At 40.0% G+C, this 255680-nt stretch overlaps 5 protein-coding genes across 22 annotated transcripts; 2 read left to right on the top strand and 3 right to left on the bottom strand.

The window, feature by feature from the left end:
- Nucleotides 1–31034: 31034 nt before the first annotated feature.
- On the bottom strand, nucleotides 31035–55536 carry SLC39A8 (solute carrier family 39 member 8). 2 transcript variants are annotated; one of them, XR_011679949.1, is made up of 9 exons: nucleotides 55031–55536; nucleotides 48071–48239; nucleotides 43866–44035; nucleotides 43324–43446; nucleotides 42117–42284; nucleotides 35494–35701; nucleotides 34802–34986; nucleotides 33359–33503; nucleotides 32002–32137 (listed from the first exon to the last, which is right to left on the bottom strand). XR_011679949.1 is itself a non-coding variant. In XM_071431845.1 (8 exons), the coding sequence occupies exons 1-8, from the start codon at nucleotides 55214–55216 to the stop codon at nucleotides 31991–31993; spliced, it is 1356 nt and encodes a 451-aa protein (XP_071287946.1). In that variant the 5' UTR covers nucleotides 55217–55536; the 3' UTR covers nucleotides 31035–31990. The 2 variants fall into 2 exon arrangements, 1 of the variants encoding a protein (XP_071287946.1); XM_071431845.1 differs by lacking the exon at nucleotides 33359–33503 and having other exon boundaries at nucleotides 31035–32137.
- Nucleotides 55537–90671: 35135 nt separating this feature from the next.
- NFKB1 (nuclear factor kappa B subunit 1) lies at nucleotides 90672–148343 on the top strand. Of its 3 annotated transcripts, none has more exons than XM_071431826.1 (24): nucleotides 90672–90785; nucleotides 102070–102122; nucleotides 103224–103308; nucleotides 110491–110528; nucleotides 112855–112953; nucleotides 120015–120163; nucleotides 121674–121837; nucleotides 122605–122763; nucleotides 124372–124476; nucleotides 126323–126414; nucleotides 126993–127131; nucleotides 129550–129672; nucleotides 130616–130702; nucleotides 131555–131752; nucleotides 134839–134980; nucleotides 138073–138187; nucleotides 140175–140376; nucleotides 142031–142200; nucleotides 143033–143135; nucleotides 144021–144142; nucleotides 144968–145034; nucleotides 145336–145508; nucleotides 145643–145814; nucleotides 147466–148343. In XM_071431826.1, exons 2-24 carry the CDS (start codon nucleotides 102078–102080, stop codon nucleotides 147651–147653), a joined length of 2937 nt encoding a protein of 978 aa, XP_071287927.1. In that variant the 5' UTR covers nucleotides 90672–90785; nucleotides 102070–102077; the 3' UTR covers nucleotides 147654–148343. The 3 variants fall into 3 exon arrangements, with proteins under 3 accessions (XP_071287927.1, XP_071287925.1, XP_071287926.1); XM_071431824.1 differs by having other exon boundaries at nucleotides 110488–110528; XM_071431825.1 differs by lacking the exon at nucleotides 90672–90785 and adding an exon at nucleotides 91243–91381 and having other exon boundaries at nucleotides 110488–110528.
- Nucleotides 146670–208116, bottom strand: MANBA (mannosidase beta). 15 transcript variants are annotated; one of them, XM_071431836.1, is made up of 21 exons: nucleotides 207597–208116; nucleotides 206572–206680; nucleotides 190028–190085; nucleotides 189837–189931; nucleotides 189245–189350; nucleotides 187174–187344; nucleotides 184416–184539; nucleotides 181829–182004; nucleotides 179111–179221; nucleotides 173892–174043; nucleotides 172664–172781; nucleotides 170494–170580; nucleotides 169831–169998; nucleotides 167667–167885; nucleotides 166278–166442; nucleotides 164427–164571; nucleotides 157974–158116; nucleotides 155995–156252; nucleotides 152518–153783; nucleotides 150166–150273; nucleotides 146670–147056 (listed from the first exon to the last, which is right to left on the bottom strand). In XM_071431836.1, the coding sequence occupies exons 4-19, from the start codon at nucleotides 189902–189904 to the stop codon at nucleotides 153559–153561; spliced, it is 2436 nt and encodes an 811-aa protein (XP_071287937.1). In that variant the 5' UTR covers nucleotides 189905–189931; nucleotides 190028–190085; nucleotides 206572–206680; nucleotides 207597–208116; the 3' UTR covers nucleotides 146670–147056; nucleotides 150166–150273; nucleotides 152518–153558. The 15 variants fall into 15 exon arrangements, with proteins under 15 accessions (XP_071287937.1, XP_071287938.1, XP_071287940.1 ...); XM_071431837.1 differs by lacking the exon at nucleotides 190028–190085; XM_071431839.1 differs by lacking the exon at nucleotides 206572–206680.
- Nucleotides 208117–211376: 3260 nt separating this feature from the next.
- UBE2D3 (ubiquitin conjugating enzyme E2 D3) lies at nucleotides 211377–219866 on the bottom strand. Its single transcript, XM_071431844.1, has 6 exons — nucleotides 219803–219866; nucleotides 219687–219718; nucleotides 217164–217241; nucleotides 216223–216328; nucleotides 214777–214870; nucleotides 211377–213187 (listed from the first exon to the last, which is right to left on the bottom strand). Coding segments are annotated over exons 1-6 (357 nt in total). The 5' UTR covers nucleotides 219804–219866; the 3' UTR covers nucleotides 211377–213141.
- A 27924-nt stretch (nucleotides 219867–247790) lies between these two features.
- On the top strand, nucleotides 247791–254657 carry CISD2 (CDGSH iron sulfur domain 2). Its single transcript, XM_071431823.1, has 3 exons — nucleotides 247791–247960; nucleotides 253068–253279; nucleotides 254298–254657. Exons 1-3 carry the CDS (start codon nucleotides 247858–247860, stop codon nucleotides 254385–254387), a joined length of 405 nt encoding a protein of 134 aa, XP_071287924.1. The 5' UTR covers nucleotides 247791–247857; the 3' UTR covers nucleotides 254388–254657.
- Nucleotides 254658–255680: the final 1023 nt, after the last annotated feature.

Raw genomic sequence — 255680 nt, 5'->3', positions numbered from 1 at the left:
AGCATTCCTGAGTTGACAACATACAGATGGAGAAGTAAATACAAAAAATGAAAAGGTTCATCATGTTGGTACCTGCTGTCTTTTCTGCCATTTGTTCATTTGGGTTTTGTTTCTGTAGCAGAGGAGATGAAGGGACCTTTCCTGGGAAGGGGTGAGTCCTCCCAGTCTTCCAGGCAGGATCTGGATGCTCTCTGTGCTGCCAAGGCAGAGGCTGTGGCCCAGTGGCTCCTGTGCTCCAGTGAGAGGGCACCTGGACAATGCAGAGAGTTGTGGTCAAGGATAACAAACTACAAAACTAGAAATCTGCAAAAATAAAGCACAGACAGTTACATCAAGGAAACAGTATGGTTTTTCCTGGGGAAAAATAGAGTGTAACAATCCAGCAACACTGCCAAACACACAAAGCAGAAGCCTGAGTGTTGCTCCCCTCAGGAAATAGAAGTTCCCTCTGTGCATACATGTATTCCCATCTCTAATGTGACACTCCACAGTTTCCAGCCCAGGAGAATTTAGGATTACCCATAACAAAGCAACTCCTGCTCTCTGCTTCTGCTGCTTCATCCAAGCCCTGCTCTAGGCATCCCAAGTAGGGCAGCACCAGCATTACAGCTCTGGGCAGCCCTGTTTTACAAAAAGCAAGAGTATTTTCAGCTCTATACAGAGGGCAGTGCAGTCTCAAAAGGATGCAAGACAGCAACAGGAAAGACTGGCAGTTGTCCTTTAATGAAGAACTACTTCTGCTACACCACAGATTTGTTTGGTTCACCACTCTGGTCTCCTCTGACTCTTGATGTTATAATGTAGAACAACAAGAAACCCAAACCAAACAAAACACACCCCACCAAAACCCAGATCCATTCTTGCCAGTCTACAGAATCTTCCTGAAAAACTGTGTGTCATCCATAAAAATGCAATTTCTATGGTATTAAATTCCATGGCTAAGCAACAAGTTGAAAAAAGGGCTTTTGTTCATTTGGGTTTTGTTTATACACACAGAATTCCCTCCCACCCACCCATACTTTGAGGCAGTTAGCCAAGACCCATAGGAGAAATGAAGGGATGGATTCCTTTTTTTTCCTTCTCCAAAGGGAATTTCTTCATCTCAGCATAGTTAATGATGTTCAAGCTACAAGTAAAATCATTATACTTCTGCAAAAAGAATAGCATCTGTTCCCCACCCCTCTCATATTCACAGTCTGTTTGCTGCTGCAGGATTTCCATGCCTTTCCTCAAGGTGTGCCACTGAACTTCAGACTCGTTTCTAAACAGACATTCCAACACAAAGGAAGTCCTGAAGTTTTGCTAACCAATGTGCTTCACTGTGTTAACAGGCAACATCAGCAACTGCCTGTTAATCAAGCAAATCACAGGAGCCTGAGAGCCTAACTGGGGCAAGATCCCTGTGGTAGGTGCTCTAAAATATGAGCTAAAACAGCTAAAATATTAGTTTCGTTTATAAAATATTAGTTTGATTTCATTAGTAAGCTAGGGCCAAGCTTCAGTAAGCTTCAGTAGCCAACCCATCAGCAAAAACACCACTTCCAGCTGGCAACATGTATTCTATTAAACTTGAACCAATAACTCATTGAAAAATAAATACTTTTAACACAGTGACATCCAAGAGAAAGGAAAACAATGCAGAGAGATCCACAGTGACTGCAGTTATCAGCAACTTTGATCTGCCAGGAGCCCCATTACAGGAGAGGTTTCAGTGAGGCAGCAGTGCTCAGAGATTGCCCACTTTTGCTGGGGTAACTCACCTGGATCACAATCTGGATATGGCCTGTCATCTGTGAAGGGGTGGAATGGTCTTGCTGGATGTTCACCCTATAAAAACAACACCCATAGCATTTCAACACCAGTGTAACATGCCGCAGAATGAGAACAAATATCAAGTCCTACCTTCATTTTACTAAAGAAGCTGCAATCCGAGCAGGAATGTAAATGGTGCTGAAGATAGATTTCAGTCTTCACAAGAAACATCTACTGGGAGAAGAGCAGGAGCAAAATGACAAGAGTTGTCCTGACAGTGCTCCAGGGGGTGTGAATAACAAAGAGGAGGCAGAGCCATGCAGACAGACTGACTGCTCATCCCCTTCATTTACGGTAACCAGCTTTCTTCCTGACAAACTTCAGAGTCACAATTCAGTAATGCTGGAGTGAGTCATTCCAGAAATAGGCCCCAAGACAAGCCATCAACAAGCAAGGTGGAGGGACATACTCAGCCACTCCAGACACACTGGGATGCAGGAGCTGAAATTAAGAATTGCATCAAGAGAGCAGCAAAGAGTTTAATGGAGGCAGAAAGTGGTCCCAGGGAAGCAGCAGTCAGTTTGTGCCAGACTCCTAGCACAAGAAATCAGAATACCTATACCAGCAGCACTGTCAATTCTCAACAGTAATTTCAAAGGCTTGGATTATCCTCTTCTTACAGGAAAAAAAAAAAAAGGAATAAAGCATTCAGGTCTCAGCTCACTTCTGCAAGGAACTTCCATACACATAGAGAGTAGGGGTCCCACAGAGGTGAAGAATCCATTGAGGCTGCCCAACACTGCAAAAAATACACACAAGTTGCAATTGTTTGCAGATGCAAGTGCCATACAATACTAAAATGTTCACCAGAAAAAGCTTACTGATACCATCTATACAGAGAATGCACCTAGTCTGGTCTAAAACAAAAATACCAAAAGCAGCATTTTTGATCAGTCAGCATTAAAGTTCATCAATAGTAATGCTAAAATACCTCATTATGAATCAGTGTTTTCAGTCCTGGCAGAAGACAGGCCAAAAGATTTCACCCCAGGGCACTAACCTGTGAGGCTTGGTTGGGTTACAGCAACTTTTCAGAAAGTAACTCTGGATCCAGTGCACTTCAAGGCAAGACACACTGGTCTAACAATTATCTGAAGACCTTTTTCCTAGCATGGATTTGGGTAATTCAGCCACCTTCTCTGGAGCTTGCAATACCTTCCTTTGCTAAGTGCTTTTATCAGAAGTCTTTTTGTACAAAGATATTTATAGATTAAAAAAAAAACCCAAACTTAAATGGAGATCACAAAGCAGACTTGTCAAACTTTGCTGTAGCTTTTGAGGTTATCATAAGCAGCTCTACCTGCAAGGTAAGGGCTGGCACAGGCCTTTGCTGTTTATTACACCACAGGAACCCCCACGTGGCCTCAGGCTGGAGAAGAGGATCCCACAGACATAATATAAATTATATACAGCTTATGTTTCAGTCACACTCAGAAAATGAGAGTCAGGCACCACAAGGCAGCAGTAACTAACTGAACATGCAGTTTGTGGCAGATGATCTCATCCTTCTCATTTTTCCATGTTAGTAGGTTCATCTGTGCTTTTCCACCCAAATCTGATTCTGACTAGGCATCAAAATCTAGACACAAACCTAGACATCAAATCCTAGACAAGCAAATGGCAGCAGCTGCCAGCCACCAAACAGAGCCCCCATCAGCTGCCATTCTCCCAGGTCATAGTTCTGGCTCATAGCACACAAGTGTGGAGAGACACAAGGGAGATGGAGAGTGGGAAAGCATTAGGCAAGGGGTAAATTGCACCATTACTACAAGAGGGAAGTCTTCATTTAAGTGAAAAACTCCATCACAGACAATACAGTCAAGTACTTACATTAGTTTTCTATTTTAGGGTGGGTTCAGTGAATCTGTAACCACAGGAAGCAACAAACAAACTTCCTGATGCTGTCTCTACTGATCAATTACCTTCAGAGCCAAGCAAGCTTCCTCGCTAAAAAAAAAAGGAAGAGAAAAAGTATAAAATATTCTAAAAATCACTTTTTCCAGCCCTAACACACTAAAACCTTTGGGATTGATGTTCCACACAATGGCACAGAGGTACCAAAAATTGCAGTGCATATTTTATCTTGCACAATTTCCACTGCCTTCCTGTACAGGAGTTTCAATCTCACTTAGTGGATCAGGCCCAACAGTGATACAAGTGCTCTGGTAAGGAAGAGTGACCAAAAAGTGATGAGACCAAAACAAGTGAGAAAATTCTACTCAGCTCTACAGAGGATTCTTCTCCCCTTAATCCATTGAATGAGTTTTAAGTTGCCTTTATGCCATACCTGACTCGCCTTAGTTTGTTGAGAAGAGGCTAAAATCAGCCTAACTCCTGTTGGAAAACACTGAAGTATTTTTATCTCTCAGTATCAGACACCTGTGGTCATTCCAGAAACAAGAGAAAGAAAGAATGATAATTTCATTGCCTTTTGAGCATTGTCACATAATTTCTTATTTTCTCCTGCACACCTAAAACAGAGATGTGAGCACACTGTAAAAGGAGTTTCAGGAAAGGACACATTATAACAGGATTATTTATTTTATTATTATTTATTATATAGGATTATTTATTTTCTGGATAATTTTTGTTAATATTTCCTGCTACGTGAGCTTGAGCACTGAACTCAATTGCAATCATTCAGTTATGTGTTTCCTCAATTTTTATGGGTTTGTTTGTTTGTTTTGCCCAAGTGTCATTAACTAGATCTTGCATTCTATTTCTGACTGGTGATCTGAACATGGTTCTTATTTATTTTACTAGCTTTACATATTAGATGTCAGATTTATGCCTAATTGTATGCCTTGCAAAATAAACAGAATTGCACACTGGAGGCATTTCAGAGTAAAAACACTAACTGCTTGCAAAATTAAGCTGAGATCAGGATACTAACAAAATCAGCTCCCCAGAGCATCTCTCATTTTCCCAAAAGAGTCTTTGAGAAAGTTACACTTCTGCTGGTGCTTGAAACAGAATTACTTCCTACAGTCCAGTGCTGTAAAACACAATTTTGCCTTGGAAAACTCATAATTTAGATTTTTTTTATGATGCTGCTGAAGAAAAGCAGAAAATTAACCTGCACAGCCTCTCTGATCACTGTCCAACTGAAGTCAAAGCCAAGTTCTAACAAATTCTGTATAATTACAGCAAGCTCCACTTCTCCAAGCTAATTTCAACAGCCCCTTTATGTTACAGCAAAATACTGGAAAAAATAGTAGTGGAGTTCCTGAGGAAGCACATGGCTTGAATTGCATGTGTAAGAATGTGGGCATATTCTCTGACACCAACAACAGGGTGAAAGAAACTGTTTTACCTCGGGGAGGAGACTGGTTTAGTTCACTTACAAGGTTATTGACTCTAAGGTTACAGAGTAACCCCAATGAAGAGCTCAAGACACCTGTATTAAAAAGGCAGCTGACAGAAGGCATTTGAAATATCACTCCATTTTCCACAGAATACCAAATTAACATAAGCCAAAATCAAAGTGAACGAGATTAGATAGGGCTGGAACAAGTAAAGCACTACAGGAAGGCATCTGAGTCCCCTAGTTCAAAGGAAGTCACACAAGAATGATGTTTGTTTCTCTCCTGCCCAGCCTGGCTGGAGCCCTCACTGCATCTGTAGCAGCAGCTGAGCCCCGCCTGCCCTCCTCCCCCATTCCCTCCCATCTCAGCCTGCTACACGTCCCCAGGGAGGAAAGCTGAGATAGCCACCCACACTCTTCTTGCGTCTCCCTTCTGCTTGGTTTCCTTCCCAGGAGGCCAAAAAGGACACGCTTTTCCCCCATGGCATGCCAGCCAACCCTTCTGCAACCACACAGAAATTTCCTTTTTTATTCTTCCTTAAACTTCTGCAAGCCAGCTACAGCCAAACCACAACATAGCCCAGAGAAAAACCAGCTCAATGGTGGGAAACACACTTTTTTTTTTTCCTCCCCATGAATAAGTCACAGATAGCATCAAACTGAAGAGACTAATGAAACATCCACATGTCTGTTTTGCTTCACTGACCTAATCTATTTGCTAAACGCTTTGGGTTTTAGGATATCAGCAAATCCCATAGTCAGTTCCTTGCCCAGTCTCACACAGCCAAGCTCCCCTTATCTAGCAGCTTTCCATGGAGCATTAAGTTAAGCAAGACTCCCTGCACTCACCACAGAAGCTGCAGTTTATTTATTCAGAAAATTTAAGTACATTTTGAAGAATACTGGCAACCAGGGCATTTTTCCCATTCCTAAAGGGAGCAGAGAAGCAAAAATTTGTCCAAGACAAAACCACATTGTATTCCAACAGCTGGGGGAGTAAAGACCCCTCCATTCTCTTCTCACTTGTATACCTCACTGTAAAGAACACATCAAAGTGGTGGGTGAGCTGATTCCAAGCCTTCTCTTTCCACCCACAGCTTTTATTGCATTTGCCTCTGCTCAATCATTCATTCATGCTCCCTCAGCCACTCGCCCACATCTATTCCTTGCTGACAGCCCAGCTGCACGCACACATTCCCAATTACAGGAATGGCTTCTGTGTTCCAGTGCTGACAGAGCAAGGGGAGCAGTGGGGAGAGAGGGCTCTGAAAGGCCTCAGGATGGGCCATGCCAGGTCTGCAGCACACACACAAGTTATGTGCCAGTGCTCAAGCTCACGCTTGTACAGCCACTGAAGCAGCCCCCAGGGGACTATTTGCAAGATCAAATTGTTGCTGATTTTAGATGCAGAGGCAGCACTGTTAACCATCAATCATGGAAAGGGGTGTTTTCAAAGGAACTGAAGGCAGGCGAGATTGAAGAGCTTGAACTTGAAGAGCTCATCCTTAATAGCCACAGAAAAGGCAGAAAATCTCCCTGTTACAGTCCCTTCACTAGAGGTAACCCTGCTCATCTTGTCACTGGACACTACTGAAAGCATTCTTTCCCCACCCTCTTGACACCCACCCTTGAGATATTTGTATGCATTGACAAGACTGCCTCAGTCTTGTCTTCTCCAGGTGAACAAGCCCAGCTCCCTCAGCCTTTCCTCATAAGAGATGCTCCAGTCATGTGATGCTTCAAATTCTAATCAGTCATGTGATGCCTCACCTCCTAACAAAGAGTCATTACTGAAGAAATTCAATACAACAAAAATTTAGGAGAGAAAGCATTCATCTTCTACAGACACCATTAGAACTGTGACACCCATGCACATCAGGCCCACTCTTCTCTGTCTCATTTTTTTTAGCAGCTTTTTTCCCCTTTTCCCTCAGGGTTCAAGACAAGCCTCAAGATTTGGCCTCAGCTGTGCCTCACACAGCAAAGAATCCAGCCCACCCAGCAGTGAGGCACAAAAACAGTCCTGCTAGGAGTATTTCAAGTTCTCAGAGACCCTCCTGATGAACCTGAGCATTACCAGCACAAGATGACTGATGCAACAGCAAAGGAAAGACATGATGGGGCACAGACAAGGAGCATAATAGCAGGAATGGCATAATTCCCATACTTTATCTTCATTATTTGACAGTTCACAATCTCTTCAGGATGAAACCCACAATCTTATCAGCTGATGTGCTCAGCTGATTGCAGTGACACACACTACATTAAATTCTCCAGCAACCAGAGTGTAATAGCCCTCATTGCTGCCACAGATTGAAAGTGCCATTTTAAATCTATTTGATTTTCTCAGCAGATATGGGTTTCTGATGAATCATTATGTCTCAGTGTAGCAGAGTGGATGGGTTCAAAACTAGCTAGATAACCAGCAGTAAAAACAAAAGATTGTATGATATGCAACTTCCATGATATGTAAAGCATGGAAGAAAAATGATCAAATGAAGGCTTTCAACCCTGAATGAATGAAACCAAGTTTCTAAATTATACAGAGCATTAAATAAGTATGCCAATTTCAAATGTGGTGACTACTTGCTAGGACTATATAGCAATGTTTACTCTCACTTTTAAAGAAATTAGGAAATTGAAGGATGTTGCTGCAGCTGTTCAAGCCCCAGCTGAGATTTGGGCAGCAAGGTGAGTTATCTGAGCACAGCAGCTACTGCGTGGAGCTTAAGTCTATTCTGGGATTGCAAGATGCCACCTGGATTTTTTTCAGGGAGGCCACAGTATGGCCAGTATGGCTGTCACCACCCTGCCACAGGTGCTTTGTCCCTGGGAGTAGCACTCTCACAAGGACTGAGAATGCTGGTTTCAGAGACCCACCCCAAATCCCAGCACTGCACGTGAAGACACCTCTACCCTCTAACTTGAGTGCTTTGGCATCACAGCAGCAATTCCAGCCCTCTGAGGCATTGAACTCCAGCTGTACTGCAGGAAGGACTAAACACCCACTTGTATGGAATTAGGGATGCAACACCCACAAGCTCAGATCTCAGAGGCTGACCATCATCAGGCCTGTGGTCATTTGGAAATTTGGCCCTCTCAGATCTCTTCAGTAAGCAGCTGTTTTAAACTTCTAAAAAGCATAACGCTGCTCAGATAGAGAGCCTGTATCTGCAAGGTTACAGCATATGCTAGATGTCTTGCCAAGGACAGAGAACACCAGAAAGCTTGAACCAAAAGTTAAAAGCTTCATTTTATGATTATTCTATCTTTAATTGTTTACTGTTGCTGAAATGTGTGGCACCTTTTCAGCTCAACAGCTGGCTGTGTTGCAATGAATACAGAATAAGCTGACTTGGAAGGGACCCACAAGAATCAAGTCCAGCTCCTGGCCCTGCACAGCACCATCCCCAAGAATCACACCCTGTGCCTGAGAGCATTGTCCAAACACTTCTTGAACTCTGTCAGGCTTGGTGCTGTGACCACTTCCTTGGGGAGCCTGTTCCAGTGCCCAAACACCCTCTGGGTGAAGAGCCTTTTCCTGATATCCAACCTAAACCTCCCCTGACACAACTCTCATGTGTCTTGTCACTGAGGACCACAGAGAACAGATCATTGTCTGCCTCTCCATTTCCCCTCATGAGGATGTTGAAGACCACAAGGAAGTCTCCCCTCAGTCTTCTTCAGGCTGAGGAGACCAAATGACCTCAGCCACTCCTCATATGGCTTCCGCTCCAGAAGCTGCACCATGCTCATGGCCCTTCCCTGGATGCTCTCTAAGAGTTTAATATCTTTTTTATATTGTGGCACCCAAAACTGCCCACAATATTTGAACTGAGGCTGCTCCAGTGCAGGGCAGAGTGGGACAAGCCCATCTCTCACCTGGCTGGTGATGCTGTGCCTGATCCCACCCAGGGCAAGGGTGGCTCTCCTGGCTGGATGGCTGAATGAATTCATGTTACCCACGTCCACTACAAGCCTCCTGGAGTTTAATTTTTCACTGTGGAAGACACTAGCAAATATAAGGTATTTCTGAGAAGCAGCAGGGGAAGCTAGTCCTGGGGAGAGCACTCTTCAGATGGCTTAAGATATTTAAATAAATGAGGCTTAAAAGCCATTCATTTTGAAACTACCCTTCCAGTGATTAACATGTTGTAACAACTCAGCCTGGTGTTAATCTCTATGGGCAGACAAAAAAACATTAGCTTAGACTGTTTGTTCATCATTTTTAAACTGAAATTTCATAAGATACTTTGGGAAGCAGTAACCTCTAGAGGACCCCTGTAAATTAATTTTTTTTCCAAATATCCACAACCTAAGGAGAGAGGGCTTTAAATTAGTACCTTGCATTAGATGAAACAGCTTCTCATTGTGTTCACTGCAAACTGTGAGTAAACAGAGGAACATCAGCAACTGTGCTAGCAAATTATTTTATAAAAAATCATTCTGTTAGAGGCACCCTTTGCTTTCTCTCTCCTACATTCACACAACTGGATTTTAGTAAAACCAGCAGAGCCTTGCCCCATCTGAGGAGCCTGTGCTTTTGAAGGCCATGCTGTATCAGGATAATTCAGACATATGCAAGCTTCAGGAAGGAGTTTGGGAGGAGAGGAGGGAAGAAGGAGTTTGAAAGTTTGGGGGTTTTCAAGCCCCAACATATGAGGAAGTGGAATACTTCAGCAGTGGGAGCAAGCAATGGATGACTCAAGGAGTTCTCCCTGTCTTAAGGGCAGTAAACTAAAGCTCCAAAAATACTTAAATTATAGAGAAATGGAGAGGGCTTAACTCAGCAGATATAACTGCACTTGTCAGTCCCAACAGTAGATGTGAAAGCATAATTTATGATTAACATTTCAGCTGATACATTCTTTGTTAGTCCCAGTATTCTTCCAGATAATATATCTGCTCAACATTCTTTAGTAATTTTGGCAAATTGGTTCTGATCAATGGCATTCTTGCTGACAGCCCACTTCTTAATTGGCATTGCAGCATAGCTTCAGCTTCCTGTCAGGCTGGGGATGGAGAGCCCCTTCAGCTACAGTTCTTGTGCAAAGTGCTCACAAAGGCTGCCTGCAACGCTAAAGGGAGAGTCACCTGCTTGTCCAGGTCCCACCTGCAGAGAGTGGCTGACACACATTGAACTCATCACCCCATAAACATGGGCAGAGCTGTCTAGGCTGTGTGGGGCAGCCTAGGAGTGCTGGTTCCAGAGACCCAACAAGCTCATCTACCTTCTGACCAGCACTGGGCTGTGATGTGTTGATACACCAAGTCACACAGCAAGCCTGGAAGAAAGACCCTGACAAGCTCCAGGGCTGAAGTGACAAGGCAACAAAATGCCAGGCTGAGTTCACATTCTGAAATCAGGTGTACTTTTGTTTCCACTATTAGTGAACCATACATTCTCCAGGAGCTGGGATGAGTAACCAGGAAGAAATACTTTGCAATAACTTTAAGTAGATCAATTCAGAAAGGGTCTGCTGAATCTGCAATTCTTGCTAAAACATAACAAAAACCTTACACTGAAGTAAGAAAATGATGGAGGATAAAGATAAAAACACATTGTTATTTATAGGAAAAAAAAATTGTTTCCTCTTTGGACAACATGGTTGAAACTCCACATACAGAGTCTTAAAAATCTGTTGTTCTTTTCCATGTCTTTCATGTGCAAGTGACTTCCATGATGGGCAGTTGTGAAAGACTGGGAAGGGTTTGCTACTCTTAAAATCAGAAAGTCAAGTAAGAAAGAATAACACCAGAATAAATTTAAAGATACAGAAAGTATTAACTTGACAAGCCTATCACCTATAACTTCAAAATACAGAAGAGTGCACCCAAAAGGCAGGCTTGATGGAAAGCAAATACATATAAATTAGTCACTGCAAGTGTTGCTAAAATACATCTGATTCCAGGAATCCATCAATTTGAAAGCATATTTGACATGCATACATAGTAGGAATTACACATTCATAAACATACCTCAGGACATGCCTCAGCCACTGGACTTGGGGAAAAAGAAATTCATCTCTAATGAATGTTTATACCTATTTCCATCACAGTTCTTATGTTCCTGTCTATTCTTCAGAGCGAGCATGGGATCAGCCTATGGTTATTCACCCCACCTCACAGAGTGCTCATCCCCAGCTATCAGAAGGAAAAAGCCACTTATCTCAGTAACAGGGGCTGCTGTACTCTGCTCTCATTTTAGTCTGGAAGCAGACGTACACAAAAAAAAACAACCATAAGGAAGGAGTTCCAAATCTTGTTTAAATTCAACCACAGGATTATTTATGATGTACATGGTTCTTCGGCCTGATTTCTTGAGGATAGGGGAAACAGCATTTGTAGACTAAAGTAAAATTAGAAAGAAAGGAAGAAAGAATGAAAGAAGAAAGGAACAAATGAATGCTGCAAGCCCTGGTACCAAATGCAAACATTCAGGTGCTGTTTTGAAACCCACTGGAAGGTCAGGAGTAGCAAGTGGTTTTGTTACCAGGTATCAGTGCTGGGAGAGGCATCTTGAAAACAGCAGGAGCTTAAGCTCTCCTCCTGCCCCTGCTGAATCAGCCAAAGGAAACCAGCACTGCGGTGGCAGTGATTCACAGAGGGCTCCAGGATGCCCTGCTCCACCCTTTGGAAAGAATGGATCAGCTACTCATGTCTCAACAACAGTCAAAGCAACTTCAGGGAAGCCAAAGGAAAGGCTTAGCAGAACAGCACCAGCAGATCCCATTGAAAATAAGTGCAGATTTGCAAGGCTACCTGCCCATTACACTGGATGCTTTATTGGTCAGAATATGCCTACATTGGAATTCCTTTGCCATTTAATTTTATGGGTCATGGCCCAGAAGAAAACAGAATCAGAAAATTATTGCAATGAAGTAAATTAATTAATTACAAGTTACAAGGAGTACCAGTTAAGCATTAAGCTTAACCAGTTAAGCTTTTGCTTCTTCTGACCTCATGCATTTGTTGACCAATGCACTCACACTCAGCCCTTCCTACCTGTTCCTCAGCATTATAGAACCTCATGAGGCTGTACTCATTCCACCTCTCCCTTAGAGCTACACAAGTTTGGAAAAGGAATATTTACTGTAGGGTAAAAAACCCCATAGCTGTGGTTGACAGATGTTCTTTTTTTTTTGACGTACTTCATCTAAATCCCTCTTCCTCCACTGAAACAAAATGAAACATTGTATTGTTTTCACCTCAAGAAAAAAAGACAGCTCCAAATATTTGTCCTTTATGAAAAAAAACCCTGTCATTTTCCTCCCTTACAACTGCTATTAGAGCTTTACTATCATTTGGGGTATTTAATGATCATGCTTAAAGATAACATACACAAGAAGTTGACTCACCTTCCGAATAATCCATTATGCATTTGGTTTGTGTAATTTGTTGCAATAGGGAGGCATTGAAGAAATCCACTGTCTTAGTCTACATCTCCAAATCATGCCTGCTTTGCCAAGAGGCCAACAAAATCCCCAGTAGGAGTTTGAACATATTAGTAAAACTTACCCTCTTTATAACAGAGAATCTGGGTACTTGTGCACAAAAATGCTACACTGCTTGTGTAAAAGTGCTTTCAGTAAGAGTTGATGTGATTCATACCCATATTAGCACCCTTTGACAAAAGGTTTTTTTTTTAAATTATGCAGTATGTGTTTGCACAAAAGTACCTTTTTTTCATGTACAAATATTGAACTATCTCATCCCCAAACTCTTAATTTTTTTGTTTTTTATTGAGCTTTTCCAGCTAGATTAGTCTTGGCATACCTGCAAGCTCTACTTTTTCATTTCAGACCTGATGTTACATTTGTCATTCCTGTGTTACAGCAATGGAGTATTGCAAACACGCTGTTCTTTTGAAAGAGTCTGCCAAGCGCCAGACAGTGCACACATGGAAGTGTTTACCTGGAGCCTTAATACCAATTTTCCCCATCTTACACCTGGAATATTCATTTGTAGTTGTGCAGACAGGCATAAAAATGTGGCTATTTAATTGTACTGTTGTATACAAACAGGAAGGTATTGCTCTCTTATTTTTTTAAATGAAGATGACAAGTTAGAGGCATCTGCCTAATTACACTGGCAATTATCTATTTCAGCATAGGGACAAGCTCGTAAGGGCATGGTCCTACCTGATTTTATCTGGTTTAGAGGTGGCTTTTTTACCTCAGCAAGTGACAAAAGTCTCAGCGTCATCCTGCAAGTGACGTAAGTGCTGGATAAAACCAGTCATTTACAGCAGGCAAGGGTTACTGCTGGGATCAGCTCCACTAAACAGAGCTGTACTTCCAGATGGTGATGCCAGTGCCCAAAACAGTTTACAAGGGAGAAGGGAGGTATTATCTCTGTATTCACACAGCTGCCTTCAGGAAAAGGTAACATGAGAACACTGCATTTATTTACATTAACCAGAACACAGACTATGTCTGCAAATGTAGGTGCAAACTCTCACAATATATTACAAGTTTCATTAGTTAGAGGCTTAAGTCCATTTTCAATATGTGTTTAGTTTTACTAGTAGTTGTCTTATTTTCTTTCACCTCATAGCAAGAAGTAAGATCACAGCAGGTTTAAAATCAAGCACACCTTATGTCCCATTAGGAACAATGGCAAACTCTCCATGTTGGAAGACTAACTGATTGCAAATTTAATTCAATATAAAAATCCCTGTCTGGAAAACAGAAAAATGCCTGTATTGTATGAATATGCTTGAATATTGTTTGAGATTACAGCCTGCAGACCAGAGTGCAAGCTATCTCTCTTTTAGATTCACAGCCCCTCAGCCAAAGCCATGGCACTTGATCTGTGCCAGCTCTTACCCAGCAGCAGCTGAGGAACAAGTGATCTTTCATTTGCCAAACTGTAAAACCTACACAGAATAATTACTGAGCAACAGCCAACGTGCTGTAAATCAAAAGTTGTTGCAGAGCCACCCTCTCAGAGCCAGGGAATTTTCTGGTTGTGTTTCAGAGGTCTGGACTAGTCTGAATTTGGAGGAGACCACGTGATGGTACAAGCACAGGTCTCAAAGACTGTGTCTCCTTCCTGCTTGGTAGGCACATTGGATTTAATGGTCTTAAATCATATTAAATCCCACTGCTCTTAGTAGCTCCCAGGCATTAAGAACAATGTTGAGTTCTCGAGCAAACAAATTTTCCCTTCTCCCCTTATGGTTTTCAAAGCCTGTGCTAGTGACAGCAGAAGCTACTGGAAAAGAGTAGGAAACAGCTGGGAGAAATAATAGTAGGCACAGTGGGAAGGGGACAGGACAAGGCAGCTCCCAGGCAAGTTTTCTTTTCCAGGATCTCCACTTCCATGTGAACTTATTGCACTAAGGCCACAGAAAAGAGAACTATTCCACTAGACTGCAGACTAGGACCCTGCTATCTGCACAGCTCTGCTGCAAGATTGTCACAGAATAAGCCTTATTCCACAATCTACTCCAAGCAACATGAGCCACAACATTTAGTATCCTCTCAAAAAGTATGGCCATCCAGTAGAAGACAGTGCTTTTTTTGAAACAGTAACTAAACTCCCATGGATGGCCCCAGGACTGTGAGAAAAGAGCCAATTCCCCCGTGGCCTGTCACCTGGGATAGGTTCAGCAGGTTTGCTCACTGCTGTCCACATCATCCAAGGGCCTCTCTGGGGTGACACTCCTCCCCAGCCCTCTCCACACAGCCAAGCCCAAGTTATGGATGCCTCAAGTTGTATCTGGCTTTTAACAAGGACTTGTTAAGACAGAGTCCCCATGCCAAACTTTCTTAGCAAGAAAGATGCTCTACCTGATAAATTATTGTGTTCAGACCACTTAGAAATTGGAGAGGTGGATTGAGAGGTACTTCATAGTTACAGTTTAAAGAGATTCTATCACCACACGGTCTAAGTCATGCCAGGCCCAGGCAGGCATAGTAAGGCAGCTACTGAATCCATTCCTGTGGTGGTCAAGAGATCTAAATGTCTCTGATAGGAACCACACAGAGGCCACTGCTGCCATAAAAAGGACATTAGTTTGTTCAACAGCCTTCTTGTAAAGCTTCCATAAAAGATGGAAGACAATTGCCTGCCAGAAGTTGTCCACCTCTTCACTCTGATCTGTACAACAGAACTTCTCCATCTTAATAGCTGTAAAGGAAGTAAATCCATAGCTGGTAGTAAACTAAAGTCTTCAACAACTCAAAATATTTTTCCAGAGTATGGCTTCACTTTGGTGTTTAAAAACTACCTGTGACTGAAAATGCCACTGTTTCCAGATAAACCAGTATTACTTTTCAGAGATGAATTAAACTTCAGTCTAATGAAGCTGAATTCACTGACACTGCTCTTCAGTGAGCCAAATTATTCCAAAAATTCATCTGTCTGTAACAAGCACTGACTAATGCCCTCTCAGTACAAAACACAAGCTAACTTGCAACAGATGATACCTTAAAATCTCTTCTAATTGTGACCAACTCAAGAATATTGAGATCAATGCACAGCATGTGCAGGCTCAGAGTGCTGATACTCTCAGCCCTTTCTACAGTTTCAGCTTGGTACTGCACACACACACGGCACACATTCATCCTGGAGTTTTTATCCACTAAAATCATAAAGAGCATTCCCCCTTGTATTTATTATTTAATTGGCCAAATTTCTGCAAGCATATGAAAAAAGCTTATAGACCACACCAGATTTAAATACAATTAATTAAGATGGTTTGGGGTACCTTAATCAGGACATGCAACTATTTGCACAGTTAGCATTGCTTTTAAGAGCAATTGTTCCATATTTCTCTTAAGAGTAATAAATTACAAGGTTCTCCCCTGCCTTTGTAATCCAATTTCTTATTTTATCTCTTGACTTTTATTCTCTCTCCCACATGTTCCTCCCCTAATTACAACTTCAAACATTAGAGAAAAAAACCTGTCACAATGAATCAGATGGTTAGTCCATAAGGTGTGATATTCTATTTAATACTGATGTCAGACTGGCAGATCCCTTGGAAACAACACTGCACTGCAAGTCAGCTGAAGAGAAATTCTCATAAGCTTTTTCAATAGTCAGTTCCTTTAGTTGATTCCATAGTGGATTTAACCAATGCAAACCATAGGAAAGCCAAAGAGACAGCCTGCAGCAGCTGCAACACTTGGGTTTAAAATAGGTTTTATTTCCTATAGAAAAGGCACAGCAACTGGGCCTGCAGAACATGTTTATACACAAAATTCAGCTTTCTACCAAGGCAAGGCACTTCCCTTATAGCATACTATCCTGTATGCTCAGGAAGACATGAGAAATCCAATTAAATTTATGCACTGTCCTACCAGAAAGGTGTTAATCCCTTGAGAATCACATTTACACTGTCTTTTCAACTATCTGCTTTTCAAGCAACAATGTCTCCTAACATTTCAGGGGTGTGAGAAGCTAAGCAACAGACTTAACATAACCTAAAGGTCAGCAAGTTCTGCCTGAAGTCACAAGTAGTGCCAGGTTTGATTTACTCCAAGGCTGAAAAATCTTCCCAATTCCAAGTTTGCAAGGTTTGAGTTAGAGTAACTCTGGCCAGAAATTTCAGTTTAAATCTATTTGAGTGCTATCCAGTTTCAATAGCTTCCCCAAAACATTCCCAGAGCTGGAGTTTTCAGCTTGCTCCCTGGTGTGTTCCAGGGAGGAGTAAGGGTAATGGCAGTGTAGAACTACAGCCTGTAAAATTGGTTCTGCAGTAACTCTCCCTTCGGTTTCTGACTTCATGCAAACTGTGTATTCCACATGGTTTCTTGAGAGGTAAATGCACATGTGAGAAACCTGAAGTGAATAAGAGAACAAAGACAGAGATAAGAACTCCCATGGAGATGCAGTCAAGACAAATATTGGGTCCCACAGTTCATTATTTGGCAGCCTCTTCTCAATATCCTGTTGGTTATTCAGTGTGATCTCTCGAGAAGGTTTTAGATAAATTAGGCCTTAGTGCAGCATCAGGGAAAGCACCTGCAATCAGCAAGGTGTTTCCACTCACCTCCATGAGTGCAAAGCGAATTTTGCATAAGCTTTCTTGGTTTTCATACAGATACAGGCTGTTTACTTATTTAAAAGGCAGTTCTCTCCTTCCTGCCTCGGTAGGTGCTCAGCAATTGCTGCACTCCTTTAGTACAGCTGGAATATTTGAAGCATGAATCAGAAGGCAATACTGCATATAGTGTTTTGTTAGGTATTTTATGATAGATTACACTCATTAAACCTGTGATTACTGTTTGTATTTATTGTGTTCCAAGCAAGGATTACAAAACCAGTCCTACAGATCTGCTAGAAGGCTTAATTGCACATTTGCTGTATTTGCACCAGAAATTAAAAAGCAGAAAGTTATATTCTTAGGCAAAATTAAAGTTTGCCCACACATACAGAATTTCTTTTTCTAGTTGCTGGATTTCCCCATACTTTATTGTAGAGTCCTGACATATAAAAGGCTCTGTTTCTATACTCGACATGATGCTTCAGGGATTAGAAAAGGAGAAATAAATGCAGTTGCATAAAAACTTGAAATTATTCACAGCAGTAATAGTCACTGCTAGTAAGATCTTTACTTATTTGAGCTGGCTTTTTTCATTTATTGATAGACTTGAGCTCAAAGTCCAATTCGGTATTTCTCCTAAATTTTCAAAGTGTTGCATGAAATTATTTGGCTCCAATTAAGCAAAAAAAAATAAAAACTGCTTGTTATCATGAAAAACTTACAGGTCATGGCAGGATGGGAGTTGGAGAAAAGGATGAGAGAAGAAATACATTATTAAAAAACCCACCAAACCCAACCTTTTCTCCAGTAGCTAACAATGTGTCTTTTACAGGTCAGTAAGATTCAGGCATTGTCAGATTTCATCCTTTGGTGCTGTTTATTCATCACTTCAAAGGGATGTGACTTTGTTTCAGCCTCCAACTGTGACCTCTCATTTAACTGTAAGAAAACCACTTCAGATTTGCAACAGATTTTAAGCTTTTCTCCCTAGCACAGAGATCTTCCATATGTCACATGGAATTGACCAACACAAGACAGGTAGGGACCTGTAGGACTCCACTGAAGGGAGTCTTTAGCAAAAACACTTGTAACACCATCATTTTTCCCTCGTCAACTAATACAGCCCTAAAGTCATGCTCCAAGGAAATGACACAGAGAGGTTTCCAGGGAACATACATGAGCAACACCAGACTCAAGTCTTCACAACAAACTGTGCAGTATGCATACACTAAACATCTGCAGTCTACCAAATACAAAAGTATTTTGCATATAACATATCTAGCCATTGTTTGAATTGCTGGCAAATTCCCTGTCAAAACTCTGTAAGGTGGGTGCAAATTTTAACAACTAATCCATTTTCAGTGATTTCCAAAGGGTATTTTTCAAGAAGGTATTAACAGGAACTCATCACATATGGGAAGATAATGAATGTCTTTTTTTGTTTGTGACTTCACTAAGAATTGGGGTGACGCAATTGAGAGTGTTACTCTTCTGCAACACAGGCAGTGTTTATAGGAGGGATCCTGCACAAAACCTCAGAGCTGCTTTGAGCACAAGGTGGATTTAAGCCAGGTGAGGACCTCTCTCCCCTCAGCCCATATTATGCAGTTTCATAACCAATGTTACTTATCTGTAAGAAAAACCACCTCATACAGAATCCAAAATGCACAAACATTACAGATGTGAACCAGGTATTTCAGTGGCAATTCTCCCACAGAATCATTAACTGAGTTGCCAGCAGCACTAAAGGCAATAAAAACACTACAGCTATTACAAAAGCAGCAACTGATCTGTAACAGAGACAAGCATTATTCTTTGTTCTTAACAAAGATGAGAAAATTGCAAAGAAAATGGAATTTCAGGCTAGGAAACAAGTTTCTCCAGCTGCTGTATCTGTCACCCAGATCAGAAAGGCTTCACTCACAGTTGATAATAGCTCTTTTCCTCTTGACATTCCTTGGAAACGACAACTAAATGGCCAACTGTGGGAGGTAAAATAAATTCACTATATTATTCATTATTTCCTATATTACTGAGCTGAAGGATCTCTCATGAGCAAGGAATTTTTACCTTTATAGAATCCATCCAAGTTTTTCAAAACCATACTGAAAGTCCTATTTCTGAGTTTGCCATTATAAATAAAATTTACATTTCCTTTCTTTCCTTCTTATTACTAGGTCAAAGTGAACACTAAGTCAGGACTTGTCTTAAAAAACACCCCTTGATTTTTGTGAAGAATGTGTGTGTGATCCTGTCCAGCAGCAGCTTTAGGAAAGGCACCTCAAATAGAAGAATTCTTCAAAATGCTCCAGTAGTTTCTCTTCCCATACTACAAACAAGAACTTTGACAGCTTCAGATGGCATGAAGAACTCACAGCACTTGCAGTACTATTTCCTGACACAAATGTTCCTATGGTGGATGAAGTTTTTTTATCTTAAGTTCAGGCAAAAAGTATGCCATTCAATTTTAAGAGTAAACAGGGTAAGAATGGCACTGGTGATTTAACCAAAACTTTTTTCACCAACACTGAGATCAAGCAGTTCCCTCAAAGGGAACAGGTTAATAAATAGTCAAAACCCCCAATTTGTTTTACCAAAGGGGCAAGTGGCATCAGACACACAAGGATATCTGCATGTAAAGTTACAGTACATATGTCTTCAACAAGGGACTTGCCATTCCATTTTCCTTTGCTCCTATTTGTTTTGCAAATGTTCAGTACAGCTCTGGAAGATTTTTGTAGTATGAAAAAGAAAGGGAGGTTGCAGTATTTATTTTTTCAGGCTTAAGTACAACATTTGTATAATAGTGCTGAGTTTGAACATATCCTCAGCCCCTTCTGCAGGAAAGCACAGTTGCACCCTGTTGCTAAGGCAGGACAGAGGAGTTGTCATTTCTTACCCAGAAAACAAACTAAACAAGCAAGAGCAAACTGGCAATCAAATCTAGCTCTGCTTTAAGCTTCCAGACTCCAAACTCCAGCTTGCTGTCCCCAAAATCACCTGCTGTGGGCTTTAAACAGCTCTGAGCTCTCAGCTGGGAGCAGTATGGTGCAATGTCATCTGCTTTATTTCAGTCCAGGCTGCCTGTTCATGTCCTTCATCACAAACATCCCAGTGCACACAACTTTGCTGGGATCTGAGCTTTCTGGTTTATTCCATAGCTCAGCCATTCCTGCCTGGCCACTGCTGTGTGACTCAGCACTCATTTCCCCACACCTGCAATCCCCCTCTAGCCCTTAGTGCCTTGCCTCAGGGCTTGGAAGCTGCTCTGACCCACAGCTCACACAGGCAGGTTATGCTGCCAGGGCCTGGCCAGTCTCATTATCCCAGTCTGCAGGCACCAAGAGCCACTCTTGGAATGCCTTCCAACTTTCTTAACTAGAAAGAGCACAACCAAGGTCTCATCTACTCAATGAAAAGGAAGTCTTCAAGGAATCAAACAAAGTGCCATAAAGGATATACCCTATGTAATCTTAAAAGTCTTATAGGAATTATATTGATCCCAGCCTTCAAGTTAAGTCTGTGTATTTTTGATGAGAGGAGATTTTTACTTGGCTGGATTCAGCTGTGAAATATATGGTCTTGGTAAAAAGGAACATTAGCTCATTTACCTTGACCATGATATGAACCAAATCATCAATCTGCACTTGGATCTGGATAGACAGAGCATCCTTCCAGCTTTGCAAAGCCAGTTAGGACTCCTGCATTTGTCTATCCAGGTTAAGAGAAGTTCCATGTTCTTTATCTCTTCTTTGAAAGAATAAAAAGAGTTTAAAAATTCAGCCTACACTACCACTAAGCAGTTTACTTTCATGACTAGATAGATGCCACCTTGTCATCTTCGATCTCAGTGTCTGGAATAGAGAAGACCCTTTCATGAGTTTGCCAGACAAATAAATGTTAATAGCAGCAGTTGGCCATGCTAAATCCTGCTCCTGGGGAAAAGACCCAGGATCTCTCTGCAACTACTCACCAAAGTAACAAACATGGGGTTCTGACTTCCAGAACTCTGCTGTATCTGTGGGGGGGAATCTCCTGCCTGAGGCAGAGCCATAAGAGGTCAGGTTTAAGACAGGGTTTTGATACCAACTAGTAGAAACACAGAAGGGCAGAACTATGAGAGTACTCCGTGTCCTTTATAGTACCTCTTCTTCCTGTTGGCTTCCAGCATAACACACATTGTTTTGCCATTCTCAAGTCTGTACACAGAGGGCTAAAAATTTTGTCTCTTTTTTAATAACTATAGCAGCTTCCCCGAAACTTGCCTGCCGAGGAGACAGAAGCAAAGCAGTGTTTTGCCTCCAAGGTTTGAAGCACTTTGGCCTGATTTGTGTATTTTTTGAAGAACAGATAGCAAGTAGGTCTCCTGCCACTCTTCTGACTGTGAAATTGCCATCCCAGGAATTGGCCTTGGCATTGTCAGGCCTAGGGTCAAAAGCAGATCTGAGGCAAGTTGACACTGACATGCTTTTATTTCTGTGGCAATAGCAGAGTGGCAGCTTGATCTCACCCAGGAAGACTATCCATTTTCCAAGTGTTTTATAAATATTAACAGTTTGCAATGCTCTAAACTGATACACAGGATGGACCATTATTCCATCATTCCCATTTCAGGGAGGCAGAGAAAATTAAGGGAGACAACAGACTTAAGTGTTCTACACAAAACCACAGCAGTGCCTGAACTCAGACCCAACTTGTAAACCTTTGTCAGAAAGTCAGCAAATGTGCAGTGGGATCACATGCCAAGGACTCAGCAGTGTCATTTGGGGACTATTGTAGCCAAGTTTTTATTGACTTACACCCCATTTAACCACATACTGGTTGCATTACCATATGAATACAGTCAGCCTTGTTACAGGCACATGCTGCTGCAGACCCAGGAAACTTGGGCACCTCTGTTCTATGTTTCCCAGGCTTTCACTAAGGAATCACTGCAAACCAAGCTGAATGCTTCTTTATCTACAGTGTCAGCAAGTCCCAGGGTCTTACTCCTCTTTGATGTCTCGTTTTCCAGACGTGAAAACAGAAAACATTTGAAATCACTAAATTTAAACATTACATGTTATTTTCTGCATTATAGCCACCATAATATACCTATTTAGAAATTTTGCTTATACCATTCCTGAAGTGGCAGGAGATTTTCAGCTAACAGACCAAAAACACAAGCAGAGAGCTATCAAGAGTCCTTGCTTCTCCCATCTTAAATACAGTATCTTCCTTGCAATTCATTTTTTTTTGTTAATGACTTTTCAGTGATTTGCTGCTCCCCCCCTCCCAGTGAGGAAGTGATAGAAGTTTTTTCCTAAACCTTTCTCCAGGAAATTACTTTCATATCCATTAAAGTTAAGAAAACACACTGACATTTAAAAGGGTTTCAACTGTTTAAGCTAGCAGGCACCCTTGAATGTCCCTAGACTCCAGTGGTTTCATTCCCCACAGCAAAATCTCAGCAACTCGAAGGTTATCACCCTCATGACAGAATCACAGAAACATCCAGGTGGAAAAGACCTCCAAGATTAAGTCCAACTCTTGACCAATCACCACCATGTCAACTAGACCATAGCAGTAAGTGCCACATCCAGTCATTTCATCAACATCTCCAGGGATGGTGACTCCATCATCTTTCCTGGGCAGTCCATTCCGATGTTTAACAACCCTTTCTGTGAAGGAATTCTTTCTGATGCCCAGCCTGAGCCTCCTCTAGCATAGCTTGAGACTATGTCCTTTCATCCTGTCACTGGCAGCTGATCAATCCAGCCTATCTAGATCCCTCTGCAGCATTGGAAAAAAAAAATAAAATAAAAAAAATCCCACACACACAAAAAAAACCCCACACCAAAAACTCTTTAACTGTTCTCCGAAATCACAGTTCACACACTCTTAAAAATAACAAGCCCCAAAAAAGAACAAAGATAGGAAATTACAAGCTATAAACACACTGCTTTTAATTAGCCCAGAGAGAGGAGCATAGCAAGCCCAGTATTTCACTTACCCCATTCCTGATGCAGCTCCAGTGGCAGGCACGTTGTGTTACACCCCGCTGAGCAACCCTCTGCCATCGGCACAGCTGTGGCAAGCAGGGCAAGATGCTTGGATTCAGGTACTCAGCCTCATCTTGGACTCAGCTGGACACTGATACACAGCTGAACATGTGGACATGGAGAAGTACAGGTGACCTGCAGCTACTTTCTCTGTCATCATTTTTATGGTGTTTACAAATTATACCCCACAGCAATCAAGTAACTTCCAGCTCTTTGTGCAACAACTCGGAGCAATGTTGTATTAAGTCTTTGTTTCAGGATTCCCTTGGAAGCACTACCTGCAGCAGCTACTACTCTAATTTACTTGCTCCGGGAGAAACTTGCCACTAGTCCCTTTGCCTTGTTCTTCCCTTGGGTTTTCCATACGCTGGGCTGGAGCACAGCTCTCCAGCCAGCGTCCTCAGCATTTCAGAAAAGCAGCAGCACCCAATACAGGTTCAAAAAGGCAAACAAGAACGACACAGCTCCACACCAACCACGGTGGCAGAGGCTCTCCAGATTTCCTACCTCACGGTTTCCAGCAATACTACCTTCTTACCTCCTCCTCAGCTCAAATCTACACAAAAGTCCAAAGCAGTTCAACCTCCTCTCCAAGGTCTTCTATTGTGATGCAGATTCCAGTCACTTTCTTTTCAAAGCCAGGTGTTCTGCTTTCTTAAATGCCTTCAGGTAGCAAAGTCTCTCTTAGCCTTATATTTAATCCCAACAGAAGCATGAGCAGCAGTAAGATGCCAGTAAAACCCAGTAGAAACCATCTGTTCTATTTCAAACATCCTTAAGAGTCCTTCTTTAACCCATTTGTGGTGCATCTTCATCAACCTTTTTAAAGTTTTACAGCAGGGTGTTTCCTGGCCCTGCCAAAAGCCTCATTCAACCCTGCTAGAGAAGTTGTGAAGTCAATTACCACAGCTAATGGCTTCATGCACCACCTGGGCTGGGGCATGGCCTGGCATTTGCTGCCTTCCACAGCACTGGGAGCCTCCTCTGTCAGGGTGCTGGCCCCAACTGCAGCCCAGATGCAGGGACTCACCTCACCTTGCTGATAACATATTCCCCCATGGTAAGTCTTTCATGTGCCCAACCCAAGTCTTTCCCACACAATTGGGGATCTTTTATGCTACTGTCTTTCAATTCTTTATAGCATGTGCTTCAGATCCATGTGGGGCTACCAGAAATCAGAGGATAGGCATGACAAGCTGTAGTCACCTACCTATTCTACTTGCCCTTTTCCAGTATATATAAAGCTTCAGCAGTTTTCCCATGACATCACTCCCCACATTACCAAGCCCTGCCTTCTCAGTATTCCTGCCCCCAAATCCTCCGGCTGACTCTCCTTAAGGAGTACTTCCCTCCTCTCAGAAGCACACTGCCAGACCCAAGCTTTTCCTTCTCTTCATTATTTGGTTTCTCAAGAGCTGGCAGCCTCGTTTTCAGCCATAGGATCATTTAGCATGGAAAAGATCCCTAAGGCTGTCAAGTCCAACCATTCACCTCACACTGCCAGGTTCACCACTAAACCATGTCTCTAAGTACCTTCTCCTCAATTCCTCTCCCAGCAGTAGCAGCAGTAGGTGCTGTGCCATTGCCTTCCCATATTGACATTTCATCTTCTTCCCTCCCTTGTACCCAGTGCTGGGGACTTCACCTTTCAGACTCTGGCTTGAGCCTGTTATTGCCACGAGCCACATTATGATTCCTGTTTATACAGGGATTCTCAGATGATCAGCTGAGCAGACTTCTCCCTCCTTTGCCCTCAGTGAAGACTGAACAGTGCACAGAGGAGCTAGTGCCTTCCATATGTTCCCATCCCTTACAGAGTTTTTTTTAAAAAGCTGATTATCCTTGTTTAAAGTATAAAACTACAACATTTTGTAACTTTAAAAAGGAAGTCACTGTTCACCACACAAGGGGAAAGCTCTCTTTGAACCATCTTTCACTTCACAAGCTAGAAATCACAGTGTGTCCATGACACTAATTGCAGCATTAAGTGTAGAATTCAATTAATGTAAATAAAAGTAATTACAATAATTATTGCTACTGTGGTGCAATTATACTACTAATTGTGCCCTCTCAAATTATGATCACCCTGACTTGCATTTCTGGTATCAGCTATGTCTTTATATACTCCCTGCCTCCCTTCTCCTTCAAAGGGAGAAAGACCAAGAAATTTCCTTCCTCACACACAGCATTCCATCCCCTACCAGCAATCTAACCAAGCTCTCCTGCTCTCTCCTGCTAGTACAGATATACTAATCTTAGTTAGGTTTAGTTGTTCAGGAGACAAATATAGTAGATACAGCTGAGGACAAAGCAGAAATTGTGGCTCACAGAGTGCCTCTACCATGTAGTTATGGATCAATATTTTCTACCAATACCAGTATTTTCAACTTTCTTGTAAACCACAAACTGGGATGCAGTTTCACTTTGAAAATACAGAAGAATAATGTTTCCTGAGCCCTCTAGGCTGGAACTCTGCAGGTATTTCACACCCACACAGCACAAGTAATTACCAGTCAAATGTGGTTACAGCTCCAATTATTGCTCTATAACTATGTTTGTACCTATGTTTGTGTCTAAATCACAAGGCAAATATGCTCTGGAGAGGAAATCACAGTCCCTGGTACACCAGTTGCCTGAAGCAAACAGTTTCACATCTACCCTAGCTAGGAAGCCACTTTCTTTCCAGAGGAAATAAGAGTGGACACAGAGGATGAGAGGGTGGAGAAAGGATGTTACTGACGTGACTTCCCAACACAGCATCATGACGTATCTGGGCACCCACTGAGTTGACAGCTAAGATGTACTCTGAAGGTGCACTGCTGAGATCTGCCTTATAAATAGACTGAAACCTCTCTGTTGTGTCCTACTCCATGAGCTTTCTCCACAGCATGGCTAATTAGACAATGAAACAGGATCTTAGTCAAGAAGTGAGGTGCAACCCAGCAGCAAGTTATCAAAAAGTCTTTAAGAACTGATGGCATGTAAAATGTTGTAGAGAGCACACGGAACCAGTATAACATTATGGTGTTCCAAGCGCCAATGATGCCTAGGGAGGCTGCCTGGAACCCAGGCTAGACAGAGTGAAAGGAATAAAGTAGGTGTTTATTAAAAGGCCTTTAAATGATGTACCTTGGGTAGTACAAGAGCCTGGCCATGGCTCTACCCAAGACGGACACAAGATGGATGACCAGTCATGATTTTCACACTTTTATAAGTTTTGGGCCATTTACATATTGGGGTTAATTGTCCAATTACAGTCTCAGTCATGAAATCCCATCCTCCCAGACTGCTCTCCTTAATTCACTCTTGTTTACACTTTTGGACCCAAAGCTGCAATGTCCTTTGCTCTCAGGCTGGAAAAGGATTGTTTTGTCTAACTAAACTGTGAAAAGAACTCACTAACCCTTTATATAAAAGTTCAGAGTTACACACTAAGGCAGTACAGAATCTGAAAAATATGAAAACTAAAACTTACGGCATCACCAAGGATTATCATTTTTCAGATGAAATGTAAAATGCAGGTTCTGCTTGCTGTGACCATTTTTAGCTTTTCAGAAGTCAGGAGCTTTACTTTCAGCGCAGCAAAAGAGAGCAAAGGGCCCTTATATAATCCATTTTTACTGTTTTGTGGAATTGTTTCATGTGGCATTCACATTTTCTGGAAAAATCCCTTCGCCCAGGAAACTGAGAAGCCTCAGAGAAAAAGGAAAGCAATAATTATCTGATTTGCTTCTCCTGTGTTTTGCTCCTTTGGAATGTGTTTGGGAATTGTTTACCAACAGGTGGTTGTTTCATTGGTTTCTGCTGTGTGTTGTTTTGAGTCAATGGCCAATTGGGGCCAAGCTGTGTTGGGACTCTGAAGAAAGTCACGAGTTTTCATTGTTATCTTTTTAGCCTTCTGTAAGCATCCTTTCTGTATTCTTTAGTATAGCATAGTTTAGTATTCTTTAATATAATATAGTATCATAAAATAATAAATTAGCCTTCTGAGAATATGGAGTCAGAGTCATCATTCCTTCCTGCCACGGGGCACCCTGCAAAGATGATAGTTTCATACCACCTTGTAGCTGCATTCTGTGATTAAAAATAAAATAAAATAAAATAAAATAAAGATGAACATGCAAAACTGAAGAGTGAGGATGTTGGTCTATGGCAGTTTTATCCCAAAGGTGTTAGAATACAGTCATGATAGAACAAGCTTTTAGTTGTAATTATACATTTAAGACAAAAAATCTTGTGCCTAGAATTCACCATGCAAATATATACTTTTACCACTTGATGGAAGTACACCATCACTGTGTGACAAACAGCTACTGTAATTTCATGACAGAGTAGACTGACTGCCTTATCAGCATGGCTGTCCTTCTTCCTGCACACACTGTGAAAATGAGCACACACTGCTGGGTTTATCCAGCTTGTACAGATCTCTCCCAACACAGCCCTTCACGGTGTGGCATGGACAGCCCATTCCACTCCTCAAGGAAGAAGTCACACACACTGCAAGCCCAACTGCACCATGTAGATTCCTAAGCTCACAAAACAATCTTGGCAGGAGGCAGTTCAAACATAAAATATTGTGTGTGGGATCATATAGAGGAATCACTCTATGCTGTGTCCATACCCAAAGTTCTCCCTGAAGTATAGAAGAAATCTTTTACAAATACTTCAGTGAACAAGGCTCTTTGTTGTTATCAAAGGAAGTCATTCATTTAAGCTGCTATGTGATTTTTCTTTATGGTAATACAAGGAATCATAGGATTTGCTATGACTGGAAGAGCAATAAAAATAATAATTAGAAAAGGAGTAATTTTTATGGATTTATTTTTTGAAAAATAAAAAAGGGTCAGGGAACCTCGTCTATTTCCTTGCCAATTCATAAAAGCTGTGTCTTTGATTTCTCTAACATACCAATGAAATTAAAAGTTAATAAAACTCTACTGAAAGAAGACAATTCCTCTGCTGCCACAGAGAAATATGTTCTTTAATACATCACCATTCATCATGATTGAAGAGTTTTTTTGCACTTGGGTCTGCTGTTTGTAAAAGGAGTTTTAAAATCACATCATAACTTACTTCTAATGAACACGTACCTATTTGAAATCATTACTAAGATTTTCTCAAGTAAAAGGGCATCTGTATTATTTTACTAATAGCTTCATTAAATGGTCAAGAGCTTCCTGTAGAATAGAAGTTATTAAAAATAAGTGAGGTAAAGGAAGACTGTGATAAACCTTACTAGACCTAACCAATTTCAGTATATGAAAACCTGAGAAATAATTTCAAATTCTTCTTAACATCACACACAAATAGGATTCTCTCAGACAAAAATGTTCTAAAATAAGTTTTCATTTGCAAGTCATTGCAAGAACAAAAAAAATTACAAGTCAGTGACGTAGAATATTTTTTTTTGTCTTGCAAAACAACTTGGAAATTATTTACCTTTCTCCAGTCAGTTTTTTATTGTTGTATTTACTGTGAGACAAGCACTTCATTAGCTTTCACCCATGAACTGGAAAAGTGCATTTTAGTGCAGTTTATATATCCTTTAGGCCAATGCTATCAAAGCCATTTTGTATTCTCTAGCTAACTAAATCTGCTTGACTCATATAATCTTGTTTCATGTTTCTTCTAATTAGATTGGTTTTTTTCACTCTTCAGCACTATAGGAACGCCTGCTGCACATCATCTTCTCAAGAACCAGCCCAGCCAGAGACAACTGCTGCTGTTTCTTCAACTGACTAAGGCTAGCTGGATATAAATAAATTTTCTTCTTGTCTTTGATTGTCTACACCACTACTGTTCTACATAAGAAAACATCTGGTATAATAGATAAATGCTTTTATTGAACAGGATTACTAGTCTTTTTTTTTTTTTCATTTTAATAACTCGGGCATTGCCAAGAAAAACTTCACAAAACACCACAAGGCTAATTTTGGCAACTTCATGGGTCTGATTGTGATTTAAAGAACCAAAGAAAGCAAGAAAGCAGTAGGAAATGAACAACTACCCATGGATGTGGTCAAGGGAGAATGTTTACAGTTTTTGTCCTCAGAGTCAGGAACTATTATTTTTCTAAAGGAAATCAAATTTGAATCCTGTGAATCCTTTACAGTGCTTTCACCCAGAGCAGCAGTTAATAGCTATTTTATGGAAAATTGCATTACTGAGTAAATTCAAGCTACATCTTCCTTGCAGTTCACTTCCTGTGACATTCTGTATCTCCTATTTGTACCTCAAACCTTACTGTAGAACTTACCTTTTAAATGGAAGAAGACGCAGGAACTGTGGAGGGTATTTAAATTAGAAGAAAGCATTATGATCATAACATCAACCACAACACATGTAATTACATTCTTCTTCAAAAGCACTGTAAAAAGGAAAAAAAAAAAAAAAAAAAAAAAAAAAAAAGAGACCATATACCATATATTGGGTACAAAATAAGTGTAGTATGGATTAAACCCCCCAAAATAGAATGTGACCTTGCCTTTGACAGGTACATTACATCTACTGCCAGTAGATTTATGGGTTTCTCTCTAGTCTTCATTGCAGTAACCTTTGTCAGCTTGACACACCTGTACATTTTGAACTGAACTGCAAGATAAGGAGATGAGTTTCTTCTCAGATTGTAGAGAGATAACTTGGGCATCAAGTGCAAGAGCTGTTAAGGCACCTACAGCATTCCTGGAAAGGATGGGGTAATACAGTAAAATAAAAGTCAAGAACTACAATAGTCATTTGGTATGTGGGCATATATGAAATTATTTGCTAGCACCTGCCATTCCATAGAGTAACAGCTTGCAGAAGGAATCCAAGCCAGTGCCCTGCTCTGCAAATCCTGGAAATCACTGGGAGTCCTAGAATTGGAATAGATGTATTTTATATGTCCTGGACAAGGATCATAGCAAAGATGTACAGACAAACAGGCTCATACAGAAATCAAAAAGCTTTCTTATGTGCTGAATATCCCATACCAGAAAAGGCAATTTGGTTTGTGACTAAAGGATTACGCTCAAAATCAGACTTTGCTCCATCTCTAGTCTCCTCTGTGATCTAAAAGTAGATTATTCCAATGATTTGCTTGTGTCAGTTTTTCCTCCTTAGGGAATTAACAAAAATCAAGTCTCCTTTGCAAATATTTGGATTTAAAGGTGAAAAGTATGATTCAGGCATATTATTAAAATAATCTGATGAACTAGGAATGGTGACATTATTTTAGGAAGTCTATGAACATTCATAGTTACTATAACACATCATTGTCATACACAAGAGCAACATTTACAAACAGCTTCTATCCAAGAAATCAACAAAGAAAGAATTAAAGGAAAGACACAGTGCACTCTTCTTCACAGAAACTTAGAGGGCACAAAATGACTAATTAATGTTTTTTCCATACAGCAAGTATCATTGGCTACTACATTTTAACACTTACGAGATATTTTAAAGTAAAGTATTATTTACAACTTCTGTGCAGTTTGCCTTAAAGCTTTTATTAAACAGACACTTAGAGAAGTTATTTTTTCCTAAGGTAATTACAGATGAGATTCAAATAAAGTATTAAAATAAATACTTTGCCTGGTAGAAAAAAAATATTTTAATAAAGGATTAAAAATAAAATAGTTGTACCTTCCTACAGCAAGGAAATACATCAAAAACAGTATCTCCTTTGAAGCTGTAAAACTTGCTTAAAAATCAGTGTAAAAAGTAACTTACTGGAGAATAACAACAATTCCTTCAAAGCAAAGTGGTGATTGAAATGGAATGTATTTTTTAATGAATTTCCCTGTGCTCATCTTACAACAGATTAGTAATGTAGATGAATTGTTTATTTCAGAAGAACTCATATATATATAAGCATGATTTTAGAAAGTCCACACACAACAGATTGTGGTAAGAATTTGTATATTTTATTATCATTTCATTCCATCCAACTGCACACAAAGAAATCATTCAAATTATGAAGAAAGCATACTGGAATGTTGATTTTAGCAGGTTTTTTTCCTAAATTCTCCTTTGTAAGACTAAAGAACTGATTTTTAAAGGGGTTATATGGGAAACTTAAGTATAAAACTTTATTATTTTCATAGAATACAGAAAACTTGAACATTTTTAAAGTACTCAATGTTTCTAAAATATTATGGAGTTGATAAACAGTCATAAATTTAACACAGGTTCCCTCTAATTAAAAAAAAGTGGTTCTCAAAATAAATCAACAATTCCCTAGTGCATTTATAAAGAGAAAAGATCAAAAGCAGGAACTGGTATCTCTCCTTCCAGTGTTAATTAGTAATTAAAAATCTTAGCTTCATTAGTACCTACTCTGAAATGGTTTGATTTTTTTTTTCTTTTTTTTGATGGGGAATGAAGATGTTACACAGACAAATCCTGCAACAAAAGTCATAAAAATTAACCAGTTTTGAAACTGCTTGCCTTCATCACAGTTAAAAAACTATATGAAACTGTATTATTTTCTTTTAAATACACATCTTCCTTGTAGACCTCAGCTTTCAGTTGGTCTGGAGTTGCATGTAGCTGCATGTATTGCATAATTCTACTGGCCAAGTAACACCCTTCCTCTATGACAGTTCAGATATGTCTGATAATTTTAAGTAGAAATAAAAATATTAGCATAATTTTTTTGGCATCACACAGAAGCTGACAGCTCCTACTATTTGGTTCAACTGCAAGTCCTAAAGAAGAACTTCCTGTATTTGGGGCAAGAGGGACAGGATGGGCCTTGCCACTGTTTCAAAACCAAGTAGATGAAATGAATGTCCCTGTATGGATTTCAAGTGTCTTCCATTTGCAATTTGCTTGATGTCTCCACTCCTGATTCCGTCCTCACAGCTCGATATTTTCTGCATACAAGGTGATCAGCAGGATAGCAGTAAACCCTGTGAGCAAACCAGCATTCTGAATGAGGAAGAACGTCAGATCCGTCTTTCGTCCCGTCACTTTCTCCCGCAGCATATCGTTCATCTCTGGGAACTGAAAAAATAGGATATTTTTAGGTAAGTATTGCCATCTCGTGGTAGCATGCTTAATTTAAGGCATTAAGAAGTGAACCATATTGCTACTTTGGACTGAATATTAGAACTAACGGGGGTGAAAGCAGTCACAGGAAAATATCACCCTAATTACCCTGAAAAACCACTCCACCAAGGATGGTAAGATGAAACGGTGTTTTGTTCCTCTCTACTGTGGCTTCATCTGGCTGAGTCTCATGCAAATTTTCCCTTGATTCTAGCACACTCCTAGGTTCCAATTGCTGGTCTACATGTTGCAGCTAAGAGCAGCTGCCCTTGTATTGCTAAATGTTTTGTTTCTTCCTTCACTGCTATAAAGAGAAATCCTTGTTTGGGAAACAGAACATTAGGATTCTTCTGCTTCATCTAAAGGAAAATGAAGTGAAGATGAAAACACGGGCAACCCCTCAGAAATCAGAAACCTTTCACATGTGGAAGGTCTGGTGGGCTTGTCAGGTCAAGCAAGGAAGAAGAGGAAGACAATTGGTGTGAAACTGGTGGTACAGATGCAATATGACATTACAGTGCCATGAAGGGATTCTTCATTGCATAATATACGTCTTAGTGGTATAAACACAAGAGCAAAGGGTGACTGATCTGCTGCTAACTGCAGAAACAAAGATACTGCCCCTGGAGCCAGTGGAGGTGATGGCAGAAGAGCACAGGTATCAAGTTCCCTGCATGGGATGATTCAGGGTATGTGTGAGCTGGAGGTAAAGTCAGCTATGGTGGCTTTTGAGAAACAAGCCTTAAAGTATTCTCCTGTTCTGCTGAGAATAGTACAACCAGAATACAATGAAGAGAGTTTATTTCAGCCCTAGTCAGGAAGCCTTCAGGCTGGGTAACTCCAAAACTGTATCTTTCTTTGATCTCACAATACAAAAACAGCTATTGAAGGTACTGCAATTCTTGAAGAACAGGCTAAGGTTAGCGGGAAGAGCCCAAAGTTTCCCAGAAATGGTTCCAGAGCTCCGTCACACTCTTGCACAACAGGGCAAAACCAGATTAACTTCATGCCATACAGCAAGGCTCATCTGTGCACACACCTCAGCATACATTCCCACCTGCCCACAGCCTCCCCACTCAGAGATCCTATTGGCAGAGGTTGGACTATGCCAATACTGGCAGAAAAAAGAACAGCGAAAAGAAAAGGAGGAAGGCATGACATTCCAGTTACTCCTACCTGCTTCTGGACAAGCAAACCAGAAGTGTGTGAAAATCGTAAGAAAGTAGAAAGCCAGATCTCTGTACAGAGCACTTCAATACCCTATTTCAGACTTTTCAGGGGGAAGAAAAATTCAGATAGGTAACTGATACAGTCCAAAAACCTATAAAAAGAAAGAGAGGAGGGTACAGGGAGAGAGACAGATAGAGAGGAACAGAGAGAACAGAACAACAGATACAAAGAAAAGAATGTTACCTACTTTGATGGATTTAATAACAAACTTGAGTCACTATAAATTTATGCCATGAATTTTACACATCAGAGTTCAGTGCATTACTATTCATTATATGAGTGAAGCTAAACAAAAAGCATTAGCAATTAAGGTACTGCAAGCGTATGAAATAAACTACTTACATTGTTTATAACTCTAACAACATATTAAATCCTATAATATTACCTGAACTATAACAGTATTTAATTAAATAGTCACTATAAATATATGACAGTTCTAAATGCACATGGAACCAAACTGGGGTCTCAAATCTTTTCAGATTTGAGCCTCACTCTTCCAGTTCTGCACTCAAATGGATTCTCACGTGGCAGATGTAAACACCTTTGCACCTGTTGCATCTGTTCTTACAACACTGACTTAAACATAATAAAACTTAAAACTCTTGAAAGATCTCTCTCATTTTGAGACAAAACATCATTGTAAGAGGAAATTATGGAATATTGCTAAATAACTGTGAATCCAATGTCTAAATATTATCTGGATTTTAGCACAATTTCTTTTCCTTATATCTTCTAGCATATTTTGAAAAATAAATGGTAGACAGACTATTCTGAATAGAACTCAGCAAAATTTTTTGTCTGAACCAGGAAAATGAGGCTGACACTCTTTGATTTAAATCAGGACAGAATTTACATCAAGTTTTTCATTATCACTGTGGTTACACAACACCTTTCATTCAACTCAAAACTTAATATTTAACTTTATTCTCTTTACCTTTCTTGCTTTTCCCTCACAACGTGGTTTAAATAGACAAACAAACCTTTTAAAATAATGAGGTGAAATAATGTGACAGTTTAAAATGCTGAAACAAAGTGTTTATACCCTTTTTACTCTGATTAAACCAGGCCAAATTCATGAAAGGCTTGTCTCTGTCTAAAACCCCTTTTCAATAATCATATGATGAGGTGAAAGGCTTTAGTGTTTCATGAATAAACATAACTTGTTATGGATAGGTGAGGCTTTATGAAGCCTTACCTGTCGGTAACAATAATTATCTGTGCACCTCCATTAAGGGTTTAAGTGATGATATTCTATTATTATTATTGTTATTATTATTATTAGTCACTGGCATGAGAAGGAGAAAATACTAAATTCTGCTGGAGAGACTTAGAGGAGTACATGATTTTTTTGCAGAGAAATAAATAACTGAAAATGCAATTATATCTCACCATATCTGCCAGAGAGATGTACAGGAACATTCCACCAGCTATAGCAAAGATGATGTTAGGAGCAAAGTTGTTTCCTACTAATATTCCAAAGGCCAACCCGATGTAACAAGAACATGCAGATAGGAAATTGAAAAACAGAGCCTGCCGAGTACTCATTCCTGCATTAAGCAAGATGACAAAATCCCCTAAAAGAATAAAAAAAGAGAAAACCATATTCAGAAAATGACATTGTGGTTATTCTGATGTCAAAAGAAGTCTGAAGACATTATTTGTACACACATTATAACCTTTGTTGTTTTTCTCCATTCAAATAGGTGATCAGGATTTCCCTTCAAAACTAAGGAAATTGAAATATTCTAAATAAATAGTGATGCAAGATTGAGACAAGAGCATAGGAACACACCACTACCTATGATGATTTCTGGGTTTTAAATTAATTAATACAACACTGTATGCACCATATATAAACAGGATAATTAGTACCTGTCCAATATATGCTCCCAGCTTCCACCCACCTGCACTTGGGAACTTCCTGTGCCAGATGTGTGTTTTGGTGCTTGGTAACTTTTTGATGAATATTTTTTCTATTAATTTGTCTAAACTTTCTTTCAACCACTGCCAACTTTACGCCAACACAACCACCTACAACAGAGATTTCCACAGCAAACAACATGTGCAATGAAGTTTCTTACCCAGTTCATGAGGAAACTCTTCACACAAGATGGCTATGGAGGTACTGAGCCCTTGAAGCAGAGACAAAGTGAAAGAAGCCCCAATAGCCAAGCCATCAATGAAATTATGTACGGCATCACTCAGTGTCACCATCCAAGCAATGGTCCCAATCTTTGACAGTGGACGCCCCTTAAGACACTTGCATAAGCTGCTTTGGGTGGCTCCTTCCTGAAAAAAAATAATAATAATAAAACAATTACAATTACACAAAGCGCTGAATAAAGAAGTCAATGAATCACACTTCTGTCCTTAATTGAATGCCAAATATAAACTCAAGCACTGCTGCATATAGAGACCAAATTGCTTTGTCCAAGAAGCAAATGGCACAGCAGAAGCACCAAATGTTTTCTGTTTCAACAAGGTGACGTACAGGACTCAATCTCCCTTCTGACTGCAAAGTGTCACCTGGATGCCCTTCAGCTGAGACAGGAAGCAATTCAGGTCACAGTGGTCTGAATGTCTCTCTGGAGTCTCTGTCAGATAAAGATGGTCCCAAGCCTCCTCTGCCACCTCTACATAAGCATGTACAGTCAGAAGGATCTGATCTCAGTGATTGGTAGCATCTGTATTTAAAACAACTGGCACCACATCATGGTCTCAGAGACATACGCAGCTACCACAGGAACAGAATTCTATCTACATTACATATATGATGTGTCTATACTGTAGAATGTGTCTACAGTATAGACATATTCAGACATTACATAAAGTTTATTTCTAATTTTGGGCAATGATAGTCAAGTCCAGCTATTCAAATTAATTTCTACAAAGTGAATGTTTAATAAAAACAGCGGTGGCTAATTTTGACTGCACAATTAAAGACTCAGAGCATGAAATCAACAGGCTAATATAAAACTGCAGTGCACATACCCTCCAGGGATCTCACTAATTCTCCCCAGAAGTGGAAGTAATTTATACATGTGGTGCCATGAAATAATGAAAAACTTGAACACACATAGAAGGAACTGCCATTTTAACTGCAAGCACAAACTAAGCTCCCCTAAAAGTTCTTGGTCACCCATTTGATGAATTTCTATACACACATGCTGTCTTTGCAGAATATTTGCAAGCATTATAGTATTTCCCCCATTAAAAAAAAAATTGCTTATATAGCATTAACTAGTGCTTACTTATTGGAATATATAAGCAGTAATATATACGTATGTGTGCCTAGAGACACACACAGCACGGAATCACAGATTAGTTAAGGTTGCAAGAGACCACAGTGGCTCATCTGGTTCAACATCCCTCCTCAAGCACATGGCACAGGATTGCATCTTGGATGTCTCTAATGAGAAACTCTCTAATGAGTCCATAGCCTCTCTGAGCAATCTGTTCCAGTGCTCAGCCACCTGCACAGTAAAGAAGTTCTTCCTCATGCTCAGGTGGAACTTTCTGTGCATCAGTTTCTGCCTGTTGTCTCTTGTCCTACTGCTGGGCACCACTGAGCAGAGCCTGCCTCCATCCCCTTCACACCCCCCCTTCAGATACTCACAGACATTGATGGGCTGCCTTCTCTGTTGTCTCTTCTCAAGGCTGAACAGACCCAGCTCCCTCAGCCTTTCCTTTTGAGAGATGCTCCAGCCCCCTCATCACCCTCGTGGCTTCTGCTGGACCTGCCCCAGGAGCTCCATGTCCCATGCTGAGGAGCCCAGAATTGGACACAGCACTCCAGATGTGCCTCACCAGGGCTGGCCAGAGGGGCAGGATCACATCCCTCAACCAGCTGGCAATGCTCTTCCCAATGCACCCCAGGATGCCATTGGCCTTCTTGGCCACAAGGACACTGCTGGCTCATGGACACTCATGGACACACCAAGACACCCAAATCTTTCTCTGCAGAGCTGCTTCCAACGAGTCAGCCCCCAGCCTGTGCTGGTGCCTGGGGTTATTCCTTCCCAGGTGCAGGACCCTGCATTTTCCTTTGCTGGATTTCAGGAGGTTCTGCTCTGCCCATCTCTCCAACCTGTTGAAGCCCTTCTGAAGGGGTATTGGCCAGTCCTCACAGATTTGTGTCATCAGTGAACTGCTCAGGAGGCAAGTTCACCAAGTCCTTGATGAATAGGTTAAACAATAAAGGGCCCAATACTGAACCCTGGGGGACACCACTAGTGACAGGCCTCCAATGACACCCTGACCCACTGAGATCTGCTATTCAGCCAGTTCTCAATAAACCTCACTGTCCACTCATCCATTCCACACTTCCTGAGTTTGCCTGTGAGGATGTTGTGAGACACACTGTCTAAAGCATTGTTTAAGTTAAGGCAGGCAATATCCACTGCTCTCCCCTGAACCACACACATCTCCATTTCTTGAAGTATAAGGGTATAGAGGAACATCTCCTTCTCCTTAGGAAAAGGCCAAAGAGTATTTCAATGAATTTTCTTTAGCTATTAAAAAAAAACATTGCAAACTGGTTTAGTTTTGCCATATGCAAATGCTACCAGGCAAACTGATTTTTTAACTACAAGGAAATAAAATGATCAATAAGTCCTTGCAAAATCTTTCAGAATAGAGCTATAAGGTCCGCCACTTGATTTGCTCACAGGCCTCTTATCTGATTACATTCTTGTATTTAAGAGCTGACCTGGGACAGGACAAAAGTTCAGGTCAGGAATTTCTGAGTCAGGTGCCTATTGTACTGCCTGGAACTTATAGATAATGAAGCTTTGGTTGAGAAGTGCCAAAACCACCACAAAGCAGCCCCTATTCAGTCTACAGGAAATTCTGAAATTACACTTTTATGATGCAAAAATGAGCAATGGTATCAAAAAGTCAGGAGTTTCCCTGCTGATTCAAACACATAGGTTTTAGATTTGCATTACACACTTACCTTTAGTTTTTGAAGACTTTCCTCTCAACATTTCCTCTAACACAAGCAGCACCAATCATTTTTTTGAGATTATTAATTTGTACCTGTACTATTTCTGTTTGAGATAGGATCACTTACAAGTAATAGATCTCTCTCTTAATCCATGAAGACAAGCTGAATGTCACTTTAAGTAAGAAGTATTACAAAGCAAGCCACCCAAAATACATGAGTATAAGAAAACCCAAATGCAATTAGCAAAGCTCTTCCACCAATTCATCCAGCTTCCTGAGGTAAAGATCTGTTCTCTAATTTTTTCTGTTCCCTGGTGACCATCCTTCAAGTAGACTATAAACAGGAGGAAGAATTGTTTTGTAGACCTGATTTCTGCCTAAAGCACATCATCTTTCTTGCACATGTTTCTAGCTTCACTGAAGAAAGGGAGTTTGATCTAATGCACAAATTTTCTTTTTAAATAATTCACCCATTTTTTCCACCAAAAAGATAATTTAAAGTAATTGCAATTAATTTAGAGTACCAGTATTGATTTACTTCTAAAAATTACTTTATTGATTCAAACTTCCAAAATGCAGAAACAACCATAGTTTATAAACTAGCAATCAGTTTCTGCGACACCTTTGTTTTCCATCTATATCTATATATATATATATATATATATAGATATATATATATATATACATATGGCTATCTGCCATTTACGTTTACTGTGTTGCTCTGAAGTATCATAATTCTTACATGTAATCCATTTTAAATAATGTCTTGACAACTTCTCTAACTTATATAAAGTACAGTGAAATTGCCTTTCTGGATATACATTCTGAAGTTTACTAGATCATGTATCCAGTAGAGGTAGATGAACAAGTAATACATATTCTTCATGCTTAAGATAAAGGAGACTACTGACAAAATACCCTAGAACACATAGGATTCCAAAGCAAAAAATTAGCAATGTCTATCTCCTCTGGACTACTTCCATTTTCTCATGGTAGTTTAGCATACATCAAAAGAGATGCCAGCTAAGGAGCTCTGTAATCCCCAGCTGGACTATCAGGTTTCATTTTTATTAATTATTAGTGCAGTTCTACATTATTTGTATCTCCCCATTTATGGTAAAACAAAGACATCCTTGATATTTATGCTCTTCTAAACACAGGAGACTTTTAAAAAGTAATGGCCTCTCCTTCACTCCCAAACTTAAGAAATTATACAGAGACACTCTCATTTCATCTTACGATATCTCAGATTACAATAGTGATCACTATTGCCATTTCCAATGCATGCCTGATTCCCTCAGACATGAACCAGACACATCCTCTGGAAGAGCCCACAGGACCAAGAAGGAATCCTGACACTGCCACCAGTCAATAAATAAAGGCACTGTAAAGTTTTGCTGTACAACTCTAACCGTGTGCACTCAAGAACACAGATGTTTCAGCAATTTGTCTCTGAAATAACTTTCTTTCAAAGTTTCTGCTGTCAAGCCATACTTCAATGCATAGATACAAACTTTGAGTGGAGCACAAAGGTTTCCAAGGTTGCACTTACTGCTGCAAGTGAAAACAGAAAGTAGGTGACTAATTAAACATTTACTCTGACAGTCAATTTCTTCTGGCATCAAAGGAGAGAATATAGCTGGATCGCCATGGCTGAAAACAGCTACCACACCTTAGCAAAATCAGGCTTCAAATTCCCTCTTTAAAGCCTTCATTTTGATTTCTGACTACTCTGTATTTGCCCTCTTTAACAAGCCTGTTGATTATGGGGACACAATAAAATTCTCTTGGGTACACATTAGCTTATGCCAAATGGTTTTGCCTTAAATAGTACATTCTTGTAAAGTTGAATGCATCCCTACCCTCCTGTCATTACCCAAACTGCCCTAAAGCACCTTGGCCACATTGGCCCTCCCCTGACCCAGCCCTTCAAACCTCACTGGAGGAGGAGAAGAGCAACAATGGCTTTTTTGTTGCTACACAATATCACAGAACCATTAAGTTGGACCTCTAAGGCCATTGAGTCCAACCATTAACCTAATTAACCAAGTTCACCACTAATCCATATCCCTAAGGAACACCTCTAATCACCTTTTAAACACCTCCAGAGATGCTGATTCCACCACTTCCCCAGGCAATCTGTTCCTGGGCTTCACAACCCTTTCCATAAAGAACTTTTTCCTAATATCCAGTCTAAATCTCCCCTGGTACAACTTGAGGCTGTTTCCTCTTGTCCTGTCACTTAATATTGGAAAGAAGACACCGACCCCCAAGTGGCACAACCTCCTTTCAGACAGTTGTAGAGAGTGATAAGGTCCCCCCCAAGCCCCTTTATCCAGGCTAAACAATCCCAGCTCCCTCAGCTGCTCCTCAAAGGGCCCATGCTCCAACTCTTTCACCAGCTTTGTTGCCCTACTTTGGAGACGCTCCCGCACCTCAAGGTCTTTCTTGTAGAGAGAGACTTGAAACTGGACAAAGGATTCAAGGTGCAGCCTCAGCAGTGCCACAGGGGAATGATCACTTCCCTAGTCCTGCTGGCTGCACTGTTTCTGTCTCTGCAGAGAGTGGAGGCTTCTTTTACTTGTTTTATAAATCTACGAAATAAAACTTAGGGACACTCATAATACTAATTCCCTCATGGTGCCCATGTAATTTTAATAATTAAGCATGTTTCTTCTAGTTTTTAAGATGTTCAGAATCCACCACACTTCATGACATTTCTAGGGTAAGGACAAGTACAATTTTGGTGTTTTAAACCATGTGCATCAAATGCCCTGTGAGCCTGCAGCGTCAGTGCAGAGCTCCCAGCTTTTCTCCTGGTTGTTAGAGCCTGCTTCTGGCTTGCTCTCCTGCTTGCTCCTCTCTGCTCCCCACAACTTACTTAACTGGCTAATAAAAATACTTATTAAAAATACTTAACTGGCAAACAAAAAACTCTTCTATGGAAAAAAAGTCTGCCTTAAGACATCTAAATTTTTTTTACTATTTTTTTGGGTTTTTTTTTTAATAAGGCACAGTACTGGTCCTCCTTGCACAATACTGCTCCTCTCTACACGTGGAAAAAGACTAAAGAAGCACAAAAACTTCCTCTTCCTACTTCCATTTTCTTCTCAGACAGAAGGAAGTTGCCTTTGCAGTATGAAAACAAACACAAAGAAACACAGAGAACAAATCTGAAAGACAACAATACTTAAACCAGGAGGAGTGGCTTCTGTCTCAACATATCACCTCTGTGATTCCCACAGTATCCAAATACACTGTGTTATCACAAGCAGTGCTCACAATATACAGCCTGAAAGTTACTGTGCTAGTTTTTCTCTTTAATCATTGATCGGTAGAGCCAGGCTCTCACATTTAATAGCTTTATGTATTCAGGAACAAAATACAGATCATTTTGTATGATCAACGTTATCACAACAGTAAAACACACCACTGCTCTTTAAGCAAAACAGTAACAACAAAACCAAAATTAGCCAAATTAAATACAAGTTCAAATCTGATTAGATACATCTCTCTGTCCAGCCCATTGCAGCACTGATATAACATAGCCCTTTCTGTTGGATACAGAGTGCATCATTCAGCTTTTTCAATCTTGCCCCAAAGCTTGCCCTTGTATTTTTTTCATAGGGTTCAACCAAATTATAAGCTGTAATTCTACAAAAACTAGACAAAAGTAATAAAAATTCATATTAACTCTTCTCTTAGATATGCTTGTATAATTGGCAGGGAAAAAATAAATAAATAGACACCATTTTCATACCTGTGCTGAGATCACACTGATGCTGTCAAAACCAAGATTTCCATTGCTCTCTATGACAGCTGAATTTGCATAACATGTGCCCCCATTGCTGGACGATGGTGGTTTGGGTGAGTTAGTCTTATCCTGAGAATGATTCTCTTCTCCATTTTCAAAGTAGTTGTGGCCAGTCTAGGTGAAAAATAAACAAGTAGGTAGCTAATTAAGACAAAAGCAAAATAGCAATGTAAGAAAATAAAGACAAAAAGGAAAAGGTGGGTAGGAGATCATATTCATGCTGCCTTGCTTTCCATACCAAGTGATTGCTGAAATGAGCAGCAGTGAACATTTAATTTTTTTTAATTAACTCCAAACATAAGTTCCTAACTTATCTCTTACTTTTAGCTAATCAGAAAACATGGGAGACTTTTCACTTCTATACCTTTATGTAGAACCTCCCAAGCCAACCTGACCAAAAGCGATCAACATTTGCTGGTTATTCATGGTTGCTTGTCAAATAGAGCTCATTAGCCTTTGTCAGTTTACACAATTAAAGAAAAACAAATTCATTTTTTCTGTTTCTAGCTATTGCAAACAAGGGACAGTTGATCATCATAATTTTCAGTATCAGCACCACTCAAGAGAGCACACGGAAGACAAGTACTCTGACACAGGGGTGAAAAGTAGAGCCCTGGGCAAGAGGAGACAACTGCACTGTTCACTGAGCAGGTCTGTTCACTGAGCAGAGCTTGGGGAAACACAGAGCTGAAGTTACTGAACACCAGAGTCAGGCCCTATCAGTGCAGCTGCACTTTGCAGATGACCAAGAAGGTGTATTTGTCACACTGATTTCCTCTGCCCAAGGAGGAGCTCCATGGGCAGACTTCATTCTCTCCACCTCTTATATATTTCCATGTTTTTCTGATGCATTTAGCTACCACAGCAACAACTTGGCTCTGGAGAGCAACTGGAGTATATACTAAAGAGAGCAGACCACACTCACATCTGGATTCCATTCCCAAAGCTGCCTGCTTGTAACTCCCTCAAGAAAGGGAGATTTCTTGCCCTATTCATATGGGTTTTAAACAGATATATCAGAACACACAGTAAGGCTGAATTCCTCAGATAAAATAGGAAAAAACCTCACATTTCATGCATCTAGCAAGTATCTCACAAAGTATGACAGGTACTTTTAGGCAAGGCTCATTCAGTTAGTGATAGGTTTCATTACCTTGTTATAGAGCTTTAGTATCACTTTAAGAATCCTTTCCACAAAGAAGAGAATGTAGAATCCACCAAACACAGCAACAGCCTTCTCAACATAGTTATCTACTTTTGGGTCAAACCCAAATGCCTAATAGTGAAGAAAAAAGCAATGCAAATTAGTCTGTAATCTTAGTACATTTCCAGAAAAACAAACACACGTCACACTGCACAGATACCCCTCTATTACAAAAACCGTCTCTAGATCAACCACCAGTTTCCATGAGCAGAAGTTGTAAAAGATTCTGGTAGCATTACATTTTTTAAACTTGGGCAAAATGTTAACAGTGTACCTATTAAAGTTCACTACAACTTTATCCAGTGTATTTCTCTTTTTGTTTAGAGGCAGAATAGCCCTTGGTCCTTCCCAATGAACAACAAGACATAGTTCTTTAGAAACTAGTATGCAAACCTGTAATGATTTGTATCATTATATTATCAAATAATATAATGGTATATAATAATTATATATATCATTATTATTATCAAATAATTATTCTCCTTGCTTACCTCTGGAATGAGCTGGAAAATTGCATTAGAAAAGAGAGTACCAATGGCCAAGCCCACAAAGTAAGTTAAAACCTTGGGGAAATATGACTTCTTTAAGAAAGGAGTTAAAATCAATCCCAGAAGTGATGCCAAGTTAATGATAGACACAGCCAGGAACCCAAATCCCCAAACTGTGGACAAAAAAAGAGAAATACAAAATATTTTAGTATAACACCCACTTCAGTCTGCTTGTGATTTCTCTAATTGCTAAACTGGCACAAACTAGTAAAAGAGTCATTCCTTGGTTGAAATTAAAACTCACAAATATAAAATTCTTAAAATGCATAGGCAGTTAAGATGCATACCTGCAGAAAGGAAATATCTGAAAATATTTTCTGGGACAACCATATTAAAAATGGAAACCATGCTAGTAGAATATATGGGCTAACCAAACTGCTGGTAATGTAAATGAAGTCTCTCTACAGTCAATGAAGAGTAAAAATTAAGGCTTAGGCCAATAGTTGAAGCAGCTATAGCACAGAGAAAAGACAAAACTTCTTACTAGTCCCAGAGTTAGATCCAATTGACATTTACTTCTAAGAAACTCCATGACAACTCCAGTTGTCTTGGCTGTACCAGATATAAAAATCCTTCCTGATAACGGATGACTCCTTCAAATCACCGAGGTGATATCTCAGTTCCTAACCCTCCTCCCTCCTCCTGTCATTCAAAGAAATTTTGCTGGCTGAAAATGCTGCCCATCACTGTTTTTCAACAGGTGAGGTGAGAGATATCTGATAGTTGAGATAATTTTAATAGAGAAATGAAAGTGCATTAAAAAAGAGGTTCTAGGTTTAAAAACAAGGATATGTGATTTAGGTATGCAATGGCAAAAACCTTTCCTAAGAATCAGTAAATGCAGCAGGGTTCAGCATAATTTTGTTTCCCTCGCCATAAGTATAATCTCAGATATTTAGTGTTCAGGAACCAGGACTTGCACAAATCCATACCATAATTATTCTGGAGCCTGAATTATAGGTTGGAGAGGTGTGGTGTGGTTGTTGCTGCTCGTAAGCACTCACAAAGTTGTGCCTCTATAAGGAACATTTTTTTCCCTAGTGACATCTCAAATCCCTATGAGTAGAGAGAAAAACTTTAAAAGTTGTGCTAAAGAGGTCTACAAGGGTGGCCCAAGTAATGCCACAGAACTACGAAGTAATCCAAACAGGCAGAGAGTTTGTCTTTAAAAATTAACCACAAAAAATAATCAACGCCAACACAATGTTGCCTAGATGAGAACAGTTTCATATAATCCAAAAAGTTGCATCATTATAAGCTTGTATGTATGTAGGAAAGTCACCACCAATTCCTCTCTGCATAGCAGAAACTAAGAGATCAGATTATGGTCTGATATTATTTCCTGGAACACAACTGGCAAACACACTAAGCTAAATTCCTCACCTGCAACTGGGATACTCTACTCTGTACAGTGTCACAATGTTTTTATAAAATGAATTTCATATCATGTCAAGAACAGAAAGCATTAGAAATATTCAAAGCATTTGCAGATGTATCAATGCCAATTACAACACTTATTTGCCAATTTTAAGAGAGCCACACAGAGAGAGGGAAAAACAACTAGATATGGGTAGATTCACTAAGCTACATAGATTAATTTTTATTAAACTAAATGACAATTAAGATTGTAACTATATTTTTGAAATCAAATTTATAATAAACAGGTTTCCAGTGTTATCATGAGTCAGAAAACACTGTCTAAATTTGGGATTACTACATATGTACGAGAGTATTTTAGTTTTGTGCATGGACATCTACCCATATTCTGTGCAAAAATATACATTTTTAACTGAGCTGAAAAAATTCCAAGACAACCACTGTTGGCAAAGTTCCTGCATTAAGGACTGTATTTCACAATATTATGTGCCTTAAAATGGTTTTATTCACTAGGACTCCATCCACACTAGTCTTTTCATGAGTCCACACATCTCAGAAAGCTGGGTAGTCTGACTTTATGTACGAGAGCAGGGCACTCAGATGCTGTGCTAATTCTTTCCCTGAGATGGATGACTCAGTCAGTTTTTGCTAACTGCTATTATTCTTTCTGTCTTTAAACTGTAGCCTCAATAAAGAGACAACCAAGATACCCAAAGGCACAAGAAATCCAAAAAATAAAACTGCAGGAGTGCAAGTAAGATGCCCTCCTTAGAACACTGCTGCCCAGCACTGATCCTTGTAAGAACAGGCAGGCTCAGGCTCTTCCTTAACCTTGTCCAGGTATGAAGAGGAAGTGAGTGCATGAATACCTTTCTGAAGAAGTCAAGCAGAGGACACAGAAGGTGTTTGTCTTGGACATGAAGAATGCCACTGGGCAGTTTCAGCTATTTGATACCTCTCTATACCCCTCCCTATTATCTTTCAAAGAAGCAAGCAAGGAGAGGAGCTGAGTTTGCCCAAAGATCAGATAGTTTTACAAATCCCGGGACAAAAGACATTAAAACCTGTTGTCTTCCAACTTCCACTCTGCTTTGGCATCACTTATTTTTTATTCAGAGTAGCTGCTCCTAAAGCTCATTGGACTGGTTTCTTCTGCATGTCTTGTCCATTAGTATTTTGGAATACACTTTATTATTAAGAGAGTGGTGGTCCCTGGGGAGAAAATTCACATAGGCACAGCTGGAAACAGGCATGAAGGATTTTGCTCCATGGGCAGTAATTGAAATCATCTGGGCTCAGTGCTACTGACAGATTCACTTTGTGATGGGGTGGGGGTGTATAAATCAACAGCTGCATTGGGCACTGGGCCTTTCTAGGAATCTCTGTTCAAACAGGTACCACCATGTGTCGCAGTGGTTTAAAATGCCCTAACCATGGGCCTGCAGATTTCTTGTGCTGCAGCCAAGGGAGGGGCAGGGAGAAGGCTGCCTTGCTTATCTGGCTATCAGACATTGCTTCTGAGCTGGACATTGCTTCTGAGCTGGCCAGATAAAAGAAAAGCAAGAGGGATGGTTTAAGTAGCCTAGGAGGTTAACTGTAGGTCAAGGATTCCATGTTCAACCTATTTAACCAGCACCCCCTCCCAAAAAAAAGAAAAATAAATAAAAAGAGAACAGATCCTACTCTCCAATGCAGATCTAATGGTGTTCTTGGTAATGTGTCTGCATATGATACAAGCAATCTAGAGCAGTCATGCTAAATTGGTGCCATGGTTTCAGTGATTACTCAATCAGAATTCCAATCTTTCATTGACACAACAAAACACAACTATGTTTTATAAAGATGATCACCTATATTAATCAGAATGTTATTAATACTAGTATTTCAAAAGTTACAAAAAGCACTTCCGTATCTCTTCTTATGAATACTGACATTAGGCACTACTAATCCAACATCCTAACTTTTAACATTAATTCAGTTGATTCCCTTGGAACAGTAAGTTCATTGGGAATACTGACTTGAATTATATCTGATCTTTTTTAGTGCAATAAGTGATTTCTTTAATGAGATAAATATTCCCTGTCCAATGCTTTTTACTGCACTGTACAGTTCTGTGCACAATAAATATAGAAATAAGAGTGAGAAAAAGAGGGAGAAGATTAGGGCTACTTAACCATGTAACAATCTTCCTCCTGGAGGGGTCATCACAGAATATGACATGAAAGCAGGAGTCAGAATTTGGAAAGAATATGAGTATTTTTCCCCAGTAAACCAGTCACTGGCTTACCTGACAGTCCCCCTGCAAATAACTCCATTCAAATGTAGCCCAAGTAATTCTAACTCTACCTGCCTCCATCCAGGCAGATTCCACCAAGTTCAATTTCCCATTGCAAACCACCTGCACAAACTTCCCTTCTGTACACTCATCTTTTCTTCTATTAACCAGCTATAAGTACGAGTCCTTATGTTTCAAAGCATAAACCATTATCCAAACAAAACCAGTCAGAAAGACTCTTCCTTATGCGGGCAAAATATTCCATAACCTTCTAGTCAGTTCTTTCACCTTTCTTACAGCATTTTAAATAGATCACTGTCAAGAGATACCAATTTTGTTTGGATAGTCTGCTGACCTAAACCAGCAGTTTATGTTCCCACTTTGGAACCATATCTTCCCAAACAAGACATTCCTGTTATTTATAGATAAATGCTTACTGTTCCTCTAAGAAAACCCCACTCCAGTCCCAGCATTAATGCAAGTAATAGTAACGAACCTTGCAAAGAATGTGGTTTAGATGTGTCCACAAAGCTTTCCTGATGGTCACATGGGTGAAAAATTAGTTGTTGCAAAACTGCAGGACATATTGTAGAGAAGCTGGAATTTGATATGTAACTGTCATTCGGTATCCCATGCAAAGAAAAGATTTCTTCACTAGTCAAGCACTGAAATTAAAAGGGATTTTGACAACTTAACACATTAATGCAAACCAAAAGAAAAAAGACATACAGTGAGAAATCCAAGAATTACAACATGGAAGTAATGTAATGCATTTTCAGGAAAGTCTACACAATGTACATTGTGCATGAAAATACTGTGATTGCTTGATATGAAGCAGAAATGATTCAAAGTACTTTAAGTTAGATAAATCAAAAATCAATAAACCCCTTACTTAGGAGACAATTGGAGATCTTTTGCCCTGAGAACTCAGACAGTTAAACCTCATAATATATTTGGAAAAATAGCTTCAAAGTAATTAAAACCCAATGTAATTACAAAATAATTAAATTTAAGAGCAGACTAGATACAGTTAAAATCTCAGTAACAGAGTGTGCCAGAAAAGGACTGGTAATTCAGTGACAGCTTATTCATGTAAGTGACCACTTGTACTTTACAACAACACTTCTTATTTATCTCCCCAAATTAACTCCTTAAAAATGGTCTAAAGCCAAACATTTTTCATTCCTCTTACAGCAGTAACTCTTGAGACCAAACATTGTCTTGTAAAACCACGAGATAAACTCCTGCTTGGGATCTTCACTTTGCCTTTAGCACAGGACATAACAGTGTCTGATGGGTCAACAATAAATATACTCAGCAGTGCTAAACCAGGCCAGGGGCAAGGCAAGGCTGGTTCCTCTGTTTGTCATTTTCAACCAAAAAGATAAAATACAAACCACAAAGTATCAAAAAGATACATCTACAGAAAAAAATTTGAGTTTTTTTATGTGAAATGTTCCAAACTGCTGAAATCTTTCATCTAACGCTTTCTGTTCATTTACATTCTTTATTTCCTACAATAATAAGGGAAAACATTCTTTTTCTGGGTGTATACAATAGTTTTGTGCAGTTATTGCTGCACAATAAACACATACCAGGGTTGAGTCTCAAGACCAAAGAAATCAAATGTTTTCTTCTATTTGAGACATCAATTCCAGCATAACTCTCCCTGTAGCAAATCTCAGTATGATTGCAAGCAGAGAGCACTGGAAGCCTTAGCAAAATAAACACAAACAGTCACTCCCTGCTCTTCTCAGTTTTTGCAACCTTCAGATTACACAGCATGTCTCCAATAATTCAACATTATTATTTATAAGGCAATTAACTCCTAGAGATAAGCCAGAGTGATTCCAAGTCATTTATTTCATCAGAACTGCTTCCGCTCCTGTGAATAAATATTTTTGTCACTGTCCAAAAGGTGAAAGGCATGTACTCATCACCAGAACGTGACTCTTTGATTTGCTTGGATGAAGAGAACATGCAGGCCAATTCAAATGATTTCAGCTAAATTACATCCAGGGTATTTCTGTCCTTCCTCTTTAACTCCGCCAGTCTAGCAGAGTACTCAGGCACATGCTTGAACTTAAACCTAAGTGCAAATTTTGTTAAGGCCATGAGACCCCAAAGATTCAAATATACAGAAGCAAAGTGCACATAATTTCATCTTTCAATGTCAATGCTAATGTCAAATAAATATCACATATAAAATAAATAGAGCTTTATAAAAGAAGATGGATTTTTGCTTTAAAACATGTTGCTCTTTTTAACCTACATGAAAGTGAATAAAGAAATCATCACTGAACATACAGTCTTTAACAGGCCAATACACAAACCACTGGAGCTTTCTAAACTGCCTATGCGTCTAATCATTTTACTGTTAACTCTGCATTTTGGAATAATACAACATAGATGGCTAATATGCCCACAGCAAAACAAAGGGAGGATAGTTGTGGTCTACAGAATAGTTCCTGTATGGTGCTTATTTACCAGCTCACGGAGCCATTTCTGGACATCTGTGGTTAGAAAACTGAGCCAGTAAGAGCTGAGAATTTGCACCATAACTATCTCTGAAAGAAATCACCTTTAACTATTTCATTCCTAAGATACAGAATAGAGTATTAGCATTTTAAAATACCAATACATTGGTATTAACATTAATTCACAAAAATCCAAACAATATTGTGGGAAGGAAAACAGATAATGGAGAGAAACTAAATGAGACACAGCATAAATTAATACATCTGACAATTGTAACCTTGCCTACACACAAACATGGAGGTGAGAAATACCATCATAGAAGAGCTCTTTCATGTGAAATTGAGAAACAGCATTGTTTTAATTACTATTATTATTTTGATCAGGGACAAACCCAGAGGATAATGATTCTTATAAATGATTCATTGTTATAAGTCACCTCATACTCTCAGTAAACTCCTACATACATCCAAGAGCTAAAAAGCAAGCGTGCATGAGTTCACCAGCACAATTAAAGGATTAATTAAAAGACTGAATCTTTTAGAAGCCTTGGACTGGAGCAAGGCATGTTTTGCACACTGCAAAACTCTGCATTTATCTTTTCAGGATAAATAAATGCATTAACACAGCCACATTGCTGTAAAAACATAAGATATTTAATTTGTAAGACTGATGGACCATCTCATCAGAGCGAAAATTTAGCCTCATGGAACAGGGGACTGAAAATGATGTCCTGACTCACCAAACCTGCTGTTGTGTCTGTCCCCTGCTGTGCAGCAAGACCTTATCACAGTGATAAGGTGAGAGGATTTCCTGTAATGTGACTGTCACCGAGAGTTTAGTAAACAATTGCAAAAAATATATAACAAAACTGATCATCCCTGAACTGTTAAAAAGTAACTTTAAAAATGCTTTAATGAAAACTGGGGAGAAGCTTAATCATAGATTTCACACAGTTACAGAATACTGAGACTTAGAAAAAATTAAACTATGAACTAGGTTATTCAAACAGATGTTTACTTTTACCCTGGTAAGCCTCTCCCAAAAATGATCAAACAATATGGGATTCCTCTAACTGGAGAAATTAACTGGAGAAATTAACAAAAAATGCTACAGTAATAACTACCTTTTAAAGGCATCAGTCTCTTCTGTGATCTGCTGTGTTCTTATCATTGCTCTACCTCTTTTATCTGTAGCATTCCACATGTGGAGCACTAAAATACTGAGCAGCATCCTGCACTGCAATTTCTAGATGTTGCCAGATTAAATGCCAGCCCAGCCCACCCTAGGGCTGAGCAGTGGGTCCCACAGTAGCAACTGCAAACAAGAAATGCAGTGAATGCCTATTTAACAAGGCTTCTTTTCCCTCCCTATTTTTTTAACTTAGTCTGAGCATGCATAAGGCAAAATAGAGACATACAGCTCTGCCTTCCTCAACTTACTTGCAAGAAATGAAAGCATCTAATGCTGATGTGGTAACACCTTTGTGTCACTTAGGACAGGTAAAAAACTGGATGATGCAGATGATCATCCCTTCAATAAGCAGCACTCCATGAGAAAGAGTCAGATGGAGCTGCCCAAATGCACTCGTGTGCTTTAGGGATGTCACACACCCTACAACATGGGCAAGCCTGGGAGCTGAAAACTGTCCACAAATACTGAAATTTACTGAAAATATTGTAGAAATAAGACACTTAATGGGTACAATAGCTAAGCCTATTTAGCATCTCACCGGCCAGGCAACATCAGGTCATGGTGTTGGATGAAGACCCTAACTCTGTCACTCTTGTCTCCATTCCTTCAAAAGGACAAGTTGTAACTAGTGAAAAACTACCCCAAAAATCCTCAAATCAAAGAACATACTAGCCTGGTTCTAGTCTAGCTACAAAACTTACTTGATTTTAACTCATCCTGAGATAAAAGGTAATTATATCTGATTACAAATATTAATTTTAAAAAGAAATTAAATTTTGTCAAAATGTTTTGTTTAAAAAATAAAATGCATTACATTAAAACACAGGACTCAGGTATACCATCTAGACTGGCATAAATACAGATTTATGAAAGCCAAAGAAGGAAATAGGAGCATGATTTTAGCACCTACCAATTACATCAAAGCATTAAAAAAAGCTGAAATTAACAAGGCTTCTTTCCAATACCCATTTACCTTCCAGGCATTTTTTGACCAAAAATTCTGAGCATGTCATTTATTCCTTTGGCACGCACGTGTATGGCTGCCATACTACAATGAATTCAGTGATAGAAGATCAAGTATGGTTTCATGGTTTTTACAACTTGCTAATAATGTAAAATACAGAGCAAATAACAAACCATCATATCTATTAGGCTGCAATTGCTAATTTAATCTCTATTAGTATGACTAAAATGTGTGGCAATTCCACAGTAAAATGTGAAAAAAACAGCACTGCTCAGTACTTGTGCTTGCCCAATTAGCACTTATTTGTCTGACAAGGAGTCTTAGCTTACATATTAAGAAAAGGTGATAACAGAAAAATTGAAGAGCAAAGAAAATATTAACACAAAATAAAAATAATTATAGAAGTGCATGATGAAAGCAAAAAGAGACCAAAAGCAGAAGAAATTGGTGACAGTTAAATCCAAAATTCAAAAAGGGTGCTCAAAAAATCCAGGTTTTTTCTTCTACATTAAAAAATCAGCATCTTTACAGACATCATAGGACACAAGTTGCCACAAACACCTACACAACTATACACACAAACACTATCACCAACAAATTAAATAATTTTTTTAATTCTCCCTTTTCTTTTCAAGTCAACCTGGTATCAAAAGAAAACAGAAATCAATCAAGCAAGCAAGCAATTAATCTTCTTCTGGTTTACACACCCAGACTTTCAATTTTTAAGAAAATGGATGAGCTTCTTGTGGATCTTTTCATGAGATTAATAGGCTTACCAAAATAGTTGTGAATGAGACATTAAAACTAAACACTAATACTGGGATAAAATTACAGAGACTGCTCCTTCCTGCCAAGTGCTTTATCACCTGTCCCTTACAGACCAGCTCTCCACCAAAAATGCCTTCAGGCTTGGGATGAGGGACTCTCTGAAGAGCAGGGGTATGTTATCTTGATTCAAAGAAAAGCCTGGGAGTCATCCCACTAAGTCTGGACACAGAAGTTAAGAACTGAAAGCCTAAGATAAACCTTCTGCCCTCCTACAGGCAGGAACTTAAGCAGCCTGAATGGATTCTGATGCCTTGAGGAAGACCTGGATCACTCTCCAGAGGTATTCACTTTCCTCTGTTGAGAATCAGTAGAGCTTAGGCCTCTAATGCCTTCCAACACCCAAACTTGCATTAGGCCACTTCATGTCTTCTGTCATAACCAGCAGATGTTGAATTATCAACTTGTAAGCACAAAGACTCATGGTGTCTAAAAAAGGATTTAAGTGGCGTGAGTCTGCATTTGCATGTGCCACCTGCCCAAAGTCATGGACATACCTGACATCCATGAGGGATCAAAATGCACTTGCTTTAATGGCTCAAGCTGATGGAGCAGCCATAAGGATAATTTTAAGAAGGAATGCAAGTAACTCAGAAAAAAGTAGTTTTCATTTCAAAAATCATTTCACTATGATACCCTAGATATAATTCAACGTGAACATAATTAGAACACGCCTGTAAAAAGAACTGTTTCAGTTAAACTTCAAGTTACTTATGAGAGACATGCATTCATAGTAATAAGAAAGAGCATTACTCTTTTTTTTTTCCGTCTGTAGCCTGTGTACGAGAGCTACGTGCTTTTGCAGACAGAAAACCTGAAGGACTGAAGAATCTACTCATTTCTATGGCCTTTTAAAAGAAAGCTGCTTTTCATAGCCATAGTAAACACTGCTAACTTGTACTTAGCATGTGTGGCTGAGAATGTTTATATTTGTAACACACCGAGTTGGAACAGTGACCAGTTTGTGAGATTTGAAAGCAGCAACTCCTACAAACATTGCTATGCTTATACTGAATACTACATTGATTTCAGGGCAATTAAGTCCCAATTAAACCTTTCTAAAACAAAGAGAGCTTATTCAAAGTTTGTCTCCTTCACAGAAAAAGCAGAAGAGCTTTTAACTCCACGTTAGAAAACAATTCTCAAGGTCTCTAGAGCCATCGCTCCTCTGTTTCTTAGGGAGTGGAATCAAACCAGAGAAAACAGTCATTTGGCTTTCCTTTCATTTTTGTGACTTTGTGCCTCTGATTTCTAAGCATATGGAAATCTCAAAATTTCCCTTCAAGGAAACAAATTCAGTCCAGGATGGTCCAGGTAAGTGAAATTACACAGATTTTAAAGTACCAGACAGATCTGAGTTTCTGATGGTGACATTAAACAGAGCACAAATGTTTTAAAGAGAAGTAATATTCCAGTAATATCCAGACAGTAAATTAAATATCAGTTTAAAAAGCTTTTGGTAGATTAATCGACAGGTGTACACTTTGCACTCAACTTAGATAAAAGATGTGAAAATGTCTGAAAAAGTTTCTTTACACAAGCAGACCTGTTTGTATAATCGAGATTTTGCTGCCTCATGACAACCATATTTCAACAGCTCCTGAAGATTTGCTTATTCAGCTCTCGGAGGGAAACACTAGCTGTTCTCACACACTCCGTGCAGTTGGACAGATGCTATTTAACCGCGAAAAGAGACAGTTTGAGAGCCGAGCTACGAGGAGGGAGAGCCAATCCCGGGGCAGCCCGTGCGGCAGCAGCTCCCTGAGGCACGGCAGCTTCTCCCGCTGCCCTCACCGGCGCGCCGGCACCTCTGCCCGCAACGGAGCCCAGAACCCAGCAGACATTTGCTCCCTCCCGCCTTCCCTCCCTCCTTCCCTCCCGGCTTCACCGTGAGGAAACACGAGGGCGGCGAGACTTAGACACTACGGAGCTGCCCAGCCGGCCCGGCGCGCTGGCTCCGGGACGTTTCCAGCCCGGCCGCGGCCGCGGTGCCGGTACCTGGTTGTGGTGCAGGTGGGCGAGCGGCAGCGCCGAGCCCAGGGCGGGCGCGGCGCCCAGGCGCTGTAGCAGCGCCGAGAGCTGCCCCGCCGACAGGCTGTGGTTGGCCCCGAAGACGCGCAGCACATCGTCGGCGAAGCTCGTCGAGCTCTCCGGCCCCGGGCCAACCCCGGACTGCCTCTCCATCCCGGCGGGACGCGGCGAGTGTGGCGGATGGCGCAGCCCCGCCGCGCCGCCCTGGCCCCTGCCCACGGGCTCCGCGGGGCGGGAGCGGGGCCCGCCCGCTCGGCCCCTCCCCGGGGGGCGTACTGGGGATGCGGGGCGGGCGGCGGCGCCGCGGAGCTCCCGGCGGGGCGCGGGGCCGTCGCTCGGTGCCCGCCGCGCCGTCGGGCCAGGCCGCTGACCGAGTGCTCGCTGAGCCCCGCCGCCCGGGGGCTGAGGGCAGCCACGGGCTCCCCGCCACCCTGTGTCACCACAAAAGGTGGCGCGGGGCCCTCCGAGATCGGCCCACGCGCGGGCAGCTGCGGAGGATGCAAAACTCCCGGTTGCCACCGGCCCCGGCCCAGGGGCCAAGAGTCACACAAGCATCAGAGTCATGGCCCCCGCTGCCGTTCCCAGACACAGCCCCAGCCTGCCCGTCTGCCCCTCACCCAGCCGCCCTGACCCTCTGCATGGCAGAAGGGATAACGCAGGCCAAGGTCCAGGCCCAGGCAGGTGCTGCACACACCTCACCAGCACTATCTCCTGAGCCCAGGCTCCTGGACCTTGGAATGAGTCCTTCGGTTGGCAGCCAGTTAGGAAACTTGCTTCTCTCAGGCCCCCTCCCTCACACAGGCTGAGACGTAGATTTGTGTCTAGTCTACCTTTTTAGGCAGGATTAATGCACAAAAAAGCATGTGATTTCATGCACGCCTTTTAACAAACAGAGAAAATTGTGACTGGTCACAGGTGTATTCCTGGGGGCTGTTGCTCAAGTGGTTTAGATAAAAATGCTAATGCTACTGGACAGCAGCCCCAGCTCAGCAAAGATCTGTGCTGTTAAGTTATCCTGTAACTGCCTTTTACAAAATTTCTTACATATCCACATAGTGGACGGAGACAATGTGTTTTCCAAGAGTTTGGGGGGTTTTTTTTAAGATTCTCCTTTAGATCACTGTAGAACTATGCTGAATTACGTGAGCTGAGGCACAGTTGCAGATTCCAAATTTTCTGAAACCAGAATTTTGTACTATCTGTGCCAAGTAGTCCAGGTAACAGCACTATGATGGAGGCATGGTTAAAAAAGATACTTCATGAGCAGCAGAACTGATTTAGATAAATCCTTCATTAAAAACTGCTGTGCCACAATGCACAAAGCATCTGGCAGGGAAAAAAAATACCAGCAGCATTTTCCCTCCTACGACTGAGCAGGGGGGGAAGAAAATCTAGAGAGCCTCAATAATATTAATTCTAATACTGAGAAACGTGTCAGTGTTTCTGAATTTAGGCCTGAATCACTGATATACTTTCCCACTTCCATCTCACTTGGTTGGTGGCAGCTGAAACAGCCCTGGCACAACTCAGCTACGTGTTGTTCCAAATGTCCCTATCTGTACTGGTTCTACCACCAGCTGAGGCTGAAGAAGCTCCACCCTACCCACTTCTCTATTTGTATGTGCATTTTGGCTCTCTTCCAGAGAAATCAACACAACATTCTCCTCCTGCTAAGTGCAACATTCATTGGGCAGCAGCTATGTTATTAGCAAAACTGGCACCTCCTATAGTTTCTTCTTCAGTGTCTCCCTAAACAGCTGTTACAGTTCTAGTAACAGTTGATTATTGCATTCATTCCAATTTCAAATTATAGATTTCAAAAGTGCCTTATGACCAGCAGATAAATTGGAAGTAGCTGCAACCTGGCTATAAGAGGTAAATCAAAACAGGTTGCATCAAGATTTGTGAGTGCTCTGTTGTGCAAAGCCAAAGAGTTTATCTTAAAATTGATTTTTTTACGATGTTTTCAGCAGAAATATAAAAGATCATTTAAACTAGTATAATTAAACTCATATTTGCATTCATTCTTAGGCCTATATTTGCATAATGCTGAAAAGTTCAAGGAATTCCTGGATAATTCCATTAAGATTTATTCTCTGTTAGCAATTCTTGGCAGAATGAAAATTCTGCTTTATTTCTGAGACACAGCCAAATTTTTTCCTCAAGGAGTGATGCATTCATACAGCTCTAGTTTAAAATAAATATGAAGTTTCTAAACTGTCTGTCACTGAGAAAGCCTGCAAGAACTAGAAGGGCACACTAACAGTAAGACAAGAGGTCATGTACCTTTCAAACTGTATGCACAGCACTTGAAGAATAACCCCAGCTTTTATGTACATTTTTGTGATGTACAGACCTAATCAGAAAGTCAGATCTTTGTTGTGTCAAGTCTGATAAATCTTAGGCAAACACTAACAAAGCCAAATTCTCCTTCTAAAACTGAAGGAACAATGTGTTTGTACAACTGCAAGCCAGGTATTGCCCAGCAGTACTTCACGGTCCTGATTCACTATTGTTTGGTTCCTGCTTTTCTTTACACCTGTGGGATGTTGTTGTTACTTTTAAACCACCACAAAGTGCCAGGGCAACAGATGGTGACTGGCAGTGGGCAAGATGACAAATTAATCAGCTTCCCCAATCTTATACAGGGCCAAAACCTCTCTGAGGTGGGTTTCTTGTAAGAAATTCACGGAAGCTGTAGCTAATTACATCAAAGCTAGCATGATTTGTAATCATACTTGTTATTTACTTACCACAAAGTTAGAAAAACCCTGTTTATTGTCATTCAAACTACTGAAAAAATTTATTTGAAAATAGAAATCATATTATTTACCTGCTGTCAGTTGGCAGGTAAAATAGACATACCCATCCTTTGCACATTTTCACCTTTTTTCATTCAACTCTTATTTGAATTAAATATTTAAATAGGATTAAAAACTTACATCCTGTAACTAAACACCCTTGAATGAAATGGCATATAGCAATGGATATTTTGGGGGAAGTACCCAGGCAGATAAGACTGAAAACCTTTTTCACTTATTTTCTCAAAATAATTCTCTTCAGTGGGGTGAGTAAATTCCCAGAAGTTCCATTTGTTCATTTTTAACTTGACCAGAGAGACTCAAACTCTCACAGCCACTATACTTTAACTTTCAGAGACTCCCAGTCATGAATTACAGATGAAAAGTATGCTAAGATAGATATTCCAATATTGCCAGCTCAGGAATCTTGCAGTTCTCCTCAGTTATTTGCTCTTCTAAACACCAGAAGGGAATTCTGAGATCAGAGCTCTAGAAACAGTCCAAGTGTACTGTGAATACTCAGAGCCACCAAAGTCAAACACAAAACACTATTTGGCTTAAAATTCTTAACATATAAAAGCCTGAATCTCATTGATCTGCAGATCTTGACTCATTTTTGAAAGCTTGGGTACATGGGCAGGCACTAGAAAGGCATTCTTATAGATCATGGTAAAAAGCTTCTGAAGCTAGGGAATTAGAAGGGATCTTCACTTTGAGGCACAAAATACCTTGTACTGTACCACTTTCAAAGGGAGAAGTGGGATCTCAACTTTTACAAAATAGTTTGTAATTCAAATCATTAATTAGTCAATTACAAGCATGTGAGGCACAATATGGACCTTGAGGTATGAGAGGTATAATGGCATTGCTTTGGTAAATTAATCATAACCTGCTTCCTTTCTTAGGCTGCACTATGGGTATCATTTTGGTGCTGTTCACTACCATGACAAGCTTGGCTCCCACAAGAGGTTAACATTTCAACTAGCAAGAGGTGTTACTTGTTCTACAACCTACACTAGCCAGTTCATTAGCTCTCTCTGTGAAACTATAAAATGCACTGTTTCTGATAAGAAACATGATGCATTTGCTCCTTTGGACTAATTATTTTTTAAAAATCTTTAAAAATAAAACCTCTGTAATAAAATAACTATCTTAAATTCTTCACTGTTTACATTTTCACTTTTAGAGATATTTAAGGACCTTCAACCACAAGGATAAGAATTGTCTTTAATAGAGATATGCAGATGAAATTATCTTCAGTTCATAGCTGCTCATTAGAAAACGGAGCTTGTAAAATTCCACTGACACTTTAGAAATATTATCTGTACTCATCTTGTTAGCATAGGGTCAAGATTGTTTAGACCCTGTTGCTACAGTCAAAGCCTTAAAGATGTTTGGAGTCTGAAGTTTTAGCCTAGGGCCATCTCTAATTTTCAGCTGGTAAACAGGCATCTCACTCCCAAAGCCAGAAGCTGTTGGGCTACAGCTTTGGATGGTATGAAGTGAGTTAGTGCCTGGAGAGCTGAACCAGCCTATAGCAGCTGTGGGTCATGACTCAAAGCCCCCTAGATAGGTGTGCAGAGAGCTAGGAAGTAATAAACTGTCTTAAAAATATGGCAGTATTCACCATGAAGATGAACAGTGCTCATTTTGCCTTGCATTGCTCAGATAATCTTTACCAAAGAGTCATCTTCTGGAAAAAACCAGAGATCTTCTGAGATTATGGGAGTGGAAAAAAGCAAAAAGACACTACATGTTTTTATCAGTTAAACTTCATCTTGTAAGAAAAGGGAAGTTCAACAGCTTGGAGTTCTTTTTCAAACCTTATTTTAACCCGTAGCATAATAGAAAAGAATTTTTACATTTACAAATTCAAAGTGAAACCTTTCAGCCTAGTGTCCCCAAGTCTTGCAAACAACACTTTTAAATTTAAATTTTCTATTGTTCTAAAATTAGCTTTAATAACTTGCAAGCCTCAAAACCACTGATGAAACAATACATGTTTTGTAGGAACATGCCTAGCAGTGACCTCTTACCTGCTGATGACCTTTAAATCCACCAGAGGACCCCAGGGGACGGTCGGTACATGACAGAAAGCTACAAGCTCAGGTTCTATTGACATATCTGCACTGAATTGTATGTATCTGAAGAGCAAGGGTTACCCCAGAATAAAGGAGAAGCAGCCACTTGTCAATATTAGTTGGATGAGATAAGAACAGTGGTGGCAGCAGGATGCCTGAGACACAACTGTCGGCGTTGTCTTTCACAGGCTGCGCTCTGCAGGGATCAAGGTGACCCCTGTGAGACAGCAAACCAGCTGCAGGACTCCTCTAGGCTTTTCCCTCATAATCCAGTAGGATGAGAGTTAAGTAGAATTTCTGGGGAGGCGCCAGAGCAGCCTTTCCTGCTCCCCTCACAGGATCCAGGCAGAAAACAATTGTTCAGGACACTTTTCTAGATAAGTGGCCTTCAATACATCAGTCTCTCCCTTTGTTTCTTGGAAATACAGCTGCTAAACATGCTTGGGATAGCAAATTCTTACTGAAAACATGAACACAGAGCTCTGAGTTCACGTCTGTTTGCTTAGCACATCTACAAAATAGGTGCTATACCAGTCTCTGGGATTGGCAACTGTGCATTGAACCCAACTTAAGTTTTCAATAAACACTAAAAGGAGAGGGCAGAAAAAGGGCTACAAGGTACAAGATATTTTACTTCAGAGGAAAACCACAATTGCAGCTCAAACCTTCCTATTTTGGGATGCAGTGGTTAGCATAGAGCATCAGGCTCTTCAGTCACTTCTCTTCTACACAATTAACACTGACATTTTAAAAGTAGTAATTAGTAGATACTGCTCCAAGCCTGCATGAGTTCTTAAGTACTGTCACCATGCCAACTTTCAATTCAGGATATACCTAAACTGTGGTGCTTTAACCTATACAAATAATAGCCCACAAATGACAAAGTACCTAAATTTGAGACAGGGCTTTTAATCAAGTATTAGTTCAGTCATTTTGGAGCTATTACTTGAACACGAGAACATCTCAGTTTTAACTCCATCCTGAGTGTACTTTTTTTACCTAACTGCAAATATCTGCAAATAATCAAAGTTAACTTGACTTCAAAGATATATAGTATAATTCTGCTGCAAGACCAGCAACATCATCACAATGGAACACCATTTCACAAAACACAACAGTGTATAAATAAACAAAACTAAGAGAGGTGTTTAGCATATTCTACCACTAAGCAATTTATAGGAAATTCTTTAATATATGCAGAGGTACAAGGACACCTGTAGGCTACACTCAGCACTTGAATCCTAGGTTCTGAAGGGTCTAGTAAAGAAAGAAGAAAAGAAGATTATATTCAGTGTTATCATCTGCAAATGAATCTGCAAATTTTCCAGAAGTTATCTTAGGAATATGAAAGCTATTAATAACTTATGTATGTCAAGGATTTTCAGAATACTTGTCCCTTAAAGTAAAATATACACAATTCAGTAAAACAGAAAGCTATTATTGTTTTGATGTTCTCTACACTTTCACAAAGGTCATGGATACATCCAGCTTCAGGAATTTATTTGAGACAATGCTTATGTGCTAAAAATCATGGATTGAAACAAGCCCTGCCAGAAGTGTAACCCTGACACTAGGTCTTCCTTCAGCAATTAGACCTGAAGCACCAGACAAATACTTACTTTGGTTACACGTGTAAATCAATAAATAACTTCAGCTTATGTAGCAGCATGCTCTACAGCTCAGTAGAATTTATGGGGACAAGAGCCCCTCTGTGAGGGTTCCTCACCTGCAGAAGGAAGCAATACTTCTAGCAAGCAGCTGTTCATCAATGTTCATTGTCTGGTTTTTCTTTTCTGTCCCCAACAAATTCCCTAGCAAGTAAAATATTTCAGCCATTTCATCTTCCCACAGTGCCCTGTTTTCCAAGATATGTCACACTGTTGAGCAAAGTACGAGAGGATATGCAAAATTCATATATTCCCTGGGCATTCTCACTTAGCAGTAAAGCTGTGTATATGCACAGTGGCATTTCAGTGTTATTCAACTGATTTGTCTGCAACAGCAAGAGCAAAATGAAGTATAAAAGTCTGAACCTTCTCTCACTGGTACACAAAGTTACAAAATGTTAATGGAATAGTTATGCCATTAACACGCAGGTGTTCAATGTCTGTCTAGCTAGACAATTTTCAGATTTGAGCACTTACTGTTTATGTAAGAATTTCTAATGCCATTTGTAATTGGCATGGCACTCATATTTCAGGAGTTTTATTTAGTGATGGAGTTGTATTTTACAGTGTGAATGTGTGTGTGTGTGCCTTCAGGTATTTTTGGGAGTGGGATTTGCTGAGGAAAACCATTTGTAAGTGACAGCAGATTATCATACTCAACTGTTTTGGCTTTAAAACCTTGTATTCTCTTTTAGGCCTAACATGATTAAAACCTGCTGAGGCAGGAGTACAGCCAGCTCTGCTGAGTAGCATTTATACACAATGTGTACAGAAGGCCAAGGTTGGAGTCATGAATACAGCAGAGCACTGATATTAGAGGAGTTGTGAGTTTACAGAAACAAAAAGGTTCTATGGTTAAAAAGATATTCTAAAAAAAAAAAAGTTTTGGAAGTGGTACCTTAACATGTCGTCAGGTCAGAGTACTAAAAACAACCTCTAAAGAAACACCACCTTTGTTTACCACAACTCAAACATGGAAGTATGTGACTGAAACCTCAAAAAGTAATTTAAAAACTGAGGAAGAAACTCCAAATAAATAAAAAACCATCCCAGCCTTCCAATGTTTATTTACTACCAGTTGTGGAAAGGTGTGGAAAGTGTTAAATTGTCTAAAGGATAACACAGTACAAACATTTGACAAAGAATACTCCCTGAATAAGTTACAGATTTAAAAAGTTACAGATTCACAACTGCAGGTCCCATGAAAAAGATCACCAAAAAAAATCAGAGTACTAGCTCAATACTATTAAGTAAGGAAGCTGCTTGTAGAAGTGTTCAATTACTTTACAGCTCAATTCTCACTCTGCATTCTAAACATCCTAACCTTTTATTGCTGTAGAGGATTTACACAATTAGCACTCTGAAAGGTCTTTCAAGAGTAAATACACTACAATTAAGTCATTTGTGTCCATTTGAGCTCTTCGAGTAGAATCTCTCTGGCAAAGGACAACAGAGGATGAAGTAGGATCACAATTTATGTCAAAAATTAAGAGTCTCAGTCTCTATTTGCTTGGCTAACAAAAGGAGTTCCCTCAAGCAAGCCTTAAAAGGAGAAAAGAAACATAAAAAGTTCAGGTCAGCTCATTCCCTTTTTTGTGAGCTTGTGAAGCTAGTCTGTGGACACTATTTCCTAATCTCAGCTGTAGAAACAGATAAAATAAAACAATTAAAATAATTATAAAATATTAAAATAATATTAAATAATTGCTACTGATGAAGAAGTGACCTGCCTGTATCCATTTGTATAGCTGTCAGAGTATACCAACATGAATAATTATAATGTTATTCAAAAGTAATTCTTATTTTTAGCAGAACTGAAAAGCTTTGCGAGAAAATGCTTATAATTGTAAGAGAACCAATTGAAAAAATGGCCTTGAGCAACTGCCCTAGAAATGGTTCATTTTGGGGGTGAGGGCAGACCACCACAGAACAGAAGAGCACACCACAACCTGTGAGAAAGCTTCATAAGTAAGCAATTATCAGTCTAGTGCTCAACACCAGGAGTTGTTGAGATTCCTAGCATAGTTGCTGGTGGTTAATTATGATCCCTTAGGAAAGAAAGATTCACCATCTAATCCCTGTAAATAGTCACAGTCCAGTCCTTACGAAAGAGCAAGAAAGCAATAGTTTAATAGCAATAAGCACTTCAAGTGTGACATCCATCTGAGAATCTCAAGAACATTGAATTTGACAAGCTCATCTTCCCAAAGCCTCTGAGTGAACGAAACTCTTCATGAGTTTGTCCTGACTGGCAAATTTACAAATAGTGTAGTTCAGTGACTTAAATGCAAACAAGTGCATGGAATCCACTTTTTTAACTCCTAATGTACATCACCCCCTGATGCTCTACAGAGCAAGTCTACTGCAAACATTTCAATAAGAGCAAGGCTGTGTATAGGAGTAGGATTAAATGCCTAAACAAGAGAAGCAGAAGGTGTTGGCTCCAAATTTGAGAGACATGTTAAGCATTTTACCAACTTTTTTTTATTTTTTTAAAGTAAATACACTTCAGGACACAGAAAATAACACTATTTAAGGAAATGCTGTAATTGTACTGTTTGAGAGTGAAGAAGCAAAGTTAAACATTGGTTCAAAACAACATGGGAGAAGTGTTTCTATTTCCAGCAACACATTACTGAACTGTGGAAAGAGATGACCCTCCCTAAAGGATCCAAACTCTTAGCTGATCTCTTTAGTAAGAAAAGCATTAATCACTAACACCTATAAGATAAAGGATAGGCAAATTACTTTATGAGTGGCAAAGATGCCATGTCACTGGAATGTCTGTTATCAGTGAAATATCTGCCATCAGGTCAAGTGGCAACTGCCAGGAGGTCAGACAAGTTTTCTCCCAAAGATCAGCTGACGTAGAGCATTTAAACATGATCTTTTTGTTGTACAGTCCAGGAGGAATAGGAAGGGGAGTATTTGGAAAGCATCAAGTAACTATTAGGGGAGGGAGGGGGCAGGAAGGGAGTGCTGAATCTGTAACTATATCGGCAGAAGAATCCAACATTAAATAAAGGATAGCAAATGTGCTCCTGCACTTTAATATTTTCATGCTTTTGACATTGCCAACATACATATTACAGTAAGAAACATAACGATCCCAAGTCCTGGCTTAACCACCTACACAGTGTTTGAGAAATCTGAAGCCATCTCACACAGACTGATAACATCAGAAGCTGTCAGAAACTGAAGGTTTTAAGAGAGAAGAACCAGCCAATTTATTCCTGCAGTGCCCAGTGCAGGTGATTACAGCTCAGGCCTAGTAAGCTCAGCAGCAGGTACTACCTTACTCTGCTCTGATGCCTAGACAACATTATTTTGAACAAATTCATTTCTGTGTATTGATATATCTTCCAGCACTTTGAACAGCATTGCTAAAGTATCCCATACTACAGCACTCAAGACCCAAAAACACACACAGGTTTTGCACAGCAGCACTTTAGGAAGTGTGACAGTTTAGGAATTTCTAAGACCTAAACCTTTAAAGTGCCATGCAACATCACACATGCTGCATCCTGTGCCTATTTTATGGCATTCTAGGGGTTGTTTTTACAGAAATGTTTAAAATTTTTGTTGTGATGAATAATAATGCTTGCTTTATATTTTAGTTATTAAATGTACAGCATAAATTCAAAATGGATTTTCCTATAGCCATATGGTTTACTGAAAATAACACCAATAAAATAAGTAATTCAGTGATGAGTATACATACCTTTATTTATGGAGAAGAGGTTCTGTCACAGTGGCAGCCAATACATATTGTGACTATGTACTCAAACATTTCTCAATGCTTCCATCTTCTCAGACACGCTATTTTCTTACTGTTTATAAAGCAAACCTCTCCCCTCTGTGTCCTTCACTTGACTTGGTAATATGAGAGTGTTTGAAATTTGAACAAAACCTCCTTGTCCTGGGAGTACAAGGGGTGGAGGAAGATGCAGTTGGAGCAATAGGTGGTTCTGAGAGCCTTACACCACCCCTTTTGATAAAAGCCAAAGGACAGGACATTAAAAAGGCTATTCCAGGGCAACTGTTCCTGAGTCATTTGTCTCCAGCTCCTTCTCCGTACTTTATCATGGAGTTTTCTGGCAAGTGGACTCTAAACTGAAAGTTGCTTTACTGTTTTTATTTTTTTTTTCAAAATAATGGAAAAATTAAATAACTGACACCTGCCCTAACCCACATTAAATGGTGACTTAATGTTGCCAGAAAAAGGCTGTACATATACACAAGTTCCCTTCTGGTCTTTTATTGAAGCAATAGGATTTGATTTATGAAATACCTGGCAAGCATAACATCCTATTACAGCAACTGGAAGTAGATAGGGGGTGATCATAATGCCACACTGAAAGAGAAATATCTTCATCTCCTGCTGCAAGATTCAAGGAATAAATAACTTAATGTTTCCTGTGAAGTCATTCCCATACTCCAGTATGTGAAAACAACTGTCAACACTCAAGAAAGATTGTGTTAAGCAGCTGAAACACTCTCAAATGATTTTTCCAAAATAAACTTCCATCAGAAAGCTACCACAAATACTTAGTCATCTTAACTCTTAAAAATGAACAATTGCTCTGGTTTAAAGCCATTTCATATTCTTGAATTGAAACTTCAAAATTCACATTATTTTAATTTAATATGACTAACTACTACTATGTTTAACACTGAACAGAACTAAGACCTTGCATTACTAAAACAAAAAAAAAAAAAAACAAAACCTCTTCCTATCTTATGAAGAGCCAGGATTTTGTAGCTTATCTCACAGGGAAAGGACTGGACAAGGATAGGGTACTCACTCTCTCCTCTGAAGTTTGTAAGGAGAAATAAAATTGTTTAGATAATGAAGCAACAGAGCTGCTGTGTAAGTCTTAAATCAGTTCCATCATTTCTCACAGATGCCCAAACACAGCAAGCAGGCATGGATTGGAGAGCAGAGCAGTCACAGAGGGCTGCTAGAAGACAAAAGGATGGAGAGGAACCTCAGAGACAAATCTCAACAGGAGATGGGATAATCAAGCGTGCTGCTGAGCAGGGAACTGAGGTTATCCTGAGAAAGTCAGTGTAGGGTTACCTTAAAAAAAAATACTTGCTTCCTATAACGTCGTACAAATTCCTTTCATGCAGTAAAAGGTCATTACTACACTGCATTTTTATTTTCATCTATATGATTAAAGCACTGACTTGCTTCTTTAGGACATTTACCTTTTAGTCCTTTTTCAGCAAACCCAGAGTATGAGAGAATACACGGCTCAGCTCCTGCCAAGAGGAGGAGATTCACAGCTGTCCTCTTGGCCCGCCCCCAGCCCTGAATCCCAGCACCCTGTGGATCAACAGCGGGGGTAGTGTCCCTGCAGTGTGTCCTGCTCTGACAGGTGCTGGCATTTGGCAGCATGCCCAGCAAGCAGGCAGTTATCACACAGGAAGACCTGGCTGCAAATCAGAAAGCCAAGCTCATGGAAAGCATGGAAAGATACAGAGGATACAAAGGTGTTAAATCCCTTCTGTCCTTGAACAGCCAAAGGCTGCTCTGAAGTGTGCTGAATGCCAGCAGTTGCAGGCAGTTTTTCAGATACTAGAACACCAACAAGAAAAAATAATTTGTAATAAGGCATAGACAAATATTTACCAGAAAATTTAGAGGCTGTCCCTTAGCTCTTCATCATCTTCCAGCTCATGACACACTAAATTATTCGAGGTGCTCAAATCATGCTGTCAGGTTTAGCTGCAGCTTCAGATCTGGTTTGAAGCAGTATACCTACTGTTTTTCTTCCAAATGAAGTCTAGCTTCTCCATTCTTCAACATCAGATACCATCCCCTCCACTTTCTTCTGGAATTGCAAGGGCTGTTCTCCTTCCACTGTTTAATAACTGTGACCCTACAGCTTTAGTGCTGTACCAACAGGTAGGACTCTCTTTAATCTGCTAAAGACTTTCTACTTGCACAGAGCTTGTTTTCACTTCATTGTGTTTAAATGCCAAAAATTCCTCTGCAAGCAGCACACAGAGCAGAAGGGCAAGTTATTTTCCCTTTTCCCTCCCTCTCCCTGATCACACATTTCCAAAACATCAGCACAAGAGCAGTCTTCAATTAGTGAGTCTGAGGCAGACTTTAGGAAGAAAGGATTGTTGTCAATTAAAATTGCTTTGTACTTCAGCTTACTAAACTGATGTTCTTAGCTACACATTAGCAGCAATGCTCAAAGTATGGTTACCATAATGAGGGAAAGAGGTAATCAGAAATTACTTCATGTCATCTCAGCCAACTTCATCTACTTTTAGCACACCACCTTCCCCTGGAATGATGCTATTCCTGCTTATTTACCTTACACTAAACAGTTACATTGCCAGGAGACCTATGCATGTAACCTACCAAACCAGAGACTGATAATCCATAAAAGTCTATTAAAAAATTTGCTTTAAAAATATCATGATGCTATTATCCTACCTCAAGCTGCAGTTTTGACTTTTTGGGTGGGGTTTTACCATAGAAAATGGGCGTTGTAATGACATGGCACACTGCTGTCAATAAAAGCATTTTATACCTCTTAGGTTGGAACCACACTAGATTATTTGCACTTATTTGAAAACTCTAATCAAAATAGAACAATTCTGACCTTCTAATTCATATAGATCAACATATCTACATTTCTTCCAAAATTGTATATGTAGTTTGTACAAATGTTAAAACTACATGAGGTTTAGAACAGTATAAACATGGGATTTCTTGACTTGTACAACCTGAGTATGTTACTCTTCAGTTACTTAAAAGGCACAGAACTACATACAAGACAACTGTAAAAGAAATCAGGGTAAATACAGACAATTTGGTAGGATTTGAATTATTTGTCCTTAGCTACAAAAATTAAAGTCACAACTTGTAACAATCACTGAGGCCTTTTACCAATGTATATTTGATGTATTTTCAAGACAGAGTTTTTCAAACACTGATGGGATCATTCATAAAACTTAAAATTTGTTATGGAAATTAATGAAGTCTATCCTCACAATGAAAAGATGAAGTACATTCTGGCAAAGTTGTTCTTTTTTTTTTTTACAGTATAGATACCAAATAGATATAGATAGGGGGGGTTTTAAAATTTACTGGAACCTGTTACTCAGCACTTGCTGGGCAAAGAGCTAATACATCTCATTTAGACACAGCACACTTTCTAACCCACAGAAGCTATCCTTAATTGACTGTAGCCATACTACAAAGTTACATTAGAATCCAGGATCTGAAAGCCTTCAAATGTGAGTGGAACATTAGTTTATTTTTAGTGCAGTCTACAGGACTCACTTTAAGAAGTTCATCCCAACCCGGACTCTAAAAGCATATGGACACCATGCAAAAGAATTACTCATGCTAATGTGTTAGTGAAAAAATACGTACTTCTAAAACCCCTTGGGGAGGGACTGGCAGGGTAGACAAGGCCTTTGCATTACCATTTTATCCCATATCAAACACAGTTAAGAACACACATGAATGCTAGCATTAAAGTAGAGGCACAAAGACAACCATATTTGCTAAGAAACCAAGGACCTAATGAAAGAATTCTGCTACAAACCCAGATCTGAGTTTCTGCCACACCAACAATGTGTCTTTCAGTCACTTACAGGGAACACCCAGTACATCAGCCTTTCACCAAGTACTTATTAAGGAGCCATTAATTACCATGTCTCCAAGTGCTAGAGTATTTTGGTTCCCTCTGCTTCAAAACAAGAACTGTTGTTCTTGATATACCAGACTGTAACTGATCCTCTGGCTTTATGCCTGACTGTATATTTGTTTTAGTGATATAATCTGACTGTGCTGGATGTTTTATAAGAAACATGCTGTTAAAAGGACAATTTGAATTTTTTTTATTTATTTGCACAACTGAAAACAGGCCTTGTCCCTGTTGTGGTCTTCTCTGCATAAACAGCAACTCTGGGGGAGAAGAAAATTATTTCCACATTATAAATCTGGCTTTTCAGTTTTGTTGTGAGGATTTCCTTGAGAAATTAGACAGCATGATGTGGTTCCTCGAGTCTAGTTCCCAGCACCCTTTTTTTTTCAGCCCATCTCCTTCTCCTAACACCTCTTCTGCAACCTTTTCAAACTTAAACAGGGTTTCTAATTCATACCCTCATCAGCTCCTCTCTTCTGCTGCTGTTTCAGTCCTCTAGCTCCTGCTGAGGGCACTGACACCAAACTGACAACCCAAGCTGACTCAGACTACAATTTCTCAGGTGTCCTTAAACTATGCTCCTCATTCCAGAAGCCAGTAAAGATATGCCAGGACTTGTGCATGTGGGCTCCAAGTCACAACTGCCACACCTATGACACAATTATGTCTCAATCACTCAGAGATACTTTAAAGAGTGCATAAATATAAAAACTTTCAGACACATTTTAGGAATACCTAAGTTTAGAAATCATTCCTTCTAGGTTAAAGTAACTGGACCTAAGATTTGGCTTCTGGATTTTCAAGTAGAGATACCTACTGTGATATATAGCATTGCAGGCTTATATAAGAATTTAGCAGTTCATTCTTATTCTGTCATCAGCCATTCTGTCACTACAGAACTGCACTCAAATTAAACATTGGTGGAAATTTAGCTGCAGAGCACTACCATTCTTGGGGGGAGGGGGATGTTTTCAGGCTTTTTTGTAAGTGACTATGACAATTAGCTAGAACAACATATTATATAGACATACAGAACAGTACTTTTCTGTATGTCATGCTGTTGACAAAGTAGGCAACTAACTTCAGAACACATAGGAAAGTAGGCAGCAGGGACCAAATCACCAAATTGGGTTTCAGCATATTTACAGCAAGAGAGAGAAATCCATATACTTCATACCTCAGCACTCTCTTCCTACCCTGAAGGGTCAGGCTGTGCTCCTGAGTTTATATCATAGGGTCACAATGGACTTGTCTGCAAACACAATAAAACATTTTTTTTTTCCCTCTTCCCAATATCTAGATATTGCAAGCAATATTGCCCTTAACTACAGAATGGCTACTTAAAAGTAAATATTATCAGATCAACTGCTAAGTACCAGTAAAGACTCCAGGGGACAGACAGAACGAACCAGTTCTTTTGTGCAGTCAACAAAAAAGCTGCAATTACTGGTAAGAGGCTTTCCAAACAATTTCACTGCTTCACTGAAGAAGGTCATCATTACCAGACAGCTTAGAGGCCTGGCTTCTTTATTACCTGTCTCTCCCAGTTTAAGGATTGGTCCTTAAATCATCCTGCTAAAGCCATTGCCCTAGACTCAAAATACTGGATCCCAATGTCTGATTTTCCTCTAGTCCTGCTATAAGGGACCAGAAAGCTTTCCAGTCTTTAAACTGGAGAAGGAAAGAAATGCATGTTCTTAAACCTAGAAAGCAGCATCAGTGAAGTAGCAGCAGAAGTAAGAGAGGTCTTGACCTGTATCACTATTTTTCTGCTACCACCAATACTCTCCCTCAAGCCTTTTAAAAACTTCAAGTTTCAGATGCATCTAAGCTGACCTAGTTTTGGAAATGAACAGGAAATTCAGTAACAAAGCCACCTAATGTGCTGTGAGGCATACAGCTGGCTTCTTTAACAGCTGAAACAGTAAACAGCAAAGTTTTTTCCTCAAATAACTGGACTACTTTGTTGTGTATTCACAGCTGGGAAATGCAATCAAATAGCTATGAGGTAGTTCAGAAGTTTAGACTGAGAATCCACTAAGCATTTAGAGTTTGTTGATTGACAGGCAAACATAAAGAATGTTTTTAGTACAGGACCCTCAAGAAAAGTGAACCCTCACAATCCAGAAACTAGCAGAGATAAGAACACATGAGGTCATGGGGAAAGATTTTGTGCTACTATATTATATAATTTTTACCTTGGCATGTATTTGAATGACCAGTGTCTCTTCATTCCCATTTTCTTTCTGAATGCTTTGAAAGGTACAAGCAGCACTAATTTATGCCTGCTTGTGAAACTGATGGTTTGACTAGGAAGAAGTCAGAAACACAGCTTCCTCCACTAGAACTCTTTGACCTGTTCAAATGTGAGTCTGTTCGATGACCGAAATAGTTGTCTTGTCCAACAGTGGCCTTCAACAGAAGGTTTTCTGAAATGTGAACTGGGAAGACACTTCTTGGCAAGCAGGGGTCTCTTTTGTTCACCTTGAACTTCAAAGAAGGACTGAAAGTGAATGCACAACATAAGTAATTAAAAAAATGCAATCAATTAATTTATAAGATTATTTTTATGTGCTTCTAGTAGAAGCATAACAAAACATGCAATTTTTAAGAACTATTGAAAGCTGGACTATAAGACCTCTGCTCTTAACAGCAAAAACATGCACACCTGTATTTAGCAACTTCTGAAGTTTCACTGATGTTTACAAACATAATTGGGAGCAAATCCAATTCTACGCAATCTACTTGGAAAATATCACTGCGATGAGCAATACTATTTCTGTTATTTATTCATCACACCTTTTCCACCACTCTGGAAATTTTTGCATTGCTTTTTTTATACCAGCAGTGTTACTTTCTGCTTCATACAAAGCACAGTACGATTGAAACAAATCAGCCATGATATCTAATTTCTTCTTTCTGTAAGTCAAATAGTTTGGTTTCTGTTCACAAGGCAGTTTTCAATAAACTGCTTTATCTAAAAACATGGAAGATCTTCAGCTAAGCCAGTCTCTATGTTAGCAAATTTTAAAACTTTTTCAAGCTTCCTACTTTATTAACCAATTAAACAAAGACATCTGCAGAACATATGCTCCATCTAGACAGAATAGATTTTAAAATTCAGTTGTTACAAAAACATCCTCACCAACCATTGATGGTCATCACTGTGGTTCAGAGTTTATTACTTGGGATTCTTGAATAGATATTCAATAGATATTACAGAGAAAGTATTATTCAAGTAACTAACTTACACTGAGAATTCAGTATCAAGTATCTTGATTGTCCTTAAAGTTAGATGTAATGCTTTAAAAACAAGGTTGAAGATTAATGTTTTAATTGTGGTAATGCCATGTGTTCCAAGATGTGTTAGGTGTTGCAGAGACCAATCAAAAACATGTTTACCACTCCCTTACAGTAACCCTAGCAACATCCTCAAGTGCTTTTACCACACTGGGACAATTGCTTTTACCTCATTGTGCTTTTACCACATTGAGGCACTCAGCTGGCTCCTCTAACAGCTGAAACAGTTAACAGCAAAGTTTTTTGGGGAATTTTAACAAATTTCAGGTGAAAGACACTTTTTTATACTTGCTGGAAATAAGGAAAATACTTAGGAGATAGGAAATACTTTGGATAATTATCATTTCTGCTGAGGGTGTACTTAGGCTATTTTTGTTTTACCATTGTTTTACTGACTGAAAGTGCTTTACCTTCCACATCTCATGGCAGCATGCCCGTGTCTTTTTCTTTTAACCAACTATAAGAAATTCATCATAGAAGCATGGAATGGTTTGAGTTGGGAGGGTCCTTAAAGCTTATCTTGCTCCAACCCCTCTGCCATGGGTGGAGACACTTTCAACTAGATGAGGTTGCTCAAAGCTGTCCTCTGATAGCAAAATGTGAACCCCAGACTACAACCCCACTGTGCTAAAAGCTGGACAGAGCAAGGCCAGCCCCTACCCCAAAAATCACATTTGAGTCACAGCTGCACTTGCAATGTAAAAATACCCCCTGACATCAGCACACTCTTGCCTGAGTCATCCCATACAGCCTCCAGATTCTGGTCTCAGCGTTTAGAGCCACCGACAGCAATCATGAGTAGGCACAGAGGGCTCTGGCTGATAAGGAGGCACAATGAGATAACAGCAGCAGTCCCTGGCCCAGCTCTTTATCTTGCCCCCAAACACCCTACTCTTATTCAGAGTGCTGAGCTGCTCACAAAACAGCAACGTGAGCTACTGCAGTTTACAGAGAGCCTGTGAAAATAAAATCAGCACCACTTTTGGTTTACTTTGTGTCCAGCTCTAACTTCCAAAAAGTCCTGTATCACTCCACAATACCAGAGGAACACTTACAAAATGTCTTTTTTTTTATCCATTAGACACACAATCCTAAGAAATACAAACACTTGCAGCCATTCAGTTGGGAGACATTCAGATGACTGCAGTTCAGAGAGGACCCCTGTATCCAAGCACTGTGCTAACATTCCTTTGCAAAGAGAGAACACCACTAACAATTTAGTACCACTACTTGCTCACTTCCCAGTATCCACTTGGAACTGTGACATTACTGAAGTGTTTTCAGGTAAAACCTACTACTGTGAAAGCTTGCAGAGGGTGAGTGGATGCCTCAAGTGTTTGGCTTTCACCCACCCAGGAAATAGAACAAAGCGGATATGAGCTGAAGTCCTGCTGTGAATTTCTACTTTTGTCATAAGTTTTGACCTTTTATTTTTAAATCGCCCTCCTGAGATGGAAAGATTTGGTTTATGTGTCATGTGTTTTCCAAATGTAATATATGGTAGGAGATAATTCATGCTATATAGGTATATATGTATGTATAAAATATTGTGTAGATCCAAAGTTATGTCTTTGACCACTCTGGCTGGGAACAGAGTTCTATTTTCATGTAACCAGTTCCCGGACAGCGTTAAGATAAAATCAGGTCGGTTACCTTATGAATGGGACATCATCGCTGATTTCCCTGGCATCTGCACCAGGGAGACAGCATCTAGACCTTCCTGGACCATGACTGATGGAATGTCTCAGAAACTCACAAGACCTGCACCTGGACATGATTACATCTGCTGTGCTCAGGAACTGGCATCACTGTACTACATACAAATACAGCCTCTGCCTGGATGCTCAGACATTCGTCTGGATCTCCGGATTCATCTTTGTCTGTTCCTGCACATGTATGGATCCCGCTCTACATGTGAAGAGACACAAAGAAACGTGCGGTCATCCCTGCCTCAGGCAGAACAAACTGGATATGAGCTGGCTGCTGGAAGCACTCGGGGTGAACCACTGGGGGAAAGCTGTGACTCTGTCAGTCGGAACCCTGGTTCACCCAGTGCCTGCACCCGGCGCTGACGCTGTCTTGGCTGTGGTGGTTTTTCAAAATTCTAGTTTTTGTTATCGATCTAATAAATCTTTGTTAAATTTTTCATAAATTTGGCTAATCATTTGATCATTTATAACACAAACGTACAAGAAAACTTCTCAGAAAGAAAAACCTGTGGACTACAATGAGTCTCCTAAATGAATGCAAGGCCCCTTCTGGAAGATTCCTATTTATGGTAAAATTTAGTCCAACATTTCTGGAGTTTCTTTAAAAAGTACAAAGCTCCTGTTGTATCAAACTTATAGTAATTATATGCTGTTATTTATCTCCTAAAAATGAACATAAAGAAAATCAAGGAAGCCCTCAATGTAAGCCCACAGTCCTGCCCTGGTTTAAGTGCTCTAGCCAATTGGTGCATGAAATAGTCATCAAGGATCTGACATTAGCCCAGGTGTCTGCATAAAACTTTGCCACTGAGAGAAGACTCTTTATGACTTCTGTAGTTGATCTAAGTCAATGTGACTAATCATGGTGAAGCTACAACAGTTTCACTGTTTTGAAGCACACTGAAAGAGAGGAAATACCTCATACTTTCTTTCCTAAGTAACTCATCTGGGCTGAAGGAGTAAAATTTCTTTTTAGTAGAATCCTCTTTTATGGTGTAGATCTGGGAATGGCATTAATGCATATTCCTCTGTAAAAGGTTGCTAGTCTGTAACCTATTATCACAGAATCATTAAAGTTGGAAAAAAACCCTCACAATCATGGAGTCCAAGCTTTGACCAATCCCCACCCTGTCGACCAGACCACAGCACAAAGTGCCACATCTGGTGACTTCCAGCACACCTCCAGGGACAGTGATTCCACCACCTCCCTGGGCAGTCTGCTCCAATGCCTGACCACCCTTTCAGTGGAAACATTTCTTCCTGATGTCCAACTTGAACCTCCTCTGGCATAGTGGGAGGCCATTTCCTCTCATCCTGTCAGTGATTGCCTGGGAGAAGGGGCTGATGCCCACCTGGTTACAGCCTCCTTTCAGGAAGTTGTAGAGAGTGATAAGGTCTCTCCTGAGCCTCCTTTTCTTCATTACAATTATAATACATTAAAATTAAAGACAATGGAGTCTGAGTGTGAAATATTTGCTGTATCAGGAACAGGGAAGGTGTGGCAGGTGCCATTTCCAGGTGTCTAACAGTTCTACCTGAAATGTCTAATGAAGATATATGTCTAATGAAGAGCATAAAATGCAGTGCTATTAAAAGTCTGATTCTGTTTGATTCTTCTCAAATGTCAAAATATGAAGTCATTAAATTACCCTGTATTTGTAAATTTTGGCAGGAGCTACTGCCACTCAAAGGACACGATGATTATCTACAGAGGAAAGGGAACAATGTGGCATTGCCATGTGCAGGTCTCAGTGATGCAGGGTCTGAAAGATTGCTACAGGAACAAGTCACACTCTGCCTTGCCACCAATCACAGAAGCTTTCTAGCACTGAAGACAGCATTAAAAATAAGCAGGGCTTTAATGGTTGTTTAAAAAAAACAACTGAACTGAGATTTAAGCTTTCTGTAAGAGTTATTTGACTTTCCACTCAGCAGAGAAAACAAAGTGATATGGCAAGGCCAAGACTTCTTTTTTAGATACAACTGATGCAATAAAATGTCCTCACTGACTTATGCACAGTATGAAACACCAAAATCCAGCCTCCTAAAATTATTTTTCATTCATTTGGCATCATAAGGATTCAAAAAGCATTCCTGGCTTCATTGTCTTCTATAAATCATTTGTCTATTGATAGAAACACAAGAGATCTTAGACACTTAAGACACCATCAAAAGCTGTAACAGGTTTTCAACAGTAATGCCTTCCTTTCCAAGAAAAGCATGTCAGTCCCGTTCCCCCTTCACTCCTTGTCAGTGAAATAAATATGTTTCAAGCAGAGAACAGAAAGCTCTTAACTCTCTACAGTGGCTGGGTGTGGTTACTATCACTACTCCTACAGATTGTTCTGCATTATCTTACTGTCCATTCAGACGGGGCTACTACTGGTGTCTTCACATATTAGTGAAAAACAGTCCTAAGTGAAAAGCTCACACCATTCAAAAAGGCAATTCTGCAGCGTGGGAGAGAAATACCAACTTTATCTCAGGTTATATAATTGGACACAGATTAAAGAACAAATCTGCAATGAAATTCAAGTGTCTCATACTCCTTAAACTCTAACAGGCACCATGTCTAAGCCCTTTTATTGGCCTTGGACTGCACACTCCAGGTCACACAGACTGTACCAGAGGAAGGAGCTGAACTGTCAAAATCCTTCTGCAGCACATTAGCCTCAAAGAATCCTCCTTGTGTTTCTCTGTGTAACCACAACAATTATTTCATTGCTGTAAAAGGAGGATAGACACATGGATTGGATCCATTCCTGCAGCAGCCCAAAACTAATACAACACTTTCTAAGTTTCTGACTTCCTAACAAATCCAGAGACACAAGACATTCAGCCTCACCTGTTGCTACCAGTATTGCTCATGGCTTTAATTTCTTCCATCCACAAACCTGCTGTCACAAACCTGCAGTATGTGTGTTTCTAGATGATGGCCACAGCAGCTGCTGCCAACATTGTCCTGTTGATTTACTTTTGACTTCCAACTTGTATGCTCAGATTATATGTAAGGCTTTCTTCATTTTGCAAAGAATATATATATACAAGTGATCATTGTCCAAACCCAGTGACAAACTCAAACCTAAAAGACCAATTAGGCCCATGTGAGTTGGATTTGATTGATTGCTATCTTTAAGACACTGAAATGAAAGCTATAGTGTGACAATAAACTTTTTTAAAAGGTGAAGCTGGAGCTCCTATAATTAATAGAAAACTAGCCTGTACTTTTTCATATGTTGCTATTAAATGGAATTAAGCATTCTACTACTGTAGCCTAAAGCCTGAAAAACAACTCTCAGACTATTAAATACATGTTTAATAAAAAGGTTTTGCAAGAAGTTACATTTGGTATCAGATTACCAGTGAAACATAGGTCCAAGAGCAGGTGTTACTTCCAGTACAGGGTGATACAAACACCATCACTGAGCACATCTGCAGCAGGCTGGCTGTTAAAGATGAAGGTGAGGGGGAAAATAGAAAATGCAGCTGATCTGAGTGGTTTTCAGTATCTTCTTCTCCACAAGGATGAGTGAGTTTCCCAAAAGATAAGCTATTTTCTGCCGTTTCTTTAGAATAAGTAAGTCCTTTGAAATCTAGCTGTCATCCTCAGGAAGATAATGGAGCAGGGGAGGAGAAAAAACCCAGTCCTTTACTGACAGTAACAGGGCACTTGAACAAAGAGCACAGCTTTAAATTCCCACTCTTAGCAAGTTTTTTTTCATGATCTATTAGGAGTAATTCTGGTTCATCTCTTGCTTCAGCCTTTTGCTCCCCCAGTGTCAGGAAGATCAGGGACAGCTACTGCAGAGCTGATCATGATCCCTCTGCAAGCTTTTTGGAACCCTCATGCTATTTCTCCCGAAGCCATTTTTCAGAAAGACTGTAGGTGGCAGTAGCTATACAGTTATTTATTTTCCTGGTTTCCCCCCCCCCCCCCCCCGCCCCGCAAACATTTCTGGCTGCTAAAAAAACCTTTTTTCCTTTTTTGTGAAACAGGTCGTGGGAGGACATTCAGAATCAGGACCAAAAAAAAAAACCAAAAACCGTTCCCCCTCTGGTTGTCAAAATTCTACGATGCAAAATGTGCTCATTTCCAAAGATTAAATCAGGTTCCTGGTCTAAGAGGGCATGTTGGAGGGAAGTAAGGGAGATGTGTTATAATCTTTTCAGGACATAACTTATGGTTGGATTTTTGATAGTTTTACAAAAATATAGTTATATTGATGTCTAAAAGCAATACTGTACAGTTTTCCTTTAAATCATGTGACTCTGTAATTTTTTTAATATTTGCCAAGTAGCAAGGGCTAAAATAGGCTTTTTTTTTTACACCAAAAAAATCACTTAAATCCTTTGAAGTCACTTTTATGGATTGTGATTCCACATTCAGGATAAAAACAGTGAGAAGCCCAGATTAGTGATAAGGACACTAGAAATAGGAGGTTGATTCTCTCTCTGCTGAGTTACCCAGGTTTACACTGGCTGCCACAAGGTTGGACCTAGCTAGTAAAACACAACTAAACTTATATCAAATCCTTTATATTTCACTTAATGAGTTTAATACAGGTAAGGTGCACTTTTTTACATGTAGTTCTATAAAGAACATTATGGTTGTGGTATCAGGAACAGCCACAAGGATGTCAGCATTTGGGTAGTCTGCATATCCTTACTTTATATACCAACACTTGTACTTTATCCAAATACACTGTAACTACCATTATCTATATGATACCATCGTTTTTATTGCCCCCACTCCAAGCCACTGTTCACTGAATGAGCAATCATACATTGTTCTATTTTCCTTGTTCTACCTCTATGTATTCCCATGCCTTTTTCAGTGAAATGTGTTAGAATTTGGGCTGAAGGAAGTATTGATTGTCCATAGCTCTCTCTCTCTCTCTCTCTCTCTCTCTCTCTCTCTTTTTTTCCTTCTGATTTATGTTCCTCAACTCTACAAATACTAACATTATGAGATATAACCTCACAATCACCTTTTGAGTTGGTTCTTCCCTACCAGAGTATGAGGTCAAGGCACAGAAATGTTGAAAGCTGCAGCCCAGCTACATGAACCTCTAATCCTACATCAGTCAACTGCTTCCCTTTCTCCCACACATACACACTATGCTCTAGTCTAAATATTTGAAGATGCTTTTTAAGTGTAAGTTAGGCTTGGTATTAGTGTCTGTTATGAAGACACCATTGATTTATTAGGAATTGGAACTAATCCTGAGGGCAGTGTTTGGGGACCATTTTGCTGTTAAAACTAGTTTTCTGTTAAAACACAAATAAAAGTAAATAAAAATATCCTGCCCTTGCCATAAATAAAAAAACAATGGCAGAAATTATATGGTTTGCATCAAATTGTAATGAACCCTCTAGAAACTGTAGAAATGATACAACAAATGACACACAAGTCAAATCAGTGAATTGCAGCTCTCATAAGCCTATGGAGTTTCATATTCTGTAAAATGTAACTAAAGTTATGGAGTAATATTAGGTCTCTTAACAATATTATGTCCATTTGAAAAGAATACACTGATTTTTTACAAATCAGTGAAGAGGTGAATTTAGTTGTAAGAGTTTTAAAGGAATAACTCTGTTCATCTTCTTAAAGTAAGGCTTTAGGAGTATAAGCTTCATAAAGAAACACAATGGTACAACTGTGATGCACTGCCCAATTTGTGGATGGTGGATCACATCCTATGGTGTCCTGACCCCACACCAACTGAAGGAACAAAATCTGTCAGCTTCTGTTTCTGTGGGAAGGAAGAGTTTGGGCAGGTCCTCTATTGAAGCAATTGAAGGACAAGGATCTTTATGGATTGTAGGGCATGCACTTGCTATGACATTACATTTTCACACGACCACTTCCCAAAGCCTTTCAAACTTTCCTTCTGACGTTGTTTTCTCAGCTGGATATTGAAGCTAGCTCTGCAAATCTGATTAGCACTACATATAGTACCAGGCACATTTCAGAAAATCCCATATGGAAGTTCTGCTTTCTGGTTTTCTACATCAGAGTCTAAATTTGATGCCCTGTGTCACTGTGACCCATTTTACCACAAGAATCAGTTCCTCTCTAGAATTTTTCAAAAGCCTGTCCATATAGCGGGAAACAAGACCCCTGCCTTTGATCCTACAAACAACTCATAACACAGTCTTTTCCAGACTCTCAGAGTCTGTCTGCCCTGAGAAGCAGACTATCACCTCAGTCTGCCTCACACTGCTCCTGCTATCACTAAATATCCTTCAGGCTCACTTAGTTCAACTGCTCTGCTCATTTTCTGTGCAGAGGATTTCCTTGGACACAAGCTGGCTGTGCTTGTCATCCTTTCTTCTGGTGAATCCTGTTGAGACACAACCTAAAAACCCTCACAGGGTACAGATGTTGTCTTCTAGGAGCCAGGCTCACAATTTAGTGTTCTCTCCACAGCACATAGCCCTAAATCCCTCAGGAGCTTAAACACATTCCTTCCCACAGAATCACAAAGTACATGAGTTCTTCAGAAATAGAACGGCTCTGCAAAAGATTTCTCATCACAGCACACTTTTTCTCGGAAAAGAAAAAGGCATTTATTAGTTCTCCAGGAAAAAAAAAGACAGGAAGGAAAAAAAGAAAAAAAGGTGCACAGCCCATAAACCAAAGAACCTTTATCCAGACTCACCCTGTTGTTAATCTTGTTAGACATTCCACATATAATGAAGAAAAAACCCCAGATATTTTCTGTTATCACTGTCCTCCTGATACACAACACAGTGTAACTGCTAGAGAACACAAATTTTCGAGTCCTGTTACAGCTCTTCAGGCTTTCTGTCATATGACTGAAGTAGCCTCCTACCAGGTGATGAGATGGATCTTCACTGAGTGATTTGAGTGCCAGTATGCCTTTATTGGTATCCCCAGTCTGCTTACTGCTAATCTACTAAATATTTACAAAGGTATTATTTTAATAGTAATTTCCTTAGCTTGATGACCTTCTGCTGGTACAAGGATTCTTTGACATCTAGTTCTTCCATGGAAAACCTTCGTGCAGTGACAGGCACAGTATGGTACCCAGGTGTCTGTTTAACACCATGGATTAGGTGGAAATCCACTGGGGATTTTTTTTATTTGTTCTGTGTCAAGTTTGTCTCCTTTTTTGTGCGGCCAAGACAGACACTGATGAATACTGACTCCACTTACTCAGAATTTCCCTCTCTATTTTTTCCCTCTGGTCTCTGTTAAACAAGTTTAGATGTAGGAAGTCTGACATGCTGCCTAGGTTTTTTCAGATCTACTTCAGCATGTCTGGAGATTCCAGAGCTGCTGTTCACAGCTCAGAAATACTTACCTAACAAATTTATGTCTGATGTGACTATTACCAAATTTGGAAATTTTGGAGATTGTTCAAATTGCTGAGTACCTTTTAAAGTTGATCTTAAAAGCATAGTATGTCTATTTCTTCTACAGATTTCAGGGCAGGACTACATTTTGGGTGGTCTCTGCTAATGAGATGTTACTTTTATATATGTGCCACTCATTTTATTTCCATTGTGTTGGTTCTCTAATGCATCTTTCAAGCATTTCCATGCAAATCAAAGTAAAAAAAAGATTAAAACTCAAAATCAATGCAGGCCTTCCTTTCTAGAAATGGCCTGTGATAATCTGGCAAAGTATTCTGTTGATGACACACTTTCTACACAGAGTCTACTTCAGGCCCTTATAACAGTCCTGGCACAGAAGCACATGCAGGAGTTAAAAGGAGTCAGAACTGATTTTTTAGTGGTTTTTTCATGTTGATAAGGCTTTGATATACACATGGAAAAAGAGGCACTTTGCATAGCTATTAGAAGAACTCAACAACAAGCATAATAAAATGCAATAGCTGTTTTTTCTGTTAAGGGGTCAGGTGACGAAACAGAAACACTTGTGGTTGGTTTTGGCCCCTGGTTAAAGAACAGTAACAGGTTTGGGCATGCACTGCATGGCTTCTCTACTGGAATCTCTGACCTGTTCAGTTAAAGACATGAATCACAGTCTGAGAAACACGGCAGGAATCCTCAGAAAACCAGGAGGCTCCTGAGAGTTTGAGATAACAGCATCCTCATTTGCAGTGCTGCTTGAATATTTCATGATTTTACAGTTCTTTATGACAAGTAAGGAAATCTGTATACCTCATATTGTGGTGAGAGTCCATCAATGACTTCAGAAATATTTCTGCTCTAAAAGGGGTGAGGAGGAGGAGAATTCTTCAATTTCAGTAACATCAAAGACCTAATAAATGCCTGAGATGCAATAGTGCCTGACAGTTTCAGGTCATATTGGAATTTTTTACAGTTCATTGTGATAAAAGGCATCAAGAGTTTATAGCTTGGTAGTCCAGTTTTCAGATTTACCTTCCTGCTAAACAGTTTTGCTTCAACTTGTGCTGTTCATAAGCAGAGCATGTTCTAGAAGGAAATCAATAGTTCAATTTTCAGGGAGACTGTTTTTTTCAGCTAGAGATACTGCTGATGTGACTTTGTCACAGAAAACATTGATAAAGTTTGAAAGATGACTCATACATACTTTGATTAAAACTGGCCCTGTCTCTTCCACTTTCAAGTTTAGGTAAGACTCGTTTCAAGGTTTTAAAGCTACTCTTCTTAAAGGCACAGCTTAGTGAAACTATTGGCAGATCAGGAGCCTGACCTGTGGCAGCTACTCACTATGAGTGTTTCATACAACCAGAAAAATCACACATGCATGCCAGTGGGGAATCAAAATAAGCCTCTGCTATCCAAGTGAGCAAAATCAGGATTTGGAGATTTGTTTGCAAAATGGAAATAACTTAAGGGTTGCACACAATACTACATAGGAATTGGTCACTGGCTATTACCTTTATTGTAGCTCTTCCCTCTCCCTCCAGCCTTTAGCATAAGTGGTCACATTGCTCTTCCCTGAAGTTACACCCAAAGATAACGTAGAGAGCCCCATTCTGAAACTTTTTCTCTAACCACAAGTTTGTCTTCATATTATGAATTGGGCTGATTATTCTTCTAGCCCCACTAAACCATCGATGGGAACTTCTTATTAAGAGGAGATTATTTTCCCTTTATAATTTTAGAAAAACTTTTTTCCTCTGTGTGAAAGTTGCTACTCCAGGGCACCTGTATCAAGCTGAATTGTTAGGATAGGGCTGCTGTAGAGAAGAACTGCACATTAAAAAGACTGCTTTTCTACAGGGCCTTCATTAATTTCCTGGCAAAAGCTGGGAGGATTATAACAAGCAGGTAACTGCTGGAAGAGACAGCATCAGATCCTTAATCCTGACCAAGGGAGCTGTAAGGTCTCCTCTTCTGTGCTAGAGTTCCTTGTCACATCACACAATCCAAACTATTTACAGGTAGTCAGTGTTCCTCATTTTCTAGGCGCTTAAAACACTGAAGTCTGATTACAGAAGTACTAAAATCACTCACATGTACAAATGAAGTCAACAGGGGTAATTGTTTGGAAAAGAGCAAGTACTTTACTAGTGCAACTGCTTTACAACCTTTCTAGTCAGGCAGGTCCTGTAGTATCATGTAATGACAAATTACTTTCTTCTAATGGCACAACTACCACCTCCAAGTATTCTCATGGGATGGGACAGCACACAGTGAGCCTCAGAGCCAAGTGAACTGTCTGAGCGTGGCACACAGAAATCAAGATAGGGTCGACATATTAACCTATGTAGCGATAAAATCTGTGAGGAAAATGAGTCTCTGTGTTTCAAATTCATCCTACCATTCATCTCTTCAATCTTCACTTCTTTGGGCTTTTGTTCCCTATCCTTAGAGCAAGAACAGCATTTTCGTCACAAGAACATCATTCTAACCTGTCTAGAGTACTGTCAGAATTCCAGCAGACCCAGCTGGACCTACCCAGAAGCACTCATAAAGTCACCATGACACACACCTTTACTTTCTTGCAGAGCAACACACACCTTGTGAAGCTAAATGCTGCTCCAAGAAAATACTACAGTTTTGCAGATGCCTTACTCCTTGCAGCCAGGTGAGCCCACTGTCAGAACGCTTTCCAAGTCTGTAGAGAAGGCAGGGATCCTCCCTCAGCCGCCAGCCCTACACCCAGGTAGGTCAACAAGAGTGTGCTGTTGATCTGAACACAAGCAACACAGTTCTCACTATGCTATCAAAGGGAGTGTCTTGGGTGCAGCCAATTGTTGGCAGCACAATGCTAAAAGCTGGGAAGAGCTGTTGTAAATACACCCAAGGGCTTAAACCGTAGTCTCATATTCTTATTTGGACGTCTAGATAAACAGCAACATTTGAAGACTTTGCAATTCCATTTCCCTGCCCTCAGGTGAGAAAAGTCACGTGCACTTTCAGGTCAGGTCTCAGCAGGGCAGAGACCCTGAGCCCATACAAGTTCATGTGCTGAATGTTTGAAGCATTGTGTTTGGTTCCTTAGCCCTGAAAGCAAGGCAGGCCAGGGAAGCATGACAACATCCGAGACAATGGGCTTGGAAACAACAGCAGGATCACATGGTCAGACCACTCCTAGCTTTGGTGCTGGGATCTTTATCTATAGCTTAAAAGTTTCTGTACCGTGCTCTTTCACAAGGGAAGGAATCAAAGACTGTCCCGCTATCAGCCAGGCTTCCGCTTCCAAACAGTAAATCACAAAGGGAACCGAGAAAGAAACTAGAATAAGGAGAACACCCTGCTTCCTCCACCTACTTCTTGTGTAGAGTAAAAAACAGATTGAGGTCCCTCTCCACTCCTAACACACTGCTCTATCACAGGGCTCTTTCTGTCATTACACTGCATACTGTCTTGCTTTTCATCAGCCTCTTGCATCTTATCACAAACTTAGGTAGTTCCTGTATTATTTCTGGTGTTGCAGCTTTAAGTCTAGAATACTTTGCTAAAAAAAAATTTCAACCCTTCATAGTTTTGGAACAAAGGTTAAAAAAACATGAACTTTTGAGAAATCAGATCTATTTGACAGAGATTGTCTAGGAGACAATATTTTTTTAGTGCCCTCCAAATAATCCTTTTATAGTCTTGTATTTTTTGGAAGGCTTGATCCATTACACTAGTGATTTGTCTCAGTTCACCACTCACTGTAGCTAATCCCCCATCATTACAAAATTATAAAGTTCTCTAAGCCCACAGGATTTGCCTGAAGAGAATCACATCAGTTTTAAAAATACCTTTTGAACGTTGACACTTTCAACTTTCTTAAACATAAGGTTTAAGTTTTCATCAAAACCTGAGAAATAAACTACCATATCCAGATATTTCAGGACTGGACTTTCAAGAAGAATATCATTATTTTCTGTAAAAGCTTAAAACTTGAAACAGAAACAGCTTGGGAAATCAGAACTTAGTTATACTAACAATTGAGTAGAGGACTTAATCACTGCATGAGTTTAAACAGTAGTGAACGTCACTTTCAGTTTTCATAATCTGTTTCCCATTATATATTTAGATGTTGAAATTTCTGTGGCAGAAGAAATCCCTTCCCTATGTATTTGTACAGTGCTTAGCTTTCTGGAATTTTCCTGGAGCTGCAGCAATAAAACAGCCACAATATAAATCAAGTTAGCTAAATTCCACTTCCTATAGTGTATTAACATTGGTCCTCCTCAGTACACCTGACCCAAAATGACCTCATAAATTGAACTGAGCACATATTTAATGAAAGTGACAAAAGAAAGTGACAAAGACAACAAACAGCTGCTTTTGTTTGCATTAGCTAACTGGGTTAGCTAATTGGTGAGGATCTAAAGCCACAGTTGTGTAATGGGAAGAACATATGTCCCTTGGGAAAACAACTGGGCCCCTGAACTGGCTTCTGATGGATGTAATCATATAGAAATTGAAAGTATGTATCATTCAGATATGCAAAATACTATGAAGAGGACCCAATCATCTGATATATTAAATACTGACTAGAGCACAGGATATTAATCATAACATGGGGAGGTGGGAAGAGAAGGGAGTGCATGCAGTGGACTGGTAAGAACCTGCTGCCACTGAACTCAAATGGCAAAAACCCATCCCTCTAGCTTCGGTGGCTGGCCAAGGTGTTATATAGCCGAGTGGCAGATGAGTGAATCACTCACAACCTGAATTAGCCCAAATTCTGGAGAACAGACTGGCAGTTCATTAGATTTATTACCAGACAGCACAGCTCCTGGCTATAACAGCACTTGCTGGAGCAGTTTGCTTTGGGCTCTAAGCTGCATGAACTCCACATTGCTATAGTGCTACTCTAATGGTTCTCTGAATGGTTTCTACAAACACAACCATTTCTATTCTGTCAGTACATGCCCTTGCTGTTGTACGGTGTTACCCTGCTCAGCCACTAAACCTGGGCTGCTAAGTGGGACCAGCCTAGGCAACACTTTAGGAACAGAATGTATGTTCTGGGTGAAGCAGTTTCAAGGGTCTGATGAGCTGGTCAGCTCACAACTTCTCACAGTGGTCTGGGTAGCTCCATTGAGAGCAGCAAGTTCACAAAGAATCTATAAACCACCATTTTTGGCGTAATTGAGAGGGTTGGGGTGAAACTCTCCTTACTACCTGCCAGTGTAAAAGAAAAGAAGGAAGAAGGCCTAGCAATACACAAACAGAGGGAAGGCTAGGCTAACCATTCCAAAATTTATATACATCAAATTTCCTTCTCTGCTTGGTTCTTTCAATGTCTTTTAGGAAGTGATACCCTATACTGTATAACAGCTATAAATGTTGAGCAGTGTTCCCTTTCTTGTTTACTTTTAGCTCTCTCCAAAGGTTCCCTTTTCTCTGTTAATTATACCCATCAGCCCTGTCAACAGCTTCATGCTTCTCTTATTTAAGTCTACTAAATTAACTCCCCTGCACCTGCCCCCCCAAAAGTTATTTGCTACTGAAAACTCCTGGTTCAGCTCTAGCAGTCTTACCCAAAACCCCAGAAATTTAGTCTTTCAGCAAAGTTACACACCTGAACCACAGTGGGGGTAACATGGGATCCCATGTCTGATTTGTGGCTCTGGAGGAAGGAAGCAAGAGGTGCATTTGAGATGTGGCCTGTGTAATTACAGGAGTCACCACACTCTTCAGAGCCTTGCAGGGTGCTGCATCCACCAAAAATGACTGAGATGATAGAAAGTACTTCTCATGAATGCTGCAACCTGCGGATTCGGCAGCACCATTGACCTCTGCATCCTGCTAGCTGCAGTTCAAATGGTTGGCTTTGCACATGTATGTGGCTATTTAGAGTGTTTTTTAAAACATAGTTTCTATTGTCAACTTCATTAGGGCTTCATATACATTTTCAGAACGATGACACCATCTTAAAAATACAACTTTTTTTTCTTTTTAAACATATTGTCTTCCTGTGATAGTGGTGGATTCAAGCTATAGGAGACAATGGCAATGCCAACAGCAAATACTGGCTAAAAACTGACAGCCTCTAGGAGACTGGAGTGTGTTAAGATGATCACTGGGCACTACGTAAAGCAAATCAGTTTTTTATTTAGAACTTCTGGATTATCTGGATGAGAAAGAAATAATGGATTGACCAGAAATAGATTTGGATAGTATGGCACAGTCGTTCAATGAAGATGGGCAGTTGAAAGCTTTAGAAGGAAGTGTCTCTCAGCAGCTATTTTAGACTTTCCCTTATCTTTTCCTGCTTTAGCCTCAAACCTGCTACGTCAAAGGGAATGAAAAGAGCCTATCCCGATTCCAATACATATGTCAGAAACAGAAGACAATTAATGTAAGAAACTTTCATGAATTTTTCCAATCCGGGCATATCAATTAAAGTAAAGATTGATTATTTTAAAAATCTCTGTTTGTCTTAGATGTTTATCTATCATTAGTTACAGGATTAAAAAATACTGAGGCAAAGATTTCTGACTTTGGAAAGAGATCTGTATATCTGTATTCCCAGAGCAAACCTAGCAGAGATGAGACTCAGCTTCTAAATTGCATCTGCATATCAAGAAACTTAAATGCACCCCACCTGACTGAGGCGAAACAGCCTGGTTAAGTGTACAGCTGGAAAGCCTTTCCCTCAGTGCACCTGCCCAGCCACCAGAGACACAGCTACCACCATTTCACACAGCTCCCCTCAGCTCAAGAGCAGGCATTTGCTCCTCTGGGTTCAGGTGTGATCACCTGCTCTTCATCTCTGGGCTGGCATTGTCCAGGCACTGAAGTAATGTGATGGCAATAGTGGAAACTAGTGTTATTCAGGAAATAGGCAGCTCTCCATCACTGCAAGCCACTGAGCCTCTATTATCTGCCTGGTTTCCTCAGTGGTTGGAACAGGATTTTTTTGCACTTTAAGTGGGAATCCTGTGCTATAAAGCAGTACATTTATCTTGAGTGTCCTGTGAAGATAATTTTACCAAAGTGTGGGCTTACAGCCTGGCACTACTGTGGGTGTCAGTAGAAATGACATTTAAGTTACAGTGTTAAGCTCTAAAAAAGGCAAATTTATGCTTTAAACATAATTGAGAAGAGGATTTTATTGTAAAACCTAGATCTTTGTGGAAGCTGCTTAAGATTTCACAGGGAAAGCTGAGCCTGAGTACTTGAATACATGTCCTTTTAAAATAAATCCACCAGGTAAGTCTCCTTAAGTTTTGGAACTTATCCACCTCGTCAGATTTCCTGGTACTTGTTCCTACAGGTTTTGCCCTGTGAGCACACCTTTGATTAGCTATGACATGGCACCTTTCCTTTCAAATGAATTTTATTTTGAAACTTCTTTGTATTTAAAATCCATCTAGACTTCCTCCTTCAAGGGCTTTGGGACACAATTCTTCCCTCACTTGTCCTATTAAGTCAGTGTATTTTCTTCCATTAAAAATAATTAATATTGGGTCTTGAATGTCCAGAAATATCCCCATATAATGAGGAAAACACATTTTACTAGGAAATGCTGAGTCATTCTCAACTCCCTGTTTGTACCGGGAAGAGAATGGGGGAGTGCATTTTTAGAATTGCATCACAGAGCATGAGTGGCAATCCAAAAAAAGGAAATTACTCTCTCTTCATACATATTTATGTGTAACATGTAGGAAATGTCATTTCTCAAGAAAGCAGAGAAAATCCTGAGCTCTCTTTTGCACTCTCAGCACTCATTTTAAATAGTGTCTCTCTGCTCCAACCCAGAGATGTGGCACAAAATGTAACATCTGAACCTACTCCCTTTATGGTAAAAGGGAGTAGGTTAATTTCATTTTGTTCCAGTCAACAGGTGGCCTATGATTTTACTCTATTCCTTTTGAGCATATTTATACTCTAGGTTACAATTCCTTGCTTCAGCATAAAAAAAAGGCAAAAAAAAAAAAAAAAAAAGAAGTAACAGTCATATTCATTGGCTCTTTTATATATTTGGGGGGGGTTTAAAATCCTTCTTTTAAATCATGAGTTTTCTTTATCTCATTTGTGAAGCCACATGTCATGTGGCCTTAGGATAACAAAACTCCCCAGAGGTGTGCAGCTGACTTTCTGTGCAAACACACATTCGGCGAGCTATGCTGGATGGTCATTTGACACACCCTTAGCAAACCAGACATTTAAGATTCAGCATAAAGATATTTGAACTTGTTTTACATGGCATTTAAGTGTGGCACTAGCTAACTTGCTTCAGCCTTGGTTAAATGTGTCCGAGAGACTTGATTACTATGCTGCAAACCTGGACTCTGGTATTAAAAATCATATTATTGATGGCTGGCACTGTTCAACAGAAGTCAAGTTACCTGGGAGCCTGCTCTGTCAGAAACTCTGTAAATCTACACAAAAATGGTCCTGTGCATCCTGTACTCCCTGCCCAGTGATGTTGTCAGTCATCGGGCGGTAAGAATTGGTAAATTTCCTTTAATGAAGTGCCTGTGAAAGTGCCAGGTACTGCATCAGGTGGGTTACATTCACTCTATGCAGAGTCTCTCCCTCCCCTTCCAAACTTTATTTTTAGAGGTCAAACAAACTTTGGCAGCCACCGGGTCGGGCCCATCTCCACAGAGGTGTCGCGAATGCCGCCGTGGGCCAAGGAACGTGGGCAAGGACGGGATTATCCTTGCGGCGGCGGCGGCGACTGCCCTGGGATGAAAGGACCCGCGTGTTTACGCGGTTTCACCGGGGCGGGAGGGCCTGTCCGCGGCTCGGGGATTCCGTGGCCAGCGGCTGGCTCGGTGGCAGGAGCTCCCCGGCTCCTGCTCCGCCGCGGCCGCGCCTCCTCCTGCTCCGCCGGCCGCCGCTGCCGCCCGGCCCCGCCCGCGCGGCCCTCCGCGCTGCCGGAGCGTCAGCGGGAATTTCCAGCCAGGAAGTGCGGCGGGCCGGGGGCAGGGGCGGAGGCTGCGCAGGCCGGTGCCGGGCGGGTGCCCTCGCCGGTGGGGCGGGCGGGAAGGAGGGGGAAAGTCCGCGCGGAGCCGGGAGGCGGGCGGCGGCACGCCGTGTTACATGGCGCGGCGCTGAGGGACCGCCGGCGGCACAGCGCGACGAGGAGGAGGCGCCGCCAGCTCTGCCCCGGTGAGCCCCAGGCGGCCCCTGGCCCGCCGCTCGCTGCCTTCTTTCTCTCCTGTCTCCCGTCCTCACCGCAATGCCCGCCTGGCTGTGCTCCCTCCGTCCCGCAGCAGCGGGGTGGGAGCCGGCATTTCGCTGGGCTGGGCTGGGCTGGGCTGGGCTGGGCAGCCCCCGGAGCTCCGGTGTGCCGCGGGAGGCTGTGCCCGCTCCAGCCCCGCGCCTGTGCCCTCGGCGCCGGCAGGGATTGCCGCGGCTGTCGCCTGCAGCCAGCCCGGGGAGCGGGCGGGATGCCGGCTTTGCTGCCGCTGTGTTACCGGGGTCTTCCTGGCCAGGGAAGGGGTGTCCCTGACAGCAAAGTGAACGAAATTTGCAAGCCCAGCTTGTGGCGCTCGCACAGCGGGTGCTCGTAGGCAAAGGAGGTGCTGCTTTTGTCGCTTTTGGTTTCGAAGGTGACACACGTACGTGCTGAGCCGGGGCAGGGCACGGTCGCCGGCCGGGCTCGGCAGTGCGGGTGGTCACCACGAAAACTCGGGTTGGTACCGGCAGCTCTGGGTGACCTCGTCTTGGGTGCTGCCCGAGAGTGCCGCAGACTCTGTTAAAAGGTACGAAATAGTGAGGGTTTAAAGGTAATTTAGTTGCAAGTGGTGAAACCGAAAAGTTCTCGTCGCGACGGGGAGTATTACTGCACTGATTTCTCGGTTACATTTGACCTTGAAACCCAAGAATATCGAACTTCTCATCTTCACAATTTTTTTTTTTTCATATAATGGGTCTTTCTGCTTTGATGGTAACTTTGGTGAAGGAGCGCTTCAATAGACTTATTTTACGTGAATGTGAATCGGAGTATTGTTTCTGTGACATGAGGTATGTGCTCTTGGGCCATTATCATCATGTGTGTACTGCTGCGTATTTTCAAAATAAGTAAATCTCAGTGCCTGTGAGCATTTGGGGAATAAGACTTTGGAGGCAAGGGATCATCTGCTGCATTTCAACTTCCTGTCTTAAAATGCTCAAAATCTTTGCTTAAGAATAACGTTTTAAAGGAAATACAGATAATTGTTATCATGATTTTTTAAAGGGTTTTAAAGTGCTGATTATATTCGGCATGTTTTGTGCTCCAGAAGTCCTCTTTTCACTTACTCTGTTCACAGAGAACAGTGGATGAATTCTTTGCTCTATTGCCTTGTGCCTTACATGCTGCAGGGTGCTGCCACCAGCACTGTCAAGCTCACGGAACAGGGTTGAAAATAGAGCACTTCGATTTTATTGACATCTGGAGTTTCTCTGCTATGTACTGTGTGGTATCAACTTTTGAAGTAGTATTTCAATCAAAGCATCTCTGGTCTTTCGTGAAAGAAAGTAGCTGCCCGTTCTAGGAAAGCGTTAACCAAGACGTCATTCTAAGACAGCATCCTGTCTGCAATGTTTTGTAATCTACAGAAATTACTACAGTTTATGAGAAAATGAAAGAGAAAAAAGTAGCCTGCAACCATCCAGAAACAGATGCTCTGTTCCGTAATTTTCCCTGGCCCGAGGATTTAACTAACAGTTACGCTGAAATACTGTTGTCAGGATGTGCCACAGAATGTGGAGATTTTGGGGAATCTCAGGGCTGAAATCTGTGCAAGATATGTTAAAGAACTTAATTTGAAATACAAAACAGAAGGGAAAAAGCTTTTTTTCGTTCCACCCTTTGTCCTCTTTATAAAGAAAGAAATGTCAGTCAGTGGCAGAGTCATCAAAAAATGTATTTATTTTCTCATGCAAGATATGAATACATTTTGAGTTAAGATTATAAAACAGAACAGCTTTATATCGCTTTGCACTGTGTTGTATGTTTTTAAAAAACAGTGTTGTAACAGATTAACTTCCTTTCTGTATTTACTTTGTTCCAGCAACACCTTGGTAATGTTTTTGTAGTATTTATTTTTAAATCAGAAGAGTTTGCTGGATAAAAGTGCTGGGACAGAGAAAAGGAGTAAGAGGGAGAGAGAGTGGTGTTTCATTTATGTGCACATTTGAAGATTTCCTGCTTCATTTGTTGAAAAATAGCAGTTCTGGTTGTTTCTCTGTTACTGTGTATTTTACTTTTGAAAATTAATTTAAATAATAAATGTAAGTTTATTTTAAAATTTTACTTCCAAAAATTCAATAATAAATTTAATTTACTTTTTCCTTGAGGTGGCATTATGTGACTTCAATAATAGATACCTACAAATAAATATTATTGACATAAATTTACTAATTAATAGATTTTTGAGTTTCCTTTTCATTGCTGCCTTTTCCAAAACCTTCCCATGCCACTTTCTCAATGAATACATGCCAACTCCAGAAATATGTTCAGTTAGCAATTCATATTATTGTGCATATTGCTGACTCTGGAAGGACAGGAACTAAGTTTGAAGGCCTGTGAGTCTTTACTATAGAAGGTGCTTGTAATGCAAAGTAGATGTTCATTTTTGAAATTGCAAAGATACAGTGAAAGACAATATATCTTTTACTGACTTACAGTTGGCTTTTTGATATAGCTAGTGCTGAGAAAATTCACAGAGATGCTGGTTAATTCTCCTGTGTTTTCATAGATTGCTTCAAACAGTGCTTGCTAAAATACTTTCACCTTTCAGTGCTGTGTGTGTTTGCCAACTCTAAGTTCAAAAGTATCAGTCATAAAGAAAGTTGTTACTTGTTTATGTAAGCAACTAATGAAAACTCTACAGTTAGTTAAAAATCCTTTCTTTCAACATACTGATAGCTTTCTTTTGGTTCTCTGACAAAATAACCCAGCTATTATAAAACAAAGAGAAGATTATGAATGTTTCAGGCAGGTAATGAAAAAAGCGGTTCCTGGGTTTGGTCACTTTCAGCTCTGACAGAGGTATTTTAGAAGTGGAAGTTGTAATTTGATGTCCTTTAAATAAGCTGTGAACCTTTTATGAAGTTCTGTGTTGATAAGATCGTAATTATGGTTGTCATTAACTGTGCCCTTAGGTCAGTCAGGCACTAAGTTTGCATCTAACTTTGAGCATAGAAATAATTCGGTGAATCTTCTTCAGTGCTTTCATTTGAACATGTATTTTGATGAAGCACTGTTGACAGTTTCAAAAGTAAGGCCTTAAAAGATGTTTCAAGTTATTATGGTCTCAAGGTAAAATCCTTTGTTTAGCACTTAGGTGAAGCTGACAGATCATGTGCAGGGAGGAAGCTTCTGCTCCAAGCATTATTTCCCCCTTTCAACTCCTGTGTTCTTTTGAAAAGCAGGGGCAGGTAGATACACTTTTTTTTCCCCCCTTCATTTAAAATAGTCAACTGAAATACCCCCATGTTTCATTGTGTCCTCCAAGCAAACTGTCAGCAGGTCAAGAGCAAAGTATGTCTGAGTTGTGTGGTTTGCGTTTGTTTGGCGTTTTGTTGCTTGAGTTTGGCTTTATTTTTTTGTTTCTTCTAGACGTCATGTTTCCATCCACTTAGACTCGGGCAGATTTTAGCACACAAAGTATAAACAAAGGAAGCAGGTGGGTTTTTGGTCTTAGTAGTTTAATCCAAGTGAGTTTTGTTGTGTCATAAGTTACTGTACAACATTGGGACTGCAGGAGTTTTGCAATTTCTTTGGAAAAAGCAAAAAACTAAACCTTAGTTACCCACTCTGCATCTGTAGATTTGAAAACTGGGTATGACTGTGATGGTGCTGGACTCAGCTCTACCTGTTTGGTTCCCCTTACTGGTGCTGTTTAAGCAGTTGATTCTGTCACATGATGTTTGCAGTGGCTGTTCAGAACCAAAAGGACACTGAGAATCCCTTAGTTCACCTTTGTGATTGCAGTGGAAACAGCCCTGGCTATTTCCTGCTTATTAAGTGAGGGACTGTGTCTTCAGTAGGAGCCCAGAGCCCGTGTGACTGTACCTGGTGAGAGAGCAAACCTTGTGTGAGATGAACTTCTGCAGCTGGGGGTTACGCGGTGCTTGGCTTCTCAGAAACGCTGTTCTTCCCGTGCCCCCTCTACCCCTGTGGAAAGGAAAAAAAATATAGGGACAGGTTTGCAGCCTAATATTAATGATTCATCACACTTCAGGCTTATTAAATGGGTGTGTGTGGCTTCTTAAGTTAAAATTTTACTTTGATGAACAGCTTTTATAGGAGCTAGAGCTATTTGCAAAGAACATTCAGTGATTGATCTTAATCTGGAAGAAAAAGTTACAGCATTTTAACATCATATTCAGGAATTCAAGTAACATTAGCACCCCGCATGGCTAAAATACAATGTAGTTACTACAGCTGTTTTTCTGTGTTAAACCTCAGTATTTTTACATCTACTTAGCATTATACATGTACCAGAATATGTTTGCCATATATTTGAATACTGTTTATTCCTTTGGTTTAAGTTGCTTTGAATGTGTTTTAACAAAAACATTCTAACTTTATTCCAACAATATCATGGAAAAACAGTTTGTATGTTTATGGCATTTTAGTATTTCCTCTTGACATATTAATTCACTACTTTGATACTTGGGAAAGGAATAAAACAAAAATTCTGTTTGCAAACATAGCTAATAGAATATCTTTTAGGTAGTCCAGTTACTCTTTGACAAGGAAATTTTCTTACACTGTGTTTTTCTTCAGACTTAGTTGTTACATGCTATAATAAATTTGGTTCTCGGTTTCATAAAATAATTATGCACCCAACAATTCTGATTTAGAGCACCACACTTGTGAAATCTCAAGTACTTGTGATTTATTTAATTTCCAAAATATTCTGTACTTTTTATACTGTTGTCAAGTAATGCATCTGCTCATGGCTGAAAATACTTGAAAATTTTAACTTCAGCAATTAAAAAAAATCAAAAATACATAAACACAACTGCCAGGTCCCACCCAACAGGAAATAATAAGCAGGCTTAATTAGTCACAAGAGGAGGCAATTTGGGTTGTTATATTAGAAAAACAAACAGTGCCATTTAGGGTTATGTAGTGTTATTGCAGCTGCAACAGTGTGTGGATGACAAAAATTCTGCAGAGGAAATTAGAATCTTTGATCAAAATGTTTCTCTGTACAAACTTTTTGCACTTGTATATGAGAAATTGCACTCAAATCTTTGTTGAGAGATTACACATCTTTGAAGTACCAGAAGGAATGTGAAAAATACAACTTCCTTATGCCACTTTGGTGAAAATTGAGTGTTGTTTCCTTAAAACAGCTCCCTAGACCCCCCAGGTATTGAAGCCGTAGCTGGGAGAAGAAATAGTAGTAAACATTTTGACATCTGAAGGCAAATTTCAAATCTATTTCATCCCTTCAAAATAACATAATAGATGTGGCTTTGTCAACATGAGCAAGTTAACAATCATTTCGTGTGTTTTTGAACATATTTTTCTTTAGTGTTTGTCCTGAAGACATCTATGCCAATATTGTGGGTGAAAGTATGCATGATGTTCCCTTAATATTTGAGTTCTGTTTACTTTGTATAATACAGAATACATTAGCTCTTTCTCGTCTCTTACTTTGAATTCAGAGTTCTGTGCTCTGGAGCTGTACTTCTGGAACTCTGGGCAGAATAACTGGGTTCCAAGGGAAATGAAGTGCTGGTTGAAGTGGAGAGGTGGCCAGAAGCAAGGTGAAAAGGCTGGGCAGGGAAAGGGGTGGCAGCATTCTGGCTTCGAAGGGATTGCAGTGGTGAAATGTTGAAACTGAACAGCGTGGATCCTATCTCTGCTTTGTCAGAGCAGATCCTGCTCTGGTCCCCAGCCAAAATCATCTCAGCAGCTCTTGTCCTGCTGCCAGCCCTGACCCAGCAACCCAAAGAGTCTATTGCACAATACCTTTTCCCAGCATCTCTGTTTGGGAAATGCAAATCTCTGAAACAATTGTCCCTATACAGATACAGATTATGTTTTGCAAAGGATGGAAGACTGAGGCTCAAGGATGGATAGTTGCCACCTAAAGTTAAAGAAGCAACAGCAGGTTAAACAGGTTGTCCTGTCTGTACAATACAGCACTTACTGTTTCTACCTCAGTACTTCATAGTTGCTACAGGAATTCTGAAAATTTGGTGCTGTTCCTAAAAATATAGTTCTCTATAATGAGATCATCACCACACTTCATAGCCCTGATGTAGTAAAAATATACTTACAATATATGAAAGAGACACATCTTTGCTTCATTTTCCTCCTTATTCCTCTCTATTTTTAGAAAGCAAAATAAACAGGCTAAGAGCATAACCACACTGAATTTAATTCATTTAATTCAGTGTCCTGTTAAAGAATTTTTTTTTAAACCAGTAAATTCCAGTGAAAGCCAGGCTAAAGAGAAAAAGCACTCTGCTAGAAAACTTTCAGGAAGAGTTTTTCTTTCAGTTTATCAAGTCGGTTGAGGTGTAGTAGTTGAGTTTCCTATTGTGAGGCTTGCATTCTGAATCCCAGCCTTGAAAGGTGAGAACAGGATGATGTAAAACATGTCATGAACTAAGAGATGGTTTAAATAAATTTCCTTGTGGAAGAACATCTATCACACTAATTTCAGTTCTCAAGTGCAATGAACTGGGTGATAAAGATCATGTTTGTCTGTAGAAAGGGAGAAGTCCCATTCCAAGTTTTTAGGGATTGGATTGGATATTGGTGTCAAAAAGAACAAGGGTTCACCTCATGCTTAAAATTCAGGCTGGAAAGTTGAAGGGAAGTAAAGGGAAGGATCTGTACCCTTGAAGAATCAGGGGGGCTGAAACAGTTGGAGAGCGAAATTTGGTTTTTAAAAGGTAAACAGACACAGTGAATGTGGGAGAATAACAGGGAAGAGCTGTGAAATAAAATGATTGAGATAAGAGAAATGAGAATTCTTGTTGATTACAGCATTCCTACATTAATTATGTTGTTTTCATTTTAAATGGCTGCTCCTTTTGAAGCTTTAGAACAAATACTTAGAATACAATAAATCATGTTCTTCCAGCTGTGCCACTTGTACCTTGTATCATTTGGTTATTAAGGAGGAGCAGTGGTGCAAAGTACCTGCCATTAGGTTTGCTTGGTTGTTTGGTGCAACAGAGTCATCTCCTGTATGTGTATACATGACTTCCTAGGTTTTTTCTCTTTTTCTTTCTATTTAAACCGTTTTCACAATGGCAATTGACCTGCTGTGAAGGGAAAGGAATATGTATCCACATGCACACATATCCCACACTTATTCTCAGAAGGTATAATTGTGTGGGTTTGGGCAAGTTTAGCTGGATTTTATGTTTTCCTGTTGTTTTCCTTTCCTAGGAGCTAAATGAAGTTTCTTCACTGAACTTTGAATTTTCACACTTCTAAATACTGTGAATTGAAATGTCTAGTTTCCTGTGCCCCATTATCTGGAAAACTTTAGATGATCTCCAGGGTGGAGACTGCTGTGGTTAATTGTGGTCTGCAGGTGTTGGGGTATTTTTTTATTGTAGATTCTAGTTTGCAGTACAATTTGTAGGACTTGGAGGAATATGCAGGAAGCAGGCATCTATAATAACATGAACTTCCACAAAGCAATTTTATTCCAGTCATCTTCAAATGAGAGAGGTGGCAATCCCTGACCCATAATACAGCTCATATAATGAGAGAATGAACAAAGCTGCTTGAGGTAGATGCTAATCTTACCACCTGATGCAAATGGGAAAGGTGCTTAGAAACTGGAGCAGTAAGGGAAGAGGCCAATTAGAGGCCACACAGGTAGTGCTAGGGTCTATTTTTCTGTGTCTTTTTGGGGTTTTGATCATGTGACTTTGTGGATTTGTATCAATTTTCATGTAAGAGGAAGTGTACGGATTTGTGAACTTAATAAATCCTAAGGACACAAGTGGTTATTTGAAGGTAGGGCTCCCAGAACACTTTTGTTATCTGTTTGGCTTTGGAGAGGACAAAACATAGTGAAACTGTCATTTAGAAGGTTTTCAGTGTTTCATAGTGTTTTCAGTCATGTAGAAGGGTTATTTTAAACAGCTGGGTTAATCTTTGTCTAGACCCTGATAAGGCAATTAAGTGTGAGTTTACATACACAAAGGTGTATGTTTGCACATCTAAATTATAATCTGTTCATAATAAACTGGCTTAGCGTTCAGGCCAGAGAAATGTCTGTAACCCCTCCCTCAAGCAGTGCAGCTGATCTGAACATGAAAGATCTCAAGTTAAGGGGCATCTGCACTTCTGATGTGAGAGAGGTTGTGTTTAGTACCTGGTTAGGCATTCATTAGTACCTACCTACCTACAGCTGGCTGGGTGCTATGTCAGTAGTTACCTTGCTGCTTCCAAGGGTCATGTTCATGGAATAATGAAGTAGTTTGGGTTGGAAGGAACCTCAAAGATCATCTAGTCCCAACCCCCCCAAATTCCCTGGGTGGAGACACCTTCTGCTACCATAAATTTTCCAAATTGCTCCAAGCCCCATCCAACCTGACACTTCCAGGCATAGGGCAGCCACAGCTTCTCTGGGCAACCCGTTCTGGTGCCTTGCCACCCTCACAGTGGAGGATTTCTTCCTTATATCCAATCTAATCCCACCCTCTGTCAGTTTAAAGTCATTCCCCCTCATGCTGTCCTTGTGAAAAGTCCCTCTCCAGCTTTCCTGGAAGCCCTCCTCAGGTACTGGAAAGTGCTTTAAGGTTTCCCTGAAGCTTTTTCTTCTCCAGGCTGAACAGCCCCAGCTCTCCCAGCTGTTCTGCAGGAGAGGTGCTCCAGCACTCTGAGCATCTTCATCGCCTCCTCTGGACTTAATCCAGCAGGTCCATGTGGTCCTGGTGCTGAAGAGCCCAGAGCTGAACATCGCACTGCAGGGGGAACATCTTTAAAGGCTGTTGTTTTGGTGTCACTATGTTCACTGCATCAGCCAAAAAGCCAGAAATTACTGTTTTCAAAAGGTGAAACTGAAGGACTGATTCAGATGGATGCAGGGGGTTTTTTTCCTTAATGGGTTCTAATTTTTACATCAAAATACTTTAAGTGAAAAGTTTTCAGAAGTAATGCCTCTGTGCTATTTTTCCACTTTTGGAAAGTCATGTATTGTAGAAGTGTAGGTGTGACCAGAAGTGTGGCAGGTGTGAGGACACTGCCCCCAGAGTTCTGCTGGAGGGAAAGAGGTGCAGCCTGAGGAGCTAGAATTGGGCAAAGAAAATAGAACCTACTATTATATTTATCCTGTGGCTTACAGAAGAAGCTGTGAGATGCTTTGTTTGAAAGTTTGGCAAAGTATATATATTTATATAGAGCAAACAGGCAAGTGGGCAGATGCCATTCATGTTAGCTCCTCAGAATATTTTATTTTTCTGAACAAGCATGTTTACCATGTCACGTGGTAACCTCAAGATTTTGGAACACAATTTTGCATATGCGACTGATGAAATTTTAAGTATTTAAATATGGGACATTACAAAACAAGATTTTTAGGAGCTAGTTTTTATTCTATTTATGCAGAAGAAATCTGTCATTTGCACTCAGTTACCTAATCAGGGTGTAACAAGAGGGTGGGTATTTTCTGACACTTTGTAAAAAAAAAGCTGGCTATTGAGGTCTTCAGATTGTTTTCTGTAATATCTACGCCTTTCAGTAAGAAGTGTTTGACAAAAAATGTTACAAGTAATTTCAGTGATTGACTGAAATTGATAATGTTATTTATATTTTTTCTATGGAACAGAAGGCAAATAAAAGCATCTTAGTAAATTTTGTTGTATCCTGAAGGTTTTATCACGCTTTGTATGTTGACTTTTTCCATAAAGATGAATAATAACAATGGCAAATGGTTGATGAAAATAATGCTTTGTGGAATGTGCCTGTGAGCTAATGTGATTGACTGGTGTTTTTTTATCTTGCTGAAATCCTGTTGTACAGCACGAGTCACATTGGCTGCTTGTTCTATCTGTTACTAATTTTTGACTGAAATCTTATGATCAGTTATTTGATATTTGAACAAATACTATGAATAAATATTGCCCTGTAAATATTTCGAAAATTGATTTACAGTCAGGTGGGTACTTTTATTTTCTAGGCTAAAAAGCAGTTGTACCCACATAAACATCTTTTTCATTGAAGTCATCTGTGCATTAAGTGTCTCCTATTTCTCCATTTTATTTTTATTTACATTTTCTACTTTGTGGGGATGGGTGACTTGTCTTTGGAGATTGTTAACAAGCAGAGTTGAGCCTCCATCTAGGTGAAGTACCCAAGTATTCCAATTTTCCTTTTGATAATTGCCTTTCTAGTTCCTGTAGGAGGTACAGGGCGACTCAGTTTTTCTTTGATGACTTACTGATCTCTTGCACCTCTCTTTGGTAGTGCAGTAGGTTTTCACAGTTCTCTTTGCTGGAAAACATGGCTCTTGTTCACAGTGGTGGAATATGAGGGCCAGTGACCTGTTTCTGCCTTCTGTTAGTTATTGACCTTATTTAGTGTCTGTTGAATGCAAACATGACTCTCTTGAAATAGCCCTACTGTTATTTTCAGATACTCTCTTGGAGAGCCTTATTTAGTGAGCTCAGCATAGGTGAAATTGTAAATTCTTTTAATAACATCTACATGAAAGGAAGTAACACTAATACTAATATCTTCTAACAAACCTAATAAATTCCTCAGAAAATTCACAGGTTCTGCTACTGGCCCACTACTGGTCCCAGTAAAACGAACCAAGCTAAACTTTTCCAGTGTCCAGAATTCACATGTAGACCTGTGAGAAAGAGTTGTGATGGATGCTGTGCATCCATAATTGTCATTGTCAGCACAGAGTTGTTGTGTGTGCTAAGCACTTGTGGAACCCTGGAAATAAAGGTGTCCAAAATTAGTCAATAATAGAATCCTGGTTTTATTTAAATTTTTTTGATAGTGTCTGTTCTTTCTTGGGCATCTTTATTTGCATTTAGTAGTACTTAATAAGAAAACTGTTAGAGTTCATTCATGAATGCTCATAATGTTCGTTTTATTGTGTACAAATGAAGAGTTCTGCTGTTTCTATGGTAATGATGTTGCCTAAAGTCTAATGGCAGAATAGCCAAAGCAAAGACAGAATCAGTTCCTGATAATAAGAAATTTTGACTTCTGGACTTTGACTGTAATTTTTAATTTCTTGGCAATAGGCAATGGAAAATCCTAGCTGTAGCCTATCTTGTCCTTACATTGCCCCTTCCAAATAATGAGGAATTTTAGAAGTATTTTAGAAATCATTAATTTTATGAGTAAAATAAAAAATGTCTGAGATTGGGCTTTTAACTCTGAATGCTTTCCAGGCTTCACTATTGCTCTACATTGGAAAAAAAAAACGGGAGTTCTAATCATGTTTTTGTGTTTCAGGACTTAAAATGGCAGCAGAAGATTCCTATATTATGGGAGTAAATGATCCCCAAGTAAGTGAATTTCTATGTTTTCAGTATCCCTGTATCCTCTCCTAGCTGTCTGTTTAGGCCTTCTCTCCTATTGTCTTGTCATTTCCTAGACTTAATATGGACATGGAAAATCATTCTGCATTGGCAGAAATCAGGGCTTTTTTCCCTAAGCTGGTTTTTGTGTGACCTGTAAAGTGCCTTCACTAGTTAAATGGCTGAAATGGGAAGGAAATCTAGGCCTGCTGAAATAAGCAATTGGAAAAAAACCCTTATTTTTATGCCCTGCATGCCGGTGACACTTGCTCTGGAATTTCTTTTGTGGTAGACATTGGAGTATTTCTGAAAATAAAACCCCTTATGTCCTAAAAGGCCCTTTTGTGTAAATTTTTGTGATGTTGGCATTGACAGTGATCACTAAAATGTTCCTTCACTCACACAGATCCACAGACCTAGCTCTTCAGGAGCTCTTCCTGATCTTCTTAGATCATTCCATAAATTACTTGAACTGTGAGAATGGTGCATGGGTGAAAAGTTTAAGTGAAGAACAGGTCATTTCTATTCACCTTAATTTTCAAAAAGCAACTGTTTTCTCCTTTATGCTTGCTCCACTTTGGAAAAAGATAGATTTATACCTGACAACAATTACAGTAAGTTAAGACATATCAGGGTTTAAAAAAAAAAAACAAAACCACACTTGCATTAGAGCTTGTAAATATATTTACATAATGAATGTAGTCTGGTGGGGTTTAATCAGAAAAGTGGAAATGAAAACTCACAGGTTCTTAGCAAGGCTTTGGGCAAGACATCAGGTTAGATTTTCAGAATTTACTGCATAAGCTCTTTAGGATTTATAGCTGTTAGTGCAGGTAAGCAAAATGGGTGTTTAGAAACTGTGCTGAGGTTGGTGTGGTCTCGTGATTCTGGTGAAACTTGGGTTGGTGCTGTCAGCTCTGCTTGCAATGCTGTTGCCAGCAAAAATAAAATTGCTATAAAATGTTTGTGTAATTCAGCAAGGAGTTTGCAGTCTCAATATTTGCAAAGAACTTTAAAGTGCTTTGCTGATAGATGTTTTATGCAACTGTGTATATATGTAATAATGAAGAGTATTTTCTTTCAATATAGATGTTTGCAGTGGATCAGTTCATGGGAATGAATGCTTTATTTAACAGTACCAATTACATCACTGCAGACTTACCACTACGAACAGGTAGGAACCCTTACTATTTGATGGTGCCATTGTCCTGCTGATTCTTCCTGTTTGTTTTCTTTTGAGGAGTTCTTTTCAGAGCCTTTTTTATTTACCAACTTGTGTGTCATAATAGTAGATTGCAAGTTGTGAACTAGGTTTTTTATTACATCTTTTTGCATCTTTCTTTCCCTCGTGAAACTTTCAGCAGTGAGACAAATCGGATTTTCTTGTGGCTTGTACAGAAACTGAAAGTTTCAGCAGTTTCCCAGGTGAAACCAGCACAGTGACCAAAGAGCTTTGAGTGGCCCAATTTTATAAATTTCTTTGTTGAGGCTTTTTTCTGAATTTGAACCTTCAGTGAGTTATATGTTGCTATTGCCAGTTTGCAGACTGCACCATGTGCTTCTTTTCCTTTTGAATGCTGTTGCATTAGTTGTAGTAGCTCTTAAGGTGCTTGTTTTTCAGTAATAAAATGCAGAGAATATTAACTTCCTGTACCATTCAAATGTGTTTTTCCTTCACAGTGACTTCTCTGTTTCCTGTGAAGTGGCAGTGTGGTATTAGAAGCACCTGACAATTTCCTGAACAATAACACTAGTTTGAAAGCTCAGACAAATTTTGCAACAAACCACTGAAAATAAGTGTTCTGCAAAGGTCTGATAAGCAGCTCTTACAGTATTCTTCCAGAATAGTATGAACAATTGCAAGTTTTTTATAGCTCAGTTAATATCAGCTGCTTGATCAAACTTGGTCTGGTTTTGCTTATTAAAGTTCTTTAGGAATATTACTTCTCGCATGAATTTGGAAAACTCTTTTCTCCTGCTTAGTCTATTAGAACAACTGATACAAAAGGAAGAAGGAAATAAAATTTAATTTAAAATTAGGAATTTTTTCTCAAAATATAGCTCCAATATAGCTGTTCAAGTCTTTTACCATGACAACTTTCTCTTATCTGTTTGACTCTGTTGTATCAGGATGTAGCTGGTGCCTTATGTATAGCAAATGACTCTCTTTGGTTGAAAGTGCAAACCACTTCTGATGGCAGTGTTTGATACACTTCACAGCAGTGAAGGTGTTAAGGGTAGAATGATATAAGCATTTAACGTTTTCCTTCACAGGTAAAATTCCATCCTAAAGTAACAATAAAGGCTGCTTATAGAATAAAAATTAAAGCAAGCTAACTGTTTTAGTGTTTTCTTGTTTTCTTAAAAGAGTAGTAGCAAGAAAGGATCAAAAGATAATTTTGTTTCAAGATAAAATGTTCTCATGAGCAAAGCTCATGACAAATATGGAAAAACATCCAGCAAATGAATGTTGCAATCATTTGTTTACAGTGTATTTTTATTAAGGCAGATAAGATTATTCAGTAAGATTTGTCTGTGTTGTATTGAAGGGATTGGGTATTATAGACCAAGGGATTTTTTCTCCCAGCTTCTTTTGAACAAATAAGGTTATTGAAATTTCCCTGTAATGAGCTCTTTTACCTGTACCTTCATGGCAGACTCATTCCATACAAATTATCAGATATATAAAGCTAATTTTCGGATAACTATCATCTAAAGTAGAAAACAGCTGTTTTCAAAAACATGTCAGGGAGTCAAGGATTCACTGAGTTCTGCAGCCACAGAAAACTCTTACTGGGCTAAGTCTGGCTCTGTCCTTAATTTGAAAAATTGTTTCAAAAAAGGCTTTTTTATTTATAAGTGCAACTGCTCTTGTCTACTGCTGCAGTATAGGTGGCAAGTTCCTTGTGCACAAAATGGGATTCAGTAACAGATCATGGATTTCATGTTATCACAAACAAAAAGTTAAAAAAAAAATTTTCGAAAAGGGTTGATCATTTCAGCTGCATCTGATGATGCTGCAGTTGGTTTGTTTGTTTCTTGAACAGTATCCCAATAATATTTATTTCCTTCCCTTCTTGAAAATATGCTGCATTGTTACTGTGGACTGGTCCTTCAGTTAAAAGATAGTATAATATTTTTTATTTTCTACTTTAGTGGTTTTCAAGCAGGGACTAATGATTTCTTTCTCTTCAGCAAAGTCAGTTAAAAAAGTCATGTGGGGTTTTCCAGAAGTACTTCCAGTTGAGATATGGAGAGAGTGAAATAAAAGGATTTTTCTCAAGGACAGATGGATGATTAAGGCAGGAAAAAGCAAAGACATGAATTGTTCCTCATGATCTGGCTGTGGTGCCTATATCTTTCAGTCTGTGCATCCATAAAGGCAATGTCAGACCCATTACATGGCAGACAGGTTTAATGTGTAACCGTGGATTGCTGTGTCGTGCCAGTGGGGCTGAATCAACAAGCAGCTGGGGAATTTGGGGACTTTCTGGTGATGGATGTTCTGCTGCCACATTAATGTTTACAGTAATAGTAGAAAACCTTTGAGATGGTGGGGCACTGATTTTCTCAACATCATTGTCAATGCTCAAGTGTCTTTGCTTCTTTTCCTCTCTCATATGCCTGTTTTAAATAAAAATTAGGTTTTTTTTCTTACTTTGGCTCTAAAGTTGCAGTAGTTATGTGGATCAAGTTTTACCAGCAGAAAACGCAGTACCTCATGAAACCAGCCTCTTCTTTGGCTTGCTGGGAAGTATGCTGCCTTTGATTAGGTAGGTTAGGTACTGATCCTTAGTGGCATTGGGGATGGAGGGAGCATTAACCACAGCATGTATTTACGTAGAGTAAAAGCAGGTGCACATCAGTGGGACGTCCACTGTGTAGTGGAGAAACAAAGTGATGCCTTTGAATAGGAAGGAGAGGAAATGGGCAGAGCTCTGAGCTAAGAGGTTTGTAATTTTGGATGTTCTGTTCTCCCTCATGATGATCCAAGGCCATCTACAGCCATGTAACATGCCCCAGTTAGAGGTGGGTTTGGGAATTGTGTAGTTGTTCTGGCTTCGAGAGGCTCTGGTCTAACTAGCTCTTGGCATTAAGGTGGTGTGTTTTTAAAACTTTGAAGTTGAAGCAGAGCCATTAGGAGCTGAGCAGTATTGCCTGGAGGCTGCTAAAATTAATTTTCTGCTGTTTCTTTAACCTCCTTTGTCCAACTCTCTGTGACACTTGCTGTGAAAAATGAGGTTATAGAGGGAAAAAGAAGGCACTTATATATTTTTTTAAAGAGAGATAATGTTAGAGGTTCAAGGAAACTAGACCACCACTGAAAATGAGATGAGTGTTCATTTTCCCTGTTCCACAGTAGTGGCCCTAATCCTCAGGAGCTTGGGCAGACTTCCATACAGTTTCTGGTGTTTTTCTAGAACTCCTGTGCTCGTGTTTGGAAGAGTGAACCAAGGGAAGAGGTTAAACAAAGTCTTATGTGCCATTTGCTTTAAACATCATGCTTTGAACTGAAGAGCTGGGATTCAAGAGAGTATTCCTGTGCAGGGGAATCCCTCAGGGGTAGGACATGCAAATGCTACAACAGGCCTTCAGGAAGGATAAGGCACTAGGTCTCCAGTCTGAGCTTTTAGCAGCAAGGTACCACTGCCAGAATGGACACAAGAGAGTTTATGGGACTTAACAATCAAAACCTACAGGCTATGAGCTTTTCCATCCATGTCCACAGAGAAAACAGCAATTACAAGGGTGAGATGCCTGTTCTGGTGGCCCACCAGCAGAGAGGATGTGAGGGATGATGCTTGTTCACAGGTTGTTGCAGGTTACATTGAATGGTTTTAGGTACTCAGAAAGCTGTTAGACACAGGATCCCACTAGTCCAACAGAGTTGGCAGGCTTGCAGAGATATCCCACCAGCCTCAGAGACCTCTTTTTCCTTGACTTTGCTATGGTGGGAAGAAGGAATCAAGGGGGAGCCTAGGATGGGTGCTCCTTTGGAAGTGTGTGTGTGTAGGGTGAGGCCTGTCAAGAGGAAGAAAGAATGCAAGTGGTGGGAGTGTCAAGGGGCTGGAGGGCCTCTGACTCAGGCAGGAAGGAAAATGAAGAAACTTGGCAGTTGAAGAAGACGTGGGGAAGTGGGACTGTGACTCAGAGTGGAGTGGGATGCGAGTTGCTCTGTGGCAACCGAGGCGAGAAGACAGAAAAAGAAGCCCTCGAGCATGGCCAGGATGTGGCAAATCCCCTTCAGGCTGGGGGACTGCATGTTGTGGTTCTTGGCCTCCCAGCTGCAGCAGTGCCAGGCAAAGCACCAGGGACACTCCTGTCAAAACCTGGCTCTTGGCAACCCTGAGAGCCCTGCCTGTGTTAGAGCCAGCTCCATGATCGTGTCCTTCAGCCTCTCTGTAGGGCAATAGTAGAACATAAGCTATGCATAAGTAGTGTTCCTTCTTGTGGCTGTTCAGCATTTAAAAGGGGGTTGCTCCTTAAACAAGAACTTAAAGCAAGCACCTTCCAGGATGGAGCAAAGGATCATCACAAATCTCATCATTTTTAGTTCCCCTTACAAGGTGTTCATCATCAGGTTCCTGCTCTTTGTCTGCTGAGACAAAGACAAGCCTACTGATAGAAACAAAATATTAAAAACTGCTGTGTGCAAAACACTAAATGTGTTTTCTTTTCCCCATGGGAAAGGATGAGAGAAAGAAGGAATCACACATAGCCAGTGTTAGGCTGTGTAATGTGCCTCTGGGAATATTCAGAGTTCAGTGAAAACAGCTATATGAGACCTTTCACTAATAAAATCCTTTTTATAATCAAAACAATATGCCATTTATGCATGGATGTTTTCTTGAACATTGCTGGTTTATTTTTAAGTAGCATTTCAGATATTATGAGGTGCTTTGCATTAGAATGCCTTCTCAGTACTGTTATTTGTGTCTGGTTCAGATGCTATACCAGAGAATTACTTAGCCACTGTTAAAAAAATAAAAAGGAAAATCTTTAGTCATAGAACCCAAAGGTTAAAATAAGACCTCACAAAACTGTTTTAAGTACATTGCTATGTTATTTGTATAATGTGGCTTAATGATAACAGACATCTAATTTGGCTTTGTACATTTACGCTGCATCTTTTTTTCACTTTTCTAGTGCTGGTATATAAAACATGATTTTTTTATCAGCATATTTGTATGCTTTTTAAAACCTTTTTTTCGAAGAGGTCAGAATAACCACAGTCCTAAGTTTTCAATTTTCCTGAGTTTTCACAAGGAAAACCATTTCAGTGGTATGAAGCATTTTTCTTTAGTTTTCCCATGTGCCAAGATAGTGTACATGCCTCTCTTAGGAGTTTGTATTTCCTTATTCTGAGGAAAAGCTGTAACTTGGGTGTGATGTGTCCTGGGGGACTTCTGCAGCCATTTAGCCATTGGATAAAGCCACTTCTTTTCTGGCTAATGTTTGAGAGAAAGCAACAGTATTTTATGCTAACCCAACATGTATGTCTTGAACATGAATTCATGAGAGGAGAAGAGCCAAAGAACAATTACTTGGCAGATCATGCCCTGGAGGCTTGGTTGAAAGTTGAACTACACACTGTTGTATTTTAGGTGCATTATTTCTGCCAATGCCCAGAAAATACATGGCTTCTGGATTGTTAAAATATAACTTTTCTGGTGCCTAAAGCATGAAGGGGGTTAGAGGTCTGTGAAAAGACTTCTTAAATTTAAGTGCTGATACATGGCTTAAACCTAACTCAGCTCATCTTGACTCTATCTGTTACAGACAAAAATTGAAACACAAGGCCAAAGCTAAATATTACTCTGCCTCTTTTAAAGTCCTTAAAGTCCAAACTGTTTTTCCTGCTTTGTAATGCAGGATTATGTGTATATGGTCTTGAGGCAATTGTTTTTAATGACTTCAGGAAGCACTGTTTACTTTTTCAAAGAAGAGTACAATTGATGGACTTGAGAACTAATTTATCTTTAAATGTGAATTTGTTGTGACTGCTAATATTTGCAATGTAACTTTGACATGAAGTTCAGTTGCTGAGTCAGCTAACTGCTGTAGCAGAATACTAATTTCATGTATTGTGTATTTATTCAAACTTTCATGTTGGGAGAAGCTTGTCCAGTAAAGATCTGTGTTTAACTCCTTAGCATTAATACCTTTAACAGAGTAGAACTGATAATACAGAAATCCAACAGGAATATGGCTGGAAAAATATTACTTAGTTATTCCCAGTGAAGCTGTCATTTGGGGTCTACTTTGAAAACAGATATTTAGCATTGAAATACAAATCATCTTGACTGCTTAGCAAGAGAGAGGAAAGTAATGATAGCTCTTGGAACTGTTGTTTTGAGACTCATCAGTGGCTTGCATTTTAAGAGGTGTTTCACAGCCATCCACCCAGAGAACTTTCCTTCTTGATGTAAATAATCTGAATGATCAGAGTTGAAGCTAAGCTTTGATCAGGTGATGAATGCTTAACTCTGGGGGCACTGAATTCTCATTGGATTTAGGGCCTACTCAAAACCTATATAGACTGGTGAATTTTGCATGAGGTTTATAGTATGAAGTTAGCCTCTGTATGAGACTGAAAGTTGTTTAATGAAGCCTTCTTTAAAAGACACAAATAGAATTTTATTAGGACATAATCCTATGTATTGGCACCATGCTCAATCAAAAGAGAGTCTGTATTTGTAGTCAAATTGAGTGTATTCAGTGTTTTTAGAGGCCCAGCAGAACACTATATTTAAAAGTGTATCTGAAATTATTAAAAGAATGTAAATTGTTTAGTCTTCTCAGTTCCAGGATTTTTTTTAAAGCAGTTCTGACTGTTTGGGGCATGTTGAGACAGCTTGAATTCCTCCTGTATTCCCATGCCTCAGAGCTTCCCATTGGCTGTCTCCTGACTTTCAAAATCACCTATTCTGTAGGAAGCCCTAGGGCCAAAAGCTGGTGAGTGTAGTCTCTAGAGCCCAAGGGGTTTAAATACAGAAGTTAACCTTAGCTCAAGAAGCCAGGCTGCTGTCAGTGGCAAGGGAAGGATCCTGTTCTTATTCACCATTGCAAGTTTTAACTGAGTGATCAGTTGTCCATTTAGGCTCTCTGAGTAAAATTAACTTTTTTGACTTAATCTTCCTCTTCTTATACTACTGATCTTTAGCTGGGAGTAACAGATTGACACACGATTAAATAATTTATTGAAATTTAAGTTCTGAAGAGACTTAGATGCTTTCAAAAATTTTATCTCAAGTAATTCAAGGACAGTATCTTACCCCTACAACCTATATATTCATTATAGCAATGGAAATATAATTTCTATTAATACTTTTCTTTCTTTCTTTTATGTTAGCAGATGGACCATATCTTCAAATCATAGAACAGCCAAAACAGGTAAGAACAAGACTACATTTTGAAAATGTCTAAGGTAGCTATATTACTCCATTCAGCTTTGAATAAACTTATGACTTAAATAAAAAAGAGCACAGAAAAGTCTGAGCTCTCAGAACAAATGGGGCACTTGAACATGAGGAGTTTTAACTCTTACTCTTGTAGTTAAAGCATTTCCTGTTTTGTTCTGTGTTCTTTATCTCTTTCTGGAAGTGTCATAATGCAAAAAACCAACCCTAAGGGTTTTAAAAATATGCCTTGCTAATTATAGATTCTTCATCTTAAAAGTGGCTGTTTCAGTACCCCAGTATTTGGGAACATAAACTAGTAGATCAAACACAAAAATTTTTTAGGATTTGTTTTATAGTTTTTGAAACACAAGAAGTTAAAAATAAAAACACTTAATTCCCAAGTTACAGGAACTTCTGACTTGTGTTTAGTTGTTGTAAAGAAATGCAGTTGTCCTTTGAGATTCTTTTCATTATGGTTGTCTGTTTTGAATAATCAAAGAAAAATGAAGATAAGTACTCCAATGAAACTTTTTTTCTGTTAGGTGGCAAACAGTGATCTATGCTCCTCTAACTGCAGAGAAATCATTTCAATGCACTGGTTAGTTTTCATGCAACTGATGTACAAATCATTGCTGGGTAAAGATTGCCCTGAAGTGTGCCTGGGTATTGTTCCCCTTTGGCTGGTGGAAGAACAACAACAAGGATTCCTCCTGAAGCTGTTACAGTATGGAGGTGCCTTTTCTGTCTGTCCCAGTGAATTGACCAAAATCCTCCCTTATAGAGCTGTTCAGTAAACAGGGGAAGACAGTGGCTAAAAGCTGTCCCATCCTCCTCTTGGTCTTCTGCAGAAACATACTGCAATCCATTCTTCCTGGCAGGAGGCAGTGGAGAACATTGGTTTCAATCACACACCAAAGACATTTTTGTGCTGGAGCATCCCTCCAGGAATAGGGCTCTTCATCACAGCACTAAGTGGAACAGCAGTGTACTGTGAACTCTTGGAAGAATATGCTGCATCTTCCTCATTGTTTTGAGTTCATCCCAAATCAGGCCATGCCGTTGCATGGTGGGGCCTGCAGTGCACCGTCCATAAGGAGAAACCTTTGTTCCCATGTGTGACTTCTCAGCAAGGGGCTCCTCTCATGGGGTAGGGCAGGGGCTTATAGCAGGGTGGTGAGGGTGATCCATCAGCAGAGTGATGGGTCCTGATTGCAGAGGGTGATCTGCCTTTCACAGAGGTTGCTTTGTCTTTTGATCAACTTGATCAACACACAGAACTCTGGGTCACTCAGTTCACCTTAGGAAGGGAATTGGTTAGGTCTGAATAAAAGTCATAGAAGTTTACATTTGCTTGGTAAACAAGTTCTTAGCTTTTGTGAGATAGGTACTGAAGCTTCTGCTTATGGAGTAATTTTAAGGCATGTTGTTCACATTCAGCTAATACAGACTTTGAATTCAGAGTGGTCTACTACTAGAAAGAAGCTGAATGGTTCTTGGAAAAGGCTACATTAACTGGTGCTATTTGGACACTGGGACCCCTATATAAGATGGAGATTTTGCCAGAGCTTGTAGGCCTCAAGGGTAGATCTGAAAGCAAAATTGAGGACCACATGAAATATATTGCTAAGTAGAGTTAGTTACCAGACACCTTCAATTAAGAGTTGCATCTGTCATGCTTTATTGATTGCCATGTAAAATAAAGGGGATGTTCAACAATGGAGTTGATGGAGAGCTGTGTTCTGGACTGGTTTTCAATATCCTGCAGTTCTCTAAAGTATATTCAGATATCTATTTAAAGACATCTGTAGCTGAGATGAAAAACAGCCAGAGTCCCCTGAAGCTTTCATGCTGTTTCTGGATTTCACTCAGAGATACGGCTTTCATATGTTTTTCCCAGAAGGAGGAAGTGTTTATGTTTCATCCCTGTACTTTCATTTATGGTACTTTGGACTTCCTTATTATTTGTTCCAATTTTGTCTACTTAGCAGCAGTCTTGGGAGAGAGTATCTGCTTTTGCATTCTCTACATGTGAATTTTTATCCTATTTTAAGAGTATAAATAGTTCTCTGTTTCAAAATATCTTCACTTAACCAAAAGAAAAATATGAGGTTGCTGCTGAGTGTTAAAGTGAAAATAGAAGAGGTTCTCTAGGGCTACAGTTCAGCAATGCTTTGTTAACCAGCATTTCATGAATGAACAATTGTAACTTTTCCATTTGGGCAAGCCTTGTTTGTGGGTGTGTTCATCTCTGTGTGTGCTGTTTCTCTTTTGGCTCTGTTTCTGTACAGTTTTCAAGTTTCTTTTCCTTTGTTCCACAGAGGGGATTTCGTTTCCGATACGTGTGTGAAGGGCCTTCGCATGGTGGACTTCCTGGTGCTTCTAGTGAAAAGAACAAAAAATCATACCCTCAGGTCAAAGTAAGGACATAAAGCATTAATGCTGCAAAGTCAATGCCAGTGTCATCATATGGATGTGTATAGGGCCTTATTGCATAGCAACATACAACAAATTTGTATGAAGCTGCTCACGACAGGCTACATTTCAATCCCGATGTTCAAATTTGATTTTGAAAATAAAGTTGTCTTAAGATGTGTGGGTTTGTTTTGGCACTGTTTTTGTCTGCCAACAGTTAAGCAGTAAGTTATCTGCACCTACTACCTCACTACCATTGTGCAGACTAATGGAGCTCTTCCTTAAGGTGCAGTTTTAGCAAGGCTTGAGCTGCTCTGTTGCTCCATTTCCATTGCAAAGCATGAGTCTGCTTAGTTATTCCATCTCACTCTAGGATGCTTTTTACCAAGTTTTCTTTTTTTTTTCCTGTTCATGTTACTCCTTATTCAATATCTCTAGGGTACTCCATTCTTAGGAACTTAATTTCTTTAAAGTAACATAGAACCTCTGATTTTAATAGGAACAGTGTTATGTTCAGGTGTTCACTGAACTTTTTTGTGGGGTTTTTTTTCTCCTCTGGAAAAAAAAAATTAAAATATGTTAATCAAAGAAATGTTCTATGGAGGCTTAGTATGAAGATTAGAAAAGTGATTAATCATTCTGGGACTGGAGGATTGTATTTGCCTATGTTTCTTGCAGCAATTTTTTTTTCTGTGGAAGTGTGGAAAAGCTACACTGTGTCTTTTCAGTATTTTTAACTTAAAAGCAAGCCTTGGTCTTCTTAGTTCATTACATATTTGAACTGGTGCACTGCAAATTCTCATGAGGAGCAGGGTTAATGTATTCTAATTCTGGTGTTATTTCTTAATATATTCTAATCCTGGTGCTCTCTTATGCCTTCATGGGGAAAGAAGGGGAGGGAAGAGTGGTAAGCAATAAACCTCTGCCTTGGTGTGTGCCACTCCTGGTTGTTCTCCTCGGTGTGTGTGTAGTTTGTCTGCAGTTCTTGGGAAAGGCTGGAGTTTGGAACAGTTGCATCTCCTAATGCACTAGTGTAAGCATAATATCATGGAAAATAAACAGCACTGGCTGAGGTAGCCTAGGCTGGTAGTTTTGTGAATTAAGAAGCTGGGAAAACTGATTTCATATAGCCTTGCAAAACTCTTAGGAAAAATTACTAGCCCAGGCAAATTATCTACTTGCTTTTTTCTTTCCTATTTTGACAGTAATGAGGAACCAATGAATGAAATTTCACTGGAATGTTCAGATATAAAATCATTTACTTCAGATCTTTGGATTCTGATCCAATCTGCAATGATAATAATACAAGTGATACTTCATAAAGGTGTGGTAGGTCACACAATAGTATGACAAGGAGTTAAACGGGAAATGGATTTTCTCCTTGAGTAAAGTAGAAAGCAAAATGTTCTTTGGCTTTCCATCAAACCCTCTAATTTCATTGATCATCACTTTTTAATTTCATCTATAGCTTACACACACACAGATCCCTTCCCTTCCCTCCCATCCCACTGTGTGCATCTGGGTTTTTTTCCCCAGTACAAATCCCCACATGGCAACACCTGCTGGGAGAGGCTGGCAAGGGAACACAAGTAAATTCCTCAAGGCCATTGCTTGTTAGTGCCTGTTCTTGATTCAAGTGGTGCCAGGAAAGACAGAAGTGTTTCACACCTTTTCCTGTAAGTCTATTCTGTGTTTTGTCAGAATGTGCTCACTTTGTCTTAACTGAGCGGAGCACAATTGAAAATTGCAATTTTTTGTTGCGTTGGGGTTTTTTGTTTTGGTTTGGTTTTTTTTTTAATTTTATTTTTATTTTTTGGTGGTTTTTTTTTACTCTCGTGCCAATGTTTTCACTGTAAAACCTACAGTAGTTGATCACAGTGCAGTGAAAGGACAGTAACATGAGCTTTGGCTGTACTGTAAAAAATGAGGTTTTGTGACAGATCTTTAAACCCTTGGCCATGGTATGGTCAGTGCAGTTCATGTTGGGATCTGCTTTGTGAGAGTTTGGCCAACTCTCTCAAAATTTACTAGTACCTACCATGGATGTCCTTAAATAGACATCCTCTGTGGGCAAAAAACCATTGCAGTTTTCCTATTCTGTTTTCATAGGATGATGGATTGGAGGCCAAAATGAAAGCACATTTATGGGATGTGACCTCTTGCATAATGTGGACTGTTCAATTTCACCTTTTTTTTTTTCCTCCCTGCACTGTCACTAACTCGTAACTAAGCTGGAACACATCAAGACATATCTCTCACATAAAGGCTGGAGTTTTGAAGACTTTCCTATGTCTCTAAGCAAGGTGTTTTGGTATTTAATTACATGTTTAACCTCTCCCTGTATAGTATATTAGTAGATGGTGTAGGTCAGGAGCTAATGTAGCAGTTCTGCAATGCCAGTCTTTACACTTGAAACAAATTTGCACTGGCCAGGAAGGTGGAATTGGAGTAAAACCTCTTGTTTAATGGAACAGTCCTGACTAATAGAGTCTAGATTACAGTAGATTCCATAATATCAAAAATAGGATTAATTTATCTTAATGATTTGTGGACTTACGTTCCTTTGCTTAGCCCTGTCTTTGCTAAGAGTAATCCTAATATGTAGAAAACATCTTGCATATTCAGAGGATTCCATATAACTTTGAATGTTATTATGGAGAGCAGAGAAGTTGTAGATAATAAATATGTTACAATGAAGTTATGTTTCATGATTGCAACCTAAAATTCTTCACTTAAATTTCATTTTCACCTACTTAGTGTAAGTAACACAGCACTGGAAAATTTTACTGTCTAGAGCAGTTGAAACCAAAGCTTATTCATGAACTGCTTATTCATCATTAGTATTTTATCCAGAGGAAAAAGCAATCAGTAGTATAAAAAGAAAGGATAAACCAGCAAAGTCTAATATTATCACCAGCATACTTAACTATCTAATTTTTTTTAATTTACAATTTGCTTGGGTTTTATATATTTGAAAAAATGTCAGAAAACTCATGCAGAAAATTTCCACTGGCCTTACACGTTTATCATGTGTGCCCTGATCTTGCATGCTGCTGTTAGTGTGGGCAGATCCATGATTTACACTGAAGTGCTTGATCCACTTTTAGGTGTGACAAGAGCTTACTGAAAACGGCAGAGTGAAGGAAATGTCCTGAATTTTCATCTCCTCGGGGGCAAATCTACGTGGGTGGCTGCAGTAGTTCAGTGTTCTTTGTGAGCTGGATGTAAATGAGCTCCAGCCCGGAGTTCAGAGGTGTGTGCCTGAGCTAAAGAGCACCATCTCTCTGCACAGGAGTTTGGGCACAGAGCACTTTGGCTTGTGAACTGGAGCTGCACACCAGTTAGGTAGCCCTGAACCAAGGCACACCAACAGAACTGCCCAGCCAGTCTGTCCTGGGGCTATTCCAAATTATACCTCAGTCTGGAGATAAGAGTTCTTCTTGAAATCTGGGATTTCAGCACATTTACTTTGAGTTCAGGAGGAGAATTTATGGAAAATTACTTTGCTGATGAGCCTTGGTGACAAAAGGAGCATATTTATTTGCTTTTTCCCCTGTCCCCAATAAGAATTAAATTTAAAGTGATATAGACTGCTGATTACACGTCCAAAAAATCACCCAAGAACTGAATTAAGGAAAAAACATGAGACAAGAATAAGCGGACTCTTTGGTATAAATCTTTACCCCTCTTAAAAAGCTACTGAATCAAATTCAATGAGATTTGAGCTTTTTACTGGTAAGGCTGATTTAGCTGAATATGAGGCACTGGATCACTTTAGAAGCTCTGTATTTTTGCCATTAGAGTGACCTCACAGTCAGAGGATCAGATCTTCAGCTCCCATTCGTTTAAATTACTTTACATGGCTTTTTCTTAAGTTTTTTAAGTAAGTACTCAGCTGTCTACATGATTTGTACCACATCTGAATGTTTTGTCTTTAATTAGCAACTGGAAAAAAGAGAGATACTGCTCTGTAAAAACAAGCTCTTTATAAAGAGTGAGTGATGCCTCATCTTTGGAACACTTCTTGTACAAGGCTACATGCCTAGGACAGCGGTAGTGACACTCTGAAGGACAGGCAGGGCTGGAGCTGCAGTTCTTTAACAAAGGGATTGGAAGGAGAAATAGGTGCTTTTGTAATGCTGGTGTTGTAGGTTTAATGTGGTTTTTTCCATCATTTGCTCCTGTTGTTGACCAATTGGTTTCATTTCTTGCTTGTAAGAGTAACTGGAAAAAAACATCTTTGAAGTATGAAAATGTTCTTATAAAGTTTTTGTAAAGTTTTGGAACCTATAAAAATTGGCTGGGATCTGGATTGCAGGAGGACATGAAATAACTGAAAAAACTTTCTACTCTTGTTTTGAAATTGACTCAATTTCAAGTTCACAGGATCCTTTTAATCTTCCAGACAAATCTCTCAAACAGAAAGAGCAGATAAATGTAAGCCTGCAGCCTTTTAACTTTATCAGATCAATTGAGTGCTGCTTCAGATACAGGATGTAATCAAGTATTACAGCTATACTCTACCCAGGAACTCCTTCTTTTATTTTTTCCCCTCACCTTTAATTTGAAGTTCAGTAGCTGTTTTCTAGATCACAGCTCTGATTTTGAGCCATACAGCATCCACATGCTATCTCCCCCTCATGCTGAGTCGGTTTTTGTGTCAAAACCATAATCCCTATTCAGCATTGTAACATACCTTCTACCTTTTCAGGCCTTTGACAGTGTTTCTTAAGTTCCTGTGCAAACCTGTTATTTACTTTCATACCTTAGTGCCAGAATTGATTTAAAATTATTCTGAAATTGTGGCATCATTCAAGGACATTGAAAAGTTATTTCAGACTTAATTTATAGTACATAAGGATATTTAACCACTCCGACTATTTTCCTGGGCACCAAGTTTACCCCAAATGACTCAAAACCAAGTAGGAAAGTCTGTCTATAAGAAATAAAGTTAGGAGATGTTCAGAGACATTATGTCCCCTTTGCAGCATAGGACATCAGACTGGATGACAAAAATAGTCCTTTCTTGCCTTATGACCTACATAAGCTATTACGTTTTAGGAGCCCTTTTGTTTTTCCCCTGGGAGGGAGAGACTGCAAAGATCATGCTGAGCTGAGTAACAGGGCAGATTGCAATCTGGTTACCACTGCAGTTCTGTGCTGAGCTTTCAGGGGCTGGAAAGTCCTTGTGTGCAGCAGTCCTGCCTCCAGTTTCACTGTGGTTTCTACAGCTGATGGAGGATTGTCTTGAACTTTTCTGATGTGACACCACAGCATCGATGTTATTCATAGTGAATATAGCACTGCAGATGTGCTGGGAGCTTTGTAGTAGGGAAAGGCTTATTGAGTGAGGAGTAAAAAGAAAAGAATTATTTTAAAGCTACCTTTTTGAAAAGTCAATTGTAGCAGTGGTGGTGACATACTGTAACACCGAATGCAGTCGTTTTTATTTTCAGATGACTTTGTGAAAGGTACATAAATATTTTCTCCCTGCTGGTAAATGACAGAAATAGTCCAGCAGTGATTATCCTGCATCTCTGTACTGTTTCAGTCCAGATTTCAATGTGGAAACAGAAGGGAAGCATCAGCCCTCTGTCTTGTATTTTAGAAACTGCCAGTTGTAAAATGCACATTACTGCAGCATTATACAGTTAACTAGCAGGAGTGGGTAATGAGAGGGCTTTTGCACACCTGCTCCTCCTGGAACAACTTTTTCATAGTTGGGATTTTTTTTTTGCTTTCAGCAGTGAATAGGAAGGCAGGGAGGGCACACACTGTACATATGCAAAGTGTTTCAGCTGTGATGGAATGGGTTCAAGAGAGGGGTTAACTGGAGTGAAGGAAGCTAGCAGGATTCAGTAATGTGGTGAAATCGAGGCAATCCCTCGCTATCAGCATTTTATCAACAATATAACCTTAAATATTCAGTTCATCACTGATTCATCACTTTAATGTTTATCGTGATCCTTTAATGCCTTGGTTGATTAGATCTATATGCTGCTGTAATACAAAGAACTTGGCCCAAGGCAAATTAGAAGAAAAATTAGAGGAGGAGGGGGAAAAGCCCAACATTGATAAAAGGGTTAATTAAGTGAATTGGAAGGGAAAGTAATGTTTGCTTTTTAAAAAGTGGGGTAATTTTATGTTCAGCATAATTTGAAAGTGGTGAATAACCCATAACAGCCTTGGAGCATTATTACTGCCTTGGAGTGAGGAAAGAAAATAAAGTTCTAAATAATATATGTAAAGCAAATAACTTACCAGTATGGTATGTTATTAGTAATTTTAGATGTATTTTTGAGGCATTGTTTTTTATTAAAAGCTGTTAAAAATGTATGGTGATTAGAAACTGTGGTAAGGGGAAAAAAAAAGCTTTGTAGGCTTTCAGAGTTGGGTATATGAAAGAAAGCACACAGTTTATCATAGTTCTAGTCCAGCAAAATCCTAGGTGGGAATTCATTACATATCCTTGTGTACACTTAAGGGAGATACTTAGTGGAATGAGTAATACGTGTTGATGAAGTACATGAGCTAACAAAATGCCTGTTAATATAGAATTTATTCAGTGTAAAATCTCTACCTGAGGAGTCATTGTAATGCGGCCAAAATGTTTTCTAACAATCATAATGTTTAAAAATAATTTTTAAAGTCTTTCTGAATTGGGCAAAACAGTGCAGGATTTTTAGTTTAATTTTCTATATGCTTCTGAATGGGTAACAATGTTTATTGTGAATTCAATGTCCTGATTGAAACTTAAGGAGAGCAATGTGGACTAAATGGTCAGAATATAAAAGTGAGATTCATGTTTTAAGAAACAGATGAGGCTTTCCTTTAACTTTTTTGGTCAGTACTTCTGCCATTTGCATATCAAGTTCAATTGCAAAAGAAAGTGATGATCTGGTACAGTTAGCTTGCCATTTGTATTTCATGAAGAAATGCATACACATTTCTCCTATGTAAACTTGATTGTACTTAACTGACAGAAAATGCTCACCTGGAATCATCACTTGTTTCATTTTAAAAAAACAGTAAGCATCCATCCCACTTTCTTCATATTTATTTACAGATTTGCAATTATGTTGGACCTGCAAAAGTAATTGTCCAGTTAGTAACTAATGGGAAATACGTCCACTTGCACGCTCACAGCCTGGTGGGTAAATTCTGCGAGGACGGAGTGTGCACGGTTCTCGCAGGACCCAAGGACATGGTTGTGGGGTAAGTCTGGGAGCTCCTCTGCAAACCTGAGCTCTGGGGGGAGCATCAAGACTGTAAAAAGCAATACAGAAATACTCCTAAGAGGCAGCACTGGGGAGCACTCATCTCCACGCTCTGATCTCTGGTTTTTTTTATATCATAAGAAGAAAATTTAATGGGGTTTTTGTTCACCTTTGTAGAATTTTCCCTAAGCAAGCTAAATTTATTTAAGTAACTGATTTTTTATTTAGAATTTGTATAGTTTTAATCTCTTTGTGTGCAGTCTAAATTTGTGTTGTAAAGTCCATTCTTTAAAATGCAAGGAATTTTGATCAGAGAAGGGACTAAAATTAGTGTTATCATTTTGTCACCTCTTTGATCAATATTTTACTTCTATTTAAACCTGTCAATAGAAATGTAATGGAAAGCATTAAGAAAATAGGATTAGTAAATTTGAAATTAATGCAGGATGGGTATAAACATGAAAATACTGCATAAGTCAAAATTGTAAAGTTTAAAGCAGAAAGATTGTAGTGAAATTGTAGTTGGCCTGTTCTTGTTTAATTTGAAAGAATAATTTTTTATATCAGTAAACGGAGCTGAAGCTCCCAACCGTGTTTTGAGGCTTAGATCAGGTTTCATGCTGGCTGTGAGTTTTAGTTCTGTGATCTCAAGAATGTCTTTGTTGGTGAAGATGATGAAGTTTAAAAAGCTGAGAAGGTTGGGAGAGAGAGATTCTTTTAAATTGTAACTTTTGATGTCCAAGCCCAGTGCACTGACTTTACCGCGCACAACAATTTAAATAGCTTTATTTCAAATGCTCCTTTTCATCTTGAAAAGTTTGGCTCATATTCTAACCTGTCTTGTTTTTCATCAGATGTTTAGAACCAGCTTTCCTGTCCTCACTTGACCCACATGAAAATTGAGTTATTGTCTTGTTTTCATACTTCCAAATCTAATTGATTTTTCAATATGCCAGCAGATTTTTACAAAAGCACACCTTGTATTTTGGAAATTTTTATTCAAATAGATACCCAACCTATCTTGCAAAATGACCAGAGCCTTCCTTAAAACATTTTATTTGTAAAATACTGCACTGTTTTCAGCTTCTTAGCTTGCTCTCCAAACCATTTTCAACAGATGGAGCATACTCTGAGCAGTTGCTCTGCTTAACAGACACACAGAATGACAGATTAATGTCATTGCCAAGACACAGCAAACAAAGTGTGACTACCAGATTTTCCAACATTTTGTAAGTTGCTTTCCCAGTGGAAGTCTGAAACCTGACAGATTACTACTTATGCCATAGGAAAGTGCACCCACATGATCGCTGTCATAGAATGGTGCACATTTTACATGTTTTGTCATCTTGACTGAATTTTTCTGGATGGAAAATTCTCCCTCAAACACTAATAGGGTCTAAGTAAACCTGTAGAGTCCTTCTGTAGACTTGGGTTGTGTAGATGCCTCTGGTAAGAGAAAGGCTGCCTATAAGTCTGGCCTAAAGCATTCCCCAATCAAAATTTGGCAGGTTTGCAAATCTTGGAATACTTCATGTCACGAAGAAGAAAGTGTTTGAAACTCTGGAAACACGCATGATAGATGCTTGCAAGAAGGGATACAACCCAGGACTCCTGGTGCATCCAGAACTCAGCTATCTTCAGGCAGAAGGCTGTGAAGACAGGCAGCTAACTGGTATGTGACAATGATGGCCTGGTCTTAATTGGTGTTTTATTACAAACAGGCTGAGCTTCTGAAAACACAGATTCCTAGCTGGAAAAAGACCTTGTGTAGGACAACAGCCAATGTCTATGTGCTTTTAAGAGGTGGTGCATTGTTGCTGTGTTGTAGGGAATCTGAAAGGAGTCTGCTGTCAATGCTTGCATGAGAATGGAGAAACTTCCTTCCACAGCTGCCTGTACCAACCTCTGCACCTGTATTCCATTGCTCTTCTGCTGTTGAATAAGCTCTATTTAAGAGTAATTTTGCATTATTGTAGCAAGACATGATATCCTTAATTAACTTAGGGGCCTCCATTTGAGAGCACTGTTTCATTCAGCTGCATTTCACCCATATTGCTGTAAAACCTGTGGTCTGCATTGCTTTCAGGCACTGCACAGAGGGGCCAGCTGTCTTTTCATCACTCTTAACGCCAGGAATTCAGGTGTCCTTAGGGGTGGCCTCCTTCCTTTTCGCAACCTTTATAAACTGAGAGCAGAAAGTAGTAATTTTCTGTCTTTTAATTATATAACTTAAGTAAGATCTGAAGCACAAACTGCCAGATGAACACAGTACAATTTGAATAGCTGCTCCACTCTGCTTAGAAAGGGAAAACCCAATGGATGCTAAAAGTAAAGGAAGACATTTCTTCCCTATCCGTGCCTTTGGATGTTTGTTTGTTCTCTCTGTTTTGTTAAGGATGCCCTACCCTTTGTGTTAATCCCTCTGTCTGTCAATTCCAGAACGGGAGAGGGAAATCATCCGCCAGGCAGCCATCCAGCAGACCAAGGAGATGGATCTCAGCGTGGTGCGGCTCATGTTCACGGCCTTCCTTCCCGACAGCAACGGCAGCTTCACGCGCAAACTGGATCCCGTCATATCAGATGCAATATATGACAGCAGTAAGTATATTTGGCTTTAATCACTTCTTTAATTAGGGGCAGGCTCTTGTACACACAGAAATGACAGGTAGATATTGCTGTACATAGACTCATCTAGCCCTGCCTGCCTGGTGTTTGATGAAAAACAAGTAAGTAGCCCATGGATAATTAGCCCCATGTCTGTCGACATACATACAGTGTCATGCTGGTTTTAATAGATGGTGATGTAAGCCATAGAGGAAGATTTTATTTTGCTGTTAGCATGTTTAATCCTGCCACTTTTATTATGAGGATTTTGTAAGTTCTTGTTGTATCCATAAGAAGGGCTTGAATTTTGCAGAGTTTTCAGTTGCTTTCTGTGACAAAGCGTTATTACAAGAGATGTGAGGAAAAAAATTACTTTGCTTCTATCTTTGTTGAGAATTTGACACTTTTCAGTTTTGCAGACCATCTGCTTGTCCATATTTTAAAAGATAATGCAACCATTTCCTTTAGATCTGTCAGTATTTTTAGAGCATTCCTCTATTTGTCTTTTTTCTAAGAGAATTTTTTCACTTCATGTTTTCCCCTATGCTGTTAAATTATAGTGACTCATCTTACTTGAACCCTTTCTGCTGCCTGAATTTTCCTTCCTGAGGCTGTGGCATCCCATGTTCTTGATAGTCATTCTGTAATGACTCAGGAAAAGTACCTTTTTTTTCCTTTGTGCATCAGTCATGTCTATATTATTGCTTTTTAAACAAAGTCTAGATCAAAAGGTAATAATGCAACTGTTCTGCTATAGTCTGTGCCTTGCTGTTAATTGGGCAATGTAGGTCAAAAATCTTGTCCTAAACTAAGGAGACAAACAAAGGTGACATTTTGTATGCATGTTTCTGCTGTTGTACGTCGCCACACAGTTACTAGTTTCTGATGTCCCAAGGTGAATTCTTGATTGCTAATTTCAGAAGATCTTTCTTGGGCTTTGTTTGGGGTTTTTTTTGGATTCTTCATTGGCACTATTCAAGTCTTCACAGAACAGACATAACCTGTGGTAGCATAACTTGCCTGTCACAGCTGCTTTCACTTATCAGATGATAGTTCTGTCTTGAGGACCAATAGTTGTCCGTAGATGCCTCTACTAGGATCTGTGGAGGGGGGCTTTTTTATCACTGTCCAGTACATTGGCCAAAAACTGGCATGCTTTCGAGTAAGCCACAGTGTGAAGCAGAGCACTGTAGATAGCAAGAAACAGGAAGCAGCTCTCAAGAGTGTCACTCTGTCAGAAAGCAGGGAGGAAAAAGTTGCATTCTCTTGTACGGCCCTGCTTGTCAGAAAATGAGTACTAGTGCAGGGTGCTGGATGCAGGTCACTGCTGGGTTACCTTGCTAGTGCAGTAATTGTGCTGCAGTGGCAGGGACCTTATTTTGTAGTTCACAGTTCAGTCAAAGCTTAGAAGATATGAGATTTGTCTTTCATATGAAAAGCCCTTGATTTATTCATGTTTAATAAAACACAGGCAAATTCGGGTAGGTTGTATTGGAAGCTTGTCTTTCTATTGCATTTCTGTGTGTTGTGTTTGGCTGTGTTTTTTGAAGTCTAAATCTGTTACAAAAGTAAGCAGGTTTTTTTCATCTTCCCTTTCAATAGAAGCTCCCAATGCCTCCAACCTAAAAATTGTAAGAATGGACAGAACAGCAGGGTGTGTGACAGGAGGGGAAGAGATTTACCTGCTCTGTGACAAGGTTCAGAAAGGTAAGAGTCATGAGTATTGTGAGGCACACCAGGGTGTTCATCTGGAGTACACTAAAGCCTCCGTGCTCTCTTTAGTGTTGTCACTCTGATAGTGCAGCAGGATTTGTAAGCACTCAGCCTTTCTGGAAGTCAAGGCAGCAGATTTAATAAATCAAAAAAGTCTATTGCAAAGCAAATTCAGCTTCTCTTGCCTCCACAGAGACCATGTGATCGTCTTTGTTCTTCTCAAGTTTCTGCCCTTGCATGTGTTCTGGAATTTGGGGGGTGGTGGGTGATGTTTGACTCCATTAATTAACACCTGCTCTGAATTATTCTAAAGTTTCTGATTTATTATTAAGTTCCTGATTGTGAAGAGTAAGTATGAGTATTCTCATGGATGGGAGCTGAATGTGTTCAGCACTGCTGCTAATAACTTCATTTTTATGTATACACTTATGGTAGAGGTTACTCAGTGTAAACAGACACTTATGACAGGTTCATTTTCAGTCTCTGCTCATGGCTTTGAATGTGTGAGACTTCAGCAGTGTGGATTAGGACACTTTGTTTTTTCAGTGGAAGATAATGGTTAAATGTGGTTTGTTATATTTGGGCTAAGTAAAAAAGAAAAAAGATGGGAGTGAGGGAGATTCTTTGTATTTTTCAGCTACAGGTAGTACTTGGGACACCCTGATGTAGATTACGTGGTGGAGTGGGTGCCCTGTTCTCATCTACTTGGAAACAGTCCCCGCTCATGTTGTTAAAACCACTGTGACATTTTGCATTGGTGCAGGGTGTCCTTTTCCATCTCTCTTTCTTCTAAGTGCCCTTCTACCACTTAGGGAAGAGGGAAAGCTTTGGGGGCTTTTAGGGACTTTGAAAGAACTATTTTCCTTTAATAGTGCATCTACCCTCTGCCATCAGGAGGGCTGAGATAAAACGCAACTCTTACGTACAAAATAAATAAATAAATGTCTGACTCAGTGGAAGCCCTGAGATGGGGTTTCCCCTCAGCCAGACTGGGGTTTCCCCTGACCTCACTGCCTTCAGAAACCTCCTGCCTGAAGGAACTTGAGCATGCAGGACAGCAGGACTGGAAGTGGTGGTTCACAGTCTTGAGACTAGCAGGTGGGGCACCTGCAGGGGAAGCAGTCTGTCTGCTGCAGAGGCCCGTCCTGCATCAGTCACCCTAAGAGACAATAGGCTTTTTCTAGCTTTTTCTCATGGGAGTGCTGTGGAAGGAATTTCCTGGTGAGATGCTTTTCCTAAAAACATAAATAAATAAATAGAAAGAGAATGAAAGAAGAGTTTTTCAGAGGAGCAGAAGCCAAATGCCATGTTTCTGGCCTGTGCTGTTTGGAGGGTGAAGGATCCCTGCTGCCATGCTGCTGGCTCACACCTCCCCAGTCTCTGAGCTGCAGTTCCACCGTGGCACTCTGCCAGCAGCAAGCGGAACTTGAACTGTGGCACTTCAGGTTTTGCTACAGTTTTTTGAACTGAAACTGTTGGAGGAGAGAGGGTGGTTTCTACATTTCATGCTTCAAGTTCTCCCCTCCTTACATGTTTGTTCCAAATAAGGCTCCTCTGGAATGTTTTATAACCCTAGAATAGGAAGATGATGTGAACCTAGTTCTCTTTTTACAGCTCAGTAAATAGCAACTAGAGTGAAGTCATTAGGATTAGGCTGATGTAAATTTGATGTAAAAAATGTGTTATTTCTGCTGTTTTCTTAAAACAGATAAAGATAATTGATGTCTTGTGTAGTATTTTCATCCAAGAAGTAACCATGTTGATACTTATCTAGAATAACCATAGCCAAAGGTTCAACAAACGCACAAACATCCCAGAGTGTTACTTTCATTCTTTGCAGATGATATTCAGATACGTTTCTATGAAGAGGATGAGAATGGTGGCATGTGGGAAGGCTTTGGAGATTTCTCTCCTACAGATGTACATAGACAGGTAAGTAACAGAGCATTTGTCCTTTGTTAATGATTCTCCCACCTTTGTAAGCTAGGATTATATTATAGTTTGTAAATTATGTAAAAGCATCTGTATCCCATACTGACCTCCTCTTTGAGTCATTGCTTCCTAACAAAAAACTGAACAGTTCTTTAAAGACATCTGTTAGGTGACTAAGAATACAGTGCAAGGACATTAGGAGAAAGTCCCATTGCTTTAACATGCACCTCCTGTAAAATGGGATATGACATATAAACAGCTCTGAGAGCTCCTGTGAACACACTGAGAAAGCCACAGAAGACATGCTAAAGGATCAGGGGACAAACAGTGCAGTACTGACATATGGGATGTGGTGGCACTTGGCATGGCAGTTCTGTCTTTCCCAAAAGGCTTTAGGAGTCAATCTCAGAAGTGAAACTGAAAGCTAAAATGGAAGTTTATTGTTGTAACAGCCCTTTGCTCTGAACTTTTGCCTCCTGAGCCCTAAACCAACACCTTCAAAATAATGCAAATGCAAAAGCCAAGTTGTCAAAAGCCATGCTCTGTGACAGATATGCTTGTCTTTGTTTCCTTCACAGTTTGCTATTGTGTTCAAAACACCCAAATACCGAGATGTCAATATCACAAAGCCAGCATCTGTATTTGTACAACTGCGTAGGAAATCTGATCTAGAAACAAGCGAACCCAAGCCTTTTCTCTACTATCCAGAAATCAAAGGTAACTCATTAAACCCGTTCTACAGATTGGAATGGAAACTGTAGGGTCCCTAGGAATGTTTTTAATAATATAGAACTGGTTGGGTGAGGAATTTTTGGTTTTAGCTGTTATTTTTAGAAAATATATTTGCCTCCTTGTTTTGGACAGAGTCAGTATGCAGTGTGGTAGGTTTATAATGGGTTTTGTAGGTGATGTTGTAGGACTGGTGGGCAGTAAATCCGTGCATATTTTCCGAGTGAGGCTTGTTCCTTGCAGATTCCATATATGCACTCATGCCTGTCCATACAGTAGATGGCACTCTTCCTCTGAGTTTCTGCCAAATAATACCTGAAGAGATTTTACTGTCAGTACTCTCAGATGAAACCCTAAACCACAACCTGTTTGGTGCTGGTGGAAAAGGCACATATTTTGCAGTTCTCATCTTTTACCATCATGCCAATGCCACTGATGTTTCTGTATTTTCCAATTGCCTGTACTAGTTTAGTAAGCCCAAGACATTTCTTGTGCGAGCAGGGAAAATGCTGTTTCAATCTCTGGTTTAAAATTTTAGTTGCTTAGAAGAAGTAAAAGAATTGGTATTGGATCTGCTTCCTAAATTAGTAGTGAAAATAAGTTTAATCAGCAGATCTGTGCCCTTTGAAGTCTGCATTTCAAATGTTTGATGGGAATGACATTGGGAGTCAAGCTTTTAAATACCAATAATGTTCATGGTATGGAAATGCCTTGAGGGCCCAAGTCATAATTGGTGTTTCATTGTATTATCTTTCTGCTTAGGAGTTTACCTGCCTGCAGGTTACACTACTGAATTGTAACCCTGAATGTTTTCTATGGCTAAGGTAGAGCTGTGTTGAAATCAATTCCCTGTCAGTCTCTAAAATAAATGTGCATTAGTGGTGAGAGACTCAGGACAGCTGAGGAGGGAGAGGTGGTGATCCGAGTGAGTCTACTTTGCAACTCTTAGAATATAACAGCACAAAGTATGAATTCACAAAAGCTTCCAGAGTTGCCAGAGAATTTCTTCTTGGTAATGATTTCAGGAACCTCTTGCACAAGTGTTAAGGGAAGTGTTCAGCTGCAGAGCAAAGTTGCCAGATTTGAAGCAAATCTCTTTTATGTGCCTCTTAATCAATTAAAATTAGTTCAACATTATGTGCATTTTCAGGTCCCCTATACAACCTCATCAAGAAATTACCATTTAGGATCCATTTATATAACCCTTATTGCAAATATTCCTACAAACTTAGACCCATATATGTGGATTTTTTTGTGTTTCTCTGACTAGATTGCTCTCTAGGGTTTTCTCTCCTCGTCAGTGTGAGTATGCCTGATGTGTGCCTGCATGCATACTTACACATCATGTGTACCTGGAAACAATGCACGTGGCTTTGTCAGTGTACTGGCTCATGTATTCAGCTGTCTCATCTGATGCACTGACTGATGTGCCTGTGCATGAAATTTCTTTTTCTCATATGGCTGTTGAAAACTACTAGATGGTTTAATGAGCAAATGATATTTTGTTCTTTCTCAACATTTCTACTGGATTTTAACCCATGTAATGTTTGTATCCCTATTTTTGTAGCTCTTGTCATGACATTTTCACTTTCCCCAGTCACTGGGATAGTCCTTTTAAATCTTTGTTTTGTTTTCCAGGGATACTAAGTCTTATTTTGTACTTACACTATAAAATAAGTTCAGGCTTTTTTTTTCTCCTGCTACTCAGCATGGTTTGACAGTAATATGTCCCTGCCTGAAAAAAAGTTGTCTTTGTTCTAGTGGCTGTTACGGTATTTTAAGTAAATCATTTCAAGCAAGCACAGTTTTCACCATTTCTTGCCATCCCTTAAACAAAAGTTGAAAAGGCACTGCAGGTACTCTGCACTGTTGAAACTCAAAAGTGCCTTGTGATCCTCTGATAAGGCTCCATTTCTGAAGATCTGCTTGGAAGAAGAGCCTGTGCTTATATTCCCCAAAGGCAACAAATTTGGTGTTTGGAGCACTTGCTGATTCATGACTTGGCTTAGACACTGAAGAATTTTGGGGCCGCTGATCTCCAGGGCTCTCAGTACATGAGACACTTTTGAAGGAAGCTCTGAGCCCCCCAAGACATCTCCATATGTGTCCCCCGAGTCTGAGCACAAGGCAGTGACGTGGCTGAAGAGACCAAGCCAGGCCCAAGCTGTGCTGCTGGTCTGACTGTGGGCTTGGCACTGGCTTGTTCTCAGAGGAATTCTCTCTGCTCCAGTATGTACAAAGATTTTCTTCTATTTGGAGCTTGAGGAAAGTTGACTCTTCTACCACAGTCTGCATTGTCCTTAGTCCTAGTAACTGTAGTGATGCTTTCTGTATGCACACCCTGTGTGTGCTGTGCCTGTCACCAGCAGGACTGACTCCCTGTTCTCTCTGTTCCTTCCATCCCAGATAAAGAAGAAGTGCAAAGGAAACGGCAGAAGCTCATGCCGAACTTCTCCGATGGCTATGGTGGGGGCAGTGGCACTGGAGGTGGTGGCATGTATGGAGGGGCAGGTGGTGGTGCTGGCTCTGGTAAGGCAGCAGTTTTGGGCAAAGAGGGAAAAGGGCTCTACTTTGAGAGCAGGACAGATGTTTATGCTGATTTTTAAGGTGTAAAGAGGATTTTGTCTCCTAGGCATACTAGACCTGACTCTGTTGCCTTTATTGTCTTTACTGTTACTCAATTCAGTCAAGCATCTCCTTATTCTAAACACTTCATCATCCTGCTTGCCTTCCCACTTTGGGAGCTCTGTTGCGTCCTAGGGCCTTGGAGGTGCTGAAATTCATGAGACAGCTCAGTTTGCTATCATCATGGGTGTCTAAAATTAAACAGGTTTTGAACTGTTTCTTGGACCACAATTGGAATTCGGCAAATTAACTGTGTTAGTGCAAAGAACTGTTAAAAAATTGGAGATGCTCTTTAGTGAATTTTCTACTGTGCTCTATCTGTTGAGGTCAGAGTATATCTGATATGCAGGATCGTGAGAGCATTGCTTTAGTTCTTGCAGCAGAGCATTAAAAACCTCTAGGTCAGCAAATGTCACCTGAACCACAACCCTTTTTTTAGAGCAGGGAATAGAGCAGCAGTTTTCAAATTGCTACATGTGTTGCTGGCAGCACATGTATAGCATAACACCAGAATACAAATGTGTTGTAATCACAAAGATTCAAAAGCACAGAGGGCAGCTTGTGATGTCTCAGCTGAGTTTCAGAGGAAAGACATAACAATACTACATTTGGTGGTGTTGTGGATGTTGGGGTAGAGAGTGTCACTAGCCAACCACCTAGAATTTATTTGGATTTTTGAAGGGGTAGGGGAGAGCTCATCTTTAGCCTGGAAATTAGTTGGATGGAATAAAGCAGAAGGTATGCAGAAAACAAAAATTCAGTTCTTTAGGTTCATTGTTCTTTTTGATGGATGTAATCATTTTTAGGATGTAATTCTATTGATTCTTAATCTTTCTCCTTTCTTTAGGGTTCAGTTTTCCTTCATATGGATACTCTGCTTTTGGAGGGATGCATTTCCCTGGCACAACAAAATCCAATGCTGGCATGAAACATGGTAACAGCATAAATGTCTTTTTTCCAACAGTTGAATTGAGTTTGACTTGTATTTTTGTCTACACGATGAGCCAGAGTGTCAGGCAGGTCTAGCTAAGTGTGCTGGAGAGGGCCTCTTCTCAAACCACTGACAGCAGAGGGGTTTGTGTAGCTTACACTGCCCTGCTTCTCTTTTTTCCTCTCCAAGTGTAGTTTCTTTTTACTGTCCTGAGAAGCAGTGACCAAAACCCCTCTACGTGCTTCTGTATTCAGTGTATTGTTTCAAGCAACAGCCCTCTTGCTTGCTTGAATGTGCTGATTACAGATGACCCAAGGATGAGACCACAGAAAATGTATCTTCCTTTGTTGCCAAAGTCTGGTACTACCCTGTAGCCCAGAGAAACCAATGGAAAAGATTAAGTTAATAATAAGGATCCTCTTGGCTTCCTAAAAGAGGAAGGTCATTTCAGATGTACATGTTGATTACTCCATAGATACTTCCAGAGTCTAGGGGATGAACTTGCTGTTAGGAAAAAAAATGTGTCTGAGTAATTCTGCTAGATTTTGTGAGAGTACTTCAGACTTACATTCTTGTACCATGAAAAGAGAGGTAAATCTGTTGTAATATATAAAAGTTTATTTCTAAAGTAGAGGCTGTCAAAGAATTAACATCACTTTAGAGCAGTCACATCACTGTGCCTGTCCATGTGTGTTGGCATGTGGAGTATCATGATTCATGAGTTTAGTGATAAGTTTTACATTGAAGTAAATTTTTGTATTCATTTTTCAGGGTTTGGTTTTGTCTAGTTGAGTTTTATCATTTGTATTAAAAAAAGCAATGGTACTGAACATTAATTATTCTACTTTTTATTAGAAGGTCTATCAAATTGCACAGCTGAACAAGACAGAGAGAGCTGTGATAAACAAAATGACCAATGGGACATGAAATGTGATGTGAAGATGGAAGCCATGGAGAGCACTGAGTGCAGAACATCTGCTGTTCATGAGAAAAAGGAGGATTCTGGTTTTTCCTGTAAGACTGAAGTGAACGAAGCAGATTGCAGGTGGCAGGGTAAGTGAGCAAGTAAATCTATTTAGGGTAAATCAAACTGCAGTACTGCAAAGCAAGCATTAAAGGTTTGGAAACTCCAAAAATATCTGCTTGCTGTTCTCAGAACATGAAAATTCCCCAAGATCTAAGGTCCATCCCTATACAGAGTTCTGTAGATAACCTTCCACATTTCTACTACCACTGGACACTTGAGCTTCTGCTGGTCATGCAAGGAGATGAGACAGCTTTGCCTGGTGGGCATGTTAACACTGCCTTTGAATAAGGCAGTGTGAGGAAGGAAGCTACAAGCAGTGAAGGCACAGGGAATGTAACTCAGCAGTTAACTTGGCTTTTGATATTTGAGAGACTTTAGTGGATGAGTTAATGGATGTTAGTATGACTTGCAGTAGCTCTTCCCTGCATCACTGTTGAACTGTGTGCAAAGTAGCATTATTGGTTTGAATTTCAAATGTCAAGGTACCTGTTTACATTTGGCAAGTACACTGTAAAATAACTGCAGTAGCAATGTGTTACACGTCAAACTAATGCCTAAAAATTTTTGCTTTTTATGTGTTTTTCATATATTTGTAGCTTTGTAGACCATTAATATGTGGTTATCCAGTTCCTGGTATTTTTCCTACCCTTTCTCTTTGATTTTAGAATAATAAGCTAACCTTCTAACACACTCCTGAAATACTGTTTAGTCTTATTTTCAAGTAGAGGGCCTACAGAAAGAACATTTTACTTTCCAATCAGAATCTTAGAAGACATAAAAGAAGTGGGGCAAAGAAGCCCTGGACCAACTCCACTGATGCAGTACCTGGGGAAAAAAATACCTAAACAACTTCTCTCCTAACTGGACAATGTTTTTTATATAGGATAATTTGTTAAACTTACAAAAACTGTAGAAATCTGTTCCTGGGTGTGCCCATAGCCCATAACTGTGGACACACCTGGAAGTTTCTAATAAAGAACTGCTTTTTTATCTTACAATTTTAACACTGTTGTAAAGGGTTTTGTCTTTTTATTTCAGGCAACAAAACGAAAGGAGGGGGAAGGCAAGGGTAGTCAACAGAACTGGTTTAGCAGCAGAGTTCTAAAATATATAAAGACTGCAAATCACCCTTTCCCAGACACCAAGATGTGCATTTCCTGGATTGTTTTTTTTTTAAACAGTTGATGGACACTTTTTTAAAGGATTTGAGTAATCATGCTTAGCGTAAAATAAAAAAAAATAGTAGTTGGACTAGAGAGACATGGTATTGGTACACAAAGGAATTTGAGCACAAAGGAATTTGAGCACAAAGGAATTTCTTGGTTCTGGTTTTTACCAAGTGCAACATGATCTAGACCACTTTTGTTATTCCCTGGATCAGGGAGAGAGCACATTACCTTGTGTGTGTCAGCCCTGTCTGACACTTGCTATTAACAGCACTAGAAACTTGTGCCTCGAGAATCCAAAGTGGCACAGGAGATGGGCTGTAGTTGTAAACGCCTCCAAGGTGGAGCTTCTTGTGATCTGAGAACAGATGACGCTGAAGCAACCTGCTGTTTGTAGTTTTGGTTGTGACAAATCCTGTGACTGGTTCAGAGAACAAAATCTTGTGCTGATATGAAGAAATAACAATGTCCATTTAGCCGTCATGAAGGAGGGGTCTGAATTGTTTACTTGTTTTCCAAGCAATTAATATTGTAGGCAGGAAGCTGACTTTTTTTTTTAATCTATTGTAATGGCATGAAAGGAGGCAATTTCTAGCTCCAGATTATACAAAGAATTGGTGCAGAAGAACAGGCTCCATAAAATAGCTACTGCAGGCTAGATCATTTGGTTATTATACTAAAAGATACATGTCATATTTTGAAGGATATCTTTCTTGTGTGTTTCATCATATGGAAAACCAGGGAATTTCAACACCCAGTTCTTTGATATTTGGAAATATGTATAATGAGAAAAGACTGAACTGCTTAACACCCTTTAACCTGAATATGTATCCTGAATATAACACATTTAGTGTTAAGAGGTAAATAGCAAATATAAATCCATCAGGCATATAGTGCAGCAGCCACAGGGATGTACTGGCCAGAACAATAAGCTCCATGGATAGCTGAGTAAGTCTTTGCCTTACAGCAGTGATGTGTTCCTGTTCATCAGGGACACACTTCTGACCTGGTTAAATGCCTGGTTTTGTGTAGCTGGAAATCCTGGCTATTGTCTCCCCATGTGTGCTTTAAATGACATAGTCTGATGTACTTGTTTGCACTTTGTAATTCCCAAACTTACAAGGTTTTATAGAAACATGAAACTGTTTAAAATACAGGCTGGTTTCAGATGATACCGCTTCACAGAATGACGCTGTAGTTTCAGAGCTCATCTGTTTCATTTTCACTAGTTTCTTGCTGATACAGAATCACAGAAGTATGGACAGAGCAGCTAGAGTTACTTATATCTGCAAATGAGTTTCTTTTCTCCCATTTCTCCCTTTTGCCTCCCCACCATGACAGCTTCTGCTTTTTGAAATCTCAGTAGCTGTCCATTTTATAATTCTAAAATCAGGAAACAAGTACTAACCATTGCAAAAAGTGAAATGTTTTAAACAGAAGAACAGACTCTCTGTGTTGCTGCTGTGCAGGCTAGACTGCATGATTTGAGTTGGAGAAGGAGTGCAAAGCCCTGCATTTATTCCACAGCTTTTCTCTGAGCTTCTCTGCATTATTTGATGGGTCACTTACGCTTCCCGTGCCTCAGCTTCCTCAAGGAAAAACTACTCAGACCTGCAAGTTCCAGATCCAATTTCTGCTCCTTTTGTATCATTTCACACAACTGCACATCAGTGCTGTTAATTCAGTGCCAGTCAAACCAGAGGGAGCTTCCAGATTTGACTGTTCTCAGGGTTCCTGCTGCCTGAATGCTCAGCATGCACCTAGTTTTCCTTCCCAGGCATTCATTCCCTCTGTCCTCACCTCTCAGAAGTAATTAGCAACCATCTCAGTGAAGCAGTGACTAATGCTTGGTGCTGTATTTCTGTGACAGCACAAGTGCCTGTCAAAAGTAGGTGGTGTTCCAAGGAAAACAAGTGAGCTGATGAAGAGGAAACTTTGTGTTGCAGATGCCCTGTTCCTGGAGAAGGCCATGCAGCTTGCCAGGCGCCACTGCAACGCTCTCTTCGATTACGCCGTAACTGGAGACGTGAAGATGCTGCTGGCAGCTCAGCGCCATCTCACCGCTGTCCAGGATGACAATGGGGACAAGTGAGTTGACCCCACTGCACTTGCTGGGTTGAAACCAATGGGTTTGGGGGCAGAATGGTGCAGTCAATTTGTTCTGTCCCTCGTGGGTGCCAATCACTGATGGCGCCACTTCTCCTTTCTGCTCTTTGGGAGAGGTACAGCTGTGATTTAGACACTTTTGTTTCATTCGCAAAGAAGTCGCGTACACCATAAACTTCATTGATCCAGTACCTGTCACAAAATAATCTGGTCAGTGAGAGTATGCTGAGCATGTTGTGAGTTTGAGTTTCTTTGCCCTTTTTTACTCAAAATCTTGACTGAGCATGAATTGCTGTGCTTGCATCATGATACACGGTGTATGGGGATCCTCAGCTTGGTGCTGAAGGAGAGGGCCCTGCTTTTTATTCCATGCAAGTCCCTAAGTCTTCATAGGATGCTTCAAGTGAGAGATGCACCAGGAGAAAAAATAGCTGGAGGGTCCATACTGCATTTCTCCCACTGACATCAAGTTCTTTCCAGAGGACATTATTTTGCTCTTGCTTATGTCTGTACTGTACTGTTGTCTTCCAATGAATTGCACAGATGCTTGTGGCAGACTTGCTAATATTTGCATATCAGTCTTTCAATAATGTGAGCTGGAGTGGAAATCCACTTTGTTACTTTACAGCCATGCAGGTTCTGTGGAACTCAGAGTGAAGTACTGTGAGGAACTAATGATCAGTAGTTATTTAAAACTAAGTTCAGCAAAAGGGCTCTGAACAAATGCAAAGATAATCTCTTGCATAAGCAAGTGACACTATGACATCCTTACTTTTTAGCTGGCAGGCCCTGTGCAATCACCTACATTTCCTTAAATTGTAGCGTTTTGAACAGTAGAAGCCAGATAAGCCTCAAGATGTCTTGCTAGAAGGAAAATTTCAAGTGACTGAGACTGTATCCCACTGTTCAATTACTCTGAGAAAGGCTATCACCTTCACTCCATTTTCAGTGAAAATAGGCCTCAGATTACAGAGAGAGACTGCACAGAGAGAGCTACTTTACAAGCTTTGCTTTCCAGCTGGAAACCTAATGTCTGCTTTGAGATAAGCAGGAATATGAAGGAGGTGGGAGCTAGCAACAACATTTACAAGTGCTATGGAAAGTAGAGCTTCTGTGTTTAAGAAAAGAAAGGGGGGGACTTAAAAGTGTATTGAGCAAGTAGGGCCTGCATTTAAATACCAAAAAGGTGCTCCTCCGATCTGGACTTGCAGGGCATTTTAACTAAGTTAAAATACTTCTTAGTATTATAATAAATAGTTGTTTTCTTGCTGAATCAAGAAATACCTGCAAGTATGTGAAGCTTAAATTCACATTGCCTTTCTCCTGAGATGGATTTCTTCTGTGAGCATAATACACATCTGTATTACTTCACAACTTTTTAATAAAGCAAAGCTTTGGTGATTGTCTTCCAGCTCTCTTGGGGGAGAAGAAAAAGGTGAAAATTAATTAATAAATTGCCCTGGTTTGCACTTTAATCATTAAAATTATATGGCAACTAGCAAGTTTTTGCTTAAGCATTTCAAAAAACTTGGCTGTCAACGATTTATGGCTTTGAGACAGAACCCAGAAACCTGTGATTAGTGTATATTTACAGTGGACACTCAGTGACACTGGCTGTGACTGTATTTATACCAGTACCATTGCTCTGTAGATATCTGATGGCTCTGCAGTGGTGCTCAAATGCATCTTTTCATGTAGGAATGTTTAAGAAATGGAACTGACCCTTCGTGGTCTAGTCAGCAGCATCACATAGAATGGTAGGGTAAAATTAAAATACTTGCTGCTGAAATGAGAACAAAAGTGGAAGAACAAATGTGTTTGGAGATTTGGAAATAAAATGTCAGCATGATACAGAGCATAATGAAAAGCATCTGTCAGAGCAGAGGAACAGCACTTTTCCAGTAATGGTGAGACTGTACATCACAGGGGAGTTGAAGGAGGGATGTGCCATGATACTTCAAGTAGCAGTATACAGAATCAGCAAAAAATGCCCTTTAAGGGTGAGTTTGATTTGTAAATTTCTTTTCCTGTTTTTTAAAATATCTTCTGGTTTTGACTGCTCTCTGTCTCAATTTCTGGATGACTCCTTGCCCTGAATGGCATGGAACTTCCTTTTTATTTTTCTGACAAAAGTGTAAATCTGAGACTGTTCAGGTGTTTCTGGAGTGGCATAACAGACACACCACATGTCCTGTGCTGATATTTTGTGTCAGCAGCAACTTGCTCAAAGATGAGTCTAGAAGGTGGTCAGCATGTGCCAATGAGGGCTTGGCAGTGTATGGTTCAAAACAAAGGGCATGATTTTCAAATGAAGTACAAGGTAGCAAGGCAAATGGAGCTCTGTGGGACAGGAGTGATGGATTCACAACCTGCTTTTTCCTGGTGCCATGTAGCATGTCCAGCCCTCACTGGTGGTGAGGGACCTGCCTTTGGAGAAGAGGGGACATTGTATTAACCCAGTAGAAGTAAAGTGACTTGCTATGCAGTCACTCATGTCTCAAAACAGGTGCTTTTTTGGTATGATCCCTCTGGCCACAGTTGCAAATCCTGTGGTTGTTAGTCACTGGGCCTGAGTCCTTAGTCATCTTTCTGTTTGAAAATGAAATAAAGAAAAACCCACAGATCTGGGGAAACCCGTAAGGGAAAATCTGCTTTGGTAGCAGAGAGGCTTGTGGAAATTCTGCAGGAAGGTTTTCACAGTAAGAAGTGTTTATCTGCTGCATAATTCAAAATATGAAAAAACAGCAAACCAGCACAGAATCTGAGGATTTCTGAAATAATTGTTTTGTGCCACACATTTTATATATTAGCCTGGTAGTAAAGTAATGCTGAGGGCCAGCAAAAGCCATCCTGAGTTTGCTTTTGTGATTGAAGGGTTAAACAGTTACCTTCTGATCTGGTTTTTTTCAGTGTTGAGATTCATTTTAGGTCTTGATACGTAGTGTTGGAATCATTATCTCTAATAGTCAAGTGTTTATATGAGAATGCGTTCAGATCTACAGCAAAGCCTTGAAACTTTTGTAATAAGTTTGAAAACTGTAAATTTGTTAATCTGTTTTTTGTTTTTGTTTCAGTGTCCTTCATTTAGCAATTATCCACTTTCATACTGAGCTGGTGAAAAACCTCTTGGAAGTAATGCCCCATTTGAATTACAATGACATCATTAACATGAGAAATGACCTCTATCAGGTGAGCAGTTGTGGGGGTATAAGTGTTGCTGATTGTTTAGCCAGTAAAAAAGAAATTGCTCAACTTGCTGTTTGTGGGAAGAGATCAGACTGATGCAAACAAGTTTAGAAACAAGGATATACTGGAAGGTTGTGGAGGAAAGAGATCATGTTGTCACTGGTTTAGTCCATAATTCTCTTGATGGTAACAGAAATGTCTCCATGGGCTAACTGTGGAACAGGCCAAAAAGAGTAAGTTCTTCAGTTCGTGGCTTCAGTATTTGGCTTCTCTGTCACTAAACCAGAGGTATGGATTACAGTGTGCCATCTCTGGACTCCTCTGCCCTTTCTGACACTGCTTAACTTGGGATCATGAGTCAGTTCCTGCATCATCAGTTATCTATAGGCACATGTGGAAGCCATAATACCCTCTGCCATTCCTACAGCCCAGATTGTATTTGTGCCCATCATGTAAGCACCAAGATTTCCCTTTCATTTCTGCAGTAACTGAGAAAAGCCCATACCCTTGGCTTTAACCTAGGAGGAAAACAACTGGCAGGCACAGTTCTGTCTCCTCAGCTATAGTCTGGCCTGTTTGCATTGTAATTCAAGTTCTGAAAAGAGCTGTGGGAACTTGCCTGGAAAAGAATCTCTTTATAAAGAGATTGTGCATGCCATTGAGCAGCACTCTGACATTTGTGACATTTGCTTTGCTGTGAACAGTAAAGGCAGGTTTTAATTCTGTATAGGTAGTCCCAGGAGGTTTATTTTGACTTGTTTTCCTTCACATTTTTATGTTCTTATAAAGTAAGTTTGAAACGTGGAGGCTGCTGAAATTAAGCAGAAGATTCTAAATTGAATTCTGTGCCCTGTGCTTAACAGAAACAGGAAGCAAAGCTGGGCTCTACACTGGAAATAAATCCCTGACCTGATCCCTGATAAATACAGAACCTCTGCAGCTCTCCCTACCTTCTACTTAAACCTTAAGCCATTGACAGAAGAGAATGTAGGCTTGGGCTAGAATTTTCCTTCTCTGCAGATATTCTGAAAGTTGACATATACCTTACAGATGCAGTAATTAATTGCAAATGTGTTGACAGATGTATTGACAAACACAAGCTTATTGTGCAGAGCTGGAATGAATCTTTATTTTTAAAGTCCTCTGTCAAGGTAATCTAGATATGGAATCTTACTCAATTTTTAAATTATTTTAGTATTGGAATTACCATTTCCCAGACCTCATTAGAATGCTTACTGTTTAAATACATGCATATGTATGTTCAGTGTGATGCTGCTCAGAACTGACAAGAATGCAGTATGCAACCAACCTCTGGAAGGTCCCAAAACCTCCAGCCTGAGCACTGCTCAGTGCTGCAGGTGCACAGAAATGGGGAATGTGCAAATGGGATCAGCTAGTTCAACACACATGGCATAAATGCACAATTGTTCTGCAGTTTGACAAGTGCACAGAACCTGCAGGATGTTCTTCTTTTCTGTGCAGCCATAAGGAACTCCTGTGCCCATGGCTGCAAATCTCTGATTCAGGAGCAAAATGAAAGCATGGTTCATTGCTAAAGGACTTGAGTAGGGCCTGGAAAGCATGTGTGCTCCCACTGTGGCATGAACTTGGTGATGGGGCAGCCATGGAAGCTGGCTTGCAGTGTGTGGGGGGCACAGGGATGACCTCATTTCCTGAGTCCCTTGCACTGCAATGCTCAAATAGCCAGGTCAGTGCCCTGGCTTATAGAGTAGGCAGCATCTTTGTTCCTCCCAAAGTCCAGCTGCTGACATCAGCAAGGCAGTACGTAGAAACCCTATTTTATTTCCAGTACGTAGAAACCCTATTTGTAGTATTCAGTAGAAAAGAAGCTACACCACTCCAAAGCCAACTAAAATCTTGCATATGTGTACAATCTTCTCACACTAGGAGCTTTTATAGGTTTCAGAGATTTCTGTACAAGTGATGTAGCTTTGTTTATCTTCTTATGGCTTGCTTCTGTCACTTGCAGACCCCCCTGCACCTGGCAGTGATCACAAAGCAGGCAAAGGTGGTGGAAGACTTGCTGAAGGCTGGAGCAGATGTCAGCCTTCTGGATCGCCATGGCAATTCTGTCTTACATTTAGCTGCTACTGAAGGAGATGACAAGATTTTGAGTCTACTCCTCAGGCATGAGAAGGTATCTCCCATGGTCAACCTCCCCAATGCTGAAGGTATGGAAAGATAATGGCTTATCTTATGCCCTTCCCTACTAGACAAACACACCACAATTCCTGCCAACACTGTGTTGCTACACAGGTAGATACAGACCCTGAAAATAACATCTTTCCCCATTTTGCATATGCTGTCCTTGGGTTTTAATATGCCTGCAGGCACAGATGAGAGAGGACAGACGTGTCAGTTTTCTGGTTATACAGAACAGGAAGATTAATGGTCACGTGACACAGCATGGATTTTAATTTTTGTCCCTGTACATTCTCTTTAAGATCACACAACCTCAAGCACTTGTGTTCATCTTGTTCCTTACGCCACCCTTGGTTTTTTTAAAAAAATCCCCCTGGAAGAAAATGTTTCCTCCTGCCTAGTGAATGAAATCCCCTTAGAAATAGTTTCTGCACTAGTATTGAGTTTCATATCTGGCACTTTGTGACCATCCAGAATTAGAGCCTGTAAAATAACCACAAAGAGACAGTTCTCCCATTTTTCAGTGCGCAGGGGACTTCAATCTAGTACTCCTGCTCTAATAGATTGTAAAATGTCTGACCTAAAATTGTCATCGTGGATTCAAAAAACTGTGTTCAGTTCTTCAGGAAGAGAGGTTTTTTTGGTTGGGCGTTGGTTGGGTTTTTTAAAAAAGGCTTTATTATTATCTTTCTGGTGCAGGTATTCTTGAGGTGTCAGGTCACTGTGACCTTACAGGAGGATGATACTAAAATATACCAGTTACTCTCCAAACCATTTTCTAGAGGAGATGTTCAGTGGCAGATGGGGCCATTGTGGGGTACCTATTTGTTTAGTACCAAGATACAGATTTTCTTTTTAAGGCTATTCTCTTGAGGCAAAAAGATGCTCTAGGTGAGCTCTGTAGTTCCTGCCTTCTGTTCCACCTTGTAATCTGATTTTTTTCTCCTTGCATGGTTTTGACTCTCCAAGTTCCAATTTATGCACAAAGAACATATTTATTAACACTATTAACTTCATCCTGAGCCTCCACCTGGAGTACTCCCTTAGGGTCTGGGGCCCCCAACATAAAGAAGGACATGGGCTTGTTGGAGCAGGGCCAGAGGAGGGCATGAAGATGCTCACAGGTCTGTAACACCTCTCCTCTGCAGACAGGCTGGGAGAGCTGGGACTGGAGAAGAAAAGGCTCCAAGGAGACCTTACAGCACCTTCCAGTACCTAAAGGGGGCCTACAGGAAAGAAGTGTTTTATGAGGACATGTGGGGATGGCACAAGGGAAAGTGGCTTTAAGCTGACAGAGGGTGGGTTTAGATTAGATCTAAGACAAAAATGCCTCACTGTGAGGATGATGAGACACTGGAACAGGTTGCCCAGAGAAGCTGCGGATGCCTCATTCCTTAAAGTAGGTTCAAGGCCAGGATGGGTCTTTGAGCAGCTTGATCTGGTGGAGGGTATCCCTGCCCACAGCAGGAGTGGGGTGGAACTAGATGATCTTTGAAGTCATTTCCAACCCTAAAAATTCTATGATTCGGTCATCTTTTAGTGTATAAGCAGGCAAAATATGTTATTTCTGCTCAGATAACTACAGTAACTCATTTTACAGTTTTCTCACTTTGAAACTCATTACTGTGACATTTCTGAATTTTACAATATTAATGCAGATGAGGGATGGGTTTTGTTTTGTAGGTCTCAGTGCAATTCACATGGTGGTGATGGCAAATAGCATGTCCTGCCTCAAACAGCTGATTGCTGCTGGAGTTAATGTCAATGCTCAGGAACAAAAATCTGGACGAACTGCATTGCATTTGGCTGTTGAACAAGAGAACATCCCCTTGGCAGGCTGCCTTTTGCTTGAGGTAAAGGCAGAATTTCTTTCTTCCAGGTCTTTTCAATTACATATTTATAAGCTGTTGACAATCCTAGAATGCTTCAGAATGACAGAAGTAAGGGGGGAGGGTCCTTTTTATTGACCAGATTACTTGAACTGGTATAGTGGCAAAGTTACTGATAATGTTACTGTTTTGTTCAGCTGGTGAAGCTTTTGCTCAAGTTGAGGAATTTAGAGTTTGTGACCCTAACCTGACTGCATATGCCATGTATAATTTGCCCTGAGTAAGGCTGGCAGGCACTGAAGTTACCATGAAGAAGTTCATCCCTTCTTTTGTGTGAAGTAGAACAGGTATAGAGTTGTGCAGAGAGATGTAGTTGTGTAATCTGTAAATATTTATCTCATCATAACACCTTGATCCTGGTATCCCTAATTCTACACACCCCAGCTGGCTGTGTAGCTTTCCTCTGTGCTCATGCATGGATGTGCCACCAGCCTGGCTGTTCTGATGAGCAGCAGGAGGGCAGGATTCTGTGCACACCACTCCCACACCAAAGGCCAGGGGCAAGCAGATGGCAGAAGTTTTACAGGGGATGCAAAGTGGCTTTTATCTACCTGACCTATTTGGAGATATACCCTGTGCCTCCTGCTCTAACACTGGAGCACACTACCACTCTATGCATGTAGACAGTTGTGGCTCCTTTCTAACTCCTCCTTTTCAGGCAACAGTTAAGAGTTTTTATGCTACCAGACACAGAATGGTGCTTACTTGCACAGTAGCAGTGTTTATGCTGACATGAGCCTCTGCAGCTGCATTGTACAGATTTTTTTTTCTTTTTTGCCATTCAACAAAACCTTAGGGCGATGCAGATGTGGACAGCACTACATATGATGGGACAACTCCACTTCACATAGCAGCTGGAAGGGGCTCCACAAAATTGGCAGCAGTTCTCAAAGCAGCAGGTATGGAAATAGATCTTGCTGGAGACTTCTCTTTCACAGTGACAATTCAAGTTAAAAGGCTGCAAAGCAGAATGAACTTGTTTAAACGTGTGGAGGAAGTCAGATGTTAAAAGGAAGAAGGTCTGAATTTCCTCAGAAAGTCCTGCTCTGAGGTGCTATACTAATCACTCTTCAGCACCATCTAATGGCTGGAAAGGCAAACTATGTTGGTCCAAAAAATTCTCAAGAGGACTTTGGGAAGTTTCTTGAGTATCTTTTGTAGCTTTTATAGCTGAAGAAGCAGAGAAGAGATCTTTTTATGTATCTGGGATAAGTGTTGGACTGCTTCAGAAAGAAAAAGCCAAAAAAGAAAATACCATCACTGAAGCATGAGCTTGTAGTGTCTCCTACTGCTGTCACTTTGGAAGAATTAGGTTGGAGTATTTACTGGAACATTTTGTCAATTGTACTTAAACCTAATTTTTCTCCTTTGAAACAGAAACCCAAGCCTCCCATTGCTGAGGCTGCCTGCTTGGTCTTTTAAAACACCCCCACTTTCTCTGACACTAAAAAGCAGCACCACACCATCCCTTCATCACATACATGCTGTGCTGTGTGAGGCAACATGGGACTGGGAGTCAGTTGATACAACCAGAGCTCTTTCTCTGGGCCCTAAGGCACAGCTTATCAGTTTTTTTCCCTCTTTATAATGGAGAGCAGCATTGTACAGAGATGTGACAGTATTTAAATGTAACTGAAAAAAAGAGCTACTTCCTAGCTTAATATAAAATATCATTCACCTGGAGTAAATCAGCTGATTTGCCATTCAGTACATAGAAGACATATTTTAAATATTATTGAGAAGCAACTTGAAGCCCCTTTCCCACCCCCCTCCTTGTTTTTCAGGTGCCAATCCTCACATTGAGAACTTTGAGCCATTGTTTGATCTAGACTATGTGAAAGATGATGATGATGATGAAGGGATTGTGCCTGGAACAACACCACTGGATATGGCAGCCACCTCTGAGGTATGTGGTCTGTTTTCTCTTTTAGTTTTTTGGTTTTTTCTAATTATAAAGGATAGTTCAGCTCTCTCAGCCAGCTCCTTTCATTGCATCCAAAATTATTGCAATTAATTTGATGAATTTGCCATCAAAAATTAAGCTAATTCAGCCATAAAACTCCCCTGATGAAACAGCACTGGAAGAAAGCTCCACTGAACTAAGGCTGCTGAACAGAAATGACCAGGAAGTTCTTGAAGCAGTTGCTCTACAGTCTTCAGTGTGGGAAAGTATTTACCTGGGTGGGCAGCTTGTGTTTGAAGGCCCATTCTGGAAGGGGTTTCTTTGCTGAGTGTTCTTCCAAACTGCAGCCTGTGTGTGGTGGGAAAATGCACTCCTGTGTTCTACCCAAACAGTGACTGAGCTGATTATTGTGCATGTGGCTTGGTGTGAATGTAAAGGATAAGCAGTCAGCATCTTTGCTCATCTGGAGCTGGGAGTGGTACCAAGCTTAGGTGAAAATCTAACCCAGGCTTTGTTTTAAATGACTGGTTGCAGCAGCAGGCAGCAGCTCCTTGCCTAGTCTCTGCTACTGCCATTTATTTACTGCCAAGACTTCCTCTGTGTCTTGAAAATAGTTGCCAGATGACACAGCTTAAAATAAAGGGAGATTAACTTCTCAAGATTTCTCCCTAAAGTTTAGCACAGGTTTTGTACAGTATCCTTAGTCATACTGAACCTGGGAGAGAAAAAAAATGCTGATTTACAGATGGAATTTTATACAAGACTGCTGAGACTTAATGGACACTAACCAGATTTCTACTAAATACTGACTTTAATGTATTCTCTTAGGTGTATGACATATTAAATGGCAAACCCTACGAGTCAGCAGAGGTTTTGGAGGACTTACTCACACAAGGTAACACCTATAAAGACATGACAATATCCCTCTAGTAATTGAGTACTGAAAGAGTAGTGGCAGAAGACATTGCCCTGCTTGTAACTGAGCTGCTGAGAGAGATGTGCCCTCCCACCCCCTCACTCATACAATGAGCATGATTCCCTTAAGATGTCTCAAGGACAAGGAGTACATTTGCAGTATTGCAGCAATACATTTGTAAATGCTGGGATTGAACTCTGTTTGGCTTTGTTTCTGCTTAAAAATGAACTGGTGCATGTTTTGTATAAATAATAAACTAACGTATTTCTCTGTTCCCCAGGACATTTGAGAGAGCTGAATGAGAATTCCAAGATGCAGCTTTACAAACTATTGGAATTGCCTGATCCAACTAAAAACTGGTCCACCCTAGCACAAAAACTGGGTCTTGGCATACTTAATAATGCCTTCAGGTTGAGTCCTTCCCCATCGAAGACCCTGCTGGATAACTATGAGGTAATGTGCTGTGACAGGTTATAAAGAACATCGATACACGTAGAGAACCTTGTTCTCCCGCACAGTGAGACAGTGCAGCCCTGCAGTTTTAGCCAGCCTGGATCATGCTGAGTGTCTGATGTCTGCTCTTTCAGGTGTCTGGTGGTACAGTTCAAGAGCTGATCGCTGCTTTGAGACAGATGGATCACACAGAAGCCATAGAAATAATTCAGGAAGCACTGTCCATCTCACACAGACCGCCTCCCCTGGAGGACAGCACAGCAAAAGCTCTTCCATTATCATCACCGCTCACAAATGGAGAGACAGGTAAAACTGACAGCAAAATATGAACAGCTTCATTTAAGATCTTTCTTCAGTACTCCCTCCCCACTCTATCTAGGACTGTTAGGATTGCACACCTTCTTACACACACTGCTTCACCTGCTTACTGGTTTACTGCAGTGTGACCCCTGTCATCATAGATACCTGCTAGACATAGAAGAGAGAGGAAAAATTAACCACTTGAATCAGCATGCCTGCATCACAGTATTCATTCTACTGCTGCCCTTTGCTAAAACCAGACACCTGTCATTTGCTAATGGTTAATGCCTTGGATGTACTGGGAATATAGGCAATTATCTTCTAGATGTGTACAAAGGCCAGTAGCTTTTGACTTCCTCCCTCCCCCCCCCTCCCCCCACAGCTGGATAAACAAAAATGTTTTGGGCTCTTAAACTTTTTGGCAAGACTTCAGTATTAAATTTCTCCTTCCACAATGTGTAGCACTCCAAAATGGCCCAGTGTTCTGTAGGCAAAGAAACTGGGGATGGCTTAGGTTACACAGGACCTCGAGGAGTCCTGCTGGCCAACTATCTGCTCAGAGCAGGGCCAGTGGAACATGACATGAGGTTGCCCATGTTATGTCCAGTTGAGTTCTGAGCACCTTCAATGACAGAGGTTCTACAGTGGTTTTGGGAAGGGAACTCTACTAAGAGAGATTGTGAGAAGTTTGCTATCAGGGCTGTTCAGTCATTGCCTGGCCAGGTTTAGTAACAAAAATGTTTGTTTTTTCCTGTTCAAACACTGGTAGTGCTGCCTGTAGCCAAATGTGGAAACTTACACCCTGTGTAAAAACATTGTAGGTATTTCTGGTAAGAAAAAAGAAACACCACAGTCACTCCATTCCAATCTAACATTGCCAATTTATTCTCTATAGAAAACTGTTTGGTCAGTCATGGAATAAACCTTCACACCCACCCAAAAATGTGCTTGTACACATATTGCCCCTTTAGATTCATCTTGAAGGGTAAGAGGGGTTCTGCTCCCTCTGCAACATGGAGGGCATCACATAGTTTATTTTAAGATGTTTGCTTAGAAGAACAAGACTGAATTCTTAAGGTACCACCACTGGTTTAGTCACACTGATCCCACATCGTACCTTCAGTTTCAGCTTACAGTCAGGCACTCCTTCTGTGGATCCTGCACAGGTGATGAATGCTACTGACTTGTTCCTATTTTGGGGTCACTTACTAGATGAAAGCTCTTCAAATGTTTGTCTCAAAAAGAAATCTGTAAGTTGAAATAACATGAATTAGAAGTTTTAGGAGCCTCATCCTGGAGTTGTACACTTGCACAGAGTGTGACTCTGAGAACCAGAGAAGCTTTTGCCCTGTGATCACCACAGCTGGGCAGAGTCCTAACCCAACTGCAGTGACAGCATTAGTGTCAGTAGAGCACCAGGCTTCTCATCCCATCCAACTTCCAATTGCAAGCTGATCTCTGCCAGCAGTACATCAGATCACATGCTTTGGTGGCCTGGAAACATTCAGTACAGCTTTTCCTATTACAATACCTCACGTTAGACCTATTTTCCTATTGAAGAGCTTGACCCTGTTGGTTTATATGCCTTAGGCTTTTCTCAAAGCAACCTTGCTCAAGCCACACAACTGATGATGTTTCCCTTTTCTCTGTCCCTCAGGTGAGCGCTACACTAGCAGATTCCAAGACCCTGAAAGTGTGTGTGACAGTGGTGTGGAGACCTCCTTCCGCAAGCTGAGCTTCACCTACTCAGACTCTCTGAGCAGCAAGTCCTCACTAACACTTGGCAAAATGGCCCTGGGCTATGGACATCAAAGCTCAGGGCAAAGCAATTACATAGCTGACTAGTGATAGTTGGCAATATGCAGTTACAGGAAGAAATGGGACATTTCAAATTACATCAGTGTCATCCTGGCCAGAGGGAAGGGAACTCACAACCAAAAGTGCACTGGAAGAATCTCACCTGAACCCGAACAAATGGCAACTGCAGCATCTGACTCCTAGCCACTGCTTCCTTCCTCAAGTACATTTAATTGTGTTCATTTACAAGCCATTTACAACAACCAGGGCTCCACTGCTGCATTAATACACAGGTCTGGATGCTGTCAAAGACTGACTGAACTTCCCTGGTCTGTGAGGATTTTCTTTTACAGATGAAAAAGAAGTTGTTAATGCATAATACAAACTTACTAAAGAGGCTAAGCACAGGAGCAATAAGAAGATACAGTTTCTAGCTGCTCTCTTCATAATTTTTGCAGCACAGTTGCATGCAAACAGGTTATAAAATAGCCAGCAAAGAAAAATCATTACTTTAATCACAACAGAGACAACTTAGCAAAAAAAGAGAATCCTAAAAGAATCTTGTATATTTCAAATAATGTATTTAAACTTAACTTTGGTGCCTCTTATTCAAAAATTTTTCAAGTTTGGCATTTTCCTACTTGTAAATAGGTTTTTTTATATCTGTTCCTTTTTGGAAAAGCGTGCTTTTTAAATGCTTATTTTTATTTTACTTTTATAATAAAACCCCAAAATTAATGCTCCTGTCTGTGCCTGCTGTGATTTTCACATTACTTTTCAAGTAGAAGTATTGAAGATTTAGCATCTCTATTTTAGGCATTGATACAAGATCATGCTGATTTCCAAGCACTAAAATGAAATGCTGCAAGCCACCTGTCTTAAGCCTAAAGTATCTTTTATGGAGGGAGAGCAGGACCATCAGCTACCACTGAGCAGCTGTACTTTGAGATTAAGGCCTCTTCCTTGTTTTAGTTCTCATGATTATGGCAGCAGAAAATCATTTACACTGAAACTAACTATTTAGTGTCTCAGCAAATTTCTGATGAGACAGCTCTCCTTTGGGCTATCAAGAATCTCCTGTAGTAACTGTGCTCATGAGCAGTGTTTCTTCTTGTCTGACATCAGTTCTGAGACACGGTGAGTGTCCTGTTATTGACATTGGCCCAACTAAACAGAACAGACATCAGAGTTCATGATAAAAAAAAACAGGAGGGGCACTGTACCACTGTCACCTCTAGCCAACTTTTGTGGCACAAAGAAAGAGTGGTGACAGGGTGGTTCTTGCCTTAGCTCAGTCTTCAGTAACCTGGGTGTCACTCCTGAGAAAATGAATCAAAAAAACCTTGAAAATGGTTGTTTAGAGTGGTAGCTGCTGTAATGAATTAAATGATGAGTAACAAAAAAAAAAACTTGTCAATTTATTTTATAATCCAGCTGAATTACTGAGAATGTTAATTACTTCCAGAGAAGATGAATAAAAGTACCATTCATTCTTTCTTTCAGTTCTTGTATGTATAATCATCCAGGCAATGTCTAAGGCATATAGATTTTTGTTCAATTAATGTACTTCTCCAGTGTTCTCTTTGTATTCCAGCTCTAATAGAAACAGGCAAAGGTTTTTATATTTCCAGGAGTGGAGGGGCTTTTTGGGCCCCAGGAGAGCTGCTGTTCAAGTAAAACACACCTTCTGCTTCCAAAGAATTTCCAGCACAGCTCAGGGGGCTGGCAGAGATTTTTACTGAGGTTTCTACAATGCTGCAGATCACCAGGGCACCCTGGCTGTTATGCACACCTTTTAGCTTTAGTTCTGACCAGCTCTGCTTTTAAACCACCAGGAGCCACCTGGATCTGTATTTCCTTAAAGCACTTTGTGACCAGATGTTGCATAATAGCTGTTTATCAGGTTAGTGATCATGCACAGCAGGTCCCCTAGGCCCTATGTATGGAAGTGCTTTAAATGGCAGCCTGGCAGCTTCTCAGTTTCATTGTATTTAATAAAAAAGACTTTAATCTTTCTTGGTTTTTTCCCCTTTCTTTAGAGATAGAAAAATATTGCTGAGCACATCTGTTTACACCTGGCTTATAGAGAGAAACCTCCAAACTTAATCTATATGTGCAGTGGAATAGAGCTCACTCTGTTATTGTGCTATTCTGCTGCAGTAATAAACAACAGAAAATTGTGGAAAGCAGAAGAAGTTGTAACAACAGATCTCTTCAGATGTTCTCTGCATTTGATATGAAATGAATGATTCAGAAAGTTCAACTGCCCTTGATTTTAGATTGCCTGCTACAGTTGTACATTTCCTGACATCATCTTGGCATGTATGTACAAACTTGGAAATCACTGGAAGATCTAGGCAACATTCTGAGATTCTGTGGACTGCAGGAGGATAAGAATCTTACCTACATGTAGTGGTGTAGGAACTGTCTTTTCTCCCTTGCCTGGAAAGTAAAATGCTTTTTTCACACATTTAAGAAAAAAGAGCCACTCGTCTTGCTTCCCCCAAGTAAAGTGACAGGAATGCTGGGGCCCATTTGCTAGTTTATGGTCAGTACTCACCCACCATCCACAGCTTCTGGTGTTTCTGGGTGATCATGCCTTGAAATAAAGCAGTTCTAGAGTAATGGCCAATGGTTAGTCCAAACTTTTGCTGGCTCCAAAAGATTCCTACAGCAAAAGACAACACAAGTTAATGACCAAGGAGTTGATTTCCTCCTTTCAGCATTATGAAGCAGCCTGATGTCCCACTTAGAGCCAGGCTGTTGTATGTTTTTCCAAGGCTGCAGAGGTTTCCCATGGCCTCATTTAAACCAAACTACTATAGAATTTTTTAGCCATCCAGTCACCCTTGCCATATGCACAATGCAGAAGAGCACTAGTTCAGGTATTATAGGTCTCTGCTGACTGACTACTTCTTACAGAGATGGCCTTTTTTCATTTAAGTTTTGGTTTTCCACACTAATTGAATGAATTTGGGGCTTTTGTTTTGCTACCTTGTAACATCTGACTGGAAAGCAAGGTTATGTAAACACAACTCTTGGATTGAAACCTGTCCTAAAAACTTCAAACCATGAATTCCTGGTACCCTAAGTGGGTAAGAAAGAAAACAGTGATTCTGGCAATAAAAAGGCTGGCTTGTAAACTTCAAACCCCAGCTCTCCTGTACTGAAAATAAGAAATTTACTGGCCCATCTCTCTGCTCCTGACACTGGTTCAAGTTAATGAAAAGGTCTCTGCTACAGATCTCCAAAACCAAAAGGGAACCAACTAACAGAAGTAAAAGTACTGAGAAAGATGTGCTTCTAAGGCAGAATATTTGTCCAGACCACAAGGTATGCAAACAGCAGGTAACAAGAAAGACTAACAGAGAACTATGAACACTTACTTAGAGAGTAATTTTTAGATACATTTGCATGCTTCTTTCCTGGAGAAAATGCAGAACTTGAAAAAGCTTCCAAGGACATGCTCCAGTAAACTGGAGCAAAATAAGTCTTCCTTGTGTGGCAGGAAGTACAAACAGGTGCCCTCCAAAGCTCAAAATGGCCTCTGCAAGCCCAGAATGTGTTCACAGCTAAATCCCAGCCAGAGAATGGTTTTAGGACAACAGATTAGCCAACACCATACAGTGTTCTTCCCAAACCTGCTCTCAAGTTCTGTTCTGGAAGGGCATTTGTCATGGCTGTGGGGCACTCTGGCTGCTGCTTTTGCCATCACTGGAGAACAGCCCAGAGGGGCCCAGGAGCAAACAAAGGCCATGAGCACAAGAGAATTCCCTGGTCCTTAACAAGACATTGCAAGGACGTACCCTGAAGGAACACTGACAGGGCCAGTCCCCTCTGCTGCTGCCACCAATAATGTAATGACACTGAGGACAAGCACCACAGCCACCAAATGCTGTCCTAAGGCTCCGGCTGCCAAACCCCCATCAGACAGAACTGGCGATACAGGTTACAGCTGCTGCAGCTGTAACAACACCCAGCTGGCAAGATGGATGTGTTGACAGGAGTGCAGGCTGTCAGTGCTGCCTTCCTATCTCTGCCCGGATCTGAGACAAAGGCAGAACAATGTAACCAATATAGCACAGGATGCCACTGCCAAAGTAACAATGGTTAACCAAAGGACACCTTACAGCCACTGCTGCACGGTGAGAGAACAGCTTCTATAAACACACACCTACTACAACACCAGGAAACCAAAAGAACATATTAAGGATTAAAACAATAATGGAAGTCGACCTTCCCCTTTAAATTCTGTTTTGAGTTCAAGCATTTGGCTTAAGCAATTGCTAATCTTTCACAATGGCACCTAGTGCTGAATTAAAGATTTTCATTGAGAAAGAATGGACCTACTCCTTAGGGAGCTCCTGACCTTCAAATACAGCAATAATTTTTAAAATATCCCAAACCTTGCTATGTCAATCTGGTAAGTGCAGAAAGCAACAGGGAAAAAAATAATAGAATGCTGTTATGTATAACTGTGCTGGTAGACTTTATTTGCATAGCCACTTCATCACTTATTAATCATGTACCACATCATTTCTTTCAAGATTTTGCCTAAAAATTGTGACAGGCTAGATGAGGTCACAGCTATCCAAATTAATAATTAATGAATGGGTTTTGCTTCTAGCAATCCAAAAGTTTTTCTACACATCTTAAACTTCACTCATTTGCTGAGATGAACAAATATCACTGACCTCCATACAGGTCTCTTGATTGTCTCTAAACAAGTGATTCCTCCGAAGTTTTATTTATTTAACACTGTTAAGTGCCATTTTGAAATTCTATCTAGATGTTGCTGGAAGAGACATTTCTCCATCAATGTAAAAGAAAGGCATCAACAGACTTGCCCTCTTCCTAATACACTGCAGCAGTACATATTAATCATATTTTCTCTACATTTTTTCTTTCTTACCTTATGTTGACTTTACTGCTGCTTTGATTCCACCTTGATTCCAGGACACCAAAAACACGGAAGGATTTTTCTGGTATTGTTGGCCCATGATGCCTCTCAGAACAGCTTTTTAATTTCCTTTGTCAGCGCCTGCATTTGTTAAGTTTTACTCATGTCATTTTCCCTATCTATTTTACAAAATCTATTAACATTGGCACATACACACCCATATTTTGATTGTTTTCATGTCTTCTTTTAACTAGGACTTGTTTTGAACCAGATGCAACTGCAGTTAGTTGTTTTGGTGACCCAATAAAGCAACTGTAAGAAACTCTCATTAATCATTTCCCTTTCATCTGTAAGTTTTTCCTCTCACTCAGGAGTATGTCAGTTTTGGTTAACACCAAAGTACCAACATGCTAATTAAAACTGTGATCACAACTCAAACTGAGTCCGAGTTCTCCAGTGGAACACACAGCTGCTCCCCCCCCACGTGCCCCAGACCCCCCAGACCACCACTGAGTAATGCCCATGTGCTGCTTTGACAACAGCAATGGACATAAGTGGCAGAGCTCCTTCAAACTCCACCTACTGCGATGCTCATTCTGCTTTGCAAGAAAATTAATATTTGCTTGGGTGGACAGAGATCCTTGTGGAACCCCAGCAAGATCCCGGCTGCATTCCAAACCACGGCTGACAGACAAGCCAAATGTTTAGCAACCTGCCCATGGAGTGGCTGGAGGCAGTCCCAGTTTCACTCCCTCCCCTTCTGCCTTGCTCCCAGCATACACCTTGCTGTTATCCTAAACTGAATTTCCACTCACAGCATAGTGAAACTAGAAAAAAATATGGATGTGTTTTCAATACACCACATATATTATATGTAAGCTTTGCTGTTGGTATCTTTACTATGAACCAGCAGTTAAAATTCACGAGACGGGAAGACACAGTATGTTCTTCAGCCAGCTCAAAGTGCACGTCACTTCAGAGCTTCAATCAAATTCTTCTAATTTTTATTTCTCCTCCTGTTTCACTCTTTATCTAGAATGAAATGAAGTATTCTCAGACAACATCCAGTAGAGAGGTCAAGATTAGTGAACTTTCTAGCTCTTCAACAGTAGTAGGTTCCCAAGGATAAAACACAACTGTTTTCTTCTTTTCAGTCATAAGGAAACCATTATCACTAAATCTGCCTTTTATACTCCCTACATCCAGAGTAACAAAAGGAGCAACTGCAGTGGTCTGAAGAACAAATATATAAATGTCATCTTGTTGGGACACAGAGGCCTGAAAGAGAAATAAAAAATATGTATTATTAAAAAAAATACATGTTAAAGAAGACCCCAGTTACACCCAAACTGGGAAAGACCTGCATACCAGTAAAACAGGCTGAACAATCACATCTCATCAAAAGTAGTATTCTTCATATCTAAGAATCATGTAAAAACTGCAAATGTTACTAGAGCCTTCCTACAGAATACTACACACTGTGGAAAAATGCCAAGAAGTATTATCACTTTGCCATCTCCTTATGAGAATAACTGAGTAAATAGTAATCTGAGTTCTACATAATACTGGTATCCTGTACTTACTGGAGTGAAAGAGATTTGTCCTTTCACCAACACTTCACTCAACTTACCAGTTCACATCTGCTAAAAGAGCTTGCCTTTCACTTATATATATAATAGAAGTACACAAAAGCAAAAGATGGTAAAAATCCCAATAAGACAGAAAGACATTTCATCTTAATGCATCATGGCAGTGAAGCCCTTATACTTAAGTTATATATTAAAAAAAATTGTAAAATGTAAGGTCAAGATATAATGTTTTGTATTAAGTTCTATCAGTACTTAAATCTCAGAGAGACCTTAAATCCCAGCCAGGATGCATTTTCATGCAGCACTCCCCATTCACCACAATGAAAGATTATGCTACATAACTTTCAAATACCAGTTAACCATCTATAAAAAGAGGACAAATTACAGTCAGTACAGGCATCATGTTCTGCTTACAAGAAAAGCAATGCTATTAATTTTTAAGAAAAAGCACACATCCTCTACACATTCTGTTTCTTGAAGAAATACTAATGGCTTTTGATGCTTTTTAAAAGCAATGCTAGGAACTGTAGCTCTTGGATTAGCAATGTATTTGAAAGCCTAGTTAGTTAATTAGTAACTAAGTATAGACGTATGAGCTTCTCCCAACACAGCCATTTTTTTTTAAATCACAGCTGCATTTCTTAAAATGACCACTTTGCATTTATCCTTGCTAGCTATCCTTATTAGTTAGTATTGCGAAGACAACACCGCTACAAGATAAAGGAATGAAATTTTCCACAAATGCTCCAGTTGCAGAGCTTTTCTTATTGATGATATCATCCATAAACCAAAAAACCAAACCAAAATAAACAAAAAACCTCCCCACAGCATGACTCAGACTGCAGATTGTACCACCAGATGAAAAAAAAAAAATTAAAACAGGCTGATTTCTTTTCTTTGTATACTCAGAAGGCAGGCTGTGCTGTTGTGAAAGAGATAAGAAGAGAAAATCTGGCCCATTTTCTTTTTGTAAAGCCATTATGCTGGTCCAGATTCAAAGAGATTAGACCTCTATTCCCCCCTTGTTCCGTTTAGCACTAAAGAGCAATGCTGCAGTTTGAAAGCCAAATGTGAGAACACAAAAGGTCCCCATCCTGCCCATCTGATGATTAGGAATTTTCCAATAAGCTGTACATGCTAAGAAGTGAGGTTTAATAAAACATGTGTGCACACACACACACAGGGCATGCAAGCTCTCTATATATACAGCAAGCTTGCTAGGAGCAGAAGAAATCTAGGAAAAAGCAGCAAATTGACTAAACAACAATGTTATACAACACTAATGGGTTTTTTGCCTGTTTAGGAGACTGACACACTTGCCAGCCATTAAGAATAATCACTATTATGCAAATCAGAACCCTTACTGGAGGACAGGGATTTGAAAGAGGAAGAAAGGAGCATGCAATACTGCAATGTTGTGTGTTAGCAATGTTCCACTGATCTGAGAGTGTGAGCACCTCCAGAGGAAATACTGCTGACAATAATGCACTCCACACTCAACTGAATAGGATCACCTCATCCTGACATACAGTGCTGTCTGCAAGCCAGAACACTTGCCATGATGCTATTTGCTGTCTAGGGACAAGAAGAAAGAAAGGAGCAATGCTGCAAGGGGGAAGACAATCTAAACAAATGAAAGGGAGATTTCATTCTTTAAAACAAAACAAAGTCCAGACAAAAAACCATGAACAAACAAACAACCCCCCCAGCAGTCTTATTTGGATACACATATAGTGACACCGGAAAAAAATCTAATTTTGAACTCAACCTGGAAGCCAGAATAGCAACAACCAAGGAGAAAGAACATTCAGTGGAAACAGACACTGCACAGCCGGCAAACAACCCAAACCAGTAGGATTAGCAAAACCAAATACAGTAATTTAGCATGATTGATGCTTACACTAAGCTGGGTCTTCTCTAATCCCACGGCATCCTTGAGTGATGAAAGGAAGTAATGGTTCCTAGGACTCTGGAGCCCATCTTCTCCCACGAGACAGAAAGTAATAACACAGCTTTCCCTGGTACAATTTCTGCATCTTCCCAGAAGGTCACAGATGGACTCCTTGTAGATGGGGACAGCACTCTGTGCTTTAACAGTCACACCTTCTTTGGCAAGGGTGCATACGGGCTCCAAAGAGCTCCAGGCGTGCACTGTGACCTATTAAGCACATTGAGAGAGCACAAAGCTTAGAAGAAAGGCTACATTTCTGAAAACAATGCAGCACCCTAGATTTCAGATTGCTCATTACAATAGATGTTTTTCTGACAGCACCAGCTGATTTCCACCTAGCAAGAAACTACACAATAGATATAGTATAAAAATAAAATCATTCTAAAATCCTAACAAGAGGTCCATTTCAAACAGTCTGGAGCTGCTCTTGATCTGCAAGACTTTTTTGTTTTCTCCAGGCTCCTTGAGAGGAAGAGATTGCCAATTCCTACCAAGGAAGTGCTGGAAATGGAATTATTGACTAATTTGTTGACTCTTTTTCCTCCCTTCCTGGATTAAAAAAACCAACTCAGAGGATTTTTATGAGATTGCTAAGCATTATCTGATGTAACCCAACTGGGTATACTAGAGTTTCTGCTTAATCACTCTTAAACAGAAGCAAGTTCTATCATCTTAAAAAGGATTATGAAGGGTATATTAATACAGCAAAATACATTCCCAGATATCTTCCGTGCATTATGAATATACCCTTTTTAAAAGGGCATAATTTGGAAATTAAGTACTTAATGAGAATTAAAACATTCTGTTTCATAAATTTTTGGTTATTTTTTGCCTTAACAGGAGTATGCAGTCAGGAATAGATCTTAACTCCTTTCAAGAGTTAAGTTCCAAATCTTCTTGAAGTGCAATATACAGTATTCATCAGAACTATTCTACTGCCAACACTTCTCTGATGCTATCAGAAAATCTGAATTTATGTCTGTTAGAATAACTCCGAACAGAAATGAACAATTTCATTAAGTGCAGTCCTACTCCAAGAACAGACTATCCAGAAATTGCAACCATATTCTGTAGCATATTTTACTCCATATAAGCAACCTTATAAATCTGAAAATTCATGGAAGCCCACCAGACAGAGCAATGATCTAGGAGCTGATATACTCATACTACTAGTGAGTCATTCCAGGTCTCAAGGTCTGTTTTTCCATCCTTCAAACTGTTTTCACATGGGATATATTTTATGTCAGGAGCTGTATCTCATAGTGGAAGACGGTCCCTAAATTCATCTGGGGTCTGGCTGCCATATGATTAACAGCAACAAAATGTAACAAGCTGAAAAGGAAGACTGTTTTCTACAAGAAAACACAGCAGTCCAAATACTGACTTAAAAACCCTATCAGTTTCTATAGCATTATCAGAGAACAGTTAAGGCATCAATTGCAAAGTGGTGCCATGCATAGGTGACCTTCCAATTAAAGATGTGCTGTTCACATTTCAGAAGATAATCCAGTCCTTTTTCCCAACGCTGTATAGTTTGAGTACTGGTAAGCAATGGTACGATCCCTTTTTTCCCCTCTACTTAAGCAGGTTATCTAGTTCTAACACCAGGGAAGAGTTTTGTTAAGTAGTGAGGTACCATTTTTCACACTTTGTTCTATTTAACCATAAATCCCTTTAAGACTTCCACAGAATAGTTCATTTCAGCCTTATACCTATAAGGCTATAAGCAAAGCAATTCCTTCTTCTGTGAAGCACTACACACTACTTTAATAAAGAATAGTGTTGCCCCTAAGATTAAAGACTAGAGTTGCATCTCACAGTGTTTGAGCATGGCCTTTCTGAAGCTTGTCTGTACAAAGACGTGCTTGTTTCAGCTTCTCACATTTTTGTAGGAGGCACACAGGAGTGGTGAGGTAGGTGCCACTTACCCTCAAAGTCACCTTGTGGTCCTCATGAAGATCTGAGACACCATAAATGTGCAACATCCCTTTGTCTTCATAGGCCACAGGCAGCAGTGGTGCAAAGAAGTTCTGGGCAAAATAATGGAGCAGTTTCCACTTACCACCATACTCTAAAAATGGTTGAAAAGAATAAAGATTGAAACTGAATCCAAGATTGCCTTATCACACATTCCCTGTATGTGCTTTCTGGTCCTGCTATTGGCAATGCAACATCCCCCTCCATCCTTTTTCATCTCTATCAAGTGCAAAGAATGACTGAAGGTACTCTTGCTTCCTTCCAGGAAAGGCTCTGCCCTGGAAAAGATCTGATGCTCTTTCAAGCTATGAGCTTTCCCAAAAGTTTACATTTTTCTCTGTCTCTGTCCTGTCACTGCTACACTGTCATTCAGTTAAAGGAAGCCTTGAACACAAGTGACAAGGCTGACACAGCATATCCCACATAAACCAAGCAGCTAGAGCATCTGTGCTGTTGAGAATCCAGACAAACACACTGGTACTGCCATAGACTATCACTACTATAAAAAGAGACAAGGCACTTATACAAAGTCCTCCTTTCAGTTCTTCCTTAGAGGACATCAGTAACAATAAAGACAAAAATAAGTTCCCAAACCAAAGACAACTGTGAGCTTGGCAAAACAAATTTGCCAGGAGCTAGAGACACCACCCCTTCCATGGGAGTTAGTATTCATGACAGACACATGACAAACAGTTCACACTGCTCCTTTAATGGAAAGCTGTACCTCATTACTTTAATACTTTGAAAATCTGCCATTAAACTGGAAAAGCCATCAAACTCTGCATCCTCTCCAAAAAAAGCACTTTTGTTTTCTTGCTTTGCAACACTGCCATGTAACCATTTTGAAAGAGAAGCTGCATCCATTTCTTCCTCTATTAACATTCCATCTAGTACCCACTATCTGCATTTTAAGTTTGTCCTTGCTCAACCATTATCCAGTCACTGAAATGGCACTAAAAAGAAGTAGCAAGTCAGCTGCACCATCTCACAAGGAAAGAAAAGTTAGATACAGGTTTCATTCTTGTTTCTGGGTCTTTACTTTATACAACAAGTTTAAAACTGATGTATGCTTTATGATGTATGAAGAATATTTTCAGTGAGATGTGTTTGTTATAACTCTTAGTAATCTCTTAGTTTTGGTTCTTGTACAAAGCTCTTAGCACTCTCAAACATCTCCTAATTAAAAGACTTATCCAGCATAGTCTTAAAAGGGTTGCTGTGGCTTTCCCAGGGGGACTTGAACATGCTTTGTCTGCACTCCACATAGACCTGAATGAACTTTGTGAAGAGTAAGTGCATTAGCTCCAGCTTAGCACCTTACACATCACCTTGTTCTCAGCAAGTTCACAGCCAGCTAGCTTGGAAAACAAGAGAAGTTCATATCTGCCTGGAAAACCCACACAAGATTGAACTGTGCTATGAGATCAGTCTGTTGCCAGCAAAAACACCACTGGCATTCAAGTTAATTGCACTGAAGCAAACCAAAGAGATAAGGCTGGAGGAAAACTTCAGGAGAAGCAGCTGCATTTCTTTAAAACAGACAGTCAATAAACTGAACATACTCAGTATATTGGTGCTTCTCAGTATAGAACTACAGAACTATTTATGATGGGAAAGATCTCTAGGATCAAATTCAACTGTTCACCTGCCAAGTGCACCATTGAACCACGTCCCTAAGTTCTCATGCCATACCTGTATATCTTGTAAATACCTCTAGGGATGGTGATTCCATCACTTCCCTGGGCAGCCTGCTCCAATGTTTGACAACACCTTCAGTGAAGAATTTTTTCCTACGACCCAATTTAAACCTGCACTGGCACAACTTGATGCCATTTCCTCTTATCCTGTCCTTGTTAATGAAGAAAAGGGGCTGACCCTCACCTTGCTATGACCTCAATTCAGGTAGCTGGAGAGATCGATAAGGGGTATGTGGGGGTGTGTGTGTTTGTGTGTCCCAGCCTCCTTTCCTCCAGGCTAAACACCCCCAGCTCCCTCAGCTACTTTCCACAAGCCTTGTGCTCCAGACCCTTTCCCCTGCTCCACTGCCCTTCTCTGGACATGCTCCAGCACCTCAATGCCATTCTTGTAGTGAGGGGCTCAGAACTGAACACAGAATTTGAGGTGCAGCCTCAACAGTGCTGAGTACAGGGGGTCAAATCCCTTCCCTACTCTTTCTGGCTGCAGACACAGGCCAGGATGCCCTTGGCCTTCCTGACCACCTGGGCACACCCTGGCCCACGTTCAGCCGCTGTCACCAGCACTCCCAGGACATTTTCCACTGGGCAGCTTCCCAGCCACTCTGTCCCTGCCTGTGGCACTGCCTGGGGTTGCTGCGACCCAAGTGCAGGACTCGGCTCTTGGCCTTGTTGAACCTCATAAAACTGGCCTCAGCCCATCAATCCAGCCTGTCCAGATATTCCTGCAGAGCCTTACTGCCACTCCCTCCCAACTAGGTGTTGATTGCACACTGGCTGAGGGAGCACTTGAACCCCTTGGTCAGATCCTTGATAAAGACATTAAGCAGAGCTGGCTCCAGTACTGAGCCCCTGCAAAATCCCAGTAGCGACCTGCAGTCAGCTGGGTGAGAATCCATTCACCACCACACCTGGCCTGGCCTTCCAGCCAGTTTGTTTTCGTGGTGAACAGTGCACCCATCCATATCATGAGCAGCCAGTTTCTCCAGGATAATGTTGTGGGAAATGGCACTAAGGCTTTACTAAAGTCTAGGCAGACAACACGACAGCCTCTCCTCATCCACCAACTGCATCAGCTTGCCATAGAAGGAGATCAGGTTGGTCAAGCAGGACCTGCCTTTCAAAAACCTGTGCTGGCTGGGTCTGATCCCCTGGTGATATGAACAAAGGCATGTTCTCTTACTCCAAGGACACTTCCTGACAGAAAACACTGGTGGTTTAAATAACAAAAGTACCAAATATAGGGGGTGCTAACAAATTACTCTTCAGTCATTAAACTTGAGAAGATGGGAGATTCAAACCGGGGATGGATTATCTGAAACAGAGTAAACAGGGCGGCAGTATCTGATCCAACAAACAAAAGCTATGGGCCTCGTATGAGAAATGGGCAGGGAGAGTCTGGGAGGGGTTGAAATCTCTAAAGCCCTCAGGACTGCTACAAGACTTCCTGGAATTTCAATTGTAAATTAATTAAATTGCCAATGCAATAGATGTTGCTAACTGCAGAATCCAGGCAAAGGCCACCACAAGCTTAGACAAGTTACCCAGCGTGGTCTGGGGTTTCAGTGCCTGTTGACTTGAATTTTTTTCCTGAGCTTAACTCACATAATGAAAATCTAGGCTTCAGCTGTCTTATATATGGAAATGAAAAATGCAATTAATGTAGAGCAGATTCTGCTACTTAGTGTAATATAAAATCCTGGTTTTTTTTGAATGTGTCCTTCTGAACCTCTGCTGTGCCTTGATTTCCAGCTGGATTACACAGCCACACTGTAGAGGGAAAGAGAGGAGGTTTGCTACCAAGGCAGCAGAGATCCTCAAAAACCTTTACAGTGAAGACAACACACTCAGAGTGAACATGGCATCAGATTTCCACAGGAAAACCCAAGCAAACAAAATCCCCAGCCAAGAAACAAAATCAAACAAACCACACACTTTAAAGTTTGCACCATTTCAAAACCCACTCTACTACTTTGACACCCATTGCTTTGGAATGTTTGAAACATCATTAGTCTGCTTAACTCAAATCAGCTTTGAATACTGGTATTTCCCTTTCCAAAAAAAAATAGAGCCATTTTAAAAAACCAAAACTCAACTGCTGCAGCAGTTTCACACAGGAAGTGTTTTCCAAAGACAACTTTTCCAGCAACAGGATCTTAATAATACATTTGTCAAAGTAACTTCAGACAGCAAGGAAAACTGAAGCTAATTTAAAAGCTCGTATTTTTCAGTTCTTCTGTTGTCTTGATTTCCATAGGACCAGAACTACATTCCTTTCTTTAAAAACAGGCAAGTTGCATTTCAAATACACCACGAACACACACCCAAAAATGGATGTAAAAAATCTGGAGGTCAGGAAGTTATCATGAGAAACCTCTGGGTTTAAACTTTCCTATTACAGACATGCATGCCCAAAGGCAACAGCCAAAAGTTATTTAAAATAGCCCTGGGGTGGTTTTCTTCTCCTCCCACATTTAAAGAAATTCTTACAGAAATCCAAGTTCCTCAATTTTTCTTGACAATAACAAGGGAATTGCACTCTGTGTGGTATTAAACTTCAGAACAGGAAATCAGAATCAGGTTTGTAATGAGACCCCAATACCCTTTTTTCTGACTCTTCCCTGAAGCCTTCTACGCTGATGGCAGGAGTGCAAATAAACAGATCTCCCTGAAATGATTTTAAATTAATCACTTCACACCATTAAATGCAACCTGAGAAACATGCTGCTAGTTCTTTCCTCACCTCAGCCTCATGAATTCAGATCAATTATTCTTCAGAACAGCCTGTACCGGGGCTCACCAGGGCCTCTGAATATTGAACCTGCAATAAAAGCCAGTTACCTGCTCAAGGCAATCTCAAGACTACGGAGTTGGGTACCTCAAGGTGACACTTGTCTGGGAGTGTCACAGCACTCCACCAAAACACACTGCAGAGATGCTAAAGCATCCAACTAGGCACAGCCAGCTTCACAGCTAGGTGCTAACAGTCAGAACCCCGTTGTGATCAAAGCTTTTTACTTCTGAGCTGAACCCAGAAGTACTGTGACACAAGTGCTGTGCTGTGTTTTCATTCAACCCAAGCAAACATTTTAAAGGTAAAAGTTAAAAGGAGAAACATTTGCTACCTTCTTCCTTCCCCACCACGTGCAAACATTTCTGCTTTGTACCGGAAATTATGTAAACCCCTCCATGACTTTCTGCAAAGCAACAGATTTAAATAAAAGCACTCATTGGTGATACTACTGTGCCACCTAACAAGATGCAGAAACATGTTTTTGAAGTGCAAATAAAACTAATTTCTCCCAAGTCTTGCATAATTTCAGCCATTAGCATTTCAAAATCCCTCTACCACACTGCCTAATTAAATGAATATTAAACCTTTCCTCATCTCACTGAGGGAATACAACAAAACAAAGGGACAGCTGTATCTCTGCTGAGCTTCTTTCTTCTAAACTTCAACAACATATGAATAATTCAAGTATTTGATAAATACTCTACAGTGATGTCATTTCTGTACTCAAAAAGACATTTATGGTCTCCACAACCATTACATCTATCAATACACCTGTCTTTACAAAGGGACACTTTTCCAAGCATCTTTTTCTCTTGGGGCACTTAAAACCTACAAGCATCACTTATTGCTAGAATCATAAAAGTGAACATTGTGATATTCCATTTCCTAATACAAATCTAGAAAGTCCAGAAAGATGAGCATCATAGCTGGACCACTGCCTTATCATTTAAATAAATTAGCCTCTTTCTTCTACTGGTTTTTGCTTTGTTGTTGCAGCTATTTTGTTTGGATTAATCAAAAAAAAAGAAAAAAATAAAAAGAACAGAAAGGGAGGGGGACAAACATCTCCCAGAAAAAGAGGGGGAGGATGGTATGGGCTAATTTTTTCCCAAAACCAGGCCAAATGGCATTTTATTCCAAGGGCACATCAAGACTGTCCACAGACAGTCTTATTTTTTTTCTTATCTTTTTCTAGTTTGTTCGTATTTTTTTACACATGAAATGCTTAAATAAAGATTTTCAAAACCAAAATATGTGAGAAATAACTAAAATTGAAAGAGAATCCACCCAAGTCCTTTACAGATGCCATAGGACAGCTTCTCCATTTCAAAACAACTCCTAGACAAAATGTTTGGAACATAAAACACAGCCACTTCCCTCATGCCACACTTGCCTCATTCCTTCCCTACTTCTTACTGTCTAAATGATTTATCTCCTTATATGTCTGATTAGTTTTGTGTCCTAAGAGGAAAAAAAATATGTGTAAATAGCATATTAACAGAATAATTTAGTCATGAGGAGTGATTCACCTCATCTGACACCAAGTTAGACAGCAAATCTCAGCCAGTGATCTCCTAAAGAAAGCTCCTCAGAAGCTACGCTGGGTGAGCGATATCTTATGAAGTTCTATGAAAATCAAATTCATCATGGAGAAGATAATTCACCCCAGTTCTGAGACAGTTAAGGACACAATGAATCACATTTGGAGATATCCATCTCTCCCCCAGCTGACTAGAGAAGAAATCTAGATGTTCAATTTTTACATCATAAATCTCATCTGTAACACACTTCTAAAGGATGGACAAAAATACATGCCCAAGAGACAGAGCAGAGCTGTATTTCCTATTCTGATACTTCCAGATGAGGAAAACACAATTGGTAGCTGGTGCTTTTTACCAGACTGCTACAAGACTTACCCAAGGAAGCCCACGAAGGTGCCTGCCAAATGTCATTGAGTTGCCAGTACAGAGCTCCCATGGTGTGTCCTTCTCCATTGATTATTTCACTTTGACTAAAACGATAGAATTCAGTTTCTGTCTTTATACACTGAGCCTGCATCACCTTGGTCAACAAAGAGATAAAAATTATTTTTGGAATATTGGATTTTACTTCTTTTTCAAAACATGTGTGAATATATTGATACACAACACAGACTTCACAGCAACAGCACATAACTTTAAACTTGAGCCCTGAGGAGTATCCACCTGCAGTGCAGTGGAACTCTGCTGAAAGGAGATCTACTCCTAGCATCTCCCAACAGCTTTGCAAGCAGTTACCTTCAAAGAATCTCATATGGGGCTACTTCCATACAGTGAGAATGGTCTTCGAAAGGCAAATCAAAGACAAGGAAAATAAAATGAAATTTAAAATAAGTATTTTTTTAAACATTAATTTAAATAACCCCCTTCTGAGTTGCAAAATGATGTTAAGCTGCATTTCTTTCAGTATACATTACCTTAGTGTCTAAATCCCAACACTCTCAACTCACATTCTCAATATACAGTCAAAACTGTGCATAAGAAAAGCAACCTTTTTTCAGTTGCACTCCCACTCTTTTTCTCCTTCTTCATGACATCTAAAAACCACCTTTCAGAATTTTTCATTAGCCAAGTTCTCAATGGGTGCTAAACAGACTGATATGTTCTTCACACAGTTTATTATTAGGCTGGGGAAATATAAAGAAATTCTTAAAATAAAGTTAAAAGCCCTAAAGGTAAAGATATTACTTCTAGTTAACCACTAAAGCAAGTTTGCTTTCTTTATCCTTTTTGCTATCCTTATTTTGGTATTAAATTGTTTAACCTGTTAATAAGGCCTTGACAGACGTGGCCTTACAGAAACTCTCTCAGCTTTTTTGAGTCAGGACCTCATGGTGAAAGCTTTACCCCGGTTTCAACTCCACAGCATCATCTATCCTTTTTCTCTTGTCAAGAGTGCCAGAAATGCTCAAGCAATTTTGCTTTTATATAAAACCTGCTGACAGAAGCTCTCAAACATTAGAAACTTAGTGAGTGTGCAGTTACTTCTATCAAGAGTGTTTCCAAAATTCTTGAAACACACCAAAAATTAACAGCACTTTCAATTTGCATAATAGCATTAGAAAGTTACTTAGCATCTTTTAAAAATTGCACAGAAATCATAAATAAAGAAGCAAGCATGATGTTGAATTACTATGAATGAAAAGCAAAATACATGCTTCTGATTTGGAAAAACCTCAAAATGTATTTACTAAAATATCAATATTTGAGTCCATAACAAAATAAAATTCTCTGATTAATAGAGAACTACATTCTTTGGAAAAAAAATACTGCTTCCAAAGCTTGTGTTTTCCATGTGGGAAGAATCAAAGCAGTGAGCCTACAAGGGCCACATGAAGAGCAAAACATCCCCACCCTGGAACAGGGAGTAACATGCAGCACTGGGAATAATCTTGTACCATGGAAGCCCAGCACATCCCTGCATCCTCCCCCAGCTACGTGAGCCCAGCTGGGAGAAAGACCAAGGCAGCACATACTTTCAGACAGACTTTCTCCCAGTTTCTGGGTAACTCCCTGATTATTTCAGCCCTTCTATCATGGGAACTGGAGTCTCTCTACAATAAAAGAGAGACAAGCTAGCTCCAAACCAAACTGGACTCTCCAGTTCTTCAGAATGGAAACTTTCTGTATGATGAAACACTCCTGAAGGGACCAGGTCCAGCTCTAACAGCTGACAGAATTTAATGGAACAAGTACTGACAGCTACTTCTATGGAAGAATCACTATTACCTGAGTGAGGTAAATCATATCCTTGAACTGCTTTACAGGATCTGGGCTCTGGGGAAGTTTGAAATGACGCCCAATCTCTTGAAGCATCTGAATATTGCCACCTTCATGGTGCTGCCGATGGAGAGAAAAATTGCTTGTGTAGGACCAGTCCTCAGGGGAGGAAACCTTAAAAAAAAACAAAAATAAGGTATCTGTATGAAAAGGTAGACTATCCATTTAATGACAGCCAGGATATTGAGGAAAGGATATCCATTACAGCCTACTGATATCATCCAAAACCTTAACACTGGTATATTTCTACAGTGCCTCATGCAGTCATGCAAAGATTTTTAACCACTAACACCCTTTGCTTACACTCCTTGTACAAATAAATGAAAACACACATTGCCGTTCAACCCAGAAGAGCAACTTTTGGCTCAGTGGCATTTAACTTAACTGTCCTAAGGTTTGGGTTGGCCAAGGGACCTCAGAGTTTTGCTTGCATTCATAGTAAATCAGAAACACCCTACATTAATATGGAAGAATCTAGTCAAACACATTGAGGTATAAAAGTTATGTAAGTCAGTAGGGGTATAAATTCTAATAATATGTCTATATATTTTCAAAACCTGTCTCTGATAACAAATTATCATAAACCAGCTTTTTTCAACTAAAGACAACAACAAAGCATAACTCATTAAGTTATCTATTGCCAAGTTTTTGTTGTAATTACTCTCTCTAAACAATCTTATCTAAATTTGTTTCCTTTTAGGCTGGATTGAATAATTTTTATTGTTATTAATATAGATTAATGTTCTGATAATGCTTCAGATAATAGGCTTTGCCCAGCAAATTGAAAGAAACATTCTGAACTCCTTTTGCTAGCAGGCAAGAATATCAACATCTCTCCCTGGACAAATGGACAAACATCATGGTATGTCTCTGCTCCACTTTGATAAATAAGACAGAACCTATAATGTCTAAATTTAATGGAGACAAAACCAAATCTTCTTACATGCAATACATTAAGAAACAGATTATTTAAATGAAAGAAACTAATACATAGAAATCAAAACATTTTAAAATCCAGCACAATTCAGCTTTTGTCATATTTCTCCTCTCCTCTATACATTAAATAGAATTACTACCAGAAATAACAGTTTCATAATAGTCTCTCATCCAAACCAAGTCCCTCTTGCAACATCAAGGTAAGTATATTGAACACCGAGGAGGGAAACAGAATGGTTCCATCCCTGCCCTCCCTAGGCACACACCTCTATCCCACTTATGCAATACCATGCCTAACAACACATTACTATGGTTTGGATGCAGAAGTTTTTTGGGAAGAGACTCATTGCCCTCACTAAATGAGAGCAAAGGAGACAGCAAGGTGTGGAAGCCCAGCCTTACCTTTTCAATGGTACTGAAGGAAGGCCAGGACTGAAATCCATACTCTGAAGCAAAACGAGTTTTAGGATACATTGTCCAGTTCCAGCAGTCATTGCTGTAGTCATAGAAGTGTGTGTCACCATAATGGGTGTCATAAGGATTGTGGGAGAGCCAGCCTTCTTTGACTGACTCCAAGCCATTGGTGGGACTGGATGTCACAAAAGGACGACTCTTATCTTCCTGGGATATAAAAAAAACAAAACAAAACAAAAATACAACCCCTTTACAAAGTGATTGACGTTTACCATCTGAATACATAGACTATTTTTTGAAAAGAGGGGCTTGGGGACAGGGAGACCATACTTCTTCCAAATTTCTGAGTCACCACCTAGGGAACATTCTCTTTTTATGTCCTAACATTCATCATCTTTACTTACTTAATTAGCTTCTTCCTTATGTTCTTGGAGGACAGCTGGGCATGATTCTGCTTGCTCTGCTCTTCTGAGGGATTCTCTCCTCACATCAAGAGATTTTCTATCTTTATATGCCTCTAAATTCTTAATGAAGGCTATTTAAAGTGTGCCTTGTGAAATATATACTCAAGGAACATTAATATTGGAATACTATGACTTCTTTATGGAAAATTATTACTTTTGCAGTGTTTTTACAGGAACAAGGCCATGATTTTCTCCTTTCTTATTAAACAGTCACCTAAATTTAGTCCTAACAAATCCAAGGTGTTCTGCTTTTAATGCTTGCATGGTATCATTACAGGTTATTGTCATTTTAGCTGGCTCTGCATGCTAAGATAGATGAGATTACAAGAAGGGTTACGTTTCAAATTATTCAGAGCTGCCTTTATTTATAGTCTCAGTAGACTTAGAATACTAAATCTTTTAACAATAGTCTGCAAAGTACTGAAGGAATCCTTTTGCAGGTATAATTCATTCAACACCCAACTTCTAGTAAGATAGAGGCCCAAGTGTAGTTACCAGTAACAAGTTACTGCAATTGACTCGAACACAGCAATGCACTCAGACATTTGCCCCATTTTAAGAAACAATCCTGTTTCCCACATCATCTTCTTTCTTTTTTTCTTGGTGTGAGTAATTAATAATTAACTGAAACAATTTACTGTAGGAAATCCTGGATTCCCTGAAGTCTTTAGCTCAAAGGTAGAAGTCTTTTCAAGTTACCAACTACTGGTAGTTACAGGTTTCCTCAGCTGGCCTGTATTACGCAGGACCTGAAGTTATCTCCCTCTATGGTTCCTTTTTGCACTCAGAATAGCTATTCTATGGAATTAAAATAAAAATGGGTCCATCTTGGATGGCAATGCTGCACAAGTACCAAGCCAGAACACCTCACTTTGGTGCGCACACACACTGGCCACCCAACTCATGTAGCTAATCACAAAAACACCACAGCACACCTTTACACACAGCTCAGTACAGAAATCTACAATCTCCTCTTCTAAGAGGATAAATAAACCTTTAAAAACCTGTGCAAAATCACACTAGACTTCATTAAGGATGCCATGTGTTTGTGGACTGCATACTTGCAGTTTAAATTTTATATCAAAATATTTTACTTTGCCTTCATATACTGTAGAATACCAATATTTTGTTTACAAAATCAATACAATGACTACACAGCATGAGTTCAATGTTTAGCATCACTTTTGCTTTACCTGCTTAGAACAAAAAACATTCGGTCACGTACTGAAGAAATAACATCTTTATAGATTTTTTCAACTGCTCTTAAAAGATCGGAGGGCTGTTGAATGCTTTTCACAGTATTCTTCAACAAAATTACATAAAGAAAACCTGATCATTGAGATAAATTAATTAATGGGCAAGCTAATTTTTGTCCACTAGAAGTGAAGGCACTCATGGACATAGTAAAAGGAGAAAGGAAAAAAGCAGCAAGATCTACTACACTTTCAGGTCTTACTTTACACATCATAAAATGTTAAAGACAAGTAATTTTTTAAATATGTTTTTATTTGGAGAATAACTCTTGAGTTTAGAGAGTTATTTAGAAGATCTTGGAAAGAGCAGTTTCTCAAAATGCTCTTCTTCATCCCTTTAAAAGGATTAAAAGAAAAAAGGAAAATCCCAGCTTGCTCAAACACTAAAACCTTTTGCCAAACCATATCCTCCTAGAGTTTCCTGAGATTACTTACACGAAGAACTATTTCACGTATGTTCTTCACATAAAGGGTCACATAGTCTTTGATATAGACTCCTATGTCAGGATAAGGTATGGAGAACCAGTTGCTTGCAATTGCTGCTTCATTTTCATTGTTACCACTCCACAGAATAATTGATGGATGAGATTTTAAGCGTCGCACCTGAAATACAACTTACAGTTTCAGAAGTCAAGCAAAATTATTTATCTTAACAATGAATTTTTTTTTAAAATAATCACTTTACTACCAGTTGAATTACAAGTCCACATGTATATTTTATTACGTATGCTAAGCCTACAATTCCCTTTTTTTGCCACATGGTTCACTATTCCCTCCATTTGCCACCAGCCTCAAAGTTTTGTAATATACACTTTCAGAAGGGAAAATTTCTAATATTCTGGCATTCATCTGTCTTATGCGTGTATGTACCATGGACCTCTACTCAGCCATGTGTGCAGGATAAATTCTGTGCAGTCTTCTTAACTGCAAGCAGTCAGAGGAGTTCAATAAGATTTAGCAAGGTTACATTTTGTGTCTGCTACATAAAGGCACACTAACAAAAACTTCAAAACAACCTTTTTTGGAAAGCTAACTTACACAGTCAGTCAATGAAAAATAGATAACGTGAAATAGAGCTTTGACACATGGATAAAATACCTGATGAGAAACTTCCGCTCTTACGGATTCTAAAAAATTCTGGTTGGTTGGATATAGTGCACACGCAAACATGAAATCCTGCCAAATCTATAAGGGAAAGGAAAGATTAAAGAAAACTGTCAGCAAGTTACTTTACATACTTGCAAAATATATGGCTATTGGGATGCACAGTCCTTTGTGCAAATCACATTGACCATGGGGCTCAAGTATGTGCATACTCCACTGTGGTTATCCTCAATATCAGGGTTACAAAATATTTACCCTTAGGAATCAGCCCCTGACAGCCTACATTGAGGAGAGGAATACTGCTCAGTAGATGAAGTTCTGTGATTTTCAACAGAATAATCAGAAACATGAACATGTAGCAATTTGCAGCTGAACAGAACAATTTCATATTTATTTACTATTCCTGCAGGTGTAACACCAAATCCCCACTACTTAATGAGAAGAGACAATAATTCTTCTGATGTGGCACTGAGCACACTTAACAGACCTTAATGTGTACTTGTTAAGAAAACACCTCCATACAAAATTATCTAAAAACCAGCAAATCTTACCCAGTAAGAGGGGCAGAAACAAACTAGATGCTCTAAAAACACAGTAATCTTTCTCTTCAAAGAAAGATCAAGTAGATACTCCTAGAGAACAGCAAGCCTTTCAATTCAAGAACAATAAACTCCATTTGTACCTTGCAGCAGAATTACAAAAATGGGAACGGAAGCCCAATGAGATGGATAAGATTTCTTGTTTACCTGTTTTGTTTTTTAAATTGCCATAACCTTGAGACTCCTTCTAGTCTGTCTAAAATGTTAAGGAAAAGAGCTCTAGGAAGGAGCACCTTAACCCAAAGGGGACTGTAGGAGACTCCACTTTTCTAACACCATGCTACATATTGAGAGACAGAGACCAGCTCCTCATAGAATTTCATTTTCATTGCAGTGAGAATATGCTTTTCCAAGGCTCTTTTCAGCATACATTCCCTAAGGAAACTGAAGATAAAGAATACGACAGTGGGGGATAATGGAGCCATTAATAATTGTTACAATCCTAACACTGTACAGAAAAAGCAAAGCTATTGCTGCAGAATCACTCATAATCCTTTAGTGACTGTTGGTGTCAAAACTCTCTATTGAAAGAAACTTTCTCACTATTTCTCTCAGTGAGCTATCACTGGTTTTCCTTAAGCACAGTTTGACTCCAATGCACTTTTAAGCCTTTACAAGACCATCAGAAGAAACAAAACCAAAAGCCTCCCCCACTGCCCCTCCCAAAAAAGAATCTGATTTTCTACACTTACTTGCTATTTTGGCTGTTAAATAGGATCTAAATCTTGCACAGAGCACTGTACTGACACAGATCTATGTGGCCTACTTAAGGAGCCTAGTGTCAAAAATTGAAGAACTGTAAGTGCTCAGAAGCCTTGAAAATCAGGACACTCATTCAGATCACTAAAATAGATGTAACTTTTTTTTTTTTTGCAAGCACACCCATCTGAAAGCAGCAAGGTATGAATTCTGTTTCCCTACTTCTTATGGTGTAGACTAAGACCAAACACACTTGTCAGGATTTTTAATACCAGATGCAACTTGGCCTTCATTCATCTAGTCACTACTTCATCAAAACTTATTAATACATGCCTCCAAGCTTATATAATCAAAGGTACTCATCTAGGATTAGTGATTGCAGCAGGTGTTCACCTTACAGCAACACTTATATTCAATTATAACTTGTTCAAAATGGCCCCTTGGATAATGCCTTCCATGTTTGTCTTTGGACAAAATGAGAAGTTTGAACCAAAACTACCCAACCCTTTTCAGCTATTGCTAAAAAGAAGAAAATACTTTTAAAATAAATAAAATCCATTTCCAAAGCTGAGAAGAGCATAGCCACCTTCTACCTAATGGTGACCTTCTACAATAAAGTCTCCAAAATATCACTTCCAGATTCAGACAGCCTCTGCAATCAGAAACCATTAAAATTACAAAGAAATTAAAGAACCCCAACCAGTCAACCAAAAAATCAGGTTAATCTGACCTCTTGTGTTGATACTCTACAGTATCCTTTGGAAAGATGGTTAGAACTTATGTATTAATTCTCTTTTTTTAAATTTGAAGTGGATTTTCATTTCTTGTCAGTTTTTAAATAATTATTCTGTGTTTATTGTTTTTACCATTATTCCCATTTCATCACAAATATCGTAAAATTCATCTTGTTCATATACTCCTCCTCCCCAAACCCGAAGGGCATTCATGTTAGCATCTGCTGCAGACTTCAAGAGTAGCCTTAGTCTGTCAAATACAAAAAGGAGATATACAAGTTTTGTGAAGCTATATTAGTTAAGAATTTCTCAGGTTATACAAAAAAATGAAGAAATGAATGCCCCTACCAAAAAAACCACCCAAATCTAAATCATTAGTAGGCAATCTATGACTTATAACTCTAACAGGAAGTATCAAAATACTCTGGTTTCTAAACCTTCATGTCTGGACAGAGCTCTCAAAAAGCAATTTTTTGCACAGAAAAAACTGCTTGATCCTGTTAACACTTAAAAAATAGATGGAGTGACACATGTGTAAGTGCTTTTACAGAAGTTTTGGCAGGACCAAATTTAGAAATACTATGTTTTATTAATCCTGTTGGTGTTTTCTCCTCTGATATTACTTGCTTTGTATGTCAATTACTTGAATTCAAATTCTCTTTAAATGCAATCAGGAATGTATAATCTCTTCCTGAGTTCCATAATGCATAGAGAGAATAGGGGAGCAAGAGGGTGAGGAGAAATACTGAGACTGGGAATCTCATTTTATGGGTTTTAGGCTTCATTTTTCCTTAAATCATACTGGTAGCCTCTAAATTGCATGTGAATGCACACTGCAGCATGCTCTGCTGTCCTGGTTCCCCAATACCCCAGAGCAAAGCTTAGTCCAAGTACAGGACAGCCCCTATCCCACCTGAATCTCTGTGGTGCTGAGCACTGAAATCCAAGTAGCTTAGATGAGATCAGGAAAAGGGGGGAGACTGCCATGGACCTACATAACCCTGCACGATATGAGTTAGAACACGGATGAAGTGCACATCCTCTGACTACCAATGGATGTGTCCAGACAGGGTCAAACAGCCTGAGGATCATCCCTAAAAATACCCAAAAGGCCAGTAACTATGAACTGCAAGCAACCACCTTCCCACCAGCAACTGCACCTACATGCCTTGAACATCACTCAAATCTGTTCATGTTAATTAAGCCCTAATTCTGTAGCCTCCCCCTCCCACCCACAACAATTAGTGTTCTACCTTGAAAGTTTTACCCACTAAAGCCAACCTTTGATAAAGGGTGTAGAGAGAATCAGGAGGAGGAAAACATTATCCTTTATCCTTAGAGAACATCAAATGTGGCTTACGTGTCAGAGGTCACTCTGTCCTGGAAAGAATCTGCTGGAATCCAGTTTGAGCCCTTAATAAAAATGGGTCGGCCATTGATTCTGAAGTAGAAACTCAGACCTGGTGAGCCAGGAATAGGCTCCTGAATAAGTTCTACTGTCCGAAAATAAACCTGTGAAGACATGAAACTTAGATTTAAAGCTGACAAAAAAGGAATTAAAACAACATAAATAAAGAAAATCATTACAAAAGGGATGTACAACTGAACAGTAACAGCTCAGAATTTGTCAAGGAGTCAAAAGACAAAGGACTCATCTCTAAATTCCTGCTTGCTGAAAACACCCTGTAACAGTACTAGAAAGCATTCTTCCAATAAGTCTGTTCACTTTTTGAAGTTGCTATCATATTAAGAGAGAGAAAGAGAAAGCATGAGCAAACAACTGTACATGTGCACACATGTATGTAAGGAGAGACAGTTCGTGAAGTTTGGTTTTTGCAGAGTTCAGTCAAAAGTCCAGCTGAAGGCCAGAAAGAGGAATGCAGGGGTTCCACCAGATCAGAAGCACCATGAAATCTGCAATTTTTTTACCAGGAGACTGTAGCAGCTCAGTTTTAAGTCTTGTCCCTGAATGGCTAGAATGAGATTCACATTGTACGAGCAAGATCTTCTTTTACTACTCTGAAATGACACTTTTTAAATTGATGTAACACTTACAGAGAAAAAAACACCCATGCAAACACAAATGCCACTTTGCAAGTGAAAGGCCCGCTGGCCATCACAGCTGTGTTGGAACAGCATGATCAGCAATAATGACTCAGAGTGACCAGTTCAGCTAAATAAACACTTTACTCTGAGTAAAGTATTAAAGATAAAGCACATCTCAAGCAGAAGCAGAGGCCAAACTTTTACAGCTGCTCTTTTAGCCTAATACACAGCATTTTGATGCTGAAACAAGAAAACCTTCCTTTCTCCTGCTGCAGGTGGAATTAAAGCTCCCAGGAAATAGTTCCAGATGATTTCTAGGACTTCACTACAAGCAACAATGCTGCTCTGAGGGGTATCCTGACTGCACTGACACAAACAGCCATGAGGGAGCAGTTAATGCACTGCAACAGCACTGACCCCTTATTTGTACAGTGCTTTCCCCACCTGCCATATCAGCTCCTGCACACCTCCAAACTCTTCCAGAAAACAGCTCTTTCAGGGACACTTTAAACATCTTCTCCTGGACCCCTGTTCCAGTTTAACTTCCTTAAGTCAGGAAGAAAACACATTTTCTTTATTGCACCTGTTGCTCATTATCATAGGGAGAAAACTGGAAAATTAAATAAAGGGAAGGAAAGCTCACAGTAAATTTTAGCCAAAACAGGTTTGAGTCAGAAGGGCAGGAAACAAATTTTTTCTAAACTACTCCTTAGATAGCAACCTCTCCTCTCTCAGATGACTATTTGCTTTACCTTTTCAAAAGGTCAGTTTGTAGAGTACAGCCTGTTCTCCCTCTGCCACAAGCTTCAGCTGAGGCAAGTATATGTCACTAAACCAGGCTAAAATTAACCTAGTTAAGTGCAAATGATACACCTGTCTTTAATACAAAATGCAACTCTTTATTTCACACACCAGACATGGTTGTTATTGAAAAGGGAAATCCCACTATGGGACTGCATTTTCTGAACATTCAGCTTATCAAAAGTCACACATATAGACAGAAAACTATTTCTAGCAGTAGGGAGGAAAAAGGAAATCACCACTTTTTGATTCCTCTTTGATGCCTCTAAGTTAACTGGACAATTATTAACCAAACACCTGGACAGAGACAATGCATGTGACAAACCAGATGCATTAGCAGAGGTCACAGATCACTGAGCTCAACCTAAACAGCTCTGCATCATGGCAGCAACCATTCCTAGATTTTTGCAGACCTAGTTTAACAGGAAAAGTTGAATTTAAATAATAACCAAAGTTTCATGCAATTTTCACAGTTACTCTAACTCTTGAAGGCTACCGGAGAGAAACTACAGTATGTGAAAAAGTTCTGACCTTTCTACACTGAATTCAATTACCTGGAGAAAAACTCCTCAGTCTCCATTGTGGCTCTATTTTTATGGCACAAAGTGGAATGGGACTTGCAGTTGGAGCTGCCAAAGTACTTGAGATGTCATCTTAAGAGATGTCATCAGGCAGGTTGGGACTGTCTCAGAGTGCATTTGTAATGGAGCATTTCTATTACTAACAGTAGTAATGAGACATTGCTTTATTCCTGCTCAAGTGGAACTCATGCAACTGGCCAAACCCAAGGCAACCTGAGAGGCTGAAAAACTCAGCCAGGACCACCCAGACAGCAGGAGCAAGAGAAAAAGCTCCTTAGCCTCAGCTCACATTCCCAGGCCTCCAAGATTCAGCACAACTCCATTGCTCCCCTGGGGCCAGCTGGTAACAGCACATCTTCCTGTTCCTAATACAGCTTCCTTCTGCCTGGGGGGGTGAAAGAAGGGCAATGGGAGACAACCAGCATCTGGCAAGCTTGACTACATGCCCTCCTGGCTACCAAGACCTTGGCCACCTTTAAATGTCTGATAGAGCTTGCTGCCTGGGGGCTGAGCATTTCTCTCAGCCTTGGGGCACGCACAAGGGGCCCTCTAGCCACCACAGACCAATCAGCTGGTTCTGAGCATAATTATGAAACAGATACCTACCTTTTTAAAGCACATACAAAGGCTTTGTACACAGTTAAGTGACCTGTGGATCACATTTGGCATTCCCATATTTAGCAGTAGGAAAAGTAATAAGGATGAAGATGCCTAGAGCTGAACTAAGATCACAGAACAACCCAGCGACCTAACAAATTAGAACACAGCATGAAAGTGGTGTGAAAACTACAAAGCCAGAAAGAAAGACTTCTGGAAGTCATGCTAAAATGCCTGAGGGGAAAAGAGTGTGTAAAGGGATGGAAGGAAAGACTGTTGGAGGCCAAGATTTTAAAAGTACAAAAATAGCCTTAAAAACCAAAAAACTCTGAGTACAATGCTGGACAAATGAGCACACAGAAAGATGGGGAAATAGAACTGAAAAGCAAACAAATGCTTCATGGGGCAATGAAAGAGGTAATAAATGTGGGGATGGCAAGAAATAAGCAACTTATCAATAGCAAACAGGACCCTCCATCAAGAAAACCAATGTCACTGTAAGATATGACTTTGTTTCACGTTATCCTGAGAAACAAACTCTAGAATAAAATATTCAAATGGAAAACCAAGCCAAAACCAAACCACATCCTATCCTAGATGTTGGCTTTTATTCTGCTTTGGTTTTCTGCTGCTCTGAACAGAAATGAGTAAGTACTTCTCTGAGCCAAAGAGATTCCCAGCACTGCTGGCTAGAGCTCTATAGAGTTCCTGCAAGTACATACTGGAAGGCCACCCAGAAATACTCCCAAAGGATTGGTTAAAGTTTTGAAGGCTAGCATGTCAGAATCTAGAAAGTAGTTCAAGTTTGGAGTAGACAAATCTGACATAAGATCAAGCTGTGCTTTCTCACATGTACAGTTCTCATGCTTCTGTTTTCTCCTGTCCAAAGTTAAGTAGATACTCATAGGGACACAAACCACTTGTGAAATGCCTCACCTCTGCTTTTTTTCTGGGAGGGGGAAAAAAAATCATGCAAGTAGGAAATTTATTCTTCCTGAACACAGTCAGTACAACATGGACAACAGAACTGACAACAAAACAACTTTCAGGAACATTAATCCCTGACTGTATCTCCTGAACTACTCAAAGTTCTTATTAAGCTATATGAATGTTGCTGTTAAGTCCTGCTGACATGAGAGAAAATTATGCTACAACATGAAAAAACTGCATACAGAGCCTTTTTCCACTCATACAGCTCTGACTGGGGGTGATGGTGTGTGTGTGCATGTGTGTCTGTCAGAATTCAAGACAGAGATTCACAAAACATGGGAAGGATGACCAGACTTCATGCTGTAAGCTGTAAAGGCTTCATATGCTGGTTAATTCACACTGCCCACTATGTGGTGCATTTGGGTTTTTTCCCCCCCTCTTTCCCCTTAAGGAAAAAAAAAAAATAAGAGGCTTCTGTTGTAGACCATGAAGTCCCCATGATCACATGCCACAGAGCTCTATGAAATATTCTGAAACAAGCACCCAAATGGAAATTATTAGCTTTCCTATCATTGTGTAGTTTTCACACAGTAACAGAATTTTCCTTTTTAGAGGCTTTATAGTTGTATTACCTACCACCAGTTTTTCCAACCAACACATGCTGTGTTTACTTAGTGTGGGTTTTTTAATTGTTTCAAAATTAGAACACTAATCATAGCAAATTATTATTATTATTATGACTACATAATCAAACTAGGGGCTAGTCCTATAAAGATACAACACCAGAAGCTACTAGTTTTCCTAAGTTTTTTTCACACTAACAAATGTTACAGCAAATAGCAGTTCAGATGCCTGGTGACCAGATTCGTTTTTAGTAAAGCAGTACACACCAGAAACATCTAATAAACGCATACATTTATGTGGTTGTTTCCACATGTTCATGACATAAGGAGGCCAGTCTAATCTCTAAGATTTTTATTTCTAATGGACAGTTGGAAATTACCTCCTCTAGGCTCCTTAGTAAAACCAAACAGATAATTAAACAGCCAGTGTGTTAGGGGAACCCTTATGCAAAAACACCCAAATATTACTTTTATGGTCGTATTTAAGACCTTATCTTTTCTTCAGCCTGAAGCACATCTACCACATTCTAATAAATAAACGTATGTTAGGTTTTTAGGAATGTGTCTATCCCATAAATTTTTACAAACTGAAATTAGCAAAAAAAATCTCAGTAATAAACCTTTGCATAATCTTACAGAAATCTAAAAGGGTTTTTCAGTGCATGATACAAAACCAAGAGCATGGTATATGAAGTTTAGAAGCGCTGTTTTCTTTTCATAAGCTAGAAAACTTAAGAAGTAAACATGTTTTCTCTTCTGAGGTTTCTGGTTAACTGTAAACCATCTTGCAGCCACAAGTAAATGCATCCACACAAGGTGAGACTACCAGAAAAGAGGTAGCCACACACTGTGACATTAAAAAAAACTCACTTCTCATTAGCATTTTTACATGCATATTACAACTTAGCAAAACTTTTAAGAGCTCTAGACACTTGTTATGCAGAGCAGATGTCCTAACATCAACAGTGCAATGCCAGATATAATTAAACTTTAGGGCTCACCTTTGAAAACTTCTCAATCTGGCATCCTGCCTCCATCATGAAAGTTGTTGTCATGTTGTATCCAGTTTGCTTTCCATGTCCATTTGGCCACCAAGCCTCCAATGCAGCACTCTTGAACACACAAGGGAGAAAAAAGCCTGAGCAATATGTATAACAAGAGGTATCAAATCCACCTGGGCTCAGATATCTTTGAGTGAATTACAACAAGCCTAACGAGGTTTTGTGCTTCAGCTGAGACACGCTAACATTCTCTCCAGCTGCAGCTCTAAGGTAAAAATCACTTAAAGAGAGAAGTGTGATTGTGTGATTTCTTCTGCTCAAGTCCAGGTCATCACTTCATTTTGTGTTCACAACAGGCTATGAGCACACCTGGACACGCAGGCACACATCTAGCACTCCTCAGCTGAGGTACACTGACACACTATTCCTCCAAACCCCAAATATCTGTGTCAGGAGCAGCCATTGTTCACTGAGCTCTGTATCATACACCTCCTCTCATTGGTCCTTTTACCTATCCCATGCAATATTCAATATACAGCAGTAACACTTTCCAACTGTGATTCTGGTATTATATGACCATAATGACTGCTTCACTTATGTCAAGCTTTTAAGTCAAATTCTTTTATTCATTCGGTAATTTTTTGCTTTGTCTCTATATGTTCCCTAATGTTTCCAATCTCCAAGAGATTGTATTTCAAGATGACAGAATATTTATCTTCACTCTAGCAGCCTTCTTCTGCTGCTCATTCCTGTTGCCAGCATTTGCCAGTTGCATGCATAACACAAAAATTGTGGAAAGAAATCAATAATGCATGCAACCAAACAATGGAGGGATCAGCACTGAATTTAGTAATGCAAGGAGTATCTCAATCTTTTCAAACAAATTGAGGCCAGAAAGCAGCCCAGCAATATGTTTTGCTGTGGCTATACTTGGACACAACCACGAATATATCATGAATATATCTTTCAGCTTCTCTGATAGAGAATTCTCACAACTGCTGGTGAGGAAGTTCTGATCTCTGTGCTGCATGGATACAAACGGAAGCACAGAGTCAGCGAGAGCCTCGACAACAAGGGGGTGTTCACAGCTGCCTGGAACGACTGGATGTCTCATTGGCCACTAATGATGTCACCCCTGTGCTCACCACTAGCTGATAAGCAAAATGCTGTCACGTTGGCAGCACAGCACTCTGCACGGCGACCGCAGGAAGGCTGATACACATCTCTGCAATATGCACCACTCGAACACCTACTGACTCCACAACGTAATCTGCAATAAGCTCTTAAGTAAAAATACATTTCTGGTGAGGTCTCAGTATCTATCTAACATGCACCACACAAGTCTGTGTACAGAGTAAGTGCTCTGTTAGCCTCATCAATACATGAGAACACATTTCGGGGCTTCTCATAAAATCAGCTGATGTGAAATCATGCAGCAAAGCCTTTTGTGCACAAAGAATAATGAAACACTGCTGCCTCTGCTCTGAAGGAAGTGCTTCCTTCCAGACTTGCAGTTGCACTACACTAACAGATTTCTTCTGAGGCTGGGACAACTACATAGGCAAAAATAATTTTTTAAGTTTCACTTTGTAGTGCCTGTTTAATGTAATCCATTAAAAAGGCTAAGCAGAGACTCATGGTTGCCTTAAATGAAACTGGGTATTGGTAATTGCTCATGTAACTTGCATATCAGATGACAACAGTAAAAAAAACTGCATGTTTCTATGTTTCTGTGTCAAAATAAAACAAAACACAAGCACACAAGTCACAGAGTGTGCACACTGGAACATAAACACCCTGCTTGCTTTCTCTCCATGCAAACAGCTGACAAGTGAACTCAAGAATACACAGACAATGCAGTCAAACTGGCAAAACAGATGCAGCATTACACAGCAGTGCAGAAAAACAGCAGAGCCAGTAAAATATAGAAGAGCTTGAGGGCAGACCCTTTAGTGCTATTAACTGCCAGTATTGTCAAAAGCCCCAAATTCCTGCTTATAGCACATCACCCACCCACAAATGTGTGTCCTGCAGCAGTGAAGCTCCCGTGGAGAACTTCATCAGGTGCGGCTCCTGCTGCACCTGCCAAGGCTCCCACTCTGCCCACTGGCTGGAGCCTGATTTTTTAATTGAGTCTGCTCCTCATTAGGGCACCTTCTACCAGTCAAAAATTCCTCCTGAGATTTGCCTATCGAAAGGACTATAAGCGAATGTAAGGAGTATTACTCCACAACATTTTCTTTTGTTTTTATTTACCTGAAAGTAAATGAATATCTACTGAGAGGCTTGAGGAATGCTTCCTCTCTCACCTGGGAGAATCCTATGTATTGTAGTATATTCTGGTCCCAACCAGTCCAGTAAACAATAGCATGTGAGATACCTGCTGCCAGTGAAGTGAAGTGGCACAGGGTACCCAAAGGTTATTTACCTAAATAACTCAAAAAAGGTCATTTAACAGTGGCCAATGATTATGTGACCTTTTTCTAAGGCTTCATCACCTTTTGGCAGTGAGCTACATAGCTTCACAGACATCAGATTTTAGAAAGGAAAAGAACTGTTCTCCTACCCTGTAGGGGATACAGAACTGTTGTTAAAAGTCAGGAAGACACTAAGGAATGGGAAGGAGGCCTAAAACTGGCATGGAGGCAGAAAGTCACACTGGAAACCAGGGGAAACATTTTGCAGCTGAACTAGCTCTCCACACACACACCTCTTTACCTTGTTGATGTTTACAAGCAGCACAATGCTGCCTTCTCCAGGTTGAAGCTTCACACTGAACGTTTGCTGCGTTTGTAACTTGGGAATGTTCACAGTCACAAGACCTGCAATTGGCTTGGAGCTGACTACATCAAAAATAGACTCGACTTCAAGACACCACTGCTGAGCACTCTTTTCTAAGTGAAGAGGGAGAAAAAAATGGGAATTTAAGAATTATGTTTATATACCAATTAGTTAACGTGATCTTTCATTAAAGAAAAAATTCAAAAACTAAGATTAAATTTAACAATTTTCAGGCTGTGTCTGAACCAACCTACATGGTTAATCTGCTTATTTAGTGTGTTTGGCATATGAGTCCAATGGAACAGAACAATGCAATATGATTTATGTTTTTTAACTCTTTTTTTATTTCAAAAGCCATCCAGGCTTTTTTTCAGAGCTCTGTACAAAAGTCAGGGACCTTGACACCAGTCACTTCATTAGGAAGGAATTTTTTCCCACCAACTCCCATAGACATTGTATTTGCTTTTAGTCAGCACTCATATGAACATGGTACTCTTTGGGAAAGATTGTAATCACAAGCCACTACAATCACTTTTGTCAATGAAACAAAAACAGTATTAACAGAAAACGAGCTGAATTCATCCCAGACTCACTGGACAAAATGAATGGAGCTACACTGGGGATGAATTGGGCCCACCGTGTCTAGACTTGACAGGCTATATCTTTATGTCCCTTCTCCCACCCATGTGTCGTGAAAGAAACAAGTTAATGACTTTCCTGAGAGCTCTCTGAAGTTACCACAGAGCATCCTCTCTTTTACAGACCTTACTGAATAAGGAGAGCCAGGGTCAAGGGTACTCAAGATCTATGTGTAAATTTCCCACTAACTTCAGCAGTTGAATTGCCTAGCTACTAACACAGCCTGGCTAATCCTATACTTCAAATATTGCAGATTAACATATAAGCAAAAGCAAACAAAACAGAAAAGAAGGAGAACTAGAACTAAGACACATTTTGTATGCCCAAATTACTAATAACTTGCTTTCTCTTTTCATTTATATAGTCTAGCTCTCCTTGATTCACAAGAGAAAGAGAGCTCACTCCAAAAAACAAAGAATTGCATTCAGCCCTGGTGTGATTTTCACTGTTTTTCACAGAATGAAGAGCAATGATTGAGTTCCCAAGTTTATATTACACCCAGCATTACCCAGTGAAGACCAATTCTCTGAAATGTGGAAAAGGTTTAAAAGTACCCACCCTACAAAGGTCAGATATTACAGTGCATTCTTCCTCCCTTACAAAAGCATATAGAAATTCCAACCCACTCCTAACTGCCTGAACTGTGGGGTCTAGACAGAGAAACCAAGAACAATGAATCTTTCACAGACTCAGTGGTCAAAAGGCTATGACACTAAATCTGATGAACAATAAAAGTACATATGCAGCTTAAATTCAGGTTGTTCATTTATTCTTTCTTTTTCAAACGTTATTATGTTTGAATACTAATAAGCTCTTGCTCTGGTCCCAAGCCACTCTCTGCTGAAGGAAAGAGGCTTGCTCTCTCCACTTACCCAGAGAGCAAGACTTTACCTACCAGAAGGTGGAGTTGTGGGAATGTGGGAGGGACCAGAAAAGATTTTTACTGTAACTAAATTTCAGAAAGCACACAGTCTGTGCTGGGGCTTTCCATGGAAATTCCAGTCACGTCAATTCTATTTAGGATCTGCAGCTATTTCAGGACGCTTTAAAATCAGCCATGGAGTGATGTCTTCCTCTTTCATTCATACACAACAAATTTAGTCCCAAGAGCCAAAATTCACCCCACTGCAGAGGACCCACGTGCTAGCCTATACTCCACTGGGTCAACAGGCAGTGAAAATAAGCATGTGGGTGGTCTACAACCGGGAATATCACCATTTGCAGAAAGTTTCAAGGGAAAATTGACTACTTTTGCACAGCTGCAATGATCTTCAGGACAAAGGAGAGGAAAATCAGAGACCACTGCAAGAGAGGAAACCGGTTTGGTATGTTAGGTACAAGAATGCAGGAGGTTATCCTCTCCAATTGCAGCTTTAACAATTATCCTTGCATAGCACAACTTGCTTTTTTCTCTCAGAGTTCATGTTGTGCCCTGAAAACTAGGCACTCTTCGAACTCTGCTCACTTTGCATTTGTCCTTCCAACACAAAACCAAATTCCCATAGCAGCTTTGCCTTTGTTTGAAATGAAAGTGAGATGAAAGTGAGACATATTTACAGGGAGTCTTGGTGAAAACACATGCCATTAGAAAGGAAATTTTTCAAAATCAAAGAACAGGTGCTAATCTCAATTATACTACATTTATTTCTGCAGTTATTCAGGGATTTTAAGCAAAAAAAAGTTCTGAATTCTAACACTTTTAACAGTTATTGTTTGTATTGAAGTACTGTTTCAATACCCAATAAAGGTGTGCTCTGGAAAGAACTACATACAAAGTCATAAAAAACCCATAGAACATTTCCTACCTGACAGTTAATTTGGCTTACCAATAAAATGTTTGTATTCTAAAGGTGAAACCAATAACAAGACGAAATAAGAGACTTACCAAAGAGAGGAGTTATAGAAAAATAAATCAGATGATAATGGTTATAGGCCTCAATCCTAACATCTTTCCAGATTCCTTGAGTGGGAAAAGAAGGGCCCCAATCCCAACTAAATGAGCATTGCTCCTGGAAAACAGAATGATTATGTTACAAATACCTGTTTTTCACATAGACATTGATGCCTTGCCAGAAATAAAAGACATTTGCTATCTGGGAATAAAATACTGACATGCACTGAAAGAATTTTTCCGGTTTCCATAAATCCAGAAGACCCTACGGTATTTTTTTCTTACTTCACAACCAGAACTTTGCTGCTACTACCTGTATTATACAAAAAATTAAATTTTGTATTAAATGTCCAAGTATGGAGAAAGTTTGTACTACCAAAAGAGTAAAACAACACTTAGCGCATCGCTAAAAAAACACCAACAAAACCCCAAACAGTAAAGATAAAAAAAAAACAATCCAGGAGATTATTCTCAATTCAGCTGTGAATTATCTTAGTTTGTAATGTCAGTATTTAATTGTACACCTAAAAGACTAACTAAGCAGAAAACTGACAATTAGAAATGTTACAGTATTCTACAAGAAAAGTATCAAATTAAAAACCATACATGAAATAGTTTATCTCCTATTTTTAGTTTTAACATCACAGAGTAATACAAGGAAAGAAATGGATATGTCTGGAGTATTTGTGTAGTTCAGTCATGTTCACTGTTTCTCCCCTTTTTATAGTTCTCTTATACAAAAACAAAGGGAACAAAAACATGGTTGAGAAGTAGCTTAGTTCTGGTACTAACATCACAATAACTGTCAGAATTATAAAATGCTGGTCAGGCAGAGAAGTACGTACACTAATTTCCATTTAGCTGTTTTCAAACCTGGTCAGACCTCTACTTAACAAATCCCTTGACAACATCTATTCAGCTGCCCTCCAAGTTTCACACAGCCCCAGCCCCCAAAGCAAATACAATAGATCTCCTAAAGTCTTGTACAGTGACACACAGTTCTAAATTTAGAGACTAATAACTTACAGCCAAGGCATACTAATTTGGGCAAACAACATTGCACAAGCCTGGCCTATCCCTTGTGTTGCCAGTCAGCCTCCCTGTCTATCAAACTGCAAAAGAGCCTTCCAGGAAGCAAACACTGCACCTACTTCAAACAGAAAACCAGGGATAACATATTCTTAGAAAACATGTCCAATTGGAAATAATTTTCGCATTATAAAAAATAAACAAATGAATCACTGACAGGTTTCACTAAAAACACTGCAGAGACTGCTATCAAAAACAGTACATCACAAGAACAATATGCCTGTATCACTGGGGTACATTAGCAGTGACAGGTTTGTGTTCTGCCACAAATTCCTACTCAGATTTAGATAAGGTTACTGCACTTAATACTGCACCTGAAATGTGTAAATAGCTCTCCATTACTTTCAGATGGGAAGCAACCAGCTTATAGCAATGCCCTGGTATGTTTGTTTAGTTTCAGATGTGACATAGCTGCTGTGGTTGCCAATACTTGGAAATTGCTCCAGAAATTTCCAGAAACATTTTGCATTCCAAGTACAGTCAAAAATTCATTTGAGGAAAAAGCATTAGGGTACTTTCTAACAAATGTAAAGGTATAGTTCAGTGAGGCATAAAATCATTCCAGGTTTCTTTTGCTCTATAAATAAGACTACAGTTGTGTAAGTGCACTATTCCTTCCAAGCCTCTCCTTGCACTGATTTCGGAGAAACACAGTGGACTCAGAAGAACTATTAAATTTTCTAAAATGTAGAGAAAATTAAAGTAGCAGCAAGCAGAAATAAAGACAGCATCTTAATCCTAAAGGATCTTTCCAGGACAACATGGAGTCCATGTTTACATTAATAAATTTTAAAGGAAATTATATCCAAGTTTAAATACCAGATTTACAGAATCCTAGTCATTTTTGAGGAGACTCTAGAAGGACTTTATTAGAAAGTTTGAAAATAATTATCAAGAAAGGCATTTAAGAGGAAACAAATATGCAAAAACACCCAAAAAGAGAAATTAGAAAATATGATCATCTAGACATTGCCTCTGTCTGCTGCAAAGCTATCAGAAATACAAGAGATGCTACTCAAATGATAGTTTGCCCTGAGTTGTTTTAACACAAAGAAGCCATATTTTAAATCAAAGTTTCTAAGTCTCATTCATTTATAATACACTGTTGTTTCCATTGAATATGTACATATAAGTCACACTTGACAACACTAATAAGAAGAGAACAGGTTCCCTGTTAGATAACACTTCTTGGGACGTGCCAGAGCTGCCCAGGATAAACAGCACAGCACATGAGCGACAGCAAACACTCAAAAAGCTGCTTGGATGAGATTTTTACAGCCTTGGCTATAACATACTAGTATTTGCAACAGTGAACTCTATTGTCAGCATACATTGCTAAACCCACCCAGTGGATCAAAATGGAATGACTACACATTTCCCAATGCTATCCTGCCCTCTTAGCAGCAAGTCTCCTTGCTGACTCTTTGATGAAAACAGCCTTTTAAACATTCTTATCACTTAGATATGAAGCCTGGCCTTCTCACACCTCCTGTATTGTCAACATACAAAAGTACAGGTTTCTGGGGGGGATGGGAGAAGGAAGCTGCAATGAAAAGTATGCCCTGCTTACAAAACAACATTGCAGGTTTCAGAATACAACTGTAAGGACAGCTTGTGGTGCATTCCTCTTTCCCAGACTGAAGACAGACAATTCTGCCCCTACCTTTCTGATGAAATTAACATGGCACTCTCCTTTCTGTACAGGTGGAGGGCACGCCGGGGGGATGCTGTGTGCTTTGTGACATCTGCTCTGCTCCGCTGCGTACGAAACGGCTGACAAGAAACGGACCTCAACGCAATTGACCTCCTGGATCACACTGCTAATATCAAAGCTCTAGGACAAAACACAGAACAAAACCATTACAATGCTGACATTTATCTATGAGATTTATAATCACTATTACATGGGGATTTTAATGCCATATATATATTATTCAAAAGCCTTTGAAATACAGTCTCAGCGTGCTCTGGTTTTGAAAGAAAAGATGTTTCTGGGCAAACCGCTTTCTTCACATCAAGCTCTCATTGCAGGCTGCAGCACTTTGCTTGCACAGAGAAGTACTTGAAGGACAACGACAGCAAGAGAATCTTTACCCTCATTCCTCATCCAGAACCCATCTGCATCTTTGGAAAGACACCTTATTCCAACTCAGAGAGCTGCTCCATACAAGAGTGCTTCCAGCTCACACTGTGCTGCCAGCTCATCCACCACAAGGCACTGACCTGCCTAGTCCATGAATGCTGTAAAGCTAGTAGTTCATTCCCCAAATGAAATGAGTTGCATTCTAATCCCCCAAATGTAAGACACACATTCTACATCAGCACCAAATGAAGCATTTGGGGGCTTCCTCACCAGGTCACAAAATCCCCTTCAGTGTGGCTGGAGAACAGAAGAAATGTTCCATTTCAGAATTATCCTGTGCTATCACGACAATGTGGTTCCAATAGCTAATACCCATTTATTCCTCAGAGTGCACATTTGTGAAAAGCCAAGTCTTGGCCATTTTTCTTTAATTTGGGAGCAGCCCAGCTAGAATCACTTATTCCTGTAGCATACAGCAGGATATTAGAAAGCAAACAGCATTCCCCAAACCAGAGCCTTCAGAGAGTCCTTCCTGCAGATGTTGTTGCCATGTGGAACAGGTGAACAAGGCACAAGCCTGGGTCACCGTAACCCCGGACTCAATTTAATGCAGTATATGCTGGTTTTACAGTGAAGGCCATTTCATGAATTCTTACAATCTGATACAAAATGAAGTTGCAGAAATATGGACACAATAATACCACTTTTCTGACTTTCAGAGCCTGCTACTGACATGCCTTTAGATACTCTCCAAACAGTAAATAATTACAATTTCATAAAAACTCTATGAAATTTTTGATTTCACTGATGGTAAAAGTAAGTCAAAGAGAAACTAAGTGGTTTGTCCTAGGTTACACAGACCCAGGTGGCAGAATGTCTTATGTCTCAGTCCAGTGCTTCTGCAATAAAAACTGCCAGAATGGTAAATGCTGAGATATGGAGACACCAGATTTCATTTGTAATTCAGTTATTCCACTATCAATCTTCCTTTAACTCTTCAGATTTTTTGATTAAGATAAAAGCAAGAATTGCTCCTTGTGTTAATATCAGAATAATTTTGTATTTTAAAGCTATAAAATTAGTTTGAATGTTTTTGCCACTCTCAAGATCATTCCATAATGAATACTCTCATGCTGACATAAGCAAAGCTCAAAAATGCAAGACAATGTTACCCAAAGTACCATATTAAAAATAAACCACCCTCTTTAAAAACCAAAAGCATGAAACATATACACAGGCTTTACAGCACGTGCATTTTCATTGCAGTATTGACATGTAAACCATTCTAATACCAATTAGTAAGCAGATTTACAGCTAATAAAACAGATTTAATATTACGTTTTCTTGAAGCTGGGACAGATCCCAAGAAGCAAGATATATTATATTATTAGCTGATTGATCCTCTTGCATTGGTCCTCTCATTTAGGACAAGGCACATTCACCTCTAGATATGACCCAGTTGCTAGTGAAAAGGTAAGTACACTTCCCTTCCTAACATTTACCTGATTACACACGCAGTCCTCAAGTCAACACTTTCTGCATCCAAGCACCTACTTTTATGGGTAGGTGAATGCACTAGAAGTGCTCAGAACAAAAGGGCTTTGAAGAAAGCACAGAAGCAGAAATAAACAGAAACAAACACATTACTTACATATCTGTTGAACATGTTGTCTGTTCTCCCGAGAGTGACATTGTTGAGCAGGATCTGTGCTACTGTATCTACTCCCTCAAAAACCAAATTCACTTTCTGCCACTTTCTACAACAGAAAACATACATGCAAAAAACTGTCAGAGTACCTAGAGTTAAAAACACACAGGGCACAGACAATGTAAAAATGTGTATCACTATTATACCAGCAGTTGCTTCAGCTACTTTTGACTCAGGGTAGCTACACTGTACCTTTAAATAGTCAAACTAAGATGACAGCTGAAGTAGCTCAAGTCAGCATGTTCAAGAACACATCAGGTTCACATACCCACCAGATATTAGATGGGATAGCTTTCAATTAGATTAAGTACTATCTTTTTTCAGCTGACAATTCATAAGTAATTTTTAACAATCAATTAAAAAAAAAGAAAAAAGCAACAACTGAAGTGTTCTGAAGCAACAGCTTTACAGCTGCACATGATTGCATAATTTATCAGATACAAAAGTATTAAGCAGATTTTGAGTGGATGGATTAACTTGCAATTCTGCATGAAAGATGGCACAGAACTATTTTAGACATATCTTTACTGCATACCTGATGTCAAAAGGAGTTTTGAACGTCCTGCTGTAAGTCCAGTTATCTAGTGAGATCCATCTGTACATCACATCATTAAATCTATAATATGGATCCTAATAACAGGCCAACAAAAAGAAAATTGCATTATTTATTTAGTTATCGTGTTACTACATTAAAAGCATCACAATATCCATTAGATGAACACTTACTTCAGTCAGTCTGCAAATGCAAAATCCACCTTAATTAGTCCTTCCTTAGTCCTTCACCCTTAAAATTTAATGTGAAAGCAAAGCTTTAGTAATATTTGACTTTATTTATATAGCTCAAAAACCTGTCTGCTATAATCACTCAAACTAGAAGCAGCAGGATTTGTTTTTACAGAAGAAATTACTGGTCTGGAAATTAACCAATAAATCCAGAGAGCCTGTGACTTAATGAGAGGAAAAGAAATATGATCACCCTCATAATTATGGAGAAAGTAAGACTAATAGGATTTTAAAAGGCAGAGAAACAGCATTTTAGGCCTCTAGGGATAGCAGTGAACAAATCTCTAGTTTAAAGTTATTGCAAATAATCCAGTTGTTCCTTGTCAGCTAGACTTGCTGTGGTAAGGATAAATTAAACTGTTGTATGTGGAGGGATGGAGAAAGAGAAGAAGGAGAAGCAACACCATTCTGATTCTGGTAAAAAACTAAATTAGTACTTTTGAGAATAGTATTGCATTTACACCAAAGGTGTCCTTCTCCCTTTAACCACACTACCTAGTAAGAATAGAAGGCACAGTTGGTCTGAGCTACGCCCTCAGCCTTTCTGGCTTCATGCTCTATTTATTACCTTACAGTGGGTCACCATGTCCCTCACCCAGCTTAAAGGACCTGACACCCCACAGCCTCACACCTCACACAAAGGCAGCAAAAAGGTCCCATCCCTGCCAGAGAGAGCACACAGGCAGTGTCCCATCCCCTGTCAGAGAGCACACAGGCAGTGTCCATTCCCTGTCAGAGAGCACACAGGCAGTGTCCATGCCCTGTCAGAGAGCACACAGGCAGTGCCCCATCCCCTGTCAGAGAGCACACAGGCAGTGCCCCATCCCCTGTCAGCACACAGGCAGTGTCCCATCCCCTGTCAGAGAGCACACAGGCAGTGCCCCATCCCCTGTCAGAGAGCACACAGGCAGTGCCCCATCCCCTGTCAGCACACAGGCAGTGTCCCATCCCCTGTCAGAGAGCACACAGGCAGTGTCCCATCCCCTGTCAGAGAGCACACAGGCAGTGCCCCATCCCCTGTCAGCACACAGGCAGTGTCCCATCCCCTGTCAGAGAGCACACAGGCAGTGTCCCATCCCCTGTCAGAGAGCACACAGGCAGTGTCCATGCCCTGTCAGAGAGCACACAGGCAGTGTCCCATGCCCTGTCAGAGAGCACACAGGCAGTGTCCATCCCCTGTCAGAGAGCACACAGGCAGTGCCCCATCCCCTGTCAGAGAGCACACAGGCAGTGTCCCATCCCCTGTCAGAGAGCACACAGGCAGTGTCCATGCCCTGTCAGAGAGCACACAGGCAGTGTCCCATCCCCTGTCAGAGAGCACACAGGCAGTGTCCCATCCCCTGTCAGAGAGCACACAGGCAGTGTCCCATGCCCTGTCAGAGAGCACACAGGCAGTGTCCATGCCCTGTCAGAGAGCACACAGGCAGTGCCCCATGCCGTGTCACAGTGCCAGTACCCGGGTCCCAGCCTGCCAGACCCGTTGCAGCCCCTGCAGCAGCTGCAGGGCTGAGCTGCTGCCCCAAAGGCCAATCTCTTCTGGCCTGCATGACTCAACCCGGCTCAGAGAGAGGGGAGCTGTGTTCAACAGCACCAACACACTTAACTACCCACCCTGGATATTCTCAGTCACACTGAAGAAAATCTGCCCGGCTTTTTTTTTTTTTTTTTTTTTTTTTTTTTTTTTTTTTTTTTTTTTTTTTGGTCTTTCTTACTTGCTGGAACTTAATTTTTCTCCCCATTTCAGGAGTCAGTATGCATGGTTACAACATTTGGAATTTGAAGTCTTCTGAAAAAAATTGGTCTTGTACCTCATATTTGTTTTACAACTAACAGGATCAGGCTCCATAATAAACACATGAACCTATTTACATAGCAGAACAAAATCATAACATCAAAGTGACTCTCCTCAGCAGCACAGACCCTTCTGGAGTCCTACAGGAATACAAACATCATCCCTTGAGCTTATACAGAGAGAAAGGTGCCACCCTGCCTCTACATGCCATGCTCTATCAAATTTCTTACTACAAGGGAAGAGTCAAAAAGGAAAAGCCTTGTTACCTGAATAAAACTGTGGCTTCTGTATTGATAATACAGTGTATTCTCTAAAAGTTAAGTCATCATGAGGTTACAGGACTATAACTGAATTTTAAGACATTCATTCCATTACTTTTGGTGAATATATCTCAGAATTTTATTGAGATGCAAAAGTTAAAGCCAAGAAATGCATATTAATATACAAAATTTAGCCTCATAAAAGAAACTTCACTGAGATCATTGTACTGAGATAATGAGAGGCTAGTATAGAATGTCAGAGACCGTGAAACCCCACAATATGTTCTTTTAAAAGTACATTTTTTAACAACGGTCTTGCTTTAAGATTATATACGATCTTATATATATTTACATATGCATACATATTCGTATTTAACATTACATACTATTTTATTTCACATTATGCTTGGAAAAATGTGCATGTTAAATTTCAGTATTTGCCACTTGTATGTGTGAAATATTTAACAAAAGGCGAGAGAGGAAAGTTGCAAATGCACTACCAATAGCAGACTGTAAAGCCATTTGGTTAATGGTCAAACAATCAACATCAGCAAAGATGCATAAAAGAAACCTGCAAAGATGCATAAAAGAAACCTGCACCATTTCTCCCACAAAAGCACAGATACCAAGATGCTAATGAACTAAGTCCTGACTTCTGGAAAATACAAAACTGGTTGTCTAGCAGGAGAAATGCAGGAATATTTTATCAGAGGCAGAAATCATTGCCAAATGAGCCCTTACAGGAGCTTACAGAGTGACATGTTTAAATCTCAGAATATACTGAAGATCCTTTTTCCTGAAGGAGCTTTCTTCTTTACTAGTCTACAGCCTTCAAACTTCAAGAAATGCACTGACTGCTAAAATAGGTGTCATAGAAGTGCAAATTAGCCCTTCTGACTCACAGGCCCTTTTAGATGGAAAGCTCACAGTTCCGTGTACCTTCATGTAAAAGTTAACAGTTTACTGATATCATTGCTACCTAACCAGTAAGACAGCTCGTATATCACATAAAAGCTGTTAAATGCTAATAGCTGGTCAGCCATTTTAACCATGACAGATGTCGAGTGTTGTAAAATCAGTTGGGCAACGTTCAAGCAATGCTTTTAAGACAATTCTCAAGGTTCAGGAGAAACGCATGATCAAAACAAAGTCCTCTAAGAAAGCAGAATTACTTTACCAATACACTTGTGAGGTTATTGACTTTTCCATTATTAAATACAACTGTTCTGAGTGCTGGAAGATGTAATCACGTAAGTCAAATTGTTTGGATTTCTCTGAAACAGAATTTCATCCCACATTAAATCATTTCACATCAAAATGAAAGGCTTACTTCAGAAAAGTGCATGCAAAAAAAAAAAAAAGACAAATTTAAACCACTTAAAGGCACAGGAAAAAATTGAAAGATGGTAGGAAATAGGCTGCACATCTATTAAATACACTTCACATTCAATAGCTCACCAGCTCAGTATGTTCCTGGAAGCAATTCATAGAGGGGTGGAGTCAACTATAGCTATTTTTAGATCCCACCAAACATAACAGCCTTGCATTTTCCTGCTCCCTGCAATTTGGGGGAAAAATCTGAAGTATTCAAGCTGCCTGTGTTTGTTCCCTGCTCCCAGTCTCAACGCTGTAAGCAAGCAGGAAATCACCCCCTAAGAGGAGGTTAAAAGCTCTGCTACAGATCATCAAAAGGAAGCAATTTCCAGGTCGGCTAGCAGGACATCAGCAGGACTTCAAAGGCACTGGCAGCACTACAATGAAGGACCCGCCAGTGCCCAGATGGAAGCTTCTCCTTGCAATGATTTTAAGGGGATATTGAAAAGCCACGGTGATATAAGCTAAGAGCTTCTCCTGTTAAGCAGGAAATGGATGAGATATGAAAATATGAGAAGTGAGGCTCCAAGCCCAAGGGAGCGAGCGAGTGGGCATACCCTGGCTCAAAGAAAGGACACCTCCTGGTCACCCAGGAGTTCTGAGGGGCATGGCACAAACACCTGAATGACACCAGACAGAGTCAGCTGTACCCAGGTGGAAGATCTGCATGAAGTAAAATGAAATTTAATAAAGAGAACAAAAACCAGATTCCTTTGCCTTACCCTGCTTTTGTTATGGTCTAATTTGAAGTCACCTTACATGCTCTTCTCTCATCAATTAACTCTGCTGATATTTTATCATGTACACCATAAGAAAATTCTGATGTTGTAACCACCAGAATAAAATTTCTAAGTGATGTTTCATGATTTACAGTTTAATGACTCTGCTCTGGGCAACTTCAGATGAAAGCTAAATAGTTAATATTTACCTATCTATACCCATGTGCTCCTTGACATCACAAGTGATAGCAGTCAGGACATTTATATAATTTTCACAGCTTGAAGTCAGGCTGAACTAACAGCAGTGATGAATGGATTGTACTCTCAGAGCGTGAGTTTTGGAAGTTCCTCCTAAAGTAACTAAATTTCAGTAGCTGCTCTCAGAAAGCAGTAAACTGAAGGTCACTGTCAATGTTCAAGATGTGTCACAGCAGAACACTAGGCCAAATATGACTAAAGAGTTAACACAGTAATACCCACTGCTTAATATTACTTGAACACTTGGATGTATTTAACAGACCACTATAAATCTTACCTCTTTTAAAATCACAAGCTTTTGAAAGAAAAAATAAAGTGTCCTTTAATATTTATGCTAGGTTTTACTAAGGGTTTTGAATGTTTGCACACGTGTTCTCACAGGAAAGCAGAGCACCTGTATTTCACTGGAAAATAATATAATCATCAACTATTCCAACAATGAATGCCACCTAACCTGAACAGAACAATAGGACACCAAATGGAATTGTTACCTGGCTTGTTCCAAAAAAATTCTAAGTTGTGATGAAGTGTCAGAAAATAAACAACAGAATATTTTATACAAATGCAGAACAAGCTACAGAAAACCACACCACTTTCCAGAAATGTAGAGCTACCAGCTATTAGTACATAAACTTCTGTCTCTTCTAGTAAGTTTTGATACCCAAATATGACCAAGAGCACTGTTAGCTTCTCTGTCCAGTGTATGCCCTTGTCCAACAGGCCAGAACATGCAGTGTTACCCAGCCCCTATATCAGTATCACACTTGCAGACCTCTCATAATACTCCATACAAGTCTAAGTGACAACTAATAAGACAGAACAGCCTTATGTATAAATGCAAATGGCTGTCACATGAGAAAATCCAGCTACAACAGCCATATTCCTCAGAACTGGAAATTTACAGGAGTCACCTGCCAGCAAGAAATGGCATCGTGCAGAACTGGACAGTATGTGGTAGAGGAGGCTTATTTCCAGCACACAGACTTAATAAGCAAGTTAACTGTGGGTATATATGGCTCACCAGAACAGTGCCTGAAAGAAAATACTACACTGACGGCGGTCAAAAGCAAAACTTCCAAACAAAATGGTTTTGGCAAATCTTTTCCTGGAGCTGCAGGGTTAGTAAAAGATTCACTGCAAGTTTGTAAAATGTCTGCATTCAAAACAAAGCTTTGCTCTAACTTTATGCGAGTGACTATTACCCTTCCCTATTGCATTTCTCATGTGTTTTTTATTTTTAAATGTAAATAGTAGTAAGAGCCACAGTGTCTTAATAAAATGCTATTAAAACAATCAAGCCAAACACATACTCTGATGCAATCTCCTGGCCCTGGAGTTTTTATCATAGTTAATCCAGCATTTGAACTACACTGATTGAATATGAAAGAAAATAATACTTTGGTAAGAAACTCAAGAGTCTTCCCCAAGAGCATTTTTTGAGCCACATGCATTTGGTGTATTCAGAAAGACATGTTTGTCCAATGTATATTTTATGAGCCAGAATAAAGATATGTCTAGAACAAATGCTAAGGGGATCCAGAGAGATGAGTAATGAACCCTCAGCACCAGAGAGGTGTTTTTCAATTCAAGTGTATGGCTTGCACAGCAGATTAAAGTAAAGCTAAAGACACGCAATCAGCTAGAGCATCCCTGTGCAAAAACAGTTTGTGTGTCGACCTAAATTTGAAATGAACCACACAATAATAAATAAATTGCTTGCAGCCTAGTCTTGCAATCTAAGCCACGTTCTGAAGGCTTAATATTCATCAGCCTACCCCTGCTGCCCTCCTTCCCCTCGTTGTGAGGTGCCCACTAAGCTACATTGCTGGAGTAGGCCCTTCCAAATTCTGCTTTAAATTTCTGTTCTGGGTGCTAACCCATTGAAAATCTCACAGGTACAAAAGCAAAGGATGCAGTGAGATTTGCCACTTGAAAATCACACAGAAAAACAGCATGTAGATTTCACCAGGTCGCTGAACATAGGGGTCCTGCTATCTAGAATGATTTTGTTCCCACTACCTTTGTTCTCCTATTTTCTCGTACAGCTTTTCAGATCAATCTCCACTTTTGATCACAAGCTGAGTTACTGATCTAGTGACATCTTCTGTAGGATGAATAAAGATCCTATATTCCATTGCAAAGAGCAAAAGGAGCAAATGAAAAAAAATACCTAAGACCAAAACTTGTATTTAGGCATCTATAATAAATCTCCTGCTTCTATACTTGACACAACACCAAAAAGGGCTGATTTCCAGAGATAATGAACTCTGAAAAAGTGGAGCAAACAGTGCTCTATGCCTCTACAATTAGGGCAGCGTGCATGCTTTTGTATAAATAAGAATATAGGAAAATAGGAACACGATTTTAGGCAGCTGCACTTGAAAACCTTGGGTCACATTCACTGCAGTGAAGAAACCTCAGGACAAACAGCTGAGCCCCCCTCTGGAGCATGAAGCCTCACACTGCAATAATGAATGATGTCACTGACTCCCTCCAAGAGTCAAACAACCCAGGATTGCTGCTTTGTAGAATGCAAAGCATTTAACACCATCTGAAATAGATTTCAAATCTGCTAAGGTTGCTCTGCTGTTTTGGGGAGCATTGATCTGTATTCTATCTTTTAAACAAAAATGAGATTTTAAAACAATTTAGTTATCCAAGTGCAAATTTGCATGAATGCTTCTTTCTGTAAGCTGAGCTTCGCTAAAATAAGAATGGGTTTAAGCTGGCCTTGAGTTACCTGTACACATCTATACATAGAAACAGGTTACCTCATTATCCTGAGCTTGGAACTAGCCAGACACCAGCTGGGTCCAGTCCAGAGATCAAGCAACCACACTAGTGAACCATTTTGATTAACTCAGCACTTCAACAGCAGCATCACCAACTTGGCAACAGCTTCCAGTCCACCAGCTGTACCAGCACGTGTCTGGAGCAAGTTCTTACTTGTATTCAAGCAAACGTGTTCTAAGTGACCACAACCAACCATCATGGATTTAATTAGCCAATCACCCACTGCTGCCCAGCTGGCTGACTAAACTCTCATGCCTCTGTGCAGGCTTGGGATTCTGCCCAGGCACATGAGAGTTCATGATCCTCATTTCCAAATATACTGCTAAATTACAGGTCAGTTTGCAGCAATGCATTTAAATTAGCAATGACATCTTCTCACTTCGTAAGTGTACTTAGTGTGAGTAGTTAAATGTGAGTCTTTCATTACATCACTGTCTTGTGTGCCTGAATCAGTGCATTGGTCACAGTTTCTCCTGATGACTATTCACACTTCTTGCAGGAACACCTCCCAGCACAACCAAACATGACATCCCAGACGTCCAGGTCACCTCGAGCACTTCTGCGTCAGAGAAACCAGCACAGTTCCCTTCACGGATCCTCCACATAAAGTCTCCCTGCCCCCTGCACATTTGACAACTATAAAAGAGCCCTTCTGAAACCTTAATTCTCAATGTCCAAGATGTCACATCACTTAGCACACAGATGTTAAAACAACAGATCATCATAGCTCTGCCTATCTCTTCATAGCACAGTTCTTTCTCCAATGTTGATGCTCTGTATCTGGCAGTGACACTCTGTGGAATCTATTATTAGTGCTGGGATTCCCAACCTGTGCCAAGACAGAAAATGCTAAAATTATCCTGCCCAAATGGTGTCACTTTCTCCTTATACTTCTCTAACTTTAATCAAAGTATAATAAGCTGAAGGGTAAAACCCAAGAAATAAAAAATACAAAATGCATACATCCAGAATGTGGTTTTTAAATAAATGATGCACAAGAACTGCACCATCAGGCCCACAATAAAGGAGGGGTAATATGATATACTCACACCATACAACACTACATTTTCCAGCACAGAACCGTCTTTATCATCTTTATAGATGACTTTGTTAGCTTCACTGTGTTTTATTTCTTTGTTCCAGATACATGTTTCATTTGCCTTGTTTCCTTTTAAAAAGGCATCTTATTTCAACAATGATCCAGTTAGTAGTGCCACGTTTCTTGTCAGGTCTGAGTCACAGGCACCTTATGCTAGTATCAGATTACTTCGCTACCCATCTGCAACTGCAGTTTTGAAAATTTTCCCAAGAAACTGGTTGCTGTGTTTCTATAAATTAAAAAATCTAATAGAGACAAGAATAAACAGAAGCAGAAAAGCTTCTTCAAAGTGTTAAAACAGGAGTTAGTCCATTAAATTTAACTTGTTTCAGACTATACTTTCCTTAGGCAGAATGGGTGTATATGACCTCAACTGTTCTGATAGTCCCTACAAGTTTTACAAGGGCTTTTTAATGGCCTGAATTTCCTAAACTTATTGCATCAACGAGTCAGACTTTAGGAGTATGGGTTTAACTTTCCATTCTTTTCAGGTACCACTATAGGTACGCATGACTTACACGCTGTGAGGGTATTGCGGGTATCTGGTGTCAGCGCCTTGGATGCGTGTCAAAACCACAATCTCACATACTGCAAAGCTTCCATCTGTATCCTCGGCCTTATGCGGGACTGAGCACACTGCAGCCACCAAAGGAAGCCTGGCTGCTGCCCCGGCGATGCCAAGCGAGCCTGCAGTGGCCGGGCAGCCGCCGGGAGGGGGCTGTGTTTTGGAGGGCTGGGTTCTCCCCTCCGAGGCGGGCTGTCCACGGCGGGAAGGGCTGCTCCAAGGCCCGGCTCTCGGGGGTACCGTACCTGGATGAGGCCCTGGCAGAGCAGCGCGGTGTGAACGCAGCCCGGCACCTCCGCTCGGAGCGACACCGAGCCGTTCCCGCTGCGGAGCTGCCAGCTCCCCCGCAGGCTGTGCACCTCCGGGCCGCCCGCGGCCACCGCCAGCGGCAGCAGCAGCACCAGCAGCACGGCGGCGGGACCCATGACTACAGCCGCGAGCAGCGAGTGAGGGCGGTGCTTCCAAGGAAGGAAGGAAGGGAGGGAAGGGAAGGCAGGACGGCGGCGCTGCTGAGGGCGGTGCAGCGCGGCTGCGCGCGGGGCCTGCGGGCGGCCGGGGCGGCGCTGCCCCGGGGCTGAGCGCGCGGAGCAACGGCCGGGCAGCGCTCCCAGCCCGGCTGCGGCGGCCCCCAGCGCACAGCCCTGCCTCGGCACGGCGGCCAAGGGGCGGGTTGGTTTTCTTTTTTCCTCCAAGAGGCACGGCGGAACAGCGATAAAAGGAGCTCTAATACGGTTCCGAATCGCTCAGATGCAGCAAATGCACTCGGAGCTCTAGAAAACGGCAGGGAGGCGGGGAAGGGATGAGGAAGAGCTGTGGCAACACCGCAGTGGGTTCTCTCAATATTGGCTCCCTCGAGTTGTGAGGCTTTTATATGGCCTCAGACTTCCACATTCTTTTTTCCCATAAAATTACAGAGGCATATAAAACTGTAACAGACGTCATGGACATCTCCAAGTAACTGTGGTTTCCTCATAAAGCAGGGCTGTGGATTTAGTGTATAAAAATACAGTAAATTCATCTGCAAAAGGACAGAAGCATCAGCTCCTAAGAAAGAACATACAAGTATGGTTTTCAAATAACACCATAGCTTTCCTGTGTGCCCTTGCTAGGTTAATTCCCTTCATTCACAGCCCAAAAGCAGGAATTAGCAAGTTTTTAAATAGTTCGGTATAAGGCCTTAGCTACTCTCCAGGTATAACATCCATGGTGCTTCATGCTCTGTTCCCTCTGCACCAGGGGGTGCAGGAGCTTCTAGCTCACCTCCATGAACTGGAAATGTTTCACACCAGGTCCCCCCAGATTGACAAGAACAGGAACACCAGAGTTTTGTTTTAGCTCCTGGCTTTCACACAGCTATTTCAGCATCTGTGGGAATCCACCCTCAAATTTTTCTTTAAGGCATGACTGAACATGGTCAACATGCCTATATATTTTTGATGCAAATCCTTTCAAGCTGACAACCCTTTGTTTCAATGCAATATAAAAATGTCAGTCCTTCCATTCATCTTCAATAAAAAGTACACAATCCAGCCACAGGTAATTTTTTTCACCTGTGGAAGCACAAGAGGGGGTGCAATTCTGAGAAATACTGACTCAAAGAGAAAGACAGTAGCTGATCCTTTTTTCTCTTAAAAATATCTCCTGCCAACTTCAAAAAGGGATAGCTGGGACCCAACTTTTAGGCAGCAGAAGGCCATGTGGAAACTTATCTGTTAGAAGAGTTACCATGTGTGTAATTTTAAGACAGAGTAAGCCACATTCAATTTACTGACTAACTGAAATGCTGGTCCCATTTCAGTTCAACTCCCAGCTGTCTTTTAGTGAGATTGCCAAAAAAGGCTATCATCCTAGACTGAGTAACCCCAACTGGCTTTGCATACTGTAGAATTCAGTCAAAATTAGCATCTTCTCACCTTTAAGAGTCCAGACTATAAAATAATTATACATTAATAGTATAAAGCCTTACTCTGTTTCTGTCCTCATCTGTTAATGAGTAATGTTTTCAGGGCAATCAAACATTTCAGTGTTCTTTCCTTAAATTCACTGATACAACACTAAAACCATTTAAACCTTATAGTGCTGCTTGAGAAATCTTACAGGATATTATTTCTCAAGAAGCAGATTTACAGCTGTCAAAAAAGAAACTGCCTTTTTTTTTTTTTAGTAAATCTTTTCCAGCAAGTCATGTGATAGGTTCCCAGTAAGAAGGAAACTGCATTTCAAGATGTTTACTGTACTTCTGTGCTTTGCCTTTTATTCTTTCTGCTTAAGACTGACTGGAGCGACACACACACCAAAAAATCTCAACCTAAAAACAATGCTGTAATTAAGTATTCTGAGAACATGCTGTTTCCTTGTTCAAGGTTTATAATTAAGTTAAATCATGTCTCATTTTCATGTCCCAGTTTTAGGGTTTGTTTTTTGTTTGTTTGGGGGTATTTTTAAACAAATGACATTTTTGCTGTTTCAAGATATGAATTTTAAAGCCTGTGGTTTAATCTTTTTAAATCTTAAGACACAAAACAAGATAAACCAAGTACTTTCTTTTACTGTGTACTATATTAACCCTCTTTCTGAAATACCACAAATTTAGGAGGTTATTACAATTCTTATTTTGTGATACTGCAAGCAGATATTCTTTATCAACTAAGACAAAAAGCTGAAGGCAAAACCATGCCTTTGGCTCTATTAGCATAAATTCAGAGCCAATTCCACTGTAGCTGCCCAAATTCTGCCATGTTAATCCAGAAGTCCTTTGTTTCCAAATGCTATGCAATCTCTATCATTACAACAGGCTGCTGCTATTTTCTCTTTCAAATTCATGTTCAATGAGCTCATGTAAAAGGTTTTAAACAAAAAGGTTCTCACAGATTTGGATGCAGTGCTTCAAGATATTACTGCCCCCACCTGTCCACCCTGTACCATTCTTCTGGTGAAGGTAGACACCTCTGAAGCCATACAGGACTTGTGCTCACAGCAGTCTGTAGCAGGGCATGCTCTCTCTTTTGGTAACTGTGTGCTGCTGAGGATACCACCACCACCACAGACCATTTGTCAAAGATGCAAAGGAACTGAAGGATCATCTACCTTAGGGAATTTCCTACAGATGCAGCAATATCACTGTATGCATGTTTGTATGAGTGTAAATACCTTCAGGCAGTACAGAATATTTATAAGAAAGCCCCACAGTTCCTCAACATAACACCAGACCTCTGTTTTCTGACTGCATCTGCAGAACACAACTACTGTGCAGAACAGTTACCCTCTGCACTGGAGTAAAGACAATATGATGCAGGGAGCTCTCCAGCCATGGATTTCTAAAGGACATTATTCTGTACTTATGTTGCACTCCATCCAAAAGGATGTCAAAAATAAAATGAGGAAATAAGATTGCTTTTAGACATTATTAATACATCACTAGAAGAGAATGTTGTAGCAGGTTATCATGAGCAAAATACAAAGTGACAATCTAAATGGTAGGCCTGGAGTTTCTTTCATAATTACGGCAAAGTCTGTAGGCCACTGCAAGGGGATTTCCTTAGCAAACAAAATTACCCAACACTAACAATCACAAGTAATTAAAAATAAGTATGTAGAAGGGAAGCTACTGCTCCAGGCAAATGCTGTAATGGTAGGGAAAAAGCAAAAATACGTAATAATAACTTCAAAATTTCAGAAGCAGAAAGACAGGTGATGCCTTCAGTATAACCTTTAACTTCATCAGGCATGCTGGGGCGAAAGCCTTTATTTGTATCTCTACATAACATCTTGCTTTGAGATGCACTTAAACCAAAGATTTAAGTGACAGGTCACCACCTTCCATAGAACAGGCACAAAAAAGCCTAAGGATCTTCAAAGCCAGCATGGCCAGATTTCTAAAGTCACGTTATTTAGAAGGTGGAATTCCCACAGCTTTTATTCTTTTAATTTTATAAACAATTTTGAATCAATCCTATTTGTAAAATTATGTAACACTGATCATTGCCATTTACCCTTTGTTTCATAGGCAGCAAAATCATTGTCTTGCACAGTGCTGTCCAAGCTCCCCTTCAATTCTCATTAAAACTTACTTAAAGCAAACAGATTCTCTGGCACTTACAGAAATTAAATACCACAAATGCAGACATTATGAAACAGGTTGCATAGCCTTTCTTAGAGGCTTAAAACTAGACAGTCATCTGTGACCACAGTACAATGTACAACTTGTCCCCAAATGCCTAAAATGAAATCCCTCAACATGTGGGGATCTGTAGGTAGCAAACTCTCCCCCATGATGGAGAGGCTTCACTGAGCCCACATGCGTTGGACTTGACCAGCTGAGAGCAGGACATACCAGATAGATCACACTACATATGAAGCACACGTCCAGCCTACTGTTTTAATGAATGTTTTCTGTGCAGGTGAGTATTAAGAGAATATCAACAAAGGTTTCTAGCTGATAAATTGGATGAGTAAATGTAAATGGATTTGGAGTTGCTGAAACAGCTGGGAGCTTCATTTCTTTTTCTGACTTAAGTGCCTCCAAACAAACCCCTGGGGCAGGTCAGGACCTCTGTTTCTCAGACCTTCAGAGTGGCTAATGCTCCTGGCTTCAGCCCTAGGACAAATTCTGTCCCTTTATTTCTACCAAAATTACTCTCATGCAAGCACCAGAAAATATTCAAAATAACTTTACTGAATACTCTGGGTACTTGAGACACACTTTTTTTTCCTCTTGAAAGATTAATGATTATTTCATCACCTGTAAGAATTTTCAGAATTCTTAATCAACCAAGTTCTCACTAAATCAACTCAAGCCCTACTTAGACAACAGCATAAGCCAAGAGCATTGCTACACAGGCAAAAATATCCACTTGTCTAAATTATTCCAGTGAAAACCCTTGTACATAACGCTACATGCCCTATCACTTGCTGCACTGGTACAAATGTCTCAGGACTAACATTTACAGAAACTGACTCTTGCACATCCATGAGACAGGCCTACTTTAATATGGGCTCTATTTTTTTTTTTCAAATGACTTCATGCACAAACACCACTAAAAATACTACTTTATATATACACCCGTCTGTTAAAAAAAAGCATTATGTGCTTGATTCTCATGGCAACAAAAAGGAAAAGACTACTGCAGTATACAAAGAGTACTGGAAGGATCAGAGAATATCTCAAATTGGAAAGGACTCATAAGGATCATCAAAAGTCCAACTCCCATCTCCTTGGAGGACTGAATAAAACTAAACCATATGACTAAGAGTAACATCTACATGTTTTTTGAACTCCGTCAGGTTTGATGCTGTGACCATTTCCCAGGGGAGCCTGTTCTAGTGCCCAACCACCCTCTCAGTAAAGAATCTTTCCCTAATGTCCAACTGGAACTTCCCTGACACACCTTCATTCCATTTCTTTGTGTCCTCTCACAGTGTCTGACCAGATCTCTTGTTTTGGTATTAGTCAGAATTTTAACAGTCTGATATTTGCACTGGAAGAAGGGAAGGCAGAGAGTAGTTTTATGGCTAGAAACATTAAAAAAAGAGCCTTAGGGATGTGAAAAGAACCTTGTCTCTTCAGCTAAGTCCTTGGTGAGAGAAGGACCCTTTCAAGGAGTGGCCATGCTAAAATACTACTCACACACATTTTGTTTACAGCAAAATTCTCAGCCCAGTGGATCCAAATAATCTGGTGCTCAAATTAGTCCCTATGCTTTTGATCGCTGCTACAAATGTCACTGTTCCATTGAAGAACTCTTCTCACCATGAGGACTATAGATAAGCACAAAGGTAATAACAGCCCATAGAGAGGTTCTAAAAACCACAGGAGATCACTGCCTGGAATCAATCTCCTCCCAGATTGTTTCAGCAAGAGCAAAGATCTTCAGCTAGTCTGAACTATTAGAGATCTAATGAAAGGACAAAAGATGCCATATAGCTTCAACTAAATCTTGTATTAAACACTCAGCATACATTTGGATGTCAACAGAACATTCCACAGAAGTGCCACAATATTCTGAAGGTATTTAAAGTTTTAATTAATGTGTTGAAGAGTGAACAGCCACCTAAGCTTTTGGCACTTTTTACCTATTAGCATAATAAACAGCATTCAGCAAACAACCATTTTCAAAGGTATGGCTTTCTGAGGAAAGGGTTTCTTCATCACAGGAAGCTATCATGACTCCAGAATGTTATTAAGCACTTAGAAGGTTCAAGATGCAAAATTATCTTGAGTACTTATCTGTCAATAAAGGCTCTATTATGTTGATTCTCTCAGCATATTTTCAGTACAGTTTATCAACAGTGGTCATATTGAGAAATAGTTTTAAAGGCCTGAAAATGCCCTGAGGAATTTCAATCACATCAAAAAGATACTTAAAACTATTTTAAACACATATTTCAGGAAATTCAGTTTAATGAAGTACCTCAATATGCCTAGCAAGTTGACAAGTAACAATTTTTCCACAGTAATCCCTTTGGAGTACTCCATACCTGGTCAGACACATGAAGATTTACTTGGAGGACAGAAGGGTGCAGCTAAGCTTCTCCTGCCACCTCCTGCTCTCACAGTTAGGAGTGGACAGCTTAATGCTGACATAAGAAAGTCACTCATTGTTTACTGAACATCTTGGTGGTAGCTTGAACTTGGAGGTTTTTCAAGACCTCTTTTGTTGTGTTCTCTCATTACCAAACATGCTGAGCCACTGTTTATCCTTCCAGCTTCCCGGCAATGACCCATAATCCTGTAACCACCAACTATTATTGCTACTTCCGCCTAGCAGAACTCCGAGAACAGCTTATCAGTTTGCTGCAGCTGGCTCACCAAGTACAGCTGGCTGCCCTCTCCTCTGTCCACACCCTAAATTATTCATGATGTGTGTGTCAGCATATGCTTCATGGGAACTTCTTTTTAAAACCTCATTGAGGCTCACAACGCTGAGCTTTCACCCTTCACTGTGTCTCTGTACATTTGCACTCTAGATTCCTAATCTTAACACATACATGGTCTTTGTTTTACCTGGATTCACATAACTTAAAAACCTAAGGAAGTTTCCTAGTCAAGGAGGGCTGATTGGTCAACTATAACCTATTTCTGGATCTGATCTCTGCACTGGGAACTAGAGATGTAGCTTCAGTTGAACAGCAAAGTGCAACTTCTCACCTTCCTTTTCTTCTCCCCTCCCACCCCTCATAAAGCACAGCATAATGCATGTTTAAGATATTAAGATGTCACACCAGTCACGTTAAACAAAAAAAAGGGAAAGAAAAAGGCTGTTTCAAGTTAAATTTTGCATCCAGAAATTTCAAGATAACTGCTCAATGCTTCTCCACAAACCTGTCTTTTCATGTTTCCACTCTGAAAATTTGGAACGTTTTTGTACATCAGTTTTATCAGTATTGGAAAGAATATTATGTGTGAAAATATGATTCAGGGTTACCTGCATTTTTTCAAAGCTTTTCTTATACAATTTATAGTTAAGCCAAGAAGAATGTTTTTTTACTTCTCAGTTTATAAAAAAATAGTTAAGGCTATGAAAATTCACATCCTTTGCACCAAATGGTAATTCTCAGTGTGAAGGGCAGGACATATGAAATAGGAGAGGACAAAAAGAGCTAAATTAAGTAGCAACCATCTACCTACCTCCTCTCTAATTCAATTGCTTTTGATTGTGGGATGATACCTTGAAGTGCTGCTTTCAGTGAATTTTGAATGGATTCTCAGGAAACATAAATCATGCTGTAAACAAGAACTTAAGAGATACCCTCATGAAATACAATTCAAACTGTAAAAACAGAACAGTTAGTACAACCAACCAATAAAACCAGGGGATCATGATTTGTTTACACAAGAAAGTTCTACCTCTTAATGCTGGTTAGACTCATCATCTGCACTTGTGCTCTGGCAGCTTGTTACTGAGCTTAGACCAGACAGACATGCTTGAAAGGTGCAGTACTTTAGCCAACAGAGATTGAACACCACCAGTCCCAAATACTATATTCAGTTCTTCAGCCAGCACTAATCCATTCTAGAAAAATATCACTGCCATGTTCCACTAGGTTTGTTACCTGAGAACTCCTACAGTCACTAACAGTGATCCTCTCCTCAATGTTGTTCTGAGTAGAGACACAAAATCTAGAACCTTATGAAGAGAACTGGACCTCTTACTCCAACAAAAGCATTCCAAACCTTTCAATAGCAAAAAGAATTTTAAAATGGTTATATTGAATAGATCCTTCAATTACTGAGGTATCTGTGAATTAATTTTCAGCATTCACTGTCAGAGCAGGATTAACACTATGGCAAGTAATGTGCAAAGTCTGTTTTAGCAAGAGTATCCTTCCCTAAAGAATTAACAGTTTCACACTGAACAGTGATCTTGCCAGAGCTATGACAGATCTTCACTATTTACCTTCATAAATTTGCCAGGAAGAAGGGATTACAGACTCACATTAAGTTCTCTATGTAAGGTTGCAAATTGCAGTTCCTCCTTTAGATCTCAAGAGGATTAGAGCTGCACATTTAGTACAAAGTTCTGTTCTAGAACATTCTCTAGAAAATCCCACAAAGCAAAACCAAAACAAATTAACCCCCCCCCCCCAAATGACTTAACAGTTTCATTTTTGATTTGCATCAAAGACTGTAAGATAAGAAGTGCTGAGGCTTACCTGGCCAGAGGGAAAAAAACAAAACAGGCTTGACTTACAAACAAGCACAGCTTCTCCTCAGCGTACATGAAACTACCATACTCAGTGTCTACAAATGCTTTCTAAGAGAACATCACTTCTTAGGCAGCTCTTCAAAACACAAGTTACAGCTTAATTTTTGCATTCCCTCTAATGAAACATGAGATCATATCTGAGACTAAACTTGAGTCAGATTCCCATCCCTGATAAAACTAAAGGCATTTTGAAATTCTTTCTCCACAAGCCTGGTCTGCCAAAGCAGCTGAAGCAAAGCCACCAGCCCAGCTCTACAGCTAGCATTCCTCCTGTGAGGATAACCTTGTATCACCATCTTCTAAGCAACTGTTCTTACTCTCCAGGTTAAATCTGTGATGGGAGAATGCACAGTTAACGTGAAGATTAATGAAGTTTAGGCAAAAGCCAGAATTACCTGATCTGCCAAACCTAGAACTCCTAAGTACTCAGAGCTTGAGTATTTATGCTTGAAGTTCCTGAAGGGGAACCAATCTCAGCAGAAGCCATCTAAGGAGAGGAGCCTACTCTTCCAGAGCACAGGAACAACCCCAGAGATCAAAGATCAGTATTAAAAGCTGTTGAAAACCAAAACAGTCTGTTCAACTGTGTATCCTGATAAAGCTTTGTCCCATCATGAATTAAAATCCTTCACTGTTTAAAGAAGATACTGAAGTCTCACCAATACTTCTAATGCATAGGCAAAAATACCCCAAACAAAAGCTATTTTGGGCAAACAGGGATGTTTACCAGAGAAATTTTCAAGTATAACTTTACACAGGGCTGTCTTATCAAACTCACTATTTCACTTCTGGCACCTATCACTGTGAAGATTATGCCTGTCACCTCTTCTAACCTACCCAAGACACACAGATGCTCTAGAAATAGTTACATCCCTTACTCCTGCTTATCTGGGAGCTACTGAACTCTTCCCCCACAACTGGCTGACATTAAACCAACCCCTGCAGTACAGAAAAAGAGACACTGACAACTTTGAACCATCCCTGCAGAAGACTGAGTGCTAAATGCACTGCAGACCAAAGTTACTGTGGAATTTACTGCTGCATTAACCAAGAATGCCAAGTCAGTTTACAGGCATCAGCTAACCTTCACAAACATCAGTTTAGGAACTGTTCTACACTACATACACCTGCAAGAACTCTGTCTGCACTCTGAACTGGTTTTCCAGTTAAAGGTTATTCTGAATTGCTATTCTCTGTCAGACTAAGATGGACACTTAAAATTATAATTTATCAACTATCATATTCCAGATTATTTTGAAACTAGTTGTTTTTATACTAGAATGCATGAATTGAGAGCAGACCATTTTCACTTCACAGTAATACAGGAAGCTCTTACCTTTACCTTCTGCACCTCCCCTTGACATCATGTATTTATGCATTTTCCGTGTTCCCATGCTTTCTCTGCATTAGTCCTTCCTGCACTGTTGCCAAAATACAAGCCCTCAGCCTTACACATGAAGTATTTCAGCCACAATTCAATCTGCCTTTTAAAATATGCAATTGCTGATTATGATCTGAATCCAACTGTTCTTCAATTTATACCTACTTAATATTTATATTGAAGGTGCTGGGGAAAAATACCATCCATTCAATAACACCAAAAACCAGAAAGCAGATAAATCAAATCAGTACCTTATTTTTTTCACATTTGAAGAAATTAGTATAGTCTGTGTTCTAGTAAAATAACCTTCATACCTTAAGATCTTTTACTGATCATGCATTATCTCATTCCATTCTTCTAGTGCTAATTAGTTTAATTTAAATAAAGAGGGTTTTGTCTTAGTTTCATTTTCATGTATGAAACTACAAACAAATCAGAGAAAAACAACTACCTTAATGTTTTTTGGACAGCTATAAACACAGCAAGAAATCTTCAGCTAAATTCCAATTATGTTCTAAGTTTTACCAAGAATATGCAGACTAAAGACTTCTGAATCACCAGCCACATTTGATGGACCCAAGGTATCTGCTTCAGATGATAATGCCTGTTAAAACACTATTTTTTAAAGCAATGTAGAGTTTGAAATAAAATTACTAGAGAGAAAAATTGAAGGGGGGGGATAAAAAAAAATACAATGGAGTTATTTAGAACATTTCTGGCTGTATTTAAACCCTCATGTTATCTGCTGATTAATGCTAACTTCTGCATAAACAACTATCCAATCTAACAGGACTGGTACTGTACATCTGCATATCCATGGTTGTCTTTTAATCATTTGCCAGACTTTAGTTCCATGCCTCCACAGCAACAAAAACTTGTTGCTGTGGTCTGCTTAAAGCCAGGTTTTTCAGAAAAAGTTATCATCTGCTATCTTCATATAAAACTATGGCACAGTGCAACTGAGTAGAATGTTTTTACTCAAGCGTGCAAAAACGTGTGTAATTCATTTTGTAACAAATACAGATGCTGTGTGCATCAGAAGACAGAAAAACCAGGAAAATCTCTAGCCAATGCCACAGATCAAGTTTTTCCTGCATCCTGAAAAGACTTTTTTGAGCTTAAAACCACTCAAGGTTTTTCCAAGTGAAAAGTAAAAAACAGATTGCAATCGTGTTGTTAAATTCAAACCCCAATTAAACACAGCAAGCAATCTTAAAAAAATTACTGCAGAAAGAACACTGTAGTTTCTTTCCCTGTTATATGTCTTGGCTTGACATTTTGTTCTCTATACTCGATCTCAAAAGTCTTTGAAATAGATTTTGTTTAATCCAAATTTTCTAGCATGAAGTTGACCCCACTGAAGCTATTACAGCATTTATCGTGACAAAAGAATATTTTACCACAGCAGAACAGGAAAATTCACATTTCCAAACCCTTCACTTTTTACATCAAGTTCAAATGGAAAATTTTGCACCCTCCCTGTGTTTCAAAGGCACCAAGATCCACTATGTAGTTTTTAGACTACCGGTGGTTTTGGTAGGTACTCACTGAGATAATCACCAATTAAGCTCTTTTTTTGGTCTTAGAATTCTTCTTCACCATATCCATATTAGCTCCTGTCTACCAGCTCCTCCCCTTGCCCACTGCTTGATGAGGAAGCCCAAATGTAATGTTAGGACAAGAAGCCTGTACCAGAGAGGACTGAGTCTGCTTCAAGGACAAAACATGTCCCATTTCCCACTTCGGACCTTCAGCATGCTTCCAGAACCTCTACAATCCATCCCCATTCTTTCGTCAAAGTTTACACTTGCTAATTACAAAAAATTATTACCTTAGGAACATGACAGATGCAAAAAAGAAACAGGTACTGGTCCAAACAAGACTTCTGTCTCCCATGTAATATTTTACTATTTTTATTTCTTCCCTGACCCTTCATCATGCACACTTCCTTGTGTTCTCTAACACCCGCAGTCTTACACCTCACAAAACATCTTCCTAGTTGATCATATAAGTGATTTCAGCAGCTGTGACTCCCAGAACAAAGTAATAAGCATCAAATTAACACAAGTATAAAAAACAATTGAGACCAGCACATTTTTAAGCTTAAAAAAAATCAACTTTTACCTCAGTTGTAATGCTACTGGCAGCTGTATTCCAATTTTCCAGCAAAATGGTGTAAGCTGGTTAGCAAAGCAGGAACTTCACCAAGGGATTTCAGAAAGTAATCATTGAAGCATGTACTGCTAAAGAGAGCCCAAGTTTCTAAATTCCAAGCCACCTGAACTTGAACATTTCAAGTTCACTCTCATAGTTTAGAACCAGAACAAACCATGTCCAAACTACATGTTCAAATTTTTATAAAAATTAAGGTTTAACATTTATTTTACATCTAGCTTTCCACATCCATGTGGGGACAAGGAATCAGAATGTACATAACTATAAGCAGTGCAAAAGTGGTGCCAGTGAGAAGTCACAGATGCACAATAAAGTGATAGTACAAGACTAGAGAAAATGAAGCTATGGATGTTAAGAATGGAGACCAAAAAGATTAAACAAGGAAAAATATGAAGGAAGAGGGGAGGAAAGAGTCAGATGTTTAATAATGCCCTTGTTGCTGAAAGATAAACTAATGGCACAAGACAATGCTTCTTGTAGAACAAAAATCCAATAGCAATGAGTCTTTATTCACGTTTAGTCACCTGACATGAAGAAAGTGTCTGTTGCATTAAAATAGTCATCAATGTAAATGGCAGCATGGCTGAACAAGTCCTTTTCAATGGCAACGAACATCCCACATAGTAAAGTCACTTCAACACAGCCTCATGACAATTCCCACATCAAAACAGTACTTTATTTTATAATTTTTTTGCCTCATCATTACCCCCACATTAAGATCTTTCAGTTGTCAAGTGTACAAGTTGAAGAAAAAGGTTCTCAGTCAGCAAACACAGGTGCATCAGGAATTATCTCCACAATACACCGCTTCAGATCTGCTGGGTCCCAAGTCCATCCGTGAACGCTGGGCTCCCAGCACCAAGTGCAGCCCCCTACTACGGCTACACAACTATGTTAGCTTATTAATTCTGCATCCACCAGGCCGAGCAATGTGCCAACCTGCAACAGACTGAGCATTAGAACTGAAAATGGCAGAAGAGTCACTCTATTGAACTTTACATCATTATTTGATGTTAAACAACGAGGCAAATGCCAACAGTATATACAAAAACCAGCTTTGCTTTTACAAAAGATTTTGTTTCCCATATTGATTAATCCAGGCAGCTAACTCATTGGTTTATGCAACTTTATTGAAGAAAATAAATCAATTACTAGTAGAGCTATTAGTTGATCACTCATCCATTGACAACTTGCATCATTTATTCAGTGCTATATTAAACAGTGTTTTGGAAGACAGATTAACTAATAGCTCCAAGCCTCCTAACAAAATTTAAATGAATTACAAAAATGTTCTTAAACCCTATTCTGGAATACAAGGGATGTTTGACTTCCAATTTCCATTCTCTGTAAAACAAGAACTGGTCATTCCTTTATTGACATGCATAAGATACATCACATTTTCTGTTCTGCTGATGCTATAGATTCAGTACCAATTCTCCAGACACACCAGTTATGAGCGAAAGCATATAATAAAACCTCAGTTCTCTAACACTGGAAGGTTTGGAACAAGATGGATGTTGCTACAGCAATATTACTTCTTTGATGGGAGAAAACAGAACATCCATCTCCCCTCCCCCCTTCAGGTGGTATCTTCAGTATCTGTTAGAGCAGTGAGGAATGTTTGTTTTTAATCTCATAACCAAGTTAGAATGAAGACATTGGCCACATAATACACATGCTCCATTAAAAAAAATTCTGAATCTTGGGCAATTGTTCTTGTGTAACTACTTTACAGATTCTAAAAGCAGTTATTGTCCAAAGCTGGAAGAACTAAAGTCTTCTCAGATGAGCATGTGCATGAATGGAAGGAGGTAAACAAAAAAATAAAAAAGATGAGGTCTGATAGGGGAGCAGCCGGATAAGAAAATCAAAAAAGGAACAGTAATTTAAAGTTTATTCCAGCTATAATGCAGGTTATTCTGACTTTAAGGTAGCATCACATGGCATACTTCTGAGTCCATTCCCGAGATATTCTGTTGTACCTGCAGACAAAACCAGGAACTGAATTAACATCAGCATGAAAATGACAATTTCCTAAGCAGTTTATGATTAAATATGATTTTAATCCCATCTCTCTGTCTCTTTACACTGTGAGAAGTCTCCTTCTGTACTGAGACATACTTGAACTCAAAAAATTGAACAATTCCCTCCCTACACCGATTAGGATAGATATTCTCTAGTTTTAAGAAAAGCCTCAAAGTCAAGACAAGCAAATTTGCAAGTAGTCTGTTATGAAAAAAAATACTGAAAGAGAAGAAACAGAGACTATCTGGGATGGAATAAAGGCAAATACTTCATTTGCATACTGTTCTTAGGTTAAGATTACAGTATCTGTCCCATGCCATAAGTAAAGATTATTTGGTTAATAATGTCACTAGATACAAAATGTCAAATTTCCAATTTTAAAGAAAAACAACACTAAGCATTTCACTGCACTGAATATTCTTTTCACACAAATATACTGCTCAAAATTTTAAGACTATTTAAAGTACACTACTTTCACAGGAACTGAGCTGACAATTAGTTAACACTTAACTCCATGCTTGTCAGTAAGAAGTTAATTATTAACTATACAAGCAGAATATAATTCCCATATATTTCCAAGTTTATATGTGGAAGACAGACACCGCTGACTAAAGATAATTGAAATCTGGATTGTCTGAATTCACTCATGTCTATATATGAGGTCTCACTACAGGGCATCATTTTGAACGAAATTCTGACAAAATCAGGGTAAAATACTTACCAGAACAAATTGACAATGTAGCTCAGAACTCAGTAATTACTTCATACTAACTTTTTTTTTTTGACCATGCAAGAGTAGTATCTGTGAGAAATAGTGACTAGCCAATACATTACACACTAACCACAGATCAAGCTGTTAAATTTCCACGTTCAGTAACTGGTGCATTCATTATCTGTTAGTTAATCCAGTGCCTTAGAGCATGCAGCACCCAAGTGCTGACAAATTTCCATTTTGTTAAATGCACCATAATTTGCAAATATTCTTACCCTACAGCATAGCGTATTTCTCTGTCCACTCTCTTGCTAACCTATTGTACCTAATTGGACAAATATATTTAGCATTAATATATATAAACCCCCCCCAAATCCGCTTCATATAATTCTATCTGTGCAAAATGTTAAAGATACCTAAGGAAAATAAAGTTGTTGCAACACAGATGGGGAAAAAAAAATCTGCTGCCCATTTTCAAGGGAAGAACCAAAATTTAAGGCCAAGCTGCTGCCAAATGAAGGCATCAAAACAACAAAAAGCTCTTCAAAAAGCATTATGAAGCTCTAACTAGATTTATGCATGGTAAGCAAAAACAAAGTCAATATATATATACTGTAAAATACTTCCATGCATGTGAGAAAAAGATAAGTCTCTTTCACCCATAAACTTCAAAGATGCCAAGCTCCTTTGTTTTTAAATTATGCATTACTCACTTTGACACACAAGTTTTCTCCATCTCAGATCTTCACAAAAGGCTCACTGAACACAACTGCTGTCTGACAATGAACTCATACAGTCTGTAAAAATACCAGTCTTGCACAATTCTGTACTTACTTGTCTCTGTCTGTTTTATAGATACGTGCAATCTCTGGCACTAGTGGGTCATCTGGATTTGGATCACATAACAGTGAACAAATGGATAAGAGAACTGCAAAAAAAAAAAGCAATCTCAATAGTGAAAGAGGAATGGCAATCTCAGAAACAATGGAGCACAGATGTTTACATCAGCACAATGTCGTCACAGGACAGAACCTAGAAGTATTTTCCTGAAAAACAGCCAATATGAATTCATAACTCACTCTTAAGTAAAAAGCCCAAATAACTTAAAGGTTTCTAAGAACTATTTGCTTCCTATATCCCCATACTTAGAGCTGTCAGCACATACATGAGAACAGCACTGTTGTGCCCTGCACTATGATGTAACATAGCAGCCAACACAAAAGCACATTATGTACTCTGATGAACAGCATATCCATGGTTCTGACCACTAAAAGTAGAAAATCCTCGGATTTAAGCTTTTAAGTTTTTAAATCAGACTGAATTCTTTATTAATTGTACATAAGGCAAGAATATTCTGGTCTGGACTGATAAAAACTACACACATGTTGTAAAAATCTCAGTAACACTGTTGTGGGCAACTTATGAGGACTTCATCTTCTACTCTCACGGATGCTTTAGAAGAAAACAGTGAAGGATTAAAATGTAGGGAATCCACATTCAAATAACAAACTGACTGTTCAGACAGACAGGAATTACAAGTTCTATAGACAAAAGGGCACTTTGAGGGATCTTTTGAAGCCACAGTGACCAGTGGCTTTGAGGCAAAACAAGTATAGATCATCATGAAAATATTTGAGAATTATCTGTTATTTACTGTAGTAAAATGAGGAAAGGCACAAATCTTCTCTTGCAACACAACATCAATTTATCATGAAGTAGGATCAGTAAACTTAGTTCATTAAGTAATGCAATGCAACGCCAGTGCACCGTGGTAGAAAGCAGTATGTATCAGTAACAGATTTATTCATCTACCACAGATATGCCAATAGAACTATGCATGTAACTCTAAACAGGATGAAAAAATTATGCAAATTTCAGTATTAAAAACTGACTTGAAATTAATCTTTCATTTAATATGCATATGTATCTACATGGGCAGCTCCAAACAAGCAGTTTCTTAGCCTTAGCTTGAACAGCCCAACACAGGCGTAGTTCAATCCAAATAACAGCAAATTCCTCTGGGTCCAAGCTGGTAAACTCTGTTAGGAATACTGAAGCAAGTAAATGGCCAGACAAGGCCTTAAACAGCCACATATGAGAAAGTATTAGAAAAAAAAAATCCATTAAAAATGCAGTATCATCAAACTGGCAAAACACAGGCTTGAATGAGGAAGGTAAGTTAAGGGAAAATCACAGAGATGGGTAAGAACTTAACACAATCAAAGCTAAAAGCACAGTATTCAGCACAAGATGGAAAAAATTCTCCTTAACAAAAGTTACCTTTAGAAATAGTTAAAGCAGGAGACCACTGTGATCTTAGAATATCAAGACAAATGCTGCCATTACTGTTAATATTTGGATGATAGATTCTTGTTGTAAATGCAACCTGCAACAAAAAACAAAGAAACGAAGAATGCATTTGGGTCTATGACAGTAACTGCACCGGTTTTGCTCAGTCAAGCCCTCAGTCAATTCCATTTACTCTAAAAGAAAAGGATTAAGCAGTTAAACTGTATCAAATTCAGGGAAACGCACCCAAACCACAAGCTCTGAGTCTCCCACTACCAGGCACTATTTCCAACAGAGAGAGGGCAAGTATGAGTTTTAATCCCAGCTGTCTTTGATGAAGACACCCAAGAGCAGTGCCTAAAGCACAGAAACACTTCTGTCACAGAGCTAAGGAACTTCCAACACTGCAGTGACCACAAGGGTAGGCCTTCATATTGACTGAAAATTGGAAGACAAAGCTAGTGGCTGATAAAGCTACCAAAAAAGAGCATATTTTGCAATTACTGCCAAACTCTTAGCAAATAATCCCTTCTCTCAATTTTAGGCACTCAGCAAGTAAATCCCGACCCACGGTGTCACATTCCTACAGACCAATCCAAACAGCTACAGTAATACTTGACAGTCTCCTCGGCAATAATTCTATTATAGTAACACAAAACTAATGAAGTTTTCCTATCAATTCAGAAAACCAGAAATGGACACAAATATTTTAAGACATTTGGAATTCACACACATGGATTTGCTCATAAAGAATATGCTAACACACCCAGTTCCTGTGGTAATCAGAATGGGACCCACACATCTAATAGATGGTAAGAATGCCTGAAAAGAATGAGAAATTGACAATACTACAATACAGAGGCTGGCAATTTCTGTCCTGTACTCAGTTCTTTAAAAAGCACTAATTTCACAAATGACATGGCAATACTTACCTTAGGTGGTTTGAATGGGTAGTCTGTGGGAAAGTGAATTGTCAAGAAGAATACACCACCCTGATATGGACTGTCGTTCTGTCAAAGCAAACAAATAATTCTCCTATTATCATCTTTAGGACTAAATATCACTGAAGATCTTGTTTTTGAATAAATGGAGAGGCAATTTGTTTAAACCAAAATGTTTAATCCACCAATACAAGTGAGACATAATTAAAACTCAATTCCTACTTCCTAAGCTAAGTGATACAGAACATACGTCATTTTCCATGTGGACCTCTCCAAGCTAACACATCCTAAAACCCAGCAGCTCTGACAATCCACTCAGGACTAGAGGGCAGATGCATTCAAATGCTTCTAAGATAGCTCCAAGAAGTAATGTTAACAAAGTGGGGGTCCCATCAGACTCAAAAACCTCCAGTTCTTTGTTTGGAGCTTATTTGTTGTGACCACCCAAGTTTAGAGTAGCGGCAGACTCCCATTCTCTCCTAAATTCTGTCCTTAGCTTCAGCCCTGCAGAAAACCTGTGAGTACACAGCTAGGCCCCTGTTCCTTGAAAAAAAAAAAACCAGACAGACCCCAACAAAAAATCTCACCCATTCTACCAGCACAACCAAATAGACAAAAGAATAATCATAATTCAAGTGAATTTTTCCTCTCTTTCTTTATTAGAAATTAACTGCAATCTACTATGAGAGAGTACTTCACATTTCTCTGCTCCAAAGAAAGAATTACTGGGATAATTCATTCAGGTGTCAACTATAAGCAGTAAAGCAACATGTGGAAGTAAAAAAGATATAGTAAGAAGAAGAAAAACTGGAGTGACTAAATAGGGATTAAGTTAGCAGTTACAAGAAGAAAGAAGCAAAAGGCTTTTAACTCAAAATTACAACTAAATTTCTGAAATAGAGCTAACAATTTCATTGTTTAACCTGAAGAATACTTTGCTGTTAATTCTGGACTCAGGGCTAGGGAAAATGAATTTGAGGCATACACAGTACACTTCTACATTATTTGTAAATATAATTCTCATCTTAATTGCAAAAACATTTCACCAATGTAAGGAAGTAACTATGTATTACTTAAATACCACAGAATGAAAATCTGCACCACAAGACAGGGGACTCAAACCCTCAACATGTAGATTATAGCCTATGCTGTCTGATGAAATCTAGTGATCAAGATAGAACCTCTTATATTTGGTCAATAGATACCATATGAGGCCTTAAGGAGCCAAAAAATACCAACCCCTTCACTGGACATATTCTGGAAATACATTTTATCAATTACAGAAACTCCTCTTTAAAATGTGTTAAACCAAAGCACACTCTCATACACCTATCCAGGAAGATCACAATATCCTATTGCAGAGGTGAAGATCAGATGATTGGTTCCACAATTGTCTGTTACTAAAGGCAGCAGCACTAGAACTACTAACACCACACTGACACACTTCTGTCAGGGTACTGCCCAATCTGGAAACAGGAACGCAGACCTTCTGACACCACGAAAACCACATGGGGGGGAAAAAAGGAGCTGTACATTATTAAACCACAAGGGAAAACTAAAAATAATAATCCCAATTTAAATTCAACCAGTGCTTAATACCTCATGACCATGCACACACCAGCCACATAGAATCATCATATCCAGTGGAGTACACAACACTCCTTGCCATTTAAGCACAAATATAGCTACTGAACAATTCTATCTTCTTGAGGTACCTAGTTACAACCAATGATGAGAAGGTACTTTGGGATGAAGAAACATTTTTCAGTCCAGTGAACCTCTAATAGCCACCTCCTTATAACACACTTGTAGCTATATATAAAGCCATGGTAATTCAGCATCACTGATATTTAATGCCTACTTTGTAGCCTCACCAAAGGCTTGTCTTCACAGGTTACAGGTTTTGTCTTTTAAATACAGGTAACCAGAAAACTCCAGATGTGAACTGCTTCCAGGTTGTTTTCAACAAAAGCAAACATCTGGCTTCCTTAGTGAGGAAAAAGTCCCATACAGGTTTCAGATGCTTACTGAACATTCAACACTGACATTTTTCTCCAGTCATAACTAAAACCTCACATTTCAGTGATTATTCCCTCTTCTATTCTTTCAAATATTCAAGATCTCAGCATTACACCAGACCAAATATGGATTCCCTTTTAAGAGCCACACAAAAACATCCCAACTAATTCCTGACAGTAGAACCAGGTCCTGGTACGAAGTTCATGCTAGATTAAAACTTTTTCTAAAGTTAAATGCAAACAAAATTTCTAGATATTTAGTAATAATACCTAACATTGCTCTAGAGATTATTTCAGCTGAAATACATGTCCTTTTAAAAACACCACAACAAAATAACTGGTGGGTTTTTTCCCCTCCCTCATTTTCCTTTACTGTAATGAAGACCTCTAGAACTCAGATAAGAGGAGCTAACAAAAGTAAACCAAAAACCCCAGAATTTTCTCCTCAGTAGGAACTACTCATTTAATATTACATCACAAGAATCAGAATACTTACAGGTCCCATAATTGTGGCTTGCCAATGAAACACTACAAAAGAAAAACTCCGCATTATTATCTAGGCATGATATGCTTTGAGTCAGCAAACAAAACATAAAACTTAAAGTCACTTACTGTCATCTCCAACAGGACCTGCTGAACACTGTGCTGGAGGATCACGGGCTAAGTCACTAAGTTCCTTTAAGAAAACAAAAACAAACAAAAATACTTAATTCTCACTTCATGTCTAGCAAAACCCTTTTAACAGTTTTTCCATACACAAACATAGAAGAATGTGCAATTAATAACTCTAAGAACCACTATATCAGTATCAAAAATATTTATAACAGACAAAGAAGCACCAAAACCACCTATAACTAGTGACTATGCCTTTCCAAATACATGTATGTCACTACTGTGGAAACACTCCTGCTGAAGAAAGAAGCAGGACACAAAGCCTTAAGCTGGCAAAGTCTAATCACTTTTTGATTGTCAGTTACAAAGACTCAAGTCTAGAGAAGCCTGAAGTGGAAGGAGAGAAACCTGCTTATGAGTCTTCATGAAACAGGAAAAACTCTGTATGTAACATCTGACATTAGAACTAAGAACAGAAGAAAAAACCCCATAGAAACTTGGTTTCACTTTACCCACTACCTGCATTAGGGATCTACCTTGCAAAGATCGAAACAGACAGGAAAATTCAAGAGGCTCACAAGTGCTGTAATCAGGCAAAATATATGCATTTTTTATTTTAAACTTTGCATATAAGACAATTATGCCTTTAAAATTAAAAATTACTGAATTGCAGGAATAGTTATCTCCCTCCCCCACTACAGAGGAATGGAAACAGGAATGGAGGATTCCTTGTGCAGTAACAATACTGTTGTGAGGAAACAAAGAAGCTCTCCATTAAATTGTTTTAATGGCGCACAACTCATTTGTTTGGATAGTGTCTTAAAATTAAATTTACACTTTCAGTTAGAGCATGTAACAACCACCTTCTTTCTCCCCTGCTCTACCTTGACTCTAAAAAGGGCTTCAAGAGCTTCTACAGATTAATCTGCACTTGTCAACGAATCTAGAAGTCTTAAGAAAAGGCAAACAATTCGGCCCCTCTTTCATACATTAACAGTTTCACAAAGTTGTTTTTTTTCCCCTGGAAGTCTATACAAGCCATTCAACCAAGAACATTGTCAGACATTTAAGAAAGCCAGGCATATCTACTACGCTGGAAATATATGCATATTTGGACCAGATAGCTAACTCTTGCCTGGGAAGGTCCTAATGGACATCCTTAAAGTTTCACAAAGTCTGTAATCCATAAAAATTTACTAAGTATAGGCCAACACAAAATGAGAAAAGAACCCCAATTTATGTTTCTTGTAACATAAAACACCTTGTTCTTTGGTAAGATGATAGCTCCTGCAAACACAGAAAGATAACACCACTTCAACATGTGCAAGTCCATACACTAAAAAAACCCCCAATCACAACCAACCAACCAAACATCCCCCACCAAACAACAAAACCGCATCACCCAAAGCCCACAACAATCCCCTTCCCTCCAAACACCAAGAAAATTTGGTCCCAAGTTTCTCCTCCCTACACATGTTAATTCTGATGAATTTTCCAGTTAATAATATTTGAATTTTGCACTGGCATCACACTGTTTTACAAAATGAAACCATATCAGTTTTGATAAGCAACGGCACAATGAAGTTAATAATAGTACAGCTCATTTCACTGCTGCTGTTTGTAGAAGTGTGGGAAACAGCTCTTTTCAGATCATCACAGTACATGCATTTAGAATGCATTTTGCTACACTCTCCAAATATTACTGGGAGGCCTGATGACAGACTTCTTTCTGCCATTTAATATCACTTCTTAGTTCCATATGTTGTTCATTACCCTCCAGAAAAATTTGCTAATTTGGATTTATATTATTCAGGTAAAGGCAAACAATAAATGTACAAGAAGCTTCTGACAGAAAGGCTTGTTTCATTTTCAGGACATTTTTTTTCTGTTTAACAAATACAGCAGGTTTTGTTAATCAGATTTATTTCTCATCAAAATGTATTTTCCAATTCTAAGAATGATCAATCATTTCCAAAATCTGAGAGGAAAAAAGATATCATGTCCCTTGAAGTAAGCTGTAGCAAAAGAATAAGCAGAAAGACACAAATGTTATTTTAATGCAGTTGTACAGTTATTACTGGATTTAATAGCAGAAGTACATTTGGATCCTCAAGGTTTTTTTTTAAAACTCTCACAGGGACTAAGAACTATGAAGACTCTTCATGCCATATATGAAAATTATAAAATTAAGTAGCATGAAGACAAGGATGAGAAAAGATTAGCATAAAGTGGACTGTCAGAGATATGTGCGTTAGACTAGAGAGGTCTTCAAAAGGTACTACTATCTTCAGAGAAACAAGAATTCAGTACTCAAGATAAAAATAGGTACTTTACCACAGCAGGAAAATTAGTAATTCAACATCAATAATTCAACCAGGAAAAGTAATTGCAGATGTAAGACATAAATTAAATTTAGTAAGTTCCAGTGATACATTTGTGAAAAAAACTCTTTGGTAATACTAAAAAAAAATTAAAACCTAAAACAAATGAGTTTCAATATTCTAGACTCCAATCATTTCAAAATTTATGTCTGTACTCCTTTTAACTACTTGAACTGCTCAAGATAACAAGGTAGCAGTGACCTTCATTAACAAAAGGACTGAAGTTTTGTCTGGTCTAAAACAGCTCAGTAAAAAAAAACAAACCACCCTAACTGTGCTAATTAAAGCAGTTCAACATACAGATAATTCTGGGAACAAATGATATACCAGTTGGCATTTCACCCACAAAGCAAGTAATTCACCCACTAAATTTGGGGGGAAAAAAAGCTGAGGTGGCACACACTCTTGTATTTGCTTCTCTGGGGTACTATGGTCAGAGCAGTCTGTAGTAAAGCTGTTTGCTTCAGCAGAGTGCGAAGGGCTGTGGAAGAACTTGGGCAAACGTGAAGCAAATCCTGGTTCACATTAACACCAGGCCTACTTCACCTCTCTGTTGAGTGACACTTCACATCTACATAAAAAAGGAAGGCTTTTTACACAAGGGAGTGGAAAGTTCTGAGTAACTTTAAAAAGCACCTCCTTCTGAAAGCTACAACTCTAGGGAACACAACAAGCAAACTGGAATAACTGGAAACTGAACAAGCAGAGACACGTGGGCTGTGAGATCTGGAGGGCAGGTGAAGCATTTTATTCAAGGAAAGGAAGGGGCTTTTTTTTTTTTAAAGCTTCCCACTCAGCCATATAAATACAAACCTACTTTCTCAGCTTAGCAATCAAGAGTAACAATTCTGTAACAAATAAATATTGAATTAAATATTTATACATATAAGAGCTTTCTGCTTCTCCTATTCCTTCTATAGTACCTACTTCTCCAACTTTGCTTCTTTTTTTAACATGGTTTCAGTAATGCTTTCCCTTTCTCAAGGGGTATTAAGCTACATCCCAAATTTTCTTAAAAATCCTCAAAACAGAACCCACATTTTCCTGGAATCGGTTGTTACAGTTTTTCACTGTAGAGGTACTTTAAAGAAAAACCAAACCAAAACTCCCAAGCAGCAAACGTGAAAGACTACATAGAAACAATAACCCAAATTAGGTGAGGAGTGTCACACCACGCACCTATCGGAAAGGATTAGTCTTGAATTACAACCGTGACCAGCAGTCTCTGCCACTGTCAGAGGTTTCCGGCGCAGCTCCAGCATGTCACCGTTTCTCTGTCCCAGTTTCCAAATATAAAGTGTGATAGTTCCTACTTCTCCACAAGGATGATTAGTCACTCAGCATTTTACAGACTAGAACACTGTTAAACGAGTAAGGACCAATGCTTCTGTTAGAGGACAACAGCAAAGTACCACAGACAAGGAGCGATACGTGTACAATTCTGCAACAGTTTTGGAAAACAGGGATCAATAGAAATAAAACAGCAGCACCCATCACTGCAACAGACAGATCTGCTCTAACACAAATTCAGCATGTTTTCTCTGCCAGTTCTTCCAGTTTCACATTAGGTTGCTAGCATGATTCAGTTTCACTGGTGAAACAGCCCCATTTTTTATCTCCTCCCTTCTCTTTCACTATACATTTATCAGAAAGCTAACAAAAAAACCCACAAACCAGTATTTTCAAGAAAAAATGCTTATAAAAAGCTAACTAACCTGCTTGTTTTGCAGCAATATAATCACAACTAACATGGAAAATATGGCTTAAGCTTCAAGTAAGGATTCAAAACTTTGACATGTGAGAGCAAATGCAGGACTATGATCCTACATAGTAAAACCAGAAGTACCTTTCTTTTCTTGACAGAAAAGCTGCTAAAAAAATCCCTCAAAAAACTCCCCTCTACCAGCTATTTAAAAGATTACAGAAGCCATTTAAAGAATGAAGAAATTTTAAAGATTAACAAAGGCTATCTCAACCAAATATGCATGAACAAGAAAACAGAAGTTTTCAGGTCCCAGAAAATTCTGTAAGAGATGACAGCCTGGTGCCTAGCATGCTGCCTTTTTGCAAGGTACCAAATAATGCAGCATCTGCACCGGCTTCTTCCCATTTGTCACACCCCATACTCCCTGTGGCACTACTACATTTTTTTAGTTTAAGCTGGAAATAGCCAGGGCTTCCTTTTAATGATAGTAACAGCTGACTTAAACACAGTGACAGAAGATCACTCCAGCCAGAATGACTGAAGATTGTCCTCCACAGGCCTTAATTCACAGTTACATTTAATATTGGTTCATACACAGGTATTTGTTAAAATGACATACTGCAGCTTTCTGGTTTGCACTCAAGAAAGCAAAGAGGGGTTAATTTAGAGGGGTTTGCCTTAAATTTCCAGAAAATAACTTGGAGGACATGAAAGTTGATATGCAGTTAAATCAGAAGTTAAGAAAAAATAAATCAACAAACCACAACACAAAAACCCCAAACAACCCACGATGCTCACACACCCAAAAAACCCCACCCCCCAACCCAAAGAAACGCAATCCAACCAAAAAAGGACAAAGAGAAAAATGAACACTTAGGCCAATCAAAAAAAACAGCATTCATTAACTTGACTGCTTGTCTAATGATGTGTCAAACAGGATATTTCAAACTCTAGGCAACCAAAAATTCATCACTGCATTAGTCTTACTCATTAGCTCACAGCTGAAAACAGCTTTAAAAAAGAAGGAAGGATTGGAAGCAGCTATAAAGGGAGGGGAAGAACATTTAAGCCTGTTTGAAGATTAAGAAGTGTCAAGCAGCAAAGAACTACTGCCTCATCCCACACACCTACATTTGAAACATTCGTTTCGGCATGGAAATTAATTACACCTGGAAGCAGAAAATAACAGTTTGTAAGGACACTGAATGTGGATTTCTAAACTGAGTAAGAAAGCAATGGCATAAAAGACATCACAAAACAAATGTAACCAGCAGAAAATTATCTGTTTCAAACAAGCTGGCCTTCTGGTGAAAAATAAATAGATAAAAGCAACGTGTAATGGCAGTGCAAGATACAGAAAGACATAGGTTCCTCTTGATTAAAAAAGAACAACTATGCAGAGAAAACACATGAAAAACAATTACAAAAAACAGCAAAGACAATGAGCACAGAAAGGTTTTTAAGAAACCCAAAACACAACTAGCATTGTAACAGTTGTAATTCTCCCTATTTTGGTTATTCTGCTTCTATTTTTTCATGGTTCTCCCTTCAGTCCTTAGTACCAGATTTTTCAGCCTACACCTCACATATTGTTTGTACAGTGTCTAGCAGTAATACCATCATGGTATAAGAAAAGACAAACATTGAAATATTCATGTTTTAAGCCTCACACTCAAGGAAGGAAATACCAGAGTGTTGTGCCACTGTAATTAAAGCACTTGGTGTACTTGGACTGTGATATAAACTACTCAGGTGACTACCTACTATCTCTTCAAAGACTCTACCTTTCAGTACACAAGGCCTTTGTGAATGAGAGTATTGTCTACAGCTGTTCTCATCTGTTCTGGAATCTGGAAAGCGTACAATGCAGGTAATGGTTTTCGGGAAATTTCGGAGTTACTGCAACTAAAATGGCTCTCTATTTATTCCAATGTTTTGCAGAGTAGCTGGAAAGATCCAAATGGAAAAGGAATGTAGTTACAGACTTTGCTTTCCTGGTCAGCCTTTCCCTAAAGGCTTTCAGAACAAACTTTAAAAAAAGGTGGCAACTACACACCTGTAGCTGTGCTTTGAACCCAAAAGTACAGTTTGTTTCCCCTAAACTAACCAAAACCACAGAAGCTGTCTTACTCAAGATGAAGAAAATCTGACTGCTTAACACACAAATTTTGAGTTATTATAACAATTACCATATCCTGAAAACAGCAGAGCTTATGAAAACACTCCTATGCTCAGTGGAGAATGAGGACTGTACACATTGGCTAAAGTACATTGAAGGGGCAAGGCTGAAGTGAAGCACTGGTTAACTACTGAGTCATTCAGTGACAGTTGGGTATTTCAATTCTGCCATCTCCAAGCTTTTGAATATCAGACACTGAAACTTAGCATGACTTTTCCCTTGGGAGTTTTTTCCTGCAAGAACCACAGTAATCTTTGGTTCTGTAACCCAGGACTACAATGCAGCCCTCAAAGAAGAGGGTAACTGGTATAAACAAAGGCCACACAAGAAACACCAAGATGTGCCTTGCTAAATAAAACAGAATGACTGGGAAACAAAGGGAAGGCTGAAATTCAGTACAGACAAATGTAAACTGATGCAGGTGGAAAGAAGTTTATACTCTAAGTAAGGCACTCTGTCCTGATGACTACCTCTCAGAAATGCAATTTGGGCATTGTGCTAGACATTTTCACACCAATGCTGGCTCATTATTCCTTAGATACAGGAGTTTGGCAGCATTATGCAAGAGCCTCCCAACATGCTGCCCTTCAGCTTGTTGAGGGCACAGTGACTTAGAGCAGCGTTTGACACAAAACCAGAAGCGGCATCTGTACACCCTGCGCTCCATGGGACAGAAGAGTCCCAGAGTTTGCCAAAACTACACAAACAACAAGTTTGGAGACTGGCAGTGTGCAGGACAAGTTTTTGTAGAAATAACAAGTGGCCTCAATGGGGAACATCATCAGTCAGTCTGCACTTTCTGAACAGCTACAACAATTATCCATATTCCAAAAAAAATGAGGATGCTGTAACAGAGTTATCAAATTAGTATTCTAACAAGTAACACCAGGTCTGTAATCAGCATGGTTAATTCACTGTTTAGCAGTAGCTTGAGATATTATTCTGAAATTTATTACTTAACCTAATAAACTCTGAAAATCAGCTCTCCTTTTAAAAAACTGTCTTAACTTTCACCGGTCCATATTTTGTATGAATACAAAGATACATGTGAAAATTATTACAATATACCACAGGGGTGTAGCCTATGGACACAACTATGTGGGATTGACTATACTGCCTTAGTTACACTGTACAATTACCCATCATATATCATATTATGCTATTTCTGACACTACCCTTCATAAACATTCTAAAGGCCTGTCTATAGGATTAGGTACAGTTACACACAAAATCAACTCACACCAAGACAACTAACAACCACTACCAAAACAAAACACAAAACTATCTGGAGTACAACTGCTCTCACAGTCGAGTTCCACCTCAGCTATCCAGAGAATAGTGATGCACAGAAAGATCTTAAAAAATAAATGAGGGGAAGTTTTACGTTTCAAAGCATCTTTATGAGCAGACTGCATCCTGAAGTAAGGGAGTAGAAGGGGGGTCTTGCTCATGTGGCAAACAGTAATTTAGGAGATCTTCCTATATTATTCAAGGCAAGAAAAAAAATTATAACTAAGGCTAAAAGGAAAAACATATTTTTCATTTATCTGATTGAAGGGATTTTTTTGGAATTACTACTCAAATAGGCCAACAAAGGTTGAGAAGTACTGCCTTTATTAATTAGACACTTAGAAGAGCTCACAGAGGTGATGAACATCTGGCCAACCTAACTCCAGGTTACAAAGAAAGCTCACTATAAAGGTAACTGAACATTTAATACAATCTTCTTGCCTTCCCCATCAGAAAGACCTAAAGCACTTCAGCATCTGCACGCAGTTCAACTGGCAACTCTGGTGTCCAGACGCTTGTGGAAAGGTTTAAATGTTGGTCACCTTTATCTACTGGGCTGTAACTTTTGCAAAGCAGTCTACAATCCTCTCATGTTGCTTTCTTAAGACTATAACAAAAACCTATCACAATTACAGTGGAAAAAACTGCAGATCTTGAAGATGTCTAGTGTATCACATGTCTCAAAGGGATGATGTTCAGAACAAAGGCTTCCTTTACACAAAAAATTTAATACTGAAGTTTACTGTTGGTAAAAATCCCCCTATCTATTTAACTTTCAGTCCTGAATCCTGCAATGCTCTATTTTCAGTATTAAACCCTGTCTACATTTAAGTGTTTTACGAAGAGCTGCTAAAGGCATAAACACCAATTTAAACTTGTGAATGTAATTTTAACTTTTTTTTTTTTTTGCAAAGCTTCCCCAACACAAATTTAATCAGATCTGTGTCCCATAGAAAACCAGTGAAGAGAAACTGGTTTTGTTGTGTTTTTTTTTTAAATCTCCTGCATTTTTAATTTAGAGTTTAAGACATTAAATTTATATTCCAAAGTTTACAGAACTTTGTCAAGCATGTGCAACTCTACACAATTTAAGACTTTAAGACCAACTTAGCAAAAAGCAACCACATTTAAAAATGCACTACTGACTGCAGTTACATATATACACACACGCATTCACAGCGCTGCTTTTGTTTCCTAATTTTTTTCTGCATATTCTACCGTCAGATTACTACATCAAATCAATCACAGGAAAGAATGCTTGTAACTCAGCCCTTCCAATATAAGCTATGGCATCTCAACCTAAAATCATCAACAGAAGTCAGTTTATTCTGAGAGATCAGACCTAAGGCTGAAGTGCAAACCACAAGTTCCCATCTGCCAGCTCTGAGGCAAAGGGGAGGGACCTACACAAGAGCACAGGGCAGACAGTTAAAGTGGCAAAACCTTCATATTTGAAACAGAAAGACTTCTCAGGGATGGTGTATCAATGCCCTAATCCAAATGACACAAAAGCTCAACCCTTTCCCACTCCACCTTACCAGCTGTCACTTGATATCTCAGAGAAGGTTAAGAACCTCCATCCTCTCTCTCCTCCAATATTTCAATCCAGTGGATGCAGAGAACACATTCACGGGTAGGGAGGGCATAATGCCAGGCTGGAACTGGGCTCCACAAGGAATAGAGAGATGCCTTTGGCAAGAGGCAGGTCACTGCTCAGTACCCAACAGCTGCTGCTTACGGCTGTTTCCATCCTTCTCCACTCCCTTATCCATTATTTGTGAGTTCAGAGAAAAGCCTCAGAACTGGTTACAGACTGGGCAGGAAGTCAAAGGGAGCTCGTTCTGTAGAGTTCCACATCAGGCCTTCTGTAGAAGAAACCCACACTAGGAATAACAGCAAAAGCACACTTATTTTCTAAACTAGATCTCTAAAAGCTGGAATGATCATAAAGATCCTAAGAGCTGGCCACCCTTTTTACTCTGTACACATTATCCCAACTAAATCCTTGATAACCTGGAGGACTCTTTTTGAAGTATGCAAGAAGTACTCATCTAATGGAATATTGATCTCTGAAGTTCTGTAAATCACTTAAGTGAGATAACAATCCCCATTCTCTTCCCACTCCAATGCACACATTTAAAGTTCTATGCTGACTGGGAACTTGTTTCACAAGCACTGTGTTTATTTAACGAGAGAAATCATTACGTTATCACAGTCCAAACTTTCCAGCTAAGGAAGCATAGGTTTTCCTCTCCCATTAAAAAATGGCCAGTTCTTAAAACACACCCAATGCTTTATTAATAAATGCTGGCCTTCAATATCAAACCTACCCAATTAAGAAACATTATTTCTATTTTAATGATATTAATTTCAGAGTAGAACTGTCACTTCTTTTTGGATAAGCTAAATCTTAAACAGAATTTAAGTGATGACAGCTTTCATCTAATGCTAAATATTTTATTCTGACTTTAAAAATCATTTAAGTTCTTCAATACTAGGGCCTCCCAAACTCCATTACTGCAATATCATGATTTAAAAACCAACCACTGCCTTCTGGCTCAATGTGACCTTCTTACCACCGAGTGCAATAGTTGTGCTGAATTACCCACTCAAGGCAGGGCCTTGGTCTAGCCCTGGATATTCACAATAGTTAAGTGAAATTACAGTAAAAAAAGTAATTCAATACATAGAGAAAGCATTTACAAAGGTTTAAAGCATTTCAACTAAGCTTCCATCAACTGAATTTCATTAGCTAGCTAATCTTAACTTTCTGAGCCCCTAAACACACAAATCCAGACTTATTTCTACACATTCATTCAAAGCGTGAGATCAATCATGTAACTTCAACTTTGAGAAAGCCCAGTAAACAAAACCCAAGACTGCCCACAAAAGTGTTGTGGGTTTCATCCAGAGAAGAAAACTTAATTCCAACCAGCTTTATTATTTATTTTTTTTAAATTCAAACAAAGTTCAAAAGAAAAAAGTAGCAGTTTAAAAATAAAGAGCAGGCTTTCAAACTCTTTGACTTTGGTTAAACTAATGCAGATTTCCATGCAGTCCTCACTAATGCACATTAAACCTCGTCTCTAAAAAATACTATATTTCCAGGGTTAGCAGCATTTCTTACTATGAGCATCTGGAGAAGGGGAGTTAAAGTTGCAATTAATTATACATCTAGGAATAGTGCTGGAGGCTATAGCCTGAGGAAAATAGTTAATTCAGTCTCCACTCCACCAGTGTCAATGGAAGCCTATCTGTACTTAAATAGCAATAAATGGTTTTGCCACCTTCAGCCTTTAGCTTCCAGGATGCCAACTCCACTTAAGATTTTCTAATAAATTATTGCAATATAATGATGCTGGCTTGTGCTATGCTTAATCAAATGGCCATAAAACACAGCAGGCACAAGCTTTCTTAAGGATTACACGGACGAGACATTTCATGCATACATCTCCTGTATTAATTCTATTTTTAGCCTATCAAGATCACTTAGGCCATTTACATTACCTCACTTTAATGGATGCGTACAGCAGTGATAAAATGGATGCGTACCAATGATGAAACATTTCCAAGTTTTCCAAATTCTATGCATTCCTGATTCCCTACTCCTACATAAATGCTTCCCTGCTACCAGCTCATCATCATCATTCGAAGCGGAAGCTCCAGCATGCTGCAGCAATTACAGGATGTGTTTTCAGCAGGCACCACTGACACTTCAGACCAAGACAATGTGCCACAGCATGCACCAAGCATTTAGATACATGCTCATAAATCAGTGTGAATTTCTTGATAATTCTGGGGGGGAAATTTGAGTGCAGGAAAGAAAGCACTCAATTTTATGGGAAAAGAACTTGCTTGTTATCATAAAACAACTGCAAAGCAAGTCATATCAAGGACGGAGTTTTTTGCCAACTGAACACAAGCTGCCCCCAGAGCAGATGGCACTGATGCCATGACAAACTCCAGCATAACAATAATCTTTCTGGGACTGGCAGTGTAGCTGACAACTACTTCAGTTCGGGGAGTGCTTTATACAGGGTGTTCCAGAAGCAGACGACCCAACACATAAATACTCGTTTACTTTCATTTTCAAATCAGAAGTAGAACTTGCCAGTTATGCCTTAAGAGTGGTTGCATTCTGAATGTGCAACAGACTTCAAATTAAAGATACACACACACACTAACAGAGTCTCAAAGTCTAGTTTTCTCAGTAGAATAAAGAATGTTATTTTGCTCGATATGTCAAGTCCACAAAGAGGGAGTCAAACAAACAGACTGAAAATATCTTCACTGGGACGTTCAGGATGTCATCTGCTGCAGGAGACAATGAATTCTAGTCCTGACAAGTAATAACACAAACTAAATCAGCTATGATGATTACAATGTTCTGAGGTCCTGGTTTCTCTTTAGCCTGTTCTCATCTACTGCCAAAGACCTACTGCAAGGAAGCAGAGAGTTCCAAGGTCTGATCTGTGATCTTACAATTGGAAGATGGGGAATCCCAGCTTATCAGTGACAATGTCGTTCTCTCTGGGCTTTACTGGTTGACAGGATTAAAATTACATTCACAACCATTCTGTTACAGAACTGGCCCTGCTGTTTTTTTTATGTCACCAGCAGCCCCTGTAAACATTTGTACTGGAAAGCAGTAGAGGAAAGAAACCAACGTGCAAAGAATGGTTTCATTTCACAAATAAAGTTCACCTTCCAGGCTTGCAAATACAAAAATCAAAACTACAAACTCCATGTGAATTTTGAAGTGTATCATATACTGTGGGGTAATTAAGGTGATAAAAAAACCCAAACACACACACACAAAAGATAAAAAAGGCAAAAAGAAAAACCCCTGACTCAACTATCTTCCCAATCCTAAACTCTTGCAAGAGTAAAGGAAGAGCCTTCCTACCACACAGTGGAATAGAGCGTAAGGACCAATACAGGACAAGACTGTACACAGCAGGCCAAGACGCTGTAGTCAGAGATGACTTACTGGTTCAAGACTCACGCTGAGTCGTTTCCAGGTTCTGACCACCAGATTACTACATAAGTGGGGGTTTGTCTTGGTTTACATTTGACAATAAATTCTTACCTGCAGCGCCTGAACGTGTTTCATAAGCATGAGCTGATGACAAAGCATACCAGGGAGTATCCTAGCTGTGTTTCAACTAATACAGGGAAGAAGTTTTGATGGCAGATTCAAAAGGAATTGTTTTGAAATTCTTGCCAGAGCACAGCCATAATTCAAAGACAATCCATTGAGCTAGCTACCCAGAATAGAATTGAAATTTTAGAGGAAAACAGTACTATCCATTCACTAAAAATATTATAAAAAACGCGCTTTTTTTGTCTAAAATATGACCACAGGCACTGTGTGAAATTAAAGCGAGACTAACAGGCGGCATGAAGTTTACACACTGTCTACAAAAGGTGTTTTGTGCACTGAAATTCACCGATTTCAGGACACACTGACGTTCTGCCATCTTGGCAGGCTATGAGATGACCAAGAAACTCCTCTGAGCTCTTGAAACACGTAAATGCTCCACGTAGCTCGCGTAAGAAGGAGCACAGACCAACAGCGACTTCCCGGTTATGCCGCTGCGCTCCCCATCGCGTTTTGCCATTACATCCCAGCAAGTCTCAAACCTGCCGAGAAAACCGAGACCTACTTAGGGGCAATTTCACGCCGGGAGCCTTCTAACCCTGGGAGCAGTTTAATAAAAAACAACCACCGCCACAAACAAACAAAAGAAAAAAAAAAAAAAGAGAAGAAAAAAAAGAATAAAGAAAAAAAAAAAAGAAAGAAAAAATACCCAAACCAACAAACTTTCATCACCTCGGCATTTTTTCCGAGTTAGCCGCCGCGAAGTTGCTCCACCCGGCTCTGATTGTGCAACGGGGGGGAGGCGGCGGCGCGATGCGCGCTCCCGCCGGGCGCGGGGGGAAGCTATTCCCGGACAGGCGATGGATTCCCGGGTGTCCGGAGGGCCCCGGGGCGGCGGAGAGGGGCGACTGCGGGGCGAGGGCAGCGCCGCGGTGGCTGCTCCGTGTGTCCGTGCCGCGTTATTGCGGAACGCGAGGGATCCCGGAAAGCGCCCGGGCCAGGCGGACCCGCCGCCATCTTACAATGCGGGAGAGAAGTTGCACAGCAGAGGGGAGAACCCGGCCTGGGGGCCCGGCTGCTGCCCCGGGCAACACCTCCATCGCGCCGAAAGCCCTCGGCACACACGGGCCGGCGCCATCCGGGCCGGCTTCGGCGGAAGGGCAGCGGCAGCGACCCCGGGCCGCGCTGACATCCGAGAGGCCCCGGGAGCTGCCTCTCTCCGACCCCCCCCCCCGGCCCCCGCCCTCAGGAAGGGGCCGGGGCCGAGCTCAGGCCCAGAGAGAGCAGCCTCGCAGCCCCAGCCGGGCCGCTGCCCCGCCGGAAGGAGCCGCCGCTTCCCGGCCTCTTCAGCCTCCGCCTCTCCCCCCCCGCCCGTCTCCTCCAGGGGCGAGGGGGGGGGAGGAAGGCGATGGGGGAAGGGGAAGAAAAAACACCCAAAAAATAACAATAAAAAGAAGGGCGAAGCGGTGAAGGGGGGGGGGGGGGGGTACGGCGGAGGAAGAGGAGCCGCGGTGCTCACTCACCTTGTTGATGCGTTTCAGCGCCATTGTGTGTGTGCGAGTGCCGGGCCCGTCTACGCGCCGCGGTGACTCCGCGCTCCGCTCGGGGGGCCGGGAGGGAGGAGGAGGAGGAGGAGGAGGAGAAGGAGGAGGAGGAGAACGGGGAGGAAGGCGGAGAGGGGGGAGGGGGCAGCTGCTCTTCTCCTTCCTCCGGAAACAGCCGGGGGGGCGCCCGACCGGCCGGCGGCCCGAAGTCCTGTCTGCCTGCGGGCAGCGGGGCCGTGAGGCTGCCGGGGGAGCGCTCCGCCCGCCGCCGCCCGTCACGGCCGGGAGAGGGTGCGAAGTGCCGGGAGAGCCGAGAGGCGTCGCCCGCCCAGGGAAGAGCGAGAGAGGAAGGGCGAGAGAGCCCCGCGCTGCCGCCGCTGGCCAGGCCCGGACGCCGCGGGAGGGAGGGAGGCGGGGCCGGGCCCGGCACGCCGCCGCCAACGGCTCCGGGGGCGGGGCCGAGGGCGAACGGGCGGGGCAGGGGAAGGAAGGTTCTGGGGCCGCCCGCGGGCGCCGCCGCCTCGGGACCGCTGTGCGGCTCTTCCCGCCCGCAGCTCCTGGGGTCGCGGCGGCTCCGGAGCTCGGCGGTCCCCGGGGCTCTGCGGCGGGCGCGCACCGCTGACGGCGGGCCCCGCCCCGCCCGCCTCCCCGCGAAATGGCGGCAGCGGCCGGATCTAGTCCCGCCCGCTGACGCGGCGGCGCGGTGTTCCTCCGCGCGTCAGCTGGCTGTCAGCGCCGCGGAGGGGTCACCGCCGCCCTGCGCCCCAGCGGCTGGAGCGGGGCTCGGCCCGCCTGGAGCCTGGGAAGGACCGGCCCTCTCACGGACATGGCCGTGACGGGAGCGCCTGGGCACGGAGCAAGGCGGGAGCCCCAGAGCGATGGGTTTTGCAGAGTTCGCCGCATTCGGTGCGAATGACGAAGCTAAAGCGCTGCTCTTGCCCAGGAAGAGCGTGGGCCTGGCCTGAGGGTAACGGGCCCGGGCGCTTCCTTTTAGTGGCGTATCGGCACACACGAGGGTACCAAACCAAGTGTCTCGGTATAGGGGAAAAAACATCTCCAAAAGGAAAACATGGTGACGTGGAATGTCAGTACAAGGGCCAGACACATCAAAGAGAGTCATAATCATCAGAATTGGAAGTGACCTTTAAAATCGTAAAGTCCAACTGTCACAGGGCATTGCCCCCAAACCATATCATCCAGCACCAGTTACAGACACCTCTTAGGCATCTCCAGGAATGGTGGCTCTACCACCTTCCCGGGCAACCTATTCCAATGCTTGATCACCTAAACATTGAAAAGAATTATTCTAATATCTAATTTGAAGCTACCCTGTCTCAACACCATTTCCTCTAGTCCCCTCACAGCAGGCAGTCTAGAAGAGACTGACCCCCACCTCACGACAACCTTTTAGGTAGTTCTAGAGAATGAGGAATGATTATTTTATTTACAGCGATACCATCTGTGGCACTTCCAGCTCCTTGGAGGGTTTTTATTTTGTGCAGCATGGGCCAACAGATCACTCTCAGGTATTTTTTTTCTCACAATAATAAATTGTGCGGGTTTATGCATAGTTCTCTACATGGGGAAAGACTCCTGCTCCATTTCTGTGAAACAAGGAGAGAAAGATTGCCTGACTGCCCTTCTGCTGTAATGATGGGATGTATCAGAGTGACAAACATGGCATTTGCTGTCCAGGGGGGATGTCCCCATAATTGCACTGGATTCTGTTTGTGTTCGTTATAGTGCTGTAGTCTCAATTGTCTTGCTGTCTAGGATACTAATTATTATTGGTCTGGAGAAGGCAGAATATTCAGAAAAGCTTACTGTGTAACAACATTTTCAGTATGAAGCTTGACAATAGGCAGCAGTGAATTAGGAGAGCAGTGGGGTTTTTTTATTACTTTAAAAAATAACACAGTAGTAGGACTGCCATAGTTTTTTAACACTGATATTTACAAGCGAAAGAGTAAACAATGCATTGTACTTGTAAAGTCCAGTTATCTTGCTATGATCTCCTAAACCAATCCTAGCAACTTCCTTATGTAGTCTTCATTTTCTGCTTATTCTTTTAATTGTACTGAACAGCATGTTCAGGAAGTGTAATTACAAACTATTTGATTTTCATTCTTATCATCTTAGTCAAGAATATTGCTGAAGAACACCTTGCTGTTCCAGCTTTGGATTATGGATGCTATTAAACTGCTCCAAGTCACCAGCGTGTCTATCTTTGTACCACAGACATGAACCTCTGCCTTGTAAATTGCTCACAAACTTTCTGAGCTTCATTATGGTTTGTCATCTCAGGAGATTTAGATACTTGGCAGTATTCCAGTTCTACATTTTGTAATTATTATTTGAGATTAATGACCTCTAATATGACTTTATATTAACATTTTTGATCAGACTTGTGATTCACATTTTCTGTATAATGAAAGAAATTAAGAACAGCCCAAACATACTGTCGGGAGTGTGTAATTCTCCCTGCTAATTTAGGACAACTGGAATTGTTAATCTGGTAAATCAAGTTTCGTTATGTGTTAATTTCAATATGTCTATTAGCATTTGACCCCTAAGAGAATTTAAAATTTATTGGATAGCTCTTGTTTATAGCCATTGCTCAGAAACAGATTTGCAAATTTTAGTTTAGTATACTTGTTTAGGCAAACCATTGCACTTGCTGGTCATTAGTGAAAAACAAATCTGCCCATTTAAATACTGACCTTTGAGAAAAATAATAAAAAATTATGGCTTGTGTAGGAATGAAAAACAAGACATGCAGTCACAATTCTGTGACCAGTTCTGCAAGTCACAGCACTCAATTCCTCTTGGAGAACATTATCCTTTCCACTCTCACCTCCTTTTCCTCAAATTGTGATGTAAAAATCATGCATTTTCTCCTCAGTATTTGGAAATAAATAAAACCAATTCGTTTTTTTACTTCACTAGGAATATTTAGGCAAGCAAGGCCGCAAAACCTGAATATGGTGATGTGCCCATGCAGAGTTTTTCAGCTTTACCACACACAGCGTGTATATTCTTTTGCATAGAATCTTCATACAGTAATATAAAATGCAAGAGGTGCAGATGATGGTTACTGAATAAGGGTGTTGCAACTTATTGTGGAACTATTTGTGTTTGCTTCATTTTAATTTGATTTTTGAAGCTAATCCTCAGAAGTGGCTGTAGAGAGGTATTACCATGTCTAATCCTCCACAGTAGTGGAGTCAGGTTAGACTTTTAGAGGTTTTTTATGCAAAATATCTCAGTAGATGTGGCCTGCTAATAAACAGTTTGCACAAAAATACTGAGAGCAAACCAGCTCTCTTGAACCCTGTCTTTAAATTTTGTTTTTTCGAGTATGGTGTTCCAGAGCCCTGTGTGGCCAAGTGATCAACAGCTTCCAAAGGCTGGATTCAGCAGTCCATTTCAGCTGCTTCCTGATGGTCCAACAGAGGAATGGATGGTCCAGCCATGAATGAAGGTTGCCTTGTTTGGCTGTTACAGCACTGCCCCTCGGGAACTGGAGGGAAAAGCAGCCCAGCCTTTTAGTGTAAAGGTTAACATAGGTTACTTGTACATCAGTGCTGGTTTTTCACTTCTGCTTGCCTGAGACCAGCCAGTTTTATATTTGGAGAATGCTATTCTACCTACCTTCAAAACAGGTGGAGCAACCAAGCATCCTGGAAACCAAGCAGCATTCCATACCAGATGCTTCATATATCTGAGGGGAAAGGGGGAAACAAGATGCAAATGTTTTCCAAAAAGATTTTCCATTTTAGGAGACAAAAACAAAATTACTTCAACAAAAGCAAGATTTCCATCTAAACCATCCAATAGATTACTATTAGTTCCTGCTCGGAACACTTCAGCTCATGCTGCTGGAAAACAAAGAACTAAGATCAACAACAACAACAACAACAACAGCTTCTCCCTGTTTGCATGTATTACCAGGCCTCAATTTTCTCTTCAGCATCCTGTCCAACTTGTTTTTCCTTTAATTACTGTAAATCAAGCTTGCAGCCAAATCCTTCTTTAATCTGAGCAAAACTCACCTTATTGAGGACCCTTTTGATTCAGTGGATACCACAAAGAATAAGATCACAGGAGAAAGCTGATAAAATAAGATTGTTTCATTGGCTTTTTTTTAAAAAAACAACAACAAAAAGCATGAATTTGCCAAGCACCATGACAAGACAGTGGAAAAAAACAGGTTTGGGGATGCCATTGGGTTCCACTTGATCTGTTTCAAATTCCATAGACCAGCAGGCCTTTCTGTGTAGCTGGGGCTCCTCCCCTTCAATGAGGATGACTAGGTCACAGTTGTCAGTGCATGCTTAGTTCCCTGGCTGTTGCATCTGTGACCATTATGTCTCCTTCTGTTAGGAAGAAGAGGTAGGCAACCCCCTTTCACATCTGGAGTGAAGCCCAAGGTCAGTGTGTTAGGCAGCAGTTAGTTTTTAAGAAATACCAGATAAAAGGTAACTTTCTTGATATTCCAACTTGGCCAATTCTTCAACAGCTTCTCTGACATTTTCACTGAAACAATTCCCAAGCTAATCCATATTTCCTTTGAATTAGAAGTGCAAAACACTGAGTCCCTACATCAATCCATTTTAAGTTGTTGAAGCTTTGTGTAGGGTGTTGGAAAGCCTAGAGTTTAAGTCTACATATGACTCCCAGAGAAAACCTGGAGTGCTTTGTTGAATGTATGCTAAGTTTTCATGGTTTGCACAGTCATGTGGGATTCACAAGAGCATAGAACACTTCAGTAACTTACACCAAAATAAATAGACTGAAGTCCCCCACAAAATCTTCTGGTCTTCAGGATTTTGTATAGCACTTCATTGTTCGGCACTTTTTTATCTTCATAGCATCAACACGGTTTTCTTTCAGTTACAGATTTTTCTCTTCTCTTTCTTCTCTTGAAATCCTTCCAGAAAATAAGAGCTATTTTACAAGAATAAACATATGAAAACATAAAATTCTTTATGCTTTTTTTACAGACCTAAGCAAGAGAATCTCTGAAAATCACTACAGGTTATTTATTAGTATGCATACAGAGTATCCCTCTTTTTTGTTTTTCCCAGCAAAACTACCATTTGATCTAGATGAAAAATATATCCCTGTCAAGTCACCAGTAGTTTTTGTCAACAAGAATGTTCATTTTCTTTGCTGATTCAGCTCTATGGACATAGAAGCATGAAAGTCAGATGAGCATGTGCATGGTGTAATTATGATGCCAAATTTGAAAACTGAATTTTTTTGTTGTCGTGCAATTACTAACTACCTCTGTTTCCTTCTTTTGTATGAATTCTTTACATGCCTGAATAAACATAGATAATATAAACATACATGGCAAAAGAGGAGGGGTGTGAAGCTAAGCAATTATCCACTGTTGCTAAAATAAGGTAACACAGGCTGGATTCAGCGGGCAAAACCCCTCTCTGGAACAACTCAGGAATTTTATCAGTTTCAGGAGGCCAGGGTACATCGGTTGCAGACCTTGTCAAAAAGGTGTTTAATGGTGACCTACTTTACCCTATCCCTTTGGAGGTGGTTGCTTTTCCTTGTTATACCTGTTTTTTGGCCCTTCAGGCTGCCTTCAGACTGCAAGCTAAGTCTATGTGAGTTACACTGTTACTGAAAATGACCAAGCTCTTAACAGCAGTTTTCAGCAGTAGGTAATTTGACCTATTGTGTTTACTAAAGGAGACATCAAAGGATTCTCTGGAGCGCTTTCAAGATATGTCTATTTTTATTACTTTGATGTAATTGATTACTAGCCAGATTTGGACCATCCTAATTCGGTTGCCACTCCAGTGCTTGTTCCAGGATGCAAATGTACTAAGCAAACCACAACCTTTGAGGAGTGTTTGGGTTTAAGAAAGGATTTTCACAGTGTGCCTAATGGGCTTTGAAAGTTGCTAGTTCAGATAAAATGTTAATGCTTAAAGGTTGTTTTTTTTTTTAAATTACTCAAACAGGCCGGTTAAGGTGTTTCACAGGCTCCCTGGTATGGGCACAGCTATTCAGGGGTCACAGCAGGCCCTGTTGATTGAAGTGCAGCTTCCATTCACCTGCCCAGCTATATGCAAAATACAGTTTTCACTGTTTGACTAGAGGTACAGGGAATGAGTTAGCCTGAGCTAATCAGGACACTGATGGTGTACTTCATACACTGAAGTAGAAACCATCTTTTATCTCAGTAGGTTTCCCTGCAGACATCAGCCAGTGTTTCCAGACGACCTGGGACAGAGACCCTCACTGAACTAGAAGCCCTGGTACCATTGATGTCACAAATGGCCTGCAGCAAGCTACTTCTCCTGGCCATGCCTCCTTCTTCTGAGGCAGTCCTGCTAGTGACTTGTTCACATATTTGTAACTAAATAAACACTACACTTGAGCAGAGGCAGCAGGTTGATTTGCTGTCACTCTTCATTTGGAGGGGTTTTTTTCTTGAACATTCTTTCTCTCTTCCCCCCCCCCCCCCCCCCCATTGTGTTTTATACAGAAAAATGGTATGTTCCTCTGGGGAAATTATTAGTGTCTTGTAGAGTGCTGTGTTTTAATTGTTTGATGGTGTATTGACTTAATTTAATGATTTAAGAAAGTAAGAAACTCCACAGAAATACTTCAGGTTTTTTGTTTGGTTGGTTTGTCTTTGAACTGTCAGGAGTATATGCTGTTTATTTAGACAAGGGATTTAACTAGCCAACTATCATTGGAATGAGGAGTCATTTTACTTACTTTCTGTCTTTTTGAGCAATCTCATCTTTAAAGATTGGCCTGCTCTTTTCTTTGCTATGTTCCAGTTAACCACAGGGTATTCAAGAGCTTACTTAGACCTCAAATATCCAGGTAATTACAGCCAAATATATCTCTTAGAAGGATGGCATATTATTCTTGTTTGATGTCCTATTGTAATTTGGCAAATACTGTAGATGACTCTAAGTCACCAATACTGAAATTAGCCAGTTATTTCATCATTATGATTAGGAGGATGGACCAGGGCAGTATTTCTGGGGAGGTGGGTTTGTGACAGACATGGTAGTAATGAAATATGGCCAGGTGTTGGCAAGTTGCTGAAAATTTTGCAAATCATAAAGCAAAGGCAACCTGACTTCTGTACTCCTGCTTACTTTTATTCTTCAAGGTCAAGCATGCTTTTCAGTTGTTCAAGAAATACTGCATGGATTTGTCACCTTTCCAAGCAGTAAATGTGAATCTGTTTTTATAAAGACAATAAGGACTGAAAATATTCTGGTTTGTTTTGCTTTGAAAAATGGGATATCATCTTGTAAAAAAAAAAATACCCCCTGGAAAATACTCACTTAAGGAGTTGGTAGTGGAATCCAAGATACTAATTTTCTCAGTCATAGCGATTTAAATTCAAAATAACAGCAAAAAAGATAATTTCCTTCCTGACTACTTGGTGGCTTATCTTAAATGATTTTATGATCTCCATTTAGCTCCCATATAAGAAAAGCACTGCTACAATAGAAATAGAGGACTCAGGTACTTGGAGACTAAATTATACCCTTACCCATTCATCATTCAGGATATTTGACAGTATCAAATCGTGATGGACAGGCAATTTGAGGGACTATGTGCATCAGTGGTTTCTACTATACTTGTTTCCTGAATAATCAAAACATTTCTGCCCCTGAAACTGTCAAAGTAACTCACACAAAAGTAAAAACAAAAATAAAACCCTAACCAAAAATAATTTAATTCCTCTTGGGAAAACAGTTTAAAACATTCTCAAGTGTTTTAATAAATTAACTAGACACTATCACAACATTAGCTTTCAATAAAAGCCTTTCTGTTCTAATAAAAAGGGGCACTAGGATCTTTTCCTAGTTTCCAAAAGCACTCTCCTAGCATGTTGTTCAACATGAATGCCTCTCAATTATCATGTACCTTTCACAGCCATTAGGATTACATTTCCTGTAAAGTAAGTTCTGTAAATTTGGGGGTGATATGTTTATATCCTACATTTTGTTTTTGCTACTTTTTTCCCCTTTGAATCAGCAGAGAAAGCATCTTATTCAAAAATATTTACAGACCTTACAGCTCTGTGCACTGGGCTGGAGTACAGAATTTATATAAATTTCTGGCAATATCTTTAAAAGTAAATGAAGTAACTTAAAGATCTAGGGAATAGCCAATTGTGTAGATCTAGAAGTGCACTGTGCTATAAACTGAATTATGGTCCAGAGGATGGGGAATGTCTGGAAAAAAATAGAAAAGAAAAAGCATTAAGATAGAAAAGAATAGAAAAGAAAAAGCATTAAGATAGGCATAAGTGAGGCTGTATTAATCTTATTTACCAGCTGTAATACTGTTCCATGTCATTGCCTTGGAATCAAGATAGCCACTTTTTTCTGGCTTTCATCTCCATCTGTTGGACATACACTTGTCTAAACTAAAGAGGCATGCTGTTTGGGGGCTGAGGTTTTTCTTTTGCTCCTCTTTACTCTTGTAAGATGACAGAGAATGAGTATGGGTTACTGTCAGTGCCAGACCTGGCTAACCTTGAAAAGGGGAGCCAGGCTCAGAAATCTCCTCAGTGCTGCTGTTGCACAGCTGTCTGAGAAGGGATGACAAACTGCCCTTTCACTGCAGTGTCATTGGCATTGTGACACAGGAAGAACCCAAGAGCAGAGTGCAGTCCTACAGCAGAGATCATCTACTCTGTCCTCAGCAGGGATCTGGTAGTTTTTCTGTGCTATAATTAGCCAGTGCCAAAGAATGCACATTGCGTCACAGGAATTAGTCTTGTGGCATTCTCACCTTTGCCTTCCAAAATAAAGGAAATATCTTCCAGTGACAGCTCTTATGCCAAGGGAGCAAGGCACTAAGGGAAAAATATATCCTCAGATATCTGGTCAAGAATAGACAATCTTCACTCATCAATGCAGTTTAAAAAGGAAAGGTGAGTGGTCTGCTGCTGAGAATATACTGACAGATACACACACACGCACACACACACACACATATATATATATATCTTCTTGTCCCCACAATTCCCATCATGATCACAGCTTGCAGTGTTTTGATAGTGGTTTTATTTCACATCTGTTCATTTAACAGTGTGCACTTCCCAGATTATGTCAGCTTTGTCCTCTGTAGGTCCTTTAGTGAAGGGGAGGATGTATCTGTTTTCCATCACTGCAGCTTCCTCCCAGGGGACAATCAGGGATTTTGCAGTCTGGTTTATTGCAACAAAGCAGGCAGAACTTGCTACAAATCAATAACATATCTGGTCTCTTATGAACATATTAGTGAATCCTAAAATACTTATTCTGATTTGAGTAAGACTTGTGAAATAGCAGCTCCCTGGAAGTCAGTGAAGTTCCAAATCTATGCAAGTCTGTATGTGACAAGCAATCAGATCATTCTGGATCCTCACGAGCAATACATTCTGGATCAGCTACCTAGTGCAGATGGAAAAACTGGGTGATTTGTAACGGGTCAAAATTTAAAACTGATTGCAATATTAAATTTACTGTGTACTTTCTTGTGCATTTTTAGTATTACTTGACTGATGTTTTTTACAACAGTTTTGTGTCATACAACTTGTTGCTTTCTGTGCTTTAAATAAATGCAATTTCAACTCAGGGTAATAGAGTGGATATTCTTAGTTTCATCTTGTGCTATTTCTGCAGCTGTTAGAGTAGCTGTAGAAATCACTACCAGTGATAACCACTTCATAAAAAGACAGCTCCAACTCAGAAAAACCCATACAATGTAAATAGAAAGTAACTGAACTTTGGCTGGGGGTATCTGGGAAGTTAGCACTGAATACACTTCTTTTTCCTTGAGCAGGGGATTTATTCAACTTTGTTTTATACCCAACTCATGGGTAACATTTCCCACTCCCCAGCAGTAGCAATCAGAGAAAGGAATTAAAGTGTTAGACCCATGGCTGAGAGATCAAAGCATGGTATTTTTCTCAAATAAATAAAAACAGTGTCTACTGCTCTGTTCTCTCATGTACAAAGTTGCCATGTTGGAACCTGATGCAATTTTTAGAAATCTTGCAGGTTTTTTTTACATGCTTGTTTTCATTCTCTTCAAAATTAATTCCCTACAATCTCCAACAATAAGTGCCATTCTAAGCTACAGGGATTTTTAAAATTCAACAATAATACATGCTGTTAGTGGGACACTGCAGTTTGGCAATTACGATAGCACCTCCCTTCAAAACACAGCGGTTACATTGTAAAATTCTTGGACATTAGCTAGATTAGAAAGTAATGCCATGCTCATTTAGTAGTAATTTTATAACATGAACATTATGGTATCACATGATTAGCCCACTGATTTTGTAATAAATGTGATTTGTTTCCTTAACTTATTTTTCTCTTGAACACTTTGCCCACCACAGACAGGTAGGGCACTATTTTCAGTAAACACCAGCAGAAGCCACTTAAGGTGACAGGTCTCAGAGTCAAGTGAAAGCACAACACTCTCAGCTTTCTTCTTTGGGCAACTGAACCTCTGGATGTAAAAATATGAAATAAAAACCCAACCTGTGTGCAGTGCAATTGCAACTTGCTTACAATGTTATTATGCATAAAATACAGAAAAGTAATTGTATCTATGTGGTCTTATATCCAAATTTAAGGCAGTCTGCTTAGTTTTTGAGATTCAGGTATTTAATAGTTGGATGTTGACAGTGCTGCATAATTAGCTGATGGAGATATTGCATGAAGTGAATCACAGTTCCTACAGCTCTTTTGGGGTGTAATGATTTCACTTGCTTTTGGGGAAGTGGAAGAGAGAGAGATCTTTGCATACAGTAGGAACAGCAGCTAATCCCACCCCATTGTGAAATGATTCAAATACAAAAGGACAGATCTAGCTTCCTCCTCTCAGGAGACTTGTGTTTGCTGATCACAGAAGCCAGCCTTTTTAGCTGGCAGTAGTACTTTAGCCTGCTGCAGACGTTATTCCAGGTGGTCAGTTTGGAAAATGGCAATACCAATTCCAAGAAAATGGTTGAAACAACACCAGACATCCTCTTGATAGAAAAGCTCATTACCATGAAAGAGTACTGAGCAAATTACTGTGCTACTTAGGCTTGTTTTACTGATGTAACAACTGTGTGTCTGCTGCCTCAGAACCTTTTATCTTTTATCCTTACTGTTGTGTACTTGGTAGAATAAAATAAATATATGGAATTTATAAATGTTCTTCTCCTTTGCAAATCTCACATGTTCTAGACAGACCGGTAAATATTATCTCATTTTACAGCTGAATTAAGGGCAGAGGGAAACAGAGCAATTTTCAAAGGGTAACGTAAGGAGGAACACAGATTCTTTTCATCTATCCTCAGTCTGTTGGACCAGGGCCAACCAGCTTGTGGATGCTGAAGGCAGCTCTTATTTCTGCTGTGAGCAGGACCAGTGCAGCTATGTTGTAGTGACAAGAACAAATTCTGCCAAACATCATCTGCACCATAAACTTTTCTCCCATTCTTATCAAAGCATGGGCTGGTTCTCATTTGGGCAATGCTTGGGGAATTCCATGTCAAAGACCTCAGCTAGCCCTATGGATGGAGACCTCTTCATGTGGGCTCTGTGCTCCATTTTATCTGTAATGTTCTTGCTAGATGAAAAATCCCAGTGATAGAGGATACCTAGTGCTGAAAGCAATATTCATCTTTCCACACAGGTGACCTAGGTTCTGTTCAAGTGTCTATGTCTGAGCTTTTTGTGCTGCTCTTTTATTACAGCAACTTCTACATATCCTTCCAATACCAGAGTTTCAGTGGCCAAATTTAGCATGAAACACACAAGCAGAGGCAATCTCTACTTTTTAACAGCTCACAGACTGAGACTAAATATACAAGAATGAATTGTTGCATGTTACTCTCTCCACAAAAAAATGAGAACATTTTCCAGATAGCAAACAATATCTGATATTTGAGTTGAAAAATGCACTGATAAAATCCTGAAGAAGCAATCTGCCTCTGGAATAAGAATATCCACATAGGGTGTTAAACATGTGTAACAGAGGGAAGATGTCACACCTGCCTGCTAAACCTCCTGATGTTGACTAAGTTCTGAACCCATGATGTTGTCTCTAAAGATGGATTACTTTGTAAAAGCCTGTTCTTTCCTGCAGGACTGAGCAAGCCTGAAGCTTACATTTCCCACCTTAAAGCAAACAGGAAGTCTGCAGCCAAATGGCAGGGTGAACATGCATCTCCTGTGCTCCAGTTCAAACTGGGTTTCTAAAGACACTTTTCACTTCTGCTTTGGTTAAAGATCTCATCCAGGTTTCATTTTCTTTATAGGTTTGCCATAATCTGTGACTTTCAGACTCTGATAAACCAAACCCATGTGTGACTCATGTCAGCTGATCCCTACACAACAGGAGGGACACAGGGAGAGCAATTATTCTCTGCAACATGCGCAGATGGACTTGCAGTGTGCTGAGTGCAGCACTGATCAAAGGCAGCACAGCAGGGTTCAGGAGCTTCCCCACAATGTCAGCTGTGCTCCCAGCATCCAGAGGAGGCTGGAAGAGCAGAAGAATCTGGGGAGGAGGAAGGTAGGACAGAGATTCTCAACCTCAGTGTGAAGTTGCTTGATTTAGGGCTGGAGGATTTACCTTATGTATTCTTCCCTCAGAAAGTCTCACAAAGGAGGTCACATCACGACATCTAATGTATAATTTTTACAGGAATAACCAAGTGTTTTACTCTTTCATTATCTTGTCTAATAGCTGGCATCTGCCTAGACAAGAAGGAATCATCTTAGGACATCAGACACAGTCATTAGGTGAATAAATTTAGGTGAGGTAGGGACTTAGATACTCTGAGATCACAGGAATATTCCCACTAGCTAAAGATGATGATTCATCAGGAAATGTTAATGTAGGGCCACAGGTAGAAAAGTAATAGGCCAGAAGCACAAATAAATTTGATTTATCCTAAACTTAGCTCCCAATATTTTCCAGCAGGAGAAGCACACAGTTGACTGGTAGATATGGTGGGATTTCAGTACACTGAGGGAGGAGAGAGAACTGTACTTCAGTCAGGATCATGTAAGGAAGGAGACAAGTCTTGTAGGATTGTGCTGCTTCAGCTTTCCTGCTCATACTCTTGTGCTATATGCTATTAGCACTTGATAGATTCACTTATGGTAGTAAAGCACCTTGAACCAAATGGTGTTGTCATGTCCAAGCGATTAACATTAGAGTCTCCAGGTCTGGATGGATTGTCTAAACTGACCCAGAATGGCTACATGCTTCCCACTTTTTCATCTGCCTATACAGGGAGGATTGTCTATGCCAAAAAGTGTCCAGTCTCCTAGACATAACAATGAAATAAAGCAAAAACAAAAAAAGAAACAAACAAACATATGTGATAAGTCTTATTCTGTGCAAATTATTGCCACACACGAGGCGGATGGGCCTCTTCCTGTAAATTTAAACCTCTCAGCACTCACATTATCCTACCTCATTCACATGAAGAAAAAACTTTCAATCTTTTTACTTCAACATTTATAAGACCATCAACATGGAATACAACTCGAGTGCAGCAGGGTGATGACAGGTAATTACATAAAACCTGTAAAGCGTAAGCCACATATTATTAAATACAGTCCCTTCCCTTCCCTTCCCTTCCCTTCCCCGCCCGCGCGCCCCCTGGCGGCCGGAGCGCCCCCGATCCCCCGGTCCCGTGGCAGCGCCCCCTAGTGGCGCAAGCGGGCAGCGCGGCCCGGGCGGCGCGCGGGGGGCACGGGCCCGGCCGGCCGGGCGCGTGCGCGGCCCCGCCCCGCGGCGCGTGCGCGGCGGGCGCACCCCGGGTCGGCGCGCGAGGGCACGGCGGAAGAGGCCGGCGATGGTGCTGGAGACTCTGGCCCGCATCGTCAAGGTCCAGCTGCCCGCGTACCTCAAGCGCCTGCCGCTGCCCGAGAGCGTCGGCGGCTTCATCCGCCTCACAGGTAGGCGGGCGCAGCGGGACCCCCTTCCTGCCCCGGCGGCGCGGTCGGTCCTGCCTGGGATGCGGCTCTCCCCCCTCGTTCTGGGCATCGCTCGCTGTCTGCCGGCCGCGGCACAGAACAGGGAACGCCGGACCCTGAACTGTTGCAGCAGGAGGATGACCCGACAGGAGGTGTCGGGATGAAGTGCAGGGACAGAGTGAAACGTTCGCCTCTGAAATTCCTCTGGGAAGCAAGGCCGGTGGGCCAGAGGCCGTGCGCCGGGATGGATCGGGATTGAGCCGGAGGCCTAAAGCACGGCCTCTTCGTCTTCCTCACAGCTCGAAGACAGCATCTGAACCGAGTTAAACCAAAAAAATCTCTTTCTAGGAACCCGCCACATACATAAAGTTAGAATAGTTTTTAAATGTAGTAATTGTTGTAAGTATTTTCTGCGTGAGGGAGTAGAAACAGCAGTTCATTGATTGTAGCTCTGTGACAGAGTGCGCAAGAACTTCTGTGGGCGCTCAGTGCTCTGCACACCGGGGCTCGGCCGTGTGACACAGGCGGGCCCTCAGGCAGGGTCAAGTGACAGGATTAGTTCGGTGACAAGAAGGAAGGAACGCTCTCCACAGAAAGTAGAAGTAGAAAAAGTTATCAAAGTGCATAATCAACCTTATATCTTGCAGCACTAGCACCAAGACTGTAATAGTGTTGGAAAATTGTTAAATTTAGAACAGGCACAGTTTATTTAAAGCCAGATTTGAGCACTTCTTTTTTTCCAGCATGTTTATGCTGCTTGTGACCTGCAAGTCTCATTATCTTCCTCAGAAACAAGCAAATCTCTTTTAAATTAACTGTTCTTCTTCCACAAGTACTCTCTCTTATGAAAAAGCTGTTAATTATATTTACCAAATAGAGAAATTCAGCTGCTACAAAGTTGGGAGGTAAGGGAGGATAGAACAAACTACAGAACAATGCAACTTCTCCTGTTTCTATTATTTGTCAGTTTATTAATGAAGCCAATTGCCCTTGTAACCACAGCTTGACTTAAAATTTGTTAAGCTTAGTAATATTTTAGTCTATATGTAATATTATAAGCTTAGTAATATTTTGTCTAACTATGTCTTTTTGTGGCAGGATTTTATTTGTGCGGTCTTCTGTACTCATAATGTGTAGCAGTAATATGATTTATTCTGAAAAACCTCTGGAAGGTTTGGTCTATAGACCAGAATCGGGGCTTTGGGGTTTTTACCTAGTGTGATCAGCATGGGAGAACTGTTTTGTTGTCCCATTGTTTACCCCACTGACTTCAAGGTACTTCCTCAAATTTGGAGAGAGGACAAGAAGCAAATAACTGCTTTCTTAAGCGTAGACCAAACATGTGAAATGTCATTCCCAAAAATACTAAACAAAAGTAAAAGAAGGAGCTGAGTCGGAAACTGCTTTTGAGAACTGGCAGGATTTAATGAGCATACCTGAAAAATCCACTGCCTCTAGTTCTTAGTGATTTTTTGGATGGACTCTAAAAACAGGAGACAAAGGTATATTTAAAAATACATGGCTATAGAGAGAACATTTTTACATTTTAAATTTTTTTTCAATAGTAAACTAGACTAGTACCTGCCACCATGCTTATATACCTCTTCCTGCCAGGGCGAATATGAATGAAAAGGGGGGGAAAAAGCAAAACTGTACAGCTGCTTCAAGTTATGGCATTATGGCATAGGATAAATGCAACACAGTGAGACTTTTGAGAAGGATGTTGTAGGACACTGCATCATAGGCACCTACAGTAGAAAATTATCATTTCTTAGGGCATAAAGGTTATTGATAGTCATTGAAATGTCATTGCTCGGTGAAGAGCTGTGTGCTTGCTTGCCTGCAGAGCTGCTGTCAGTCTTAAGTTTCATTTGAGAAAATGATTGCTTGAGCAAGTGCTGCCTCTTCTGTGTTGTGGTCTTTGTCCTGTCCTAAACCCTCTAAGAGCAGAGGATTCCCAGTCCTGGGGTTATTTTGCAGTGAATTATCATTAGGAAAGACTATTAGACAATAAAGAAAATTATCATGCTGTGCTGCTCAGAAGCCTCTTCCAGTCTTGCAATTGCTTCGTTAGTCTTCTCAAGTTCAGTGAAATGAACAGTGTTGTCTCATGCCAGCATTGCTTTTTGCCCTGGAAGGTGTCAATAAAATGGCATAGAGATTCACCTCAAAATAGCAAACAACCAAAACCAGGATAGATCTGCTTGTTAGTTCTGAAGAGAATGCAATTAGTAGGTACTTCGAATTTGCATGAAGAATGTCATCACTTTAGAGGACATAGAAGCACAGTTCCAATATTCCTTTTGACTGGTAGTGAATACTTGTTAAAATTTTGATTTGTAGTTGAGCTGTTACTGTAAGAAGCTGCTTTTGGGTCTGCATAGGGTTATTTCCACAAAAAGTAGCTGAAACATAAATCAAAGATACCAAAGGAGTAGTTGATGGAAGATAAGCAGGGAATACCTGCGTTGATTTTCCTCTCAGTGGCTGGTCTGTACCTTTATTCATAGTGTATGTGTTTCTTTTGGTTTTGGACATGTTACTCTTGTAAAAATTAAGACCACCTCTCCTTGAAAATATCCATTGCCTCAGCTTCTTGGAATTCTCTGATTTCTGATATTTTCCAGGACTTATCTTTGGGATTAGTCTCTATCTAACACAAGTCTGAAGATTGACCTGTTCCATACACTACTCTTCATTTCTGTCTCCACAATCTGCCTGTCCCCATGCAGCAGAACCGATAAAGAATCTCCAGAATCAGTGTAATGGCTGAATTCTGAGTTGTCAGCTGTGAAAATAAAGTCTTGTGAATTGCCCTACATCTGCTTCAGAAAGGTATGCATGGCTTCAAAACCAGAGCAGTCTACACTTGTAGGAAGGCATTGCATTAGTGTGGATGAAGGGTTTTTACCATCCCTGCTCACCCAGCCTAAAAATCTCTGACAGTGTCTTGTATCTCATGCCTTAGAACATGATCACATTGATTTTTCAGTTTAAACACAGGAGCTTCAGGCAATCTTTTGGCAATAACAAGCCAGTTTATGCTTAGTGTACACATGAATGTAACTGGGGCTTTCCAGAGACTCCCAGATTAGAAGTAAGCACAGAATTTACTGGCTAGTGAGGACAAAACTATTTCTCAGGTTATCTTGGTACAAATATTAAATAATAACCATCCTGAACAACAGCCTTGTACATCCTATTCATGTTTATTTCTAATTTCCCTTCTCAGAGGTTACAGCTATCACGTTCCTCTTTCACTTGTATGAACCCAGCTGGCTGTGAGCCATTCAGAGACATGACCACTGTTCTCATTTTGATGCTGTATCAGAGTGTGAGACCTGTCCTTCTTGTGTGTCAATCTTAGCCCAGTTATATTCACCACACACTTGACAGATGCCCTGTTCTTGGTGTGCCCCTTGGAATGTCTGTTCTGTCTTGGAGTTCAGAGGAGTAGCTTTGTAGAGATCCACATTTTTGTCAACAGTCAGGTTAAATACAAAGTTTGGAATTTTTTTTCAGTAACCAACTATTTTACCTCTCTTTTGAAATACATTCCAAGTCAGTCCTTCAGGTAAGGTAAGAAAGTGTATTTGGATTCCTGATGGAATTGATGGAGTGTTCTGGAAAAGTAATGATAGAAAAGGCAGACAGGCACTGCTGTCCAGGAACTCAGGATTCTGTGCAGCTGAAAACATTTAAGTATCTCAGTGTTAATTATTACTTAGGGCTTGCAGCTCGCTGGAGGAACTAAGTAAAGAGCACCAGAGATTAATGCCTTGCAGTGAGTCCTAGTGAATGTGGTGAATTGTGGTTTGTAGGGACTGCTGCAGGTGCAGTTGGGGAATGACTGCTGAGACTTCTTGCAGTGCCTTTAGCATTTATGCAGCTGTGATGCATTGCCAGATAAATGCACTAAATGTGGCTGTCACATCAAAGGCAACAAAGAAAAAAATATTAATCCCACAAATTATTTTCATTACATAGTCTGGTTCCAGAAAATTCAAGTCCTTAAGAAAAAATCCATTAGATTCTAACTGAAGAAATACTAGCATAAACTTGTGTTTTACTAGTACAAATTAAATCAGGCTATACAGAATATTGTACTTTTTTAGGGCTACAACCCACCTGGCAGACTTACCCTGGTCTGTTGTGTTTTGTTTCTCGTACATCTTAATTTCAAAAAACAATGTGTAGAACAGACTCTTGCTACATTCTGATCTTAAATTATTTAGAAGTTGATTAGTGTCTTGTCTTAAAAAATGCTTGTGCAGCTACTTGTGATCCAGCTTGTTATACTTTTTTCTTTCTTCTAAAATATTTTTAAACTCCCTTCTGTATGAGTGTTTAGATTTAATTATTTTCCAGAAATTTAGAAAAATGCTCTCAACCTTTAGTGCACCATGGTATTTAAATTGCACTGAGGTGCATGTTCTTCACAGCATGTTCTGCTGGAAGAAAGTAGAAACACTTATTTATATAAATGCCAATTATTGATGCATTTCTTAAAAAGTCCAGTAAGTCTTCTCTCACCAGTATGCCTAGAAGATTTATAATGATGTAGCAGTAGGGGAGCCAGATCTGCAGTGGATACTTTTATTTTTTAACTGTACTTGAGAGAAGTTCCTTACCTTGGTAAAAAGCAATTTTCTGTGACTTAACCTCCTGGTCTTAGGTGTCTTTCTTTCTCTATGTTGTAGAAACTGATTGCAGATACCTGAGCAGAGGTCTGAAAAAATAAAACCAAAGAGATTGGTGAAGGTTTTACCAGTACCTTAGTGTTGCCCATTTCAATAAATCTTCTATATGTTTTATATTCTTCCATTGAATCATCTTCTAGAGTGATAAAATGCAATTTCATCAATTAATTTCAATTCAATAAATTCTAGGAGTCAGATTTTTACTTTGGCTGGAGTAAATCCTAGGACTTAATCTAGGTCTTCTTTTTTTTTCCCTGAGACTCACCAATGGAATCTGTTTTCCCCGAGGGCCCTGCTGAGCCCCATTTCATACTTCATGTGCAAGTAGCTGCTGCTGCACCATCCTGGAGTGGTGCCGAAAGCCAGCCTAAATCCCACCTTCTCTTTAGTTTCAGAATGGCTGCGGTTACTGCCTTTCCTGGGCGTGCTGGCCTTGCTCGGTTACCTTGCTGTCCGTCCCTTCCTCTCCAAGAAGAAACAGCAGAAGGATAGCTTGATTAACCTCAAGATCCAGAAGGAAAATCCCAAAGTAGTGAATGAGATCAACATTGAAGATCTGTGCCTCACTAAAGCTTACTGCAGGTGTTGGCGTTCGAAGACGGTAAGACATTGTGCTACTGTAGGGTTAGAGATTGAAACTTGCATATTTTTAGCAGAGCTTTGGTGGTGGATTGCTCTGTGTTGAGCTGTTGCCTTTGTCTGGGATTGGAACATGCTCCTGAACTTTTTAGAATGGCACAAACCTGTCTACATGAAGAAAGCAACTGTAGAAACTTGAAAGAAACACAGTAGGGTTTCTCTAAAAATGTTTAGGGAGTGACCACATGTGAGTAAGAATAAAACCAAGCAAACCTGTTTTACTATTTGGAAATACATTGCAACTAATTAAGAGATAACTACTCTTGTTTTGCAAAGAACAATGCTTAGAAAGTTGTTCATATTAGAATGAAAATAAGGCTGGGCCTGTGTTGATGATTCCTGTCTGGTCCAGAGCAGTGAGATGACTGGTTGGGATATTCCATATCCCCCAAATCAGCTAGATGTAAATGAGTGTATTTCATTTTGCCTCAATTTTCATTTCCTGATTCAATTTTGAATGTCCTGACCACAGTCTGGTTTTGTTTTCCCTGGACCAAATGCTTTATTTTTTTAATAAAAACAAAAAAGTCTGCCCTGAACTGAAGAAGCTTAACTCAGCTATTCTCACTTTGGACTAATCACTTCAGCCAAGTATTTCAGCTTCTCTTAAAAAAGTACTTTCTGGTTGCAAATGACTAAATCTATTAAGAGCACTCTTAATAGTTGCACAGTAAGTCCATTTGTAGCTGTGATGGCTGTTTTGTTTGCTGTTCTTTCATGGAAAAGGCTTTGTCCCTGACTCTGTGTCTAAGAACAGCTATTTTAGGATCTCCCAAACTTAGTTACCCATTAACTGTGTTTGTTGCCCTTAGTATCCTGTGTCTGATAGGAGACAGGGAGTTTGATGTTGAACCAGGACATCACAGGAGGAACTAGCAACATTATCAGAGCACTCAGGGCTTAGGAAGAAATACAGAAATCACCATGCAACTGCTGTACAGAATTATGCTAATTCCTTGTGTTTGGTTTTTTGTTTTCAGTTCCCTGTCTGTGATGGCTCCCACAACAAGCACAATGAGTTAACAGGAGATAATGTAGGTCCACTAATACTCAAGAAGAAAGAAGTATAGCAGATGCTTAATCTAGGTCATGACTGATAAAAAGTCTTTTCTACTGTTGTAGTTGCAAGGGACAGCATTTTGTTACGTGATTGGTATTATTTAGTTTCATGATTGCTGTAGATTTCTTTTTGGAATAAATTGCATTTAGACAGTGATGAATTTGTCACTGTTTTGGTACCTTATTCTGAGAAGAATTTTGCCTGCTTTGTAAAACTGTAAAGTACCTATCTCTGTAAATAAGTCGTTTATTTCAATAATAAATTGACTTTCTACAACTAAGCCTTTTTTGTATGAACATACAATTATAAAACTGTCACTATTTCAAGTGCACTTTTCTGTTGAATTTGTTCTGCTGAGAAATCATGTTTTACTCAGCTTTTCAGGAACAAATTTAAGTGTACTTTAGTGGGGGAGAAAAAGATACCAACTTTCTCCTTTGTGAATGTATTTTCAGGCAGCAGATGAGTGTTAAGTCATGCTAGCTGAAGGTCTGGCCTGCATGGTGTCTAAGTGGGCAGTTTGTTGGTCTTACACAAAGCAGCCCAGCTCAGACAAACCCCACAGTGCTGGAAAATTTCACACATTCACAGCATCCCAGGTGGAGTGCTGGCAGTTCCAGGCCATATATAAACCAAATTATTGAGCAGGTCACCCACCACCATTAACCCTGTATTTTGGGCCCTGTTTTGGTGGTAAGGACACACAAATTTGCCTCTTGCAAGTTCCCTTGCATTGCAGTCACTACTTTTTGCATTGGGAATTTTCAAGGGATGAATGGGTTAAGAGACAGAAGTGAGGATGCAGAGCTGAGCTGTTCTCGTTACTCATTCAGAATTTTTAGGCAAGTCAGAACGTTGCTGTGCTGAGGCTTAAATTCAGATGCAAATAATTACTACTTACCTAACAGCTGGATTTTTAATTAGTTATTCTAAGGTGCTTAATTCTCCCATGAAATAGTGTACCCATGAGTTTAAAAATAAAAATTTGGTCCATGCTCCAGTTTTAGACAATGGTACCATGACAGATCTCACCCATTCCTTAACAGCATTTCATTTGACCCTTTGTTAGGTGGGAAGCCCCAGGGCTGTTGCCAAAGGTGATCATCCGAGTGCTGAAACAGAAAGTGAGTCAGAAAGCTGTTCTCACACATAAGGGATCTTGCAGCAGCAGCAGCAGAGTTAAGGTAGATCATTCCTCCTCCATTTGTGAGAGTTGTAGTTCTAGGTTCTAAAACCTCTTGCCTTGCAGCAAAAGATGGCAGATCAGGATGTGACTGTGTATTAAATGCCTGCTTTTACAAAG

This window comes from Agelaius tricolor, unplaced genomic scaffold (assembly GCF_023055355.1).
Source record: "Agelaius tricolor isolate 1412-34295 unplaced genomic scaffold, bAgeTri1.0.p SCAF_8, whole genome shotgun sequence".
NCBI lineage: Eukaryota > Metazoa > Chordata > Aves > Passeriformes > Icteridae > Agelaius > Agelaius tricolor.
Note: the sequence above shows the minus strand (reverse complement) of the source record. Positions and strands in the feature narration are given on the sequence as shown.

What these genes read in the sequence shown, in the direction of transcription:
- SLC39A8 (XM_071431845.1), bottom strand. Translation starts at nt 55,216, where the DNA reads ATGGAGAGGCAGTCCGGGGTTGGCCCGGGGCCGGAGAGCTCGACGAGC. An exon ending in TAAACCACATTCTTTGCAAG is followed by an intron (nt 44,036 to 48,070) that starts GTTCGTTACTAT and finishes TTTTGTCCACAG; the next exon opens with TTTGGGGATTTGGGTTCCTG. An exon ending in TCAGTGTGATCTCAGCACAG is followed by an intron (nt 35,702 to 42,116) that starts GTATGAAAATGG and finishes ATTTTTTTTCAG; the next exon opens with GAAGGAGCCACCCAAAGCAG.
- NFKB1 (XM_071431824.1), top strand. Translation starts at nt 102,078, where the DNA reads ATGGCAGCAGAAGATTCCTATATTATGGGAGTAAATGATCCCCAA. An exon ending in AGCAGATTGCAGGTGGCAGG is followed by an intron (nt 131,753 to 134,838) that starts GTAAGTGAGCAA and finishes TTTGTGTTGCAG; the next exon opens with ATGCCCTGTTCCTGGAGAAG. An exon ending in GCTCACAAATGGAGAGACAG is followed by an intron (nt 145,815 to 147,465) that starts GTAAAACTGACA and finishes TCTGTCCCTCAG; the next exon opens with GTGAGCGCTACACTAGCAGA.
- MANBA (XM_071431828.1), bottom strand. Translation starts at nt 199,369, where the DNA reads ATGGGTCCCGCCGCCGTGCTGCTGGTGCTGCTGCTGCCGCTGGCGGTG. An exon ending in AAAACTCCTTTTGACATCAG is followed by an intron (nt 189,351 to 189,836) that starts GTATGCAGTAAA and finishes TTTCTGTTGTAG; the next exon opens with AAAGTGGCAGAAAGTGAATT. An exon ending in ACCTTCGTGGGCTTCCTTGG is followed by an intron (nt 158,117 to 164,426) that starts GTAAGTCTTGTA and finishes AACCATTTTTAG; the next exon opens with AGTATGGTGGTAAGTGGAAA.
- UBE2D3 (XM_071431844.1), bottom strand. An exon ending in AAGCCACAATTATGGGACCT is followed by an intron (nt 217,242 to 219,686) that starts GTAAGTATTCTG and finishes TTGCTTTGACAG; the next exon opens with AACGACAGTCCATATCAGGG. An exon ending in TGCTTTAACTATTTCTAAAG is followed by an intron (nt 214,871 to 216,222) that starts GTAACTTTTGTT and finishes TTTTTTTTGCAG; the next exon opens with TTCTCTTATCCATTTGTTCA.
- CISD2 (XM_071431823.1), top strand. Translation starts at nt 247,858, where the DNA reads ATGGTGCTGGAGACTCTGGCCCGCATCGTCAAGGTCCAGCTGCCCGCG. An exon ending in CGGCTTCATCCGCCTCACAG is followed by an intron (nt 247,961 to 253,067) that starts GTAGGCGGGCGC and finishes CCTTCTCTTTAG; the next exon opens with TTTCAGAATGGCTGCGGTTA. An exon ending in GGTGTTGGCGTTCGAAGACG is followed by an intron (nt 253,280 to 254,297) that starts GTAAGACATTGT and finishes TTTTGTTTTCAG; the next exon opens with TTCCCTGTCTGTGATGGCTC.